This window comes from Hypanus sabinus, chromosome 15, assembly GCF_030144855.1.
Source record: "Hypanus sabinus isolate sHypSab1 chromosome 15, sHypSab1.hap1, whole genome shotgun sequence".
Classification (NCBI taxonomy): Eukaryota; Metazoa; Chordata; class Chondrichthyes; order Myliobatiformes; family Dasyatidae; genus Hypanus; species Hypanus sabinus.
The window spans coordinates 1,711,737-2,000,094 of record NC_082720.1 but is presented as its reverse complement, the minus strand read 5'-3'; the positions used below and the strand labels follow the sequence as shown (position 1 = coordinate 2,000,094).

General features: G+C 46.5%; 2 protein-coding genes across 4 annotated transcripts; one reads left to right on the top strand and one right to left on the bottom strand.

Annotated features, from left to right (window-relative positions):
* Positions 1–87,789: 87,789 nt before the first annotated feature.
* LOC132405118 (uncharacterized) lies at positions 87,790–258,889 on the bottom strand. Of its 3 annotated transcripts, XM_059989822.1 has the most exons (11): positions 258,543–258,889; positions 245,633–245,735; positions 232,757–232,860; positions 227,651–227,812; positions 227,455–227,541; positions 223,580–223,722; positions 129,207–129,356; positions 96,924–98,744; positions 96,574–96,656; positions 94,864–94,973; positions 87,790–89,037 (listed from the first exon to the last, which is right to left on the bottom strand). In XM_059989822.1, the coding sequence occupies exon 8, from the start codon at positions 98,677–98,679 to the stop codon at positions 97,729–97,731; it is 951 nt and encodes a 316-aa protein (XP_059845805.1). In that variant the 5' UTR covers positions 98,680–98,744; positions 129,207–129,356; positions 223,580–223,722; positions 227,455–227,541; positions 227,651–227,812; positions 232,757–232,860; positions 245,633–245,735; positions 258,543–258,889; the 3' UTR covers positions 87,790–89,037; positions 94,864–94,973; positions 96,574–96,656; positions 96,924–97,728. The 3 variants fall into 3 exon arrangements, 1 of the variants encoding a protein (XP_059845805.1); XR_009515765.1 differs by lacking the exons at positions 94,864–94,973; positions 96,924–98,744; positions 258,543–258,889 and having other exon boundaries at positions 245,633–245,721; XR_009515766.1 differs by lacking the exons at positions 94,864–94,973; positions 96,924–98,744; positions 129,207–129,356; positions 258,543–258,889 and having other exon boundaries at positions 245,633–245,721.
* A 23,722-nt stretch (positions 258,890–282,611) lies between these two features.
* LOC132405117 (uncharacterized) lies at positions 282,612–284,636 on the top strand. The gene is made up of 2 exons (XM_059989821.1): positions 282,612–282,644; positions 282,923–284,636. The coding sequence occupies exon 2, from the start codon at positions 283,090–283,092 to the stop codon at positions 284,605–284,607; it is 1,518 nt and encodes a 505-aa protein (XP_059845804.1). The 5' UTR covers positions 282,612–282,644; positions 282,923–283,089; the 3' UTR covers positions 284,608–284,636.
* The last annotated feature ends 3,722 nt before the right edge of the window (positions 284,637–288,358 follow it).

Here is a 288,358-nt window from a genome sequence, read left to right as displayed (position 1 = left end):
TGTCATCAACATAGGTCCACCCACTGGGTTGGGATGTCATCAACATAGCTCCTCCCTCTGGGACTGGTTGTCATCAACATAGATCCACCCACGAGGATGGGTGTCATCAACATAGCTCCGCCCACTGTGTCTAGATTTCATTAACATGGATCCACCCACTGGGACTGGATGTCATCAACATTGGTCCGCCCACTGGGACTGGTTGTCATCAACATAGGTCCGCACACTGGGACTGGTTGTCATCAGCATATGTCCGCCCACTGGAATGAGATGTCATCAACATAAGTCCACCCACTGGGTTGGGATGTCATCAACATTTGTCCGCCCACTAGGACTGGTTATCATCAGCATAGGTCCGCCCACTGGAACTGGTTGTCATCAACATAGGTCCACCTACTGGGACTGGATGTCATCAACATAGATCCGCCCACTTGGATGGGATATCATCAACATAGATCCACTCACTGGGATGGGATGTCATCAACATAGGTCCGCCCACTGGAACTGGTTGTCTTCAACATAGGTCCGCCCACTGGGACTGGATGTCATTAACATAGGTCCACCCATTGGGATGCATATTCATCAACATAGGCCATCCCACTGGGATGTGATGTCATCAACATAGGTCCACCCACTGGGACCAGATGTCATCAGCATTGATCCTCCCACTGGGACTGGATGTCATCAACATAGCTACTCCCACTAGGACTGGTTGTCATCAACATAGATCCACCCACTAGGATGGGTGTCATCAACATAGCTCCGCCCACTGTGTCTAGATTTCATTAACATGGATCCACCCACTAGGACTGGATGTCATCATCTTAGGTCCACCCAATGGGATGGGATGTCATCAACATAGGTCCGCACTCTGGGATGTGATGTCATCAACATAGGTCCGCCCTCTGGGACTGGTTGTCATCGACATAGCTCTACCCACTGGGATGGGATGTCATCAACATAGCTCCGCCCACTGGGACTGGTTGTCATCAACATTGATCCACCCACTGGGATGGGATGTCATCAACATAGGTCCACCCATTGGGATGCAAATTCATCAACATAGGTCCGCCCACTGGGACTGGATGTCATCAACATAGGTCCACCCATTGGGATGCAAATTCATCAACATAGGTCCGCCCACTGGGACTGGATGTCATTAACATAGATCCATCCATTGGGATGCATATTCATCAACATAGGCCCACCCACTGTGATGGGATGTTATCAACATAGCTCCACCTACTGCGTTGGGATGTCATCAACAAGGTCCGCCCACTGGGATGGGATGTCATCAACATAGCTCCGCCCACTGGGACTGGTTGTCATCAACATAGGTCCACCCACTGGGTTGGGATGTCATCAACATAGCTCCTCCCACTGGGATGGGATGACATAAACATAGCTCCGCCCACGGGGACTAGTTGTCATCAACATAGCTCCTCCCTCTTGGACTGGTTGTCATCAACATAGATCCAACCACGAGGATGGGTGTCATCAACATAGCTCCGCCCACTAGGTCTAGATTTCATTAACATGGATCCACCCACTGGGACTGGATGTCATCATCTTAGGTCCACCCAATGGGATGGGATGTCATCAACTTAGGTCCGCACACTGGGATGGGATGTCATCAACATAGGTCCACCCACTGTGATGGGATGTCATCATCATAGGTCCACCCACTGGGATGGGATGTCATCAACATATGTCCACCCACTGGGACTGGTTGTCATCAACATAGCTTTACCCACAGGAATGGGATGTCATCATCTTAGGTCCACCCAATGGGATGGGATGTCATCAACATAGGTCCGCACTCTGGGATGGGATGTCATCAACATAGGTCCGCCCACTGGGATGGGATGTCATCAACATAGGTCCGCCCTCTGGGACTGGTTGTCATCAACATAGCTCTACCCACTGGGATGTGATGTCATCAACATAGGTCCACCCACTGGGACCGGATGTCATCAGCATTGCTCCTCCCACTGGGACTGGATGTCATCAACATAGCTACTCCCACTGGGATGGGATGACATAAACATAGCTCCGCCCACGGGGACTAGCTGTCATCAACATAGATCCACCCACGAGGATGGGTGTCATCAACATAGCTCCGCCCACTGTGTCTAGATTTCATTAACATGGATCCACCCATTGGGATGGGATGTCATCATCTTAGGTCCACCCAATGGGATGGGATGTCATCAACATAGGTCCGCACTCTGGGATGGGATGTCATCAACATAGGTCCGCCCACTGGGACTGGTTGTCATCGACATAGCTCTACCCACTGGGATGGGATGTCATCAACATAGCTCCGCCCACTGGGACTGGTTGTCATCAACATTGATCCACCCACTGGGATGGGATGTCATCAACATGGATCCACCCATTGGGATGGGATGTCATCATCTTAGGTCCACCCAATGGGATGGGATGTCATCAACATAGGTCCGCACTCTGGGATGGGATGTCATCAACATAGGTCCGCCCTCTGGGACTGGTTGTCATCGACATAGCTCTACCCACTGGGATGGGATGTCATCAACATAGCTCCGCCCACTGGGACTGGTTGTCATCAACATTGATCCACCCACTGGGATGGGATGTCATCAACATAGGTCCACCCATTGGGATGCAAATTCATCAACATAGGTCCGCCCACTGGGACTGGATTTCATTAACATAGATCCATCCATTGGGATGCATATTCATCAACATAGGCCCACCCACTGTGATGGGATGTTATCAACATAGCTCCACCTACTGCGTTGGGATGTCATCAACATAGGTCCGCCCACTCGGATGGGATGTCATCAACATAGCTCCGCCCACTGGGACTGGTTGTCATCAACATAGGTCCACCCACTGGGTTGGGATGTCATCAACATAGCTCCTCCCACTGGGATGGGATGACATAAACATAGCTCCGCCCACGGGGACTAGTTGTCATCAACATAGCTCCTCCCTCTTGGACTGGTTGTCATCAACATAGATCCAACCACGAGGATGGGTGTCATCAACATAGCTCCGCCCACTAGGTCTAGATTTCATTAACATGGATCCACCCACTGGGACTGGATGTCATCATCTTAGGTCCACCCAATGGGATGGGATGTCATCAACTTAGGTCCGCACACTGGGATGGGATGTCATCAACATAGGTCCACCCACTGTGATGGGATGTCATCATCATAGGTCCACCCACTGGGATGGGATGTCATCAACATATGTCCGCCCACTGGAACTGGTTGTCATCAACATAGGTCCACCTACTGGGACTGGATGTCATCAACATAGATCCGCCCACTTGGATGGGATATCATCAACATAGATCCACTCACTGGGATGGGATGTCATCAACATAGGTCCGCCCACTGGAACTGGTTGTCTTCAACATAGGTCCGCCCACTGGGACTGGATGTCATTAACATAGGTCCACCCATTGGGATGCATATTCATCAACATAGGCCATCCCACTGGGATGTGATGTCATCAACATAGGTCCACCCACTGGGACCAGATGTCATCAGCATTGATCCTCCCACTGGGACTGGATGTCATCAACATAGCTACTCCCACTAGGACTGGTTGTCATCAACATAGATCCACCCACTAGGATGGGTGTCATCAACATAGCTCCGCCCACTGTGTCTAGATTTCATTAACATGGATCCACCCACTAGGACTGGATGTCATCATCTTAGGTCCACCCAATGGGATGGGATGTCATCAACATAGGTCCGCACTCTGGGATGTGATGTCATCAACATAGGTCCGCCCTCTGGGACTGGTTGTCATCGACATAGCTCTACCCACTGGGATGGGATGACATCAACATAGCTCCGCCCACTGGGACTGGTTGTCATCAACATTGATCCACCCACTGGGATGGGATGTCATCAACATAGGTCCACCCATTGGGATGCAAATTCATCAACATAGGTCCGCCCACTGGGACTGGATGTCATTAACATAGATCCATCCATTGGGATGCATATTCATCAACATAGGCCCACCCACTGTGATGGGATGTTATCAACATAGCTCCACCTACTGCGTTGGGATGTCATCAACATAGGTCCGCCCACTCGGATGGGATGTCATCAACAAGGTCCGCCCACTGGGATGGGATGTCATCAACATAGCTCCGCCCACTGGGACTGGTTGTCATCAACATAGGTCCACCCACTGGGTTGGGATGTCATCAACATAGCTCCTCCCACTGGGATGGGATGACATAAACATAGCTCCGCCCACGGGGACTAGTTGTCATCAACATAGCTCCTCCCTCTTGGACTGGTTGTCATCAACATAGATCCAACCACGAGGATGGGTGTCATCAACATAGCTCCGCCCACTAGGTCTAGATTTCATTAACATGGATCCACCCACTGGGACTGGATGTCATCATCTTAGGTCCACCCAATGGGATGGGATGTCATCAACTTAGGTCCGCACACTGGGATGGGATGTCATCAACATAGGTCCACCCACTGTGATGGGATGTCATCATCATAGGTCCACCCACTGGGATGGGATGTCATCAACATATGTCCACCCACTGGGACTGGTTGTCATCAACATAGCTTTACCCACAGGAATGGGATGTCATCATCTTAGGTCCACCCAATGGGATGGGATGTCATCAACATAGGTCCGCACTCTGGGATGGGATGTCATCAACATAGGTCCGCCCACTGGGATGGGATGTCATCAACATAGGTCCGCCCTCTGGGACTGGTTGTCATCAACATTGGTCCACTCAATGGGACTGGTTGTCATCAACATAGCTCTACCCACTGGGATGTGATGTCATCAACATAGGTCCACCCACTGGGACCGGATGTCATCAGCATTGCTCCTCCCACTGGGACTGGATGTCATCAACATAGCTACTCCCACTGGGATGGGATGACATAAACATAGCTCCGCCCACGGGGACTAGCTGTCATCAACATAGATCCACCCACGAGGATGGGTGTCATCAACATAGCTCCGCCCACTGTGTCTAGATTTCATTAACATGGATCCACCCATTGGGATGGGATGTCATCATCTTAGGTCCACCCAATGGGATGGGATGTCATCAACATAGGTCCGCACTCTGGGATGGGATGTCATCAACATAGGTCCGCCCTCTGGGACTGGTTGTCATCGACATAGCTCTACCCACTGGGATGGGATGTCATCAACATAGCTCCGCCCACTGGGACTGGTTGTCATCAACATTGATCCACCCACTGGGATGGGATGTCATCAACATAGGTCCACCCATTGGGATGCAAATTCATCAACATAGGTCCGCCCACTGGGACTGGATGTCATTAACATAGATCCATCCATTGGGATGCATATTCATCAACATAGGCCCACCCACTGTGATGGGATGTTATCAACATAGCTCCACCTACTGCGTTGGGATGTCATCAACATAGGTCCGCCCACTCGGATGGGATGTCATCAACATAGCTCCGCCCACTGGGACTGGTTGTCATCAACATAGGTCCACCCACTGGGTTGGGATGTCATCAACATAGCTCCTCCCACTGGGATGGGATGACATAAACATAGCTCCGCCCACGGGGACTAGTTGTCATCAACATAGCTCCTCCCTCTTGGACTGGTAGTCATCAACATAGATCCAACCACGAGGATGGGTGTCATCAACATAGCTCCGCCCACTAGGTCTAGATTTCATTAACATGGATCCACCCACTGGGACTGGATGTCATCATCTTAGGTCCACCCAATGGGATGGGATGTCATCAACTTAGGTCCGCACACTGGGATGGGATGTCATCAACATAGGTCCACCCACTGTGATGGGATGTCATCATCATAGGTCCACCCACTGGGATGGGATGTCATCAACATATGTCCACCCACTGGGACTGGTTGTCATCAACATAGATTTACCCACAGGAATGGGATGTCATCATCTTAGGTCCACCCAATGGGATGGGATGTCATCAACATAGGTCCGCACTCTGGGATGGGATGTCATCAACATAGGTCCGCCCACTGGGATGGGATGTCATCAACATAGGTCCGCCCTCTGGGACTGGTTGTCATCAACATAGCTCCTCCCTCTGGGACTGGTTGTCATCAACATAGATCCACCCACGAGGATGGGTGTCATCAACATAGCTCCGCCCACTGTGTCTAGATTTCATTAACATGGATCCACCCACTGGGACTGGATGTCATCATCTTAGGTCCACCCAATGGGATGGGATGTCATCAACTTAGGTCCGCACACTGGGATGGGATGTCATCAACATAGGTCCACCCACTGTGATGGGATGTCATCATCATAGGTCCACCCACTGGGATGGGATGTCATCAACATATGTCCACCCACTGGGACTGGTTGTCATCAACATAGCTCTACCCACTGGGATGGGATGTCATCAACATAGGTCCGCCCACTTGGTTGGGTTGTCATCAACATAGCTCCTCCCACTTGGATGGGATGTCATCAACATATGTCCACCCACTGGGTTGGGAAGTCATCAACATAGGTTTGCCCACTGGGATTTGATGTCATCAACATAGGTCTGCCCACTGGGACTGGACGTCATGAACTTAGGTCTGCCCACTGGGACTGGACGTCATGAACATAGGTCTGCCCACTGGGATTTGATGACATCAACATAGGTCCACCCACAGGAATGGGATGTCATCATCTTAGGTCCACCCAATGGGATGGGATGTCATCAACATAGGTCCGCCCTCTGGGACTGGTTGTCATCAACATAGGTCCATTCAATGGGACTGGTTGTCATCAACATAGCTCTACCCACTGGGATGTGATGTCATCAACATAGGTCCACCCACTGGGACCGGATGTCATCAGCATTGCTCCTCCCACTGGGACTGGATGTCATCAACATAGCTACTCCCACTGGGATGGGATGACATAAACATAGCTCCGCCCACGGGGACTAGCTGTCATCAACATAGATCCACCCACGAGGATGGGTGTCATCAACATAGCTCCGCCCACTGTGTCTAGATTTCATTAACATGGATCCACCCATTGGGATGGGATGTCATCATCTTAGGTCCACCCAATGGGATGGGATGTCATCAACATAGGTCCGCACTCTGGGATGGGATGTCATCAACATAGGTCCTCCCACTGGGACTGGATGCCATCAACATAGGTCCACCCAATGGGATGGGATGTCATCAACATAGGTCCACCCACTGGGACTGGTTGTCATCAACATAGCTCTACCCACTGGGATGGGATGTCATCAACATAGGTTCGCCCACTTGGTTGGGATGTCATCAACATAGGTCCACCCACAGGGACCGGATGACATCAACATTGCTCCTCCCACTGGGACTGGATGTCATCAACATAGCTCCGCCCACTGGGACTGGTTGTCATCAACATAGGTCCACCCACTGGGTTGGGATGTCATCAACATAGCTCCTCCCACTGGGATGGGATGACATAAACATAGCTCCGCCCACGTGGACTAGTTGTCATCAACATAGCTCCTCCCTCTGGGACTGGTTGTCATCAACATAGATCCACCCACGAGGATGGGTGTCATCAACATAGCTCCGCCCACTGTGTCTAGATTTCATTAACATGGATCCACCCACTGGGACTGGATGTCATCAACATTGGTCCGCCGACTGGGGCTGGTTGTCATCAACATAGGTCCGCCCACTGGGACTGGTTGTCATCAACATAGTTCCGCCCACTAGGACTGGATGTCATCAACATAGGTCCACCTACTGGGACTGGATGTCATCAACATAGGTCTGCTCACTGGGATGGGATGTCATCAACATAGGTCCGCCCACTGGGATGAGATGTCATCAACATAGGTCAACCCACTGGGTTGGGATGTCATCAACATAGGTCCGCCCACTGGGATGAGATGTCATCAACATAGGTCAACCCACTGGGATGGGATGTCATCAACATAGGTCCGCCCACTGGGATGAGATGTCATCAACATAGATCCACTCACTGGGATGGGATGTCATCAACATAGATCCGCCCACTTGAATGGGATATCATCAACATAGATCCACTCACTGGGATGGGATGTCATCAACATAGGTCCGCCCACTGGGTTGGGATGTCATCAACATAGGTCGACCCACTGGGACTGGATATCATCAACATAGGTCTACCCACTGGGATGGGATGTCATCAACATAGATCTGCCCACTGGGACCGGATGTCATCAACATTACTCCTCCCACTGGGACCGGATGTCATCAACATTGCTCCTCCCACTGGGACCGGATGTCATCAACATTGCTCCTCCCACTGGGACCGGATGTCATCAACATAGCTCCTCCCACTGGGACTGGTTGTCATCAACATAGATCCACCCACTGTGTCTAGATTTCATTAACATAGGTCTGCCCACTGGGACTGGTTGTCATCAACATTGCTCCTCCCACTGGGACTGGATGTCATCAACATAGGTCCACCCACTGGGTTGGGATGTCATCAACATAGCTCCTCCCTCTGGGTCTGGTTGTCGTCAACATAGCTCCTCCCACTGGGATGGGATGAAATAAACATAGCTCCGCCCACGGGGAACAGTTGTCATCAACATAGCTCCTCCCTCTGGGACTGGTTGTCATCAACATAGATCCACCCACGAGGATGGGTGTCATCAACATAGCTCCGCCCACTGTGTCTAGATTTCATTAACATGGATCCACCCACTGGGACTGGATGTCATCAACATTGGTCCGCCCACTGGGACTGGTTGTCATCAACATAGGTCCGCACACTGGGACTGGTAGTCATCAGCATATGTCCGCCCGCTGGAATGAGATGTCATCAGCATAAGTCCACCCACTGGGTTGGGATGTCATCAACATAGGTCCACCCACTGGGTTGAGATGTCATCAACATAGCTCCACATACAGGGACTGGTTGTCATCAACATAGATCCACTCACTGGGATGGGATGTCATCAACATAGGTCCGCCCACTGGGACTGGTTGTCTTCAACATAGCTCCGCCCACTGTGTCTAGATTTCATTAACATGGATCCACCCACTGGGACTGGATGTCATCAACATTGGTCCGCCCACTAGGACTGGTTATCATCAGCATAGGTCCGCCCACTGGAACTGGTTGTCATCAACATAGGTCCACCTACTGGGACTGGATGTCATCAACATAGATCCGCCCACTTGGATGGGATATCATCAACATAGATCCACTCACTGGGATGGGATGTCATCAACATAGGTCCGCCCACTGGAACTGGTTGTCTTCAACATAGGTCCGCCCACTGGGACTGGTTGTCATCAACATTGCTCCTCCCACTGGGACTGGATGTCATCAACATAGCTCCTCCCACTGGGACTGTTTGTCATCAACATAGGTCCACCCACTGGGATGGGATGTCATCAACATAGCTCCTCCCACTGGGATGGGATGACATAAACATAGCTCCGCCCACGGAGACTAGATGTCATCAACATAGCTCCTCCCTCTGGGACTGGTTGTCATCAACATTGATCCACCCACTGGAATGGGATGTTATCAACATAGGTCCACCCATTGGGATGCAAATGCATCAACATAGGTCCGCCCACTGGGACTGGATGTCATTAACATAGGTCCACCCATTGGGATGCATATTCATCAACATAGGCCATCCCACTGGGATGTGATGTCATCAACATAGGTCCACCCACTGGGACCAGATGTCATCAGCATTGATCCTCCCACTGGGACTGGATGTCATCAACATAGCTACTCCCACTAGGACTGGTTGTCATCAACATAGATCCACCCACTGTGTCTAGATTTCATTAACATGGATCCACCCACTAGGACTGGATGTCATCATCTTAGGTCCACCCAATGGGATGGGATGTCATCAACATAGGTCCGCACTCTGGGTTGGGATGTCATCAACATAGGTCCGCCCACTGGGATGAGATGTCATCAACATAGGTCAACCCACTGGGATGGGATGTCATCAACATAGGTCCGCCCACTGGGATGAGATGTCATCAACATAGATCCACTCACTGGGATGGGATGTCATCAACATAGATCCGCCCACTTGAATGGGATATCATCAACATAGATCCACTCACTGGGATGGGATGTCATCAACATAGCTCCTCCCACTGGGTCTGGATGTCATCAAACTAGCTCCTCCCACTGGGACTGGATGTGATCAGCATAGCTCATACCACTGGGACTGGATCTCATCAACATAGGTCCACCCACTGTGACCGGATGTCATCAACATTGCTCCTCCCACTGGGATGGGATGTCATCTACTTAGGTCCACCCACTTGGATGGGATATCATCAACATAGATCCACTCACTGGGATGGGATGTCATCAACATAGATCCGCCCACTTGAATGGGATGTCATCTACTTAGGTCCACCCACTTGGATGGGATATCATCAACATAGATCCACTCACTGGGATGGGATATCATCAACATAGATCCACTCACTGGGATGGGATGTCATCAACATAGGTCCGCCCACTGGGTTGGGATGTCATCAACATAGGTCGACCCACTGGGACTGGATATCATCAACATAGGTCTACCCACTGGGATGGGATGTCATCAACATAGATCTGCCCACTGGGACCGGATGTCATCAACATTACTCCTCCCACTGGGACCGGATGTCATCAACATTGCTCCTCCCACTGGGACCGGATGTCATCAACATTGCTCCTCCCACTGGGACCGGATGTCATCAACATAGCTCCTCCCACTGGGACTGGTTGTCATCAACATAGATCCACCCACTGTGTCTAGATTTCATTAACATAGGTCTGCCCACTGGGACTGGTTGTCATCAACATTGCTCCTCCCACTGGGACTGGATGTCATCAACATAGGTCCACCCACTGGGTTGGGATGTCATCAACATAGCTCCTCCCTCTGGGTCTGGTTGTCGTCAACATAGCTCCTCCCACTGGGATGGGATGAAATAAACATAGCTCCGCCCACGGGGAACAGTTGTCATCAACATAGCTCCTCCCTCTGGGACTGGTTGTCATCAACATAGATCCACCCACGAGGATGGGTGTCATCAACATAGCTCCGCCCACTGTGTCTAGATTTCATTAACATGGATCCACCCACTGGGACTGGATGTCATCAACATTGGTCCGCCCACTGGGACTGGTTGTCATCAACATAGGTCCGCACACTGGGACTGGTAGTCATCAGCATTTGTCCGCCCACTGGAATGAGATGTCATCAACATAAGTCCACCCACTGGGTTGGGATGTCATCAACGTAGGTCCACCCACTGGGTTGAGATGTCATCAACATAGCTCCACATACTGGGACTGGTTGTCATCAACATAGATCCACTCACTGGGATGGGATGTCATCAACATAGGTCCGCCCACTGTGACTGGTTGTCTTCAACATAGCTCCGCCCACTGTGTCTAGATTTCATTAACATGGATCCACCCACTGGGACTGGATGTCATCAACATTGGTCCGCCCACTAGGACTGGTTATCATCAGCATAGGTCCGCCCACTGGAACTGGTTGTCATCAACATAGGTCCACCTACTGGGACTGGATGTCATCAACATAGATCCGCCCACTTGGATGGGATATCATCAACATAGATCCACTCACTGGGATGGGATGTCATCAACATAGGTCCGCCCACTGGAACTGGTTGTCTTCAACATAGGTCCGCCCACTGGTACTGGTTGTCATCAACATTGCTCCTCCCACTGGGACTGGATGTCATCAACATAGCTCCTCCCACTGGGACTGTTTGTCATCAACATAGGTCCACCCACTGGGATGGGATGTCATCAACATAGCTCCTCCCACTGGGATGGGATGACATAAACATAGCTCCGCCCACGGAGACTAGATGTCATCAACATAGCTCCTCCCTCTGGGACTGGTTGTCATCAACATTGATCCACCCACTGGAATGGGATGTTATCAACATAGGTCCACCCATTGGGATGCAAATGCATCAACATAGGTCCGCCCACTGGGACTGGATGTCATTAACATAGGTCCACCCATTGGGATGCATATTCATCAACATAGGCCATCCCACTGGGATGTGATGTCATCAACATAGGTCCACCCACTGGGACCAGATGTCATCAGCATTGATCCTCCCACTGGGACTGGATGTCATCAACATAGCTACTCCCACTAGGACTGGTTGTCATCAACATAGATCCACCCACTAGGATGGGTGTCATCAACATAGATCCGCCCACTGTGTCTAGATTTCATTAACATGGATCCACCCACTAGGACTGGATGTCATCATCTTAGGTCCACCCAATGGGATGGGATGTCATCAACATAGGTCCGCACTCTGGGATGGGATGTCATCAACATAGGTCCGCCCTCTGGGACTGGTTGTCATCGACATAGCTCTACCCACTGGGATGGGATGTCATCAACATAGCTCCGCCCACTGGGACTGGTTGTCATCAACATTGATCCACCCACTGGGATGGGATGTCATCAACATAGGTCCACCCATTGGGATGCAAATTCATCAACATAGGTCCGCCCACTGGGACTGGATGTCATTAACATAGATCCATCCATTGGGATGCATATTCATCAACATAGGCCCACCCACTGTGATGGGATGTTATCAACATAGCTCCACCTACTGCGTTGGGATGTCATCAACATAGGTCCGCCCACTCGGATGGGATGTCATCAACATAGCTCCGCCCACTGGGACTGGTTGTCATCAACATAGATCCACCCACGAGGATGGGTGTCATCAACATAGCTCCGCCCACTGTGTCTAGATTTCATTAACATGGATCCACCCACTGGGACTGGATGTCATCATCTTAGGTCCACCCAATGGGATGGGATGTCATCAACTTAGGTCCGCACACTGGGATGGGATGTCATCAACATAGGTCCACCCACTGTGATGGGATGTCATCATCATAGGTCCACCCACTGGGATGGGATGTCATCAACATATGTCCACCCACTGGGACTGGTTGTCATCAACATAGCTCTACCCACTGGGATGGGATGTCATCAACATAGGTCCGCCCACTTGGTTGGGTTGTCATCAACATAGCTCCTCCCACTTGGATGGGATGTCATCAACATATGTCCACCCACTGGGTTGGGAAGTCATCAACATAGGTTTGCCCACTGGGATTTGATGTCATCAACATAGGTCTGCCCACTGGGACTGGACGTCATGAACTTAGGTCTGCCCACTGGGACTGGACGTCATGAACATAGGTCTGCCCACTGGGATTTGATGACATCAACATAGGTCCACCCACAGGAATGGGATGTCATCATCTTAGGTCCACCCAATGGGATGGGATGTCATCAACATAGGTCCGCCCTCTGGGACTGGTTGTCATCAACATAGGTCCATTCAATGGGACTGGTTGTCATCAACATAGCTCTACCCACTGGGATGTGATGTCATCAACATAGGTCCACCCACTGGGACCGGATGTCATCAGCATTGCTCCTCCCACTGGGACTGGATGTCATCAACATAGCTACTCCCACTGGGATGGGATGACATAAACATAGCTCCGCCCACGGGGACTAGCTGTCATCAACATAGATCCACCCACGAGGATGGGTGTCATCAACATAGCTCCGCCCACTGTGTCTAGATTTCATTAACATGGATCCACCCATTGGGATGGGATGTCATCATCTTAGGTCCACCCAATGGGATGGGATGTCATCAACATAGGTCCGCACTCTGGGATGGGATGTCATCAACATAGGTCCTCCCACTGGGACTGGATGCCATCAACATAGGTCCACCCAATGGGATGGGATGTCATCAACATAGGTCCACCCACTGGGACTGGTTGTCATCAACATAGCTCTACCCACTGGGATGGGATGTCATCAACATAGGTTCGCCCACTTGGTTGGGATGTCATCAACATAGGTCCACCCACAGGGACCGGATGACATCAACATTGCTCCTCCCACTGGGACTGGATGTCATCAACATAGCTCCGCCCACTGGGACTGGTTGTCATCAACATAGGTCCACCCACTGGGTTGGGATGTCATCAACATAGCTCCTCCCACTGGGATGGGATGACATAAACATAGCTCCGCCCACGTGGACTAGTTGTCATCAACATAGCTCCTCCCTCTGGGACTGGTTGTCATCAACATAGATCCACCCACGAGGATGGGTGTCATCAACATAGCTCCGCCCACTGTGTCTAGATTTCATTAACATGGATCCACCCACTGGGACTGGATGTCATCAACATTGGTCCGCCGACTGGGGCTGGTTGTCATCAACATAGGTCCGCCCACTGGGACTGGTTGTCATCAACATAGTTCCGCCCACTAGGACTGGATGTCATCAACATAGGTCCACCTACTGGGACTGGATGTCATCAACATAGGTCTGCTCACTGGGATGGGATGTCATCAACATAGGTCCGCCCACTGGGATGAGATGTCATCAACATAGGTCAACCCACTGGGTTGGGATGTCATCAACATAGGTCCGCCCACTGGGATGAGATGTCATCAACATAGGTCAACCCACTGGGATGGGATGTCATCAACATAGGTCCGCCCACTGGGATGAGATGTCATCAACATAGATCCACTCACTGGGATGGGATGTCATCAACATAGATCCGCCCACTTGAATGGGATATCATCAACATAGATCCACTCACTGGGATGGGATGTCATCAACATAGGTCCGCCCACTGGGTTGGGATGTCATCAACATAGGTCGACCCACTGGGACTGGATATCATCAACATAGGTCTACCCACTGGGATGGGATGTCATCAACATAGATCTGCCCACTGGGACCGGATGTCATCAACATTACTCCTCCCACTGGGACCGGATGTCATCAACATTGCTCCTCCCACTGGGACCGGATGTCATCAACATTGCTCCTCCCACTGGGACCGGATGTCATCAACATAGCTCCTCCCACTGGGACTGGTTGTCATCAACATAGATCCACCCACTGTGTCTAGATTTCATTAACATAGGTCTGCCCACTGGGACTGGTTGTCATCAACATTGCTCCTCCCACTGGGACTGGATGTCATCAACATAGGTCCACCCACTGGGTTGGGATGTCATCAACATAGCTCCTCCCTCTGGGTCTGGTTGTCGTCAACATAGCTCCTCCCACTGGGATGGGATGAAATAAACATAGCTCCGCCCACGGGGAACAGTTGTCATCAACATAGCTCCTCCCTCTGGGACTGGTTGTCATCAACATAGATCCACCCACGAGGATGGGTGTCATCAACATAGCTCCGCCCACTGTGTCTAGATTTCATTAACATGGATCCACCCACTGGGACTGGATGTCATCAACATTGGTCCGCCCACTGGGACTGGTTGTCATCAACATAGGTCCGCACACTGGGACTGGTAGTCATCAGCATATGTCCGCCCGCTGGAATGAGATGTCATCAGCATAAGTCCACCCACTGGGTTGGGATGTCATCAACATAGGTCCACCCACTGGGTTGAGATGTCATCAACATAGCTCCACATACTGGGACTGGTTGTCATCAACATAGATCCACTCACTGGGATGGGATGTCATCAACATAGGTCCGCCCACTGGGACTGGTTGTCTTCAACATAGCTCCGCCCACTGTGTCTAGATTTCATTAACATGGATCCACCCACTGGGACTGGATGTCATCAACATTGGTCCGCCCACTAGGACTGGTTATCATCAGCATAGGTCCGCCCACTGGAACTGGTTGTCATCAACATAGGTCCACCTACTGGGACTGGATGTCATCAACATAGATCCGCCCACTTGGATGGGATATCATCAACATAGATCCACTCACTGGGATGGGATGTCATCAACATAGGTCCGCCCACTGGAACTGGTTGTCTTCAACATAGGTCCGCCCACTGGGACTGGTTGTCATCAACATTGCTCCTCCCACTGGGACTGGATGTCATCAACATAGCTCCTCCCACTGGGACTGTTTGTCATCAACATAGGTCCACCCACTGGGATGGGATGTCATCAACATAGCTCCTCCCACTGGGATGGGATGACATAAACATAGCTCCGCCCACGGAGACTAGATGTCATCAACATAGCTCCTCCCTCTGGGACTGGTTGTCATCAACATTGATCCACCCACTGGAATGGGATGTTATCAACATAGGTCCACCCATTGGGATGCAAATGCATCAACATAGGTCCGCCCACTGGGACTGGATGTCATTAACATAGGTCCACCCATTGGGATGCATATTCATCAACATAGGCCATCCCACTGGGATGTGATGTCATCAACATAGGTCCACCCACTGGGACCAGATGTCATCAGCATTGATCCTCCCACTGGGACTGGATGTCATCAACATAGCTACTCCCACTAGGACTGGTTGTCATCAACATAGATCCACCCACTGTGTCTAGATTTCATTAACATGGATCCACCCACTAGGACTGGATGTCATCATCTTAGGTCCACCCAATGGGATGGGATGTCATCAACATAGGTCCGCACTCTGGGATGGGATGTCATCAACATAGGTCCGCCCTCTGGGACTGGTTGTCATCGACATAGCTCTACCCACTGGGATGGGATGTCATCAACATAGCTCCGCCCACTGGGACTGGATGCCATCAACATAGGTCCACCCAATGGGATGGGATGTCATCAACATAGGTCCACCCACTGGGACTGGTTGTCATCAACATAGCTCTACCCACTGGGATGGGATGTCATCAACATAGGTTCGCCCACTTGGTTGGGATTTCATCAACATAGGTCCACCCACAGGGACCGGATGACATCAACATTGCTCCTCCCACTGGGTCTGGATGTCATCAACATAGCTCCGCCCACTGGGACTGGTTGTCATCAACATAGGTCCACCCACTGGGTTGGGATGTCATCAACATAGCTCCTCCCACTGGGATGGGATGACATAAACATAGCTCCGCCCACGTGGACTAGTTGTCATCAACATAGCTCCTCCCTCTGGGACTGGTTGTCATCAACATAGATCCACCCACGAGGATGGGTGTCATCAACATAGCTCCGCCCACTGTGTCTAGATTTCATTAACATGGATCCACCCACTGGGACTGGATGTCATCAACATTGGTCCGCCGACTGGGGCTGGTTGTCATCAACATAGGTCCGCCCACTGGGACTGGTTGTCATCAACATAGTTCCGCCCACTAGGACTGGATGTCATCAACATAGGTCCACCTACTGGGACTGGATGTCATCAACATAGGTCTGCTCACTGGGATGGGATGTCATCAACATAGGTCCGCCCACTGGGATGAGATGTCATCAACATAGGTCAACCCACTGGGTTGGGATGTCATCAACATAGGTCCGCCCACTGGGATGAGATGTCATCAACATAGGTCAACCCACTGGGATGGGATGTCATCAACATAGGTCCGCCCACTGGGATGAGATGTCATCAACATAGATCCACTCACTGGGATGGGATGTCATCAACATAGATCCGCCCACTTGAATGGGATATCATCAACATAGATCCACTCACTGGGATGGGATGTCATCAACATAGCTCCTCCCACTGGGTCTGGATGTCATCAAACTAGCTCCTCCCACTGGGACTGGATGTGATCAGCATAGCTCATACCACTGGGACTGGATCTCATCAACATAGGTCCACCCACTGTGACCGGATGTCATCAACATTGCTCCTCCCACTGGGATGGGATGTCATCTACTTAGGTCCACCCACTTGGATGGGATATCATCAACATAGATCCACTCACTGGGATGGGATGTCATCAACATAGATCCGCCCACTTGAATGGGATGTCATCTACTTAGGTCCACCCACTTGGATGGGATATCATCAACATAGATCCACTCACTGGGATGGGATATCATCAACATAGATCCACTCACTGGGATGGGATGTCATCAACATAGGTCCGCCCACTGGGTTGGGATGTCATCAACATAGGTCGACCCACTGGGACTGGATATCATCAACATAGGTCTACCCACTGGGATGGGATGTCATCAACATAGATCTGCCCACTGGGACCGGATGTCATCAACATTACTCCTCCCACTGGGACCGGATGTCATCAACATTGCTCCTCCCACTGGGACCGGATGTCATCAACATTGCTCCTCCCACTGGGACCGGATGTCATCAACATAGCTCCTCCCACTGGGACTGGTTGTCATCAACATAGATCCACCCACTGTGTCTAGATTTCATTAACATAGGTCTGCCCACTGGGACTGGTTGTCATCAACATTGCTCCTCCCACTGGGACTGGATGTCATCAACATAGGTCCACCCACTGGGTTGGGATGTCATCAACATAGCTCCTCCCTCTGGGTCTGGTTGTCGTCAACATAGCTCCTCCCACTGGGATGGGATGAAATAAACATAGCTCCGCCCACGGGGAACAGTTGTCATCAACATAGCTCCTCCCTCTGGGACTGGTTGTCATCAACATAGATCCACCCACGAGGATGGGTGTCATCAACATAGCTCCGCCCACTGTGTCTAGATTTCATTAACATGGATCCACCCACTGGGACTGGATGTCATCAACATTGGTCCGCCCACTGGGACTGGTTGTCATCAACATAGGTCCGCACACTGGGACTGGTAGTCATCAGCATTTGTCCGCCCACTGGAATGAGATGTCATCAACATAAGTCCACCCACTGGGTTGGGATGTCATCAACGTAGGTCCACCCACTGGGTTGAGATGTCATCAACATAGCTCCACATACTGGGACTGGTTGTCATCAACATAGATCCACTCACTGGGATGGGATGTCATCAACATAGGTCCGCCCACTGTGACTGGTTGTCTTCAACATAGCTCCGCCCACTGTGTCTAGATTTCATTAACATGGATCCACCCACTGGGACTGGATGTCATCAACATTGGTCCGCCCACTAGGACTGGTTATCATCAGCATAGGTCCGCCCACTGGAACTGGTTGTCATCAACATAGGTCCACCTACTGGGACTGGATGTCATCAACATAGATCCGCCCACTTGGATGGGATATCATCAACATAGATCCACTCACTGGGATGGGATGTCATCAACATAGGTCCGCCCACTGGAACTGGTTGTCTTCAACATAGGTCCGCCCACTGGTACTGGTTGTCATCAACATTGCTCCTCCCACTGGGACTGGATGTCATCAACATAGCTCCTCCCACTGGGACTGTTTGTCATCAACATAGGTCCACCCACTGGGATGGGATGTCATCAACATAGCTCCTCCCACTGGGATGGGATGACATAAACATAGCTCCGCCCACGGAGACTAGATGTCATCAACATAGCTCCTCCCTCTGGGACTGGTTGTCATCAACATTGATCCACCCACTGGAATGGGATGTTATCAACATAGGTCCACCCATTGGGATGCAAATGCATCAACATAGGTCCGCCCACTGGGACTGGATGTCATTAACATAGGTCCACCCATTGGGATGCATATTCATCAACATAGGCCATCCCACTGGGATGTGATGTCATCAACATAGGTCCACCCACTGGGACCAGATGTCATCAGCATTGATCCTCCCACTGGGACTGGATGTCATCAACATAGCTACTCCCACTAGGACTGGTTGTCATCAACATAGATCCACCCACTAGGATGGGTGTCATCAACATAGCTCCGCCCACTGTGTCTAGATTTCATTAACATGGATCCACCCACTAGGACTGGATGTCATCATCTTAGGTCCACCCAATGGGATGGGATGTCATCAACATAGGTCCGCACTCTGGGATGGGATGTCATCAACATAGGTCCGCCCTCTGGGACTGGTTGTCATCGACATAGCTCTACCCACTGGGATGGGATGTCATCAACATAGCTCCGCCCACTGGGACTGGTTGTCATCAACATTGATCCACCCACTGGGATGGGATGTCATCAACATAGGTCCACCCATTGGGATGCAAATTCATCAACATAGGTCCGCCCACTGGGACTGGATGTCATTAACATAGATCCATCCATTGGGATGCATATTCATCAACATAGGCCCACCCACTGTGATGGGATGTTATCAACATAGCTCCACCTACTGCATTGGGATGTCATCAACATAGGTCCGCCCACTCGGATGGGATGTCATCAACAAGGTCCGCCCACTGGGATGGGATGTCATCAACATAGGTCCACCCACTGGGACTGGTTGTCATCAACATAGCTCTACCCACTGGGATGGGATGTCATCAACATAGGTCCGCCCACTTGGTTGGGATGTCATCAACATAGATCCGCCCACTTGGATGGGATATCATCAACATAGATCCACTCACTGTGATGGGATGTCATCAACATAGATCCGCCCACTTGGATGGGATATCATCAACATAGATCCACTCACTGGGATGGGATGTCATCAACATAGGTCCGCCCACTGGGACTGGTTGTCTTCAACAATAGTCCGCCCACTGGGACTGGATGTCATCAACATAGCTCCGCCCACTGGGACTGGTTGTCATCAACATTGATCCACCCACTGGGATGGGACGTCATCAACATAGGTCCACCCATTGGGATGCAAATTCATCAACATAGGTCCGCCCACTGGGACTGGATGTCATTAACATAGATCCATCCATTGGGATGCATATTCATCAACATAGGCCCACCCACTGTGATGGGATGTTATCAACATAGCTCCACCTACTGGGTTGGGATGTCATCAACATAGGTCCGCCCACTGGGTTGGGATGTCATCAACATATGTCCGCACTCTGGGATGGGATGTCATCAACATAGGTCCGCCCACTGGGACTGGTTGTCATCAACATAGCTCTACCCACTGGGATGGGATGTCATCAACATAGGTCCGCCCACTGGGACTGGTTGTCATCAACATTGATCCACCCACTGGGATGGGATGTCATCAACATAGCTCCGCCCACTGGGACTGGTTGTCATCAACATTGATCCACCCACTGGGATGGGATGTCATCAACATAGGTTCACCCAATGGGATGCAAATTCATCAACATAGGTCCGCCCACTGGGACTGGATGTCATTAACATAGATCCATCCATTGGGATGCATATTCATCAACATAGGCCCACCCACTGTGATGGGATGTTATCAACATAGCTCCACCTACTGGGTTGGGATGTCATCAACATAGGTCCGCCCACTGGGTTGGGATGTCATCAACATATGTCCGCACTCTGGGATGGGATGTCATCAACATAGGTCCGCCCACTGGGACTGGTTGTCATCAACATAGCTCTACCCACTGGGATGGGATGTCATCAACATAGGTCCGCCCACTGGGACTGGTTGTCATCAACATTGATCCACCCACTGGGATGGGATGTCATCAACATAGCTCCGCCCACTGGGACTGGTTGTCATCAACATTGATCCACCCACTGGGATGGGATGTCATCAACATAGGTCCACCCATTGGGATGCAAATTCATCAACATAGGTCCGCCCACTGGGACTGGATGTCATTAACATAGATCCATCCATTGGGATGCATATTCATCAACATAGGCCCACCCACTGTGATGGGATGTTATCAACATAGCTCCACCTACTGGGTTGGGATCTCATCAACATAGGTCCGCCCACTCGGATGGGATGTAATCAACATAGGTCCGCCCACTGGGATGGGATGACATAAACATAGCTCCGCCCACGGGGACTGGTTGTCATCAACATTGCTCCTCCCACTGGACTGGATGTCATCAACATAGCTCTTCCCACTGGGACTGGTTGTCATCAACATAGGTCCGCCCACTGGGACTGGATGTCATTAACATAGATCCATCCATTGGGATGCATATTCATCAACATAGGCCCACCCACTGTGATGGGATGTTATCAACATAGCTCCACCTACTGGGTTGGGATGTCATCAACATAGGTCCGCCCACTGGGTTGGGATGTCATCAACATATGTCCGCACTCTGGGATGGGATGTCATCAACATAGGTCCGCCCACTGGGACTGGTTGTCATCAACATAGCTCTACCCACTGGGATGGGATGTCATCAACATAGGTCCGCCCACTGGGACTGGTTGTCATCAACATTGATCCACCCACTGGGATGGGATGTCATCAACATAGCTCCGCCCACTGGGACTGGTTGTCATCAACATTGATCCACCCACTGGGATGGGATGTCATCAACATAGGTCCACCCATTGGGATGCAAATTCATCAACATAGGTCCGCCCACTGGGACTGGATGTCATTAACATAGATCCATCCATTGGGATGCATATTCATCAACATAGGCCCACCCACTGTGATGGGATGTTATCAACATAGCTCCACCTACTGGGTTGGGATGTCATCAACATAGGTCCGCCCACTCGGATGGGATGTAATCAACATAGGTCCGCCCACTGGGATGGGATGACATAAACATAGCTCCTCCCACGGGGACTGGTTGTCATCAACATAGCTCCTCCCTCTGGGACTGGTTGTCATCAACATAGATCCACCCACGAGGATGGGTGTCATCAACATAGCTCCGCCCACTGTGTCTAGATTTCATTAACATGGATCCACCCACTGGGACTGGATGTCATCAACATTGGTCCGCCCACTGGGACTGGTTGTCATCAACATAGGTCCGCACACTGGGACTGGTTGTCATCAGCATATGTCCGCCCACTGGAATGAGATGTCATCAACATAAGTCCACCCACTGGGTTGGGATGTCATCAACATAGGTCCACCCACTGGGTTGAGATGTCATCAACATAGCTCCACATACTGGGACTGGTTGTCATCAACATAGATCCACTCACTGGGATGGGATGTCATCAACATAGGTCCGCCCACTGGGACTGGTTGTCTTCAACATAGCTCCGCCCACTGTGTCTAGATTTCATTAACATGGATCCACCCACTGGGACTGGATGACATCAACATTGGTCCGCCCACTAGGACTGGTTATCATCAGCATAGGTCCGCCCACTGGAACTGGTTGTCATCAACATAGGTCCACCTACTGGGACTGGATGTCATCAACATAGATCCGCCCACTTGGATGGGATATCATCAACATAGATCCACTCACTGGGATGGGATGTCATCAACATAGGTCCGCCCACTGGAACTGGTTGTCTTCAACATAGGTCCGCCCACTGGGACTGGATGTCATTAACATAGGTCCACCCATTGGGATGCATATTCATCAACATAGGCCATCCCACTGGGATGTGATGTCATCAACATAGGTCCACCCACTGGGACCAGATGTCATCAGCATTGATCCTCCCACTGGGACTGGATGTCATCAACATAGCTACTCCCACTAGGACTGGTTGTCATCAACATAGATCCACCCACTAGGATGGGTGTCATCAACATAGCTCCGCCCACTGTGTCTAGATTTCATTAACATGGATCCACCCACTAGGACTGGATGTCATCATCTTAGGTCCACCCAATGGGATGGGATGTCATCAACATAGGTCCGCACTCTGGGATGTGATGTCATCAACATAGGTCCGCCCTCTGGGACTGGTTGTCATCGACATAGCTCTACCCACTGGGATGGGATATCATCAACATAGCTCCGCCCACTGGGACTGGTTGTCATCAACATTGATCCACCCACTGGGATGGGATGTCATCAACATAGGTCCACCCATTGGGATGCAAATTCATCAACATAGGTCCGCCCACTGGGACTGGATGTCATTAACATAGATTCATCCATTGGGATGCATATTCATCAACATAGGCCCACCCACTGTGATGGGATGTTATCAACATAGCTCCACCTACTGCGTTGGGATGTCATCAACATAGGTCCGCCCACTCGGATGGGATGTCATCAACAAGGTCCGCCCACTGGGATGGGATGTCATCAACATAGCTCCGCCCACTGGGACTGGTTGTCATCAACATAGGTCCACCCACTGGGTTGGGATGTCATCAACATAGCTCCGCCCACTGGGATGGGATGTCATCAACATAGCTCCGCCCACGGGGACTAGTTGTCATCAACATAGCTCCTCCCTCTTGGACTGGTTGTCATCAACATAGATCCAACCACGAGGATGGGTGTCATCAACATAGCTCCGCCCACTAGGTCTAGATTTCATTAACATGGATCCACCCACTGGGACTGGATGTCATCATCTTAGGTCCACCCAATGGGATGGGATGTCATCAACTTAGGTCCGCACACTGGGATAGGATGTCATCAACATAGGTCCACCCACTGGGATGGGATGTCATCAACATATGTCCACCCACTGGGACTGGTTGTCATCAACATAGCTTTACCCACAGGAATGGGATGTCATCATCTTAGGTCCACCCAATGGGATGGGATGTCATCAACATAGGTCCGCACTCTGGGATGGGATGTCATCAACATAGGTCCGCACTCTGGGATGGGATGTCATCAACATAGGTCCGCCCTCTGGGATGGGATGTCATCAACATAGGTCCGCCCTCTGGGACTGGTTGTCATCAACATTGGTCCACTCAATGGGACTGGTTGTCATCAACATAGCTCTACCCACTGGGATGTGATGTCATCAACATAGGTCCACCCACTGGGACCGGATGTCATCAGCATTGCTCCTCCCACTGGGACTGGATGTCATCAACATAGCTACTCCCACTGGGATGGGATGACATAAACATAGCTCCGCCCACGGGGACTAGCTGTCATCAACATAGATCCACCCACGAGGATGGGTGTCATCAACATAGCTCCGCCCACTGTGTCTAGATTTCATTAACATGGATCCACCCATTGGGATGGGATGTCATCATCTTAGGTCCACCCAATGGGATGGGATGTCATCAACATAGGTCCGCACTCTGGGATGGGATGTCATCAACATAGGTCCGCCCTCTGGGACTGGTTGTCATCGACATAGCTCTACCCACTGGGATGGGATGTCATCAACATAGCTCCGCCCACTGGGACTGGTTGTCATCAACATTGATCCACCCACTGGGATGGGATGTCATCAACATGGATCCATCCATTGGGATGGGATGTCATCATCTTAGGTCCACCCAATGGGATGGGATGTCATCAACATAGGTCCGCACTCTGGGATGGGATGTCATCAACATAGGTCCGCCCTCTGGGACTGGTTGTCATCGACATAGCTCTACCCACTGGGATGGGATGTCATCAACATAGCTCCGCCCACTGGGACTGGTTGTCATCAACATTGATCCACCCACTGGGATGGGATGTCATCAACATAGGTCCACCCATTGGGATGCAAATTCATCAACATAGGTCCGCCCACTGGGACTGGATGTCATTAACATAGATCCATCCATTGGGATGCATATTCATCAACATAGGCCCACCCACTGTGATGGGATGTTATCAACATAGCTCCACCTACTGCGTTGGGATGTCATCAACATAGGTCCGCCCACTCGGATGGGATGTCATCAACAAGGTCCGCCCACTGGGATGGGATGTCATCAACATAGCTCCGCCCACTGGGACTGGTTGTCATCAACATAGGTCCACCCACTGGGTTGGGATGTCATCAACATAGCTCCTCCCACTGGGATGGGATGACATAAACATAGCTCCGCCCACGGGGACTAGTTGTCATCAACATAGCTCCTCCCTCTTGGACTGGTTGTCATCAACATAGATGCAACCAAGAGGATGGGTGTCATCAACATAGCTCCGCCCACTAGGTCTAGATTTCATTAACATGGATCCACCCACTGGGACTGGATGTCATCATCTTAGGTCCACCCAATGGGATGGGATGTCATCAACTTAGGTCCGCACACTGGGATGGGATGTCATCAACATAGGTCCACCCACTGTGATGGGATGTCATCATCATAGGTCCACCCACTGGGATGGGATGTCATCAACATATGTCCACCCACTGGGACTGGTTGTCATCAACATAGCTTTACCCACAGGAATGGGATGTCATCATCTTAGGTCCACCCAATGGGATGGGATGTCATCAACATAGGTCCGCACTCTGGGATGGGATGTCATCAACATAGGTCCGCCCACTGGGATGGGATGTCATCAACATAGGTCCGCCCTCTGGGACTGGTTGTCATCAACATAGGTCCACTCAATGGGACTGGTTGTCATCAACATAGCTCTACCCACTGGGATGTGATGTCATCAACATAGGTCCACCCACTGGGACCGGATGTCATCAGCATTGCTCCTCCCACTGGGACTGGATGTCATCAACATAGCTACTCCCACTGGGATGGGATGACATAAACATAGCTCCGCCCACGGGGACTAGCTGTCATCAACATAGATCCACCCACGAGGATGGGTGTCATCAACATAGCTCCGCCCACTGTGTCTAGATTTCATTAACATGGATCCACCCACTGGGATGGGATGTCATCATCTTAGGTCCACCCAATGGGATAGGATGTCATCAACATAGGTCCGCACTCTGGGATGGGATGTCATCAACATAGGTCCGCCCACTGGGACTGGATGCCATCAACATAGGTCCACCCAATGGGATAGGATGTCATCAACATAGGTCCACCCACTGGGACTGGTTGTCATCAACATAGCTCTACCCACTGGGATGGATGTCATCAACATAGCTCCTCCCACTGGGATGGGATGACATAAACATAGCTCCGCCCACGTGGACTAGTTGTCATCAACATAGCTCCTCCCTCTGGGACTGGTTGTCATCAACATAGATCCACCCACGAGGATGGGTGTCATCAACATAGCTCCTCCCACTGGGATGGGATGACATAAACATAGCTCCGCCCACGTGGACTAGTTGTCATCAACATAGCTCCTCCCTCTGGGACTGGTTGTCATCAACATAGATCCACCCACGAGGATGGGTGTCATCAACATAGCTCCGCCCACTGGGACTGGTTGTCATCAACATTGCTCCTCCCACTGGACTGGATGTCATCAACATAGCTCTTCCCACTGGGACTGGTTGTCATCAACATAGGTCCGCCCACTGGGACTGGATGTCATTAACATAGATCCATCCATTGGGATGCATATTCATCAACATAGGCCCACCCACTGTGATGGGATGTTATCAACATAGCTCCACCTACTGGGTTGGGATGTCATCAACATAGGTCCGCCCACTGGGTTGGGATGTCATCAACATATGTCCGCACTCTGGGATGGGATGTCATCAACATAGGTCCGCCCACTGGGACTGGTTGTCATCAACATAGCTCTACCCACTGGGATGGGATGTCATCAACATAGGTCCGCCCACTGGGACTGGTTGTCATCAACATTGATCCACCCACTGGGATGGGATGTCATCAACATAGGTCCGCCCACTGGGACTGGTTGTCATCAACATTGATCCACCCACTGGGATGGGATGTCATCAACATAGGTCCACCCATTGGGATGCAAATTCATCAACATAGGTCCGCCCACTGGGACTGGATGTCATTAACATAGATCCATCCATTGGGATGCATATTCATCAACATAGGCCCACCCACTGTGATGGGATGTTATCAACATAGCTCCACCTACTGGGTTGGGATGTCATCAACATAGGTCCGCCCACTCGGATGGGATGTAATCAACATAGGTCCGCCCACTGGGATGGGATGACATAAACATAGCTCCTCCCACGGGGACTGGTTGTCATCAACATAGCTCCTCCCTCTGGGACTGGTTGTCATCAACATAGATCCACCCACGAGGATGGGTGTCATCAACATAGCTCCGCCCACTGTGTCTAGATTTCATTAACATGGATCCACCCACTGGGACTGGATGTCATCAACATTGGTCCGCCCACTGGGACTGGTTGTCATCAACATAGGTCCGCACACTGGGACTGGTTGTCATCAGCATATGTCCGCCCACTGGAATGAGATGTCATCAACATAAGTCCACCCACTGGGTTGGGATGTCATCAACATAGGTCCACCCACTGGGTTGAGATGTCATCAACATAGCTCCACATACTGGGACTGGTTGTCATCAACATAGATCCACTCACTGGGATGGGATGTCATCAACATAGGTCCGCCCACTGGGACTGGTTGTCTTCAACATAGCTCCGCCCACTGTGTCTAGATTTCATTAACATGGATCCACCCACTGGGACTGGATGACATCAACATTGGTCCGCCCACTAGGACTGGTTATCATCAGCATAGGTCCGCCCACTGGAACTGGTTGTCATCAACATAGGTCCACCTACTGGGACTGGATGTCATCAACATAGATCCGCCCACTTGGATGGGATATCATCAACATAGATCCACTCACTGGGATGGGATGTCATCAACATAGGTCCGCCCACTGGAACTGGTTGTCTTCAACATAGGTCCGCCCACTGGGACTGGATGTCATTAACATAGGTCCACCCATTGGGATGCATATTCATCAACATAGGCCATCCCACTGGGATGTGATGTCATCAACATAGGTCCACCCACTGGGACCAGATGTCATCAGCATTGATCCTCCCACTGGGACTGGATGTCATCAACATAGCTACTCCCACTAGGACTGGTTGTCATCAACATAGATCCACCCACTAGGATGGGTGTCATCAACATAGCTCCGCCCACTGTGTCTAGATTTCATTAACATGGATCCACCCACTAGGACTGGATGTCATCATCTTAGGTCCACCCAATGGGATGGGATGTCATCAACATAGGTCCGCACTCTGGGATGTGATGTCATCAACATAGGTCCGCCCTCTGGGACTGGTTGTCATCGACATAGCTCTACCCACTGGGATGGGATGTCATCAACATAGCTCCGCCCACTGGGACTGGTTGTCATCAACATTGATCCACCCACTGGGATGGGATGTCATCAACATAGGTCCACCCATTGGGATGCAAATTCATCAACATAGGTCCGCCCACTGGGACTGGATGTCATTAACATAGATCCATCCATTGGGATGCATATTCATCAACATAGGCCCACCCACTGTGATGGGATGTTATCAACATAGCTCCACCTACTGCGTTGGGATGTCATCAACATAGGTCCGCCCACTCGGATGGGATGTCATCAACAAGGTCCGCCCACTGGGATGGGATGTCATCAACATAGCTCCGCCCACTGGGACTGGTTGTCATCAACATAGGTCCACCCACTGGGTTGGGATGTCATCAACATAGCTCCTCCCACTGGGATGGGATGACATAAACATAGCTCCGCCCACGGGGACTAGTTGTCATCAACATAGCTCCTCCCTCTTGGACTGGTTGTCATCAACATAGATCCAACCACGAGGATGGGTGTCATCAACATAGCTCCGCCCACTAGGTCTAGATTTCATTAACATGGATCCACCCACTGGGACTGGATGTCATCATCTTAGGTCCACCCAATGGGATGGGATGTCATCAACTTAGGTCCGCACACTGGGATGGGATGTCATCAACATAGGTCCACCCACTGTGATGGGATGTCATCATCATAGGTCCACCCACTGGGATGGGATGTCATCAACATATGTCCACCCACTGGGACTGGTTGTCATCAACATAGCTTTACCCACAGGAATGGGATGTCATCATCTTAGGTCCACCCAATGGGATGGGATGTCATCAACATAGGTCCGCACTCTGGGATGGGATGTCATCAACATAGGTCCGCCCACTGGGATGGGATGTCATCAACATAGGTCCGCCCACTGGGATGGGATGTCATCAACATAGGTCCGCCCTCTGGGACTGGTTGTCATCAACATAGGTCCACTCAATGGGACTGGTTGTCATCAACATAGCTCTACCCACTGGGATGTGATGTCATCAACATAGGTCCACCCACTGGGACCGGATGTCATCAGCATTGCTCCTCCCACTGGGACTGGATGTCATCAACATAGCTACTCCCACTGGGATGGGATGACATAAACATAGCTCCGCCCACGGGGACTAGCTGTCATCAACATAGATCCACCCACGAGGATGGGTGTCATCAACATAGCTCCGCCCACTGTGTCTAGATTTCATTAACATGGATCCACCCATTGGGATGGGATGTCATCATCTTAGGTCCACCCAATGGGATGGGATGTTATCAACATAGGTCCGCACTCTGGGATGGGATGTCATCAACATAGGTCCGCCCACTGGGACTGGATGCCATCAACATAGGTCCACCCAATGGGATAGGATGTCATCAACATAGGTCCACCCACTGGGACTGGTTGTCATCAACATAGCTCTACCCACTGGGATGGATGTCATCAACATAGGTTCGCCCACTTGGTTGGGATGTCATCAACATAGGTCCACCCACAGGGACCGGATGACATCAACATTGCTCCTCCCACTGGGACTGGATGTCATCAACATAGCTCCGCCCACTGGGACTGGTTGTCATCAACATAGGTCCACCCACTGGGTTGGGATGTCATCAACATAGCTCCTCCCACGTGGACTAGTTGTCATCAACATAGCTCCTTCCTCTGGGACTGGTTGTCATCAACATAGATCCACCCACGAGGATGGGTGTCATCAACATAGCTCCGCCCACTGTGTCTAGATTTCATTAACATGGATCCACCCACTGGGACTGGATGTCATCATCTTAGGTCCACCCAATGGGATGGGATGTCATCAACTTAGGTCCGCACACTGGGATGGGATGTCATCAACATAGGTCCACCCACTGTGATGGGATGTCATCATCATAGGTCCACCCACTGGGATGGGATGTCATCAACATAGCTCCTCCCACTTGGATGGGATGTCATCAACATATGTCCACCCACTGGGTTGGGAAGTCATCAACATAGGTTTGCCCACTGGGATTTGATGTCATCAACATAGGTCTGCCCACTGGGACTGGACTCATGAACTTAGGTCTGCCCACTGGGACTGGACGTCATGAACATAGGTCTGCCCACTGGGATTTGATGACATCAACATAGGTCCACCCACAGGAATGGGATGTCATCATCTTAGGTCCACCCAATGGGATGGGATGTCATCAACATAGGTCCGCCCTCTGGGACTGGTTGTCATCAACATAGGTCCATTCAATGGGACTGGTTGTCATCAACATAGCTCTACCCACTGGGATGTGATGTCATCAACATAGGTCCACCCACTGGGACCGGATGTCATCAGCATTGCTCCTCCCACTGGGACTGGATGTCATCAACATAGCTACTCCCACTGGGATGGGATGACATAAACATAGCTCCGCCCACGGGGACTAGCTGTCATCAACATAGATCCACCCACGAGGATGGGTGTCATCAACATAGCTCCGCCCACTGTGTCTAGATTTCATTAACATGGATCCACCCATTGGGATGGGATGTCATCATCTTAGGTCCACCCAATGGGATGGGATGTCATCAACATAGGTCCGCACTCTGGGATGGGATGTCATCAACATAGGTCCGCCCACTGGGACTGGATGCCATCAACATAGGTCCACCCACTGGGACTGGTTGTCATCAACATAGCTCTACCCACTGGGATGGGATGTCATCAACATAGGTTCGCCCACTTGGTTGGGATGTCATCAACATAGGTCCACCCACAGGGACCGGATGACATCAACATTGCTCCTCCCACTGGGACTGGATGTCATCAACATAGCTCCGCCCACTGGGACTGGTTGTCATCAACATAGGTCCACCCACTGGTTTGGGATGTCATCAACATAGCTCCTCCCACTGGGATGGGATGACATAAACATAGCTCCGCCCACGTGGACTAGTTGTCATCAACATAGCTCCTCCCTCTGGGACTGGTTGTCATCAACATAGATCCACCCACGAGGATGGGTGTCATCAACATAGCTCCGCCCACTGTGTCTAGATTTCATTAACATGGATCCACCCACTGGGACTGGATGTCATCAACATTGGTCCGCCGACTGGGGCTGGTTGTCATCAACATAGGTCCGCCCACTGGGACTGGTTGTCATCAACATAGTTCCGCCCACTGGGACTGGATGTCATCAACATAGGTCCACCTACTGGGACTGGATGTCATCAACATAGGTCTGCTCACTGGGATGGGATGTCATCAACATAGGTCCGCCCACTGGGATGAGATGTCATCAACATAGGTCAACCCACTGGGTTGGGATGTCATCAACATAGGTCCGCCCACTGGGATGAGATGTCATCAACATAGGTCAACCCACTGGGATGGGATGTCATCAACATAGGTCCGCATACTGGGATGAGATGTCATCAACATAGATCCACTCACTGGGATGGGATGTCATCAACATAGATCCGCCCACTTGAATGGGATATCATCAACATAGATCCACTCACTGGGATGGGATGTCATCAACATAGGTCCGCCCACTGGGACTGGATGTCATCAACATAGCTCCTCCCACTGGGTCTGGATGTCATCAAACTAGCTCCTCCCACTGGGACTGGATGTCATCAGCATAGCTCATACCACTGGGACTGGATCTCATCAAAATAGGTCCACCCACTGTGACCGGATGTCATCAACATTGCTCCTCCCACTGGGATGGGATGTCATCTACTTAGGTCCACCCACTTGGATGGGATATCATCAACATAGATCCACTCACTGGGATGGGATGTCATCAACATAGATCCGCCCACTTGAATGGGATATCATCAACATAGATCCACTCACTGGGATGGGATGTCATCAACATAGGTCCGCCCACTGGGTTGGGATGTCATCAACATAGGTCGACCCACTGGGACTGGATATCATCAACATAGGTCTACCCACTGGGATGGGATGTCATCAACATAGATCTGCCCACTGGGACCGGATGTCATCAACATTCCTCCTCCCACTGGGACCGGATGTCATCAACATTGCTCCTCCCACTGGGACCGGATGTCATCAACATTGCTCCTCCCACTGGGACCGGATGTCATCAACATAGCTCCTCCCACTGGGACTGGTTGTCATCAACATAGATCCACCCACTGTGTCTAGATTTCATTAACATAGGTCTGCCCACTGGGACTGGTTGTCATCAACATTGCTCCTCCCACTGGGACTGGATGTCATCAACATAGGTCCACCCACTGGGTTGGGATGTCATCAACATAGCTCCTCCCTCTGGGTCTGGTTGTCGTCAACATAGCTCCTCCCACTGGGATGGGATGAAATAAACATAGCTCCGCCCACGGGGAACAGTTGTCATCAACATAGCTCCTCCCTCTGGGACTGGTTGTCATCAACATAGATCCACCCACGAGGATGGGTGTCATCAACATAGCTCCGCCCACTGTGTCTAGATTTCATTAACATGGATCCACCCACTGGGACAGGATGTCATCAACATTGGTCCGCCCACTGGGACTGGTTGTCATCAACATAGGTCCGCACACTGGGACTGGTAGTCATCAGCATATGTCCGCCCACTGGAATGAGATGTCATCAACATAAGTCCACCCACTGGGTTGGGATGTCATCAACATAGGTCCACCCACTGGGTTGAGATGTCATCAACATAGCTCCACATACTGGGACTGGTTGTCATCAACATAGATCCACTCACTGGGATGGGATGTCATCAACATAGGTCCGCCCACTGGAACTGGTTGTCTTCTACATAGGTCCGCCCACTGGGACTGGTTGTCATCAACATTGCTCCTCCCACTGGGACTGGATGTCATCAACATAGCTCCTCCCACTGGGACTGTTTGTCATCAACATAGGTCCACCCACTGGGATGGGATGTCATCAACATAGCTCCTCCCACTGGGATGGGATGACATAAACATAGCTCCGCCCACGGAGACTAGATGTCATCAACATAGCTCCTCCCTCTGGGACTGGTTGTCATCAACATTGATCCACCCTCTGGAATGGGATGTTATCAAAATAGGTCCACCCATTGGGATGCAAATGCATCAACATAGGTCCGCCCACTGGGACTGGATGTCATTAACATAGGTCCACCCATTGGGATGCATATTCATCAACATAGGCCATCCCACTGGGATGTGATGTCTTCAACATAGGTCCACCCACTGGGACCAGATGTCATCAGCATTGATCCTCCCACTGGGACTGGATGTCATCAACATAGCTACTCCCACTAGGACTGGTTGTCATCAACATAGATCCACCCACTAGGATGGGTGTCATCAACATAGCTCCGCCCACTGTGTCTAGATTTCATTAACATGGATCCACCCACTAGGACTGGATGTCATCATCTTAGGTCCACCCAATGGGATGGGATGTCATCAACATAGGTCCGCACTCTGGGATGGGATGTCATCAACATAGGTCCGCCCTCTGGGACTGGTTGTCATCGACATAGCTCTACCCACTGGGATGGGATGTCATCAACATAGCTCCGCCCACTGGGACTGGTTGTCATCAACATTGATCCACCCACTGGGATGGGATGTCATCAACATAGGTCCACCCATTGGGATGCAAATTCATCAACATAGGCCCACCCACTGTGATGGGATGTTATCAACATAGCTCCACCTACTGCATTGGGATGTCATCAACATAGGTCCGCCCACTCGGATGGGATGTCATCAACAAGGTCCGCCCACTGGGATGGGATGTCATCAACATAGGTCCACCCACTGGGACTGGTTGTCATCAACATAGCTCTACCCACTGGGATGGGATGTCATCAACATAGGTCCGCCCACTTGGTTGGGATGTCATCAACATAGATCCGACCACTTGGATGGGATATCATCAACATAGATCCACTCACTGTGATGGGATGTCATCAACATAGATCCACCCACTTGGATGGGATATCATCAACATAGATCCACTCACTGGGATGGGATGTCATCAACATAGGTCCGCCCACTGGGACTGGTTGTCTTCAACAATAGTCCGCCCACTGGGACTGGATGTCATCAACATAGCTCCGCCCACTGGGACTGGTTGTCATCAACATTGATCCACCCACTGGGATGGGATGTCATCAACATAGGTCCACCCATTGGGATGCAAATTCATCAACATAGGTCCACCCACTGGGACTGGATGTCATTAACATAGATCCATCCATTGGGATGCATATTCATCAACATAGGCCCACCCACTGTGATGGGATGTTATCAACATAGCTCCACCTACTGGGTTGGGATGTCATCAACATATGTCCGCCCACTCGGATGGGATGTCATCAACATAGGTCCGCCCACTGGGATGGGATGTCATCAACATAGGTCCACCCACTGGGACTGGTTGTCATCAACATTGCTCCTCCCACTGGACTGGATGTCATCAACATAGCTCTTCCCACTGGGACTGGTTGTCATCAACATAGGTCCGCCCACTGGGACTGGATGTCATTAACATAGATCCATCCATTGGGATGCATATTCATCAACATAGGCCCACCCACTGTGATGGGATGTTATCAACATAGCTCCACCTACTGGGTTGGGATGTCATCAACATAGGTCCGCCCACTGGGTTGGGATGTCATCAACATATGTCCGCACTCTGGGATGGGATGTCATCAACATAGGTCCGCCCACTGGGACTGGTTGTCATCAACATAGCTCTACCCACTGGGATGGGATGTCATCAACATAGGTCCGCCCACTGGGACTGGTTGTCATCAACATTGATCCACCCACTGGGATGGGATGTCATCAACATAGCTCCGCCCACTGGGACTGGTTGTCATCAACATTGATCCACCCACTGGGATGGGATGTCATCAACATAGGTCCACCCATTGGGATGCAAATTCATCAACATAGGTCCGCCCACTGGGACTGGATGTCATTAACATAGATCCATCCATTGGGATGCATATTCATCAACATAGGCCCACCCACTGTGATGGGATGTTATCAACATAGCTCCACCTACTGGGTTGGGATGTCATCAACATAGGTCCGCCCACTCGGATGGGATGTAATCAACATAGGTCTGCCCACTGGGATGGGATGACATAAACATAGCTCCGCCCACGGGGACTGGTTGTCATCAACATTGCTCCTCCCACTGGACTGGATGTCATCAACATAGCTCTTCCCACTGGGACTGGTTGTCATCAACATAGGTCCGCCCACTGGGACTGGATGTCATTAACATAGATCCATCCATTGGGATGCATATTCATCAACATAGGCCCACCCACTGTGATGGGATGTTATCAACATAGCTCCACCTACTGGGTTGGGATGTCATCAACATAGGTCCGCCCACTGGGTTGGGATGTCATCAACATATGTCCGCACTCTGGGATGGGATGTCATCAACATAGGTCCGCCCACTGGGACTGGTTGTCATCAACATAGCTCTACCCACTGGGATGGGATGTCATCAACATAGGTCCGCCCACTGGGACTGGTTGTCATCAACATTGATCCACCCACTGGGATGGGATGTCATCAACATAGCTCCGCCCACTGGGACTGGTTGTCATCAACATTGATCCACCCACTGGGATGGGATGTCATCAACATAGGTCCACCCAATGGGATGCAAATTCATCAACATAGGTCCGCCCACTGGGACTGGATGTCATTAACATAGATCCATCCATTGGGATGCATATTCATCAACATAGGCCCACCCACTGTGATGGGATGTTATCAACATAGCTCCACCTACTGGGTTGGGATGTCATCAACATAGCTCCTCCCTCTGGGACTGGTTGTCATCAACATTGATCCACCCACTGGAATGGGATGTTATCAACATAGGTCCACCCATTGGGATGCAAATGCATCAACATACGTCCGCCCACTGGGATGGGATGTCATCAACATAGGTCCACCCACTGGGACTGGTTGTCATCAACATTGCTCCTCCCACTGGACTGGATGTCATCAACATAGCTCTTCCCACTGGGACTGGTTGTCATCAACATAGGTCCACCCACTGGGTTGGGATGTCATCAACATATGTCCGCACACTGGTATGGGATGTCATCAACATAGGTCCACCCACTGGGATGGGATGACATCAACAAAGGTCCACCTACTGGGATGGGATATCATCAGCATAGATCCACTCACTGGGATTGGATGTCATCAACATAGGTCCGCCCACTGGGACTGGTTGTCTTCAACATAGGTCCGCCCACTGGGATGGGATGACATAAACATAGCTCCGCCCACGGGGACTAGATGTCATCAACATAGCTCCTCCCTCTGGGACTGGTTGTCATCAACATTGATTCACCCACTGGGATGGGATGTTATCAACATAGGACCACCCATTGGGATGCAAATGCATCAACATAGGTCCGCCCACTGGGACTGGATGTCATTAACATAGGTACACCCATTGGGATGCTTATTCATCAACATAGGCCCACCCACTGGGACTCGATGTCATCAAAATAGCTCCTCCCACTGGGACTGGTTGTCATCAACATAGATCCGCCCACTTGGATGGGATATCATCAACATAGATCCACTCACTGTGATGGGATGTCATCAACATAGGTCCGCCCACTGGGACTGGTTGTCTTCAACATAGGTCCGCCCACTGGGATGGGATGTCATCAACATTAGTCCGCCCTCTGGGACCGGATGTCATCAACATTGCTCCTCCCACTGGGACTGGATGTCATCAATATAGGTCCACCCACTGGGTTGGGATGTCATCAACATAGCTCCTCCCACTGGGATGGGATGACATAAACATAGCTCCGCCCACGGGGAATAGTTGTCATCAACATAGCTCCTCCCTCTGAAACTGGTTGTCATCAACATAGATCCACCCACGAGGATGGGTGTCATCAACATAGCTCCGCCCACTGTGTCTAGATTTCATTAACATGGATCCACCCACTGGGACTGGATGTCATCATCTTAGGTCCGCCCAATGGGATGGGATGTCATCAACATAGGTCCGCCGTCTGTGACTGGTTGTCATCAACATAGGTCCACCCAATGGGACTGGTTGTCATCAACATAGCTCTACCCACTGGGATGTGATGTCATCAACATAGGTCCGCCCACTTGGTTGGGATGTCATCAACATAGGTCCACCCACAGGGACCGGATGTCATCAACATTGCTCCACCCACTGGGATGGGATGACATAAACATAGCTCCGCCCACGGGGACTGGTTGTCATCAACATAGCTCCGCCCACTGTGTCTAGATTTCATTAACATGGATCCACCCACTGGGACTGGATGTCATCAACATTGGTCCGCCGACTGGGACTGGTTGTCATCAACATAGGTCCGCCCACTGGGACTGGTTGTCATCAACATAGTTCCGCCCACTGGGACTGAATGTCATTAACATAGGTCCACCTACTGGGACTGGATGTCATCAACATAGGTCCGCTCACAGGGATGGGATGTCATCAACATAGGTCCGCCCACTGGGATGAGATGTCATCAACATAGGTCCACCCACTGGGTTGGGATGTCATCAACACAGTTTTGCCCACTGGGATGGGATGTCATCAACATAGGTCTGCCCACTGGGACTGGACGTCATGAACTTAGGTCTGCCCACTGGGACTGGACGTCATGAACATAGGTCTGCCCACTGGGATTTGATGACATCAACATAGGTCCACCCACAGGAATGGGATGTCATCATCTTAGGTCCACCCAATGGGATGGGATGTCATCAACATAGGTCCGCCCTCTGGGATGGGATGTCATCAACATAGGTCCGCCCACTGGGATGGGATGTCATCAACATAGGTCCGCCCTCTGGGACCTAATGTCATCAGCATTGCTCCTCCCACTGGGACTGGATGTCATCAACATAGCTACTCCCACTGGGATGGGATGACATAAACATAGCTCCGCCCACGGGGACTAGCTGTCATCAACATAGATCCACCCACGAGGATGGGTGTCATCAACATAGCTCCGCCCACTGTGTCTAAATTTCATTAACATGGATCCACCCACTGAGATGGGATGTCATCATCTTAGGTCCACCCAAAGGGATGGGATGTCATCAACATAGGTCCGCACTCTGGGATGGGATGTCATCAACATAGGTCCGCCCACTGGGACTGGATGTCATCAAACATAGGACCACCCAATGGGATGGGATGTCATCAACATAGGTCCACCCACTGGGACTGGTTGTCATCAACATAGCTCTACCCACTGGGATGGGATGTCATCAACATAGGTCCGCCCACTTGGTTGGGATGACATCAACATAGGTCCACCCACAGGGACCGGATGTCATCAACATTGCTCCTCCCACTGAGACTGGATGACATAAACATAGCTCCGCCCACGGGGACTGGTTGTCATCAACATAGATCCACCCACGTGGATGGGTGTCATCAACATAGCTCCGCCCACTGCGTCTAGATTTCATTAACATGGATCCACCCACTGGGACTGGATGTCATCAACATTGGTCCGCCGACTGGGACTGGTTGTCATCAACATAGGTCCGCCCACTGGGACTGGTTGTCATCAACATAGTTCCGCCCACTGGGACTGAATGTCATCAACATAGGTCCACCTACTGGGACTGGATGTCATCAACATAGGTCCGCTCACAGGGATGGGATGTCATCAACATAGGTCCGCCCACTGGGATGAGATGTCATCAACATAGGTCCACCCACTGGGTTGGAATGTCATCAACATAGGTTTGCCCACTGGGATGGGATGTCATCAACATAGGTCTGCCCACTGGGACTGGACGTCATGAACATAGGTCTGCCCACTCGGATTTGAAACATCAACAGAGATCCACCCACAGGAATGGGATGTCATCATCTTAGGTCCACCCAATGGGATGGGATGTCATCAACATAGGTACGCACTCTGGGATGGGATGTCATCAACATAGGTCCGCCCACTGGGATGGGATGTCATCAACATAGGTCCGCCCTCTGGGACTGGTTGTCATCAACATAGGTCCACTCAATGGGACTGGTTGTCATCAACATAGCTCTACCCACTGGGATGTGATGTCATCAACATAGGTCCACCCACTGGGACCGGATGTCATCAGCATTGCTCCTCCCACTGGGACTGGATGTCATCAACATAGCTACTCCCACTGGGATGGGATGACATAAACATAGCTCCGCCCACGGGGACTAGCTGTCATCAACATAGATCCACCCACGAGGATGGGTGTCATCAACATAGCTCCGCCCACTGTGTCTAGATTTCATTAACATGGATCCACCCACTGGGATGGGATGTCATCATCTTAGGTCCACCCAATGGGATGGGATGTCATCAACATAGGTCCGCACTCTGGGATGGGATGTCATCAACATAGGTCCGCCCACTGGGACTGGATGTCATCAACATAGGTCCACCCAATGGGATGGGATGTCATCAACATAGGTCCACCCACTGGGACTGGTTGTCATCAACATAGCTCTACCCACTGGGATGGGATGTCATCAACATAGGTCCGCCCACTTGGTTGGGATGTCATCAACATAGGTCCACCCACAGGGACCGGATGTCATCAACATTGCTCCTCCCACTGGGACTGGATGTCATCAACATAGCTCCTCCCACTGGGAATGGTTGTCATCAACATAGGTCCACCCACTGGGTTGGGATGTCATCAACATAGCTCCTCCCACTGGGATGGGATGACATAAACATAGCTCCGCCCACGGGGACTAGTTGTCATCAACATAGCTCCTCCCTCTTGGACTGGTTGTCATCAACATAGATCCAACCACGAGGATGGGTGTCATCAACATAGCTCCGCCCACTAGGTCTAGATTTCATTAACATGGATCCACCCACTGGGACTGGATGTCATCATCTTAGGTCCACCCAATGGGATGGGATGTCATCAACTTAGGTCCGCACACTGGGATGGGATGTCATCAACATAGGTCCTCCCACTGTGATGGGATGTCATCATCATAGGTCCACCCACTGGGATGGGATGTCATCAACATATGTCCACCCACTGGGACTGGTTGTCATCAACATAGCTTTACCCACAGGAATGGGATGTCATCATCTTAGGTCCACCCAATGGGATGGGATGTCATCAACATAGGTCCGCACTCTGGGATGGGATGTCATCAACATAGGTCCGCCCACTGGGATGGGATGTCATCAACATAGGTCCACTCAATGGGACTGGTTGTCATCAACATAGCACCTCCCTCTGGGACTGGTTGTCGTCAACATAGCTCCTCCCACTGGGATGGGAAGAAATAAACATAGCTCCGCCCACGGGGACTAGTTGTCATCAACATAGCTCCTCCCTCCGGGACTGGTTGTCATCAACATAGATCCACCCACGAGGATGGGTGTCATCAACATAGCTCCGCCCACTGTGTCTAGATTTCATTAACATGGATCCACCCACTGGGACTGGATGTCATCAACATTGGTCCGCCCACTGGGACTGGTTGTCATCAACATAGGTCCGCCCACTGGGACTGGTTGTCATCAGCATATGTCCGCCCACTGGAATGAGATGTCATCAACATAAGTCCACCCACTGGGTTGGGATGTCATCAACATAGGTCCACCCACTGGGTTGAGATGTCATCAACATAGGTCCACATACTGGGACTGGTTGTCATCAACATAGATCCACTCACTGGGATGGGATGTCATCAACATAGGTCCGCCCACTGGGACTGGTTGTCTTCAACATAGCTCCGCCCACTGTGTCTAGATTTCATTAACATGGATCCAGCCACTGGGACTGGATGTCATCAACATTGGTCCGCCCACTAGGACTGGCTGTCATCAGCATAGGTCCGCCCACTGGAAATGGTTGTCATCAACATAGGTCCACCTACTGGGACTGGATGTCATCAACATAGATCCGCCCACTTGGATGGGATATCATCAACATAGATCCACTCACTGGGATTGGATGTCATCAACATAGGTCCGCCCACTTGGTTGGGATGTCATCAACATAGGTCCACCCACAGGGACCGGATGTCATCAACATTGCTCCTCCCACTGGACTGGATGTCATCAACATAGCTCCTCCCACTGGGACTGGTTGTCATCAACATAGGTCCACCCACTGGGTTGGGATGTCATCAACATAGATCCGCCCACTTGGATGGGATATCATCAACATAGATACACTCACTGGGACTGGATATCATTAACATAGATCCATCCATTGGGATGCATATTCATCAACATAGGCCCACCCACTGTGATGGGATGTTATCAACATAGCTCCACCTACTGGGTTGGGATGTCATCAACATAGGTCCGCCCACTCGGATGGGATGTCATCAACAAGGTCCGCCCACTGGGATGGGATGTCATCAACATAGGTCCACCCACTGGGACTGGTTGTCATCAACATAGCTCTACCCACTGGGATGGGATGTCATCAACATAGGTCCGCCCACATGGTTGGGATGTCATCAACATAGATCCGCCCACTTGGATGGGATATCATCAACATAGATCCACTCACTGGGATGGGATGTCATCAACATAGATCCGCCCACTTGGATGGGATATCATCAACATAGATCCACTCACTGGGATGGGATGTCATCAACATAGATCCGCCCACTTGGATGGGATATCATCAACATAGATCCACTCACTGGGATGGGATGTCATCAACATAGGTCCGCCCACTGGGACTGGTTGTCATCAACATAGCTCTACCCACTGGGATGGGATGTCATCAACATAGGTCCGCCCACTTGGTTGGGATGTCATCAACATAGGTCCACCCACAGGGACCGGATGTCATCAACATTGCTCCTCCCACTGGACTGGATGTCATCAACATAGCTCCTCCCACTGGGACTGGTTGTCATCAACATATGTCCACCCACTGGGTTGGGATGTCATCAACATAGGTCCGCACACTGGGATGGGATGTCATCAACATAGGTCCGCCCTCTGGGAACGTATGTCGTCAACATTGCTTCTCCCACTGGGACTGGATGTCATCAACATATCTCCTCCCACTGGGACTGGTTGTCATCAATATAGGTCCACCCACTGGGTTGGGATGTCATCAACATAGCTCCTCCCACTGGGATGGGATGACATAAATATAGCTCCGCCCATAGGGACTGGTTGTCATCAACATAGCTCCTCCCTCTGGGACTGGTTGTCATCAACATAGATCCACCCACGAGGATGGGTGTCATCAACATAGCTCCGCCCACTGTGTCTAGATTTCATTAACATGGATCCACCCACTGGGACTGGATGTCATCATCTTAGGTCCACCCAATGGGATGGGATGTCATCAACATAGATCCGCCCACTTGGATGGGATATCATCAACATAGATCCACTCACTGGGATGGGATGTCATCAACATAGCTCCACCTACTGGGTTGGGATGTCATCAACATAGGTCCACCCACTGGGTTGGGATATCATCAACATAGATCCACTCACTGGGATGGGATGTCATCAACATAGGTCCGCCCACTGGGACTGGTTGTCTTCAACAATAGTCCGCCCACTGGGACTGGATGTCATCAACATAGCTCCGCCCACTGGGACTGGTTGTCATCAACATTGATCCACCCACTGGGAAATCGATGTCATCAACATAGGTCCACCCATTGGGATGCAAATTCATCAACATAGGTACGCCCACTGGGACTGGATGTCATTAACATGGATCCATCCATTGGGATGCATATTCATCAACATAGGCCCACCCACTGTGATGGGATGTTATCAACATAGCTCCACCTACTGGGTTGGGATGTCATCAACATAGGTCCGCCCACTCGGATGGGATGTCATCAACATAGGTCCGCCCACTCGGATGGGATGTCATCAACATAGGTCCACCCACTGGGACTGGTTGTCATCAACATAGCTCTACCCACTGGGATGGGATGTCATCAAGATAGGTCCGCCCACTTGGTTGGGATGTCATCAACATAGGTCCACCCACAGGGACCGGATGTCATCAACATTGCTCCTCCCACTGGGACTGGATGTCATCAACATAGCTCCTCCCACTGGGACTGGTTGTCATCAACATAGGTCCACCCACTGGGTTGGGATGTCATCAACATAGCTCCTCCCACTGGGATGGGATGACATAAACATAGCTCCGCCCACGGGGACTAGTTGTCATCCACATAGCTCCTCCCTCTGGGACGGGTTGTCATCAACATAGATCCACCCACAGGGACCGGATGTCATCAACATTGCTCCTCCCACGGGGACTAGTTGTCATCCACATAGCTCCTCCCACTGGGACTGGTTGTCATCAACATAGGTCCACCCACTGGGTTGGGATGTCATCAACATAGCTCCTCCCACTGGGATGGGATGACATAAACATAGCTCCGCCCACGGGGACTAGTTGTCATCCACATAGCTCCTCCCTCTGGGACTGGTTGTCATCAACATAGATCCACCCACAGGGACCGGATGTCATCAACATTGCTCCTCCCACGGGGACTAGTTGTCATCCACATAGCTCCTCCCACTGGGACTGGTTGTCATCAACATAGGTCCACCCACTGGGTTGGGATGTCATCAACATAGCTCCTCCCACTGGGATGGGATGACATAAACATAGCTCCGCCCACGGGGACTAGTTGTCATCCACATAGCTCCTCCCTCTGGGACTGGTTGTCATCAACATAGATCCACCCACAGGGACCGGATGTCATCAACATTGCTCCTCCCACTGGACTGGATGTCATCAACATAGCTCCTCCCACTGGGGCTGGTTGTCATCAACATAGGTCCACCCACTGGGTTGGGATGTCATCAACATAGGTCCACCCACTGGGTTGGGATGTCATCAACATAGGTCCACCTACTGGGTTGGGATGTCATCAACATAGGTCCGCACACTGGGATGGGATGTCATCAACATAGGTCCGCCCTCTGGGAACGGATGTCATCAACATTGCTCCTCCCACTGGGACGATGACATCAACATATCTCCTCCCACTGGGACTGGTTGTCATCAATATAGGTCCACCCACTGGGTTGGGATGTCATCAACATAGCTCCGCCCACTGGGATGGGATGACATAAACATAGCTCCGCCCACGGGGACTGGTTGTCATCAACATAGCTCCTCTCTCTGGGACTGGTTGTCATCAACATAGATCCACCCACGAGGATGGGTGTCATCAACATAGCTCTGCCCACTAGGTCTAGATTTCATTAACATGGATCCACCCACTGGGACTGGATGTCATCATCTTAGGTCCACCCAATGGGATGGGATGTCATCAACATAGGTCCGCCCTCTGGGACTGGTTGTCATCAACATAGCTCTACCCACTGGGATGGGATGTCATCAACATCGGTCCGCCCACTTGGTTGGGATGTCATCAACATAGGTCCACCCACAGGGACCGGATGTCATCAACATTGCTCCTCCCACTGGGATGGGATGAAATAAACATAGCTCCGCCCACGGGGACTGGTTGTCATCAACATAGATCCACCCACGAGGATGGGTGTCATCAACATAGCTCCGCCCACTGGGACTGAATGTCATCAACATAGGTCCACCCACTGGGTTGGGATGTCATCAACATAGGTTTGCCCACTGGGATGGGATGTCATCAACATAGGTCTGCCCACTGGGACTGGACGTCATGAACATAGGTCTGCCCACTGTGACTGGATGTCATGAACATAGGTCTGCACACTGGGATTTGATGACATCAACATAGGTCCACCTTCAGGAATGGGATGTCATCATCTTAGGTCCACCCAATGGGATGGGATGTCATCAACATAGGTCCGCCCTCTGGGACTGGTTGTCATCAACATAGGTCCACTCAATGGGACTGGTTGTCATCAACATAGCTCTACCCACTGGGACTGGATGTCATCAACATAGCTACTCCCACTGGGATGGGATGACATAAACATAGCTCCGCCCACGGGGACTAGTTGTCATCAACACAGATCCACCCACGAGGATGGGTGTCATCAACATAGCTCCGCCCACTGTGTCTAGATTTCATTAACATGGATCCACCCACTGGGATTGGATGTCATCATCTTAGGTCCACCCAATGGGATGGGATGTCATCAACATAGGTCCGCACTCTGGGATGGGATGTCATCAACATAGGTCCGCCCACTGGGACTGGATGTCATCAACATAGGTCCGCCCAATGGGATGGGATGTCATCAACATAGGTCCACCCACTGGGACTGGTTGTCATCAAGATAGCACTACCCACTGGGATGGGATGACATCAACATAGGTCCGCCCACTTGGTTGGGATGTCATCAACATAGGTCCACCCACAGGGACCGGATGTCATCAACATTGCTCCTCCCACTGGGATGGGATGACATAAACATAGCTCCTCCCTCTGGGACTGGTTGTCATCAACATAGATCCACCCACGAGGATGGGTGTCATCAACATAGCTCTGCCCACTGGGTCTAGATTTCATTAACATGGATCCACCCACTGGGACTGGATGTCATCAACATTGGTCCGCCGACTGGGGCTGGTTGTCATCAACATAGGTCCACCCACTGGGACTGGATGTCATCAACATTGGTCCGCCCACTGGGACTGGTTGTCATCAACATAGTTCCGCCCACTGTGTCTAGATTTCATTAACATGGATCCACCCACTGGGACAGGATGTCATCAACATTGGTCCGCCGACTGGGGCTGGTTGTCATCAACATAGGTCCACCCACAGGGACCGGATGTCATCAACATTGCTCCTCCCACTGGGACTGGATGTCATCAACATAGCTCCTCCCACTGGGACTGGTTGTCATCAACATAGGTCCACCCACTGGGTTGGGATGTCATCAACATAGCTCCTCCCACTGGGATGGGATGACATAAACATAGCTCCGCCCACGGGGACTGGTTGTCATCAACATAGCTCCTCTCTCTGGGACTGGTTGTCATCAACATAGATCCACCCACGAGGATGGGTGTCATCAACATAGCTCCGCCTACTGTGTCTAGATTTCATTAACATGGATCCACCCATTGGGATGGGATGTCATCATCTTAGGTCCACCCAATGGGATGGGATGTCATCAACATAGGTCCGCACTCTGGGATGGGATGTCATCAACATAGGTCCGCCCACTGGGACTGGATGCCATCAACATAGGTCCACCCAATGGGATGGGATGTCATCAACATAGGTCCACCCACTGGGACTGGTTGTCATCAACATAGCTCTACCCACTGGGATGGGATGTCATCAACATAGGTTCGCCCACTTGGTTGGGATGTCATCAACATAGGTCCACCCACAGGGACCGGATGACATCAACATTGCTCCTCCCACTGGGACTGGATGTCATCAACATAGCTCCGCCCACTGGGACTGGTTGTCATCAACATAGGTCCACCCACTGGGTTGGGATGTCATCAACATAGCTCCTACCACTGGGATGGGATGACATAAACATAGCTCCGCCCACGTGGACTAGTTGTCATCAACATAGCTCCTCCCTCTGGGACTGGTTGTCATCAACATAGATCCACCCACGAGGATGGGTGTAATCAACATAGCTCCGCCCACTGTGTCTAGATTTCATTAACATGGATCCACCCACTGGGACTGGATGTCATCAACATTGGTCCGCCGACTGGGGCTGGTTGTCATCAACATAGGTCCGCCCACTGGGACTGGTTGTCATCAACATAGTTCCGCCCACTGGGACTGGATGTCATCAATATAGGTCCACCTACTGGGACTGGATGTCATCAACATAGGTCTGCTCACTGGGATGGGATGTCATCAACATAGGTCCGCCCACTGGGATGAGATGTCATCAACATAGGTCAACCCACTGGGTTGGGATGTCATCAACATAGGTCCGCCCACTGGGATGAGATGTCATCAACATAGGTCAACCCACTGGGATGGGATGTCATCAACATAGGTCCGCCCACTGGGATGAGATGTCATCAACATAGATCCACTCACTGGGATGGGATGTCATCAACATAGATCCGCCCACTTGAATGGGATATCATCAACATAGATCCACTCACTGGGATGGGATGTCATCAACATAGGTCCGCCCACTGGGACTGGATGTCATCAACATAGCTCCTCCCACTGGGTCTGGATGTCATCAAACTAGCTCCTCCCACTGGGACTGGATGTCATCAGCATAGCTCATACCACTGGGACTGGATCTCATCAACATAGGTCCACCCACTGTGACCGGATGTCATCAACATTGCTCCTCCCACTGGGATGGGATGTCATCTACTTAGGTCCACCCACTTGGATGGGATATCATCAACATAGATCCACTCACTGGGATGGGATGTCATCAACATAGATCCGCCCACTTGAATGGGATATCATCAACATAGATCCACTCACTGGGATGGGATGTCATCAACATAGGTCCGCCCACTGGGTTGGGATGTCATCAACATAGGTCGACCCACTGGGACTGGATATCATCAACATAGGTCTACCCACTGGGATGGGATGTCATCAACATAGATCTGCCCACTGGGACCGGATGTCATCAACATTGCTCCTCCCACTGGGACCGGATGTCATCAACATTGCTCCTCCCACTGGGACCGGATGTCATCAACATTGCTCCTCCCACTGGGACCGGATGTCATCAACATAGCTCCTCCCACTGGGACTGGTTGTCATCAACATAGATCCACCCACTGTGTCTAGATTTCATTAACATAGGTCTGCCCACTGGGACTGGTTGTCATCAACATTGCTCCTCCCACTGGGACTGGATGTCATCAACATAGGTCCACCCACTGGGTTGGGATGTCATCAACATAGCTCCTCCCTCTGGGTCTGGTTGTCGTCAACATAGCTCCTCCCACTGGGATGGGATGAAATAAACATAGCTCCGCCCACGGGGAACAGTTGTCATCAACATAGCTCCTCCCTCTGGGACTGGTTGTCATCAACATAGATCCACCCACGAGGATGGGTGTCATCAACATAGCTCCGCCCACTGTGTCTAGATTTCATTAACATGGATCCACCCACTGGGACTGGATGTCATCAACATTGGTCCGCCCACTGGGACTGGTTGTCATCAACATAGGTCCGCACACTGGGACTGGTAGTCATCAGCATATGTCCGCCCACTGGAATGAGATGTCATCAACATAAGTCCACCCACTGGGTTGGGATGTCATCAACATAGGTCCACCCACTGGGTTGAGATGTCATCAACATAGCTCCACATACTGGGACTGGTTGTCATCAACATAGATCCACTCACTGGGATGGGATGTCATCAACATAGGTCCGCCCACTGGGACTGGTTGTCTTCAACATAGCTCCGCCCACTGTGTCTAGATTTCATTAACATGGATCCACCCACTGGGACTGGATGTCATCAACATTGGTCCGCCCACTAGGACTGGTTATCATCAGCATAGGTCCGCCCACTGGAACTGGTTGTCATCAACATAGGTCCACCTACTGGGACTGGATGTCATCAACATAGATCCGCCCACTTGGATGGGATATCATCAACATAGATCCACTCACTGGGATGGGATGTCATCAACATAGGTCCGCCCACTGGAACTGGTTGTCTTCAACATAGGTCCGCCCACTGGGACTGGTTGTCATCAACATTGCTCCTCCCACTGGGACTGGATGTCATCAACATAGCTCCTCCCACTGGGACTGTTTGTCATCAACATAGGTCCACCCACTGGGATGGGATGTCATCAACATAGCTCCTCCCACTGGGATGGGATGACATAAACATAGCTCCGCCCACGGAGACTAGATGTCATCAACATAGCTCCTCCCTCTGGGACTGGTTGTCATCAACATTGATCCACCCACTGGAATGGGATGTTATCAACATAGGTCCACCCATTGGGATGCAAATGCATCAACATAGGTCCGCCCACTGGGACTGGATGTCATTAACATAGGTCCACCCATTGGGATGCATATTCATCAACATAGGCCATCCCACTGGGATGTGATGTCATCAACATAGGTCCACCCACTGGGACCAGATGTCATCAGCATTGATCCTCCCACTGGGACTGGATGTCATCAACATAGCTACTCCCACTAGGACTGGTTGTCATCAACATAGATCCACCCACGAGGATGGGTGTCATCAACATAGCTCCGCCCACTGTGTCTAGATTTCAATAACATGGATCCACCCACTGGGACTGGATGTCATCAACATTGGTCCGCCCACTGGGACTGGTTGTCATTAACATAGATCCATCCATTGGGATGCATATTCATCAACATAGGCCCACCCACTGTGATGGGATGTTATCAATCATAGCTCCACCTACTGGGTTGGGATGTCATCAACATATGTCCGCCCACTCAGATGGGATGTCATCAACATAGGTCCGCCCACTGGGATGGGATGTCATCAACATAGGTCCACCCACTGGGACTGGTTGTCATCAACATTGCTCCTCCCACTGGACTGGATGTCATCAACATAGCTCTTCCCACTGGGACTGGTTGTGATCAACATAGGTCCGCCCACTGGGACTGGATGTCATTAACATAGATCCATCCATTGGGATGCATATTCATCAACATAGGCCCACCCACTGTGATGGGATGTTATCAACATAGCTCCACCTACTGGGTTGGGATGTCATCAACATAGGTCCGCCCACTGGGTTGGGATGTCATCAACATATGTCCGCACTCTGGGATGAGATGGCATCAACATAGGTCCGCCCACTGGGACTGGTTGTCATCAACATAGCTCTACCCACTGGGATGGGATGTCATCAACATAGGTCCGCCCACTGGGACTGGTTGTCATCAACATTGATCCACCCACTGGGATGGGATGTCATCAACATAGCTCCGCCCACTGGGACTGGTTGTCATCAACATTGATCCACCCACTGGGATGGGATGACATCAACAAAGGTCCACCTACTGGGATGGGATATCATCAGCATAGATCCACTCACTGGGATGGGATGTCATCAACATAGGTCCGCCCACTGGGACTGGTTGTCATCAACATTGATCCACCCACTGGGATGGGATGTCATCAACATAGCTCCGCCCACTGGGACTGGTTGTCATCAACATTGATCCACCCACTGGGACTGGATGTCATCAACATAGCTACTCCCACTAGGACTGGTTGTCATCAACATAGATCCACCCACTAGGATGGGTGTCATCAACATAGCTCCGCCCACTGTGTCTAGATTTCATTAACATGGATCCACCCACTAGGACTGGATGTCATCATCTTAGGTCCACCCAATGGGATGGGATGTCATCAACATAGGTCCACCCATTGGGATGCAAATTCATCAACATAGGTCCGCCCACTGGGACTGGATGTCATTAACATAGATCCATCCATTGGGATGCATATTCATCAACATAGGCCCACCCACTGTGATGGGATGTTATCAACATAGCTCCACCTACTGCATTGGGATGTCATCAACATAGGTCCGCCCACTCGGATGGGATGTCATCAACAAGGTCCGCCCACTGGGATGGGATGTCATCAACATAGGTCCACCCACTGGGACTGGTTGTCATCAACATAGCTCTACCCACTGGGATGGGATGTCATCAACATAGGTCCGCCCACTTGGTTGGGATGTCATCAACATAGATCCGCCCACTTGGATGGGATATCATCAACATAGATCCACTCACTGTGATGGGATGTCATCAACATAGATCCACCCACTTGGATGGGATATCATCAACATAGATCCACTCACTGGGATGGGATGTCATCAACATAGGTCCGCCCACTGGGACTGGTTGTCTTCAACAATAGTCCGCCCACTGGGACTGGATGTCATCAACATAGCTCCGCCCACTGGGACTGGTTGTCATCAACATTGATCCACCCACTGGGATGGGATGTCATCAACATAGGTCCACCCATTGGGATGCAAATTCATCAACATAGGTCCGCCCACTGGGACTGGATGTCATTAACATAGATCCATCCATTGGGATGCATATTCATCAACATAGGCCCACCCACTGTGATGGGATGTTATCAACATAGCTCCACCTACTGGGTTGGGATGTCATCAACATATGTCCGCCCACTCAGATGGGATGTCATCAACATAGGTCCTCCCACTGGGATGGGATGTCATCAACATAGGTCCACCCACTGGGACTGGTTGTCATCAACATTGCTCCTCCCACTGGACTGGATGTCATCAACATAGCTCTTCCCACTGGGACTGGTTGTCATCAACATAGGTCCGCCCACTGGGACTGGATGTCATTAACATAGATCCATCCATTGGGATGCATATTCATCAACATAGGCCCACCCACTGTGATGGGATGTTATCAACATAGCTCCACCTACTGGGTTGGGATGTCATCAACATAGGTCCACCCACTGGGACTGGTTGTCATCAACATTGCTCCTCCCACTGGACTGGATGTCATCAACATAGCTCTTCCCACTGGGACTGGTTGTCATCAACATAGGTCCGCCCTCTGGGACTGGATGTCATTAACATAGATCCATCCATTGGGATGCATATTCATCAACATAGGCCCACCCACTGTGATGGGATGTTATCAACATAGCTCCACCTACTGGGTTGGGATGTCATCAACATAGGTCCGCCCACTCAGATGGGATGTCATCAACATATGTCCGCACTCTGGGATGGGATGTCATCAACATAGGTCCGCCCACTGGGACTGGTTGTCATCAACATAGCTCTACCCACTGGGATGGGATGTCATCAACATAGGTCCGCCCACTGGGACTGGTTGTCATCAACATTGATCCACCCACTGGGATGGGATGTCATCAACATAGCTCCGCCCACTGGGACTGGTTGTCATCAACATTGATCCACCCACTGGGATGGGATGACATCAACAAAGGTCCACCTACTGGGATGGGATATCATCAGCATAGATCCACTCACTGGGATGGGATGTCATCAACATAGGTCCGCCCACTGGGACTGGTTGTCATCAACATTGATCCACCCACTGGGATGGGATGTCATCAACATAGGTCCACCCATTGGGATGCAAATTCATCAACATAGGTCCGCCCACTGGGACTGGATGTCATTAACATAGATCCATCCATTGGGATGCATATTCATCAACATAGGCCCACCCACTGTGATGGGATGTTATCAACATAGCTCCACCTACTGGGTTGGGATGTCATCAACATATGTCCGCCCACTCAGATGGGATGTCATCAACATAGGTCCTCCCACTGGGATGGGATGTCATCAACATAGGTCCACCCACTGGGACTGGTTGTCATCAACATTGCTCCTCCCACTGGACTGGATGTCATCAACATAGCTCTTCCCACTGGGACTGGTTGTCATCAACATAGGTCCGCCCACTGGGACTGGATGTCATTAACATAGATCCATCCATTGGGATGCATATTCATCAACATAGGCCCACCCACTGTGATGGGATGTTATCAACATAGCTCCACCTACTGGGTTGGGATGTCATCAACATAGGTCCGCCCACTCGGATGGGATGTAATCAACATAGGTCCGCCCACTGGGATGGGATGACTTAAACATAGCTCCGCCCACGGGGTCTGGTTGTCATCAACATTGCTCCTCCCACTGGACTGGATGTCATCAACATAGCTCTTCCCACTGGGACTGGTTGTCATCAACATAGGTCCGCCCACTGGGACTGGATGTCATTAACATAGATCCATCCATTGGGATGCATATTCATCAACATAGGCCCACCCACTGTGATGGGATGTTATCAACATAGCTCCACCTACTGGGTTGGGATGTCATCAACATAGGTCCGCCCACTGGGTTGGGATGTCATCAACATATGTCCGCACTCTGGGATGGGATGTCATCAACATAGGTCCGCCCACTGGGACTGGTTGTCATCAACATAGCTCTACCCACTGGGATGGGATGTCATCAACATAGGTCCGCCCACTGGGACTGGTTGTCATCAACATTGATCCACCCACTGGGATGGGATGTCATCAACATAGCTCCGCCCACTGGGACTGGTTGTCATCAACATTGATCCACCCACTGGGATGGGATGTCATCAACATAGGTCCACCCATTGGGATGCAAATTCATCAACATAGGTCCGCCCACTGGGACTGGATGTCATTAACATAGATCCATCCATTGGGATGCATATTCATCAACATAGGCCCACCCACTGTGATGGGATGTTATCAACATAGCTCCACCTACTGGGTTGGGATGTCATCAACATAGCTCCTCCCTCTGGGACTGGTTGTCATCAACATTGATCCACCCACTGGAATGGGATGTTATCAACATAGGTCCACCCATTGGGATGCAAATGCATCAACATAGGTCCGCCCACTGGGATGGGATGTCATCAACATAGGTCCAGCCACTGGGACTGGTTGTCATCAACATTGCTCCTCCCACTGGACTGGATGTCATCAACATAGCTCTTCCCACTGGGACTGGTTGTCATCAACATAGGTCCACCCACTGGGTTGGGATGTCATCAACATATGTCCGCACACTGGTATGGGATGTCATCAACATAGGTCCACCCACTGGGATGGGATGACATCAACAAAGGTCCACCTACTGGGATGGGATATCATCAGCATAGATCCACTCACTGGGATGGGATGTCATCAACATAGTTCCGCCCACTGGGACTGGTTGTCTTCAACATAGGTCCGCCCACTTGGACTGGTTGTCATCAACATAGGTCCACCCACTGGGATGGGATGTCATCTACATAGCTCCTCCCACTGGGATGGGATGACATAAACATAGCTCCGCCCACGGGGACTAGATGTCATCAACATAGCTCCTCCCTCTGGGACTGGTTGTCATCAACATTGATTCACCCACTGGGATGGGATGTTATCAACATAGGTCCACCCTTTGGGATGCAAATGCATCAACATAGGTCCGCCCACTGGGACTGGATGTCATTAACATAGGTACACCCATTGGGATGCATATTCATCAACATAGGCCCACCCACTGGGACTCGATGTCATCAAAATAGCACCTCCCACTGGGACTGGTTGTCATCAACATAGATCCGCCCACTTGGATGGGATATCATCAACATAGATCCACTCACTGTGATGGGATGTCATCAACATAGGTCCGCCCACTGGGACTGGTTGTCTTCAACATAGGTCCGCCCACTGGGATGGGATGTCATCAACATTAGACCGCCCTCTGGGACCGGATGTCATCAACATTGCTCCTCCCACTGGGACTGGATGTCATCAATATAGGTCCACCCACTGGGTTGGGATGTCATCAACATAGCTCCTCCCACTGGGATGGGATGACATAAACATAGCTCCGCCCACGGGGAATAGTTGTCATCAACATAGCTCCTCCCTCTGAAACTGGTTGTCATCAACATAGATCCACCCACGAGGATGGGTGTCATCAACATAGCTCCGCCCACTGTGTCTAGATTTCATTAACATGGATCCACCCACTGGGACTGGATGTCATCATCTTAGGTCCGCCCAATGGGATGGGATGTCATCAACATATGTCCGCCGTCTGTGACTGGTTGTCATCAATATAGGTCCACCCAATGGGATGGGATGTCATCAACATAGGTCCACCCACTGGGACTGGTTTTCATCAACATAGCTCTACCCACTGGGATGTGATGTCATCAACATAGGTCCGCCCACTTGGTTGGGATGTCATCAACATAGGTCCACCCACAGGGACCGGATGTCATCAACATTGCTCCACCCACTGGGATGGGATGACATAAACATAGCTCCGCCCACGGGGACTGGTTGTCATCAACATAGCTCCGCCCACTGTGTCTAGATTTCATTAAAATGGATCCACCCACTGGGACTGGATGTCATCAACATTGGTCCGCCGACTGGGACTGGTTGTCATCAACATAGGTCCGCCCACTGGGACTGGTTGTCATCAACATAGTTCCGCCCACTGGGACTGAATGTCATTAACATAGGTCCACCTACTGGGACTGGATGTCATCAACATAGGTCCGCTCACAGGGATGGGATGTCATCAACATAGGTCCGCCCACTGGGATGAGATGTCATCAACATAGTTCCACCCACTGGGTTGGGATGTCATCAACACAGTTTTGCCCACTGGGATGGGATGTCATCAACATAGGTCTGCCCACTGGGACTGGACGTCATGAACTTAGGTCTGCCCACTGGGACTGGACGTCATGAACATAGGTCTGCCCACTGGGATTTGATGACATCAACATAGGTCCACCCACAGGAATGGGATGTCATCATCTTAGGTCCACCCAATGGGATGGGATGTCATCAACATAGGTCCGCCCTCTGGGATGGGATGTCATCAACATAGGTCCGCCCACTGGGATGTGATGTCATCAACATAGGTCCGCCCACTTGGTTGGGATGTCATCAACATAGGTCCACCCACAGGGACCGGATGTCATCAACATTGCTCCACCCACTGGGATGGGATGACATAAACATAGCTCCGCCCACGGGGACTAGCTGTCATCAACATAGATCCACCCACGAGGATGGGTGTCATCAACATAGCTCCGCCCACTGTGTCTAAATTTCATTAACATGGATCCACCCACTGAGATGGGATGTCATCATCTTAGGTCCACCCAAAGGGATGGGATGTCATCAACATAGGTCCGCACTCTGGGATGGGATGTCATCAACATAGGTCCGCCCACTGGGACTGGATGTCATCAAACATAGGACCACCCTATGGGATGGGATGTCATCAACATAGCTCTACCCACTGGGATGGGATGTCATCAACATAGGTCCGCCCACTTGGTTGGGATGACATCAACATAGGTCCACCCACAGGGACCGGATGTCATCAACATTGCTCCTCCCACTGAGACTGGATGACATAAACATAGCTCCGCCCACGGGGACTGGTTGTCATCAACATAGATCCACCCACGTGGATGGGTGTCATCAACATAGCTCCGCCCACTGCGTCTAGATTTCATTAACATGGATCCACCCACTGGGACTGGATGTCATCAACATAGGTCCGCTCACAGGGATGGGATGTCATCAACATAGGTCCGCCCACTGGGATGAGATGTCATCAACATAGGTCCACCCACTGAGTTGCAATGTCATCAACATAGGTTTGCCCACTGGGATGGGATGTCATCAACATAGGTCTGCCCACTGGGACTGGACGTCATGAACATAGGTCTGCCCACTCGGATTTGAAACATCAACAGAGATCCACCCACAGGAATGGGATGTCATCATCTTAGGTCCACCCAATGGGATGGGATGTCATCAACATAGGTACGCACTCTGGGATGGGATGTCATCAACATAGGTCCGCCCACTGGGATGGGATGTCATCAACATAGGTCCGCCCTCTGGGACTGGTTGTCATCAACATAGGTCCACTCAATGGGACTGGTTGTCATCAACATAGCTCTACCCACTGGGATGTGATGTCATCAACATAGGTCCACCCACTGGGACCGGATGTCATCAGCATTGCTCCTCCCACTGGGACTGGATGTCATCAACATAGCTACTCCCACTGGGATGGGATGACATAAACATAGCTCCGCCCACGGGGACTAGCTGTCATCAACATAGATCCACCCACGAGGATGGGTGTCATCAACATAGCTCCGCCCACTGTGTCTAGATTTCATTAACATGGATCCACCCACTGGGATGGGATGTCATCATCTTAGGTCCACCCAATGGGATGGGATGTCATCAACATAGGTCCGCACTCTGGGATGGGATGTCATCAACATAGGTCCGCCCACTGGGACTGGATGTCATCAACATAGGTCCACCCAATGGGATGGGATGTCATCAACATAGGTCCACCCACTGGGACTGGTTGTCATCAACATAGCTCTACCCACTGGGATGGGATGTCATCAACATAGGTCCGCCCACTTGGTTGGGATGTCATCAACATAGGTCCACCCACAGGGACCGGATGTCATCAACATTGCTCCTCCCACTGGGACTGGATGTCATCAACATAGCTCCTCCCACTGGGAATGGTTGTCATCAACATAGGTCCACCCACTGGGTTGGGATGTCATCAACATAGCTCCTCCCACTGGGATGGGATGACATAAACATAGCTCCGCCCACGGGGACTAGTTGTCATCAACATAGCTCCTCCCTCTTGGACTGGTTGTCATCAACATAGATCCAACCACGAGGATGGGTGTCATCAACATAGCTCCGCCCACTAGGTCTAGATTTCATTAACATGGATCCACCCACTGGGACTGGATGTCATCATCTTAGGTCCACCCAATGGGATGGGATGTCATCAACTTAGGTCCGCACACTGGGATGGGATGTCATCAACATAGGTCCTCCCACTGTGATGGGATGTCATCATCATAGGTCCACCCACTGGGATGGGATGTCATCAACATATGTCCACCCACTGGGACTGGTTGTCATCAACATAGGTCCGCCCACTGGGATGGGATGTCATCAACATAGGTCCACTCAATGGGACTGGTTGTCATCAACATAGGTCCGCACTCTGGGATGGGATGTCATCAACATAGGTCCGCCCACTGGGATGGGATGTCATCAACATAGGTCCACTCAATGGGACTGGTTGTCATCAACATAGCTCCTCCCTCTGGGACTGGTTGTCGTCAACATAGCTCCTCCCACTGGGATGGGAAGAAATAAACATAGCTCCGCCCACGGGGACTAGTTGTCATCAACATAGCTCCTCCCTCTGGGACTGGTTGTCATCAACATAGATCCACCCACGAGGATGGGTGTCATCAACATAGCTCCGCCCACTGTGTCTAGATTTCATTAACATGGATCCACCCACTGGGACTGGATGTCATCAACATTGGTCCGCCCACTGGGACTGGTTGTCATCAACATAGGTCCGCCCACTGGGACTGGTTGTCATCAGCATATGTCCGCCCACTGGAATGAGATGTCATCAACATAAGTCCACCCACTGGGTTGGGATGTCATCAACATAGGTCCACCCACTGGGTTGAGATGTCATCAACATAGGTCCACATACTGGGACTGGTTGTCATCAACATAGATCCACTCACTGGGATGGGATGTCATCTACATAGCTCCGCCCACTGTGTCTAGATTTCATTAACATGGATCCAGCCACTGGGACTGGATGTCATCAACATTGGTCGGCCCACTAGGACTGGTTGTCATCAGCATAGGTCCGCCCACTGGAACTGGTTGTCATCAACATAGGTCCACCTACTGGGACTGGATGTCATCAACATAGATCCGCCCACTTGGATGGGATATCATCAACATAGATCCACTCACTGGGATGGGATGTCATCAACATAGGTCCGCCCACTTGGTTGGGATGTCATCAACATAGGTCCACCCACAGGGACCGGATGTCATCAACATTGCTCCTCCCACTGGACTGGATGTCATCAACATAGCTCCTCCCACTGGGACTGGTTGTCATCAACATAGGTCCACCCACTGGGTTGGGATGTCATCAACATAGATCCGCCCACTTGGATGGGATATCATCAACATAGATACACTCACTGGGACTGGATATCATTAACATAGATCCATCCATTGGGATGCATATTCATCAACATAGGCCCACCCACTGTGATGGGATGTTATCAACATAGCTCCACCTACTGGGTTGGGATGTCATCAACATAGGTCCGCCCACTCGGATGGGATGTCATCAACAAGGTCCGCCCACTGGGATGGGATGTCATCAACATAGGTCCACCCACTGGGACTGGTTGTCATCAACATAGCTCTACCCACTGGGATGGGATGTCATCAACATAGGTCCGCCCACTTGGATGGGATATCATCAACATAGATCCACTCACTGGGATGGGATGTCATCAACATAGATCCGCCCACTTGGATGGGATATCATCAACATAGATCCACTCACTGGGATGGGATGTCATCAACATAGATCCGCCCACTTGGATGGGATATCATCAACATAGATCCACTCACTGGGATGGGATGTCATCAACATAGGTCCGCCCACTGGGACTGGTTGTCATCAACATAGCTCTACCCACTGGGATGGGATGTCATCAACATAGGTCCGCCCACTTGGTTGGGATGTCATCAACATAGGTCCACCCACAGGGACCGGATGTCATCAACATTGCTCCTCCCACTGGACTGGATGTCATCAACATAGCTCCTCCCACTGGGACTGGTTGTCATCAACATATGTCCACCCACTGGGTTGGGATGTCATCAACATAGGTCCGCACACTGGGATGGGATGTCATCAACATAGGTCCGCCCTCTGGGAACGTATGTCGTCAACATTGCTTCTCCCACTGGGACTGGATGTCATCAACATATCTCCTCCCACTGGGACTGGTTGTCATCAATATAGGTCCACCCACTGGGTTGGGATGTCATCAACATAGCTCCTCCCACTGGGATGGGATGACATAAATATAGCTCCGCCCATAGGGACTGGTTGTCATCAACATAGCTCCTCCCTCTGGGACTGGTTGTCATCAACATAGATCCACCCACGAGGATGGGTGTCATCAACATAGCTCCGCCCACTGTGTCTAGATTTCATTAACATGGATCCACCCACTGGGACTGGATGTCATCATCTTAGGTCCACCCAATGGGATGGGATGTCATCAACATAGATCCGCCCACTTGGATGGGATATCATCAACATAGATCCACTCACTGGGATGGGATGTCATCAACATAGCTCCACCTACTGGGTTGGGATGTCATCAACATAGGTCCACCCACTGGGTTGGGATGTCATCAACATAGGTTTGCCCACTGGCATGGGATGTCATCAACATAGGTCTGCCCACTGGGACTGGACGTCATGAACATAGGTCTGCACACTGGGATTTGATGACATCAATATAGGTCCACCTTCAGGAATGGGATGTCATCATCTTAGGTCCACCCAATGGGATGGGATGTCATCAACATAGGTCCGCACTCTGGGATGGGATGTCATCAACATAGGTCCGCCCTCTGGGACTGGTTGTCATCAACATAGGTCCACTCAATGGGACTGGTTGTCATCAACATAGCTCTACCCACTGGGATGTGATGTCATCAACATAGGTCCACCCACTGGGACCGGATGTCATCAGCATTGCTCCTCCCACTGGTACTGGATGTCATCAACATATCTCCTCCCACTGGGATGGGATGACATAAACATAGCTCCGCCCACAGGGACTGGTTGTCATCAACATAGCTCCTCCCTCTGGGACTGGTTGTCATCAACATAGATCCACCCACGAGGATGGGTGTCATCAACATAGCTCCGCCCACTGTGCCTAGATTTCATTAACATGGATCCACCCACTGGGACTGGATGTCATCATCTTAGGTCCACCCAATGGGATGGGATGTCATCAACATAGATCCGCCCACTTGGATGGGATATCATCAACATAGATCCACTCACTGGGATGGGATGTCATCAACATAGGTCCGCCCACTGGGACTGGTTGTCTTCAACAATAGTCCGCCCACTGGGACTGGATGTCATCAACATAGCTCCGCCCACTGGGACTGGTTGTCATCAACATTGATCCACCCACTGGGAAATCGATGTCATCAACATAGGTCCACCCATTGGGATGGAAATTCATCAACATAGGTACGCCCACTGGGACTGGATGTCATTAACATAGATCCATCCATTGGGATGCATATTCATCAACATAGGCCCACCCACTGTGATGGGATGTTATCAACATAGCTCCACCTACTGGGTTGGGATGTCATCAACATAGGTCCGCCCACTCGGATGGGATGTCATCAACATAGGTCCGCCCACTCGGATGGGATGTCATCAACATAGGTCCACCCACTGGGACTGGTTGTCATCAACATAGCTCTACCCACTGGGATGGGATGTCATCAAGATAGGTCCGCCCACTTGGTTGGGATGTCATCAACATAGGTCCACCCACAGGGACCGGATGTCATCAACATTGCTCCTCCCACTGGGACTGGATGTCATCAACATAGCTCCTCCCACTGGGACTGGTTGTCATCAACATAGGTCCACCCACTGGGTTGGGATGTCATCAACATAGCTCCGCCCACTGTGCCTAGATTTCATTAACATGGATCCACCCACTGGGACTGGATGTCATCATCTTAGGTCCACCCAATGGGATGGGATGTCATCAACATAGATCCGCCCACTTGGATGGGATATCATCAACATAGATCCACTCACTGGGATGGGATGTCATCAACATAGGTCCGCCCACTGGGACTGGTTGTCTTCAACAATAGTCCGCCCACTGGGACTGGATGTCATCAACATAGCTCCGCCCACTGGGACTGGTTGTCATCAACATTGATCCACCCACTGGGAAATCGATGTCATCAACATAGGTCCACCCATTGGGATGGAAATTCATCAACATAGGTACGCCCACTGGGACTGGATGTCATTAACATAGATCCATCCATTGGGATGCATATTCATCAACATAGGCCCACCCACTGTGATGGGATGTTATCAACATAGCTCCACCTACTGGGTTGGGATGTCATCAACATAGGTCCGCCCACTCGGATGGGATGTCATCAACATAGGTCCGCCCACTCGGATGGGATGTCATCAACATAGGTCCACCCACTGGGACTGGTTGTCATCAACATAGCTCTACCCACTGGGATGGGATGTCATCAAGATAGGTCCGCCCACTTGGTTGGGATGTCATCAACATAGGTCCACCCACAGGGACCGGATGTCATCAACATTGCTCCTCCCACTGGGACTGGATGTCATCAACATAGCTCCTCCCACTGGGACTGGTTGTCATCAACATAGGTCCACCCACTGGGTTGGGATGTCATCAACATAGCTCCTCCCACTGGGATGGGATGACATAAACATAGCTCCGCCCACGGGGACTAGTTGTCATCCACATAGCTCCTCCCTCTGGGACTGGTTGTCATCAACATAGATCCACCCACAGGGACCGGATGTCATCAACATTGCTCCTCCCACTGGACTGGATGTCATCAACATAGGTCCCCCCACTGGGACTGGTTGTCATCAACATAGCTCTACCCATTGGGATGGGATGTCATCAACATAGGTCCGCCCACTTGGTTGGGATGTCATCAACATAGGTCCACCCACAGGGACCGGATGTCATCAACATTGCTCCTCCCACTGGGACTGGATGTCATCAACATAGCTCCTCCCACTGGGACTGGTTGTCATCAACATAGGTCCACCCACTGGGTTGGGATGTCATCAACATTGCTCCTCCCACTGGGATGGGATGACATAAACATAGCTCCGCCCACGGGGACTAGTTGTCATCCACATAGCTCCTCCCTCTGGGACTGGTTGTCATCAACATAGATCCACCCACAGGGACCGGATGTCATCAACATTGCTCCTCCCACGGGGACTAGTTGTCATCCACATAGCTCCTCCCACTGGGACTGGTTGTCATCAACATAGGTCCACCCACTGGTTTGGGATGTCATCAACATAGCTCCTCCCACTGGGATGGGATGACATAAACATAGCTCCGCCCACGGGGACTAGTTGTCATCCACATAGCTCCTCCCTCTGGGACTGGTTGTCATCAACATAGATCCACCCACAGGGACCGGATGTCATCAACATTGCTCCTCCCACGGGGACTAGTTGTCATCCACATAGCTCCTCCCACTGGGACTGGTTGTCATCAACATAGGTCCACCCACTGGGTTGGGATGTCATCAACATAGCTCCTCCCACTGGGATGGGATGACATAAACATAGCTCCGCCCACGGGGACTAGTTGTCATCCACATAGCTCCTCCCTCTGGGACTGGTTGTCATCAACATAGATCCACCCACAGGGACCGGATGTCATCAACATTGCTCCTCCCACTGGACTGGATGTCATCAACATAGCTCCTCCCACTGGGGCTGGTTGTCATCAACATAGGTCCACCCACTGGGTTGGGATGTCATCAACATAGGTCCGCACACTGGGATGGGATGTCATCAACATAGGTCCGCCCTCTGGGAACGGATGTCATCAACATTGCTCCTCCCACTGGGACTGGATGACATCAACATATCTCCTCCCACTGGGGCTGGTTGTCATCAACATAGGTCCACCACCTGGGTTGGGATGTCATCAACATAGGTCCGCACACTGGGATGGGATGTCATCAACATAGGTCCGCCCTCTGGGAACGGATGTCATCAACATAGCTCCTCCCACTGGGATGGGATGACATAAACATAGCTCCGCCCACGGGGACTGGTTGTCATCAACATAGCTCCTCTCTCTGGGACTGGTTGTCATCAACATAGATCCACCCACGAGGATGGGTGTCATCAACATAGCTCTGCCCACTAGGTCTAGATTTCATTAACATGGATCCACCCACTGGGACTGGATGTCATCATCTTAGGTCCACCCAATGGGATGGGATGTCATCAACATAGGTCCGCCCTCTGGGACTGGTTGTCATCAACATAGGTCCACCCAATGGGATGGGATGTCATCAACATAGGTCCACCCACTGGGACTGGTTGTCATCAACATAGCTCTACCCACTGGGATGGGATGTCATCAACATCGGTCCGCCCACAGGGACCAGATGTCATCAACATTGCTCCTCCCACTGGGATGGGATGAAATAAACATAGCTCCGCCCACGGGGACTGGTTGTCATCAACATAGATCCACCCACGAGGATGGGTGTCATCAACATAGCTCCGCCCACTGGGACTGAATGTCATCAACATAGGTCCACCCACTGGGTTGGGATGTCATCAACATAGGTTTGCCCACTGGGATGGGATGTCATCAACATAGGTCTGCCCACTGGGACTGGACGTCATGAACATAGGTCTGCCCACTGGGACTGGACGTCATGAACATAGGTCTGCACACTGGGATTTGATGACATCAACATAGGTCCACCTTCAGGAATGGGATGTCATCATCTTAGGTCCACCCAATGGGATGGGATGTCATCAACATAGGTCCGCCCTCTGGGACTGGTTGTCATCAACATAGGTCCACTCAATGGGACTGGTTGTCATCAACATAGCTCTACCCACTGGGACTGGATGTCATCAACATAGCTTCTCCCACTGGGATGGGATGACATAAACATAGCTCCGCCCACGGGGACTAGTTGTCATCAACACAGATCCACCCACGAGGATGGGTGTCATCAACATAGCTCCGCCCACTGTGTCTAGATTTCATTAACATGGATCCACCCACTGGGATTGGATGTCATCATCTTAGGTCCACCCAATGGGATGGGATGTCATCAACATAGGTCCGCACTCTGGGATGGGATGTCATCAACATAGGTCCGCCCACTGGGACTGGTTGTCATCAACATAGCTCTACCCACTGGGATGGGATGACATCAACATAGGTCCGCCCACTTGGTTGGGATGTCATCAACATAGGTCCACCCACAGGGACCGGATGTCATCAACATTGCTCCTCGCACTGGGACTGGATGTCATCAACATAGCTCCTCCCACTGGGACAGGTTGTCATCAACATAGGTCCACCCACTGGGTTGGGATGTCATCAACATTGCTCCTCCCACTGGGATGGGATGACATAAACATAGCTCCTCCCTCTGGGACTGGTTGTCATCAACATAGATCCACCCACGAGGATGGGTGTCATCAACATAGCTCTGCCCACTGGGTCTAGATTTCATTAACATGGATCCACCCACTGGGACTGGATGTCATCAACATTGGTCCGCCGACTGGGGCTGGTTGTCATCAACATAGCTCCGCCCACTGTGTCTAGATTTCATTAACATGGATCCACCCACTGGGACTGGATGTCATCAACATTGGTCCGCCGACTGGGGCTGGTTGTCATCAACATAGGTCCACCCACAGGGACCGGATGTCATCAACATTGCTCCTCCCACTGGGACTGGATGTCATCAACATAGCTCCTCCCACTGGGACTGGTTGTCATCAACATAGGTCCACCCACTGGGTTGGGATGTCATCAACATAGCTCCTCCCACTGGGATGGGATGACATAAACATAGCTCCGCCCACGGGGTCTAGTTGTCATCCACATAGCTCCTCCCTCTGGGACTGGTTGTCATCAACATAGATCCACCCACAGGGACCGGATGTCATCAACATTGCTCCTCCCACTGGACTGGATGTCATCAACATAGCTCCTCCCACTGGGACTGGTTGTCATCAACATAGGTCCACCCACTGGGTTGGGATGTCATCAACATAGGTCCGCACACTGGGATGGGATGTAATCAACATAGGTCCGCCCTCTGGGAACGGATGTCATCAACATTGCTCCTCCCACTGGGACTGGATGACATCAACATATCTCCTCCCACTGGGACTGGTTGTCATCAATATAGGTCCACCCACTGGGTTGGGATGTCATCAACATAGCTCCTCCCACTGGGATGGGATGACATAAACATAGCTCCGCCCACGGGGACTGGTTGTCATCAACATAGCTCCTCTCTCTGGGACTGGTTGTCATCAACATAGATCCACCCACGAGGATGGGTGTCATCAACATAGCTCCGCCCACTAGGTCTAGATTTCATTAACATGGATCCACCCACTGGGACTGGATGTCATCATCTTAGGTCCACCCAATGGGATGGGATGTCATCAACATAGGTCCACCCACTGGGACTGGTTGTCATCAACATAGCTCTACCCACTGGGATGGGATGTCATCAACATCGGTCCGCCCACTTGGTTGGGATGTCATCAACATAGGTCCACCCACAGGGACCGGATGTCATCAACATTGCTCCTCCCACTGGGATGGGATGAAATAAACATAGCTCCGCCCACGGGGACTGGTTGTCATCAACATAGATCCACCCACGAGGATGGGTGTCATCAACATAGCTCCGCCCACTGGGACTGAATGTCATCAACATAGGTCCACCCACTGGGTTGGGATGTCATCAACATAGGTTTGCCCACTGGGATGGGATGTCATCAACATAGGTCTGCCCACTGGGACTGGACGTCATGAACATAGGTCTGCCCACTGTGACTGGATGTCATGAACATAGGTCTGCACACTGGGATTTGATGACATCAACATAGGTCCACCTTCAGGGACTGGTTGTCATCAACATAGGTCCACTCAATGGGACTGGTTGTCATCAACATAGCTCTACCCACTGGGACTGGATGTCATCAACATAGCTACTCCCACTGGGATGGGATGACATAAACATAGCTCCGCCCACGGGGACTAGTTGTCATCAACACAGATCCACCCACGAGGATGCGTGTCATCAACATAGCTCCGCCCACTGTGTCTAGATTTCATTAACATGGATCCACCCACTGGGATTGGATGTCATCATCTTAGGTCCACCCAATGGGATGGGATGTCATCAACATAGGTCCGCACTCTGGGATGGGATGTCATCAACATAGGTCCGCCCACTGGGACTGGATGTCATCAACATAGGTCCACCCAATGGGATGGGATGTCATCAACATAGGTCCACCCACTGGGACTGGTTGTCATCAACATAGCTCTACCCACTGGGATGGGATGACATCAACATAGGTCCGCCCACTTGGTTGGGATGTCATCAACATAGGTCCACCCACAGGGACCGGATGTCATCAACATTGCTCCTCCCACTGGGACTGGATGTCATCAACATAGCTCCTCCCACTGGGACAGTTTGTCATCAACATAGGTCCACCCACTGGGTTGGGATGTCATCAACATTGCTCCTCCCACTGGGATGGGATGACATAAACATAGCTCCTCCCTCTGGGACTGGTTGTCATCAACATAGATCCACCCACGAGGATGGGTGTCATCAACATAGCTCTGCCCACTGGGTCTAGATTTCATTAACATGGATCCACCCACTGGGACTGGATGTCATCATCTTAGGTCCACCCAATGGGATGGGATGTCATCAAGATAGGTCCGCACACTGGGATGGGATGTCATCATCATAGGTCCACCCACTAGGATGGGATGTCATCAACATAGGTCCACCCACTGTGATGGGATGTCATCATCATAGGTCCACCCACTGGGATGGGATGTCATCAACATATGTCCACCCACTGTGATGGGATGTCATCAACATAGCTCTACCCACTGGGATGGGATGTCATCAACATATGTCCACCCACTGGGACTGGTTGTCATCAACATAGCTCTACCCACTGGGTTGGGATGTCATCAACATAGGTCCACCCACTGTGATGGGATGTCATCATCATAGGTCCACCCACTGGGATGGGATGTCATCAACATATGTCCACCCACTGTGATGGGATGTCATCATCATAGGTCCACCCACTGGGATGGGATGTCATCAACATAGGTCCACCCACTGGGATGGGATGTCATCAACATATGTCCACCCACTGGGACTGGTTGTCATCAACATAGCTCTACCCACTGGGATGGGATGTCATCAACATAGGTCCGCCCACTTGGTTGGGATGTCATCAACATAGGTCCACCCACAGGGACCGGATGTCATCAACATAGCTCCTCCCACTGGGATGGGATGAAATAAACATAGCTCCGCCCAAGGGGACTAGTTGTCATCAACATAGCTCCTCCCTCTGGGACTGGTTGTCATCAACATAGATCCACCCACGAGGATGGATGTCATCAACATAGCTCCGCCCACTGGGTCTAGATTTCATTAACATGGATCCACCCACTGGGACTGGATGTCATCATCTTAGGTCCACCCAATGGGATTGGATGTCATCAACATATGTCCACCCACTGGGACTGGTTGTCATCAACATAGCTCTACCCACTGGGATGGGATGTCACCAACATAGTTCCGCCCACTGGGACCGTATGTCATCAACATTGCTCCTCCCACTGGGACTGGATGTCATCAACATACCTCCTCCCACTGGGACTGGTTGTCATCAACATAGGTCCACCCACTGGGTTGGGATGTCATCAACATAGCTCCTCCCACTGGGATGGGATGACATAAACATAGCTCCGCCCACGGGGACTAGTTGTCATCAACATAGCTCCTCCCTCTGGGACTGGTTGTCATCAACATAGATCCACCCACGAGGATGGGTGTCATCAACATAGCTCCGCCCACTAGATCTAGATTTCATTAACATGGATCCACCCACTGGGACTGGATGTCATCATCTTAGGTCCACCCAATGGGATGGGATGTCATCAACATAGGTCCACCCACTGGGATGGGATGTCATCATCTTAGGTCCACCCAATGGGATGGGATGTCATTAACATAGGTCCGCACACTGGGATGGGATGTCATCATCATAGGTCCACCCACTGGGATGGGATGTCATCAACATAGCTTTACCCACTGGGATGGGATGTCATCAACATAGGTCCGCCCACTGGGATGGGATGTCATCAACATAGTTTTACCCACTGGGATGGGATGTCATCAACATAGGTCCGCCCACTTGGTTGGGATGTCATCAACATAGGTCCACCCACTGGGTTGGGATGTCATCAGCATAGCTCCTCCCACTGGGATGGGATGACATAAACATAGCTCCGCCCACGGGGACTAGTTGTCATCAACATAGCTCCTCCCTCTGGGACTGGTTGTCATCAACATAGATCCACCCACGAGGATGGGTGTCATCAACATAGCTCCGCCCACTAGGTCTAGATTTCATTAACATGGATCCACCCACTGGGACTGGATGTCATCATCTTAGGTCCACCCAATGGGATGGGATGTCATCAACATAGGTCCGCACACTGGGATGGGATGTCATCAACATAGGTCCACCCACTGTGATGAGATGTCATCATCATAGGTCCACCCACTGGGATGGGATGTCATCAACATATGTCCACCCACTGGGACTGGTTGTCATCAACATAGCTTTACCCACTGGGATGGGATGTCATCAACATAGGTCCGCCCACTTGGTTGGGATGTCATCAACATATGTCTACCCACTGGGTAGGGATGTCATCAACATAGCTCCTCCCTCTGGGACTGGTTGTCATCAACATAGCTTTACCCACTGGGATGGGATGTCATCAACATAGGTCCGCCCACTTGGTTGGGATGTCATCAACATAGGTCCACCCACTGGGTTGGTATGTCATCAACATAGCTCCTCCCACTGGGATGGGATGACATAAACATAGCTCCGCCCACGTGGACTAGTTGTCATCAACATAGCTCCTCCCTCTGGGACTGGTTGTCATCAACATAGATCAACCCACGAGGATGGGTGTCATCAACATAGCTCCGCCCACTGTGTCTAGATTTCAATAACATGGATCCACCCACTGGGACTGGATGTCATCAACATTGGTCCGCCGACTGGGACTGGTTGTCATCAACATAGGTCCGTCCACTGGGACTGGTTGTCATCAACATAGTTCCGCCCACTGGGACTGGATGTCATCAACATAGGTCCACCTACTGGGACTGGATGTCATCAACATAGGTCCGCTCACTGGGATGTGATGTCATCAACATAGGTCCGCCCACTGGGATGAGATGTCATCAACATAGGTCCACCCACTGGGTTGGGATGTCATCAACATAGGTCCGCCCACTGGGATGAGATGTCATCAACATAGGTCCACCCACTGGGATGGGATGTCATCAACATAGATCCGCCCACTTGGATGATATATCATCAACATAGATCCCCTCACTGGGATGGGATGTCATCAACATAGATCCGCCCACTTGGATGGGATATCATCAACATAGATCCATTCACTGGGATGGGATGTCATCAACATAGGTCCGCCCACTGGGACTGGTTGTCTTCAACATAGGTCCGCCCACTGGGTCTGGAAGTCATCAACATTGGTCCGCCCACTGGGACGGGTTGTCATCAACATTGGTCCGCCCACTGGGACTGGTTGTCATCAACATACGTCCGCCCACTGGGACTGGTTGTCTTCAACATGGGTCCGCCCAGTGGGACTGGATGTCATCAACATAGGTCCACCCACTGGGTTGGGATGTCATCAACATAGCTCCACCCTCTGGGACTGGTTGTCATCAACATAGCTCCTCCTACTGGGATGGGATGAAATAAACATAGCTCCGCCCACGGGGACTATTTGTCATCAACATAGCTCCTCCCTCTGGGACTGGTTGTCATCAACATAGATCCACCCACGAGGATGGGTGTCATCAACATAGCTCCGCCCACTGTGTCTAGATTTCATTAACATGGATCCACCCACTGGGACTGGATGTCATCAACATTGGTCCGCCCACTGGGACTGGTTGTCATCAACATATGTCCGCCCACTGGGACTGGTTGTCATCAGCATATGTCCGCCCACTGGAATGTGATGTCATCAACATACCTCCACCCACTGGGTTGGGATGTCTTCAACATAGGTCCACCCACTGGGTTGAGATGTCATCAACATAGGTCCACATACTGGGACTGGATGTCATCAACATAGATCCACCCACTTGGATGGGATATCATCAACATAGATCCACTCACTGGGATGGGATGTCATCAACATAGGTCCGCCCACTGGGACTGGTTGTCTTCAACATAGGTCCGCCCACTGGGACTGGTTGTCATCAACATTGCTTCTCCCACTGGGACTGGATGTCATCAACATAGATCCATCCATTGGGATGCATATTCATCAACATAGGCCCAGCCACTGTGATGGGATTTTATCAACATAGGTCCACCCACTGGGACTGGTTGTCATCAACATAGCTCTACCCACTGGGATGGGATGTCATCAACATAGGTCCGCCCACTGGGATGGGATGTCATCAACATAGGTCCACCCACTGGGATTGGATGTCATCATCATAGGTCCACCCACTGGGATGGGATGTCTTCAACATAGATCCACCCACGAGGATGGGATGTCATCAACATAGCTCCACCCACTGTGATGGGATGTCATCATCATAGGTCCACCCACTGGAATTGGATGTCATCATCATAGGTCCGCCCACTGGGATGGGATGTCATCAACATAGGTCCACCCAATGGGATGGGATGTCATCAACATAGGTCCACCCACTGGGACTGGTTGTCATCAACATAGCTCTACCCACTGGGATGGGATGTCATCAACATAGGTCCGCCCACTTGGTTGGATGTCATCAACATAGGTCCACCCACTGGGACCGGATGTCATCAACATTGCTCCTCCCACTGGGACTGGATGTCATCAACATACCTCCTCCCACTGGGACTGGTTGTCATTTACATAGGTCCACCCACTGGGTTGGGATGTCATCAACATAGCTCCTCCCACTGGGATTGGATGACATAAACATAGGTCCGCCCACGGGGATGGGATGTCATCATCATAGGTCCGTCCACTTGGATGGGATGACATCAACATAGGTCCTCCCACTGGGACTGGATGTCATCAACATAGGTCCACCCACGTGGCACTGGATGTCATCAACATAGCTCCTCCCACTGTTACTGGTTGTCATCAACATAGGTCCACCCACTGGGTTGGTATGTCATCAACATAGCTCCTCCCACTGGGATGGGATGACATAAACATAGCTCCGCCCACGGGGACTAGTTGTCATCAACATAGCTCCTCCCTCTGGGACTGGTTGTCATCAACATAGATCAACCCACGAGGATGGGTGTCATCAACATAGCTCCGCCCACTGTGTCTAGATTTCAATAACATGGATCCACCCACTGGTACTGGATGTCATCAACATTGGTCCGCCGACTGGGACTGGTTGTCATCAACATAGGTCCGTCCACTGGGACTGGTTGTCATCAACATAGTTCCGCCCACTGGGACTGGATGTCATCAACATAGGTCCACCTACTGGGACTGGATGTCATCAACATAGGTCCGCTCACTGGGATGTGATGTCATCAACATAGGTCCGCCCACTGGGATGAGATGTCATCAACATAGGTCCACCCACTGGGTTGGGATGTCATCAACATAGGTCCACCCACTGGGATGGGATGTCATCAACATAGGTCCACCCACTGGGATGGGATGTCATCAACATAGATCCGCCCACTTGGATGGGATATCATCAACATAGATCCACTCACTGGGATGGGATGTCATCAACATAGATCCGCCCACTTGGATGGGATATCATCAACATAGATCCATTCACTGGGATGGGATGTCATCAACATAGGTCCGCCCACTGGGACTGGTTGTCTTCAACATAGGTCCGCCCACTGGGTCTGGAAGTCATCAACATTGGTCCGCCCACTGGGACGGGTTGTCATCAACATTGGTCCGCCCACTGGGACTGGTTGTCATCAACATACGTCCGCCCACTGGGACTGGTTGTCTTCAACATGGGTCCGCCCAGTGGGACTGGATGTCATCAACATAGGTCCACCCACTGGGTTGGGATGTCATCAACATAGCTCCTCCCTCTGGGACTGGTTGTCATCAACATAGCTCCTCCCACTGGGATGGGATGAAATAAACATAGCTCCGCCCACGGGGACTAGTTGTCATCAACATAGCTCCTCCCTCTGGGACTGGTTGTCATCAACATAGATCCACCCACGAGGATGGGTGTCATCAACATAGCTCCGCCCACTGTGTCTAGATTTCATTAACATGGATCCACCCACTGGGACTGGATGTCATCAACATTGGTCCGCCCACTGGGACTGGTTGTCATCAACATATGTCCGCCCACTGGGACTGGTTGTCATCAGCATATGTCCGCCCACTGGAATGTGATGTCATCAACATACCTCCACCCACTGGGTTGGGATGTCTTCAACATAGGTCCACCCACTGGGTTGAGATGTCATCAACATAGGTCCACATACTGGGACTGGATGTCATCAACATAGATCCGCCCACTTGGATGGGATATCATCAACATAGATCCACTCACTGGGATGGGATGTCATCAACATAGGTCCGCCCACTGGGACTGGTTGTCTTCAACATAGGTCCGCCCACTGGGACTGGTTGTCATCAACATTGCTCCTCCCACTGGGACTGGATGTCATCAACATAGATCCATCCATTGGGATGCATATTCATCAACATAGGCCCACCCACTGTGATGGGATTTTATCAACATAGGTCCACCCACTGGGACTGGTTGTCATCAACATAGCTCTACCCACTGGGATGGGATGTCATCAACATAGGTCCGCCCACTGGGATGGGATGTCATCAACATAGGTCCACCCACTGGGATTGGATGTCATCATCATAGGTCCACCCACTGGGATGGGATTTCTTCAACATAGATCCACCCACGAGGATGGGATGTCATCAACATAGCTCCACCCACTGTGATGGGATGTCATCATCATAGGTCCACCCACTGGGATTGGATGTCATCATCATAGGTCCGCCCACTGGGATGGGATGTCATCAACATAGGTCCACCCAATGGGATGGGATGTCATCAACATAGGTCCACCCACTGGGACTGGTTGTCATCAACATAGCTCTACCCACTGGGATGGGATGTCATCAACATAGGTCCGCCCACTTGGTTGGGATGTCATCAACATAGGTCCACCCACTGGGACCGGATGTCATCAACATTGCTCCTCCCACTGGGACTGGATGTCATCAACATACCTCCTCCCACTGGGACTGGTTGTCATCAACATAGGTCCACCCACTGGGTTGGGATGTCATCAACATAGCTCCTCCCACTGGGATGGGATGACATAAACATAGCTCCGCCCACGGGGATGGGATGTCATCATCATAGGTCCGCCCACTTGGATGGGATGACATCAACATAGGTCCTCCCACTGGGACTGGATGTCATCAACATAGGTCCACCCACGTGGCACTGGATGTCATCAACATAGCTCCTCCCACTGTGACTGGTTGTCATCAACATAGGTCCACCCACTGGGTTGGGATGTCATCATCATAGGTCCGCCCACTGGGATGGGATGTCATCAACATAGGTCCACCCAATGGGATGGGATGTCATCAACATAGGTCCACCCACTGGGACTGGTTGTCATCAACATAGCTCTACCCACTGGGATGGGATGTCATCAACATAGGTCTGCCCACTTGGTTGGGATGTCATCAACATAGGTCCACCCACTGGGACCGGATGTCATCAACATTGCTCCTCCCACTGGGACTGGATGTCATCAACATACCTCCTCCCACTGGGACTGGTTGTCATTAACATAGGTCCACCCACTGGGTTGGGATGTCATCAACATAGCTCCTCCCACTGGGATTGGATGACATAAACATAGGTCCGCCCACGGGGATGGGATGTCATCATCATAGGTCCGTCCACTTGGATGGGATGACATCAACATAGGTCCTCCCACTGGGACTGGATGTCATCAACATAGGTCCACCCACGTGGCACTGGATGTCATCAACATAGCTCCTCCCACTGTGACTGGTTGTCATCAACATAGTTCCACCCACTGGGTTGGGATGTCATCAACATAGGTCCACCTACTGGGATGGGAAGTCATCAACATAGGTCCACCCACTGTGATGGGATGTCATCAACATAGGTCCACCCACTGTGATGGGATGTCATCAACAAAGGTCCACCCACTGGGATGGAATGTCATCAACATAGGTCCGCCCACTGGGATGGGATGTCATCAACAAAGGTCCGCCCACTGGGATGGGATGTCATCAACATAGGTCCACCCACTGGGATGGGATGTCATCAACCTAGGTCCTCCCACTGGGACTGGATGTCATCAATATAGGTCCACCCACTGGGATGGGATGACATCAACCTAGGTCCTCCCACTGGGACTGGATGTCATCAACATAAGTCCACCCACTGGGATGGGATGTCATCAACATAGGTCCGCCCACTGGGATATGATGACATCAACATAGCTCCACCCAATGGGATGGGATGTCATCAACATAGGTCCGCACTCTGGGATGGGATGTCATCCACATCGCTCCACCCACTGTGACGCGATGTCATCAACATAGACCCTCCAACTGGGATGGGATGTCATCAACTTAGGTCCACCCACTGGGACTGGTTGTCATCAACATAGCTCTACCCACTGGGATGGGATGTCATCAACATAGGTCCGCCCACTTGGTTGGGATGTCATCAACATAGCTCCACCCACTGGGATGGGATGTCATCAACATAGGTCCGCCCACTTGGATGGGTTGTCATCAACATCGCTCCACCCACTGGGACGCGATGTCATCATCATAGATCCACCCACTGGGATGGGATATTGTCAACATAGGTCCACCCACAGAAACTGGATGTCATCAACATAGGTCTGCCCACAGGGAGTGTATATTATCTTCATAGGTCCACCCACTGGGATGGGATGTCATCAACACTGCCCAGAAGTTATGCAGCCTGCCAGGGGTCTATCCCCCCAGCATCCTTGTCCCATACACTCATCCTCTAGCCTTGCCAGGGTCCTGCATGGCTATGAACTCCAGGGTCCTGCCTTGCAATGAACTATCTCTGAACCCCCGGATCTCCTTTGAATGCCATGTCCCTCATGCACACCACAGTTCCCCCATCTTGTTCTATCCTTTAGTTGTTCCTGTCCTGCTCCTAGTCCCTGTGTCATGCATTTGGGTCCAGTCTCGTGTTCCCCATGACACCTCTTGTTTGAATCTCCCCTACTCTCAATGGAAATAGCCTATCCATGTCAACTCTATCTATCTCTCTCCTCGGTACTCTCTCTATTTTCTTGACATCTTTCCTATAATTCAGTGACCAGAATTGTACACAATACTCCAAATTTTTCCTCACAAATACCTTGTACAATTTTAACATTACATCCCAACTTCTATACTCAATGCTCTGATTTATAAAGGCCAGCATACCAAAAGCTTTCTTCACCACCCTATCCACATGAGACTCCAACTTCAGGGATCTATGCACCATTATTCCTGGATCACTTTGTTCTACTGCATTCCTCGATGCCCTACCATTTATTGTGTATGTCCTATTTTGATTATTCCTACCAAAATGTAGCAGCTCTCACTTATCAGCATTAAACACCATCTGACATCGTTCTGCCCACTCTTCTCGCTGTCCTAAATCTCTCTGCAAGCTATAAAAACCTCCTTCATTATCCACAATGCCACCTATCTTAGTATCATCTGCATACTTACTAATCCAATTCACCACCCCATCTTCCAAATTATTAATGTGTATAAAAGACGAGATTGGACCCAGTACAGATCCCTGAGGCACACCACTGGTCACCGGCCTCCAACCTGACAAACAGTTATCTATCACTCCTCTCTGGCATCTCCCATTCAGCCACTGTTGAATCCATTTCACTACTTAATACCTAACAATTTAACCTTCCTAACTAACACTCCATGTGGAACCTTGTCAAAGGCCTTACTGAAGTCCATATAGACAACATCCACTGCTTTACCCTCATCAACTTTTTTGTTGACATTCCAAATCTCCTCCCATTCCTAATGAAATATCACCACTGTAACTGCATCAATGTGTTGGGCTCAGGATAGAACTTCAGGGATGTTGACAACCAGGACCTTGAAAATGCTCACTCTTTCCACTTCTATTCCTTCTATGAGGACTGGTGTGTATTCCCTCGTCTTAGGCTTTCTGAAGTCTCCAATCAGTTTTCTGGTCTTACTGACACTGAGTGCAAGGTTTTTGCTGCAACACCACTCAAGGAGCTGATATTTGTCAATCCTCTATGCCCTCTCGTCACCATCTGAAATTCTGCCAGCAGTAGTTGTGTCATCAGCAAGGTAAGCCCCTGAACTGGGGAAAGACAGACTTTGATTGTGTAAGAGAAGAACTGACAGAAGTCGAACAGAAGCAGCTGCTAGCAGTGAAAATATTTGATACATGGGAGGCATTTAAAAATGAGATTGTGAGAGTTAAAAGTTAACGTGACCCAGTATGGGTAATGAACACAGATATCAACTTTAGGGAACTTCAGTTAATGAAGGATACTGAAAGTTTGAATCGGAAAAAGAAAGATGATGATGTCAGATATAACAATGTGAAATCGAAGAAGAAATTAGGAAGGCAAAAAAGAACTGTGGTAAGCAGGATTAAGAACTTTCCAAAAACCTTTTAAAAGTATAATAGAGGCTTAAGGATAGCTCAGTAAAGAGCAGTCTGCTCATGGACCAAAGGGGTAATTTATGCGTGGAACAGGGGATATGAATAAGGTCCTGATGAATACTTCTCATTGATATTCACCAGGAAGAAGGATGTGGAGACTGAAGACTTAAAGGAGGTTTATGCTGATATTCTGGAGCATGTCTGCATCAGAAAAGAGGAAGAGTCGGAAATATTGGAACACATTAGAATCAATAATCTCCAGAACATTTTCAATCCAAGGAAAGTCCAAGGTTACACATAGTACTAAGGGAAAAGGAAGGTAGGCAGAAGGGCTGGTGTGGATCCGTTGGGAAAGAATGGCATCAAAGGGAAAAAATGGAAAAGATGAAATATAGGGGCAAACTAGCCCATAAGATAAAGCAAGATACTAAGAATTTTTAAGTTATATAGTAAAAGAGAGGAGAGAATTGATATTGGACCACTGGAAATGATGCTGATGAGGTAGTGAGAGTAGTAATGGGGGACAAAGAAATGGCAGATGAACTTAGTGAGTACTTAGCATCAGTCTTCACTGTGTAACACACTAGCAGACTGCCAGATGTCCATGAGTGTGTCAGGGAGCAGGAGTGAGTGCCATTGCTATTAGAAAGGAAATAATGCTTGGCAAGGTGAAAAGTCATAATGTGGATAAATCTAGACAAGATGGACTACATCCTGAAAGAGGTTGCTGAAGAGATAACAGATGCATTGGTCATGATCTTTCAAGGATCACTTGATTCTGGCATGGTCCCAGAGGACTGGAAAATTGGAAATGCCACTCCACTCTTTAAGAAGGGAGGAAGGCAAAAGAAAGGAAATTATAAGCAATTAGCCTAACCTCAGTGACTGGGAATGTTTTAGAATCGATTACTAAGGATGAGGTTTCAGGGTTCTTGGAGACCAATGATAAAATAAAGTCAAAGTGGTTTCTGTGAAGGGAAATCTTGCCTGACAAATCTGTTAGAGCTCTCTGAGGAAGTAACAAGCAGGGTGGTCAAGGGAGAGGCAGTGGATGCCATTTACTTAGATATTCAGAAGGCATTTGATAAGGTGCCACACATAAGACTACTTAAGATAAATTCCTATGGTGTTACAGGAAAGATACTGACATGAATAGAGGAATGGCTGACAGGTAGGAGCAGTGAAAGGAAATAAAGGGGACCTTTTCTGGTTGGCTGCCAGTGACTAAGGTGTTCATCAGGGGTCAGTATTGGGACTGCTACTATTCACATTGTTTGTTAGTGATTTAGATAATTAAATTGATGACTATGTGGCAAACTTTGCAAATGATACGAAGATAGGTGAAGGGGTAGGTAGTACTGAGGAGGCAATGCAAGCAGCACTTACACAAATTGGAAGAATGGGCAAAGAAGTGGCAGATGGAATACAGTGTTGGGAAATGTATGATAATGCGTTTTGGTAAAAGGAACAATAGTGCAGACTGTTACCTAAAAGGGAAAAAATTACAAATATCAGAGGTGCAGAAGGACTTAGGAGTCCTTGTGCAAGACTCCCAGAAGGATAGTTTACAGGTTGAGTCCGTGGTAAAGAAGGCAAATGCAATGTTAACATTTACCTCAAGGGCAGTAGAACATAAAAGCAAGGTGATAATGCTGAGCCTTTATAAGACACTACTCAGTCTGCTCTTGGAGTATTGTCAACAATTTTGGGCTCCGTATTTTAAAAAGGATGTGTTGTCTGTGACACATTGGGCCCCATAATCTGTAAAAAGGATGGGAGATGTCAGAGAGTAGTGGTTGGATTAGTAAGTATGCAGATGATACTAAGGTAGGTGCCATTGTGGATAATGAAGTCGGTTTTCAAAGTTTGCAGAGAGATTTAGGCCAGTTAGAAGAGTGGGTTGAGTGATGGCAGATTGAATTTAATTCTGATAAGTGTGAGGTACTACATTTTGGTAGGAATAATCCAAATAGGACATACATGGTAAATGGTAGGGCATTGAAGAATGCAGTAGAACAGAGTGATCTAGGAATAATGGTGCATAGTTCCCTGAAGATGGAAAATCATGTGGATTGGATGGTGAAGAAAGATTTTGGTATGTTGGCCTTTATAAATCAGAGCATTGAGTATAGGAGTTGAGATGTAATGTTAAAATTGTACAAGGCATTGGTGAGGCTGAAATAGGAGTATTGTGTGCAGTTCTACCCAATTTCCCAACTTCCATCAGGATCAATAAAGTATGTCTGTCTGTCTGTTCTGGTCACAGAATTATAGGAAAGATGTCAACAAAATAGAGAGTACAGAGAAGATTTACTAGAATGTTACCTGGGTTTCAGCACCTGAGTTACAGGGAAAGATTGAACAAGTTAGATCTTTATTCTTTGGAGTGTAGAAGGTTGAGGGGGGACTTGATAGAGGTATTTAAAATTGAGGGGGATAGATAGAGCTGACGTGAATAGACTTTTTCCGTTGAGAGTAGGGGAGATTCAAACAAGAGGACGTGAGTTCAGACTTAGGGGGCAAAAGTTTAAGGGTGACACGAGGGGGAATTTCTTTACTCAGAGAGTGGTAGCTGTGTGGAATGAGCTTCCAGAAGAAGTGGTAGAGGCAGGTTCGGTATTGTCATTTAAAGCAAATTGGATAGGTATATGGACAGGAAAGGAATGGAGGGTTATGGGCTGAATGCGGGTCAGTGGGATTAGGTGAGAGTAAGCGTTCAGCATGGACTAGAAGGTCTGAGATGGCCTGTTTCTGTGCTGTAATTGTTATATGGTTACATGGTTTAAGTGGTCATTGGAGAGAGTCCAGAGGGGGTTCATGAGGATGATTCTGGAAATGAAGGGGTGAACATGTGAGGAGCATTTGGCATCTTTGAGTCTGTACTCACTGAATTTAGAAGAATGTGGGGGGATCTCATTGAAACATTCCAAATGTTGAAAGGGTGGATGTGTAGAGGATGTTTTCTCTGGTAGGCTATCGAAAACTAGAGGACACGGCCTCAAAATTGAGATGGATCTTTTACAACAGGGGTAAAGAAATTTTTTTTAGACAGAGAGTATTGGATCTGTGAAATGTTCCATCACAGTCTGTGGTGTAGGCCAGACCTGTGAGTGCATTTAAAGTGGAAGTTGATAGAACATAGAAAACCTATAGCACAATACAGGCCCTTCAGCCCACAATGCTGTACCAAACATGACAGTTTACAGATTGGTCATGGCATCAAAAGATATGGCAAGAAGGCAGGTGTATGGGATTGAATGGGATCCAGGATCAGCCATGATGAAATGGCAGAGCAGACTCAATGGGCTGAATGGCCTAATTCTGCTCCCATGCCTGATGGTCTTATAGACATGGTTTCAAATCAGTGTGACATAGGATCAGAAGAAGTTAAATCCTTGTGGGTTGAGTTAAGAAGCTGCAAGGGTAAAAGGACCCTGCTAGCAGTTAGATACAGACCTCCCAACAGTAGCTGGGATGTGGACCACAGATTACAATGGGAAATAGAAAAGGGCAGTGTCAAAAGGGCAGTATTATGATAGTCATGGGAGATCTTAACATGCAATTTGATTGGGAAAATTAGGTTAGTAATGGATCTCAGGAGAGGGAACTTACTGAATGTCTATGAGATGACTTTTTAGAGCAGTTTGTCATTGAGCACTTAGAGTATTGTGTTCAATCTGGTCACAATAGGAAGGATGTGGAAGCTATGGAGGGGGTGCAGAGGAGATTTACCAGGATGTTGCCTGGATTGGAGAACAAGTCATATGAAGCAAGGTTAGCAGAGCTGGGACTTTTCTCTTTGGAGCGTAGAAGAATGAGAGGGGACTTGATAGAGGTCTACAAGATCATGAGAGGCATAGATAGGGTAGACAGTCAGTACCTGTTTCCCAGGGCACCAATAGCAAACACCAGAGGGCATATGTACAAAATTAAGAGAGGGAAGTTTAGGGGAGACATCAGGGGTAAGTTTTTTACACAGAGGGTTGTGAATGCCTGGAATGACTTGCCAGGGAGGCTAAAACATTAGGGGTATTTAAGAGCCTCTTGGACAGGCATATGGATGAAAGAAAAATGGAGGGTTATGGGGTAGTGTGGGTTTAGTGTTTTTTTTAAGTATTATATGGGTCAGCATAACATGGAGGGCTGAAGGGCCTGTACTGTGCTGTAGTGTTCTATGAGCCTTCTAAGGGATCAGCTGTACTGGATTGGGATTAAGGAGTTTAAGGTAAAAGAACCCTGAGGGGAAGTGATCTCAATATAATTGAGTTCAACTTGAAAACAGATAGGGAGAAAGTGAAGTCAGCTGTAGTATTCTTTCAGTAGATGAAAGAGTCGGCCAAAGTAAATTGGAAGGAGATGCTGGGAGCAATGTCTTGAGTTTCTGTGAAAAATGAGGAAGTGCAGGATAAATGCATTCTAAAAATGGAGAAATATTCAAATGGCAAAACAGTACAACTGTGCTGACAAGGAAAGTCAAAGCAAATGTAAAAGCAAAAGAGAGGGCATACAACAAAGCAAAAATTATCCGGAAGACAGAGGATTAGGAAGCTTTTAAAAACTTACAGAGAGCAACTAAAACTATCATTAGAAGGGAAAAGATGAAATATGAAAGCAAGCTAGCAAACAATATCAAAGTGGATAGTAAAGGCTTTTTCAAGAGCCAGAGGACTGAAAGCAGCAGAAAGGAAATTGAATTGAATTGATTTCTTACGTCCTTCACATACATGAGGAGTAAAATCCTTTATGTTACATCTCTGTCTAAATGTGCTATGTTCAATCATAGCAATTATAATAATTTATAATAAATGGAACGGTAAATGTAATTTAGAAATACACTCAAATCAGTGTGCGTTCATCAGTCTGATGGTCTGGCAGAAGAATCTGTCCCAGAGCCCGTTGGTTCTGGTTTTTATGCTGCGGAACCATTTCCTGGATGGTAGCAGCTGGAATAATTTGTGATTGGAGTGACTTAAGTCCCCAATGATCCTTTGGGTCCTTTTAACACACCTGTCTTTGTAAATGTCCTGAATCCTGGGAAGTTCACAATTACAGATGTGCTGGTCTGTCCACACCACTCTCTGCAGAGTCCTGCGATTAAGGGAAATACATTTCCCATACCAGGCAGTGATGCAGCCAATCAGGATGCTCTCAGTTGCGCCCCTGTAGTAAGTTCTTAGGATTTAGGGGCCCATACCAAACTTACTGAACTGTCTGAGGTGAAAGAGGCGCTGTTGTGCCTTTTTCACCACACAGCTGGTGTGTACAGACCACGTGAGGTCCTCGGTGATGTGGATGCCTTGGAACTTACAGCTGTTTACCCTCTCAACTGCAGATCCATTGATGTCAATAGGGGTTAGCCTGTTCCCATCCCTCCTGTAATCTACAACCAACTCCTTTGTTTTTGCAACATTGTTTTCTTGACACCACTGTGTCAGAGAGGTGACTTCTTCCCTGTAGGCCACCTCATTATTGTTTGAGATTGGGCCAATCAATGTAGTGTTATCAGAAAATTTACTTAGCAGATTAGAGCTGTGGGTGGTGACATGGTCATGGGTATACAGGGAGTAAAGGAGGGGACTCAGTACACAGCCCTGAGGGCTCCTGTGTTGAGGGTCAGAGGGGCAGAGGTGAGGGAGCCCACTCTTCCCACCTGCCAATGACCTGACAGGAAGTCCAGGATCCAGTTGCACAAGGCAGAGTGAAGGCCGAGGTCTCTGAGCTGCCTGTTGAACAATAATGGAATTATGGTGTTGAATGCTGAACTGTAGTCTAAGAACAGCATTCTCACATCAGCATCCTTCTCCAGTCAGACCAGTTAGCCTGACCTCAGTGGTTGGGAAGATATTGGAGTTAATTGTTAAGGATGAGGTTATTAGGTACCCTTTAGGAAAAATTTTGCCTGATGAACCTGTTGGAATACTTTGAGGAGATTGAGTAGGATAGATAAAGATGATGTTTATGTTGTATGTTGTATATTTGAACTTTCAGAAGGTGTTTGACAAGATGTTACACATGAGGTTGCTTACCAAGTTAAGAGCCCATGGTGTTACAGGAAAGTTACCGACATGGTTAGAGCATTGGCTGATTGGTAGGAGGCAGCGAGTGGGAATAAAAGAATCCTATTCTGGTTGGCCTCCAGTGATTAGCAGGAATCAGTGTTGGGACTGCTTCACTTATACAGTATATCAATGATTTAGATGATGGAATACATGGCTGTGTTGCCAAGTTTGCAGATGATACGAAGATTGGTGGAGGGTCAGGTGTTGTTGAGAAAACAGGTAGGCTGCAGAAGTACTTTGTCAGATTAGGAGAATGGACAAGAAAGTGACGAATGAAATACAATGCTGGAAAATGCATGATCATGCACTTTGGTAGTAAAAATAAATGTGGCGATTATTTTCTAAACAGGGAGAAAATCCAAAAATCTGAGATGCAAGTGGACTTGGGATTCCTTGTGCCAAATACCTTTAAGGTTAACTTGCAGGTAGAGTCAGTGATGGGGAAGGCAAATGCCATGTTAGCATTCATTTCAAGAGGACTAGAACACAAAAGCAGGGATGTGATGCTTTATAAGGCTCTGGTGAGGCCTCACCTTGAGTACTGTGAACAGTTTTAGGCTCCTCATCTCAGAAAGAATGAGCTGAAATTGGAGACGGTTCAGAGGAGGTTCACAAGGATAATTTGAAGAATGAAAAGGTTATCATACAAGGACCGTTTGATGGCTCTGGGTCTGTACTCACTGGAATTCAGAAGGATGAGGAGGGATTTCATTAAAACCTTTTGAATGTTGAAAGGCCTAGACAGAGCAGATGTGGAAAGGCTGTTTCCCATGGTTGAGGACTCTAGGAAAGAGGGCACAGCCTCAGGATAGTGGGGTGTCCATTTAAAACAGATGTGAAGAAATTTTTTTAGCCAGCTGGGGGTGAATTTGTGCAATTTGTTACCACAGGCAGCTCTGGAGGCCAGGTCGTTGGGTGTATTTAATGCAAAATGGATAGTTTCTTGATTTGACACTACATCAGATGTTATAGGGTGAAGACCGGGGAGTGACACTGAGGAGGGGAAAAAAGGATCAGCTGTGACTGAATGGTGGAGCAGATTTGATGGGCCAAATAGCTTATTTCTGCTTCTATGTCAAATGGTCTTATGGAAAGCATGGGAAGAGACTGCTGAGACGCTGGCAGTGATTTTTGCATCTTCATAGCGATGAGAGCAATACCACAAGATTGAAATTGCAATACCACAAGATTGTAGCTAATGTGGCACTTTTCTTAAAAAAAAGAGCAGAGGGATGAGCTTGAGAACTACAAGCCAATGAATCTTAAATCAGTTGTAGGAAAGTTGTCTGAGAAGGTTCTGAGAGATGAGATTTACATTCACTTTGTGCAACGAGGAAGTCTCACAAATCTTTTGAAAAGGTAATTGGGAAGATTGATGAAAGTAGAGTTAGGGATTATTCTGGAGTTATGGAATTATGGTGAATATAGCTGATATTTATTCAAACAAGAAGCAGTCTTCAGTTCTTAATGTAAATTGCAAGCAGCAATAAGCTTGAAGTTAAAAGAATAAATTTGCCAACAACTTTCAGAGCACAAGCTGCTGTTCCATAGCAGGGGGAGAGAGAGAGAGAGATGTGAAGTGTCCATATGGCATTCTCTTCTGAATCAGCCTGTTAATTGACCTGGCTAAGTTTGATTTGCACTTTGTGACTGAGTTCAAGTTGACAGCCCAGAATTGCACATCAAACATAGTCACATTTACAGTTGTGTATTGTGTATTCAGAGTCAACTAAAATTAATTATGGTTGCCAGGGATTTCTGTTCCCAGAAGATTTTTAGACCATATGTGAATTGCTTTGTCTAGCAAAAGTGTTTGAAAGTTCAGAGGTATCTCCCACTGTTGATAATGTAATTCAAAGGCAGCATTGTCAATCCTGAGTATTCAAGCAAAAAATGTCACCATAAGAATTGAAATTGTATTGAATCACCTACTGATACCTAAGATCATAAAGGTTTGGAAATGTGATGTACTTTGGGCCTTGGAGACTTTACAGAGAGAGTATCCAGGAGAATGGCTGCCTGAGGTGGTGACTAAAAACCTTTATATCATCAGCTTCAGCATCTCCCTGGTGACTTTGTTCAGTAACAACAGGCAGCAGGGTACACTTGGTCCTCTGGTGACTTTGATCATAGTCACAACAGGCAGCAGCAGAGCTGCGGTTTTCAGTCAGCTTTTGACGAGCTACTATATTGCAGGCTCAACCAGAAGTTTTCAACAGAAAAGGTATGAGAGTGTTGTTAAACTAGATCCAAACTTGATTCTGTGATAGGAGGCAGAGACCATAAGACAGAGGTAGTGGTTGAGGAATACATTTCTAACTGGAAATTTGTACCAATCAGTGTACCATAAAGGTTGGTGCTGGAGTTTCAGCTGTTTATTAAAAATAACTTGGATTAGAATGCAAGGGATCTGACAACATGAAAATTGGTGGAGTTGTACTTTCTGTTAATTCATGGTACTGATTTGTAACGGGGAAACAGATCACACAGCATCCACACAAACAAGAGGTTTTGCACCTTAGATTTCACACGTTTGGTGGGGCCAGAGACTGAATTCCTCAGACTAACACTGCCAGCCGAACCTGAGGGTTACAATTGTGGGGGCTCATCTGGGATTGATTTTGTTGGATACTATGTGATTGCCCTGAGCTTTGAAACAGTGTTTAAGTCTGCGCTGGTATGGATGCTGCCGGGGTGGAGCATTGGTGTGTATCCACAGGGTTACTGGTAACAAATGCGTGCATGTTGAGCGAGTTAGATATTTGTACTCTGGATGAATTGTTAAGTCGACTTTTAAGTACTATTAAAGCTGTTGCCAAAGTTACAGTTGTGATAAAATGGCAACACCTTGTTTTAGTTCAAACTAGTGCTGACATAACGGCAGTGGAACTGCCTGGTACTATTGGGGCCCCAGGAGAGGGGCGTTGGCTGTCCAGACTTTCAGGGAGGAAGAGAATGTAGTAGAATGGACTGAACCGCAAATCGAGTCTCCCTTAGCTGGGGGCAGAGACTTCAAAGACAGGGTTCTCTAGTTTCTGAGGAGTGGTCAGATTTGAAATGTCTCCCAGTGAAGAGTGAGAGCTCTGAGTTGGTATCAGCCCTTACCTCTCTGGCAAATAAATAGCCCAGTGCACAGGCAGCGGATCCTGGTTATCGGAAGCTAAGAGTATTCTCAGGAATAACGCCCACCCCGAGGGAGAAGAGGAGTATGAGATCTGGGTGGAGCAGACCTCTCATTTGTTCGATGACTGGCAGTGCTCTGATGACGTAAAGTGACAGAGATTGGTTGAGAGTTTGAGGGGGCGGGCTGCTGACACTGAGAGCCATGAAATCCCAGTACCCCCTTGCCACAGCTGCTGATTACATGGGAGCACTGGAAAATGTGTTTGGCACAACAGGAAACCCAATGGGGCTCATGACGGGGTTTCAGAATATGTGTCAGGAGAAGGGGGAGAAGCTTTCTGCCTACATTTTTCTGCTAGAGAGGCAGCTAAATTGATTGCGGCACAGAGGGGCCATTCAGGCGGCTGAGGTGGATCAGTTAAGAATGGACCAGATAGCAAAGGGCGCCCGGTCCCAGGACCTGATCGTTTGGAGTCTCCTCCTATCTTGTAAGATGTGCCCCCCTCCCTCATTTGTTGAGCTGATCAGAGAAGTACGGGAGGAGGAGAACACGTCCGAGGCACAGGAGGGCTCCATCAGCAGGGTACAGTCCTTGGTAGTAACCCCTTGTGTTGAAGTGACCACAGATAGCCCAACCCAGGGGTGGTAAAGGAGATCGTGAGAGGGTTGAGAACTGACATGTTCTGGTTGTTATCAGTGGGTGTGCCTTCCCCCCCCCCACCCCACCCGTATGATGGAGACCCCTTAAGTGGATGGACTATTCAGAGGGCTGCAGGTGGCCAGGGTTCCACAAGAAGGGAATCAGCCAGTATTGTCTGTTAAACACAGACAATAGGGGGTTTAAACGCAGGGGGTTAAACACAGTATTGTCTGTGGTGAAGAGGGGCACTTTAGGTGAGAGTACCTAAGCAGAGACCTGACTTAGAGGAGACTCAATGAGGGAATGGTCTGGTGTCTTGGGGGGAACATGTTCCCAGAAATATACCAAGGAATCCTTGAAAACGAAAGAACCTATTCCTGAAGGCTTAGTGGGACCAAGCTCCAGTGTATTATTACGGATAGAGGGTATTTATGCTAATGCCATATTCAACACAGGGTCGCAGGTTGCTGCAACATTCATATTACACCTGGTATTTACCATTGAAACCATTCAGTGCACTGGAGATCTGGGGTCTTAGGGTGATTATCCAAACGATGGTTATTTGTCAGTGAAGCTGAGTTTTCAGAGGCCAATGTGGGTGTGGCTGAGGTTCCTGATACATTAGCGTTAGATTGTCTAGACCCCGTTGAGAAGGATGGTGCTTCAATTCTTGTGGGGACCAACACTCCTCTGGTGAGGAAGCTCATGGGGGCCTGCAAGGAGAAATCAGGAGAGAGCTTTCTGAGAACATTTTCCGTCACCTGGTGTTTCAAGTTGCTTTTGAGGAAGTGCGTGGCTGCATTGGGCTGGATAATGAGTTTAGACGGGGGACTGTGTGGTTCACCCAGTCCAAGCCTATCGTGTTACTGCCCGGGGAAGTAGCGAGAGTGATGGGGACCCCCAAATTTCCCAGAATACCTGAGAGCGAGGCCCTCTTATTGGATGCTCCGGAAGACCATGAGGAGATTACCTGCTGGGGTACAGGTGAGGCTTAAACTGCAGAAGCCTTTGGTTGTACAGGTGAACAGGATGGCAGTGATAGTCAGGATCTCTATGAAGAGGGAGGTCACCTTCAAGCGGGGGATGCCCCTGCACATCTCTTCCCAGTGACGATAATGTCTCGTGTCCCTGTGAAACAAGCTGGGGAGAAACCCTCTGCAAAGGGGGGAAAGTTGATCGCTGAGTCATTCAACTCTGAGGACTCCCCGGTACCTGCGGGCTGGTAGAGAAGATGTTGAAGCTGGAAGGTGTCTTTTCCACTGAAGAGTTGGATATGAGTTGTTCCAGCAGCACTCGTCACACTATCCGGGTGATCGAGGATACCCCATTCAGAGAGAAGTTGTGGCGACTGGACCCTGTAGAGGTAGAAGATGTTCAGCAACATTTGTGTAAGTTGAAGGAAGCTGTGATCGTTACTGAGTCCAGAAGCCCCTACGCGTCCCCAATAGCAGTGGCCGGAAAGAAGAATGGGAAGGTACGGATGTGTGGACTATAGGACTGTGGACAGGCGCACCATCCCTGACCAGTATACTGTCCCGAGGATCGAAGACATGCTGGCCTGTCTGAGTGGTGTGAAGTTCAGAACTTGAGTAACCAGATCCCCATGAGTGAGGCAACAAAGAGAAAATAGCATTTATATATCCACCAAGATTCTTCCAGTTCAAAAAGATGCTCGGCATATCGGGAGCCCCTACAACCTTCCAGCATGTCATAAAGAAAATGGCGGGGTATATGGAGGCCGCAGTGTATCTGGATGACCTCAGTGTTTGAGTGCACCTTGGAGGCTACTGAATGTGCTGGGCCACTTGAAAGCTGAAGGGTCAAAATTTGCCCTGGAGAAGTGCCAGTTCTGCAAGGCATCTGTCAGCTATGTTGGGCACATAGTTTCATAAATGGAGTAGTTAAGATCAGTCTATGGTAGAGGTGGTGATCATGTGGCCAAGGCCCCAGACTGTGAGCACCTTATGTTTGTTCCTTGTGTTCTGTGGTTACTATCAGAGGTTCATGAAGGGCTATGCGAAAGAGATTCACCCGCTGAATCAGCCTCTGAGCAGTTACCCTCCCTTGGGAAAGAAAGGGAAGAAGACAAAAGGAGAGGAGAGGAAAGAGCATCTTAGCCCTTCAGAGCCTTTTGGACCGAGATGGGATGCGAAATGCGAAGAGGCCTTTCAGTTGCTGAAGGAGCTGCTGACCCAGACACCTGTGCTGGCTTTTGCAGACTCCCGGTTTCCATATGTACTGCACACGGACGCCAGCTGAGAGGGCTTAGGGAGCGTGCTGTATCAGGGTTGAGACCTGTCGTGTTTGTCAGCCGAAGTCTGTCACCCTCTGAGAAAAATGATCCCACACAAGTTGGAATTTCTGGCATTGAAATAGGTGATGGTGAGTAAGCTGAGTGATTACCTTTATGGGGCCAAGTTTGAGGTGAAGACGAACACCAATTCCCTAATGTATATTTTGACCCCGGCGAAACTGGATGCCACAGGCCATCGATGGTTGGCGATGTTGTCTGCCTATGATTTCAGCCTGAATTTCCAGTTGGGAAGCAGGAACGTTGAAGATGATGCTTTGTCCCGAAGGGCGCACGAGAGACTGGACAGGGACGAGGATTGGGAGAGCGTTCCCGCCCCGGGGGTGAAGACTATATGTCAGTTTGCCATCACCGTGAAGGCAGAGGAAAAGGAGGGGCAGGATCGAGCGGTGGATCAATTGGGAGCCTCTGATGATGCCATTCCCCAAGTTTACTGTAACCTGACTGTTCTGAAGACTGATCAGCTGCCAGAATTGAGTCCTGGGGAAGTGGCAGCCGCTCAGCGAGATGATCCAGGTATCAGCACGATTTGGTCAGTGGTCGAAAAGGGAGACTTGGCTCAGGTGGAGAAAATGAAACACACGGCGGTGCTTCCATTACTGAGAGAATGGCCAGGTCAGTTGAGGTACGGGATCCTATACTGAGTCATGTCACCTCCAGACCGACCTCAGCATTGCCAGCTGGTTCTGCCTGAGATGTATGGGAGGATGGTGTTGAAGTCACTTCATGATGATTCTGGACATTTGGGGGTTGACGAGACCAATGGATTGCTCAGAGATCGGTTCTACTGGCCCCGAATGAAGCCAGAGGTCGAAGAGTACTGCAAGATGATGAGGGGCATTGATCGTGTGGATGTTTTTTCCCAGGGCTGAAATGGTTAGCACAAGAGGGCACAGTTTTAAGGTGCATGGAAGTAGGTACAGAGGAGATATCAGGGTAAGTTTTTATGCAGAGAATGGTGAGTGCATGGAATGGGCTGCCAGCAATGGTGGTAGAGGCAGATTCAATAGGGTCTTCTAAGAGACTCCTGGATAGGTACATGGAGCTTAAAAAAATAGAAGGTAACCATCGGTAATTTCTGAGGTAAGGGCATGTTCGGTACAGCTTTGTGGGCCGAAGGACCTGTATTGTGCTGTAGGTTTTCTATGTTTCTAAGTTGGTTGCTATCCATGCCATGTGCTAGTGTGGCCAGAAATAGGAAGGTAATGCAGCTAAATACGTGGATAAGGAGTTAGTGCAGGAGGGAGGGCTTCATGTTCCTGGACAATTGGGCCTTGTTCCAGGGAAGATGGGACCTGTTCTGATGGGTTTCACCTGAACTGGAGGGGGGCTAACATCCTTGTGGGAAGGTTTGCCAGTGCTGCTTCGGGGGCTTAAACTAGATTTGCAGGGGGAGGGGGACCAGAGTGTTACGGCAGATAGTGAGGTGGAGGAGGATAAAGGACAAGCGAGAGCTACAAGTATAGTGCATGGAGTAAAGCCAGATCTAACATATAAGGCTTTGAGGAAAGAGAAACAGAATAAAGGGTGTAAAATTAATAAGGTAGAAGAGCTAAAGCGCGTGTACTTCAATGCAAGAAGCATCAGGAACAAAGGTGATGAACTGAGAGCTTGGATACATACATGGAATTATGATGTAGTGGCCCTAACGGAGACTTGGCTGTCACCAGGGCAGGAATGGATTCTCAATGTTCCTGGATTTCAGTGCTTTAAAAGGGATAGAAGGGGGGAAGGGGAGGAGGGGTAACATTATTGGTCAGGGATACTATTACAGCTACAGAAAGGGTGGGTAATGTAGCAGGATCCTCTTTTGAGTCAGTATGGGTGGAAGTCAGGAACAGGAAAGGAGCAGTTACTCTACTGGGGATATTCTATGGGGGGGGAGATACCGAGGAGCAGATTGGGAGGCAGATTTTGGAAACGTGCAAAAATAACAGGGTTGTTATCATGGGTGACTTTAACTTCCCTGATATTGATTGGCACCTGATTAGTTCCAATGGTTTGGATGGGGCAGAGTTTGTCAAGTGTGTCCAGGATGGATTCCTGTCACAGTATGTTGACAGGCCGACTAGGGGGAATGCCATACTAGATCTAGTATTAGGTAACAAACTGGGTCAGGTCACAGATCTCTCAGTGGGTGAGCATCTGGGGGACAGTGACCACTGCTCCCTGGCCTTTAACATTATCATGGAAAAGGATAGAATCAGAGAGAACATGAAAATTTTTAATCCGGGCAAATTATGAGGCTATAAGGCTAGAACTTGTGGGTGTGAATTGGGATGATGCTTTTGTAGGGAAATGTACTATGGACATGTGGTCGATGTTTAGGGATCTCTTGCAGGATGTTAGGGATAAATTTGTCCCAGTGAGGAAGATAAAGAATGGTAGGGTGAAGTAATCATGGGTGACAAGTGAGGTGGAAAATCTAGTCAGGTGGAAGAAGGCAGCAAATGTAAGGTTTAGGAAGCAAGGTTCAGATGAGTCTATTGAGGAATATAGGGTAGCAAGAAAGGAGCTTAAGAAGGGGCTGAGGAGAGCAAGAAGGGGGCATGAGAAGGCTTTGGTGAGAAGGGTAAATGAAAACCCAAAGGCATTCTTCAATTATGTGAAGAACAAAGGGTTGCCAGGAGTGAAGATAGGACCGATTAGAGATAAAGGTGAGAAGATGTTCCTGGAGGCTGTGGAAGTGAGCGAGGCCCTCAATGAATACTTCTCTTCGGTATTCACCAATGAGAGGGAACTTGATGATGATGAGGACAATGAGAGAGATTGATGATCTGGAGCACGTTGATATTACGGGAGAAGAGGTGTTGGAGTTCTTAAAATACATTAGGACGGATAAGCCCCCGGGGCCTGACGGAATATTCCCCAGGCTGCTCCATGAGGCGAGGGAAGAGATTGCTGAGCCTCTGGCTAGGATCTTTATGTCCTCGTTGTCCACGGGAATGGTACCGAGGGATTGGAGGGAGGCGAATGTTGTCCCCTTGTTCAAAAAAGGTAGTAGGGATAATCCAGGTAATTATACACCAGTGAGCCTTACATCTGTGGTGGGAAAGCTGTTGGAAAAGATTCTTAGAGATAGGATCTATGGGCATTTAGAGAATCATGGTCTGATCAGGGACAGTCAGCATGGCTTTGTGAAGGGCAGATCGTGTCTAACAAGCCTGATAGAGTTCTTTCAGGAGGTGACCAGGCATATAGATGAGGGTAATGCAGTGGATGTGATCTACATGGATTTTAGTAAGGCATTTGACAAGTTTTCCACACGGTAGGCTTATTCAGAAAGTCAGAAGGCATGGGATCCAGGGAAGTTTGGCCAGGTGGATTCAGAATTGGCTTGCCTGCAGAAGGCAGAGGGTCGTGGTGGAGGGAATACATTCAGACTGGAGGGTTGTGACTAGTGGTGTCCCACAAGGATCGGTTCTGGGACCTCTACTTTTTGTGATTTTTATTAACGACCTGGATGTGGGGGTAGAAGGGTGGGTTGGCAAGTTTGCAGATGACACAAAGGTCAGTGGTGTTGTAGATATTGTAGAGGATTGTCAAAGATTGCAGACAGACATTGATAGGAATGCAGAAGTGGGCTGAGAAGTGGCAGATGGAGTTCAACCCAGAGAAGTGTGAGGTGGTACACTTTGGAAGGACAAACTCCAAGGCAGAGTACAAAGTAAATGGCAGGATACTTGAGTGTAGAGGAGCAGAGGGATCTGGGGGTACATGTCAACAGATCCCTGAAAGTTACCTCACAGGTAGATAGGGTAGTTAAGAAAGCTTATGAGGTGTTAGCTTTCATAAGTTGAGGGATAGAGTTTAAGAGACGTGATGTAATGATGCAGCTCTATAAAACTCTAGTTAGGCCACACTTGGTGTACTGTGTCCAGTTCTGGTCGCCTCACTATAGGAAGGATGTGGAAGCATTGGAAAGGGTACAGAGCAGATTTACAAGGATGCTGCCTAGTTTAGAGAGTATGCATTATGATCAGAGATTAAGGGAGCTAGGGCTTTACTGTCTGGAGAGAAGGACAATGAGAGGAGACATAATAGAGGTGTACAAGGTATTAAGAGGAATAGATAGAGTGGACAGCCAGCACCTCCTCCCCAGGGCACCACTGCTCAGTACAAGAGGACATGGCTTTAAGGTAAGGGGAGGGAAGTTCAAGGGGGATATTAGAGGAAGGTTTTTCACTCAGAGAGTGGTTGGTGTGTGGAATGCACTGCCTGAGTCAGTGGTGGAGGCAGATAGATACACTTGTGAAGTTTAAGAGACTACTAGGCAGGTATACTGAGGAATTTAAGGTGGAGGGTTATATGGGTGGCAGGGTTTGAGGGTTGACACAACATTGTGGGCTGAATGGCCTGTATTCTTTGTTGTGCATTTGAAGCATATGGAGCAAAACCCTGCCTATGAGGGCAGCTCCATTGTCCCACTTGCAGAGTGCAGGGCCCCTGGACCTGGTGTGTATGGATTTCCTGTCCATGGAACCCGATGCCAGCAACGCGGCGAATATTTTAGTCATCATGGACCACCACAGCAGGTGTGCACAGGCTTTCCCTACCAAGGACCAAAGGGTGCCCACGGTGGCCGAAGTGTTATGGGAGATGTATTTGATTTATTACGGCCTCTCCAGGCAGATGCATCGTGATCGGGGATGGGATTTTGAGAGTAGGTTCATCAATGAGTTACTGAGTATGCTCGGAGTTGAGGACTTCTTATCATCTGCAGGGTGATCCCCAGCCCAAGAGGTTTAATTGGACTTGCTAGACATGCTCAGAACCTTGGAGGTGTGCAAGAAGAGCAAGTGGAGTTAACATATTGGACATCTCATCCACTGCTACAACTGTGCATGAAATGAAGCTACCGGGTACTCACCATATTATCCTATGATTGGGCATGAGGCAAGGTTACCCATCGACCTTTGTTTTGGGACTGACGAGGATGACCTACCACCGAAGACTTATGTACCGGATATGAGAAGGGAGCTGAAAAAGGTTTATGAATTAGCTGAATTCAAGGCTGCCAAGCAGAATCAAGGAAATAAGAGGATATATATAATCAAAAGGTTAGGCTCTCCCAACTCATGCTGGGAGACCGTTCTCATAAGGAATCTGGGCCTGCCTGGGAAGCATAAGTTGGCTGACCGCTGAGTGGTGGAGAGTCAGATGCCAAACATACCAGCTTTCCAGGTGAAACCAGAGGATGGGAATGGGCCTGTCAAGATTCTTCATCCGAACCACCTTCTGCCTTTTGGACAAGAGGTGCAGGCTGACCCAGAGCCCGACCTAGAGCCTACACCTAGTGAGAGAACTCTGTAGTGACGGCGGAGGTGGGGGCGACTGATGGACCTACAGCAGGAGACATTAGACCGGCCCTTGCCCCTGAGCAGGATACTGATTCAGAGCATGAAGATATGGGAGTGGGGTATATGCTGCCTTTTGCTAACTCCCCACTGACTGAGGAAGAGATCCCCAACCCTTCTCACGCTGAGTCAGGTGAAATCGGGGGTGGGGGGGGTTCTATCTGTGGACAGCCTGGGTTTCAGCGAGACCCGGCAAGGGATGAAGTGGGGCTCAGCCAAGGGACAGAGGGTTCCATGTTGCAGGAGGGCCCGAGTGATAGGCCGGAGGAGGCCTCACCAGGTATCCTCAGTAGTGTCAGAACATGAAGAGGTAGATGAGGGGGTACGGAGGTCAGGAGACCACTGGATAGGCTGGCCTATGTAGCACCGGGGGAACAGAGTGTGGCCCCTACTGTTTTGGGGAGCTATGTCACTGCCTTTTACAGCCAGGTTGGACTTTGCACTTTGCAAGAAGGGTTGGCAAATTATCTCAAAGTCATGGGGATATGACTAAATTTGGTGGGTGGGCAATGTAATGCCCTGGGAAAGATTTTGCTGTGAATGTAATGGTCTTTCTGCAGCAGTTTGGTTTATGGCCAGAGATAATGGGGGCTTTGGAATATGCACCGTCCAATGAAGGAAACTGCTTTATCTTGAGTGCCGGAGAACGAGGCGATCTGGGTCTTTTGTTCAGTGAGAGATGAAGAGAGAAGATGCCAGAAAGGAGAGGCCATAGACAGCAGGACGGAGTGGACTTGGAGTGGGCCTGGAGTCGACGAAGCCCGGGGAAATCGATAGAGGACCAGAGGAAGGGAAACGGTGAGCTCCAACTTGTGCATGTTAGACTGTTTCATTAAAATGGGCCCTTTTCTGTTTGTCTTATTTACTAACGCTTCAGTCAAATTAAGAATTATAAAGCTAAGTCACTTACTTGCATATAGCGTACTTTCTGCTAATTCATGGTACTGATTTGTAACGGGGAAACAGATCGCACAGCATCCACACAAACAAGAGGATTTGAACCTCAGATTTCACACGTTTGGCAGGGCCAGAGACTGAATTCCTTAGACTGATGCCAAGCCTGAGGGTTACGTGTGTAACAGGGACCCTAGAGCATTGATGCAGAGAGAGGCATTTGGGTACCAGTATATCCCATATGGATAGGATAGCAAAGAGAGCATTTAATATGCTTATGTTTATAGGCTGAGGCACTGAGTATGTTGCAGCTCTAAACACACACGTACCTGAGGTTTGGTTTGGAGTATCATGTACGAGTCAGGTAGCACATTACAGCAAGGATGTTTGAGCGTGTGCTGAAGAGATTCACCTGGAAAGCAAGAAGAGATTAGGTAGGTTAGATTTGTTCTCACTGGAGTGTAGAAGGCTGAGGGGTGATCCAATAAGGATTATAAATTTATGAGAGGCATAGATAGGGTAGATAGTCAAACTCTTTTTTCCTAAGGCATGGACTCCAGAGTTAGAAAGAGTAGCTTTGAGATGGAAAGGTTAGAATTTAAAGGAGATATAAGGGGTAGATTTTTCATATACAGGACAGTGATATTCAAGAGGAGCTGGTTGATGTATATGCCATTACCTTGTTTAAATGGCATCTGGTCAGGTGAGATTTGTCCATCATTGTCGATGAAGACCTCGACAGCATTAGTCACTTTTAGACGGGGTATGGTGTGTCCGAAGATGACTGGTGAGGCCAATTCCGGTACGGAATGTTGGGTGGACGTGTGGGCACTGCGTTGGTGGGTCTGGACTTGCGCAGCTCATGCTGATGTTGTTCTTCAGCCATCCGCCTTGCTTCGTAAGCTTGACAGTGACAGGTAGTACGGTTTTGTGCCAGCGTTTCCCAGGTGGTCGTGTCTGTGTCAAGTGACTTTAGGGAGATCTTTAGTGTGTCTTTGTAACGTTTCTTCCGCCCTCCAGGCGAGAGATCCCCAAAGAGGAGCTGCTTGGGTATGCGCTCGTCTGGCATGCGGATGACACGACCTGCCCACCGGCTCTGTGCTCTCATCAGCCGTGTGTGGACTTGCTCTAGAGAGAGCCTCAGTGTCTGGTGCTTTGCCTCGCCATCTGATGCCTCATGTTCTGCGAAGACAAGTCGTGTGAAAATGGTTGAGCTGTCCTGCATGCCCTCGATACACAGTCCACGTTTCACAGGCATACCGGAGGGTAGTGAGTACCCCGGCTCTGTAGACCTTCGATTTCATTGCTGGGCTGAATCCTCGACGTCCCCATACAGTGGAGTGCAGTCTACCGAAAGCAGAACTTGCCTTTGCTATTCTGCGGTTAACTTCTGTATCAATAGTCACCACTCGGGAGAGGGTGCTGCAAAGGTAAGTAAACTGGTCAACTGCCTGTAGTTTCTGTCCCGGGATTGTGATTTTGGGTTAAAGTGTACGGTGCTTGAGGAGCAGGCTGGTGGACTTTGGTCTTTTTGATGTTGATGGTGAGTCCATAGTTGTCACAAGCCGTGGAGAATTTGTCCATATTGACTGGCATCTCCGGCTCCGAGGCGGCATACAGGGCGCAGTCAGCGGCAAAGAGGGAGTCTCTCCGAACACTTTGGTAATAGCTTGAAGTCTCCTCGGGTTGAAGAGCTTCCCATCTACTTGAGGCTGATTGTCCTGGAAGGCATCATTCAGCATGGCAGTGAACAGTGTGGGTGTGAGCACACAGCCCTGTTTGACGCCATTGGTGACTGGGAATGCCTCAGAGGATTCTCTGCCGTCCAGCCCTCTGGCCATCATGCAACTGGTGTACCATCTGAATGAATTTGGTGGGGCAGCTGAACTTTGACATGATTCTCCACAGGCCTTGTCGGCAGACAGTGTCGAAGGCTTTTGTGAGGTCAACAGAAGTTGTGTAGAGTTCGCCATTCTGCTCCGGACTCTTCTCCTGAAGTTGCGCACGGCAAAAGTCATGTCAGTAGTCCCACAACCTTTGCAGAAGCCACACTGTGACTCTGGCAGCAGGCCCAGCTCCAGATGCGTGACCAGACGATTTAGCAGGACCATTACAAGAGTTTTTCCCGCGATGGAGAGCAGCGAGATTCCTCGGTGGTTGTCACAGACTTGTCGATGGACCTTCCTCTTGTAGAGGTATACAATAGATGTATCTTTAAGTTGCTGAGGGATGGATCCTTCCTTCCAAAAAGACCGGAACAACTCGGCGAGCTTCTCTATAAGTACAGGACCACCGGCTTTGTAGATCTCTGCAGGTATGGCATCCACCCCTGGGACTTTGCCACTGGATAGCTGGCTGACAGCTTTTGTGACTTCGGCTACTGCTGGTGGGTCATCCATGGCGCTGGCGATGTCAACCTGGGGAATCCTGTCCATCACCTCATCTTTAATAGGTGACGGTCGGTTGAGGACGGCCTATCTTTGCAGGATCTGAGCCTTCTCTGTAATGAGAGTTGTACCACTTGCACTCAGAGGGGGAATTCCTGAGAGACCGAGGTCCTTAGAGAATGCTGAGGGCTTCATAGAAACATTTCAAGTCATTTCTGTCAGCATTTCTGTGCTGAACCTATGCTGGGGTTCTTCAGCCAGTGCTGAACCTATGCTGGGGTTCTTCAGCCAGTGCTGAACCTATGCTGGGGTTCTTCAGCCAGTGCTGAACCTATGCTGGGGTTCTTCGGCCAGTGCTGAACCTATGCTGGGGTTCTTCGGCCAGTGCTGAACCTATGCTGGGGTTCTTCGGCCAGTGCTGAACCTATGCTGGGGTTCTTCGGCCAGTGCTGAACCTATGCTGGGGTTCTTCGGCCAGTGCTGAACCTATGCTGGGGTTCTTCGGCCAGTGCTGAACCTATGCTGGGGTTCTTCGGCCAGTGCTGAACCTATGCTGGGGTTCTTCGGCCAGTGCTGAACCTATGCTGGGGTTCTTCGGCCAGTGCTGAACCTATGCTGGGGTTCTTCGGCCAGTGCTGAACCTATGCTGGGGTTCTTCAGCCAGTGCTGAACCTATGCTGGGGTTCTTCAGCCAGTGCTGAACCTATGCTGGGGTTCTTCAGCCAGTGCTGAACCTATGCTGGGGTTCTTCAGCCAGTGCTGAACCTATGCTGGGGTTCTTCAGCCAGTGCTGAACCTATGCTGGGGTTCTTCAGCCAGTGCTGAACCTGTGCTGGGGTTCTTCAGCCAGTGCTGAACCTGTGCTGGGGTTCTTCAGCCAGTGCTGAACCTGTGCTGGGGTTCTTCAGCCAGTGCTGAACCTATGCTGGGGTTCTTCAGCCAGTGCTGAACCTGTGCTGGGGTTCTTCAGCCAGTGCTGAACCTATGCTGGGGTTCTTCAGCCAGTGCTGAACCTATGCTGGGGTTCTTCAGCCAGTGCTGAACCTATGCTGGGGTTCTTCAGCCAGTGCTGAACCTATGCTGGGGTTCTTCAGCCAGTGCTGAACCTATGCTGGGGTTCTTCGGCCAGTGCTGAACCTATGCTGGGGTTCTTCAGCCAGTGCTGAACCTATGCTGGGGTTCTTCAGCCAGTGCTGAACCTATGCTGGGGTTCTTCAGCCAGTGCTGAACCTATGCTGGGGTTCTTCAGCCAGGCCACATTGATTCTTTTCAGAGCCTTACTTCCACGCGATTATCCTGTTTAAATGGCATTTGATCGGGTATTTGGTTCAGAAAGATGTATAGGGATATGGGCCCAATGCAGGCATATGGATTGCTCATAAAAAGGCATCACCGTCAGCATTGCCAAGGGCTGAAAAGACCATTCTCAGAGCTGTATGAATATACGATTCTGTGAACAGACCTTCCAGGTGACAACATATGGGAGTAGTTTAATTCTGCAACTTGGACCATGCAGTTAGTTAGCAAAAGGACCTGTTTCCATGTTGTACACACCTTTGACTATGATGGGTAAGAGTAAATCCATGCCTACTAGTTACTAGTTGTCAGCTCCAAAAAGCCGATACTAAAGAACTTTTTACCTCATAGCAAATCTATAATGCCAAATGGACTTTGTGTTATCCATGGTAAATTATGGTAAACCCATGTTACCCATTGTAAAGAGTGCAGAGAAGGTTTACAAGGATGTTGCCAGAACTTAAGAAACTGAGTTAATGGGAAAGGTTGAATAGGTTAGGACTTTATTCCCTGGAGCGTAGGAGAATGAGGGGTGATTTGATAGAGGTGTATAAAATTATGATGGGTATAGATAGAGTGAATGCAAGCAGGGTTTTTCCACAGAGGCTAGGGGAGAAAAAAACCAGAGGACATGGGTTAAGGGTGAAGGGGGAAAAGTTTAAAGGGAACATTGGGGGTCTTCTTCACACAGAGAGTGGTGGGAGTGTGGAATGAGCTGCCAGATGAAGATTGTAAATGCGGGCTCACTTTTAACATTTAAGAATAACTTGGACAGGTACATGGATGAGAGGTGTATGGAAGAATATGGGCCAGGTGCAGGTCAGTGGGCCTAGACAGAAAAATGGTGCGGCACAGCCAAGAAGGGTCAGAAGGCCTGTTTCTCTGCTGTAATGTTCTGTGGTTCTATGGTATACTTCAGCATTTCATATTTTTGCTCCAAGATACTGTATTAATATTTCCAGATGAGAAACAATCTTTTTAGTGTTTGGAGAAGGGAGTCGGAGGATCAGAACGGGAGTGCAGTGGGAGCCATCTTGAATTTTTCTTATTCTCATCGGAGCTAAGAGAGTCGGGACTGCGCAGGCGTGTGACGGCGGGCAGTGAAGTGGGGAAGCTTTAAAAAGGACACAGTCTTTTCCAGCGGGCAGCATCATGTGTGGTCAGCGGAGTGAGCCAGGAGCAGAGTGAAGGCTTAAGGGCTTGGGCTCAACGGGCTTAGGCGGAAGCGGGCAAGGCAAGGTAGGTTTAGGTTTCAGTTTTTCCTGTTATTTGAGGAAAGGGGAAGCCTGAGTGTGAGGGCAGCTTGTTGTTCTTGGTGTCGGATGTGGGAGGTCCTGGAGTCTCCTAGCCTCCCGGACGTCCACATCTGTGCCGGGTGCGCTGAGCTGCAGTTCCTAAGGGACTGTATTAGGGAACTGGAGCTGCAGCTCGATGACCTTCGTCTGGTCAGGGAGAGTGAGGAGGTGATAGAGAGGAGTTACAGGCAGGTGGTCACACCGGGACCACGGGAGGCAGATAGATGGGTCACGGTTAGGAGGTGGCGACTGTTGGGGGGGGGGGACAGCCTACCTGGGGGAAGCAACAGTGGCCGTGCCTCTGGCACAGAGCCTGGCCCTGTGGCTCAGAAGGGTAGGGAAAGGAAGAGGAAGGCAGTAGTAATAGGGGACTCGATAGTTAGGGGGTCAGACGGGCGATTCTGTGGACGCAGTTAGGAGACCCGGATGGTAATTTGCCTTCCTGGTGCCAGGGTCCGGGATGTTTCTGATCACGTCCAAGGACCCTGAAGTGGAAGGGTGAGGAGCCAGAGGTCGTGGTACATTTGGTACCAATGACATAGTAGGAAAAGGAAAGAGGTCCTGAAAGGAAAATATAGGGAGTTAGGAAGGCAGTTGAGAAGGACCACAACAGTAGTAATCTCGGGATTACTGCCTGTACCACGTGACAGTGAGAGTAGGAATGGAATGAGCTGGAGGATAAATGCGTGGCTGAGGGATTGGAGCAGGGGGCAGGGATTCAAGTTTCTGGATCATTGGGACCTCTTTTGGGGCAGGTGTGACCTGTTCAAGAAGGACAGGTTATTCTTGCATCCCGGGGGACCAATATCCTGACGGGGAGATTTGCTAAGGCTTCTGGGGAGACTTTAAACTAGAATGGTTGGGGGGGGGGAATCAAATTGAAGAGACTAGGGAAGAGGAGGTTAGTTCACAAATAGAGAAAGCTAGTAGACAGTGTGTGAGGGAGGATAGGCAGGTGATAGAGAAGGGGAGCGCTCAGACCGAAGATGTGGTGCAGAAGGAAGAAAAAGATAATAAAGTTGTTTGCACTGTTAGGGATAAACAGAGAGGAAGAGGTGGAGAATTTCTTGAATGCATCTATTTTAATGCTAGGAGCATTGTAAGAAAGGTGGATGAGCTTAGAGCATGGATTGATACCTGGAAATATGATGTTGTAGCTATTAGCGAAACATGGTTGCAGGAGGGGTGTGATTGGCAATTAAATATTCTTGGATTTCGTTGCTTCAGGTGTGATAGAAACGGAGGGGCAAGAGGGGGAGGTGTTGCATTGCTTGTCCGAGAAAATACTACAGCAGTGCTTTGGCAGGATAGATTAGAGGGCTCATCTAGGGAGACTATTTGGGTGGAATTGAGGAATGGGAACGGTGTAGTAACACTTATAGGGGTGTATTATAGACCACCTAATGGGGAGTGAGAATTGGAGGAGCAAATTTGTAAGGAGATAGCAGATATTTTTAGTAAGCACAAAGTCGTGATTGTGGGAGATTTTAATTTTCCACACATAGACTGGGAAGCCCATTCTGTAAAAGGGCTGGATGGCTTGGAGTTTAAAGGTGAAATTTTGAGGGTACAGAATCTTTATGTTCCTTTTAGGTTGAAAGGATAGGTTAACAATTTGAGAGAGCCATGGTTTTCAAGGGATGTTGGAAACTTGGTTCAGAAACAGAGGGAGATCTATAATAAATATAGGCAGCATGGAGTAAATGAGGTGCTTGAGGAATATAAAGAATGTAACAAGAATCTTAAGAAGGAATTTAGAAAAGCTAAAAGAAGATACAAGGTTTCTTTGGCAAGTAAGATGAAAATAAATCCGAAGGGTTTCTACAGTTATATTAGTAGCAGAAGAATAGTGAGTGATAAAATTGGTCCCTTAAAGAATCAGAGTGGACAACTATGTGTGGAGCCGAAAGAGATGGGGGAGATTTTGAACAATTTATTTTCTTCGGTATTCACTAAGGAGAAGGATATTGAATTATGTAAGGTAATGGAAACAAGTAGGGAAGTTATGGAAATTATGACGATTAAACAGGAGGAAGTACTGGCACTTTTAAGAAATATAAAAGTGGATAAATCTCTGAGTCCTGACAGGATATTCCCTAGCACCTTGAGGGAAGTTGGTGTAGAAATAGCAGGGGCTCTGACAGAAATTTTTCAAATGTCATTAGAAACGGGGATGGTGCCAGAGGATTGGCGTATTGCTCATGTGGTTTCATTGTTTAAAAAGGGTTCTAAGAGTAAACTTAGCAATTATAGGCCTATCAGTTTGACGTCAGTGGTGGGTAAATTAATGGAAAGTATTCTTAGAGATGGTATATATAATTATCTGGATAGACAGGGTCTGATTAGGAATAGTCAGCATGGACTTGTGTGTGGAAGGTCATGTTTGACAAATCTTATTGAATTTTTTGAAGAGGTTACGAGGAAAGTTGATGAGGGTAAAGCAGTGGATTTTGTCTATATGGACTTCAGTAAGGCCTTTGACAAGGTTCCACATGGAATGTTAGTTAGGAAGGTTCAATCATTAGGTTTTAATTTTGAAGTAGTTAAATGGATTAAACAGTGGCTGGATGGGAGATGCCAGAGAGTAGTGGTGGATAACTGTTTGTCAGGTTGGAGGCCGGTGACTAGTGGTGTGCCTCAGGGATCTGTATTGGGTCCAATGTTGTTTGTCATATACATTAATGATCTGGATGATGGGGTGGTAAATTGGATTATTAAGTATGCAGATGATACTAAGGTAGGTGGTGGTGTGGATAGTGAAGAAGGTTTTGAAAGCTTGCAGAGAGATTTAGGCCAGTTAGAAAAGTGGGCTGAATGATGGCAGATGGAGTTTAATACTGATAAGTGTGAGGTGCTACATTTTGATAGGAATAATCTAAATAGGACATACATTGTAAATGGTAGGGCATTGAAGAATGCAGTAGAACAGAGTGATCTCGGAATAATGGTGTATAGTTCCCTTAAGGTGGAATTTCCTTTGGATATTGTGGTGAAGGAAGCTTTTGGTATGCTGGCCTTTATAAATCAGAGCATTGAGTATAGGAGTTGGGATGTAATGTTAAAATTGTACAAGGCTGAATTGTAAGGCTGAATTTGGAGTATTGTGTGCAGTTCTGGTCACTGAATTATAGGAAAGATATCAACAAAATAGAAAGAGTACAGAGAAGATTTACTAGAATGTTACCTTGGTTTCAGTACTTAAGTTACAGGGAAAGGTTGAACAAGTTAGGTCTTTATTCTTTCGAGTGTAGAAGGTTGAGGGGGGACTTGCTAGAGGTATTTAAAATAATGAGGGGGATAGATCGAGTTGACGTGGATAGGCTTTTTCCATTGAAAGTAGGGGAGATTCAAACAAGAGTACCTGATTTGAGAGTTAGGGGGCAAAAGTTTAAGGGTAACACGAGGGGGAATTTCTTTAATCAGAGAGTGGTAGCTGTGGGGAACGAGCTTCCAGTAGAAGTGGTAGAGGCAGGTTCGGTATTGTCATTTAAAGTAAAATTGGATAGATATATGGATAGGAAAGGAATGGAGGGTTATGGGCTGAGTGCGGGCCAGTGGGACTGGGTGAGTGTAAGCGTCGGCACGGACTAGAAGGGCTGAGATGGCCTGTTTCCATGCTGTAATTGTGAATTGTTATAATTGTTACAATAGACCACAAATAACTTGTCAGGAGTGGAAAAAAAAACAAACTGCAGGAGGAACTCAGTGAGTCAGGCAACATCTATCCTGATGAAAGGTCCCAAACTAAAATTTTCGACTATTGTAGCCCACCCCTTACATTTTTTTTACCCCAGTGAAATGCAGCTTGACAAGTAAGTAGTTACTTATCTGTTTTGAAACAGCACAGACATCTCAGTACACTCGGTAAATTAATTTTTAGACAAATTATTTTTAAATGGTTCACATGCAAATATCGTTAATCAAAATTTCACATGCATTCAACAGCTAAAATTTTGAATTGTCATATTTGTTTGATTTTAAGATCCTTCAGCCTTTTGTGGTGAAGACCAAGAATTATCTCCTGTAGGAATTTCTTTACCTTGATTGTTCCTTCAAGAGTCTCACTCAATAGGGGCCTCTTGCCATACAGCAGAACAGGTCATCGAATCTTAGAGCAATACAGCACAGGTAAGGGCCCTTTGGCTGAACAAACCATGGATCCCACCCAATTTCTTGTATTCAGCCCATATTTCTCTAAGCATTCCTATGTACCTATCTAAGGGCTGCCTCAAACACTTCCTCTGGCAGTTGTTTCCATATACTATTGACTCTGAGTGAAAAGCTTGCATCCCAGGAATCTTTTAAATCAATCTTCTCTCACCCTAAATCTCTGCCCCTTAATGTGAATTCTCCCTGCTGGGAATTCTCCCTCCACCTTATCTATGCCCCTGATAATTTAAAATACCTCAGAACATAGGACATAGAAACCTTGCGCATGTCTGGTGTAGTGATCTGTGATGACTAAGATATTTGCCGCATTGCTGGCATCGGGTTCTGTGGACGGGAAATCCATACACACCAGGTCCAGGGGCCTCGCACGCTGCAAGTGTGACAAGGGAGCTGCCCTCGTAGGCAGCGTCTTCCTCTATATGCATCAAACACATGACTTAGAAACATTGAAACATAGAAAACCTACAGCACAATACAAGCTCTTCGGCCCACAAAGCTGTGTCGAGCATATCCTTACCTTAGAAATTACCTCGGCTTACCCATAGCCCTCTCTTTTTCTAAGCTCCATGTACCTAACCAGGAGTTTCCAAAAAGACCCTATCATTTCTGCCTCCACCACCATCACCAACAGCTCATTCCATGCACTCACCACTCTCTGTATTTTAAAACAACTTACCCCTGACATCTCCTCTGTACCTACTTCCAAGCACCTTAAAACTGTGTCCTCTCATGCTAATCATTTCAGCTCTGGGGAAAAAGCCTCTGATTATCCATATGATCAATGCTTGTCATCACTTTGTACACCTCTGTCAGGTCACCTCTCACCTTCCATCGCTCCAAGGAGAAAAAGCCAAGTTCACTCAACCTATTCTCATAAGGCATGCTCCCTAATCCAGGCAACATCCTTGTAAATCTCCTCTGCACCCTTTCTATGGCTTCCACATCCTTGTAGTGAGGTGACCAGATCTGAGCACAGTACTCCAAGTGGGGTCTGACCAGGGTCCGATATACCTGTAGCATTACTTCTTGTCTGTAATGTCACCCTTCAGTCTCCAATGTTTAAAGAAATGAAGACCTAAGCTGACCGTTTTCTCTCTTAACTCAGGTAAGATCATCATAAATCTTTTCTACACTCTTTCCAGTTTAACCACATCTTTCCTAAAGCAGGGTGACCAAAACAATAATCCAAGAGTGGTCTTACAATGTCTTCCACAACTATCACATAATCTTCCAGCTCCTATATGCTCCTATATGCCTTGACTGATGAAAGACCAATGCAATGAATGCTTTTTTTTAAACATCCTGACTACTTGTATCAATGAACTTTGCACTGGTACCTCTCGGTCTCTGTTCCATTACTCCCTAGTGCCTTGCCATTCATAGTAGAAGTCCTATGCTGGTTTTACCTCACCCTTAACTGTATTGAAATCTACGCTGTCACTCCTCAGCCCACTTCCTTAACTGATCAGGATCCCTTATAATTATAATCTACAATAACTTTCTTTATTATCCACAACACTTCCTGTTTCCATGTCATTCAAAAATTTACACATCAAGTCTTATGCATTTACATCCAAATAATGTATGGAGATAATGAATAACAAAGGTCCCATACCAACTCCTGCAGTGCACCACAAGTCACCAGTCTCCATTCGAAGAAACAATTTTCAACCACTATCCTCTGCTTCCTACATCCAAGCTCATTTTGAATTCGTAAGACCATAAGATCATGAGGTTTAGGAAGCAAGGATCAGACAGGTCTATTGAAGAATATAGGGTAGCAAGAAAGGAGCATAAGAAGGGGCTGAGAAGAGCAAGAAGGGGGCATGAAAAGGCCTTGGTGAGTAGGGTAAGGGAAAACCCAAGGCATTCTTCAATTATGTGAAGAACAAAAGGATGACAGGAGTGAAGGTAGGATCGATCAGAGATAAAGGAGGGTATATGTTCCTAGAGGCTGTAGAAGTGAGCAAGGTCCTCAGTGAATACTTCTCTTTGGTATTCAGCAATGAGAGGGAACTTGATGATGGTGAGGACAATAGGAGTGAGGTTGATGTTTTGGAGCGTTGATATAAAGGGAGAAGAGGTGTTGGAGTTCTTAAAATACATTAGGATAGATAAGTCCCCAGGCTTATCTATTCCCCAGGCTGCTCCACAAGGCGAGGGAAGAGATTGCTGAGCCTCTGGCTAGGATCTTTATGTCCTCGTTGTCCACGGGAATGGTGCCGGAGGATTGGAGGGAGGTGAATGTTGTCCCTTTGTTCAAAAAAGGTAGTAGGGATAGTCCTGGTAATTATAGACCAGTGAGCCTTACGTCTCTGGTGGGAAAGCTATTGGAAAAGATTCTTAGAGATAGGATCTATGGGCATTTAGAGAACCATGGTCTGACCAGGGACAGTCAGCATGGCTTTGTGAAGGGCAAATCGTGTCTAACAAGCCTGATAGAGTTCTGTGAGGAGGTGACTAGGCATATAGATGAGGTTAGTGTAGTGGATGTGATCTACATGGATTTTAGTAAGGCATTTGACAATGTTCCACATGGTAGGCTTATTCAGAAAGTCAGAAGGCATGGGATCCAGGGAAGTTTGGCCAGGTGGATTCAGAATTGGCTTGTCTGCAGAAAGCAGAGGGTCGTGGTGGAGGGAGTACATTCAGATTGGAGGGTTGTGACTAGTGGTGTCCCACAATGATCTGTTCTGGGACCTCTACTTTTTGTGATTTTTATTAATGACCTGGATGTGGGCGTAGAAGGGTGGGTTGGGAAGTTTGCAGATGACACAAAGGTTGGTGGTGTTGTAGATAGTGTAGAGGATTGTCGAAGATTGCAGAGAGACATTGATAGGATGTAGAAGTCGGCTGAGAAGTAGCAGACAGAGTTCAACCCGGAGAAGTGTGAGGTGGTACACTTTGGAAGGACAAACTCCAAGGCAGAGTACAAAGTAAATGGCAGGATACTTGGTAGTGTGGAGGAGCAGAGGGATCTGGAGGTACATGTCCACAGATCCCTGAAAGTTACCTCACAGGTAGAAACAAAGAAATATAGAAACATAGAAAATAGGTGCAGGAGTAGGCCATTCGGCCCTTCGAGCCTGCACCGCCATTCAGTATGATCATGGCTGATCATCCAACTCAGAACCCTGTACCTGTTTTCTCTCCATACCCCCGATCCCTTTAGCCACAAGGGCCATATCTAACTTCCTCATAAATATAGCCAATGAACTGGCCTCAACTGTTTCCTGTGGCAGAGAATTCAACAGATTCACCACTCTCTCAGTGAAGAAGTTTTTCCTCATCTCAGTCCTAAAAGGCTTCCCCTTTATCCTTAAACTGTGACCCCTCGTTCTGGACTTCCCCAACATCGGAAATAATCTTCCTGCATCAAGCCTGTCCAATCCCTTTAGAATTTTACACATTTCAATAAGATCCCCCCTCAATCTTCTAAATTCCAGTGAGTATAAGCCTAGTCGATCCAGTCTTTCTTCATATGAAAGTCCTGCCATCCCAGGAATCAATCTGGTGAACCTTCTCTGTACTCCCTCTATGGCAAGAATGTCTTTCCTCAGATTAGGGGACCAAAACTGTACACAATATTCTAGGTGCGGTCTCACCAAGGCCTTGTACAACTGCAGTAGAACCTCCCTGCTCCTGTACTCAAATCCTTTTGCTATGAATGCCAACATACCATTTGCCTTTTTCACCGCCTGCTGTACCTGCATGCCCACCTTCAATGACTGGTGTACAATGACACCCAGGTCTCGTTGCATCTCCCCTTTTCCTAATCGGCCACTGTTCAGATAATAATCTGTTTTCCTGTTCTTGCAACCAATGTGGATAAACTCACATTTATCCACATTAAATTGCATCTGCCATGAATTTGCCCACTCACCTAACCTATCCAAGTCACCCTGCATCCTTTTAGCATCCTCCTCACAGCTAACACTGCCGCCCAGCTTCGTGTCATCTGCAAACTTGGAGATGCTGCATTTAATTCCTTCATCTAAATTATTAATATATATTGTAAACAACTGGGGTCCCAGCATGAGCCTTGCAGTACCCCACTAGTCACTGCCTGCTATTCTGAAAAGGTCCCGTTTACTCCCACACTTTGCTTTCTGTCTGCCAACCAATCCTCTATCCACATCAATACCATATCCCCAATACCATATTCCTTAAGTTTGCACACTAATCTCCTGTGTGGGACCTCGCTAAAAGCCTCTTGAAAATCTAAATATACCACATCCACTGGCTCTCCCTATCCACTCTACTAGTTACATCTACAAAAAATTCTATAAGATTTGTCAGACAGGATTTTTCTTTCACAAATCCATGCTGACTTTGTCCGATGATTTCACCTCTTTCCAAATGTGCTGTTATCACATCTTTGATAAGCAACTCTAGCATTTTCCCCACCACCAATGTCAGATTAACCGGTCTATAATTCCCCGGTTTCTCTCTCCCTCCTTTTTTTAAAAAGTGGGGTTACATTAGCCACCCTCCAATCCTCAGGAACTAATCCAGAATCTAAGGAGTTTTGAAAAATTATCACTAATGCATCCCCCATTTCATGGGCTACTTCCTTGAGAACTCTGTGATGCAGACCATCTGGCCCTGGGGATTTATCTGCCTTTAATCCCTTCAATTTACCTAACACCTCTTCCCTACTAACATGTATTTCCCTCAGTTCCTCCAGCTCACTAGACCCTTGGTCCCTTACTATTTCCGGAAGATTATTTATGTCCTCCTTAGTGAAGACAGAACCAAAGTAGTTATTCAATTGGTCTGCCATGTCTTTGTTCCCTATGATCAATTCACCTGTTTCTGACTGTAAAGGACCTACATTTATCTTGACCAATCTTTTTCTTTTCACGTATCTATAAAAGCTTTTACAGTTAGTTTTTATGTTCTCTGCCAGCTTTCTCTCATAATCTTTTTTCTGTTTCCTAATTAAGCCCTTTGTTCTCCTCTGCTGGTCTCTGAATTTCTCCCAGTCCTCAGGTGTGCTGCTTTTTTTTTTGCTAATTTATATGTTTTTTCTTTGGACTTGATACTAGCCCTAATTTCCCTTGTCAGCCACGGGTGCACTACCTTCCCTGGTTTATTTTTTTGCCAAACTGGGATGAACAATTGTTGTAGTTCATCCATGCAATCTTTAAATGCTTACCATTGCACATCCACCGTCAACCCTTTAAGTATCATTTGCCAGTCTACCTTAGCTAATTCACATCTCATACCTTCAAAGTTACCCTTCTTTAAGTTCAGAACCTTTGTTTCTGAATTAACTATTAACTAATTAACTAATTCTCCAACTTAATGAAGAATTCCACCATATTATGGTCACTCTTACCCAAGGGGCCTCGCACAACAAGATTGCTAACTAACCCTAACTCATTGCTCAATACCCAATCTAGAATGGCCTGCTCTCTAGTTGGTTCCTCGACATGTTGGTTCAGAAAACCATCCCGCATACATTCCAAGAAATCCTCTTCCTCAGCACCCTTACCAATTTGCTTCACCCAATCTATAAGTTGATTGAAGTCACCCATTATAACTACTGTTCCTTTATTGCATGCATTTCTAATTTCCTGTTTAATGCCATCCCCAACCTCACTACTACTGTTAGGTGGCCTGTACACAACTCCCACCAGTGTTTTCTGCCCCTTAGTGTTATGCAGCTCTACCCATATCGATTCCAAATCCTCCAGGCTAATGTCCTTCCTTTCTATTGTGTTAATCTCCTCTCTAACCAGCAATGCTACCCCACCTCCTTTTCTTTCCTGTCTATCCCTCCTGAATATCGAATATCCCTGGATGTTGAACTCCCATCCTTGGTCACCCTGTAGCCATGTCTCTGTGATCCCAACTATATCATATTCATTAATAACTATCTGCACATTCAATTCATCCACCTTGTTACAAATGCTCCTCGCATTGACACACAAAGCCTTCAGGCTTGTTTTTACAACACTCTTAGCCCTTATATGATTATGTTGAAAAGTGGCTCTTTTTGCTCTTTGCCCTGGATTTGCCTGCCTGCCACTTTTACTTTTCACCTTACTACATTTTGCTTCAACCCTCATTTTACACCCCTCTGTCTCTCTGCACTTGTTCCCATCCCCCTGCCACATTAGTTTAAAGCCTCCTGAACAGCAGTAGCAAACGCTCCTCCTAGGACATTGGTTCCAGTCCAGCCCAGGGGCAGACCGTCCTGTTTATACCAGTCCCACCTCCCCCAGAACTGGTTCCAATGCCCCAGAAATTTGAATCCCTCCCCCTTGCACCATTTTTCAAGCCACGTATTCATCTGAAACATCCTCCTATTTCTACTCTGACTAGCACGTGGCACTGGTAGTAATCCAGAGATTATTACCTTTGTGGTCCTACTTTTTAGTTTATCTCCTAACTCCCTAAATTCACCTTGTAGGACCTCATCCTATTTTTTACCTATATCGTTGATACCTATGTGCACCACGACCACTGGCTGTTCACACTCCCATTCCAGAATGTCCTGCAGCCGCTCAGAGACATCCTTAACCCTTGCACCAGGGAGGCAAAATACCATCCTGGATTCTTGTTTGTGGCCGCCGAAACGCTTATCTATTCCCCTTACAATCGAATCCCCTATCACTATAGCTCTCCCACTCCTTTTCCTTCCCTCCTGTGCTGCAGAGCCACCCATGGTACAATGAACTCAGCTGTTGCTGCCTTCCCCTGATGAGACATCTCCCCCAACAGTATATCTGTTTAGGAGGGAGATGACCTCAGGGGACTCCTGCACTACCTGCCTACTGCTACGCTGTCTAGTGGCCACCCCTTCCCTTTCTGCCTGTGTAGCCCTTACCTGCGGTGTGGCCAACTTACTGAACGTGCTATTCACGACTTTCTCAGCATCACGGATGCTCCAGTATGAACCCAATCGCAGCTCCAGACGCTCAATGCGGTCTGCCAGAAGCTGCAGTTGGACACACTTCCTGCACACATAGTCGTCAGGGACTCTGGGAGTATCTCTGATTTCCCACATGCTGCAGGATGAACAAACCACGGGGCCGATCTCAGCTGCCATGAACTAGCCAGTACTAGCCTCAACTTTTGAAACTTTCTCCTTTGAAAGGAACTTACCCGGCCTTACCTCACTTGGAGTGAAGCTCGTCCTCAGCCTCTTCTCGTCGAAGAGTCTTGAGTCAAAGCCTCAAATCTCCACTCCTTCACTGGCCCACTCACTCACTGGCCGCTTTCCACAGGTAGATAGGGTAGTTAAGAAAGCTTATGGGGTGTTTGCTTTCATAAGTCAAGGGACAGAGTTTAAGAGTTGCGATGTAATGATGCAGCTCTATAAAATTCTGGTTAGGCCACACTTGGAGTACTGTGCCCAGTTCTGTTCGCCTCACTATAGGAAGGATGTGGAAGCATTGGAAAGGGTACAGAGTAAGGGGGAATATAGATGGAAATTCAGTTACTCTATTGAATATAAATGCATCCCTGGGAAGTGATATTGGTTTCTTTCAGAAAATTACTGATATTATGGTAACGAATGTGGGGTGACTTAAGTTGACAATTACAACCAAACTTAGAATCTTCCAATAGAAAAACCTATGAAACAAAATCCTGACATAAGAAAGTTAATACACTTTTTGAGGATGTTGGTTTAATTGATATATGGAGGGACCTTTTCCCTGACAGAAGGGATTACACTCATTATTCTGCTCCACATTCTGTATATAAAAGAATAGACTATTTCTTTTTGTAATTTATTTTTAATTGAGTTTTATCATCAAACAAACATTTCCATAAGATGCATTTCAGACATTGTACATATATGTCATATAATCATATATATCACAAATCTCCACAAAGTACTTATCTGAGGTATACACTTATAGAAAAGAGTGGAAAGAAAAAACAAGCAAAAGGAAAGAACTATGTACAAGTAGGGAGTGATCTTTTTTTCAACAGATTAATAGATTTGTGAGAATAAAATCAGGCCTATGAGGCATTATGTAGTTAAACCATTTTTCCCAGTATGAATCAAATTGTTCCAGCTTATGGTTAACAGATGCTGTTATCTTCTCCATTTTGTAAATGTCCATTGTAATTTCCATCCATGTATTTAAAGTTGGGCTCTCCTGTGATAACCATTTCCTAGTAAGAGTCTTTTTACCAGCTACCAACAGTATGTTCATTAAATATCTATCTCTTTTCAACCATTCTTGAGGTATATATGCAAAATATATGGTCTTACTCTCTAAGGGTATTTCATATTTAAAGATGTCTTGTAGGGCATTGTGTATCCCCCTCCAATAGTTTTTGATAACAGGGCAGTCCCAAAACATATGATAATGATTTGCATTTTGATTTCCACAATTTCTCCAGCAAACAGGGAGGTTATTATCATAATGGGATTTCTGAGAGGGTGTAATAAAATATCTTATCAAGTTTTTCCATCCAAACTCCCTCCATTTCTGTGAATTGGTACACTTCCATTGATATCTCCCTATTGTTGTCCATTCTTCCTCAGATATAATTATCCCTCCTTCCTTCTCCCATTTTGTTTTAATGTATGAAGTCGGATGTGTTTTAAGATTTGACAACCTCTTATACATGCATGAAATGATTCTACTACCGTTATCTGAATTTTATGCTTTTCTAAATAGCTCTATCAAACATGTATTTGCCTTGGTTACATTATTAAGTGTCTTATTAACATATTGTCGCATCTGTAAATACCAATAAAAATCTTGTTTTCCTAATAAGTGTTTCTCTTTAAGCATTGCAAAACTGAACAGTGTTCCTTCTTTCATAATGTTGCAAAGAGCTGTTACTCCTTTAGCTGTCCAGTCCTTTAATCTAGCATCCAATTTATTTGGTGTACAATTCGAGTCATATGCACACCGTTTAAGAATTACAATATCTCCCTCTAGATTATATTCTTTTATAGTAGTTTTCCATATTTTAAGAGTCAATTTCACCCATGGGTTATCAATAGTATTTATGTACCTTTGCAGGTTGTTATCGGACAAAATTGCTTGTATGGGGATGGGAAGTACCCGCTCCTCAATGTTTTTCCATTGAGTGTCATATGATGGGTTGAACCAACATACCACAGCTCTCAACTGTGTTGCAAAATAATAATCTCTAAGAGAAGGTAGGCCCAATCCCCCGCTTTTCCTTTGCTAATTGCAAAGTTTTGAGATGAACTCTAGGCCTTTTACCCTGCCAAATATACCTCAATAGTATCTTGTTCATTGAATTGATTTTGAATTGAATTGAATTGAATTGAATTCATTGAATTGATTTTGATTCATCTCTATTGGTAGGGTCTGAAAGAGATATAACAGTCTGGGCAGTATATTCATTTTAATAGACTCAATCCTTGAACTAAGACTGAAGAAAGGAATCAGGTTCCATCTTGCCACATCTTCCTTAAATTTTTTATATAAAGGCTGATAATTACATTCTGATAATTTTGCCAAATTTTTTGGCATAATGATGCCCAAATACTTGAAATACTCTGTATGCCATGCCCAGGGATATCTACTTTCAATTTCTCTTGGTGGGCTATGGTAATATGAAAGTAATTGGGTTTTATCTATGTTGATCTTGTATCCTGATAATTGACCATATTGTTCAAGGATTGCATCAATTTATGTAAAGAGTATGTTGGTTGCCCTGGATAGATCAAAATGTAATCCGCATAACAAGCCAATTTATGCTCTGTCCCTTTAATCGTAATTCCCCTGATATCTTCATTTTGTCTGATGTATTGAGCTAATGGTTCCAGATATAACGCGAAGAGTAGTGGTGACCATGCACAACCCTGTCTCGTGCCCCCTTCTAGGGTAAGACTATTTGATAAATATCCATTGATTTTAATCCTAGCAGCAGGATTGTCATATAGTGTCAGTATAGTTTTAATAATTGTGTCTTGGAAACAAAATCTACGTAAAACTCTGTAAACAAAATTCCAATTAACCGAATCAAATGTTTTTTCAGCATCCACGCTTATCACTCTTGCTTTGATTTTATTTTTTTGTATATGATCCATAATGTGAAGTGTAGAATAGACTATTTCATAACATTTGGAAAAGATAAAGACAAAATAAACACCTGTGGAATTGGGACAATAGATGTACGTGACCATGCACCTATATATTTATCTGTTGATTTTGACCTACAACCAAAGTATACTATTTGGAAACTAAATTCAAGTCTACTCAATGATCCATACTTAAAGGAACAAATTAAAAAAGAAATTGGTTTCTACTTAGAATTTAATGATAATGGAGAAGTTTCACCTCCCATTTTATGGGATACTCTGAAGGCTGTCTCATGAGGGAAAATTATAGCGATAACTTCATATAAGAAAAAATAAGGAATAAAACATTAGAGGAATTACAAAATAGGCTGAAGGAACTAAAGAAAAAACACAAATTGAATTTGGCACAGGATACATTAGGGCAAATTAAAGGAATTAGGAATTAAATAAATAGTTTGGCTACGCAAGAAATTGGGAAAAACTTAATGTTTCTGAAACAGAGACATTATGAAAGTGGATCGAGATCTAGGAAAATACTGGTGTTGAAACTGAAAAAAAAGATAGCAGAAAATACAATTCATAGAATTAGGGACCCAAGAACAAAAATGATAAAAAAAATAAGCTAAGTGAAATTCAAGAAGCTTTTGAAGTGTTTTACAAAACTTTATATTCCAAAGTTTCAGGGGAAAGCATAACTCAAATTGACACCTTCTTTGAATTCTCTAGAGTTACCCACTTTAAGCGAAGAACAAAATAGAATGATAGACGTACAAAAAAGCTGGATGAACTCAGAAGGTCGAGCAGCATCCGTTGAAAGAAGCAGTCAACGTTTCGGGTTGAAACCCTTCGTCAGGACTAAAGGAGGGGGCAGGCGCAAGGGCCCTATAAAGAAGGTGGGGAGAGGGTAGTAAACCAATCAGAGGAAAGATCAAGGGGTGGGGGAGGGGAAGCAGGGAGGGGATAGGCAGGAGAGGTGAAAAAGGAATCTAAGGAGAAAGCGCAATGGGTAGTAGAAGAAGGCAGAGTCATGAGAGGTTGGAGGTACCAGAAGTTGGAGAATTCGATGTTCATACCAAGGTGTTGGAGACTACCCAGACAGTATATGAGCTGTTGTTCCTCCAACCGAAGTTTGGCCTCATCATGGCAGTAGAGGAGGCCATGTATGGACATATCCGAATAGGAATGAGAGGGAGAGCTGAAGTGAGTACCGTTTGGGTAGTCTCCAGTGCCGTATGAACATCGAATTCTCCAACTTCCGGTAATTCCCTCCCTCTCCCTTCCTCATCCCACCTCTTCTAGCTGCCTATCACCTCTCATGACTGTGTCTTCTTCTACTACCCATAGAGCTTTCCCCTTAGATTCCTTCTTCACCCCTCCTGCCTATCACCTCCCTGCTTCCCCTCCTCCACCCCTAGATGTTTCCTGATTGGTTTTCCACCCTCCCCCCCACCTTCTTTATACGGCCCCTGTCCCCTCCATCTTTAGTCCTGATCAGAATCAGAATCAGACTTTAATCGCCAAGTACCTGTGCACATACAAGGAACTTACTTTTGGCAGATGTTGTCTCTCTGCTCATAACAATAATAATGATAAATATAAATGAAAATAAAGATTATACATACAGGTAGTGCAATCCAAGTAATAGTTGGACGACAGTTAACCAGCAGGATGTTGACTGCTTCTTTCAAGGGATGCTGCCCGACCTGCTGAGTTCATCCAGCTTTTTTGTACGTCTTGATTTGACCACAGCATCTGCAGTGCACTTCGTATTTAAAATAGAACTATGACTGCTGACATAACTTGAATTAACATGAAGTTGAATTAAAAGCTGCAATTAGTAGGCTTAAATTAAGCAAGTCACCAGGATCAATGGGTATATGATAGAGTGGTACAAAGAATTTAAAAATGAGTTAATTCCTGTTTTACTCCCAAAAACTGAACTGAGCTCTGATAGAGGCACAAATGCCACCCAGTTGGAAGGAAGCGATAATCTCAGCTATACCGAAAGAAGGCAAGGATAAAATGGAATGTGGATTTAGACCAATATCCGTTCTTAATGTAGATTATAGATTATTTACCTCCATCATGGCCAAACGATTAGAGGAGTTTCTACCCATACTGATACGTAACGATCAGACAAGTTTTATATGACAACGCCAGACACAAGACAATATACGAAGGACACTTCATATTATGGATCATATACAAAAAAATAAAATTGAAGCAATAGTGATAAGCGTGGATGCTGAATAAGTATTTGATTTGGTTAAATGGAATTTTCTTTACAGAGTTTTACATAGATTTGGTTTCCAAGACACAATTATTAAAACTATACTGACACTATATGACAATCCTACTGCTAGGATTAAAATCAATGGATATTTATCAAATAGTCTTACCCTAGAAGGGGGCACGAGACAGGGTTGTGCATGGTCACCACTACTCTTCGCGTTATATCTGGAACCATTAGCTCAATACATCAGACAAAATGAAGATATCAGGGGAATTACGATTAAAGGGACAGAGCATAAATTGGCTTGTTATGCGGATTACATTTTGATCTATCCAGGGCAACCAACATACTCTTTACATAAATTGATGTAATCCTTTGAACAATATGGTCAATTATCAGGATACAAGATCAACATAGATAAAACCCAATTACTTTCACATTACTATAGCCCACCAAGAGAGATTGAAAGTCGATACTCCTGGGCATGGCACACAGAGTCTTTCAAATATTTGGGCATCATTATGCCAAAAGATTTGGCAAAATTATCAGAATGTAGTTATCAGCTTTTAAATAAAAAAAATTAAGGAAGATGTGGCAAGATGGAACCTGATTCCTTTTTTCAGTCTCAGTTCAAGGATTGAGCCTATTAAAATGAATATACTGCCCAGACTGTTATATCTCTTTCAGACCCTACCAATAGAGATTAATCAAAATCAATTCAATGAATGGAACAAGATGTTATCGAGGTATACTTCCTGTAGAAGTAGTAGAGGCCAGTTCAGTTGTGTCATTTAAGGTAAAATTGGATAGGTATATGGACAGGAAAGGAGTGGAGGGTTATGGGCTGAGTGCGGGTAGGTGGGACTAGGTGAGATTAAGGGTTCGGCACGGACTAGGAGGGCCAAGATGGCCTGTTTCCGTACTGTGATTGTTATATGGTTATATGGTTATATTTGGCAGGGTAAAAGGCCAAGAGTTCATCTCAAAACTTTACAATTAGCAAAGGAAAAGGGGGGATGGGGCTTGCCTTCTCTTAGAGATTATTATTTTGCGGCACAGTTGAGAGCTGTGATATGTTGGTGCAACCCATCATATGACACTCAATGGAAAAACATTGAGGAGCGGGTACTTCCCATCCCCATACAAGCAATTTTGGCCGATAACAACCTGCAAAGGTACATAAATACTATTGATAACCCATGGGTGAAATTGACTCTTGAAATGTGGAAAACTACTATAAAAGAATATAATCTAAAGGAGATATTGCAATTCTTAAATGGTGTGCATATGATTTGGATTTTACACCAAATGAATTGGATGCTAGATTTTAGGACTGGACAGCTAAAGGAATAACAGTTCTTTGCAACATAATGAAAGAAGAAACACTGTTTAGTTTTGAAATGCTTAAAGGGAAACACTGATTAGAAAAACAAGATTTTTATCGGTATTTACAGATGCGACAATTTATTAATAAGACGCTTAAAAATGTAACCAAGGCAAGTACATGCTTGACAGAGCTATTTAGAAAAGCATATAATTCAGATAACGGTAGTAGAATCATTTCAAGCATGTATAAGGGGTTGTCAAATCTTAAAACACATCCAACTTCATACATTAAAACAAAATGGGACAAGGAAGGAGGGATAATTATATCTGAGGAAGAATGGACAATAATATGGAGGTATCAATGGAAGCGTACCAATTCACAGAAATGGAGGGAGTTTGGACGGAAAAACTTGATATTTTATTACACCTTCTCAGAAATCCCATTATGATAGTAACCTCCCTGTTTGCTGGAGAAATTGTGGAAATCAAAATGCAAATCATTATCATATTTTTTGGGACTGCCCTGTTATCAAAGATTATTGGAGGGGGATACACAATGCCCTACAAGACATCTTTAAATATGAAATACCCTTAGAGAGTAAGACCATATATTTTGCATATATACCTCAAGAATGGTTGAAAAGAGATAGATATTTAATGAACATACTGTTGGTCGCTGGTAAAGACTCTTACTAGGAAATGGTTATCACAGGAGAGCCCAACTTTAAATACATGGATGGAAATTACAATGGACATTTACAAAATGGAGAAGATAACAGCATCTGTTAACCATAAGCTGGAACAACTTGATTCATACTGGGAAAAATGGTTTAACTACATAATGCCTCATAGGCCTGATTTTATTCTCACAAATCTATTAATCTGTTGAAAAAAAGATCACTCCCTACTTGTACATAGTTCTTTCCTTTTGCTTGTTTTTTCTTTCCACTCTTTTCTATAAGTGTGTACCTCAGATAAATACTTTGTGGAGATTTGTGATATATAAGATTATATGATATACAATGTCTGAAATACATCTTATGGAAATGTTTGTTTGATGATGAACTTCAATAAAAATAAATTACAAAAAAACAGAAAGGGTACAGAGGAGGTTTACCAGGATGCTGTCTGGTTTAGAGAGTATGGATTATGATCAGAGATTAAGGAAGGGATAATTATATCTGAAGAAGAATGGACCATAATAGGGAGATATCAATGGAAGTGTACCAATTCACAGAAATGGAGGGAGTTTGGACGGAAAAACTTGATATTTTATTACATCTTCTCAGAAATCCCATTATGATAGTAACCTCCCTGTTTGCTGGAGAAATTGTGGAAATTAAGGCTTTACTGTTTGGAGAGAAGGAGGATGAGAGGAGACATGATAGAGGTGTACAAGATATTAAGAGGAATAGACAGAGTGGACAGCCAGCGCCTCTTCCCCGGGGCACCACTGCTCAGTACAAGAGGACATTACTTTAAGGTAAGAGGAGGGAAGTTCAAGGGGGATATTAGAGGGAGGTTTTTTACTCAGGTTGGTGCGTGGAATGCACTGCCTGAGTCAGTGGTGGAGGCAGATACACTAGTGAAGTTTAAGAATCTATGAGACAGGTATATGGAGGAATTTAAGGTGGAGGGGTTATATGGGAGTCAGGGTTTGAGGGTTGGCACAACATTGTGGGCTGAAGGGCCTGTAATGTGATGTACTATTCTATGTTCTATAAGACCATAAGACATAGGAGCAGAATTAGGCCATCTGACCCATTAAGTCTGCTCCACCATTCAATCATGGCTGATCCTTTTTCCTTCCTCCCCAACCCCAGCTCCTGGCCTTTTCCCTGTAACCTTTAACGTCATGTCCAATCAAGAACATATCAATCTTTGCCTTAAATACACCCAACAACTTGGCCTACACAGCTGCATGTGCAACAAATTCCACTAATTCACTACCTTTTTGATAAAGAAATTTCTCCACATCTCTGTTTTGAATGGGCTCTGCTCTATCCTGAGGCTGTGCTCTCTTATCCTAGACTTTCACAACATGGGAAACATCCTTTCCACATCTACTTTGTCTCAGCCTTTCAACATTTGAAAGGTTTCAATGAGATCCTCCCTCATCCTTCTGAATTCCAGCGAGTACAGACCCAGAGTCATCGAACTTTCCTCATATGATAACCCTTTCATTCCTGGAATCATCCTTGTGAACCTCCTCTGGACCCTCTCCAATGCCAGCACATCTTTTCTAAGATGAGAGGAGCAAAACAGTTCACAGTACTCAAGGTGAGGCCTCACCAGTGCCTTATAAAGCCTCAGCATCACATCCCTCCTCTTGTATTCCAGACCTCCTGAAATGAATGCTGACATGGCATTTGCCTTCCTCACCACTGACTCAACCTGTAAGTTAACATTTAAAGTGTTCTGCATAAGGACTTCCAAGTCCCTTTGCTTCTCAGATTACTGGATTTAGAAAATAGTCCACACATTTATTTCTACTACCAAAGTGCGTGACCATGCATTTTCCAACATTGTATTTCATTTGCCACTTTCTTGCCCATTCTCCTAATCTGTATAAGTCCTTCAGCATCCTACCTGCTTCCTCAACACTACCTGTCTATTCACCAATCTTTGTATCATCTGCCACCTTGGCCACAAAATCTTCTATTCCATCATCTGAATCATTGATATACAGCTTGAAAAGTAGTCGTCCCAACACCAACCCCTGCAGAACACTGCAAGTCACTGGCAGCCAACCAGAAAAGGAACCTTTTACTCCTACTCACTGCCTCCTACCAATCAGCCAATGCTCTAACCACGTTAGTAACTTTCCTGTAATACCATGGGCTCCTAACTTGGTAAGCAGCCTCATATGTAGCACCTTGTCAAACACTTTCTGAAAGTTCAAATATATAAGATCCACTGCATCCCCTTTATCTATTCTACTTGTAATCTCCTCAAAGAATTCCAACAGGTTCTTCAGGCAGGATTTTCTCTGAAGGAAACCATGCTGACTTTGTACTATCTTGTCTTGTGTCACCAAGTACTTCATCACCTCATCTTTAACAATTGACTCCAACATCTTCCCAACCACTGAGGCCAGGCTAAGTGGTCTATAATTTTCTTTCTGCTGCCTTCCTCCTTTCTTAAAGAGTGGAAAAACATTTGCAACTTTCCAGTCCTCTGGCACCATGCCAGAGTCCAATGATTTTTGAAAGATCATTTTTAATGCCAGCACAATCTCTAACACTACCTCTTTCAGAACCCTCGGGTGTAGTTCCTCTGGTCCGGGTGACTTATGTAGCTTTAGGTCTCTCAACTTTTTGAGCACCTTCTCCCTTGTAACAGTAACTGCACCCATTTCTCTTCCTTCACACACTACAACATCAGGCACACTGCTAGTGTCTTCCACAGTGAAAACTGATGCAAAATACTCATTTAGTTCATCAGCCATCTCCTTGTTCCTAGTTATTATTTCTCCTGCCTCATTTTCTAGTGGTCCTATATCCACTCTCATTTCTCTTTTATTTATAACATACTTACTAGCCACTTTGATATTATTTGCTAGCTTGCTTTCACATTTCATCTTTTCCCTTCCAATGATTTTTAAAATTGCTCTCTGTAGATTTTTAAAAACTTCCCAATCTTCTACATTCCCACTAATTTTTGCTTTTTGTATGCCCTTTTTTATGCTTTTACAATAGCTTGGACTTCCCCTGTCAGCCACAGTTGTACTATTTTACCATTTGTGTATTTCTTCATTTTTGGAATAGACATATCCAGCACCTTCCTTATTTTTCCCAGAAACACACACCAATTATATAGAACTAAATTGGAGCCATGATTAAACGGAGGTCACACACATCCCTGCCAGCAGCTCCTTCCAATTTACTTTGGCCAGCTCCTCTCTCATACAGCTGTAGTTTCCCTTACTCCACTGAAATACTGCTACATCAGACTTTACTCCTTATCAAAATTCAAGTTGAACACAAACATATTGTGATCACTGGTTCCTAAGGGTTCTTTTACCTTCAGCTCCCTAATCACCTCTAGTTCATTACATAACACCCAATCCAGTATCCCCTAGTAGGCCCAATGACAAACTGCTCTAAACCTAACTCTTAGGCATTCAACAAACTCACTGTCTTGAGATCCATTACCAAGCTGATTTTCCCAATCGACCTGCACGTTAAAATCTCCCATGACTACCACCTGTCTAACTCTCCCTGGTTCTTATGGGACCAAGCTACTCAGACCAGCCTATCATGTGGGTCCTTGTCAAAGGCCTTGCAGAAGTCCTAACAACATCCACTGCCCACCCTCACCTACCTCTTTGGTTACCTTTCCAAAAAACTCTAATCACAACTTTCCTCTCTAAAGCGAAGCTGATAGAAGCCTTATAATCAGTCTGTTCCTCAGAATTCCTTTTTGTTAGTTCCCTAGAACTGCTGTCAGACCAACTGATCTGTAGCACTGATTTGTCTTTCCTATCCTTAATAAACAGCATGAGCTACCTTCCAGTCTTTGAAACTTCACCAGTGGCTAACAGTGAAGCAAATATCTCTTGTAAGAATCTCTGCAATTTCTTCCTTAGCCTTTCACAAAATCCAAAGGTGCACTTGGTCCTGCCCTGTGGACCTTTACACATTAATACACTGTAAGGCTGTAGTCTGAGATGGCGCTAAGCTGTGACCTCCGTTTAATCATGGCTCCAATTTAGTTCTATATAATTGGTTTTTTAGGCTTGTAAGGATGCTTTAGGGACAGAGAGGTGAGTTAGGGTTCAGGTTATGGTTTAGGAACAGAAATGTGGGGGATCTGAGGTTGGACAGGAGCTTTAGTCTCTGCTCTGCATTCAAAGGCCAGCATCGCCAGTGTGGGACACTTATGGTCGGATACTGGGCCTGTAGAAATGGGTGAGAGCTCCCCCAGGTCTGCAAATTATCAGCAGGAAATACACATTCCAATGACTCCCTGGGTTCATGAATCATTGAGATCGGAAGGGCTTAGCATTTGGAATCCCATCATAGGCAGAGTTCAAGGTCTAATGTCTGGTGATAGGCACGACCTGGGATAGGTGCCAAGGATCAAGGCCTGATGTTGAAATCAGAAGCCTGGCGGTCGAGACCTTTTGACTAGAGCCACATTTGCAGATCTCTACAAGTCCCCTGGAAAGTTGAAGGTCAAAGTCTGCAAGCTTTGTCCAACCATGTTAGTAACTTTCCTGTAAAACCATGGGCTCTATAAGTCTGCAAAGTCCACGTTGACTGGAGACTGGAGGTTAGAGGCCTGCCCTGGGGTTACTGTGCATTCAGAGGTGAAATGCGCCATCTTTTACTGTTGTGTTCTGTGTTGCTCTGCCAAGAATTGTGGGCATGCTATGTTGATGCTGGAATGTGTGGCACACTTGCAGGTTGGGTGTGTTGGTTGTTATCACAAATGATGGATTTCACTATATGTTTCCACAGACACATAATAAATAAACTTGAATCAGGAATCTTGAAGTACCATCTCCGTGATAATATGGTTCCTCCAAAATATCTCCACTAGTTTTCCTCATCTCTTGAGCCACCTTGATTCTCTCCTCAGTAAACACAGAGGAGAAATATTTGTTAAATATCCCACATCTCCTGCAGCTTGACAGCAGGGTCATTTAAATGAACCTGATATTTCCTTTGCCTTCCTTTTAGCCTTAATTTAGTTATAGAACCTCTTGGAATTTCTCTTAATTTTGTGAAATCCATCTCATACCCTGTCTGTTCTCTTAATTTCCTTTTTAAGAGTATAAAATCTTTTTATAGTCATCAAGGGATTCACTCATCCCTGTCCTACTAATACCAGTATATGCTTCCTTCGGCCAGGCATCATCCGTGGAAAAGAGAAGGGAAAGGGCTTGGCCTGCTGACTTCCTCCAGCAACTGAAGATTTTCTCTTGTATATGCTTCCTTTGTTTTCTTGACCAGAGCCTCAATATTTCTTGTCAGTCCAAGTTCCCTAAACTTGACTTTCACCCCAACGGGAAGATGCTGTCGAAGGGTCTCGGCCCAAAACGTCGACAGCGCTTCTCCCTATAGATGCTGCTTGGCCTGCTGCGTTCCACCAGCATTTTGCGTGTGTTGTTGTGGGAAGATGCTGTCGAAGGGTCTCAGCCCGAAACATCGACAGCGCTTCTCCCTATAGATGCTGCGTTGTTGTGGAAAGATGTTGCTTAAGGATTTCAGATGTCACAGAGTCTCCAATTTACTCTTTGTTCCTTTCCCTTCAAACAGGCTCACTCAAATGAGCTTGCCTCATTTCCCCAAAACTAGTGCTGCTCCAGCTGACAACACTAACCTATGGACCTGTCCTATCATGTCATCTTAAGTTAATAGAATTATAGTCACTAGAGCCAAAGTGCACCTGACAGCTTTCCATTACTTGACATACCTCAGTCAGTAAGAGGACATCCAGCATTGCACTCATTGGAGTAAGATCCTCTCAAGTAAGATGGAGATTTCTTGGATACATTTCACTAATTCTACCCCATCCAGGCCCTTAATGCTCTAGGTAGTCTTGACAAAACTGTGAAAATTACAATCTACGACTTGTACAGCCCTAATATTCTTACAATTTTCAGCAATCTTTCAGCATACTCAATATTCAAGCTCTCATTGAATATTGGGTGGGGGGGGGGGGTCTATAATACAGCCACACGAGAGTGGCCTTCACTTCTTGACTCTAATTGTCACTAGACAATTCCCCAAGAAAACGGTAGATTCCTAAAATCTACTGTTAGCAAAAAGTCAAAACTTCCTCTTCACTTACATGTTCCTCTGTCATACCTGCAACTCCTGTATCCCGCATTAGTGAGCTGCCGGTTCTGCCCTTCTCAGCTGTGTTTCCAGAATGGCTATAGCGTTGAAGTTCACAGAGCCAAAGCCTGTGCCCCCCAGCTATGTGGAGTACTTCACCATGTCTTCAACCTGAGCCTGAGTCTCCAGAGGGTTCCTGTGATGTCCTGATGTCCTGACTCGTTCCTGTACCGAAGACGCCACGCCCCAGTGGCTCCAATGACTACAGACCGGTGGCATTGACCTCCCCCATCGTGAAGACCCTGGAGAGACTTGTTCTAGAGCAGCTCCGGCCTATGGTTAGGCCACACTTAGACCCCCTCCAGTTCACCTATCAGCCCCGACTAGGAGTTGAGGATGCCATCGTCTACCTGCTGAACCGTGTCTACGCCCACCTGGACAAGCCGGCGAGCACTGTGAGGGTCATGTTTTTTGACTTCTCCAGTGCGTTCAACACCATCCGCCCTGCTCTGCTGGGTGAGAAGCTGACAGTGATGCAGGTGGATGCTTCCCTGGTGTCATGGATTATTGATTACCTGACTGGCAGACCACAGTACGTGTGCTTGCAACACTGTGTGTCAGACAGAGTGGTCAGCAGCACTGGGGCTCCACAGGGGACTGTCCTGTCTCCCTTTCTCTTCACCATCTACACCTCGGACTTCAACTACAACACAGAATCTTGCCATCTTCAGAAGTTTTCTGATGACTCTGCTATAGTTGGATGCACCAGCAGGGGAGATGAGGCTGAGTACAGGGCTACGGTGGGAAACTTTGTCACATGGTGCGAGCAGAATCTTCTGCAGCTTAATGTGAAAAAGACTAAGGAGTTGGTGGTGGACCTGAAGAGGTCCAAGGTACCGGTGACCCCTGTTTCCATCCAAGGGGCCAGTGTGGACATGGTGGAGGATTACAAATACCTGGGGATACGAATTGACAATAAACTGGACTGGTCAAAGAACACTGAGGCTGTCTACAAGAAGGGTCAGAGCTATCTCTATTTCCTGAGGAGGCTGAGGTCCTTTAACATCTGCCGGACGATGCTGAGGATGTTCTACGAGTCTGTGGTGGCCAGTGCTATCGTGTTTGCTGTTGTGTGCTGGGGCAGCAGGCTGTGGGTAGCAGACACCAACAGAATCAACAAACTCATTCATAAGGCCAGTGATGTTGTGGGGGTAGAACTGGACTCTCTGATGATGGTGTCTGAAAAGAGGATGCTGTCCAAGTTGCATGCCATCTTGGACAACGTCTCCCATCCACTCCATAATGTACTGGTTAGGCACAGGAGTACATTCAGCCAGAGACTCATTCCACCGAGATGTAACACTGAGCGTCATAGGAAGTCATTCCTACCTGTGGCCATTAAACTTTACAACTCCTCCCTCGGAGTGTCAGACACCCTGAGCCAATAGGCTGGTCCTGGACTAATTTCCACTTCGCATTATTTACTTATTATTATTTATTTATGGTTTTATATTGCTATATTTCTACACTATTCTTGGTCGCACCGACTGTAACAAAACCCAATTTCCCTTGGGATCAATAAAGTATGTCTGTCTGTCTGTCAATCTACACTCCGAGTTCATCTGCCTTTCCTCTTAAGTTTTGTTCATTGAAATAAATGCAGTTTAACTGCGTATTCCTTTCTCTGGCTTTACTGTGCCCCTGGCAATCCAGATTACTAAACTTGATCTTGCTGCCTACTGCACAGAGTCCCACCCCCAAAGCAATCTAAGTTGTACTCTCCTATGTAGCATTTGCATATTTCCCTGCAAGGATACTGCTCTCTCCCTGGTTCAAGCATCCATCCTATACATCTGTTCTACCTCAATGGTCCAAGAAACTTAATCCATGTCCCATGCACCAGCTCCACCACCAAGGATTACTCTGGCACATCCTGTTTCTAACCTCATTAGAATATAGTACCAGAAGTAATCTAAAAACTTCTTGCTTCTTAACTTCTTAACCAACTCACTTTACTTATTCTTCAGGACCTCATCCCTCATTCCACTTATATCATTTGTTTCAACATGTACCACAGCCTTTAGTTGTTTACCCTTCCCTTGAATATTTTCTGCAGCCACTGGGAGACATCCTTAATCCTGGCACCAGGCAGCAACAGAATCCCCAGTCTGTCCCCCTCACTAGTGAGTTCCCCAGCACTATCACCCATGGAGGGAGGGGCTTAGGAGACAATGGTGCCCAACAGCAACTCCTTTGCTGGCATCTTCAGAAACATCTCTATTTCTATTTTTAATATCTCTATTTTTATTTTTAATATCTCTATTTTTCCCTTTCAGTGTTATTTTGAAGACCCTGACCTGGAGTTGCACACTGACTTTGGTTCTTTGTGGGAATGGGATCTGCTCTCAGGGCCTCACAACTGGCCATTATTCAATATACCAAGGATGTGGCCTAGAAGATTAGCTTGTCTTTGGAGTTTTGTCTCTCTGGAGCCAGGCGGACTCGAGGTCGGTGCCTCTGCAGGAAATCGGTCTGTCGTGGAAGACGGAAGATTGAAAGCAGCAAGCTGGTTGTTGGCACTGTGCCCAGGGACCTGAGTTCTTTGGGCACAGTGCTTGGAAGAAGCAACACAATGGACTTCTAACATTGTAAATCAGTGAGTTATTTGTTATGCCTCAACTCTCGCTGTGAAACAGGGACAGCTCTTTCTCCCTCATTAGGGAGAGTAAGAGTCCGTGGTATGTCGAATTACCGGTGAACGATTAGTCCTCATGGTACTGCAAGTCTGGATCTTTATTGATGCTTTGCTGCAAGCTGGAGTCCTCGGTAGAGGGTGCTGATTGTTTTTTGCTGGTGGAGGAGGGTGGATCATTGCTTTGTTGCTGCTTGCACATGGGGGGAGCTGTGGGGGCTTTGGGGTTCTAACATTTTACTGTCGTTCATTCTTTGGGACACTCCTCTGTTTTCGTGGATGGTTGTGAAGAAAAGGAATTTCAGGGTGTATATTGTTTACATTTCTCTGACATTAAATGTACCTTTGAAACCTTTCTGAGTGCACAGTTTCCCTTCGAGCCTCAGAGGACATTACAGTGCCAGACTTCTGAAAGCCCCTTTAACAAGGGAAATATTCGTAAGGAAATGCAGCACTGAATGCCTACTCCCCTTACCTTTCCTGATGGTCATCGCCTTTCTAAAGCCTGTCCTTCGGCTGTGTATATTTCCAGCTGATTCTGATTACATCCAACCCCAGCTGCAGTTCCTTGACTCAGTTTGCCAAGAGCTGTAGCTGGTTCACCTCCCTTGGGTATCATCATCAGAGATGCCCCTCTTACCTTGCATGTTGCTGCCCTTACTAACATTCTGCCTTACTGAATCAAGTTCCAAGGATTAACAAACAAAAATCTTAACTGTTCCTTCTCATTTTTTTAAAGATCTGTTCTCACCTTCTGGATCATCAGATGTGGCCATATCAGACAGTACAAGGACTGTCATATTCCCATGCTCCATGGCTTTCAAAGTCAAAGGTCAGCTGTTCAGCAATTGGTGCATGCTTCTGCTGGCTCACCCACTTTCCAATTCAAAATGTCATGAACCTAAGGCCAAATGACAGGAGGCTACTTCATAATATACACTGTGGTAACTGCTTTAGCTGAACTTAATCCAGCAGCCACCCTTTGAACAACAGGCACTTGGTAACTGAAGTATACTGCAGCAAGAAATATAAGATTCCATAAAATGAATTGCAAAGAAGATTGAATTCCACAGGAGGGCGCACTACATGGATGGCGAAAGTTTCCCATAGTAATATAAGATTGCAGATACTTTCTGCCATTAGTTTAAGGAATGTGACAAGCTGGAGTGCTCTTTCGGACTTCACATAAATTCAGATTGTTGACTATTTGGCCTATCTAATATCTGGATATTACTATGGATATCCAGATTGTCAACATTACATATATGAAGTTACCTTTTGATACTGAAAACAGGAGAAATTTAGAATTTCTAGCATTGAACTAAATTGACTTTATTTCTTACATATTTCACATAGATGAGGAGTAAAAATCTTCATGTTACATCTCTGTCTAAATGTGCAATGTGCAATTTATAGTAAGTTGTAATAAATAATATGTACAGCAGAATAGTTGATATAGCTTAGAAAAACAATTGTATCAGCGTGAGTTTATCAGTCTAATGGCCTGGTGGAAGAAGCTGTCCTGGAGCCTGTTGGTCCTGGTTTTTATGCTGTGGTACCATTTCCCGGATGGTAGCAACTGGAACAGTTTGTGGTTGGGGTGACTTGGGTCCACAATGATCCTTCAGGCCCTTTTCACACACCTATCTTTGTAAATGTCCTGAATAGTGGGGAGGTCAAATCTACAGATGCGCTGGACTGTCCGCACCACTCTCTGCAGAGTCCTGCGATTGAGGGAAATACATTTCCCATTCCAGGCAGTGATACAGCCAGTCACGATGCTCTCAATTGTAATAACAATTTACCTATAAGGGAGATGTAAAATCATGCAAACAATTTCAGAAAGAACATAGAACAGCACTGGTGAGCCATTTGACTCATGATACTGTACCAATCTCAATGGCAGATTATACTAATTGTCCTGCTCCTGTGTATCATCTATATCCCTCCATTCCCTTCATATTCATGTCTACCTAAACACCTCTTTATCTCTCGATGGTGTACACCACAGAGTTATGAAAGAGGTGGCTGAAGAGATTGTGGAGGCATTAGTAATGATCTTTTAAGAGTCACTAAGCTGTAGGCAGCATGGTTTCCTCAAAGAAAAATCTTGTCTGACAAATCTATAGGAATTCTGTGAAGAATTCACAAGCAGAATAGACAAATGAGAATCAGTTGATGTTGTGCACTTGGATTTTCAGAAAGCCTTTGACAAGTTGCCACGCATGAGGCTGCTTAACAAGCCAGCCAAAAAAAGCTCCCTTTACTTCTACTCTTTGCCTCCTGCCAATCAGCTACTGCTGGAATCTTTTCTGTAATACCATGGGCTTGTAGCTTGTTAAGCAGCCTCATGTGTGGCACCTTGAGGAAACCATGCTGACTACAGCCTAATTTATCATGTACCTCCAAATACCCTAAGATTTCATCCTTTATAATTGACTCCAACATCTTCCCAACCACTGAGGTCAGACTAACTGGCCTACAGTTTTCTTTCTTCTGCCTCTCTCCCTTCTTGTAGAGTGGAGTGACATTTGCAATTTTTAAGTCTTTTGGAACCATTCCATAATCCAGTAATTCTTGTAAGATCATTATTAATGTCATCCATTCAATTTGCCTAGTGTTGATTATGCTCTTTCCATGACCATGATTATTCTTGGCAATATTTTCTACAGAAGTGGTTTGCATTTCCTCTGGGCAGTGTCTTCACCTGGCGGGTGACCCCAGCTATTAAGAATACTTCTCAGGGATTGTGCTGCCAGGTCTTGTGATATGTACCAGCTGCTCATACAACCATCCACCAACTGCTTCCATGGCTTCTCTAGGAACTAAGCAGCTGCTACACCTTGCCCATGGGTGACCTACAGGCTAGTAAAGGGAAGGATTGCCTTACTCCTCGCTTGGTAGAGCACATTCCCCCCACTAGAGTGAAGTCAGGAGAGTAAAAAGAGAACATAAAATGAATCTGGTAGACAAGGTCAAAGGAAATCCCAAGAGATTCTACAGGTATACTAAGTGTAAAAGGTTGGCTAAAGACAGAATAGGTTCCCTTAAGTGTTCAGTATGTCAGCCAACATGTCGAGCTCCAGGAGATCAGTGGCATTATGAATATTTCTCATAGTGTTTACTGTAGAGACCATCATGGAAGCTAAGAAACTGAGGCAAATGAATACTGATGTTTTGGGCCATATATGAATTGTCAAAGATTGTCAAAGTATTGGCTGTCCTAAAGCACATGGAAACAGACAAATCCTCAGGGACTGACCAAATGCATTATGGAACCTCAGGGAAAGCTAAGGAAGAAACTGCAAAGGCCCTTGCATAACTACCTGCATCATCTTCTGCCACAGATGAGGCCCTAGACGACTTTAGTGTTGTCTCATTATTTACGAACAGTCTGGTGAGCCCAACACCGGTGGTAGGTAGGATTCCAAGCATCTTCCAGCATTTGGATAGATAAGTATTGATTAGGGATAGCTGGCACGGCTTTATGTGTGGGAAATCATTTCTCACAAATCTGTTACAACTTTGAAGAGATCATCAAGAGGATCTTTCATCAATTGGATAGACCAATATTGATTAGGGATAGCCAGCAACTGGATAGACAGATACTGATTAGGGATAACCAGCACAGCTTTGCATGTGGGAAATCATGTCTCAAAAATCTGTTAAAAGATTTTGAAGAGTTCATCGAGTATTAAAAAGAACAAAGTTTCTGGAATTTAGCAAGGCCTTTGACAAAGTATTGCATGGAAGTTTAATACGAAAGTTTAGATTGCATGGCAGAAAGGGAGAGATGGCTTCTTTGATGTACAATTGACTTGATGTTGGACTCTGTTGTTCTTAATCCAAGGTTAGAGAAGTGCAGCACATAAACAGGCCTTTCAGCCCATCTAGTTCATGCCAAAACCATTTAAGCTGCCTACTCACAATGACCTGCACTGGGACCATAGCCCTCCATGTCCCTCCTATCCATGTAGCTATCAAAACATTTCTTAAATGATAAAATCGAGTTCACATGGGCTACTTGTGCTGGCAGTGTATTCCACACTCTCATGACCCTCTGAATGAAGTTTCCTCTCACACACTTTTCGTCTTTCACCTTTAAGCCATGACCTCTGGTTGTAGTTCCACCAAGTTTCAATGGGAAAAGCCTGCTTGCATTTACCCTATCTATACCCCTCAGAATTTTGTATACCTCTATTAAATTTCTTTTCAATCTTCTACATTCTAAGCAACACAGTCCTAACCCTTTCAATTTTTTTCATAACTTCCAGAAAAATACTTGGAAATGTTCTCAGCACTCTTTCAAACTTGTTTACATCTTTCCTGTAGGTAGGTGATCAGATTAGCCCTCACCAATATCTTATACAACTTCAACATAACATCCCATCTTCTGTACTCAAAACATTAATTTATGAAGGCCAACATGCCAAAAGCTTTCTTTGCGACCCTATCTACCTGTGACGCTGCTTTCAATGAATTATGGACCCGATATTCCCAGATCACTTTGTTCTACCACACTCCTCAGTGCCCTAACACTCACTGGTTGGTCCTACTGAAGTGCAGAACCTCACATTTGTCTGCATTAAATTCAATCTGTCATTTTTCAGTCCATTTTACCAGCTGATCCAGATCCCTCTGCAAACCGCAACAGCCTTCCTACACCCCAGTCCTCTTGTCATCATCAAATTTGCTGATCCAATTAACCAAATTATCATCCAGATTATTGATATGGATTAGAAACAACAAAGGACCTCAGCACTAATCCCTGCAGTTTACTAGTCACAGTCCTCAAGTCAGAGAGGCAACCATCTACTACCACTCTCAGGCGTTTTCTCAAAGCCAATGTCTAATCCTATTTACTACCTTATCTTGAATGCCAAGCGACTGTACCTTCCTGACCAACCTCACATGTGAGACCTTGTCAATGCCTTATTAAAGTCCACGTGGACAACACCCACTGCCTTGCCTTCATCCACTTTCCAGGTTAGAGATCTATTCATTTGGTTAGATTTGACCTACGACACACAAAGCTATTTGACTATCCTTAATCAGTCAACATCCATCTAAGAACTTGTATATCCAATCCCTCAGAATATCTTCCAATAACTTTCCACAACTGATGTCAGACTCACTGGCCTAGAATTTCTTGGTTTCTGTTTGGAGAGTTTTTTTAAAAAAGTAAAACACCATTGACAATCCTCCAATCCTCTGGTATCACTAAGGATGTTTTAAACATTTCTGCTAGGGGCCCAGCAATTTCTGCAATTGCCTGGCCTCCCATAGGGCCCAAGGGAACGCTTGGGGATTTATCCACCCTGATACATCTCTGGGTAGCAAACACTTCTTCCTCTGTAATCTGTACAGGATCCATGAAGTTGATGCTGCTTTTCCTGACTTCTACAGACTCTGTGTCTGTCTCCCAAGTAAATACAGACGCAAAGAATACAATTAAGACCTCTCCCATCTGTTTTGGCTCCACACATGGATGGCCATTCAGGTCTTCCCGAGGACCAATTTTGTCCCTAGCAACCTGTAGAGTCCCTCAGGATTCGCCTTCACCTTGCTGCTCAAGCAACTTGATGCCTTCCTGATTTCTTTCTCAAACGTTATCTTGCATTTCTTGTACTCCATAAGCACCTCATTTGTTCCTACTTGCTTATATCTGCTATGCACCACCATTTTTTCTCTTAACCAGGTCTTCAATATCTCTTGAAAACCAAGGTTCCCTATACTGGGGTCACCCATCCTGTAAAGACACTGGCCAAAATGCAATGTCAGGCCACTTCTGTGGAAACACTAAGTACACTGCAGATGCTGTGGTCAAATCAACACGTACAAACAAGCTGGATGAACTCAGCAGGTCGGGCAACATCTGTGGAAATGAGTAGTCAACGTTTTGGGCCGAGATCCTTCGTCAGGACTGAAGAGCAAGGGGACAGGGGCCCTATAAAGAAGGTGGGGGTGCCGGTGAAAAACCAATCAGAGGAAAGATCAAGGGGTGGGGGGGGGGAAGCAGGGAGGGGATAGGCAGGAGGGGTGAAGAAGGAATGTAAGGGGAAAGCACTATGGGTAGTAGAAGAAGGCAGAATGATGAGGGAGGTGATAGGCAGCTAGAAGAGAAGGCAGAGTGAAAGTGGGATGGGGGAAGGGAGAGGGAGGGAATTACTGGAAGTTGGAGAATTCGATGTTCATACCAAGGGGCTGGAGACTACCCAGACGGTATATGAGGTTTTGCTCCTCCATCCGGAGTTTGGCCTCATCATGGTAGTAGAGGAGGCCATGTATGGAGATATCCGAATGGGAATGTGAAGGAGAGTTGAAATGAGTGGCAACCGGGAGATCCTGTCTGTTGTGGCGGATGGAGCGGAGGTGCTTGACGAAGCGGTCCCCCAGTCTGCGTCGGGTCTCGCCGATGTAGAGGAGGCCGCACCGGGAGCACTGGATGCAATAGATTACCCCAACAGACTCACAAGTGAGGTGTTGCCTCACCTGGAAGGACTGTTTGGGGCCCTGAATGGTGGTAAGAGAGGAGGCGTAGGGACAGGTGTAGCACTTGCGTTTGCAGGAATAAGTACCAGGTGAGAGATCTGTGGGGATGGACGTGTGGACCAGGCAGTCAGGGAGGGAACGATCCCTGCGAAAAGCAGAGAGGGGTAGAGAGGGAAAGATGTGCTTAGTGGTGGGGTCCTGTTGAAGGTGACGGAGGTTACAGAGAATAATGTGCTGGATCCAGAGGCTGGTGGGGTGATAGGTGAGGACAAGGGGAACACGGTCCCTGTTGTGGTGACGGGAGGATGGGGTGAGGGCTGAAGTGTGGGAAATGGAGGAGATGTGGGTGAGGGCATCATTGATGACAGCAGAAGGGAAACCATAATTCTTAAAAAAGAGGACATTTGGGATGTCCTGGAATGGAAAGCCTCATCCTGGGAGCAGATGTGGCAGAGATGGAGGAACTGGGAATAAGGAATAGCGTTTTTACATTTGGCAAGGTGGGAAGAGGTATAGTTGAGGTAGTTATGAGAGTCAGTGGGTTTATAGAAGATGTCAGTGGACAGTCTGTCTTCAGAGATGGAAACCCAGAGATCGAGAAAGGGGAGAGAAGTGTCCGAGATGGACCAAGTGAATTTGAGGGCTGCGTGAAAGTTAGAGGTCAAGTTGATGAAATTGACGAGCTCAGCCTGGGTGCAGGAAGCAGCACTGATGGTGTCATCAAAGTAGTGAAGGAAAAGTTGGAGAGCAGTCTATACCAGTATAGATTTGGAGCATAGACTGTCCCACATTAGCCACGAAGACGCAGGCATAGCTGGGGCCCATGAGAGTGCCCATAGCTACACCCTTGGGCTGAAGAAAGTGGGAAGAGCCAAAAGAGAAGTTATTAAGTGTGAGTACCAGTTCCACCAATCGGAGGAGTGTGGTGGTGTTGGGGAACAGTGAGGTCTGTTGTTAAGAAAGTAGCGAAGGGCTTTGAGGCCTTACTGATGGAGAATTAGTGTTTAAGGATTGGACATCTGTAGTGAAGATGAAGTGGTCAGGACCGGGGAACTGGAAGTTATTGAAGAGGTGGAGGGCATGGGATGTATCCCGGATGTAGGTGGGGAAGGACTGAACTATGGGTGACAAAATGGAGACCCATAGTGCTTTTCCCTTACATTCAACAGGAGTTGACCACTCTGGCACAACAGAATGCTACCCGACCTGCTGAGTTCCTCCAGCTTGTTTGTACGCTTCTGTAGAAAATTGCCAAGAACAATCATTGTCATGACCATGATCACCCATGTCATATAACATGCTCACAACAAACAAACTACCCAAAAAGCATAAAACAAGAGCTATGGATGGTGGCAAACCCTCTACCCATGCAGAGTGTGGTCTGGAATTAACCCAGACTCCAAATAAACAAGACAACATAAATGAAATCAAAAGGCAAAAATCACAAATAGTAACTTTAGAAATAGAATTGTTGCTATTGAGTACCGAGTGCCCAGCGCAAGACCTTTAAGTACAGACTTTTCATGAAGGAATGTGGCAGGCAATAATTGATAGTCTGAGTTTTAAGGAGATAGTGGCTTCTAACCATACTCTGGGGAACTAGAACATCGAAACTTGGATGCTTGCCACAGCTCAGTTGGGACCATGAGAGACCCCTCCTTCTATGGCAGGCTCCTGATGGTCCAGGATGTCCCATGAAGGAATCCAGCTTCATTTTTCCTCACCAATTCACAAGGAGCTAACTTTTACCTCAAACAATGTGGATGTCCAAAAGTTACCAGACTATGTAGACAGGTTGTCTCTCAACAATTCTGGGAGATGGAGATGGTTTGGGAACTGAAGTCAAGGGACTGGCACTCAAAGTACACGGGAATGTGGAGTAAATCCTCATGGTGCAGACAATAGATAACTGGGTTGACATGTCAGAGGATCAATGTAACAAGGGGTCAACTTTCTGCATTCTACCTGCATGGGAAGATCTCTAGTTGAGAGCCAGACCCACTGACCAGTAAGAGGTGTTTGTTTCTGTCTTCTCCAACTATTGGCATGGTCTTGTTGTTGCCATGAATTGGCCAACAACATCTCTCTCACCATTTCTGGCAACAGCTCGGGACTAAATGGTTTGCTAATGGAATCCTACCTTTTCTGGGAATCCAAACTGGCATTCAAAAAGGGACATCCTGATAGATGAATGCTGAAGCTCCACTCAGATTAGGTTGTCACTCCAGGTGGTAGGGTTCCCCAAGGCTAAACATCTGAGTGTTCTGTCCAGGTCCTGGTTGACCCTCTCTATTTGCCCTTCGTTAGGCGGATGAACTAGCAGAGACCCACCCCAGTGAGCTCATGAAAAGCTTTCCAAAACTTAGAGGCAAGCAGGGGGCCGAGATTGGCAGTAATGTCTTGGGGAAAACTGTGGACCTGAAGACATGCTGAAAGGGCTTGTCAGTCTCTGAAGCTGATGGTATTTTGCAAAAGGGTACAAAGTGGCAAGCCTTGGAGAATCTGTTTATGACCACCATGACAACTGTATCATCCCAAGGTACCGGAAGACTAGTGACAAAGTCTATAGAAATACCAAGGGAGAGAGGCTGAAGCAGAGCTTGAGGATGAGCTTGGAATTCTTTATTTCATGTGCAGAGACATATTCCTGGACATCTTTAGTCATGCCTGGCCAGCAACAACACCTCTTGATGAAGCCTAGGGTGCAAACCACTCCGAGATGCTCAGCCAGGTTCAAAGTGTATCCCCAGCTGAGCATTTCTGAATGAACAGGTTCAGGAACAAAGCTACATCCATGCTCTTGGACTCAGCACACTGTCGAGTCTATGTACCACCACTATGAGCACAGAGCTGGAAACTATAGTTGAAGGGTTCTATTCCCAATTAGATGCTTCAAGCTGTTGAAAGAGGGATTTTTTTGAATCCATGCAATAAGAAAGTTGAACCTATTACAGGAAGGTTCCTTACTCCAGGAAGGATGTGGACACTATAGAGAGGGTGCAGAGGAGATTTACAAGGATGTTGCCTGGATTGGAGGGCGTACCTTATGAGAATAGGTTGAGTGTACTTGGCCTTTTCTCCTTGGAGTGACCGAGGATGATTGGATAGAGTTTTATAAGATGATGAGAAGCATTGATCATGTAGATAGCTTATTCCCAGGGCTGAAGTAGTTAACAGGAGGAGTTATAGTTTTAAGGTTCTTGGAAATAGGTACCGTGGATATTAGGAGTAATTTTTCCCACAGTGGTTGGTGGAATTGTGGAATGCACTGTCAGTGGTGGTGGTAGAAGCGGATACATTAGAGTCTTTCAAGAGCTTTGAAAAATAGAGGGCTATGTGCTAGGGAAATTCTAGACAGTCTCTAGAGTAGCTTACATGGTTGGCATAACATTGTGGGCTGAAGGGCCTGTAATGTGCTGTAGATTTCTATGTTCAGTGTATTAAAGAATACAATGAACCTGGGCAGAATTCAGCCTCTTTGCATCCTGGGTCAAGGCAAGGTCATGCCAGAAACGACTCCTCCAACCAGTTCTTCTACTCCTCCAGTGCCAGTTTAATGACCAACAATTCCAAATTCCCGATGTCCTAGTTTGCCTCCATGGGAGAAAGATGTCTTAGCTAGAAGTCACAGGGATGTAATTTGTGGTCTGAGCAGGTCATTGGGACAAAATGGCTCCTACTCCCATGTCCAATGCATTGACACCTCCACAAAAGGTAAGCTGGGTCTGGTGGAACTAGGGTAAGTGTGAACATGAACCTTTGTTTTAACTCTACAGAAGCCACCGTGGCCTCGGGGCTCTGGCGGAAGGGCTCAGTAGATTTCTTGGTGAGCTTAATGAGCTACTGAATTGAAATTGTGGATAAACCACATGTAAAAGCTGGCAAAACCTGCTGGAGTTGTTTCATGGGTGAGGTGATGGCCAATTCCACATGGCCTGATTCTTATCAGGTTCCAAGTTGCCATTAAATATAACTAACCCAAGTAAGGAGATTGTGGATACATGGAATTCGTTTCCCTCGAGCTTAGAGAATAGTTCATTCTCGAGAAGCCATTGTAGATGTGCTGGTTTTGTTCCTGTGTGGACCGAGAGAAAATGAGTTTATCATCTAGACAGACAAAAACAAAGTGGTGTAGCATCTCCTGAAGCATGTCATTAATGAAGGCTTGAAACACTGCTGAAGCATTTGCCAACCTGAAGGCATGACCCGGTTTGTAGTGGCTCGTAGGTGTGTTGAATGCCATTTTCCATCTGTCTTCCTCACAGCTGCAGATTAGGTTGTAGGTTTGGGTGTCCAGCGTAGCTGAATAGGTCCACTTGACTTGTAGTTACCCGGAAACGTTTACACACACAGAAACAGCAGGTCAAATGTTAATTGATTGATGGATAAGCCCGCAAAATCGACCAATTCTGTGATGTCACATGACAGACCAGTAAACAGTCTCCCAGTGGATCAAACACCTCTCCACCCCTAAGTTTTTAGGCATAACTAGCTTAATAATATTCCAAAGGGTTTTGGTCCATTCTGATCAGTGCCATCCAGGACTGAATATCAGTCTGGATTCAATACTTCCAATTGCTGATTCTGCTTCGATAGGTTACGTGGCTAACCCGTCTTGTTCAACCGCTCATTCTGGAACAAGGGAAGAAGGGAAGCCATCTCCTGAAATGATCTAGATGTTGGTGGCATACACTTCCATCCTCAAGTGCTGAAGTAACTTGCTGGCTCTCTTTCACCACAACTTCTCCTTTCATCCACTTTCAGCTATCAGGGTTTGTGAACATAAACTGGATCTCACATCTCAAAGTTTCAATGTTCCCATATTTGAATTGTGCTGCACTTTCATTGTCTGTCATCTGTCTCTTACTGTACTTGGTTTTGGGTGCAATAAATTCAATTGGAATGCAACCTGCAGCCCATCAATTGCTCAGATAGAGAGAAGCCCATGGTGGTTTGTGGGGTTATTCGGTACCTAAGCAAAAACTGGTTGATCCTGGTGTTTTGTATTGTTTAGCCATACTGTTTGGTGATGGGTGATGAGGGGGCATATGTTGCAATCGAACTCCATTGTCTTGTAAAAATAATTTGAATTTCTTTCTAATTGGCTGGGCCATTATCACGGACCATAGTCTCAGGGATTCCATGCATACAAAATAGAGTTGGCTGGTCGAAACTTTTACTGCTTTGGTCTTGAACGTTTTAAAATACATATTGACACCTACCAATAGCATGTGACCATCTAATGGACCTGCATAGTCTATGAGTAAATGTTTCCAGGGTTTAGCGGGCCAGTGCTACGGAAGCATAAGTAAAGGAGCACTTAAAGGTTGAGACTGTTGGCATGGGTTGCATGTACCAATAACGATATCTTCATCAACTTTCAGCCTCCAACTGTAATTTCAGGCTAGTGTCTTCATATGTGATATTCCTAAGATGCATGCAATGTAACTCTTCCAGGATAGGGGATCATAATTGTGTAGGAATTACAATACAACTTCCCCACAGTAGACAACCTTTGAAGATGCTAAGCTCGTCTTGATGTCTTGCACAGGGTAGCACAGTTTCGGGCACACTAGTTGGCCATCTATCTTCTACACAACTTTATACCTGTGCCGGTGTTTCTTCTTTCAGCTGAGAAGTGGTGATTGCAAGTGTGTTGATCCAGTCCAGTTTGCCTGAAAGTTCTGATTTGCAAGGATATTCATGTAACAGAAGATGGCTTAAGGAATCTGCAGTGTAATTGTTTCCACCGCGAACATAAGATGCCGTATATTGACGAGGGGATGCTGTGGCATCCTTGGTGATGCCATCTACGGCATGGCCTTGTTCTCACCAAGCATTCCTACCAATGCCTTGTGGTCCATATAAGTTTTGAAATGTTGACCGTACAGGTAAGGTTGAAACACAGGACCCTAAAAACAACTACCAACCGCCCATAGTTTCATACAGCTGGGTTAAAGGTGCATGACGCGAAAGCCAGGCTCTCTGAAAAGCAATTTTTTCTGCCCGTTCCGAATGCCACCTTCAAAAGAAGGTTAAGCAGAACAAGAGGAATGGCTATGTGAAGGAAAAATCTGGCATTAGCATTGAACTCCCTAGATCAGGCTTTCTCAACCTTTTTGCCCTGGAGGAACCTTTGAAATAGTTTTCAGGTCTCAAGGAAACACTGCGTAAAAATTATTATATTTACAGTTCCCAGTACGTGAGTGTGATCGGTAAGTGGCAAGTTTCCTTTTAAATACAAGAATCTTGTTAGACATCAGAACATTTTCTCCAGGGTCTTGCAGAGACTTATTCAATTGGTTCATATGATGAAAAATGTCTGCTAAGTAAGCTAGTTTCTGCAGCCATTCTTCATCTTCAAATCACTCAGCAAAATCTGGCCTACTAATTTCTTGAAAGTACCCATGCAATTTGTCTTTTAGCTCAGTTGAGGACTCCTCCTCTGCTACGCCACCAGATTTCGCTATGTAGCAGGAGATTGGTGTGCTTTTTGTCCAGATTTTCACACAGCTTTTTTGAAAATTCTCGAGTGAACTGGTCTTTCCTTAATAGAGTTAACCATTTTTGGAGCAACATATAAAATTTTTTTTTCATTTAATCTCCAAGAATTTTTGACATCAACACCTTTGTGACAAAGCAAAGTGTTGTGACAATGTCAGGATTTTCTGTTTTAAAAAGAGAAACAAAACCTCTCAAGGAGCCGACCATTGAAGGGGTGCCGTCAATACAGATGCCAACACAGCTCCTCCAACACAAACTCTTTTGTTTCCAGATATGAAGACAAAGCATTAAATATACTTTGCACTTTGCTAGTTTTGGGCAGCTCTTTTCAACAGAAAAAGTTTTCTTGAATTTGACCATCATTTAAAAATCTTACAAATGCTACAACAAGACATTTATTGGTGGAATCTGTTGAGTCATCAACCTGGAATGAGAAGCTGTTGTTTGTCAGTTTATCACAAAAAACCTCTTCAGCATGGCGTGACATGTCATCAATACATTAACTTATAATACTGTTTGAGAGGGAAACTTTCAATTTATCATACTGTATCTTGTCCTACCGTCATCCCCTCTGTAAAATACAGTGCTCACCATCACGTCCTCCCCTCGGTGCAATACTGCACTCATCAATTATCAGCTCACCGTGCTCCCCTCCATGCAATACTCAGCTCACCAGTTGTCAGTCTACCAGCCACCCCTCCATGCAATACTCCGCTCACCAATTATCAGCCCACTGTTCTACAATCCATGCAATACTCCACTCAGCAATTATCAGCCTACCGTCCTCCACTCGTTGCAGTACTTCACTCTGCATTTATCAGCCTACCATTCTTCCCTCCGTGCAATACTCCACTCGCTAATTATAAGCCGACTGTACCCCCTCTGTGCTTTACTACACTCACCAGTAATCAGCCCACCGTCCTCCACTCCATGCAATACTCCACTCACAAATTATCAGCCTACTGTACTCCCCTCCGTACAATACTGCAGTCTGCAGATATCAGCCTACCGTCCTCCCCTCCACGCAATACTCCACTCACTAATTAACAGCCCACTGTACACCCTCTGTGCATTCCTCCACTCACCAGTTATCAGCACACCGTCCTCCCCTCCGTGGAATACTCGGCTCACCAGTTGTCAGCCAGCTTCCCCTCCGTGCAATACTCCGCTCAACAATTAACAGCCTTACGTCCTCGCATCTGTGCAATACAGAGCTCACCAAATATCAAACTACCGTCCTCCCCTCCGCGCAATACTCCACTCACCAATTATCAGCCTACCGTCCTCCCCTAGGTACAATAATCCACTCACCAATTATCAGCCTACCGTCCTCCCCTCCGTGCAAAACTCCGCTCACCAGTTATCAGCATACCGTCCTCACCTCTGTGCAATACTCCACTCACAAATTATCAGCCTACCGTCCTCCCCTCCTTTCAATACTGCAGTCTGCAGATATCAGCCTACCATCCTCCCCTCCATGCAATACTCCACTCACCAATTATCCGCACACCATCCTCACCTCCGTGCAATACTCCACTCACCAATTATCCGCACACCGTCCTCACCTCCGTGCAATACTCCACTCACAAATTATCAGCCTAAATTCCTCCCCTCCTTTCAATACTGCAGTCTGCAGATATCAGCCTACCATCCTCCGCTCCATGCAATACTCCACTCACTAATTATCAGCCCACTGTACACCCTCTGTGCATTACTCCACTCACCAGTTATTAGCAAACCCTCCTCCCCTCCATGCAATAATCCACTCACCAATTATAAGCCTACTGTCCTTCCTTCCGTGCAATACTCCACTCAACAATTAGAAGGCCACTTTACCCACTCTGTGCATTAATCCACTCCCCAATTATCAGCCTACCATCCTCACCTCCATGCAATATTCTGCTCAACAGTTATCAGTGTACAGTCCGCCCCTCCGTGCAATACTCCACTCACCATTTATCAACCTACTGTCCTCCCCTCCGTGCAATACTCCACTCACCAATTATCTGCCTACCATCCTCACCGTGCAATACTCCACTCACCAATTATCTGCCTACCATCCTCCCCTCCATGCAATACTCCACTCACCAATTATCTGCCTACCATCCTCCCCTCCATGCAATAATCCACTCACCAATTATAAGCCTACTGTCCGCCCCTCCGTGCAATACTCCACTCAACATTTATCAGCACACCGTCCTCCCCTCCGTGCAATACTCCACTCACCAATTATCAACCTACTGTCCTCCCCTCCGTGCAATACTCCACTCACCAATTATCTGCCTACCGTCCTCACCGTGCAATACTCCACTCACCAATTATCAGCCCACTATCCTCCCCATGTGCAATACTGCACACACCAATTTTCAGACTTCCGTCCTCCCCTCCGTGCAATACTCCGCACACCAATTATCTGCCTAGCCTCCTCACCTCCGTGCAATATTCCACTCAGCAATTATGAGTCTACCGTCTTCCGCTCAGAGCAATACTCCACTCACCAATTATCACCCTACCGTACTCCCCTCTGTACAATAATCCACACACCAATTATAAGCCTACCGTCCTCCCTTCCATGCAATTCTCCACTCGCCAATTATCAGCCCACCGTCCTCCCCTCCTTGGAATACTCAGCTCACCAGTTGTCAGTCTACCGTCCTCCTCTCCGTGCAATACTCCATTCCCCAATTATCAGCCTACCGTCCTCCACTCCTTGCGATACTTCACTCTGCATTTAGCAGCCTACTTTCCTCCCCTCTGTGCAATACTGCACTCACTAATTAACAGCCCACTGTACACCCTCTGTGCATTACTCCACTCACCAGTTATTAGCACACCGTCCTGCCCTCCGTGCAATAATCCACTCACCAATTATAAGCCTATTGTCCTCCCTTCCATGCAATTCTCCACTCACCAATTATCAGCCCACCCTCGTCCCCTCCATGCAATACTCCACTCACCAATTATCAACCTACTGTCCTCCCCTCCGTACAATACTCCACACACCAATAATAAGCGTACCGTCCTCCCCTCCATGCAATACTCCACTCACTAATTATCAGCCCACTGTACACCCTCTGTGCATTACTCCACTCACCAGTTATTAGCACACCGTCCTCCCCTCCGTGCAATAATCCACTCACCAATTATAAGCCTACTGTCCTTGCTTCCATGCAATTCTCCACTAACCAATTATCAGCCCATCGTCCTCCCCTCCATGCAATACTCCGGTCACCAATTATCAGCCTACTGTCCTCCCCTGCATACAATACACTGCTCACCAGTTGTTAATCTACCAGCCTCCCCTCCGTGCAATACTCCACTCACCAATTATCAGCATTACGTCCTCGCATCTGTGCAATACAGCACTCATCAATTATCAGCCTACAGTCCTCCCCTCGGTGCAATAATCCACACACCAATTATCAGCATACTGTCCTCCCCTCGGTGCAATAATCCACTCACCAATTATCAGCCCACTATCCTCCCCATGTGCAATACTCCACACACCAATTTTCAGACTTCCATCCTCCCCTCCATGCAATACTCTGCACACCAATTATCTGCCTAGCCTCCTCACCTCCATGCAATATTCCACTCAGCAATTATGAGTCTACCGTCCTCTACTCAGTGCAATACTCCACTCTCCAATTATCAGCCCACCGTCCTCCCCTCTGTGCAATATACCGCTCGCAAGTTATCAGCGTACAGTCCTCCCAGCCATGCAATTCTCCACTCACCAATTATCAGCCCACCGTCCTCTCCTCCATGCAATACTCCACTCACCAATTACCAGCATACCGTCCTCCCCTCCATGGAATACTCGGCTCACAAGTTGTCAGCCTACCAGTCTCCCCTCCGTGCAATACTCCGCTCACCAATTATCAGCCCACTGTACCCCCTCTGTGCTTTACAACACACACCAGTAATCAGACCACCGTCCTCCACTCCGTGAAATACACCACTCACAAATTATCAGCCTACCGTCCTTCCCCTCCTTTCAATACTGCAGTCTGCAGATATCAGACTACCGTCCTCCCCACCGTGCAATACTCCACTCACTAATTATCAGCCCACTGCACACCCTATATGCATTACTCCACTCACCAGTTATTATCACACTGTCCTCCCCCCGTGCAATTCTCCACTCACCAATTATCAGCCCACACTCGTCCCCTCCATGCAATACTCCACTCACCAATTATCAGCGCACCGTACTCCTCTCCGTGTAAAACTCCACTCACCAATTATCATCCTACTGTCCTCCCGTGCAATAATCCACTCACCAATTATCAGCCCACTATACTCCCCATGTGCAATACTCCACTCACCAATTATCAGCCTACCGTCCTCCCCTCCGTGCAATACACCACTCACCAATTATCAGCCCACTGTACACCCTATGTGCATTACTCCACTCACCAGTTATTAGCACACCGTCCTCCCCTCCATGCAATAATCCACTCACCATTTATCTGCCTACCATCCTCCCCTCCAGGCAATACTCCAATCAGAAATTATCAGCCCACCGACCTACCCTCCGTGCAATACTCCACTCACCAATTATCAGCCTACCATCCTCCCGTCCGTGCAACTCTCCACTAACCAATTATCAGCCTACCGTCCTCTCCTCTGTGCAATTCTCCACTAACCAATTATCAGCCTACCGTCCTCTCCTCTGTGCAATACTGCAATCACCAATTATAAGCCTACCGTCCTCCCTTCCATGCAATTCTCCACTCACCAATTATCAGCCCATCATCCTCCCCTCCATGCAATACTCCACTCACCAATTTTCAGCCTACTGTCCTCCCCTGCATGCAATACTCCACTCACCAATTATCAGCATACCATCCTCCCCTGCATTGCTATACTCTGCTAACCAGTTGTTAACCTACCAGCCTCCCCTCCGTGCAATACTCCCCTCACCAATTATCAGCCTACCACCCTCCCTCCGTGCAATACTCCACTCACTAATTATCATCCTACTGTCCTCCACCCGTACAATAATCCACTCACCAATTATCAGCCCACTATACTCCCAATGTGCAATACTCCACTCACCAATATTCAGCCTTCCGTCCTCCCCTCCGTGCAATATTCTGCACACTAATTATGAGTCTACCGTCCTGCACTCAGTGCAATACTCCCCTCACCAATTATCAGCCTACCATACCCCCCTCAGTACAATAATCCACACACCAATTATTAGCCTACTGTCCTCCCCTCCCAGAAATGCTTCACTCTGCATTTATCAGCCTACTGTCCTCTCCTCCATGCATTACTCCACTCCCCAATTATCAGTCAACCGTCCTCCACTCCGTGCAATACTCCGGTCACCAATTATCAGCCTACTGTCCTCCCCTCCGTGCAATACTCCGCTCACCAGTTATCAGCACACCGTCCTCCCCTCCGTGCAATACTCCACTCACCAATTATCAGCCAACCGTATTCACCTCCGTACAATAATCCACACACCAATTATCAGCCTACCATCCTCCCCTCTGTGCAATACACCGCTCTCTAATTATCAGCCCACTGTCCTCCCCTCTGTGCAATACTCCACTCGCAAGTTATCTGCGTACCGTCCTCCCTTCCATGCAATTCTCCACTCACCAATTATCAGCCCACCATCCTCCTCTCCTTGCAAAACTGGGCTCACCAGTTGTCAGCCTACCAGCCCCCCTCCGTGCAATACTCCACTCACTAATTATCAGCCCACTGTATACCCTATGTGCATAACTCCACTCACCAGTTATTAGAACACCGTCTTCCCCTCCGTGCAATAATCCACTCACCAATTATAAGCCTGCTGTCCTCCCTTCCATGCAATTCTCCACTAACCAATTATCAGCCCACACTCGTCCCCTCCATGCATTACTCCACTCCCCAATTATCAGTCAACCGTCCTCCACTCCTTGCAATACTTCACTCTGCATTTATCAGCCTACTGTCCTCTCCTCCATGGAATACTCCACTCCCTAATTATCAGTCAACCGTCCTCCCCTCCGTGCAATACTCCACTCACAAGTTATCAGCCTACCGTCCTCCCTTCCATGCAATTCTCCACTCACCAATTATCAGCCAACCGTCCTCCCCTCCTTGCAAAACTGGGCTCACCAGTTGTCAGCCTACAAGCCTCCCCTCCGTGCAATACTGCACTCACTAATTATCAGCCCACTGTACACCCTATGTGCATAACTCCACTCAATAGACAATAGACAATAGGTGCAGAAGTAGACCATTCGGCCCCTCGAGTCTGCACCGCCATTCTGAGATCATGGCTGATCATTCACTATCAATACCCAGTCCCTGCCTTGTCCCCATATCCCTTGATTCCCCTATCCATCAGATATCTATCCAGCTCCTTCTTGAAAGCATCCAGAGAATTGGCCTCCACCGTCTTCCGAGGCAGTGCATTCCACACCTCCACAACTCTCTGGGAGAAGAAGCTCTTCCTCAACTCTGTTTTAAATAACTGACCTCTTATTCTCAATCCATGCCCTCTGGTACTGGACTCTCCCAACATCTGGAACATATTACCTGCCTCAATCCTATCAAATCCTTTAATTATCTTAAACGTTTCAATCAGATCCCCTCTCAATCTCCTCAATTCCAGCGTGTACAAGCCCAATCTCTCCAATCTCTCTGCGTAAGACAGCCCTGCCATCCCAGGAATCAACCTAGTGAATCTACGCTGCACTTCCTCAATTGCCAGAATGTCCTTCCTTAAACCTGGAGACCAAAACTGTACACAATATTCCAGGTGTGGTCTCACCAGGGCCCTGTACAAATGCAAAAGAACATCCTTGCTCTTGTATTCAATTCCCCTTGTAACAAAGGCCAACATTCCATTTGCCCTCTTCACTGCCTGTTGCACTTGCTCATTCACCTTCATTGACTGGTGAACTAGGACTCCTAGGTCTCTTTGCATTTCTCCCTTACCTAACTCGACACCGTTCAGACAATACTCTGCCCTCTTGTTCCAGCTTCCAAAGTTGGATAACTTCACATTTATTCACATTGAATGACATCTGCCAAGTATCTGCCCACTCAACCAGCCTATCCAAGTCTCCCTGTATTCTCCTAACGTCCTCTTCGCATGTCACTCTGCCACCCAGTTTAGTATCGTCAGCAAACTTGCTGATATAGTTTTCAATGCCCTCATCTAAATCATTGACATACATCGTAAAGAGCTGTGGTCCCAATACAGAGCCCTGTGGTACCCCACTAGTCACCTCCAGCCAGTCTGAGAAACACCCATTCACTGCTACCCTTTGCTTCCTATCTGCCAACCAGTTTTCTATCCATGTTGAAACCCTGCCCCCAATGCCATGAGCTCTGATTTTACTCACCAATCTCACCAGTTATTAGAACACCGTCTTCCCCTCTGTGCAATTCTCCACTCACCAATTATCAGCCCACCCTCATCCCCTCCTTGCAATAATCCGTTCAGCAATTATCAGTGTACAGTCCTCCCTTCCATGCAATTCTCCACTCACCAATTATCAGCCCACCGTCCTCCCCTCCATGCAATACTCCACTCACCAATTATCAGCCTACCAGCCTCCCCTCCATGCAATACTCCACTCACCAATTATATGCCTACTGTCCTCCCTTCCAAGCAATTCTCCACTCACCAATTATCAGCCCACACTCATCCACTCCACGCAATACTCAACTCACCAATTATCAGCCTACTGTCCTCCCCTATTTTCAATACTGCAGTCTGTAGATATCAGCCTACCGTCCTCCGCACCGTGCAATACTCCACTCACTAATTATCCATCCACTGAACCCCCTCTGTGCTTTACTACACTCAACAGTAATCAGCCCACCATCCTCCCCTCAGTGCAATACTCCACTCACCAATTATCAGCCTACTGTCCTCCCTTCCATGCAATACTCCGCTCACAAATTATCAGCCTACAGTCCTCCCCTATTTTCAATAATGCAGTCTGTAGATATCAGCCTACCGTCCTCCACTCCGTGCAATACTCCACTCACTAATTATTAGCCCACTGTACACACTCTGTGCATTACTCCACTCACCAGTTATTAGCACACCGTCCTCCTCTCCGTGCAATACTCCACTCACCAATTATAAGCCTACTGTCCTTCCTTCCATGCAATTCTCCACTAACCAATTATCAGCCCACCCTCATCCCCTCCATGCAATATTCCACTCACCAATTATCTGCCTACCATCCTCACCTTCGTGCAACACTGCACTCAGCAATTATAAGCCTATCGTCCTCACTTCCATACAATTCTCCACTCACCAATTATCAGCATCCCATCCTCCCCTCCGTGCAGTACTCCACGCACCAATTATCAGCCTACTGTCCTTCCCTCCTTGCAATACTTCACTCTGCATTTATCAGCCTACCGTTCTTCCCTCTGTGCAATATTCCACTCATAAATTATCAGCCCACTGTACATCCTTTGTGCTTTACTATACTCACCAGTAATCAGACCACCGTCCTCCCCTCCGTGCAATGATCCACTCACCAATTATCTGCCCACTGTCCTCCCCTCTGTGCAATAATCCACTCACCAATTGTCAGCCTACCGTCCTCCCCGCCATGCAATACTCCACTCACCTATTATCAGACCACCGTCCTCCCCTCCGTGCGATACTCCAGTCACCAGTTAGCAGCCTATCATCCTCCCGTCTGTGCAATACTCCACTCACAAATTATCAGAGCACCGTCCTCCCATCCATGTAATACTCAACTCACCAATTATCAGCCTACCGTCCTCCCCTCGGTGCAATAATCCACACACCAATTATCAGCCTACTGTCCTCCCATCTGTGAAATACTGCACTGACTAATTATCAGCCCACCAACCTCCACTCTGTGCAATACTCCACTCGCAAGTTATCAGCGTACCGTCCTCCCTTCCATGCAATAATGCATTCACCAATTATTGACCTACTGTCTTCCCCTCCATGCAATACCCCACTCACCAATTATCTGCCTACAATCCTCACATCCGTGCAATACTTCACTCAACAATTATAAGCCTTCCGTCCTCCCTTCCAAGCAATTCTGCACTCACCAATTATCAGCCCACAGTCCTCCACTCCATGCAATACTCCACACACCAATTATAAGCCTACCGTCTTCCCCTCCATGCAATACTCTGCTCACCAATTATCAGCCCACCGTTCTACAATCCATGCAACACTCCACTCACCAATTATCATCCCTCCGTCCTCACTCCATGCAATACTCCTCTCACAAATTAGCAGCCGACCGTCCTCCCCTCCGTGCAATACTCCACTCACTAATGATCAGCCCACTGTACACCCTCTGTGCATTACTCCACTCACCAGCTATTAGCACACCGTCCTCCCCTCCTTGCAATAATCCACTCACCAATTATCAGCCCACCCTCATCCCCTCCATGCAATACTCCACTCACCAATAATCAACCTACTGTCCTCCCCTCCATGCAATATTCCAATCATCAATTATCTGACTACCATCCTCAACTCCGTACAATACTCCACTCACCAATTATAAGCCAACCGTCCTCCAGTCCGTGCAATACACTGCTCAGCAATTATCAGCCCACCATCCTCCCCTCTGTGCAATACTCCACTCAGCAATTATCAGCCCACCGACCTACCCTCAGTGCAATACTCCACTCACAAATTATCTGCCTACGGTTGTCCCCTCTGTGCAATACTCCACTCACCAATTATCAGCACACCATCCTCCCCATCCGTGCAATTCTCCACTAATCAATTACAAGCCCACCGTCCTCCCCTCTATGCAATTCTCCACTAACCTATTATCAGCCTACCGTCCTCTCCTCTGTGCAATTCTCCACTAACCAATTATCAGCCTACCGTCCTCTCCTCTGTGCAATACTCCACTCACCTATTATCAGACCACCCGTCCTCCCCTCCGTGCGATACTCCAGTCACCAGTTAGCAGCCTATCATCCTCCCGTCTGTGCAATACTCCACTCACAAATTATCAGAGCACCGTCCTCCCATCCATGTAATACTCAACTCACCAATTATCAGCCTACCGTCCTCCCCTCGGTGCAATAATCCACACACCAATTATCAGCCTACTGTCCTCCCATCTGTGAAATACTGCACTGACTAATTATCAGCCCACCAACCTCCACTCTGTGCAATACTCCACTCGCAAGTTATCAGCGTACCGTCCTCCCTTCCATGCAATAATGCACTCACCAATTATTGACCTACTGTCTTCCCCTCCATGCAATACCCCACTCACCAATTATCTGCCTACAATCCTCACATCCGTGCAATACTTCACTCAACAATTATAAGCCTTCCGTCCTCCCTTCCAAGCAATTCTGCACTCACCAATTATCAGCCCACAGTCCTCCACTCCATGCAATACTCCACACTCCAATTATTAGCATACCGTCTTCCCCTCCATGCAATACTCCGCTCACCAATTATCAGCCCACCGTTCTACAATCCATGCAACACTCCACTCAGCCATTATCATCCCTCCGTCCTCACTCCATGCAATTCTCCACTCACCAATTATCAGCCCACCCTCATCCCCTCTATGCAATATGGCACTCACCAATTATCTGCCTACCATCCTCACCTCAGTGCAATACTCCACTCAGCAATTATAAGCCTATCGTCCTCCCTTCCATGCAATTCACCACTCACCAAATATCAGCCCACCGTCCTCCCCTCCATGCAATACTCCACTCACCAATTACCAGCACCCCATCCTCCCCTCTGTGCAGTACTGCAAACACGAATTATCTGCCTACCGTCCTACCCTCTGTGCAATACTCCGCTCTGCAATTATCAGCCCACCGTCCTCCCCTCTGTGCAATACTCCGCTCGCAAGTTAACAGTGTACTGTCCTCCCTTCCATGCAATTCTGCACTCACCAATTATCAGCCCACCGTCCTCCCCTTCTTGCAATACTCCACTCACCAATTATCAGCATACCATCCTCCCCTCCATGCAAAACTGGGTTCACCAGTTGTAAGCCTACCAGCCTCCCCTCCTTGCAAATCTCCACTCAACAATTTTCAGCCCAATGTTCTACGATCCATTCAATACTCCACTCACCAAGTATCAGCCTACCGTCCTCCCCTCCGTGCAATACACCGCTCACCAATTATCAGCCTGCCATCTTCCAGTCCGTGCAATACACTGCTCACCAATTATCAGCCCACCGTCGCCCCTCCGTTCAATTCTCTACTAACCAATTACCAGCCTACCGACCTCCCCTCCGTGCAATTCTCCACTAACCAATTATCAGCCTACTGTCCTCGCCTCTGTGCAATACTGCACTCACCAATTATCTGCCTACCATCCTCACCGTGCAATAATCCACTCACCAATTATGAGCCTACCGTCCTCCCTTCCAAGCAATTCTCCACTCACCAATTATCAGCACACTGTCCTCCCCTCAATGCAATACTCCACTCACCAATTATCAGCATACCATCCTCCCCTCCATGCAATACTCGGCTCACTAGTTGTCAGCCTACCAGCCTTCCCTCGGGGCAATACTCTGCTCACCAATTATCAGCCCACCGTTCTACAATCCATGCAACACTCCACTCACCAATTATCATCTTTCCGTCCTCACTCCATGCAATACTCCTCTCACAAATTAGCAGCCGACTGTCCTCCCCTCCGTGCAATACTCCACTCACTAATTATCAGCCCACTGTACACCCTCTGTGCATTAATCCACTCACCAGCTATTAGCACACCGTCCTCCCCTCCTTGCAATAATCCACACACCAAATATCAGCCCACCCTCATCCCCTCCATGCAATACTCCACTCACCAATAATCAACCTACTGTCCTCCCCTCTGTGCAATATTCCAATCATCAATTATCTGACTACCATCCTCAACTCCGTACAATACTCCACTCACCAATTATAAGCCAACCGTCCTCCAGTCCGTGCAATATACTGCTCAGCAATTATCAGCCCACCATCCTCCCCTCTGTGCAATACTCCACTCAGCAATTATCAGCCCACCGACCTACCCTCAGTGCAATACTCCACTCACAAATTATCTGCCTACGGTTGTCCCCTCTGTGCAATACTCCACTCACCAAGTATCAGCCTACCGTCCTCCCCTCCGTGCAATACACCGCTCACCAATTATCAGCCTGCCATCTTCCAGTCCGTGCAATACACTGCTCACCAATTATCAGCCCACCGTCGCCCCTCCGTTCAATTCTCTACTAACCAATTACCAGCCTACCGACCTCCCCTCCGTGCAATTCTCCACTAACCAATTATCAGCCTACTGTCCTCGCCTCGGTGCAATACTGCACTCACCAATTATCTGCCTACCATCCTCACCGTGCAATAATCCACTCACCAATTATAAGCCTACCATCCTCCCTTCCAAGCAATTCTCTACTCACCAATTATCAGCACACTGTCCTCCCCTCAATGCAATACTCCACTCACCAATTATCAGCATACCATCCTCCCCTCCATGCAATACTCGGCTCACTAGTTGTCAGCCTACCAGCCTTCCCTCGGGGCAATACTCTGCTCACCAATTATCAGCCCACCGTTCTACAATCCATGCAACACTCCACTCACCAATTATCATCCTTCCGTCCTCACTCCATGCAATACTCCTCTCACAAATTAGCAGCCGACTGTCCTCCCCTCCGTGCAATACTCCACTCACTAATTATCAGCCCACTGTACACCCTCTGTGCATTAATCCACTCACCAGCTATTAGCACACCGTCCTCCCCTCCTTGCAATAATCCACTCACCAATTATCAGCCCACCCTCATCCCCTCCATGCAATACTCCACTCACCAATAATCAACCTACTGTCCTCCCCTCTGTGCAATATTCCAATCATCAATTATCTGACTACCATCCTCAACTCCGTACAATACTCCACTCACCAATTATAAGCCAACCGTCCTCCAGTCCGTGCAATATACTGCTCAGCAATTATCAGCCCACCATCCTCCCCTCTGTGCAATACTCCACTCAGCAATTATCAGCCCACCGACCTACCCTCAGTGCAATACTCCACTCACAAATTATCTGCCTACGGTTGTCCCCTCTGTGCAATACTCCACTCACCAATTATCAGCACACCGTCCTCCCCATCCGTGCAATTCTCCACTAATCAATTACAAGCCCACCGTCCTCCACTCTATGCAATTCTCCACTAATGAATTATCAGCCTACCGTCCTCTCCTCTGTGCAATTCTCCACTAACCAATTATCAGCCTACCGTCCTCTCCTCTGTGCAATACTGCACTCACCAATTATCAGCCTACTGTCCTCCCCTCCGTGCAATTCTCCACTAACCAATTATCAGCCTACCGTCCTCTCCTCTGTGCAATACTGCACTCACCAATTATCAGCCTACCATCCTCTCCTCTGTGCAATACTGCACTCATCAATTATCAGCCCACCGTCCTCTCCTCTGTGCAATACTGCACTCACCAATTATAAGCCTAACGTCCTCCCCTCCGTGCAATTCTCCACTAACCAATTATCAGCCTACCGTCCTCTCCTCTGTGCAATACTGCACTCACCAATTATCAGCCTACCGTCCTCCCCTCCGTGCAATTCTCCACTAACCAATTATCAGCATACCGTCCTCTCCTCTGTGCAATACTGCACTCACCAATTATCAGCCTACCGTCCTCTCCTCTGTGCAATACTGCACTCAACAATTATAAGCCTACCGTCCTCCCTTCCAAGCAATTCTCCACTCACCAATTATCAGCATACCGTCCTCCCCTCCATGCAATACTCCACTCACCAATTATCAGCCCATCATCCTCCCCTCCATGCAATACTCCACACACTAATTATCACTCCACTGTACACCCTCTGTGCATTACTCCACTCACCAGCAATTAGAACACCATCCTCCCCTCCGTGCAATACTCCACTCACCAATTATCAGGCTATCGTCCTCCCTTCCGTACAATAATCACTCAACAATTATCTGCACACTGCCCTCCCGTCCGTGTAATACTCCACTAGCCAAGTATCAGCGTACCGTCCCCCCCTCCGTGCAATACTCCACTCACAAATTATCATCCTACAGTCCTCTCCTCTGTGCAATACTCCACTCACCAATTATAAGCCTTCTGTCCTCCCCTCTGTGCAATACTGCACTCACAAAATATCAGTCTACCATCCTTTACTTCGTGCAATACGCCACTCTCCAATTATCAGCCTTCCTTACTCCCTTCCATGCAATACTCCTCTCACCAATTATCAGACTACCAACCACCCATTTTTGCAATACACCACTCACCAATTATTAGCCTACAGTCCTCCACTCTGTGCAATACTCAACTCACCAGTTGTCAGACTTCCAGCCTCCCCTCTGTCCAATACTCCGCCTACCAATTATCTGCCTACTGTTCTCCGATCCATGCAATACTCCACTCACCAATTATCAGCCTACCGTCCTCCCCTCCGTGTAGTACTCCACTCACCAAGTATCAGCCTACCGTCCTCCTCTCCGTGCAATACAACGCTCATAAATTATCAGCCCACCGACCTACCCTCCGTGCAATACACCACTCAGAAATTATCAGCCTATGGTCCTCCCCTCTGTGCAATACTCCACTCTCCAATTATCAGCACACGGTCCGCCCCTCCGTTCAATTCTCCACTAACCAATTACCAGCCTACCGACCTCCCCTCCGTGCAATTCTCCACTAACCAATTATCAGCCTACTGTCCTCGCCACTGTGCAATACTGCACTCACCAATTATCTGCCTACCATCCTCACCGTGCAATAATCCACTCACCAATTATAAGCCTACCGTCCTCCCTTCCAAGCAATTCTCCACTCACCAATTATAAGCCTACCGTCATCCCTTCCAAGCAATTCTCTACTCACCAATGATCAGCACACTGTCCTCCCCTCAATGCAATACTCCACTCACCAATTATCAGCATACCATTCTCCCCTCCATGCAATACTCCACTCAGCAATTATCATCCTTCCGTCCTCACTCCATGCAATACTCCTCTCACAAATTAGCAGCCGACCGTCCTTCCCTCCGTGCAAAACTGGGTTCACCAGTTGTAAGCCTACCAGCCTCCCCTCCTTGCAAATCTCCACTCAACAATTTTCAGCCCACTGTTCTACGATCCATTCAATACTCCACTCACCAAGTATCAGCCTACCGTCCTCCCCTCCGTGCAATACACCGCTCACCAATTATCAGCCTGCCATCTTCCAGTCCATGCAATACACTGCTCACCAATTATCAGCCCACCGTCGCCCCTCCGTTCAATTCTCTACTAACCAATTACCAGCCTACCGACCTCCCCTCCGTGCAATTCTCCACTAACCAATTATCAGCCTACTGTCCTCGCCTCTGTGCAATACTGCACTCACCAATTATCTGCCTACCATCCTCACCGTGCAATAATCCACTCACCAATTATAAGCCTACCGTCCTCCCTTCCAAGCAATTCTCCACTCACCAATTATCAGCACACTGTCCTCCCCTCAATGCAATACTCCACTCACCAATTATCAGCATACCATCCTCCCCTCCATGCAATACTCGGCTCACTAGTTGTCAGCCTACCAGCCTTCCCTCGGGGCAATACTCTGCTCACCAATTATCAGCCCACCGTTCTACAATCCATGCAACACTCCACTCACCAATTATCATCTTTCCGTCCTCACTCCATGCAATACTCCTCTCACAAATTAGCAGCCGACTGTCCTCCCCTCCGTGCAATACTCCACTCACTAATTATCAGCCCACTGTACACCCTCTGTGCATTAATCCACTCACCAGCTATTAGCACACCGTCCTCCCCTCCTTGCAATAATCCACTCACCAATTATCAGCCCACCCTCATCCCCTCCATGCAATACTCCACTCACCAATAATCAACCTGCTGTCCTCCCCTCTGTGCAATATTCCAATCATCAATTATCTGACTACCATCCTCAACTCAGTACAATACTCCACTCACCAATTATAAGCCAACCGTCCTCCAGTCCGTGCAATATACTGCTCAGCAATTATCAGCCCACCATCCTCCCCTCTGTGCAATACTCCAATCAGCAATTATCAGCCCACCGACCTACCCTCAGTGCAATACTCCACTCACAAATTATCTCCCTACGGTTGTCCCCTCTGTGCAATACTCCACTCACCAATTATCAGCACACCGTCCTCCCCATCCGTGCAATTCTCCACTAATCAATTACAAGCCCACCGTCCTCCCCTCTATGCAATTCTCCACTAACGAATTATCAGCCTACCGTCCTCTCCTCTGTGCAATTCTCCACTAACCAATTATCAGCCTACCGTCCTCTCCTCTGTGCAATACTGCACTCACCAATTATCAGCCTACTGTCCTCCCCTCCGTGCAATTCTCCACTAACCAATTATCAGCCTACCGTCCTCTCCTCTGTTCAATACTGCACTCACCAATTATCAGCCTACCGTCCTACCCTCAGTGCAATTCTCCACTAACCAATTATCAGCCTACCATCCTCTCCTCTGTGCAATACTGCACTCATCAATTATCAGCCCACCGTCCTCTCCTCTGTGCAATACTGCACTCACCAATTATAAGCCTACCGTCCTCCCCTCCGTGCAATTCTCCACTAACCAATTATCAGCCTACCGTCCTCTCCTCTGTGCAATACTGCACTCACCAATTATCAGCCTACCGTCCTCCCCTCCGTGCAATTCTCCACTAACCAATTATCAGCATACCGTCCTCTCCTCTGTGCAATACTGCACTCACCAATTATCAGCCTACCGTCCTCTCCTCTGTGCAATACTGCACTCAACAATTATAAGCCTACCGTCCTCCCTTCCAAGCAATTCTCCACTCACCAATTATCAGCATACCATCCTCCCCTCCATGCAATACTCCACTCACCAATTATCAGCCCATCATCCTCCCCTCCATGCAATACTCCACACACTAATTATCACTCCACTGTACACCCTCTGTGCATTACTCCACTCACCAGCAATTAGAACACCATCCTCCCCTCCATGCAATACTCCACTCACCAATTATTAGGCTATCGTCCTCCCTTCCGTACAATAATCACTCAACAATTATCTGCACACTGCCCTCCCGTCCGTGTAATACTCCACTAGCCAAGTATCAGCGTACCGTCCCCCCCTCCGTGCAATACTCCACTCACTAATTATCAGCCCACTGTACACCCTCTGTGCATTAATCCACTCACCAGCTATTAGCACACCGTCCTCCCCTCCTTGCAATAATCCACTCACCAATTATCAGCCCACCCTCATCCCCTCCATGCAATACTCCACTCACCAATAATCAACCTACTGTCCTCCCCTCTGTGCAATATTCCAATCATCAATTATCTGACTACCATCCTCAACTCCGTACAATACTCCACTCACCAATTATAAGCCTACTGTCCTCCAGTCCGTGCAATATACTGCTCAGCAATTATCAGCCCACCATCCTCCCCTCTGTGCAATACTCCACTCAGCAATTATCAGCCCACCGACCTACCCTCAGTGCAATACTCCACTCACAAATTATCTGCCTACGGTTGTCCCCTCTGTGCAATACTCCACTCACCAATTATCAGCACACCGTCCTCCCCATCCGTGCAATTCTCCACTAATCAATTACAAGCCCACCGTCCTCCCCTCTATGCAATTCTCCACTAACGAATTATCAGCCTACCGTCCTCTCCTCTGTGCAATTCTCCACTAACCAATTATCAGCCTACCGTCCTCTCCTCTGTGCAATACTGCACTCACCAATTATCAGCCTACTGTCCTCCCCTCCGTGCAATTCTCCACTAACCAATTATCAGCCTACCGTCCTCTCCTCTGTGCAATACTGCACTCACCAATTATCAGCCTACCGTCCTACCCTCAGTGCAATTCTCCACTAACCAATTATCAGCCTACCATCCTCTCCTCTGTGCAATACTGCACTCATCAATTATCAGCCCACCGTCCTCTCCTCTGTGCAATACTGCACTCACCAATTATCAGCCTACCGTCCTCCCCTCCGTGCAATTCTCCACTAACCAATTATCAGCATACCGTCCTCTCCTCTGTGCAATACTGCACTCACCAATTATCAGCCTACCGTCCTCTCCTCTGTGCAATACTGCACTCAACAATTATAAGCCTACCGTCCTCCCTTCCAAGCAATTCTCCACACACCAATTATCAGCATACCGTCCTCCCCTCCATGCAATACTCCACTCACCAATTATCAGCCCATCATCCTCCCCTCCATGCAATACTCCACACACTAATTATCACTCCACTGTACACCCTCTGTGCATTACTCCACTCACCAGCAATTAGAACACCATCCTCCCCTCCGTGCAATACTCCACTCACCAATTATCAGGCTATCGTCCTCCCTTCCGTACAATAATCACTCAACAATTATCTGCACACTGCCCTCCCGTCCGTGTAATACTCCACTAGCCAAGTATCAGCGTACCGTCCCCCCCTCCGTGCAATACTCCACTCACAAATTATCATCCTACAGTCCTCTCCTCTGTGCAATACTCCACTCACCAATTATAAGCCTTCTGTCCTCCCCTCTGTGCAATACTGCACTCACAAAATATCAGTCTACCATCCTTTACTTCGTGCAATACGCCACTCTCCAATTATCAGCCTTCCTTACTCCCTTCCATGCAATACTCCTCTCACCAATTATCAGACTACCAACCACCCATTTTTGCAATACACCACTCACCAATTATTAGCCTACAGTCCTCCACTCTGTGCAATACTCAACTCACCAGTTGTCAGACTTCCAGCCTCCCCTCTGTCCAATACTCCGCCTACCAATTATCTGCCTACTGTTCTCCGATCCATGCAATACTCCACTCACCAATTATCAGCCGACCGTCCTCCCCTCCGTGTAGTACTCCACTCACCAAGTATCAGCCTACCGTCCTCCTCTCCGTGCAATACAACGCTCATAAATTATCAGCCCACCGTCGTCCCCTCTGTGCAATACTCCACTCAGCAATTATCAGCCCACCGACCTACCCTCCGTGCAATACACCACTCAGCAATTATCAGCCTATGGTCCTCCCCTCTGTGCAATACTCCACTCTCCAATTATCAGCACACGGTCCGCCCCTCCGTTCAATTCTCCACTAACCAATTACCAGCCTACCGACCTCCCCTCCGTGCAATTCTCCACTAACCAATTATCAGCCTACTGTCCTCGCCACTGTGCAATACTGCACTCACCAATTATCTGCCTACCATCCTCACCGTGCAATAATCCACTCACCAATTATAAGCCTACCGTCCTCCCTTCCAAGCAATTCTCCACTCACCAATTATAAGCCTACCGTCCTCCCTTCCAAGCAATTCTCCACTCACCAATGATCAGCACACTGTCCTCCCCTCAATGCAATACTCCACTCACCAATTATCAGCATACCATTCTCCCCTCCATGCAATACTCCACTCAGCAATTATCATCCTTCCGTCCTCACTCCATGCAATACTCCTCTCACAAATTAGCAGCCGACCGTCCTTCCCTCCGTGCAATACTCCACTCACCAATTATCAGCCTACCATCCTCCAGTCCGTGCAATACACTGCTCACCAATTATCAGCCCACCGTCGTCCCCTCTGTGCAATACTCCACTCAGCAATTATCAGCCCACCGACCTACCCTCCGTGCAATACACCACTCACAAATTATCAGCCTACGGTCCTCCCCTCTGAGCAATTCTCCACTCTCCAATTATCAGCACACGGTCCGCCCCTCCGTTCAATTCTCCACTAACCAATTACCAGCCTACCGACCTCCCCTCCGTGCAATTCTCCACTAACCAATTACCAGCCTACTGTCCTCGCCTCTGTGCAATACTGCACTCACCAATTATCTGCCTACCATCCTCACAGTGCAATAATCCACTCACCAATTATAAGCCTACCGTCCTCCCTTCCAAGCAATTCTCCACTCACCAATTATCAGCACACTGTCCTCCCCTCAATGCAATACTCCACTCACCAATTATCAGCATACCGTCCTCCCCTCCATGCAATACTCTGCTCACCAATTATCAGCCCACCGTTCTACAATCCATGCAACACTCCACTCAGCAATTATCATCCCTCCGTCCTCACTCCATGCAATACTCCTCTCACAAATTAGCAGCCGACCGTCCTCCCCTCCGTGCAATACTCCACTCACTAATTATCAGCCCACTGTACACCCTCTGTGCATTACTCCACTCACCAGCTATTAGCACACTGTCCTCCCCTCCGTGCAATAATCCACTCACCAATTATCATCCCACCCTCATCCCCTCCATGCAATACTCCACTCACCAATAATCAACCTACTGTCCTCCCCTCCGTACAATATTCCAATCATCAATTATCTGACTACCATCCTCAACTCCGTACAATACTCCACTCACCAATTATAAGCCAACCGTCCTCCAGTCCGTGCAATACACTGCTCAGCAATTATCAGCCCACCATCCTCCCCTCTGTGCAATACTGCACTCAACAATTATAAGCCTACCGTCCTCCCTTCCAAGCAATTCTCCACTCACCAATTATCAGCATACCGTCCTCCCCTCCATGCAATACTCCACTCACCAATTATCAGCCTACCAGCCTCCCCTCCATGCAATACTCCACTCACCAATTATATGCCTACTGTCCTCCCTTCCAAGCAATTCTCCACTCACCAATTATCAGCCCACACTCATCCACTCCACGCAATACTCAACTCACCAATTATCAGCCTACTGTCCTCCCTTCCATGCAATACTCCGCTCACAAATTATCAGCCTACTGTCCTCCCCTATTTTCAATACTGCAGTCTGTAGATATCAGCCTACCGTCCTCCGCACCGTGCAATACTCCACTCACTAATTATCCATCCACTGAACCCCCTCTGTGCTTTACTACACTCAACAGTAATCAGCCCACCATCCTCCCCTCAGTGCAATACACCACTCACCAATTATCAGCCTACTGTCCTCCCTTCCATGCAATACTCCGCTCACAAATTATCAGCCTACAGTCCTCCCCTATTTTCAATAATGCAGTCTGTAGATATCAGCCTACCGTCCTCCACTCCGTGCAATACTCCACTCACTAATTATCAGCCCACTGTACACACTCTGTGCATTACTCCACTCACCAGTTATTAGCACACCGTCCTCCTCTCCGTGCAATAATCCACTCACCAATTATAAGCCTACTGTCCTTCCTTCCATGCAATTCTCCACTAACCAATTATCAGCCCACCCTCATCCCCTTCATGCAATATTCCACTCACCAATTATCAGCCCACTGTACATCCTTTGTGCTTTACTACACTCACCAGTAATCAGACCACCGTCCTCCCCTCCGTGCAATGATCCACTCTCCAATTATCAGCATCCCATCCTCCCCTCCGTGCAGTACTCCACGCACCAATTATCAGCCTTCTGTCCTTCCCTCCTTGCAATACTTCACTCTGCATTTATCAGCCTACCGTTCTTCCCTCTGTGCAATATTCCACTCATAAATTATCAGCCCACTGTACATCCTTTGTGCTTTACTACACTCACCAGTAATCAGACCACCGTCCTCCCCTCCGTGCAATGATCCACTCTCCAATTATCTGCCCACTGTCCTCCCCTCTGTGCAATAATCCACTCAACAATTGTCAGCCTACCGTCCTTCCCGCCATGCAATACTCCACTCACCTATTATCAGACCACCGTCCTCCCCTCCGTGCGATACTCCAGTCACCAGTTAGCAGCCTATCATCCTCCCGTCTGTGCAATACTCCACTCACAAATTATCAGAGCACCGTCCTCCCATCCATGTAATACTCAACTCACCAATTATCAGCCTACCGTCCTCCCCTCGGTGCAATAATCCACACACCAATTATCAGCCTACTGTCCTCCCATCTGTGAAATACTGCACTGACTAATTATCAGCCCACCAACCTCCACTCTGTGTAATACTCCACTCGCAAGTTATCAGCGTACCGTCCTCCCTTCCATGCAATAATGCACTCACCAATTATTGACCTACTGTCTTCCCCTCCATGCAATACCCCACTCACCAATTATCTGCCTACAATCCTCACATCCGTGCAATACTTCACTCAACAATTATAAGCCTTCCGTCCTCCCTTCCAAGCAATTCTGCACTCACCAATTATCAGCCCACAGTCCTCCACTCCGTGCAATACTCCACACACCAATTATAAGCCTACCGTCTTCCCCTCCATGCAATACTCCACTCACCAATTATCAGCCCACCGTTCTACAATCCATGCAACACTCCACTCACCAATTATCATCCCTCTGTCCTCACTCCATGCAATACTCCTCTCACAAATTAGCAGCCGACCGTCCTCCCCTCCGTGCAATACTCCACTCACTAATGATCAGCCCACTGTACACCCTCTGTGCATTACTCCACTCACCAGCTATTAGCACACCGTCCTCCCCTCTGTGCAATAATCCACTCACCAATTATCAGCCCACCCTCATCCCCTCCATGCAATACTCCACTCAACAATAATCAACCTACTGTCTTCCCCTCCATGCAATATTCCAATCATCAATTATCTGACTACCATCCTCAACTCCGTACAATACTCCACTCACCAATTATAAGCCAACCGTCCTCCAGTCCGTGCAATATACTGCTCAGCAATTATCAGCCCACCATCCTCCCCTCTGTGCAATACTCCACTCAGCAATTATCAGCCCACCGACCTACCCTCAGTGCAATACTCCACTCACAAATTATCTGCCTACGGTTGTCCCCTCTGTGCAATACTCCACTCACCAATTATCAGCACACCATCCTCCCCATCCGTGCAATTCTCCACTAATCAATTACAAGCCCACCGTCCTCCCCTCTATGCAATTCTCCACTAACCTATTATCAGCCTACCGTCCTCTCCTCTGTGCAATTCTCCACTAACCAATTATCAGCCTACCGTCCTCTCCTCTGTGCAATACTCCACTCACCTATTATCAGACCACCGTCCTCCCCTCCGTGCGATACTCCAGTCACCAGTTAGCAGCCTATCATCCTCCCGTCTGTGCAATACTCCACTCACAAATTATCAGAGCACCGTCCTCCCATCCATGTAATACTCAACTCACCAATTATCAGCCTACCGTCCTCCCCTCGGTGCAATAATCCACACACCAATTATTAGCCTACTGTCCTCCCATCTGTGAAATACTGCACTGACTAATTATCAGCCCACCAACCTCCACTCTGTGTAATACTCCACTCGCAAGTTATCAGCGTACCGTCCTCCCTTCCATGCAATAATGCACTCACCAATTATTGACCTACTGTCTTCCCCTCCATGCAATACCCCACTCACCAATTATCTGCCTACAATCCTCACATCCGTGCAATACTTCACTCAACAATTATAAGCCTTCCGTCCTCCCTTCCAAGCAATTCTGCACTCACCAATTATCAGCCCACAGTCCTCCACTCCATGCAATACTCCACACACCAATTATTAGCATACCGTCTTCCCCTCCATGCAATACTCCGCTCACCAATTATCAGCCCACCGTTCTACAATCCATGCAACACTCCACTCAGCCATTATCATCCCTCCGTCCTCACTCCATGCAATTCTCCACTCACCAATTATCAGCCCACCCTCATCCCCTCTATGCAATATGGCACTCACCAATTATCTGCCTACCATCCTCACCTCAGTGCAATACTCCACTCAGCAATTATAAGCCTATCGTCCTCCCTTCCATGCAATTCTCCACTCACCAAATATCAGCCCACCGTCCTCCCCTCCATGCAATACTCCACTCACCAATTACCAGCACCCCATCCTCCACTCTGTGCAGTACTGCAAACACGAATTATCTGCCTACCGTCCTACCCTCTGTGCAATACTCCGCTCTGCAACTATCAGCCCACCGTCCTCCCCTCTGTGCAATACTCCGCTCGCAAGTTAACAGTGTACCGTCCTCCCTTCCATGCAATTCTGCACTCACCAATTATCAGCCCACCGTCCTGTCCTTCTTGCAATACTCCACTCACCAATTATCAGCATACCATCCTCCCCTCCATGCAAAACTGGGTTCACCAGTTGTAAGCCTACCAGCCTCCCTTCCTTGCAAATCTCCACTCAACAATTTTCAGCCCACTGTTCTACGATCCATTCAATACTCCACTCACCAAGTATCAGCCTACCGTCCTCCCCTCCGTGCAATACACCGCTCACCAATTATCAGCCTGCCATCTTCCAGTCCGTGCAATACACTGCTCACCAATTATCAGCCCACCGTCGTCCCCTCTGTGCAATACTCCACTCAGCAATTATCAGCCCACCGACCTACCCTCCGTGCAATACTCCACTCTCCAATTATCAGCACACGGTCCGCCCCTCCGTTCAATTCTCTACTAACCAATTACCAGCATACCGACCTCCCCTCCGTGCAATTCTCCACTAACCAATTATCAGCCTACTGTCCTCGCCTCTGTGCAATACTGCACTCACCAATTATCTGCCTACCATCCTCACCGTGCAATAATCCACTCACCAATTATAAGCCTACCATCCTCCCTTCCAAGCAATTCTCCACTCACCAATTATCAGCACACTGTCCTCCCCTCAATGCAATACTCCACTCACCAATTATCAGCATACCATCCTCCCTTCCATGCAATACTCGGCTCACTAGTTGTCAGCCTACCAGCCTTCCCTCGGGGCAATACTCTGCTCACCAATTATCAGCCCACCGTTCTACAATCCATGCAACACTCCACTCACCAATTATCATCCTTCCGTCCTCACTCCATGCAATACTCCTCTCACAAATTAGCAGCCGACTGTCCTCCCCTCCGTGCAATACTCCACTCACAAATTATCAGCCCACTGTACACCCTCTGTGCATTAATCCACTCACCAGCTATTAGCACACCGTCCTCCCCTCCTTGCAATAATCCACTCACCAATTATCAGCCCACCCTCATCCCCTCCATGCAATACTCCACTCACCAATAATCAACCTACTGTCCTCCCCTCTGTGCAATATTCCAATCATCAATTATCTGACTACCATCCTCAACTCCGTACAATACTCCACTCACCAATTATAAGCCAACCGTCCTCCAGTCCGTGCAATATACTGCTCAGCAATTATCAGCCCACCATCCTCCCCTCTGTGCAATACTCCACTCAGCAATTATCAGCCCACCGACCTACCCTCAGTGCAATACTCCACTCACAAATTATCTGCCTATGGTTGTCCCATCTGTGCAATACTCCACTCACCAATTATCAGCACACCGTCCTCCCCATCCGTGCAATTCTCCACTAATCAATTACAAGCCCACCGTCCTCCCCTCTATGCAATTCTCCACTAACGAATTATCAGCCTACCGTCCTCTCCTCTGTGCAATTCTCCACTAACCAATTATCAGCCTACCGTCCTCTCCTCTGTGCAATACTGCACTCACCAATTATCAGCCTACTGTCCTCCCCTCCGTGCAATTCTCCACTAACCAATTATCAGCCTACCGTCCTCTCCTCTGTGCAATACTGCACTCACCAATTATCAGCCTACTGTCCTACCCTCAGTGCAATTCTCCACTAACCAATTATCAGCCTACCATCCTCTCCTCTGTGCAATACTGCACTCATCAATTATCAGCCCACCGTCCTCTCCTCTGTGCAATACTGCACTCACCAATTATAAGCCTACCGTCCTCCCCTCCGTGCAATTCTCCACTAACCAATTATCAGCCTACCGTCCTCTCCTCTGTGCAATACTGCACTCACCAATTATCAGCCTACCGTCCTCCCCTCCGTGCAATTCTCCACTAACCAATTATCAGCATACCGTCCTCTCCTCTGTGCAATACTGCACTCAACAATTATCAGCCTACCGTCCTCTCCTCTGTGCAATACTGCACTCAACAATTATAAGCCTACCGTCCTCCCTTCCAAGCAATTCTCCACTCACCAATTATCAGCATACCGTCCTCCCCTCCATGCAATACTCCACTCACCAATTATCAGCCCATCATCCTCCCCTCCATGCAATACTCCACACACTAATTATCACTCCACTGTACACCCTCTGTGCATTACTCCACTCACCAGCAATTAGAACACCATCCTCCCCTCCGTGCAATACTCCACTCACCAATTATCAGGCTATCGTCCTCCCTTCCGTACAATAATCACTCAACAATTATCTGCACACTGCCCTCCCGTCCGTGTAATACTCCACTAGCCAAGTATCAGCGTTCCGTCCCCCCCTCTGTGCAATACTCCACTCACAAATTATCATCCTACAGTCCTCTCCTCTGTGCAATACTCCACTCACCAATTATAAGCCTTCTGTCCTCCCCTCTGTGCAATACTGCACTCACAAAATATCAGTCTACCATCCTTTACTTCGTGCAATACGCCACTCTCCAATTATCAGCCTTCCTTACTCCCTTCCATGCAATACTCCTCTCACCAATTATCAGACTACCAACCACCCATTTTTGCAATACACCACTCACCAATTATTAGCCTACAGTCCTCCACTCTGTGCAATACTCAACTCACCAGCTGTCAGACTTCCAGCCTCCCCTCTGTCCAATACTCCGCCTACCAATTATCTGCCTACTGTTCTCCGATCCATGCAATACTCCACTCACCAATTATCAGCCGACCGTCCTCCCCTCCGTGTAGTACTCCACTCACCAAGTATCAGCCTACCGTCCTCCTCTCCGTGCAATACAACGCTCATAAATTATCAGCCCACCGTCGTCCCCTCTGTGCAATACTCCACTCAGCAATTATCAGCCCACCGACCTACCCTCCGTGCAATACACCACTCAGAAATTATCAGCCTATGGTCCTCCCCTCTGTGCAATACGCCACTCTCCAATTATCAGCACACGGTCCGCCCCTCCGTTCAATTCTCCACTAACCAATTATCAGCCTACTGTCCTCGCCTCCGTGCAATTCTCCACTAACCAATTATCAGCCTACTGTCCTCGCCACTGTGCAATACTGCACTCACCAATTATCTGCCTACCATCCTCACTGTGCAATAATCCACTCACCAATTATAAGCCTACCGTCCTCCCTTCCAAGCAATTCTCCACTCACCAATTATAAGCCTACCGTCCTCCCTTCCAAGCAATTCTCCACTCACCAATGATCAGCACACTGTCCTCCCCTCAATGCAATACTCCACTCACCAATTATCAGCATACCATTCTCCCCTCCATGCAATACTCCACTCAGCAATTATCATCCTTCCGTCCTCACTCCATACAATACTCCTCTCACAAATTAGCAGCCGACCGTCCTTCCCTCCGTGCAATACTCCACTCACTAATGATCAGCCCACTGTACACCCTCTGTGCATTACTCCACTCACCAGCTATTAGCACACCGTCCTCCCCTCCTTGCAATAATCCACTCACCAATTATCAGCCCACCCTCATCCCCTCCATGCAATACTCCACTCACCAATAATCAACCTACTGTCCTCCCCTCCGTGCAATATTCCAATCATCAATTATCTGACTACCATCCTCAACTCCGTACAATACTCCACTCACCAATTATAAGCCAACCGTCCTCCAGTCCGTGCAATATACTGCTCAGCAATTATCAGCCCACCATCCTCCCCTCTGTGCAATACTCCACTCAGCAATTATCAGCCCACCGACCTACCCTCAGTGCAATACTCCACTCACAAATTATCTGCCTACGGTTGTCCCCTCTGTGCAATACTCCACTCACCAATTATCAGCCTACCGTCCTCCCCATCCGTGCAATTCTCCACTAATCAATTACAAGCCCACCGTCCTCCCCTCTATGCAATTCTCCACTAACCAATTATCAGCCTACCGTCCTCTCCTCTGCGCAATTCTCCACTAACCAATTATCAGCCTACCGTCCTCTCCTCTGTGCAATACTGCACTCACCAATTATCAGCCTACCGACCTACCCTCCGTGCAATTCTCCACTAACCAATTATCAGCCTACCGTCCTCTCCTCTGTGCAATACTGCACTCATCAATTATCAGCCAACCGTCCTCTCCTCTGTGCAATACTGCACTCAACAATTATAAGCCTACCGTCCTCCCTTCCAAGCAATTCTCCACTCACCAGTTATCAGCATACCGTCCTCCCCTCCATGCAATACTCCACTCACCAATTATCAGCCCATCGTCCTCCCCTCCATGCAATACTCCACACACTAATTATCACTCCACTGTACACCCTCTGTGCATTACTCCACTCACCAGCTATTAGAACACAATCCTCCCCTCCGTGCAATACTCCACTCACCAATTATCAGGCTATCGTCCTCCCTTCCGTACAATAATCACTCAACAATTATCTGCACACTGCCCTCCCGTCTGTGTAATACTCCACTAGCCAAGTATCAGCGTACCGTCCCCCCCTCCGTGCAATACTCCACTCACAAATTATCATCCTACAGTCCTCTCCTCTGTGCAATACTCCACTCACCAATTATAAGCCTTCTGTCCTCCCCTCTGTGCAATACTGCACTCACAAAATATCAGTCTACCGTCCTTTACTTCGTGCAATACGCCACTCTCCAATTATCAGCCTTCCTTACTCCCTTCCATGCAATACTCCTCTCACCAATTTTCAGACTACCAACCACCCATTTTTGCAATACACCACTCACCAATTATTAGCCTACAGTCCTCCACTCTGTGCAATACTCAACTCACCAGTTGTCAGACTTCCAGCCTCCCCTCTGTCCAATACTCCGCCTACCAATTATCTGCCTACCATTCTCCGATCCATGCAATACTCCACTCAACAATTATCAGCCCACCGACCGACCCTCCGTGCAATACTCCACTCACCAATTATCAGCCTACCGTCCTCCCCTCCGTGCAGTACTGCACACACGAATTATCTGCCTACCGTCCTACCCCCTGTGCAATACTCCGCTCTGCAATTATCAGCCCACCGTCCTCCCCTCTGTGCAATACTCCGCTCGCAAGTTAACAGTGTACTGTCCTCCCTTCCATGCAATTCTGCACTCACCAATTATCAGCCCACCGTCCTCCCCTTCTTGCAATACTCCACTCACCAATTATCAGCATACCATCCTCCCCTCCATGCAAAACTGGGCTCACCAGTTGTAAGCCTACCAGCCTCCCCTCCTTGCAAATCTCCACTCAACAATTTTCAGCCCACTGTTCTACGATCCATTCAATACTCCACTCACCAATTATCAGCCGACGGTCCTCCCCTCCGTGTAGTACTCCACTCACCAAGTATCAGCCTACCGTCCTCCCCTCCGTGCAATACACCGCTCACCAATTATCAGCCCACCGTCGTCCCCTCTGTGCAATACTCCACTCAGCAATTATCAGCCCACCGACCTACCCTCCGTGCAATACACCACTCACAAATTATCAGCCTACGGTCCTCCCCTCTGTGCAAAACTCCACTCTCCAATTATCAGCCTACCATCCTCCAGTCCGTGCAATACACTGCTCACCAATTATCAGCCCACCGTCGTCCCCTCTGTGCAATACTCCACTCAGCAATTATCAGCCCACCGACCTACCCTCCGTGCAATACACCACTCACAAATTATCAGCCTACGGTCCTCCCCTCTGTGCAATACTCCACTCTCCAATTATCAGCACATGGTCCGCCCCTCCGTTCAATTCTCCACTAACCAATTACCAGCCTACCGACCTCCCCTCCGTGCAATTCTGCACTAACCAATTATCAGCCTACTGTCCTCGCCTCGGTGCAATACTGCACTCACCAATTATCTGCCTACCATCCTCACAGTGCAATAATCCACTCAGCAATTATAAGCCTACCATCCTCCCTTCCAAGCAATTCTCCACTCACCAATTATCAGCACACTGTCCTCCCCTCAATGCAATACTCCACTCACCAATTATCAGCATACCGTCCTCCCCTCCATGCAATACTCTGCTCACCAATTATCAGCCCACCGTTCTACAATCCATGCAACACTCCACTCAGCAATTATCATCCCTCCGTCCTCACTCCATGCAATAATCCTCTCACAAATTAGCAGCCGACCGTCCTCCCCTCCGTGCAATACTCCACTCACTAATTATCAGCCCACTGTACACCCTCTGTGCATTACTCCACTCACCAGCTATTAGCACACTGTCCTCCCCTCCGTGCAATAATCCACTCACCAATTATCAGCCCACCCTCATCCCCTCCATGCAATACTCCACTCACCAATAATCAACCTACTGTCCTCCCCTCCGTGCAATATTCCAATCATCAATTATCTGACTACCATCCTCAACTCCGTACAATACTCCACTCACCAATTATAAGCCAACCGTCCTCCAGTCCGTGCAATACACTGCTCAGCAATTATCAGCCCACCATCCTCCCCTCTGTGCAATACTGCACTCAACAATTATAAGCCTACCGTCCTCCCTTCCAAGCAATTCTCCACTCACCAATTATCAGCATACCATCCTCCCCTCCATGCAATACTCCACTCACCAATTATCAGCCCACTGTCCTCCCCTCCATGCAATACTCCACACACTAATTATCACTCCACTGTACACCCCCTGTGCATTACTTCACTCACCAGCTATTAGAACACCATCCTCCCCTCCGTGCAATACTCCACTCACCAATTATCAGGCTATCGTCCTCCCTTCCGTACAATAATCACTCAACAATTATCTGCACACTGTCCTCCCGTCCGTGTAATACTCCACTAGCCAAGTATCAGCGTACTGTCCCCCCCTCCGTGCAATACTCCACTCACAAATTATCATCCTACAGTCCTCTCCTCTGTGCAATACTCCACTCACCAATTATAAGCCTTCTGTCCTCCCCTCTGTGCAATACTGCACTCACAAAATATCAGTCTACCATCCTTTACTTCGTGCAATACGCCACTCTCTAATTATCAGCCTTCCTTACTCCCTTCCATGCAATACTCCTCTCACCAATTATCAGCCTACCAACCACCCATTTTTGCAATACACCACTCACCAATTATTAGCCTACAGTCCTCCACTCTGTGCAATACTCAACTCACCAGTTGTCAGACTTCCAGCCTCCCCTCTGTCCAATACTCCGCCTACCAATTATCTGCCTACCATTCTCCGATCCATGCAATACTCCACTCAACAATTATCAGCCCACCGACCGACCCTCCGTGCAATACTCCACTCACAAATTATCAGCCTACGGTCCTCCCCTCTGTGCAATACTCCACTAACCAATTACCAGCCTACTGTCCTCGCCTCTGTGCAATACTGCACTCACCAATTATCTGCCTACCATCCTCACAGTGCAATAATCCACTCACCAATTATAAGCCTACCGTCCTCCCTTCCAAGCAATTCTCCACTCACCAATTATCAGCCCACCGTTCTACAATCCATGCAACACTCCACTCACCAATTATCATCCCTCCGTCCTCACTCCATGCAATACTCCTCTCACAAATTAGCAGCCGACCGTCCTCCCCTCCGTGCAATACTCCACTCACTAATTATCAGCCCACTGTACACCCTCTGTGCATTACTCCACTCACCAGCTATTAGCACACTGTCCTCCCCTCCGTGCAATAATCCACTCACCAATTATCAGCCCACCCTCATCCCCTCCATGCAATACTCCACTCACCAATAATCAACCTACTGTCCTCCCCTCCGTGCAATATTCCAATCATCAATTATCTGACTACCATCCTCAACTCCGTACAATACTCCACTCACCAATTATAAGCCAACCGTCCTCCAGTCCGTGCAATACACTGCTCAGCAATTATCAGCCCACCATCCTCCCCTCTGTGCAATACTGCACTCAACAATTATAAGCCTACCGTCCTCCCTTCCAAGCAATTCTCCACTCACCAATTATCAGCATACCGTCCTCCCCTCCATGCAATACTCCACTCACCAATTATCAGCCCACTGTCCTCCCCTCCATGCAATACTCCACACACTAATTATCACTCCACTGTACACCCCCTGTGCATTACTTCACACACCAGCTATTAGAACACCATCCTCCCCTCCGTGCAATACTCCACTCACCAATTATCAGGCTATCATCCTCCCTTCCGTACAATAATCACTCAACAATTATCTGCACACTGTCCTCCCGTCCGTGTAATACTCCACTAGCCAAGTATCAGCGTACTGTCCCCCCCTCCGTGCAATACTCCACTCACAAATTATCATCCTACAGTCCTCTCCTCTGTGCAATACTCCACTCACCAATTATAAGCCTTCTGTCCTCCCCTCTGTGCAATACTGCACTCACAAAATATCAGTCTACCATCCTTTACTTCGTGCAATACGCCACTCTCTAATTATCAGCCTTCCTTACTCCCTTCCATGCAATACTCCTCTCACCAATTATCAGCCTACCAACCACCCGTTTTTGCAATACACCACTCACCAATTATTAGCCTACAGTCCTCCACTCTGTGCAATACTCAACTCACCAGTTGTCAGACTTCCAGCCTCCCCTCTGTCCAATACTCCGCCTACCAATTATCTGCCTACCATTCTCCGATCCATGCAATACTCCACTCAACAATTATCAGCCCACCGACCGACCCTCCGTGCAATACTCCACTCACCAATTATCAGCCTACCGTCCTCCCCTCCGTGCAGTACTGCACACACGAATTATCTGCCTACCGTCCTACCCCCTGTGCAATACTCCGCTCTGCAATTATCAGCCCACCGTCCTCCCCTCTGTGCAATACTCCGCTCGCAAGTTAACAGTGTACTGTCCTCCCTTCCATGCAATTCTGCACTCACCAATTATCAGCCCACCGTCCTCCCCTTCTTGCAATACTCCACTCACCAATTATCAGCATACCATCCTCCCCTCCATGCAAAACTGGGCTCACCAGTTGTAAGCCTACCAGCCTCCCCTCCTTGCAAATCTCCACTCAACAATTTTCAGCCCACTGTTCTACGATCCATTCAATACTCCACTCACCAATTATCAGCCGACGGTCCTCCCCTCCGTGTAGTACTCCACTCACCAAGTATCAGCCTACCGTCCTCCCCTCCGTGCAATACACCGCTCACCAATTATCAGCCCACCGTCGTCCCCTCTGTGCAATACTCCACTCAGCAATTATCAGCCCACCGACCTACCCTCCGTGCAATACACCACTCACAAATTATCAGCCTACGGTCCTCCCCTCTGTGCAATACTCCACTCTCCAATTATCAGCACATGGTCCGCCCCTCCGTTCAATTCTCCACTAACCAATTACCAGCCTACCGACCTCCCCTCCGTGCAATTCTGCACTAACCAATTATCAGCCTACTGTCCTCGCCTCGGTGCAATACTGCACTCACCAATTATCTGCCTACCATCCTCACAGTGCAATAATCCACTCAGCAATTATAAGCCTACCATCCTCCCTTCCAAGCAATTCTCCACTCACCAATTATCAGCACACTGTCCTCCCCTCAATGCAATACTCCACTCACCAATTATCAGCATACCGTCCTCCCCTCCATGCAATACTCTGCTCACCAATTATCAGCCCACCGTTCTACAATCCATGCAACACTCCACTCAGCAATTATCATCCCTCCGTCCTCACTCCATGCAATAATCCTCTCACAAATTAGCAGCCGACCGTCCTCCCCTCCGTGCAATACTCCACTCACTAATTATCAGCCCACTGTACACCCTCTGTGCATTACTCCACTCACCAGCTATTAGCACACTGTCCTCCCCTCCGTGCAATAATCCACTCACCAATTATCAGCCCACCCTCATCCCCTCCATGCAATACTCCACTCACCAATAATCAACCTACTGTCCTCCCCTCCGTGCAATATTCCAATCATCAATTATCTGACTACCATCCTCAACTCCGTACAATACTCCACTCACCAATTATAAGCCAACCGTCCTCCAGTCCGTGCAATACACTGCTCAGCAATTATCAGCCCACCATCCTCCCCTCTGTGCAATACTGCACTCAACAATTATAAGCCTACCGTCCTCCCTTCCAAGCAATTCTCCACTCACCAATTATCAGCATACCATCCTCCCCTCCATGCAATACTCCACTCACCAATTATCAGCCCACTGTCCTCCCCTCCATGCAATACTCCACACACTAATTATCACTCCACTGTACACCCCCTGTGCATTACTTCACTCACCAGCTATTAGAACACCATCCTCCCCTCCGTGCAATACTCCACTCACCAATTATCAGGCTATCGTCCTCCCTTCCGTACAATAATCACTCAACAATTATCTGCACACTGTCCTCCCGTCCGTGTAATACTCCACTAGCCAAGTATCAGCGTACTGTCCCCCCCTCCGTGCAATACTCCACTCACAAATTATCATCCTACAGTCCTCTCCTCTGTGCAATACTCCACTCACCAATTATAAGCCTTCTGTCCTCCCCTCTGTGCAATACTGCACTCACAAAATATCAGTCTACCATCCTTTACTTCGTGCAATACGCCACTCTCTAATTATCAGCCTTCCTTACTCCCTTCCATGCAATACTCCTCTCACCAATTATCAGCCTACCAACCACCCATTTTTGCAATACACCACTCACCAATTATTAGCCTACAGTCCTCCACTCTGTGCAATACTCAACTCACCAGTTGTCAGACTTCCAGCCTCCCCTCTGTCCAATACTCCGCCTACCAATTATCTGCCTACCATTCTCCGATCCATGCAATACTCCACTCAACAATTATCAGCCCACCGACCGACCCTCCGTGCAATACTCCACTCACAAATTATCAGCCTACGGTCCTCCCCTCTGTGCAATACTCCACTAACCAATTACCAGCCTACTGTCCTCGCCTCTGTGCAATACTGCACTCACCAATTATCTGCCTACCATCCTCACAGTGCAATAATCCACTCACCAATTATAAGCCTACCGTCCTCCCTTCCAAGCAATTCTCCACTCACCAATTATCAGCCCACCGTTCTACAATCCATGCAACACTCCACTCACCAATTATCATCCCTCCGTCCTCACTCCATGCAATACTCCTCTCACAAATTAGCAGCCGACCGTCCTCCCCTCCGTGCAATACTCCACTCACTAATTATCAGCCCACTGTACACCCTCTGTGCATTACTCCACTCACCAGCTATTAGCACACTGTCCTCCCCTCCGTGCAATAATCCACTCACCAATTATCAGCCCACCCTCATCCCCTCCATGCAATACTCCACTCACCAATAATCAACCTACTGTCCTCCCCTCCGTGCAATATTCCAATCATCAATTATCTGACTACCATCCTCAACTCCGTACAATACTCCACTCACCAATTATAAGCCAACCGTCCTCCAGTCCGTGCAATACACTGCTCAGCAATTATCAGCCCACCATCCTCCCCTCTGTGCAATACTGCACTCAACAATTATAAGCCTACCGTCCTCCCTTCCAAGCAATTCTCCACTCACCAATTATCAGCATACCGTCCTCCCCTCCATGCAATACTCCACTCACCAATTATCAGCCCACTGTCCTCCCCTCCATGCAATACTCCACACACTAATTATCACTCCACTGTACACCCCCTGTGCATTACTTCACACACCAGCTATTAGAACACCATCCTCCCCTCCGTGCAATACTCCACTCACCAATTATCAGGCTATCATCCTCCCTTCCGTACAATAATCACTCAACAATTATCTGCACACTGTCCTCCCGTCCGTGTAATACTCCACTAGCCAAGTATCAGCGTACTGTCCCCCCCTCCGTGCAATACTCCACTCACAAATTATCATCCTACAGTCCTCTCCTCTGTGCAATACTCCACTCACCAATTATAAGCCTTCTGTCCTCCCCTCTGTGCAATACTGCACTCACAAAATATCAGTCTACCATCCTTTACTTCGTGCAATACGCCACTCTCTAATTATCAGCCTTCCTTACTCCCTTCCATGCAATACTCCTCTCACCAATTATCAGCCTACCAACCACCCGTTTTTGCAATACACCACTCACCAATTATTAGCCTACAGTCCTCCACTCTGTGCAATACTCAACTCACCAGTTGTCAGACTTCCAGCCTCCCCTCTGTCCAATACTCCGCCTACCAATTATCTGCCTACCATTCTCCGATCCATGCAATACTCCACTCAACAATTATCAGCCCACCGACCGACCCTCCGTGCAATACTCCACTCACCAATTATCAGCCTACCGTCCTCCCCTCCGTGCAGTACTGCACACACGAATTATCTGCCTACCGTCCTACCCCCTGTGCAATACTCCGCTCTGCAATTATCAGCCCACCGTCCTCCCCTCTGTGCAATACTCCGCTCGCAAGTTAACAGTGTACTGTCCTCCCTTCCATGCAATTCTGCACTCACCAATTATCAGCCCACCGTCCTCCCCTTCTTGCAATACTCCACTCACCAATTATCAGCATACCATCCTCCCCTCCATGCAAAACTGGGCTCACCAGTTGTAAGCCTACCAGCCTCCCCTCCTTGCAAATCTCCACTCAACAATTTTCAGCCCACTGTTCTACGATCCATTCAATACTCCACTCACCAATTATCAGCCGACGGTCCTCCCCTCCGTGTAGTACTCCACTCACCAAGTATCAGCCTACCGTCCTCCCCTCCGTGCAATACACCGCTCACCAATTATCAGCCCACCGTCGTCCCCTCTGTGCAATACTCCACTCAGCAATTATCAGCCCACCGACCTACCCTCCGTGCAATACACCACTCACAAATTATCAGCCTACGGTCCTCCCCTCTGTGCAAAACTCCACTCTCCAATTATCAGCCTACCATCCTCCAGTCCGTGCAATACACTGCTCACCAATTATCAGCCCACCGTCGTCCCCTCTGTGCAATACTCCACTCAGCAATTATCAGCCCACCGACCTACCCTCCGTGCAATACACCACTCACAAATTATCAGCCTACGGTCCTCCCCTCTGTGCAATACTCTACTCTCCAATTATCAGCACATGGTCCGCCCCTCCGTTCAATTCTCCACTAACCAATTACCAGCCTACCGACCTCCCCTCCGTGCAATTCTGCACTAACCAATTATCAGCCTACTGTCCTCGCCTCGGTGCAATACTGCACTCACCAATTATCTGCCTACCATCCTCACAGTGCAATAATCCACTCAGCAATTATAAGCCTACCATCCTCCCTTCCAAGCAATTCTCCACTCACCAATTATCAGCACACTGTCCTCCCCTCAATGCAATACTCCACTCACCAATTATCAGCATACCGTCCTCCCCTCCATGCAATACTCTGCTCACCAATTATCAGCCCACCGTTCTACAATCCATGCAACACTCCACTCAGCAATTATCATCCCTCCGTCCTCACTCCATGCAATAATCCTCTCACAAATTAGCAGCCGACCGTCCTCCCCTCCGTGCAATACTCCACTCACTAATTATCAGCCCACTGTACACCCTCTGTGCATTACTCCACTCACCAGCTATTAGCACACTGTCCTCCCCTCCGTGCAATAATCCACTCACCAATTATCAGCCCACCCTCATCCCCTCCATGCAATACTCCACTCACCAATAATCAACCTACTGTCCTCCCCTCCGTGCAATATTCCAATCATCAATTATCTGACTACCATCCTCAACTCCGTACAATACTCCACTCACCAATTATAAGCCAACCGTCCTCCAGTCCGTGCAATACACTGCTCAGCAATTATCAGCCCACCATCCTCCCCTCTGTGCAATACTGCACTCAACAATTATAAGCCTACCGTCCTCCCTTCCAAGCAATTCTCCACTCACCAATTATCAGCATACCATCCTCCCCTCCATGCAATACTCCACTCACCAATTATCAGCCCACTGTCCTCCCCTCCATGCAATACTCCACACACTAATTATCACTCCACTGTACACCCCCTGTGCATTACTTCACTCACCAGCTATTAGAACACCATCCTCCCCTCCGTGCAATACTCCACTCACCAATTATCAGGCTATCGTCCTCCCTTCCGTACAATAATCACTCAACAATTATCTGCACACTGTCCTCCCGTCCGTGTAATACTCCACTAGCCAAGTATCAGCGTACTGTCCCCCCCTCCGTGCAATACTCCACTCACAAATTATCATCCTACAGTCCTCTCCTCTGTGCAATACTCCACTCACCAATTATAAGCCTTCTGTCCTCCCCTCTGTGCAATACTGCACTCACAAAATATCAGTCTACCATCCTTTACTTCGTGCAATACGCCACTCTCTAATTATCAGCCTTCCTTACTCCCTTCCATGCAATACTCCTCTCACCAATTATCAGCCTACCAACCACCCATTTTTGCAATACACCACTCACCAATTATTAGCCTACAGTCCTCCACTCTGTGCAATACTCAACTCACCAGTTGTCAGACTTCCAGCCTCCCCTCTGTCCAATACTCCGCCTACCAATTATCTCCCTACCATTCTCCGATCCATGCAATACTCCACTCAACAATTATCAGCCCACCGACCGACCCTCCGTGCAATACTCCACTCACAAATTATCAGCCTACGGTCCTCCCCTCTGTGCAATACTCCACTAACCAATTACCAGCCTACTGTCCTCGCCTCTGTGCAATACTGCACTCACCAATTATCTGCCTACCATCCTCACAGTGCAATAATCCACTCACCAATTATAAGCCTACCGTCCTCCCTTCCAAGCAATTCTCCACTCACCAATTATCAGCACACTGTCCTCCCCTCAATGCAATACTCCACTCACCAATTATCAGCATACCGTCCTCCCCTCCATGCAATACTCTGCTCACCAATTATCAGCCCACCGTTCTACAATCCATGCAACACTCCACTCACCAATTATCATCCCTCCGTCCTCACTCCATGCAATACTCCTCTCACAAATTAGCAGCCGACCGTCCTCCCCTCCGTGCAATACTCCACTCACTAATTATCAGCCCACTGTACACCCTCTGTGCATTACTCCACTCACCAGCTATTAGCACACTGTCCTCCCCTCCGTGCAATAATCCACTCACCAATTATCAGCCCACCCTCATCCCCTCCATGCAATACTCCACTCACCAATAATCAACCTACTGTCCTCCCCTCCGTGCAATATTCCAATCATCAATTATCTGACTACCATCCTCAACTCCGTACAATACTCCACTCACCAATTATAAGCCAACCGTCCTCCAGTCCGTGCAATACACTGCTCAGCAATTATCAGCCCACCATCCTCCCCTCTGTGCAATACTGCACTCAACAATTATAAGCCTACCGTCCTCCCTTCCAAGCAATTCTCCACTCACCAATTATCAGCATACCGTCCTCCCCTCCATGCAATACTCCACTCACCAATTATCAGCCCACTGTCCTCCCCTCCATGCAATACTCCACACACTAATTATCACTCCACTGTACACCCCCTGTGCATTACTTCACTCACCAGCTATTAGAACACCATCCTCCCCTCCGTGCAATACTCCACTCACCAATTATCAGGCTATCGTCCTCCCTTCCGTACAATACTCCACTCACAAATTATCATCCTACAGTCCTCTCCTCTGTGCAATACTCCACTCACCAATTATAAGCCTTCTGTCCTCCCCTCTGTGCAATACTGCACTCACAAAATATCAGTCTACCATCCTTTACTTCGTGCAATACGCCACTCTCTAATTATCAGCCTTCCTTACTCCCTTCCATGCAATACTCCTCTCACCAATTATCAGCCTACCAACCACCCGTTTTTGCAATACACCACTCACCAATTATTAGCCTACAGTCCTCCACTCTGTGCAATACTCAACTCACCAGTTGTCAGACTTCCAGCCTCCCCTCTGTCCAATACTCCGCCTACCAATTATCTGCCTACCATTCTCCGATCCATGCAATACTCCACTCAACAATTATCAGCCCACCGACCGACCCTCCGTGCAATACTCCACTCACAAATTATCAGCCTACGGTCCTCCCCTCTGTGCAATACTCCAATCTCCAATTACCAGCCTACCGTCCTCCCCGCTGTGCAGTAATGCACCCACCAATTATCAGCCTACCGTCCTCCCCTCCATGCAATTATCAGCCTACCGCCCTCTCCTCTGTGCAATACTGCACTCACCAATTATAAGCCTACCGTCCTCCCTTCCAAGCAATTCTCCACTCACCAATTATCAGCACACAGTCCTCCCCTCCATGCAATACTCCACTCACCAATTATAAGCCTACTGTCCTCCCCTCCATGCAATACTCCACTCGCCAATTATAAGCCTACTGTCCTCCCCTCCATGCAATACTCTGCTCACCAATTATCAGCCCACCGTTCTACAATCCATGCAACACTACACTCAGCAATTATCATCCTTCCGTCCTCACTCCATGCAATACTCCTCTCACAAATTAGCAGCCAACCGTCCTCCCCTCCGTGCAATACTCCACTCACTAATTATCAGCCCACTGTACACCCTCTGTGCATTAATCCACTCACCAGCTATTAGCACACCGTCCTCCCCTCTGTGCAATACTCCACTCTCCAATTATCAGCCCACCTTCATCCCCTCCATGCAATACTCCACTCACCAATAATCAACCTACTGTCCTCCCCTCCATGCAATATTCCAATCATCAATTATCTGACTACCATCCTCAACTCCGTACAATACTCCACTCACCAATTATAAGCTAACCGTCCTCCAGTCCGTGCAATATACTGCTCAGCAATTATCAGCCCACCATCCTCCCCTCTGTGCAATACTCCACTCAGCAATTATCAGCCCACCGACCTACCCTCAGTGCAATACTCCACTCACAAATTATCTGCCTACGGTTGTCCCCTCTGTGCAATACTCCACTCACCAATTATCAGCCTACCGTCCTCTCCTCTGTGCAATACTGCACTCACCAATTATCAGCCTACCGTCCTCCCCTCCGTGCAATTCTCCACTAACCAATTATCAGCCTACCGTCCTCTCCTCTGTGCAATACTGCACTCACCAATTATCAGCCTACCGTCCTCTCCTCTGTGCAATTCTCCACTCACCAATTATCAGCCTACCGTCCTCTCCTCTGTGCAATTCTCCACTAACCAATTATCAGCCTACCGTCCTCTCCTCTGTGCAATTCTCCACTAACCAATTATCAGCCTACCGTCCTCTCCTCTGTGCAATACTGCACTCACCAATTATAAGCCCACCGTGCTCACCTCCGTGCCATACTTCACTCAGCAATTATCAGCCTACCATCCTCCCCTCTGTGCTTTACTCCACTCACCAGTAATCAGCCCACCGTATTCCCTTCAGTGCTATACACCACTTACAAATTATCAGCCTACCGTCCTCCACTCCTTTCAATACTGCAGTCTGCAGTTATCAGCCTACCGTCCTCCCCTCCATGCAATTCTCCACTAACCAATTATCAGCCTACCGTCCTCCCCTCCGTGCAATTCTCCACTAACCAATTATCAGCCTACCGTCCTCCCCTCCGTGCAATTCTCCACTCACCAATTATAAGCCTACTGTTCACCCCTCAATGCAATACTCCACTCACCAATTATCAGCATACCGTCCTCCCCTCCATGCAATACTCGGCTCACTAGTTGTCAGCCTACCAGCCTTCCCTCGGGGCAATACTCTGCTCACCAATTATCAGCCCACCGTTCTACAATCCATGCAACACTCCACTCAGCAATTATCATCCCTCCGTCCTCCACTCCATGCAATACTCCTCTCACAAATTAGCAGCCTACTGTCCTCCCCTCCGTGCAATACTCCACTCACTAATTATCAGCCCACTGTACACCCTCTGTGCATTACTCCACTCACCAGCTATTAGCACACCGTCCTCCCCTCTGTGCAATAACCCACTCACCAATTATCAGCCCACCCTCATCCCCTCCATGCAATACTCCACTCACCAATTATCAACCTACTGTCCTCCCCTCTGTGCAATATTCCAATCATCAATTATCTGACTACCATCCTCAACTCCGTACAATACTCCACTCACCAATTATAAGCCAACCGTCCTCCAGTCCGTGCAATATACTGCTCAGCAATTATCAGCCCACCATCCTCCCCTCTGTGCAATACTGCACTCAGCAATTATCAGCCCGCCGACCTACCCTCAGTGCAATACTCCACTCACAAATTATCTGCCTACGGTTGTCCCCTCTGTGCAATACTCCACTCACCAATTATCAGCACACCGTCCTCCCCATCCGTGCAATTCTCCACTAACCAATTATCAGCCTACTGTCCTCTCCTCTGTGCAATACTGCACTCATCAATTATCAGCCTACCATCCTCCCCTCCGTGCAATTCTCCACTAACCAATTATCAGCCTACCGTCCTCTCCTCTATGCAATACTGCAATCACCAATTATCAACCTACTGTCCCCCCCTCCGTGCAATATTCCAATCATCAATTATCTGACTACCATCCTCAACTCCGTACAATACTCCACTCACCAATTATAAGCCAACCGTCCTCCAGTCCGTGCAATATACTGCTCAGCAATTATCAGCCCACCATCCTCCCCGCTGTGCAATACTGCACTCAACAATTATCAGCCCACCGACCTACCCTCAGTGCAATACTCCACTCACAAATTATCTGCCTACGGTTGTCCCCTCTGTGCAATACTCCACTCACCAATTATCAGCACACCGTCCTCCCCATCCGTGCAATTCTCCACTAACCAATTATCAGCCTACCGTCCTCTCCTCTGTGCAATACTGCACTCATCAATTATCAGCCTACCATCCTCCCCTCCGTGCAATTCTCCACTAACCAATTATCAGCCTACCGTCCTCTCCTCTATGCAATACTGCAATCACCAATTATAAGCCTACCATCCTCCCTTCCAAGCAATTCTCCACTCGCCAATTATCAGCACACCATCCTCCAACCATGCAATACTCCACACACTAATTATAAGCCTACTGTCCTCCCCTCTGTGCATTACTCCACTCACCAGTAATCAGCCCACCGTACTCCCTTCAGTGCTATACACCACTTACAAATTATCAGCCTACCGTCCTCCACTCCTTTCAATACTGCAGTCTGCAGTTATCAGCCTACTGTCCTCACCTCCGTGCAATTCTCCACTAACCAATTATCTGCCTACCATCCTCAACTCCGTACAATACTCCACTTACCAATTACAAGCCTACTGTCTTCTCCTCCATGCAATACTCCGCTCACCAGTTGTCAGCCTACCTGCCTCCCCTCCGTGCAATACTCCGCCTACCAATTACCAGCCTACAGTTCTCCAATCCATGCAATACTCCTCGCAGCAATTATCATCACACCGTCCTCCCCTCCATGCAATACTCCACTCACAAATTATCAGCCGACCATCCTCCCCTCTGTGCATTACTCCACTCAACAGTTATTAGCACACCGTCCTCCCCATCCGTGCAATTCTCCACTAATCAATTACAAGCCCACCGTCCTCCACTCTATGCAATTCTCCACTAACGAATTATCAGCCTACCGTCCTCTCCTCTGTGCAATTCTCCACTAACCAATTATCAGCCTACCGTCCTCTCCTCTGTGCAATACTGCACTCACCAATTATCAGCCTACTGTCCTCCCCTCCGTGCAATTCTCCACTAACCAATTATCAGCCTACCGTCCTCTCCTCTGTGCAATACTGCACTCACCAATTATCAGCCTACCATCCTCTCCTCTGTGCAATACTGCACTCATCAATTATCAGCCCACCGTCCTCTCCTCTGTGCAATACTGCACTCACCAATTATAAGCCTACCGTCCTCCCCTCCGTGCAATTCTCCACTAACCAATTATCAGCCTACCGTCCTCTCCTCTGTGCAATACTGCACTCACCAATTATCAGCCTACCGTCCTCCCCTCCGTGCAATTCTCCACTAACCAATTATCAGCATACCGTCCTCTCCTCTGTGCAATACTGCACTCACCAATTATCAGCCTACCGTCCTCTCCTCTGTGCAATACTGCACTCAACAATTATAAGCCTACCGTCCTCCCTTCCAAGCAATTCTCCACTCACCAATTATCAGCATACCGTCCTCCTCTCCATGCAATACTCCACTCACCAATTATCAGCCCATCATCCTCCCCTCCATGCAATACTCCACACACTAATTATCACTCCACTGTACACCCTCTGTGCATTACTCCACTCACCAGCAATTAGAACACCATCCTCCCCTCCGTGCAATACTCCACTCACCAATTATCAGGCTATCGTCCTCCCTTCCGTACAATAATCACTCAACAATTATCTGCACACTGCCCTCCCGTCCGTGTAATACTCCACTAGCCAAGTATCAGCGTACCGTCCCCCCCTCCGTGCAATACTCCACTCACAAATTATCATCCTACAGTCCTCTCCTCTGTGCAATACTCCACTCACCAATTATAAGCCTTCTGTCCTCCCCTCTGTGCAATACTGCACTCACAAAATATCAGTCTACCGTCCTTTACTTCGTGCAATACGCCACTCTCCAATTATCAGCCTTCCTTACTCCCTTCCATGCAATACTCCTCTCACCAATTATCAGACTACCAACCACCCATTTTTGCAATACACCACTCACCAATTATTAGCCTACAGTCCTCCACTCTGTGCAATACTCAACTCACCAGTTGTCAGACTTCCAGCCTCCCCTCTGTCCAATACTCCGCCTACCAATTATCTGCCTACTGTTCTCCGATCCATGCAATACTCCACTCACCAATTATCAGCCGACCGTCCTCCCCTCCGTGTAGTACTCCACTCACCAAGTATCAGCCTACCGTCCTCCTCTCCGTGCAATACAACGCTCATAAATTATCAGCCCACCGACCTACCCTCCGTGCAATACACCACTCAGAAATTATCAGCCTATGGTCCTCCCCTCTGTGCAATACTCCACTCTCCAATTATCAGCACACGGTCCGCCCCTCCGTTCAATTCTCCACTAACCAATTACCAGCCTACCGACCTCCCCTCCGTGCAATTCTCCACTAACCAATTATCAGCCTACTGTCCTCGCCACTGTGCAATACTGCACTCACCAATTATCTGCCTACCATCCTCACCGTGCAATAATCCACTCACCAATTATAAGCCTACCGTCCTCCCTTCCAAGCAATTCTCCACTCACCAATTATAAGCCTACCGTCCTCCCTTCCAAGCAATTCTCTACTCACCAATGATCAGCACACTGTCCTCCCCTCAATGCAATACTCCACTCACCAATTATCAGCATACCATTCTCCCCTCCATGCAATACTCCACTCAGCAATTATCATCCTTCCGTCCTCACTCCATGCAATACTCCTCTCACAAATTAGCAGCCGACCGTCCTTCCCTCCGTGCAAAACTGGGTTCACCAGTTGTAAGCCTACCAGCCTCCCCTCCTTGCAAATCTCCACTCAACAATTTTCAGCCCACTGTTCTACGATCCATTCAATACTCCACTCACCAAGTATCAGCCTACCGTCCTCCCCTCCGTGCAATACACCGCTCACCAATTATCAGCCTGCCATCTTCCAGTCCATGCAATACACTGCTCACCAATTATCAGCCCACCGTCGCCCCTCCGTTCAATTCTCTACTAACCAATTACCAGCCTACCGACCTCCCCTCCGTGCAATTCTCCACTAACCAATTATCAGCCTACTGTCCTCGCCTCTGTGCAATACTGCACTCACCAATTATCTGCCTACCATCCTCACCGTGCAATAATCCACTCACCAATTATAAGCCTACCGTCCTCCCTTCCAAGCAATTCTCCACTCACCAATTATCAGCACACTGTCCTCCCCTCAATGCAATACTCCACTCACCAATTATCAGCATACCATCCTCCCCTCCATGCAATACTCGGCTCACTAGTTGTCAGCCTACCAGCCTTCCCTCGGGGCAATACTCTGCTCACCAATTATCAGCCCACCGTTCTACAATCCATGCAACACTCCACTCACCAATTATCATCTTTCCGTCCTCACTCCATGCAATACTCCTCTCACAAATTAGCAGCCGACTGTCCTCCCCTCCGTGCAATACTCCACTCACTAATTATCAGCCCACTGTACACCCTCTGTGCATTAATCCACTCACCAGCTATTAGCACACCATCCTCCCCTCCTTGCAATAATCCACTCACCAATTATCAGCCCACCCTCATCCCCTCCATGCAATACTCCACTCACCAATAATCAACCTACTGTCCTCCCCTCTGTGCAATATTCCAATCATCAATTATCTGACTACCATCCTCAACTCCGTACAATACTCCACTCACCAATTATAAGCCAACCGTCCTCCAGTCCGTGCAATATACTGCTCAGCAATTATCAGCCCACCATCCTCCCCTCTGTGCAATACTCCAATCAGCAATTATCAGCCCACCGACCTACCCTCAGTGCAATACTCCACTCACAAATTATCTGCCTACGGTTGTCCCCTCTGTGCAATACTCCACTCACCAATTATCAGCACACCGTCCTCCCCATCCGTGCAATTCTCCACTAATCAATTACAAGCCCACCGTCCTCCCCTCTATGCAATTCTCCACTAACGAATTATCAGCCTACCGTCCTCTCCTCTGTGCAATTCTCCACTAACCAATTATCAGCCTACCGTCCTCTCCTCTGTGCAATACTGCACTCACCAATTATCAGCCTACTGTCCTCCCCTCCGTGCAATTCTCCACTAACCAATTATCAGCCTACCGTCCTCTCCTCTGTGCAATACTGCACTCACCAATTATCAGCCTACCGTCCTACCCTCAGTGCAATTCTCCACTAACCAATTATCAGCCTACCATCCTCTCCTCTGTGCAATACTGCACTCATCAATTATCAGCCCACCGTCCTCTCCTCTGTGCAATACTGCACTCACCAATTATAAGCCTACCGTCCTCCCCTCCGTGCAATTCTCCACTAACCAATTATCAGCCTACCGTCCTCTCCTCTGTGCAATACTGCACTCACCAATTATCAGCCTACCGTCCTCCCCTCCGTGCAATTCTCCACTAACCAATTATCAGCATACCGTCCTCTCCTCTGTGCAATACTGCACTCACCAATTATCAGCCTACCGTCCTCTCCTCTGTGCAATACTGCACTCAACAATTATAAGCCTACCGTCCTCCCTTCCAAGCAATTCTCCACTCACCAATTATCAGCATACCGTCCTCCCCTCCATGCAATACTCCACTCACCAATTATCAGCCCATCATCCTCCCCTCCATGCAATACTCCACACACTAATTATCACTCCACTGTACACCCTCTGTGCATTACTCCACTCACCAGCAATTAGAACACCATCCTCCCCTCCATGCAATACTCCACTCACCAATTATTAGGCTATCGTCCTCCCTTCCGTACAATAATCACTCAACAATTATCTGCACACTGCCCTCCCGTCCGTGTAATACTCCACTAGCCAAGTATCAGCGTACCGTCCCCCCCTCCGTGCAATACTCCACTCACTAATTATCAGCCCACTGTACACCCTCTGTGCATTAATCCACTCACCAGCTATTAGCACACCGTCCTCCCCTCCTTGCAATAATCCACTCACCAATTATCAGCCCACCCTCATCCCCTCCATGCAATACTCCACTCACCAATAATCAACCTACTGTCCTCCCCTCTGTGCAATATTCCAATCATCAATTATCTGACTACCATCCTCAACTCCGTACAATACTCCACTCACCAATTATAAGCCTACTGTCCTCCAGTCCGTGCAATATTCTGCTCAGCAATTATCAGCCCACCATCCTCCCCTCTGTGCAATACTCCACTCAGCAATTATCAGCCCACCGACCTACCCTCAGTGCAATACTCCACTCACAAATTATCTGCCTACGGTTGTCCCCTCTGTGCAATACTCCACTCACCAATTATCAGCACACCGTCCTCCCCATCCGTGCAATTCTCCACTAATCAATTACAAGCCCACCGTCCTCCCCTCTATGCAATTCTCCACTAACGAATTATCAGCCTACCGTCCTCTCCTCTGTGCAATTCTCCACTAACCAATTATCAGCCTACCGTCCTCTCCTCTGTGCAATACTGCACTCACCAATTATCAGCCTACTGTCCTCCCCTCCGTGCAATTCTCCACTAACCAATTATCAGCCTACCGTCCTCTCCTCTGTGCAATACTGCACTCACCAATTATCAGCCTACCGTCCTACCCTCAGTGCAATTCTCCACTAACCAATTATCAGCCTACCATCCTCTCCTCTGTGCAATACTGCACTCATCAATTATCAGCCCACCGTCCTCTCCTCTGTGCAATACTGCACTCACCAATTATAAGCCTACCGTCCTCCCCTCCGTGCAATTCTCCACTAACCAATTATCAGCCTACCGTCCTCTCCTCTGTGCAATACTGCACTCACCAATTATCAGCCTACCGTCCTCCCCTCCGTGCAATTCTCCACTAACCAATTATCAGCATACCGTCCTCTCCTCTGTGCAATACTGCACTCACCAATTATCAGCCTACCGTCCTCTCCTCTGTGCAATACTGCACTCAACAATTATAAGCCTACCGTCCTCCCTTCCAAGCAATTCTCCACACACCAATTATCAGCATACCGTCCTCCCCTCCATGCAATACTCCACTCACCAATTATCAGCCCATCATCCTCCCCTCCATGCAATACTCCACACACTAATTATCACTCCACTGTACACCCTCTGTGAATTACTCCACTCACCAGCAATTAGAACACCATCCTCCCCTCCGTGCAATACTCCACTCACCAATTATCAGGCTATCGTCCTCCCTTCCGTACAATAATCACTCAACAATTATCTGCACACTGCCCTCCCGTCCGTGTAATACTCCACTAGCCAAGTATCAGCGTACCGTCCCCCCCTCCGTGCAATACTCCACTCACAAATCATCATCCTACAGTCCTCTCCTCTGTGCAATACTCCACTCACCAATTATAAGCCTTCTGTCCTCCCCTCTGTGCAATACTGCACTCACAAAATATCAGTCTACCATCCTTTACTTCGTGCAATACGCCACTCTCCAATTATCAGCCTTCCTTACTCCCTTCCATGCAATACTCCTCTCACCAATTATCAGACTACCAACCACCCATTTTTGCAATACACCACTCACCAATTATTAGCCTACAGTCCTCCACTCTGTGCAATACTCAACTCACCAGTTGTCAGACTTCCAGCCTCCCCTCTGTCCAATACTCCGCCTACCAATTATCTGCCTACTGTTCTCCGATCCATGCAATACTCCACTCACCAATTATCAGCCGACCGTCCTCCCCTCCGTGTAGTACTCCACTCACCAAGTATCAGCCTACCGTCCTCCTCTCCGTGCAATACAACGCTCATAAATTATCAGCCCACCGTCGTCCCCTCTGTGCAATACTCCACTCAGCAATTATCAGCCCACCGACCTACCCTCCGTGCAATACACCACTCAGAAATTATCAGCCTATGGTCCTCCCCTCTGTGCAATACTCCACTCTCCAATTATCAGCACACGGTCCGCCCCTCCGTTCAATTCTCCACTAACCAATTACCAGCCTACCGATCTCCCCTCCGTGCAATTCTCCACTAACCAATTATCAGCCTACTGTCCTCGCCACTGTGCAATACTGCACTCACCAATTATCTGCCTACCATCCTCACCGTGCAATAATCCACTCACCAATTATAAGCCTACCGTCCTCCCTTCCAAGCAATTCTCCACTCACCAATTATAAGCCTACCGTCCTCCCTTCCAAGCAATTCTCCACTCACCAATGATCAGCACACTGTCCTCCCCTCAATGCAATACTCCACTCACCAATTATCAGCATACCATTCTCCCCTCCATGCAATACTCCACTCAGCAATTATCATCCTTCCGTCCTCACTCCATGCAATACTCCTCTCACAAATTAGCAGCCGACCGTCCTTCCCTCCGTGCAATACTCCACTCACCAATTATCAGCCTACCATCCTCCAGTCCGTGCAATACACTGCTCACCAATTATCAGCCCACCGTCGTCCCCTCTGTGCAATACTCCACTCAGCAATTATCAGCCCACCGACCTACCCTCCGTGCAATACACCACTCACAAATTATCAGCCTACGGTCCTCCCCTCTGAGCAATTCTCCACTCTCCAATTATCAGCACACGGTCCGCCCCTCCGTTCAATTCTCCACTAACCAATTACCAGCCTACCGACCTCCCCTCCGTGCAATTCTCCACTAACCAATTACCAGCCTACTGTCCTCGCCTCTGTGCAATACTGCACTCACCAATTATCTGCCTACCATCCTCACAGTGCAATAATCCACTCACCAATTATAAGCCTACCGTCCTCCCTTCCAAGCAATTCTCCACTCACCAATTATCAGCATACCGTCCTCCCCTCCATGCAATACTCTGCTCACCAATTATCAGCCCACCGTTCTACAATCCATGCAACACTCCACTCAGCAATTATCATCCCTCCGTCCTCACTCCATGCAATACTCCTCTCACAAATTAGCAGCCGACCGTCCTCCCCTCCGTGCAATACTCCACTCACTAATTATCAGCCCACTGTACACCCTCTGTGCATTACTCCACTCACCAGCTATTAGCACACTGTCCTCCCCTCCGTGCAATAATCCACTCACCAATTATCAGCCCACCCTCATCCCCTCCATGCAATACTCCACTCACCAATAATCAACCTACTGTCCTCCCCTCCGTGCAATATTCCAATCATCAATTATCTGACTACCATCCTCAACTCCGTACAATACTCCACTCACCAATTATAAGCCAACCGTCCTCCAGTCCGTGCAATACACTGCTCAGCAATTATCAGCCCACCATCCTCCCCTCTGTGCAATACTGCACTCAACAATTATAAGCCTACCGTCCTCCCTTCCAAGCAATTCTCCACTCACCAATTATCAGCATACCGTCCTCCCCTCCATGCAATACTCCACTCACCAATTATCAGCCTACCAGCCTCCCCTCCATGCAATACTCCACTCACCAATTATATGCCTACTGTCCTCCCTTCCAAGCAATTCTCCACTCACCAATTATCAGCCCACACTCATCCACTCCACGCAATACTCAACTCACCAATTATCAGCCTACTGTCCTCCCTTCCATGCAATACTCCGCTCACAAATTATCAGCCTACAGTCCTCCCCTATTTTCAATACTGCAGTCTGTAGATATCAGCCTACCGTCCTCTGCACCGTGCAATACTCCACTCACTAATTATCCATCCACTGAACCCCCTCTGTGCTTTACTACACTCAACAGTAATCAGCCCACCATCCTCCCCTCAGTGCAATACACCACTCACCAATTATCAGCCTACTGTCCTCCCTTCCATGCAATACTCCGCTCACAAATTATCAGCCTACAGTCCTCCCCTATTTTCAATAATGCAGTCTGTAGATATCAGCCTACCGTCCTCCACTCCGTGCAATACTCCACTCACTAATTATTAGCCCACTGTACACACTCTGTGCATTACTCCACTCACCAGTTATTAGCACACCGTCCTCCTCTCCGTGCAATAATCCACTCACCAATTATAAGCCTACTGTCCTTCCTTCCATGCAATTCTCCACTAACCAATTATCAGCCCACCCTCATCCCCTTCATGCAATATTCCACTCACCAATTATCAGCATCCCATCCTCCCCTCCGTGCAGTACTCCACGCACCAATTATCAGCCTACTGTCCTTCCCTCCTTGCAATACTTCACTCTGCATTTATCAGCCTACCGTTCTTCCCTCTGTGCAATATTCCACTCATAAATTATCAGCCCACTGTACATCCTTTGTGCTTTACTACACTCACCAGTAATCAGACCACCGTCCTCCCCTCCGTGCAATGATCCACTCTCCAATTATCTGCCAACTGTCCTCCCCTCTGTGCAATAATCCACTCACCAATTGTCAGCCTACCGTCCTCCCCGCCATGCAATACTCCACTCACCTATTATCAGACCACCGTCCTCCCCTCCGTGCGATACTCCAGTCACCAGTTAGCAGCCTATCATCCTCCCGTCTGTGCAATACTCCACTCACAAATTATCAGAGCACCGTCCTCCCATCCATGTAATACTCAACTCACCAATTATCAGCCTACCGTCCTCCCCTCGGTGCAATAATCCACACACCAATTATCAGCCTACTGTCCTCCCATCTGTGAAATACTGCACTGACTAATTATCAGCCCACCAACCTCCACTCTGTGTAATACTCCACTCGCAAGTTATCAGCGTACCGTCCTCCCTTCCATGCAATAATGCACTCACCAATTATTGACCTACTGTCTTCCCCTCCATGCAATACCCCACTCACCAATTATCTGCCTACAATCCTCACATCCGTGCAATACTTCACTCAACAATTATAAGCCTTCCGTCCTCCCTTCCAAGCAATTCTGCACTCACCAATTATCAGCCCACAGTCCTCCACTCCGTGCAATACTCCACACACCAATTATAAGCCTACCGTCTTCCCCTCCATGCAATACTCCGCTCACCAATTATCAGCCCACCGTTCTACAATCCATGCAACACTCCACTCACCAATTATCATCCCTCCGTCCTCACTCCATGCAATACTCCTCTCACAAATTAGCAGCCGACCGTCCTCCCCTCCGTGCAATACTCCACTCACTAATGATCAGCCCACTGTACACCCTCTGTGCATTACTCCACTCACCAGCTATTAGCACACCGTCCTCCCCTCCTTGCAATAATCCACTCACCAATTATCAGCCCACCCTCATCCCCTCCATGCAATACTCCACTCACCAATAATCAACCTACTGTCCTCCCCTCCATGCAATATTCCAATCATCAATTATCTGACTACCATCCTCAACTCCGTACAATACTCCACTCACCAATTATAAGCCAACCGTCCTCCAGTCCGTGCAATATACTGCTCAGCAATTATCAGCCCACCATCCTCCCCTCTGTGCAATACTCCACTCAGCAATTATCAGCCCACCGACCTACCCTCAGTGCAATACTCCACTCACAAATTATCTGCCTACGGTTGTCCCCTCTGTGCAATACTCCACTCACCAATTATCAGCACACCATCCTCCCCATCCGTGCAATTCTCCACTAATCAATTACAAGCCCACCGTCCTCCCCTCTATGCAATTCTCCACTAACCTATTATCAGCCTACCGTCCTCTCCTCTGTGCAATTCTCCACTAACCAATTATCAGCCTACCGTCCTCTCCTCTGTGCAATACTCCACTCACCTATTATCAGACCACCGTCCTCCCCTCCGTGCGATACTCCAGTCACCAGTTAGCAGCCTATCATCCTCCCGTCTGTGCAATACTCCACTCACAAATTATCAGAGCACCGTCCTCCCATCCATGTAATACTCAACTCACCAATTATCAGCCTACCGTCCTCCCCTCGGTGCAATAATCCACACACCAATTATTAGCCTACTGTCCTCCCATCTGTGAAATACTGCACTGACTAATTATCAGCCCACCAACCTCCACTCTGTGTAATACTCCACTCGCAAGTTATCAGCGTACCGTCCTCCCTTCCATGCAATAATGCACTCACCAATTATTGACCTACTGTCTTCCCCTCCATGCAATACCCCACTCACCAATTATCTGCCTACAATCCTCACATCCGTGCAATACTTCACTCAACAATTATAAGCCTTCCGTCCTCCCTTCCAAGCAATTCTGCACTCACCAATTATCAGCCCACAGTCCTCCACTCCATGCAATACTCCACACACCAATTATTAGCATACCGTCTTCCCCTCCATGCAATACTCCGCTCACCAATTATCAGCCCACCGTTCTACAATCCATGCAACACTCCACTCAGCCATTATCATCCCTCCGTCCTCACTCCATGCAATTCTCCACTCACCAATTATCAGCCCACCCTCATCCCCTCTATGCAATATGGCACTCACCAATTATCTGCCTACCATCCTCACCTCAGCGCAATACTCCACTCAGCAATTATAAGCCTATCGTCCTCCCTTCCATGCAATTCTCCACTCACCAAATATCAGCCCACCGTCCTCCCCTCCATGCAATACTCCACTCACCAATTACCAGCACCCCATCCTCCACTCTGTGCAGTACTGCAAACACGAATTATCTGCCTACCGTCCTACCCTCTGTGCAATACTCCGCTCTGCAACTATCAGCCCACCGTCCTCCCCTCTGTGCAATACTCCGCTCGCAAGTTAACAGTGTACCGTCCTCCCTTCCATGCAATTCTGCACTCACCAATTATCAGCCCACCGTCCTCCCCTTCTTGAAATACTCCACTCACCAATTATCAGCATACCATCCTCCCCTCCATGCAAAACTGGGTTCACCAGTTGTAAGCCTACCAGCCTCCCTTCCTTGCAAATCTCCACTCAACAATTTTCAGCCCACTGTTCTACGATCCATTCAATACTCCACTCACCAAGTATCAGCCTACCGTCCTCCCCTCTGTGCAATACTCCACTCAGCAATTATCAGCCCACCGACCTACCCTCCGTGCAATACTCCACTCACAAATTATCAGCCTATGCTCCTCCCCTCTGAGCAATTCTCCACTCTCCAATTATCAGCACACGGTCCGCCCCTCCGTTCAATTCTCTACTAACCAATTACCAGCATACCGACCTCCCCTCCGTGCAATTCTCCACTAACCAATTATCAGCCTACTGTCCTCGCCTCTGTGCAATACTGCACTCACCAATTATCTGCCTACCATCCTCACCGTGCAATAATCCACTCACCAATTATAAGCCTACCATCCTCCCTTCCAAGCAATTCTCCACTCACCAATTATCAGCACACTGTCCTCCCCTCAATGCAATACTCCACTCACCAATTATCAGCATACCATCCTCCCCTCCATGCAATACTCGGCTCACTAGTTGTCAGCCTACCAGCCTTCCCTCGGGGCAATACTCTGCTCACCAATTATCAGCCCACCGTTCTACAATCCATGCAACACTCCACTCAGCAATTATCATCCTTCCGTCCTCACTCCATGCAATACTCCTCTCACAAATTAGCAGCCGACTGTCCTTCCCTCCGTGCAATACTCCACTCACAAATTATCAGCCCACTGTACACCCTCTGTGCATTAATCCACTCACCAGCTATTAGCACACCGTCCTCCCCTCCTTGCAATAATCCACTCACCAATTATCAGCCCACCCTCATCCCCTCCATGCAATACTCCACTCACCAATAATCAACCTACTGTCCTCCCCTCTGTGCAATATTCCAATCATCAATTATCTGACTACCATCCTCAACTCCGTACAATACTCCACTCACCAATTATAAGCCAACCGTCCTCCAGTCCGTGCAATATACTGCTCAGCAATTATCAGCCCACCATCCTCCCCTCTGTGCAATACTCCACTCAGCAATTATCAGCCCACCGACCTACCCTCAGTGCAATACTCCACTCACAAATTATCTGCCTACGGTTGTCCCCTCTGTGCAATACTCCACTCACCAATTATCAGCACACCGTCCTCCCCATCCGTGCAATTCTCCACTAATCAATTACAAGCCCACCGTCCTCCCCTCTATGCAATTCTCCACTAACGAATTATCAGCCTACCGTCCTCTCCTCTGTGCAATTCTCCACTAACCAATTATCAGCCTACCGTCCTCTCCTCTGTGCAATACTGCACTCACCAATTATCAGCCTACTGTCCTCCCCTCCGTGCAATTCTCCACTAACCAATTATCAGCCTACCGTCCTCTCCTCTGTGCAATACTGCACTCACCAATTATCAGCCTACTGTCCTACCCTCAGTGCAATTCTCCACTAACCAATTATCAGCCTACCATCCTCTCCTCTGTGCAATACTGCACTCATCAATTATCAGCCCACCGTCCTCTCCTCTGTGCAATACTGCACTCACCAATTATAAGCCTACCGTCCTCCCCTCCGTGCAATTCTCCACTAACCAATTATCAGCCTACCGTCCTCTCCTCTGTGCAATACTGCACTCACCAATTATCAGCCTACCGTCCTCCCCTCCGTGCAATTCTCCACTAACCAATTATCAGCATACCGTCCTCTCCTCTGTGCAATACTGCACTCACCAATTATCAGCCTACCGTCCTCTCCTCTGTGCAATACTGCACTCAACAATTATAAGCCTACCGTCCTCCCTTCCAAGCAATTCTCCACTCACCAATTATCAGCATACCGTCCTCCCCTCCATGCAATACTCCACTCACCAATTATCAGCCCATCATCCTCCCCTCCATGCAATACTCCACACACTAATTATCACTCCACTGTACACCCTCTGTGCATTACTCCACTCACCAGCAATTAGAACACCATCCTCCCCTCCGTGCAATACTCCACTCACCAATTATCAGGCTATCGTCCTCCCTTCCGTACATTAATCACTCAACAATTATCTGCACACTGCCCTCCCGTCCGTGTAATACTCCACTAGCCAAGTATCAGCGTACCGTCCCCCCCTCTGTGCAATACTCCACTCACAAATTATCATCCTACAGTCCTCTCCTCTGTGCAATACTCCACTCACCAATTATAAGCCTTCTGTCCTCCCCTCTGTGCAATACTGCACTCACAAAATATCAGTCTACCGTCCTTTACTTCGTGCAATACGCCACTCTCCAATTATCAGCCTTCCTTACTCCCTTCCATGCAATACTCCTCTCACCAATTATCAGACTACCAACCACCCATTTTTGCAATACACCACTCACCAATTATTAGCCTACAGTCCTCCACTCTGTGCAATACTCAACTCACCAGCTGTCAGACTTCCAGCCTCCCCTCTGTCCAATACTCAGCCTACCAATTATCTGCCTACTGTTCTCCGATCCATGCAATACTCCACTCACCAATTATCAGCCGACCGTCCTCCCCTCCGTGTAGTACTCCACTCACCAAGTATCAGCCTACCGTCCTCCTCTCCGTGCAATACAACGCTCATAAATTATCAGCCCACCGTCGTCCCCTCTGTGCAATACTCCACTCAGCAATTATCAGCCCACCGACCTACCCTCCGTGCAATACACCACTCAGAAATTATCAGCCTATGGTCCTCCCCTCTGTGCAATACTCCACTCTCCAATTATCAGCACACGGTCCGCCCCTCCGTTCAATTCTCCACTAACCAATTATCAGCCTACTGTCCTCGCCTCCGTGCAATTCTCCACTAACCAATTATCAGCCTACTGTCCTCGCCACTGTGCAATACTGCACTCACCAATTATCTGCCTACCATCCTCACCGTGCAATAATCCACTCACCAATTATAAGCCTACCGTCCTCCCTTCCAAGCAATTCTCCACTCACCAATTATAAGCCTACCGTCCTCCCTTCCAAGCAATTCTCCACTCACCAATGATCAGCACACTGTCCTCCCCTCAATGCAATACTCCACTCACCAATTATCAGCATACCATTCTCCCCTCCATGCAATACTCCACTCAGCAATTATCATCCTTCCGTCCTCACTCCATACAATACTCCTCTCACAAATTAGCAGCCGACCGTCCTTCCCTCCGTGCAATACTCCACTCACTAATGATCAGCCCACTGTACACCCTCTGTGCATTACTCCACTCACCAGCTATTAGCACACCGTCCTCCCCTCCTTGCAATAATCCACTCACCAATTATCAGCCCACCCTCATCCCCTCCATGCAATACTCCACTCACCAATAATCAACCTACTGTCCTCCCCTCCGTGCAATATTCCAATCATCAATTATCTGACTACCATCCTCAACTCCGTACAATACTCCACTCACCAATTATAAGCCAACCGTCCTCCAGTCCGTGCAATATACTGCTCAGCAATTATCAGCCCACCATCCTCCCCTCTGTGCAATACTCCACTCAGCAATTATCAGCCCACCGACCTACCCTCAGTGCAATACTCCACTCACAAATTATCTGCCTACGGTTGTCCCCTCTGTGCAATACTCCACTCACCAATTATCAGCCTACCGTCCTCCCCATCCGTGCAATTCTCCACTAATCAATTACAAGCCCACCGTCCTCCCCTCTATGCAATTCTCCACTAACCAATTATCAGCCTACCGTCCTCTCCTCTGCGCAATTCTCCACTAACCAATTATCAGCCTACCGTCCTCTCCTCTGTGCAATACTGCACTCACCAATTATCAGCCTACCGACCTACCCTCCGTGCAATTCTCCACTAACCAATTATCAGCCTACCGTCCTCTCCTCTGTGCAATACTGCACTCATCAATTATCAGCCAACCGTCCTCTCCTCTGTGCAATACTGCACTCAACAATTATAAGCCTACCGTCCTCCCTTCCAAGCAATTCTCCACTCACCAGTTATCAGCATACCGTCCTCCCCTCCATGCAATACTCCACTCACCAATTATCAGCCCATCGTCCTCCCCTCCATGCAATACTCCACACACTAATTATCACTCCACTGTACACCCTCTGTGCATTACTCCACTCACCAGCTATTAGAACACCATCCTCCCCTCCGTGCAATACTCCACTCACCAATTATCAGGCTATCGTCCTCCCTTCCGTACAATAATCACTCAACAATTATCTGCACACTGCCCTCCCGTCTGTGTAATACTCCACTAGCCAAGTATCAGCGTACCGTCCCCCCCTCCGTGCAATACTCCACTCACAAATTATCATCCTACAGTCCTCTCCTCTGTGCAATACTCCACTCACCAATTATAAGCCTTCTGTCCTCCCCTCTGTGCAATACTGCACTCACAAAATATCAGTCTACCGTCCTTTACTTCGTGCAATACGCCACTCTCCAATTATCAGCCTTCCTTACTCCCTTCCATGCAATACTCCTCTCACCAATTTTCAGACTACCAACCACCCATTTTTGCAATACACCACTCACCAATTATTAGCCTACAGTCCTCCACTCTGTGCAATACTCAACTCACCAGTTGTCAGACTTCCAGCCTCCCCTCTGTCCAATACTCCGCCTACCAATTATCTGCCTACCATTCTCCGATCCATGCAATACTCCACTCACCAATTATCAGCCTACCGTCCTCCCCTCCGTGCAGTACTGCACACACGAATTATCTGCCTACCATCCTACCCCCTGTGCAATACTCCGCTCTGCAATTATCAGCCCACCGTCCTCCCCTCTGTGCAATACTCCGCTCGCAAGTTAACAGTGTACTGTCCTCCCTTCCATGCAATTCTGCACTCACCAATTATCAGCCCACCGTCCTCCCCTTCTTGCAATACTCCACTCACCAATTATCAGCATACCATCCTCCCCTCCATGCAAAACTGGGCTCACCAGTTGTAAGCCTACCAGCCTCCCCTCCTTGCAAATCTCCACTCAACAATTTTCAGCCCACTGTTCTACGATCCATTCAATACTCCACTCACCAATTATCAGCCGACGGTCCTCCCCTCCGTGTAGTACTCCACTCACCAAGTATCATCCTACCGTCCTCCCCTCCGTGCAATACACCGCTCACCAATTATCAGCCCACCGTCGTCCCCTCTGTGCAATACTCCACTCAGCAATTATCAGCCCACCGACCTACCCTCCGTGCAATACACCACTCACAAATTATCAGCCTACGGTCCTCCCCTCTGTGCAATACTCCACTCTCCAATTATCAGCACATGGTCCGCCCCTCCGTTCAATTCTCCACTAACCAATTACCAGCCTACCGACCTCCCCTCCGTGCAATTCTCCACTAACCAATTATCAGCCTACTGTCCTCGCCTCGGTGCAATACTGCACTCACCAATTATCTGCCTACCATCCTCACAGTGCAATAATCCACTCAGCAATTATAAGCCTACCATCCTCCCTTCCAAGCAATTCTCCACTCACCAATTATCAGCACACTGTCCTCCCCTCAATGCAATACTCCACTCACCAATTATCAGCATACCGTCCTCCCCTCCATGCAATACTCTGCTCACCAATTATCAGCCCACCGTTCTACAATCCATGCAACACTCCACTCAGCAATTATCATCCCTCCGTCCTCACTCCATGCAATACTCCTCTCACAAATTAGCAGCCGACCGTCCTCCCCTCCGTGCAATACTCCACTCACTAATTATCAGCCCACTGTACACCCTCTGTGCATTACTCCACTCACCAGCTATTAGCACACTGTCCTCCCCTCCGTGCAATAATCCACTCACCAATTATCAGCCCACCCTCATCCCCTCCATGCAATACTCCACTCACCAATAATCAACCTACTGTCCTCCCCTCCGTGCAATATTCCAATCATCAATTATCTGACTACCATCCTCAACTCCGTACAATACTCCACTCACCAATTATAAGCCAACCGTCCTCCAGTCCGTGCAATACACTGCTCAGCAATTATCAGCCCACCATCCTCCCCTCTGTGCAATACTGCACTCAACAATTATAAGCCTACCGTCCTCCCTTCCAAGCAATTCTCCACTCACCAATTATCAGCATACCATCCTCCCCTCCATGCAATACTCCACTCACCAATTATCAGCCCACTGTCCTCCCCTCCATGCAATACTCCACACACTAATTATCACTCCACTGTACACCCCCTGTGCATTACTTCACTCACCAGCTATTAGAACACCATCCTCCCCTCCGTGCAATACTCCACTCACCAATTATCAGGCTATCGTCCTCCCTTCCGTACAATAATCACTCAACAATTATCTGCACACTGTCCTCCCGTCCGTGTAATACTCCACTAGCCAAGTATCAGCGTACTGTCCCCCCCTCCGTGCAATACTCCACTCACAAATTATCATCCTACAGTCCTCTCCTCTGTGCAATACTCCACTCACCAATTATAAGCCTTCTGTCCTCCCCTCTGTGCAATACTGCACTCACAAAATATCAGTCTACCATCCTTTACTTCGTGCAATACGCCACTCTCTAATTATCAGCCTTCCTTACTCCCTTCCATGCAATACTCCTCTCACCAATTATCAGCCTACCAACCACCCATTTTTGCAATACACCACTCACCAATTATTAGCCTACAGTCCTCCACTCTGTGCAATACTCAACTCACCAGTTGTCAGACTTCCAGCCTCCCCTCTGTCCAATACTCCGCCTACCAATTATCTGCCTACTGTTCTCCGATCCATGCAATACTCCACTCAACAATTATCAGCCCACCGACCGACCCTCCGTGCAATACTCCACTCACAAATTATCAGCCTACGGTCCTCCCCTCTGTGCAATACTCCACTAACCAATTACCAGCCTACTGTCCTCGCCTCTGTGCAATACTGCACTCACCAATTATCTGCCTACCATCCTCACAGTGCAATAATCCACTCACCAATTATAAGCCTACCGTCCTCCCTTCCAAGCAATTCTCCACTCACCAATTATCAGCACACTGTCCTCCCCTCAATGCAATACTCCACTCACCAATTATCAGCATACCGTCCTCCCCTCCATGCAATACTCTGCTCACCAATTATCAGCCCACCGTTCTACAATCCATGCAACACTCCACTCACCAATTATCATCCCTCCGTCCTCACTCCATGCAATACTCCTCTCACAAATTAGCAGCCGACCGTCCTCCCCTCCGTGCAATACTCCACTCACTAATTATCAGCCCACTGTACACCCTCTGTGCATTACTCCACTCACCAGCTATTAGCACACTGTCCTCCCCTCCGTGCAATAATCCACTCACCAATTATCAGCCCACCCTCATCCCCTCCATGCAATACTCCACTCACCAATAATCAACCTACTGTCCTCCCCTCCGTGCAATATTCCAATCATCAATTATCTGACTACCATCCTCAACTCCGTACAATACTCCACTCACCAATTATAAGCCAACCGTCCTCCAGTCCGTGCAATACACTGCTCAGCAATTATCAGCCCACCATCCTCCCCTCTGTGCAATACTGCACTCAACAATTATAAGCCTACCGTCCTCCCTTCCAAGCAATTCTCCACTCACCAATTATCAGCATACCGTCCTCCCCTCCATGCAATACTCCACTCACCAATTATCAGCCCACTGTCCTCCCCTCCATGCAATACTCCACACACTAATTATCACTCCACTGTACACCCCCTGTGCATTACTTCACTCACCAGCTATTAGAACACCATCCTCCCCTCCGTGCAATACTCCACTCACCAATTATCAGGCTATCGTCCTCCCTTCCGTACAATAATCACTCAACAATTATCTGCACACTGTCCTCCCGTCCGTGTAATACTCCACTAGCCAAGTATCAGCGTACTGTCCCCCCTCCGTGCAATACTCCACTCACAAATTATCATCCTACAGTCCTCTCCTCTGTGCAATACTCCACTCACCAATTATAAGCCTTCTGTCCTCCCCTCTGTGCAATACTGCACTCACAAAATATCAGTCTACCATCCTTTACTTCGTGCAATACGCCACTCTCTAATTATCAGCCTTCCTTACTCCCTTCCATGCAATACTCCTCTCACCAATTATCAGCCTACCAACCACCCGTTTTTGCAATACACCACTCACCAATTATTAGCCTACAGTCCTCCACTCTGTGCAATACTCAACTCACCAGTTGTCAGACTTCCAGCCTCCCCTCTGTCCAATACTCCGCCTACCAATTATCTGCCTACCATTCTCCGATCCATGCAATACTCCACTCAACAATTATCAGCCCACCGACCGACCCTCCGTGCAATACTCCACTCACAAATTATCAGCCTACGGTCCTCCCCTCTGTGCAATACTCCAATCTCCAATTACCAGCCTACCGTCCTCCCCGCTGTGCAGTAATGCACCCACCAATTATCAGCCTACCGTCCTCCCCTCCATGCAATTATCAGCCTACCGCCCTCTCCTCTGTGCAATACTGCACTCACCAATTATAAGCCTACCGTCCTCCCTTCCAAGCAATTCTCCACTCACCAATTATCAGCACACAGTCCTCCCCTCCATGCAATACTCCACTCACCAATTATAAGCCTACTGTCCTCCCCTCCATGCAATACTCCACTCGCCAATTATAAGCCTACTGTCCTCCCCTCCATGCAATACTCTGCTCACCAATTATCAGCCCACCGTTCTACAATCCATGCAACACTACACTCAGCAATTATCATCCTTCCGTCCTCACTCCATGCAATACTCCTCTCACAAATTAGCAGCCAACCGTCCTCCCCTCCGTGCAATACTCCACTCACTAATTATCAGCCCACTGTACACCCTCTGTGCATTACTCCACTCACCAGCTATTAGCACACCGTCCTCCCCTCTGTGCAATACTCCACTCTCCAATTATCAGCCCACCTTCATCCCCTCCATGCAATACTCCACTCACCAATAATCAACCTACTGTCCTCCCCTCCATGCAATATTCCAATCATCAATTATCTGACTACCATCCTCAACTCCGTACAATACTCCACTCACCAATTATAAGCTAACCGTCCTCCAGTCCATGCAATATACTGCTCAGCAATTATCAGCCCACCATCCTCCCCTCTGTGCAATACTCCACTCAGCAATTATCAGCCCACCGACCTACCCTCAGTGCAATACTCCACTCACAAATTATCTGCCTACGGTTGTCCCCTCTGTGCAATACTCCACTCACCAATTATCAGCCTACCGTCCTCTCCTCTGTGCAATACTGCACTCACCAATTATCAGCCTACCGTCCTCCCCTCCGTGCAATTCTCCACTAACCAATTATCAGCCTACCGTCCTCTCCTCTGTGCAATACTGCACTCACCAATTATCAGCCTACCGTCCTCTCCTCTGTGCAATTCTCCACTCACCAATTATCAGCCTACCGTCCTCTCCTCTGTGCAATTCTCCACTAACCAATTATCAGCCTACCGTCCTCTCCTCTGTGCAATTCTCCACTAACCAATTATCAGCCTACCGTCCTCTCCTCTATGCAATACTGCAATCACCAATTATCAACCTACTGTCCTCCCCTCCGTGCAATATTCCAATCATCAATTATCTGACTACCATCCTCAACTCCGTACAATACTCCACTCACCAATTATAAGCCAACCGTCCTCCAGTCCGTGCAATATACTGCTCAGCAATTATCAGCCCACCATCCTCCCCTCTGTGCAATACTGCACTCAGCAATTATCAGCCCACCGACCTACCCTCAGTGCAATACTCCACTCACAAATTATCTGCCTACGGTTGTCCCCTCTGTGCAATACTCCACTCACCAATTATCAGCACACCGTCCTCCCCATCCGTGCAATTCTCCACTAACCAATTATCAGCCTACCGTCCTCTCCTCTGTGCAATACTGCACTCATCAATTATCAGCCTACCATCCTCCCCTCCGTGCAATTCTCCACTAACCAATTATCAGCCTACCGTCCTCTCCTCTATGCAATACTGCAATCACCAATTATCAACCTACTGTCCTCCCCTCCGTGCAATATTCCAATCATCAATTATCTGACTACCATCCTCAACTCCGTACAATACTCCACTCACCAATTATAAGCCAACCGTCCTCCAGTCCGTGCAATATACTGCTCAGCAATTATCAGCCCACCATCCTCCCCTCTGTGCAATACTGCACTCACCAATTATCAGCCTACCGTCCTCTCCTCTGTGCAATTCTCCACTCACCAATTATCAGCCTACTGTCCTCTCCTCTGTGCAATTCTCCACTAACCAATTATCAGCCTACCGTCCTCTCCTCTGTGCAATTCTCCACTAACCAATTATCAGCCTACCGTCCTCTCCTCTGTGCAATACTGCACTCACCAATTATAAGCCCACCGTGCTCACCTCCGTGCCATACTTCACTCAGCAATTATCAGCCTACCATCCTCCCCTCTGTGCTTTACTCCACTCACCAGTAATCAGCCCACCGTATTCCCTTCAGTGCTATACACCACTTACAAATTATCAGCCTACCGTCCTCCACTCCTTTCAATACTGCAGTCTGCAGTTATCAGCCTACCGTCCTCCCCTCCATGCAATTCTCCACTAACCAATTATCAGCCTACCGTCCTCCCCTCCGTGCAATTCTCCACTAACCAATTATCAGCCTACCGTCCTCCCCTCCGTGCAATTCTCCACTCACCAATTATAAGCCTACTGTTCACCCCTCAATGCAATACTCCACTCACCAATTATCAGCATACCGTCCTCCCCTCCATGCAATACTCGGCTCACTAGTTGTCAGCCTACCAGCCTTCCCTCGGGGCAATACTCTGCTCACCAATTATCAGCCCACCGTTCTACAATCCATGCAACACTCCACTCAGCAATTATCATCCCTCCGTCCTCCACTCCATGCAATACTCCTCTCACAAATTAGCAGCCTACCGTCCTCCCCTCCGTGCAATACTCCACTCACTAATTATCAGCCCACTGTACACCCTCTGTGCATTACTCCACTCACCAGCTATTAGCACACCGTCCTCCCCTCTGTGCAATAACCCACTCACCAATTATCAGCCCACCCTCATCCCCTCCATGCAATACTCCACTCACCAATTATCAACCTACTGTCCTCCCCTCTGTGCAATATTCCAATCATCAATTATCTGACTACCATCCTCAACTCCGTACAATACTCCACTCACCAATTATAAGCCAACCGTCCTCCAGTCCGTGCAATATACTGCTCAGCAATTATCAGCCCACCATCCTCCCCTCTGTGCAATACTGCACTCAGCAATTATCAGCCCACCGACCTACCCTCAGTGCAATACTCCACTCACAAATTATCTGCCTACGGTTGTCCCCTCTGTGCAATACTCCACTCACCAATTATCAGCACACCTTCCTCCCCATCCGTGCAATTCTCCACTAACCAATTATCAGCCTACCGTCCTCTCCTCTGTGCAATACTGCACTCATCAATTATCAGCCTACCATCCTCCCCTCCGTGCAATTCTCCACTAACCAATTATCAGCCTACCGTCCTCTCCTCTATGCAATACTGCAATCACCAATTATAAGCCTACCATCCTCCCTTCCAAGCAATTCTCCACTCGCCAATTATCAGCACACCATCCTCCAACCATGCAATACTCCACTCACTAATTATAAGCCTACTGTCCTCCCCTCTGTGCATTACTCCACTCACCAGTAATCAGCCCACCGTACTCCCTTCAGTGCTATACACCACTTACAAATTATCAGCCTACCGTCCTCCACTCCTTTCAATACTGCAGTCTGCAGTTATCAGCCTACTGTCCTCACCTCCGTGCAATTCTCCACTAACCAATTATCTGCCTACCATCCTCAACTCCGTACAATACTCCACTTACCAATTACAAGCCTACTGTCTTCTCCTCCATGCAATACTCCGCTCACCAGTTGTCAGCCTACCTGCCTCCCCTCCGTGCAATACTCCGCCTACCAATTACCAGCCTACAGTTCTCCAATCCATGCAATACTCCTCGCAGCAATTATCATCACACCGTCCTCCCCTCCATGCAATACTCCACTCACAAATTATCAGCCGACCATCCTCCCCTCTGTGCATTACTCCACTCAACAGTTATTAGCACACCGTCCTCCCCTCCGTGCAATACTCCAGTCACCAATTATCAGCCTACTGTCTTCCCGTCCATGCAATAATCCACTCACAAATTATCAGAGCACCGTCCTCCCATCCGTGTAATACTCCACTCACCAAGTATCAGCCTACCGTCCTCCGTCCGTGTAATACTCCACTCACCATTTATCAGCCTACCGTCCTCCCCTCCGTGCAATACTCTGCTCAGCAGTTATCAGCCAACCATCCTCCAGTCCGTGTAATACTCCGCTCATCAAATATCAACCTACCGTCCTCCCCTCCGTACAATAATCCGCTCATCAATTATCTGCCTACTGTCCTCCCCTCTGTGCAATAATCCACTCAACAATTATCATCTTACCATCCTCCCCTCTGTGCAATACTCCACTCACCAATTATAAGCCTACTGTTCTCCCCTCTGAGCAAAACCACTCGCCATTTATCAGCCTACTGTCCTCCCTTCTGTGCAATAATCCACTCAACAATTATCATCTTACCGTTCTCCCCTCTGTGCAATACTCCACTCACCAATTATCAGCACAGTGTCTTCCCATCTGTGTAATACTCCACTCACCATTTATCAGCATACTATCCTCCCCTCCGTGCAATAATCCACTCACCAATTATCACCCCACCCTCATCACCTCCATGCAATACTCCACTCACCAATTATCAACCTACTGTCCTCCCCTCCGTGCAATATTGCACTCACTAATTATCTGCCTACCATCCTCAACTCCGTACAATACACCACTCACCAATTACAAGCCTACTGTCTTCCCCTCCATGCAATACTGCACTCACAAATTATGTGCATACCATCCTCCCCTCCATGCAATACTCCACGCAGCAATTATCATCCCACCGTCCTCCCCTCCAGGCAATACTCCACTCACAAATTATCAGCCGACCGTCCTCCCCTCTGAGCAATACTCCACTCAATAATGATCAGCCCACTGTACCCTTCTGTGCATTATTCCACTCACCAGTTATTAGCACACCGTCCTCCCCTCCGTGCAATGCTCCATCACCAATTATCCACCTACTGTCCTCCCCTCTGTGCAATACTCCGCTCACCAATTATCAGCCTACCATCCTCTCCTCTGTGCAATACTCCACTCATCAGTTATCAGCCTACCGTCATCCCCTCCGCGCAATACTCCACTCACCAATTAGCAGGCCACTTTACCTCCTCTGTGCATTACTCCACTCCCCAATTATCAGCCCACTGTCCTTCCCTCTGTGCAATACTCCACTCACCAATTATCAGCCCACCGTCCTCCCCTCCGTGCAATACTCCAGTCACCAATTACCAGCCTACCATCCTCCCCTCCGTGCAATACTCCAGTCACCAATTATCAGCCTACCATCCTCACCTCCGTGCAATACTCCACTCACCAATTATCTGCCTACTGTCCTCCGCTCCGTGCAGTAATCCACTCACCAATTATCAGCATACCATCCTCCCCTTTGTGCAATACTCCGCTCTCCAATTATCAGCCCACTGTCCTCCCCTCCATGGAATACATCACTCATCAATTAGCAGCCCACCGTCCTCCCCTCCTTGCAATACTCCACTCTGCATTTATCAGCCTACCATCCTCTCCTCCGTGCAATACTGCACTCTCCAATTATCAGCCTACCGTTCTCTCCTCCGTACAATACTCAGCTCACCAATTATCAGCCTACCGTACTCCCTTCCATGCAATACACCACTCAACAATTATCAGCGTACCGTCTTCCCTCCGTGCAATACACTGCTCACCAATTATCAGCCCACCGTCCTCCCCTCCGTGCAATACTCCACTCATCAATTAACAGCCTACCGTCCTCCCATCCATGTAATACTCCACTCATCAATTATCTGCCTACGGTCCTCCCCTCTGTGCAATAATCCACTCAACAATTATCATCCTACCGTTTTCCCCTCTGTGCAATACTTTGCTCACCAATTATCAGCACAGTGTCTTCCCATCTGTGTAATACTCCACTCACCATTTATCAGCCCACCATCCTCCCGTTCGTGCAATACTCGACTCACAAACTATCAAAGCACCGTCCTCCCTCTGTGTAATACTCAACTCACCAATTATCTGCCTACTGTCCTCCCCTCTGTGTAATAATCCACTCAACAATTATCATCTTACCGTCCTCCCCTCTGTACAGTACTCTGTTCACCAATTATCAGCACACTGTCTTCCCATCTGTGTAATACTCCACTCACCATTTATCAGCACACCGTCCTCCCCTCCATGCAATACTCCACTCAGCAATTATCAACCTACCGTCCTCCCCTCCGTGCAATACTCCACTCAGCAATTATCAACCTACCGTCCTCCCCTCCGTGCAATAATCCACTCACCAATTATCAGCCCACCATCCTCCCGTTCATGCAATACTCGACTCACAAACTATCAGAGCACCGTCCTCCCTCCGTGCAATACTCCACTCACCAAGAATCAGCCTACCGTCCTCCCTTCCATGCAATACTCCACTCACCAAGTATCAGCCTACCGTCCTCCCCTCCGTGCAATACTCCACTAACCAATTATCAGCCTACAGTCCTCTCCTCTGTGCAATACTCCACTCACCAAGTATAAGCCTTCTGTCCGCCCCTCTGTGCAATAATGCACCCACCAATTATCCGTCTACCATCCTCCACTTCGTGCAATACGCCACTCTCCAATTATCAGCCTTCCGTACTCCCTTCCGTGTAATACTCCACTCACCAATTATCATCCGACCAACCGCCCCTTTTGCAATACACCACTCACCAAGTATCAGCCTACCGTCCTCCCCTCCATGCAATACTCCACTCACAAATTATCAGCCGACCGTCCTGCCCTCTATGCAATACTCCACTCAATAATGACCTGCCCACTGTACCCCCTCCGTGCAATACACCACTCACCAATTATAAGCCTACCGTCCTCCCCCCTTGCAATACTCAACCCACCAGTTGTCAGCCTTCCAGCCTCCCCTCCGTGCAATACTCCGCCTACCAATTATCTGCCTACCATTCTCCAATCCATGCAATATTCCACTCAGCAATTATCATCCCACCGTCCTCCCCTCCATGCAATACTCCACTCACAAATTATCAGCCGACCGTCCTGCCCTCTATGCAATACTCCACTCAATAATGACCAGCCCACTGTACCCCCTCCGTGCAATACTCCAGTCACCAATTATCAGCACACCGACCTCCCCTCCATGCAATTCTCCATTATCCAATTATCAGACTACCATCCTCTCCTCTGTGCAATACTCCACTCACCAATTATCAGCCTACTGTCCTCCCCTCCGTGCAATTCTCCACTCACCAATTATCAACCTACTGTCCTCCCCTCCATGCTATATTCCAATCACCAATTATCTGCCTACCATCCTCAACTCCATACAATACTCCACTCACAAATTATCAGCCAACCGTCCTCCCCTCTGTGCAATACTCCACTCAATAATGATCAGCCCACTGTACCCCTCTGTGCATTACTCCACTCACCAGTTATTAGCACACCGTCCTCCCCTCCGTGCAATACTCCAGTCACCAATTATCAGCCTACTGTCTTCCCGTCCATGCAATACTCCACCCACAAATTATCAGAGCACCGTCCTCCCCTCCGTGCAATACTCCAGTTACCAATTATCAGCCTACCATACTCCCCTCCGTGCAATACTCCGCTCACCAATTATCAGCCTACCATACTCCAGTCCATGTAATACTCTGCTCACCAATTATCAGACCACCATCCTCCCCTTTGTGCAATAATCAACTCAGCAATTATCAGCCTACCGTCCTCAACTCTGTCGAATACTCTGTTCACCAATTATCAGCCCACCGTCCTCCCCTCCATGCAAAACTCCGTTCAGCAGCTATCAGCCAACCGTCCTCCAGTCCGTGTAATACTCCGTTCATCAAATATCAACCTACCATCCTCCCCTCCGTACAATAATCCACTCACCAATTATCTGCCTACTGTCCTCCCCTCCGTTCAATAATCCACGCACCAATTATCTACCTACTGTTCTCCCCACTGTGCAATACTCCGCTCCCTAGTTTTCAGCGCACCTTCCTCCCCTCCGTGCAATACTCTGCTCACCAATTATCAGCCCATCATCCTCCCCTCCGTGCAATACTGCACTCACCAATTATCAGCCTATCGTCCTCTGCTCCGTGCAGTACTCTACTCACAAATTATCAGCCTACCGTCCTCTCCTCTGTGCAGTACTCCACTCACTAATTATCAGCCTTACGTCCTCCCATCTGTGCAATCCTGCACTGACCAATTATCAGCCTACCGTCCTCTCCTCTGTGCAATACTCCAACTCATCATTAATCAGCTTACTGTCCTCCCCTCCGTACAATACTCAGCTCACTAATTATCAGCCGACCGTATGACCTTCCATGCAATACTGCACTGACTAATTATCAGCATACCGTCCTCCCCTCCGTGCAATGCTCCATCACCAATTATCCACCTACCGTCCTCCCCTCTGTGTAATACTCCGCTCACCAATTATCCGCCTACCGTCCTCCCCTCCGTGCAATGCTCCATCACCAATTATCCGCCTACCATCCTCCCCTCCGTGCAATACTCCACTCACCAATTATCCGCCTACCGTCCTCCCCTCCGTGCAATGCTCCATCACCAATTATCCACCTACCGTCCTCCCCTCCGTGCAATACTCCACTCACCAATTATCTGCCTACCGTCCTCCCCTCCGTGCAATGCTCCATCACCAATTATCCGCCTACCGTCCTCCCCTCCGTGCAATACTCCGCTCACCAATTATCAGCCTACTATCCTCTCCTCTGTGCAATACTCCACTCATCAGTTATCAGCCTACCGTCATCCCCACCGTGCAATACTCCACTCATCAATCATCAGCTTACCGTCCTCCCCTCCGCGCAATACTCCACTCACCAATTAGCAAGCCACTTTACCCCCTCTGTGCATTACTCCACTCCCCAATTATCAGCCCACTGTCCTTCCCTCTGTGCAATACTCCACTCACCAATTATCAGCCCACCGTCCTCCCCTCCGTGCAATACTCCAGTCACCAATTACCAGCCTACCGTCCTCCCCTCCGTGCAATACTCCAGTCACCAATTATCAGCCTACCATCCTCACCTCCGTACAATATTCCACTCACCAATTATGAGTCTACCGTCCTCCCATCCGTGCAATACTCCACTCACCAATTACCTGCCTACTGTCCTCCGCTCCGTGCAGTAATCCACTCACCAATTATCAGCCCACTGTCCTCCCCATGTGCAATACTCCACTCACCAATTATCAGCCCACCGTCCTCCCCTCCATGGAATACATCACTCATCAATTAGCAGCCCACCGTCCTCCCCTCCTTGCAATACTCCACTCTGCATTTATCAGCCTACCATCCTCTCCTCTGTGCAATACTCCGCTCTCCATTTATCAGCCTACCATCCTCTCCTCTGTGCAATACTGCACTCTCCAATTATCAGCCTACCGTTCTCTCCTCCGTACAATACTCAGCTCACCAATTATCAGCCTACCGTTCTCTCCTCCGTACAATACTCAGCTCACCAATTATCAGCCTACCGTTCTCCCCTCCGTACAATACTCAGCTCACCAATTATCAGCCTACCGTATTCCCTTCCATGCAATACACCACTCAACAATTATCAGCGTACCGTCTTCCCTCCGTGCAATACACTGCTCACCAATTATCAGCCCACCGTCCTCCCCTCCGTGCAATACTCCACTCATCAATTAACAGCCTACCGTCCTCTCCTCCGTGTAATTATCCACTCACCAATTATCAGCCCACCGTCCTCCCATGGTCTGTTATTTTGCTCACCAATTATCAGCATATTGCCCTCCCCACCGTGCAATACAATTCTACCAACCACAAGAGACCCCCTACAAGCTTACCACCCACACTGAACCCTGAAATTCTACCACCCACACCGGACCTCAAAATGTTGACCACCCAAACTAGACCATGGATCCCCTACAAATCTACCACCCACACTGGACCGCCTACAATTCTAACTACGTACGTTGGTCCCCACACAATCCAATTACCCACACTGGATCCCTACAATTCACCTACTGACACAACAGGGACATCTGCTGTATGCTGCCACCCAAAATGGACCCTCAACAATTCTAAACCCAAACTGGGCCGCCTACAGTTCTACCTCCAACACTGGCCCTGTACATTTCTAGCACCCACACTAGACCCCCTACAATTTTCCACCCACACTTGACCCCGTACATTTCTAGCACCCACACTAGACCCCCTACAATTTTCCACCCACACTAGACCCCCTACAATTTTCCACCCACACTTGACCCCGTACATTTCTAGCACCCACACTAGACCCCCTACAATTTTCCACCCACACTTGACCCGTACATTTCTAGCACCCACACTAGACCCCCTACAATTTTCCACCCACACTTGACCCCCTACAATTTTCCACCCACACTTGACCCCCTACAATTTTCCACCCACACTAGACCCCCTACAATTTTCCACCCACACTTGACCCCGTACATTTCTAGCACCCACACTAGACCCCGTACATTTCTAGCACCCACACTAGACCCCCTACAATTTTCCACCCACACTAGACCCCCTACAATTTTCCACCCACACTTGACCCCCTACAATTTTCCACCCACACTTGACCCCCTACAATTTTCCACCCACACTAGACCCCCTACAATTTTCCACCCACACTTGACCCCGTACATTTCTAGCACCCACACTAGACCCCGTACATTTCTAGCACCCACACTAGACCCCCTACAATTTTCCACCCACACTAGACCCCCTACAATTTTCCACCCACACTTGACCCCGTACATTTCTAGCACCCACACTTGACCCCTTACATTTCTAGCACCCACACTAGACCCCCTACAATTTTCCACCCACACTAGACCCCCTACAATTTTCCACCCACACTTGACCCCGTACATTTCTAGCACCCACACTAGACCCCCTACAATTTTCCACCCACACTAGACCCCCTACAATTTTCCACCCACACTTGACCCCGTACAATTCTATCACCTAAGCTGGACCCCCTACAATTTATCACCCATAGCAGACCCCAACAATCCTATCACCCACATGGGACCTCAGCAATTCTACTTCCCACATTGGACCCCCATCAATTTACAACTCACAGCAGACTCCTACTTTTCTACCACACACATTGGACGCCCTATAATTCTGCCATGCACACTCGACCCCCCACAATTCACCTACCAACTCATCTGCAGCATGCTACCACCAACATTGGACATTCTAAAATTCTACCACTCATACTGGACACCCTACAATTCTACCACCCATATGAGATCCCCTACAACTTATCACCCGCAGTGGAATTTTACAATTTACCACTCACACCAGACCCCCTACAATTCTACGACCCACGCTGGACCATCTACAATCCAATCACCGACACTGGACTCCCTACAATTTACCTACCAAAACAACAAGGACATCTGCAGCATGCTACCACCCATATTGGACCACCTACAATTCTATCACCCACACAGGACACCCAACAAATCTACCACCCACACTAGACTCCCTACAATTTACCACACACACTGCACCCCCTACTATCCTGGCAAGCACACTGGATTCTGGTACCCATTTAATGTTACCACTCACATTGGACCCTGACAATTCTACCACTCACATTGGACCCTGACAATTCTACCACTCACATTGGACCCTGACAATTCTACCACCCACACTGGAACCCTACAGTTTATCACCCACACCAACCTCCTACAGTTCTACAACCCACACTGGACCCCCTACAATTTACCACACACACTGCACCCCCTACTATCCTGGCATGCACACTGGATGCTGGTACCCATTTAATGTTACCACTCACATTGGACCCCGACAATTCTATCACCCACACCAACCCCCTACAGTTCTACAACCCACACTGGACCCCCTACAATTCTACCTGTAACACTCTGCAAGGATTCTCTCCTAATGTAAAGGTTTCTTTGCAAAGTTTCACTGCTATGGCCAATTTAATGGATTCTCTGTAATGTTCATTCTCTGTAGCAGCAGTGTTTGGGTTATGGCTGGAGCTAACAGGACTGTGGTATGCATGTTAGCCGATCAGAGATTGGTGCTCTGTCTTGTGAATCTGGAAGGAGGTTTTCTGTGCTCTTTGTTGAGTAGAGATGAAGAGGGAAGGCACATGTGGAGAGAACTGGACAGAGTGGACTGAGATCTGAAGAGGGAAGAGGATGAATAGAGAGATGAAGTAGATGAGTAGAGATGAAGAGGGAAGGCACATGTGGAGAGAACTGGACAGAGTGGACTGAGATCTGAAGAGGGAAGAGGATGAATAGAGAGATGAAGTAGATGAGTAGAGATGAAGAGGGAAGGCACATGTGGAGAGAACTGGACAGAGTGGACTGAGATCTGAAGAGGGAAGAGGATGAATAGAGAGATGAAGTAGATGAGTAGAGATGAAGAGGGAAGGCACATGTGGAGAGAACTGGACAGAGTGGACTGAGATCTGAAGAGGGAAGAGGATGAATAGAGAGATGAAGTAGATGAGTAGAGATGAAGAGGGAAGGCACATGTGGAGAGAACTGGACAGAGTGGACTGAGATCTGAAGAGGGAAGAGGATGAATAGAGAGATGAAGTAGATGAGTAGAGATGAAGAGGGAAGGCACATGTGGAGAGAACTGGACAGAGTGGACTGAGATCTGAAGGTCAAAGGTCGTTCATGCTCGGAGGAGACCGATGGTGGAAGAATGATGACTGAGTGAGCTCCAACGTGAACTTCTGACTTTTCCTTGAATTGGGCCCTTTTTTATTTTCATTACTAACCCTATATTTAGATTAAGATTCATAACTTTCAATCATTTAATTGCACATGGTGTACTGTCTGATATTTTGCATTGTGGGTTTGTAACTGGGTGGTACATTACACGTGATTTCTCAGTTTGGTGGGGCCAGAGGCTGTTTTCCTCCAGATGAACGTGAGCTGGCCGAGCTTGAGGGTTTCATACCACTCACACTGGACCCTAACATTTTAACCACCTAATGCGGACTCCGGACCACCTATAATTCAACCATCCACATTGAACACCCCAAAATTTAGCACCCACAGCACGAACACCTACAATTCTACCACCCAAACCAGAGCCCTACAATTCAATCACTCATACTGGAACCCCTACAGTTATACCACTCACTCTGGACCCCAACCATTCCACCACCTAAACTGGATAATTCTGCCAGCCACACTGTCCCCAACAATTCTACCAGCCACACTGGACCCCCTACAATTCAACCACCCACACTGGGGACCCCCTACAATCCTAACACCCACACTAGACCCCTTACAATTCGAGCCCCCACACAGGACTCACTACAATTCAACAACCCTCGCTGGACACACGATTCTACCACACTCACTGGACCCATTACATTTTGTCAACCCACACTGGAGACTCCCTACAATTCTACTACACACACAGGACCTCGACAATTTAACCATCCACACAGAACCCCTACAGGTTACCACCCAGAGTGGACCCCCTCTAATTCTAACCCCCACATTTCTACCGGACCATGCTATCTCCTCTACCACCCACACTGGACCATGGACACCCTAAAATACCACCACCCACACTGTACCCCCAATAATTCTAGCAGCCACAGAGAACCCACTACAATTGTACATCCCTTCCTGGATCCCCAGCAATTCTACCACCCACTCTGGACCCACTACAATTTGTCAACCCACACTGGACCCTGGCTCTCCTACAATACTAACACCCACTCTGGACACACTACAATTCTGCTTCCAATGTGAAGTTATCCACTTTGGAAGCAGGAACAAGAGGGCAGAGTATTGTCTGAACGGTGTAGAGTTAGGTAAGGGAGAAATGCAAAGAGACCTAGGAGTCCTAGTTCACCAGTCAATGAAGGTGAATGAGCAAGTGCAACAGGCAGTGAAGAGGGCAAATGGAATGTTGGCCTTTGTTACAAGGGGAATTGAATACAAGAGCAAGGATGTCCTTTTGCATTTGTACAGGGCCCTGGTGAGACCACACCTGGAATATTGTGTACAGTTTTGGTCTCCAGGTTTAAGGAAGGACATTCTGGCAATTGAGGAAGTGCAGCGTAGATTCACTAGGTTGATTCCTGGGATGGCAGGGCTGTTTTACGCAGAGAGATTGGAGAGATTGGGCTTGTACACGCTGAAATTGAGGAGATTGAGAGGGGATCTGATTGAAACGTTTAAGATAATTAAAGGATTTGATAGGATTGAGGCAGGTAATATGTTCCAGATGTTGGGAGAGTCCAGTACCAGAGGGCATGGATTGAGAATAAGAGGTCAGTTATTTAAAACAGAGTTGAGGAAAAACTTCTTCTCCCAGAGAGTTGTGGAGGTGTGGAATGCACTGCCTCGGAAGACGGTGGAGGCCAATTCTCTGGATGCTTTCAAGAAGGAGCTAGATAGATATCTGATGGATAGGGGAATCAAGGGATATGGGGACAAGGCAGGGACTGGGTATTGATAGTGAATGATCAGCCATGATCTCAGAATGGTGGTGCAGACTCGAGGGGCTGAATGGTCCACTTCTGCACCTATTGTCTATTGTCTATAATTCTGCTACACACACTGGACCTCCTACAATTTTAACACTGACACTAGACCCCAAACAATTCTACCACCTACATTGAACACCCTACAATTCTACAACCCACATTGGATACCCTACAACTTACCCCCCACACTGGAACCATAAAATTTATGACCTACATTGAACACCCTACAAGTCTACCACGCACACTGGACCCCTATAATTTGCCACCCACACCATACCCCTACAATCTACCATATACACTGGACTCCTACAATCCAGTCACCTACACTGGACCCCTCAGTTTGCCTGCCAACACAAAAAGGACACTGCAGCATATGCTGCCACCCACATTAGACCCTCTACAATTCTACCATCCACACCTTGCCCACTGTTATTGTAGTATCCACACTGGACTCCCTACAATTTACCACCCACATTGGACCCTCTACAATTCTACCACCCACACCTTGCCCACTGTTATTGTAGTATCCACACTGGACTCCCTACAATTTACCACCCACATTGGACCCTCTACAATTCTACCACCCACACCTTGCCCACTGTTATTGTAGTATCCACACTGGACTCTCTACAATTTACCACCCACATTGGACCCTCTACAATTCTACCACCCACACCTTGCCCACTGTTATTGTAGTATCCACACTGGACTCCCTACAATTTACCACCCACATTGGACCCTCTACAATTCTACCACCCACACCTTGCCCACTGTTATTGTAGTATCCACACTGGACTCCCTACAATTTACCACCCACATTGGACCCTCTACAATTCTACCACCCACACCTTGCCCACTGTTATTGTAGTATCCACACTGGACTCCCTACAATTTACCACACACAGAGGACCTCTACAATTCTACCACACACACTGGCTCCCTAAAATAACCAGCCACACTGCACCCATACATTTCTATGACCCATACTCGACCACTGCACTTCTAAAACTAACACTGGATCCCTACACCTCTACCACACACACTGGACCCCCTAAAATTCTACCAGTCACACCGGACTCACTATGATTTGACCACCTATACTGGATCATGGACCCCCTACACAATACCCCCAATAATTCTACCACCAAAATAGGGCCCTCTACAATTCTACAACCCTTAAGATACCCAACAATTCCACCACCCACATTGGACTCACTCTATTTCTACCACCCACACTGGACCGCTATAATTTATCACCCACGCAGTATCCCAACCATTCTAACACCCACAGTGGACCATCTATAATTCTACTGCCCATTCTGGACCCACTACACTTCAGCCACCCACACTGTGGACCCTCTACAATCCAATCACCCACACTAATACTACCACCTGCACCATACCCCCAATAATTCTTCCACCCAAAGAGGCCCTCTACAATTGTACATCCCTCACCAGATCCCCAACATTTCTACCACCCACTCTGGACCCACTACAATTCTGTCACCCACACAGGATCCAGCATAATTCGACAACCCATGCTGGACCGAGGACCCCCTACAATTTGACCACCAACCCTGACCCTGACAAATAATCATCCACACCAGACCCTTTCACTTCTAACACCCAGAATCAGAATCAAGATAATTATCTCCGGCATGTGACGTAAAATTTGTTAACTTAGCAGCAGCAGTTCAATGCAATACAGAATCTAGTGGTGAAAATAAATAAATAAAATGAAACATAAAAATAAATAAAAAAGTAAATCAATTACGTATATTGAATAACCATATAACCATTTAACAATCACAGCACGGAAACAGGCCATCTTGGCCCTTCTAGTCTGTGCCGAACGCTTACTCTCACTTAGTCCCACCGTCCTGCACTCAGCCCATAACCCTCCATTCCTTTCCTGTCCATATACCTATCCAATTTTACAGATACCACTCTCTGAGTAGAGAAGTTCCCCCTCGTGTCATCCCTAAACTTTTACCCCCCTAACTCTCAACTCATGTCCTCTTGATTGAATCTCCCCTACTCTCAATGGAAAAAGCCTATCCACATCAACTCTATCTATCCCCCTCATGATTTTAAACACCTGTATCAGGTCCCCCCTCAATCTTCTACGCTCCAAAGAATAAAGACCTAACTTGTTCAACCTCTCTCTGTAACTTAGGTGCTGAAACCCAGGTAACCCAGAATATATTGTTAAAACTGTGCAAAAACAGAAATACTGTGTAAAAAGTGAGGTAGTGTCCAAAGCTTCAAAGTCCATTCAGGGATCGGATGGCAGAGGGGAAGAAGTTGTTCCTGAATCACTGAGTGTGTGCCTTCAGGTTTCTGTACCTCCTACCCGATGGTAATACTGAGAAAAGGGCATTCCCTGGGTTCAGGAGGTCTTCAATAATGGACGCTGCCTTTCTGAGACACCGCTCCCTAAAGATATCCTGGGTACTTTGTAGGCTAGTGCCCAAGATGCAGCTGACTAGATTTACAACCTTCTGCAATTTCTTTTGGTCCTGTGCAGTAGCCCCTCCATACCAGACAGTGATGCAGCCTGTCAGAATGCTCTTCATGGTATAACTATAGAAGTTTTTGAGTGTATTTGTTGACATGCCAAATCTCTTCAAACTCCTAATAAAGTAAAGCCGCTGTCTTGCCTTCTTTATAACTACATCGATATGTTGAGAACAGGTTAGATCATCAGAGATCTTGACACCCAGGAACTTGAAGCTGCTCACTCTCTCCACTTCTGATCCCTCTATGAGGATTGGTATGTGTTCCTCCATCTTACCTTGCTGAAGCCCACAATCAGCTCTTTCGTCTTACTGACATTGAGTGCCAGGTTGTTGCTGTGGCACCACTCCACTAGTTGGGCTACCTCACTCCTGTACAACTTTTCGTTACCACCTGAGATTCCAACACATTCCAACTGCTACCATCTGGGAAACAGTACCACAGCATAAAAGCCAGGACCAACAGTCTCTCGGACAGCTTCTTCCACTGATGAACTGATGAACTTGCTCTGATACAACTGTATTTCTATGTTATATTGACAGTCCTGTTGTACAAATGACTATGAATTGCACTTTGCTCATCTGGATGGAGGTGTAAATTAAAGTATTTTACTCCTCCTGTATAAGAAAGATGTAAGAAATAAAGTCAATTCAATTCAGGTCACTTGACTATATATTAACAGCAATTTACAATGACCAATTAATCTACTAACATGGGAAGGAAAAAGAACCAATGTTGTCACAGGGGTCTATGAATGCTCCACATAGGCAGCACCAGACAGAACAACTGAACCTGGGTCACAGGCACTGTGACACAGTAGCTAGACCAGCAGTACCACATTGTTCAGAGTTATTTGAAGTGAATTCAAATTCTTGAGCAACCATGGTGCCATTTGAGCTCCTATTTCCCAGATTAATAGTCCAAACTCTCAATTGATTGTTGATTCTGGGCTTTTGTTCACAAGACAACCTGCTGCTTCCAGGGTGACCTGCAATAACTATCATTGTGTTTCTAAGATCATTCCATGAACATGAAAAAAATGTTTTTCCAACTGCAGGTTTATCAAACTTCCTCAGAATATGGTCTATGATGATGATCATCAGTGGCAATACCTCTGATAAAAGAAATACGGGCAGGTTGTGCCATCAGTATCACTGCAGGTATGATAATACTTTCAACTCCCACAAAAAGGATAGGCGAGGAACTTCTCTATATTTGCAGGACTTTATAAATGCTTGCCATACTTGTGAACAGGAAAGACAAGATCATATCATTTGCTAGCCTCATAGATCCTTGGAATGTGTTTTTTTCACACATTTTTCTAAATTGGCAAATTAATCCAGCATAAAACTTAGAACTTTTCAAATCAAAATTTATACTTGTATCACAGGCAGTCTGAATTCCTAATATCTTTAAACAAACTAGGGTACTCAACAGGAAGTGTTGTTTATGAAACTTGATTCAAAACCCTCTATAGTGAGGACACTTTGCAGCTGAAGGGGATGTCAGAATTATCCAAATTCTCCACAGTGCCGAAGGGCCTGGAAACATTCCATGCAATTAAACATAACTGATGGTGCTGAGAAATAATACACCCCACAGCCACTGCAAAAATGCTTAAAAACCTCAGCAACTTAATCATTTTTTGCTTCCTACAGGCGAGAGTAAAACATTAGCACATTATAATCTTGCATATATTTTATTCCCAGGGGTAGAACAATGTTATTAAAACAGTAGTACTTTTTATATAACATTGTATAAAACAAAAATAAATGAATCAACTTGGCTTTAAGATATTTCTTTTGATATTTCAGTGCTCTGATGATCCACTGAATGAACTTACTTTGAAAGGTTGAGTCTAAATGCAAACTGACTGTAGCTGGAGTGAGTAACCTATCAAATCCCCATTGGTTCTGCTCTTTCAGTGACCAGCACATTAATACCATTTATCACTGCCTCTTTACAGACAAATTAATCTACCCCTATAGCAGTGTTTATCTACTTTCTATCAATTGCTTATTCAAAATCAGCTGAATATTTATGGGATTAATCTTATTTACTAGTTGGCCCAAGTTGAATTAAAAATGATATCTAATTTCCAAAGCACAGCACATTTTGGAAATGCTTGCTAATTTGCACTGACTGTCAGTATGTAGCTCCTAATCTTTCTATAATTGAATAATATAATGCTATGGTTTCAAAGGCTAACTATTCAAAAATAGAAAGTACCATTAATCACAAAGACAGGGAAGGCAGGAGCTTTGCTAAATATTCTTGCATCTCAAATAACTTTGATAACAACTACACTAGGATTCTTCCCTTTTATGACTTTTCATTTGAATCTGTTTCCAGAATTTGCTTTTTCTTCTACTTCTATGGATTTGTATATCGATTACACTAAACCATTATGTACAGTATGGCAAGCTAAGGGAGATTAGTTACATTAAGTTTATTTCCCAAAAAATGTTACCTAATTATGCACAATCCAATGTCTTCTCAGGCGTTGTGGTGTGAAACTTTTGCCAGCTGCCCCCATTTGCTTCTTTTAAACGCTTTCTTTCCAATGTCTTCTCAGGAACCGTGGCACACAAAATCAGACGTTCTTCAATATAACTGTGTGGTCAATCGTACTGTCAATCGTCAGATCTCCGGAAGATTGGTCCGGCCACAATACTTATTTACATATTATTTGAAGTCCATTGTCTACTTTTATGTTACAAAAGTAAGTCATTTAAACACTGAAGAAACATGCTGGATGGTGAATTCAAAAATACTGCATGCAGTGGAAATTTCAAATATAAACTGAAAAAGCTGCAGGTAGCAGGACACCAGACCATTTCAGAGAAAGTTACAGTTATACGCATTCTGGGTTAAGTTACACCTTGACTATTTTACTTTCAGGTATCATACCTTCAGAATGAAATATTGGCCTTGGAGAGGAGTTAGTAATTAATTACTATTGACTTTTAGAACAAATAAGAACCCAATTCTTTTGTTGGAAATTCAGGCAGAATCTATGGCAAGAAAAAGATCTCATATTAAAACCTGGTTGGAAACCACCAACCTGAGATGATAAATGCTTTTCTCACTATAGCAGAGGCCTGACTTGTTGTGTATTCTTAGCATCCACTGTTTTTATAGAAGCTACACTTTGGGACAAAGTAATTAAAGCTCTCCAAATATTAAGAGCAAATGAAGGGTGAAAATTCAGAAATTACTTCTGTTCTTCATAGCTTCTAAATTTAAGGGTGAAGGTCCACATGGTAGACCTATTCAGGAAGTCAGAAGGCATGGGATCCAGGGAAGTTTGGACAGGTGGATTCAGAATTGCAAGCAACACACAGAAAATGCTGGTGGAACACTGCAGGCCAAGCAGCAACGACAGGACATTTTGGTCCGAGACTCTTTGTCAGGACTAACTCAAAGAAGAGATAGTAAGAGATTTGAAAGTGGGAGGGGGAAGGGGAGATCGGAAATGATAGAAGAAGACCGGAGGGGGAGGGGTGAAGCTAAGAGCTCGAAACTTGATTGGCAAAAGGGATACAGAGCTAGAGAAGGGAAAGGATTATGGGACGGGAGGCCTAGCAAGAAAGAAAGGGGGAGGGGAGCACCAGAGGGAGATGGAGAGCAGGCAAGAAGTTATTGTGAGGCGGCAGAGAGAGAAAAAAGAGAGAAAACAAGGAGGCATAAATAAATAAATAAACAAACAAATAAATAGATAGATAGATAAATAAATAAATAAACAAATAAATAGATAGACAAATAAATAAATAAATAAATAAATAGATAGATAGATAGGTAAATAAATAAATAAATAAATAGATGGATAGATAAATAGATAAATAGATAATGGATAGGGTAAGAAGGAGAGGAGGGGCATTACCAGAAGTTAGAGAAGTCAATGTTCATGCCATCAGGTTGGAGGCTACCCAGCCGGTATATAAGGTATCGTTCCTCCAACCTGAGTGTGGCTTCATCTTGACAGTAGAGGAGGCCATGGAGAGACATATCAGAATGGGAATGGGACGTGGAATTAAAACGTGTGGCCATTGGGAGATCCTGCTTTCTCTGGCGGACAGAGCGTAGGTGTTCAGCAAAACAGTCTCCCAGTCTGAGTCGGGTCTCACCAATATATCCCTGCGGAAAGCAGAAAGTGGGGGGAGGGAAAGATGTGCTTGGTAGTGGGATCCCGTTGGAGTGACGGAAGTTACGGAGAATTATATGTTGTACTCAGAGGCTGATGGGGTGGTAGGTGAGGACAAGGGGAACCCTATCCCTAGTGGAATGGTGGGAGGATGGGGTGAGGGCAGATGTGCATGAAACGGGAGAGATGCGTTTGAGAGCAGAGTTGATGGTGGAGGAAGGGAAGCCCCTTTCTTTATAAAAGGAAGACATTTCCTTTGTCCTGGAAAGAAAAGCCTCATCCTGATAGCAGATGCAGCAGAGACAGAGGAATTGTGAGAAGGGGATAACATTTTTGCAAGAGACAGGGTGGGAAGAGGAATAGTCCAGGTAGCTGTTAGAGTCTGTAGGCTTATAGTAGCTATCAGTAGATAGGCCGTCTCCAGAGATGGAGACAGAAAGATCAAGAAAGGGGAGGGAGGTGTCGGAAATGGACCAGGTAAATTTGAGGGCAGGGTGAAAGCTGGAGGCAAAGTTAATGAAGTCAACGAGCTCAGCATGCGTGCAGGAGGCAGGTGAGGATGGTTAGCTCAGCTGGTCAGAGCATGGTGCTAATAACATCAAGGTCGTAGATTCAGAATTGGCTTGCCTGCAGAAGGCAGAGTGTCATGGTGGAGGGTTGTGACTAGTGGTGTCCCACAAGGATCGGTTCTGGGACCTCTATTTTTTGTGATTTTTATTAACAACCTAGATGTGGGGGTGGAAGGGTGGGTTGGCAAGTTTGCAGATGACACAAAGGTTGGTGGTGTTGTAGATAGTGTAGAGGATTGTCGAATATTGCAGAGAGACATTGATAGGATGCAGAAGTGGGCTGAGAAGTGGCAGATGGAGTTCAACCCGGAGAAGTGTGAGGTGGTACACTTTGGAAAGACAAACTCCAAGGCAGAGTACAAAGTAAATGGCTGGATACTTGGTAGTGTGGAGGAGCAGAGAGATCTGGGGGTACATGTCCACAGATCCCTGAAAGTTGCCTCAGAGGTAGATAGGTTAGTTAAGAAACCTTATGGAGTGTTAGCTTTCATAAGTCGAGGGACAGAGTTTAAGAGTCTCGAGGTAATGATGCAGCTCTATAAAACTCTAATTAGGCCACACCTGGAGTACTGTGTCCAGTTCTGGTTGCCTCACTATAGGAAGGATGTGGAAGCATTGGAAAGGGTACAGAGGAGATTTACCAGGATGCTGCCTGGTTTAGAGGGTATGGATTATGATCAGAGATTAAGGGAGCTGAGGCTTTACTCTTTGGAGAGAAGGGGATGAGAGGAGATGATAGAGGTATACAAGTTATTAAGAGGAATAGATAGATAGAGTGGACAGCCAGCACCTCAGGGCATCATTGCTCAATACAAGAGGACATGGCTTTAAGGTAAGGGTAGGGAAGTTCAAGAGGGATATTAGAGGAAGGTTTTTTACTCAGAGAGTGGTTGGTGCGTGGAATGCACTGCCTGAGTCAGTGGTGGAGGCAGATACACTAGTGAAGTTTAAGAGACTACTAGACAGGTTTATGGAGGAATTTAAGGTGGGGGGTTATACGGGAGGCAGGGTTTAAGGGTTGGCACAACATTGTGGGCCGAAGGGCCTGTACTGTGCTGTACTATTCTATATTCTATGTTCTATGTTCTATGAGTTTTTCAGGACTGGTATTGCTGTCATTTAAACAGTGAATTTTAAATCTGAGATCAAAAGGTTTCAGTTAACTGAAGATATTCACAACAAAACAATAATTGAGCAGGTTTTGAAAGCTGAATGACATTCTATTCTTACTTTATGTTTCATATCTGATAAAACCTTCCAGTTCCAGTGATCACAACAGACACAAGTTATTTCACTGCTGAACATCGTCAACATACTCCATTTTTATCTAAACGTTCTGAAAGTGAAATTATTATTGTAAAAGTTGTCACACTCTGATCTTGGAGGTGTTCTACTCAGAAGTGAACTCTTCAGCCTAACATGTTGATAAGTATACTCATCCTTATACAGAGAATGATCTCTATACAGGAATAAGTACAGGAGGATACAATATCAACAACCTCCGCTATGCAGATGATACAGTACCGACAGCAAATTTACAGAAACTAGTATCTACCATCAACATTGAGAGCAAACAACTTAGCCTAACCTTAAACAAAAAGAAAACTGAATTAATTGTAATATCAAACAAACCTGATATCCCAAACTGTAGGATCGTATTGGGAAACGAAATCCCGAAACAAGTTCACAACTTCAAGTACCTTGGATTATGGGTAACATCTGATGGTAAATACGAAACAGACATAAAAGCAAGAAATGCAATGGCAAGAACAGCATTACAGGAATGAGAAACAGCCTAGCAAACAAGAAAATAGCTATTGACATCCACCTTAGAACTCTCAGCTGCTACATTCTTCTTCTATTGATGGACGGCTGCGAGTCATGGACCATCGCAAATGCAATGGAAAAAAGAATCAATGCAGCAGAGATGTGGTTCCTCAGAAGAATGCTATGCATATCATATACGGACACGATAACCAACGAAGAAGTTCTACAGAGAACAAAAACAAAACATACATTACTTAAAAAAATCAGAAAACATCAATCAAAATTCTTTGGACGCATCATGCGAAGAGAGACATTAGAACATTTAGCTACAACTGGAAAGCTGGAAAGGAACAGAAGCGTAAATAGACAGAGAATGGAAATGATAGATGGATTAAAATCACGGTTAGAAACAGGGGAGGCAACAACTACAATTTGGAGGGTCAGGGACAGTGATGGATGGAGAGACATGATCGCTCACGTCGAACGGCAAGGCACCTGAATAAATAAATACAGAGCTATACAGTACAAAAACAGGCCCTTCATCCCATCATCTCCATGCCTACTGTTATAATTATCTATGTCAGCCCTGTTTACCCACACTTCATCTGGAGCTTACAGTACCTCACCAATTCAAATATTCTGTACATCCGGAAGATGCCTTCACCTTCTCAGGAAGTGTATTCTAGATTCCAGCTGCTTCCCTTTTGGGACCCTTCTAACTTTCTTACTCCTAACTGAAACTTATGCCCTCTAGTCTTAGTTATCTTTCTTCAGGGAAATCTTTCCTGCTATGCCCCTATAATTGTGCATACCTTTATCAGGAAGCCCTTGGCCAAGTCTTTATTCACAGCTGAAATTGTCCATTCCAGATAACATTCTGCTGAATCTCCTCAACACCTTCACCAGTTCAAACCAGCCTTTTATAAAATTGTACAAAACCCTCCCTGCCCTCATATTCTGTGCCCAAGTTAATGAAAGCATATATCCTGTTTGCCTTCTTCACCATCTAATGGACTTCTGTCCCTACCTTTAGGGATCCCTGGACACTGTGCCTGCTGTTCTTCAACATTTCCTATAGTCCAATCAATCACTTTGCAAGTCCTATCCTTCTGAAGTGCATCACTACAAACTTATTCCATCTGCCATAGTTCTGTCCATCTTACCACTTCCTCTGGCAGCACAACATCCTCTGTGTAAAAACACAACCATCCAATGTCCCTTTTAACTCCTTCCTCTCACCTTAAGTATCTGCCTTTGACACACCATCATGGGAAAATGGCTATTGCCTCTATTTTTACCTCTCATAATTTTATCTACTTCTGTCAGGTCTCCCTTACCCTCCTTAACTCCAGGGAAAGCAATTACAGTCTATCCAATCACTCCATGTAATAAATGCCACCCAGTCCAGGCAACAGTCTGGTAAACTTCCTCTGCACTTTCTCTGGCACAATCGCATCTTCCTTGTAGTATGCACAATGCACTAAGTGTGGCCTAACTAACGTTTTGTAAATTTGCAACGTAACATCCCAGCTCTTACATTCCGTTCCCCAGCAAGTGAAGGTAAGCATGTAATATGTTATCTTTACTCCCCTATACATGGTACACGGACCTTAGAAAAATAGAGGGCTATGGGTAACCCTCGGTAATTTCTGAAGTAAGTACATATTCAGCACAGCATTGTGCTTTAGGTTTTTTTTATGTTTTATGTTTCTATAGACCTATTTGGCACTTTCAGCAATCTTTGGACTTGGATCCCAAGGCCTCTCTGCTTATTAACCATCCTTAATAACCAATTATTTACTGTATATGCCCTATCCGATTTGGCTTCCCAAAAGACACACTGTACGCTTGTCTGGATTATATTTCAATGCTCCATCCAACTTTTTACCTGATCTATATCCAGTGTGGACTTAGACAATCTATGTGGCTATCCACACCACCAATTTTTGTATCATTTGGAAACTTTCTGGTCATACCTCCGAATCATACATGCAAGTCATTGAAATATGTCACAAACTGCAAAGGTCCCAGTAACAATGCGTATGGTACACCATAGATTTCCAATGTTTCACCACTGTTCTCTACCTCCTATTGCCAAGCCAATTATAGATTCAGTTAGCCAGCTCATCTTGCTCCTTAATATTCTGAATTAATGTGCATAATGTGGGACCCTATCACATTTATCCATCACTCAAAGTTACTAAAACAGATTAATTAATCATTATTACATTTCTGTTTGTGGATCTTGTGAGGTGATAATCACTGATATGCTTCCCATTTTACAGCACAGCACAACTATGAAGCTCTTTATGGACTGGTGCCATCATCCAGCTTCCAGATGCAAGTTGAAGGAATGAAACACACAGCTGGATCAATGACCACAACAGTAGTATTGTATGTGAATCATATCAGATGGAACAAAATTATGTACAGTACATTCCAAATCGGCATTTCTTACTCTCCAGCAGCAGCAAAGCATTTCCAATGCAACCAAGAGTTTGTGGTCTACCTTTGAGCATCTGTGAAGCTGATCACCAATGTAAGTTTTGAAAACTGGTCAAAAATGTAAAGCACAACGAGCTCTATCTTTTCATTTCCTGACTGAGGCAACCTGTCTATCAGATTCACCAGCTAAAAACGAAACACATTAGATGATACTATCAACAAATTAGCTGTGGTACTACACATACCTCTGCTCTAATACTGTGGGTAGTTTACTAACATGGAGGCACTTCTGCGTAGGACTAGAATGATTCAATACTATCCACGATCCAGTCTCTTGGATGAGAATGTGAAATAACCTTCAGCTATATTACAACAGCAGAGCATTCTCTCTTGTGCCCAGAACTCAATGATGTATCTCAGAAGGTCCAATGAAAAATCAGAATCAGAATTATTATCACTGGTATGTGGCATGAAATTTGTTAAATTAGCCTCAGCAGTTCAATGCAATACACAATCTTGCAGAGAGAAAAAAATAAACTAAATATGAATAATAAATAAGCAAGTAAATCAATATTGTATATTGAAACATTTTTAAAAAGAATGAAAACAGAAATATTGTATATTAAAAAAAACTGAGGTTCTGTCCAAAGATTAACTGTCCATTTAGGAATTGGATGGCAGAGGGGAAGAAGCTGTTCCTTAATCACCGAGTGTGTGCATTCAAGCTTCTGTATCTCCTACCTGATGGTAACAGTGAGAAAAGTGCATGCCCTGGGTGCTGGAGGTCTTTAATAATGGACGCTGCCTTTCTGAGACACCGCTTCCAAAAGATGTCCTGGGTACTTTGTAGGCTAGTGCCCAAGATGGAGCTGACTAGATTTGCAATCTTCTGCAGCTTCTTTTGGTCCTGTGCAGTAGCCCCTCCATACCAGACAGTGATGCAGCCTGTCAGAATGCAGTAGCCCCTCCATACCAGACAGTGATGCAGCCTGTCAGAATGCAGTAGCCCCTCCATACCAGACAGTGATGCAGTCTGTCAGAATGCAGTAACCCCTCCATACCAGACAGTGATGCAGCCTGTCAGAATGCAGTAACCCCTCCATACCAGACAGTGATGCAGCCTGTCAGAATGCAGTAGCCCCTCCATACCAGACAGTGATGCAGTCTGTCAGAATGCAGTAACCCCTCCATACCAGACAGTGATGTAGCCTGTCAGAATGCAGTAGCCCCTCCATACCAGACAGTGATGCAGCCTGTCAGAATGCAGTAGCCCCTCCATACCAGACAGTGATGCAGCCTGTCAGAATGCAGTAGCCCCTCCATACCAGACAGTGATGCAGTCTGTCAGAATGCAGTAACCCCTCCATACCAGACAGTGATGCAGCCTGTCAGAATGCAGTAGCCCCTCCATACCAGACAGTGATGCAGTCTGTCAGAATGCAGTAACCCCTCCATACCAGACAGTGATGCAGCCTGTCAGAATGCAGTAGCCCCTCCATACCAGACAGTGATGTATCCTGTCAGAATGCAGTAGCCCCTCCATACCAGACAGTGATGTAGCCTGTCAGAATGCAGTAGCCCCTCCATACCAGACAGTGATGCAGCCTGTCAGAATGCAGTAGCCCCTCCATACCAGACAGTGATGCAGCCTGTCAGAATGCAGTAGCCCCTCCATACCAGACAGTGATGCAGTCTGTCAGAATGCAGTAACCCCTCCATACCAGACAGTGATGCAGCCTGTCAGAATGCAGTAGCCCCTCCATACCAGACAGTGATGTATCCTGTCAGAATGCAGTAGCCCCTCCATACCAGACAGTGATGTAGCCTGTCAGAATGCAGTAGCCCCTCCATACCAGACAGTGATGTATCCTGTCAGAATGCAGTAGCCCCTCCATACCAGACAGTGATGCAGCCTGTCAGAATGCAGTAGCCCCTCCATACCAGACAGTGATGTAGCCTGTCAGAATGCAGTAGCCCCTCCATACCAGGCAGTGATGCAGCCTGTCAGAATGCAGTAGCCCCTCCATACCAGACAGTGATGCAGCCTGTCAGAATGCAGTAGCCCCTCCATACCAGACAGTGATGCAGCCTGTCAGAATGCAGTAGCCCCTCCATACCAGACAGTGATGCAGCCTGTCAGAATGCAGTAGCCCCTCCATACCAGACAGTGATGCAGTCTGTCAGAATGCAGTAGCCCCTCCATACCAGTTAGTGATGTAGCCTGTCAGAATGCAGTAGCCCCTCCATACCAGGCAGTGATGTATCCTGTCAGAATGCAGTAGCCCCTCCATACCAGACAGTGATGCAGCCTGTCAGAATGCAGTAGCCCCTCCGTACCAGACAGTGATGCAGCCTGTCAGAATGCAGTAGCCCCTCCATACCAGACAGTGATGTAGCCTGTCAGAATGCAGTAGCCCCTCCATACCAGACAGTGATGTAGCCAGTCAGAATGCAGTAGCCCCTCCATACCAGACAGTGATGCAGCCTGTCAGAATGCTCTCCACTGTACAACTATAGAAGTGTTTGAGTGTATTTGTTGACATGCCAAATCTCTTCAAACTCCTAATAAAGTATAGTTGCTGTCTTGCCTTCTTTATGACTACATCAATGTGTTGGGACCAGGATAGATCCTTGGATATCTTGACACCCAGGAACTTACAGCTGCTCACTCTCTCCACTTCTGATCCCTCTATGAGGATTGGTACGTGTTCCTCCGTCTTACCCTTGCTGAAGTCCACAATCAGCTCTTTCGTCTTGTTGCTGTGACACCACTCCATGAGTTGGCATATCTCACTCCTGTACGCCCTCTCGTCACCACCTGAGATTCTACCAACAACAATTGTATCATCAGCAAATTTATAGATATTATTTGATCTGTGCCTAGACACGGTCATGTGTAAATAGAGAGTAGAGCAGTGGGCTAAGCACGCACCCCTGAGGTACCCCCACGTTGATCGTCAGTGAGAAGGATATGTTATCACCAATCTACACAAATTGTGTTCGTCTGATTAGGAAGTCAAGGATCCAATTACAGAGGAGACCACCATGAATTGAATGACTCTGAGATGTATTGAGGTGCAAAGGGTCAATAAGTCCAGTCCACAGACCCTGCAGGTGGCAGCACAGATAAATAAAGTAGTGTAGAAGTTATACTGGTCGTTTACTTTCATTAACCAGAACATCAGAGAGTACAAGAGAACAGAGGTCATTCTATGATTTTAGAAAACTTTGATTAGGTCTTAGCTGGAGTGCTATGTGTAGTTCTAGCGGCTATATTACATTTAATTGTGAGGGATACATGGGAGATGTACCATGATATTGCCTAAAATAGAATGTTACTGTTATGAGAGCTGACTGCAAAGAGCTTGAACCTCATAACAACAAAACTATCATGACTTGACAAAATCTGAATCAAATATAAAGAAAATGAGGCTGCTGTAGGTTACAACAGCAAAATCTAGAAAGTATGCTGTGGATGGAGGGTACTATAAGAAGAAATGAGGAGTGATGGTTTTAGAAAAAGAGGAGTTGTCTCATTGGTGAGTGGTTTTACCAGTGGTATCAAAAGGTTCAAGACAGATAATAAAGTGGAGATAGGATTGGATGAAATGGTATAGGACAGATCAGAAGCAAATGAGCTTGAAATTTGGAAGTTGTCTTAACTTAAGACAGGAGAGTGAAGTGAATAGGTCAAGAGCAGTGTCCATTAGAATAGAAATCCTGAACAGCAGCAATTGGCTGGAAGTTGTAAGAACAGAAGTAGCAAAACAGCAAACTGATCAAAATGGGAAATATCCCACTTACTCACACAGAACATCTCCTGCAAAACAGATAACATGACTCTTATTCTCCTTACTCAACATAGTAATAATCAGCAATACATCACAGAAATAAACAACCCATCACATCCACTTCAACCAGGATTGCTGACACTGATTATTAGCAGTAAATCTGTAGCCTCTGATAATTTTTTAAATTACGTGCTTAGTTTAAGACAAACCTGCCTCCATCCTGAACTCAGGAATTGTGTTCCAGGTACCAACCACTGGGTGTACATATGCAATCCAGGAAAATAACTCAGGCAATGTGTTTCAGTTATCAACCACGGGCATCAAAATGTGTTCTGGACAATGCATTCAAACAATATGCTTCCAAATTTAAAAAAAAACTGCAAAGGTATGCACTAGAACATGCACTCGGGCAATGTGTTTGACTGGTTGCAAAACTGTGTTGCTGACATTGCACTTAGGCAATGTGTTTCCAGATACCAAACATTGGGTGTAAAAATGTTTCTGGACAAAGATTCAGGCAATGTGTTCTGATACAATCAATGTGCATGAATATGTGTTTCAGGTACCAACCACAGGGTGTAAAAGTATGTTCCAGAGAATGCTCACAGGCAAATATTTCCAGATACCAAACAGTTGATGTACAGATATGTTCCATGCAATGTACTCAGCCAATGTGCTCCAGATACCAAACAGTTGATGTACAGATGTTTTCCAGAGAGCATACTGAGGTAGAGTGCTCCAGATACCGAACACTTGGTATAAAATGGTGTCACATGGTGCGAGCAGAATCATCTGCAGTTTAATGTGAAAAAGACTAAGGAGCTGGTGGTGGACCTGAGGAGGGCTAAGGCACCGGTGACCCCTGTTTCCATCCAAGGGGTCAGTGTGGACATGGTGGAGGATTACAAATACCTGGGGATACGAATTGACAATAAACTGGACTGGTCAAAGAACACTGAGGCTGTCTACAAGAAGGGTCAGAGCCGTCTCTATTTCCTGTGCAGACTGAGCTCCTTTAACATCTGCCGGACGATGCTGAGGATGTTCTATGAGTCTGTGGTGGCCAGTGCTATCATGTTTGCTGTTGTGTGCTAGGGCGGCAGGCTGAGGGTAGCAGACACCAAAAGAATCAACAAACTCATTCATAAGGCCAGTGATGTTGTGGGGGTGGAACTGGACTCTCTGACGGTGGTGTCTGAAAAGAGGATGCTGTCCAAGTTGCATGCCATCTTGGACAATGACTCCCATCCACTCCATAATGTACTGGTTAGGCACAGGAGTACATTCAGCCAGAGACTCATTCCACCGAGATGCAACACTGAGCGTCATAGGAAGTCATTCCTACCTGTGGCCATCAAACTTTACAACTCCTCCCTCTGAGTGTCAGACACCCTGAGCCAATAGGCTGGTCCTGGACTAATTTCCACTGGGCATGATTAACTTATTATTTAATTATTTAGGGTTTTATATTGCTATATTTCTTCACTATTCTTGGTTGGTGCGGCTGTAATGAAACCCAATTTCCCTCAGGATCAATAAAGTATGTCTGTCTGTCTGTCTGTAAAAATGTGTCCCAACAAGGCACTCAAGCAATATTTTGCACATGCCAAACACTGGGTTTAAAAATTTGTTCCAGACGATGCACTCAAACAATCTATTTCTGATACTAGCTACTGGGTGTAAAAATGTGTTCCAGGAACTATACGAAAGCAATGTGCCCCAGATAACAACTACTGGTCTTAACAGTTGTTGCAGGCAAGACACTCAGGCAATCTGTTTCTGATAACGACTATTGGGTGTAAAGTTTGTTCCAGACAATGAACACAGGAATTGTGTTGCAGGTACTACCAACCACTGTGTGTAAAATGTGTTGCAGACAATGAGCACAGGAAATGGGAGCAGGGCATCCGGTTCTCGGATCATTGGGATCTCTTCTTGGGGAAGGTATGACCTGTTCAAAGGTGATGGGTTGCACCTGAACCTGAGGGGGACCAATACACTTGCGGGCAGGTTTGTTAGAGCTGCTGGGATGGGATTAAACTAATTTGGCAGGGAACCAGAGTGAAGGGTCTCAGGATAGGTCAAATGGCAAAAAAGTAAAGATAGCGTGCAGTCAGATTGTCAGGAAGGGCAGGCGGGTAATGGGACCTAGTTGTAGCCAACAAGATGAGTATCAAATCATTAAGGATGTAGAATCAAAAAGGGTAGCAAACACAGTACTAAAGGTGTTGTATCTAAATGGAAGCAGTATAAGAAATAAGGTGGATGATCTTGTTGCACTATTACAGATCGCCAGGTATGATGTTGTAGCCATCACTGAATCGTGGCTGAAGGATGGTTGTAGTTGGGAGCTGAATGTCCATGGTTACACGTTATATCGGAGGGAGAGGAAGGTAGGCAGAGGGGGTGGTGTGGCTCTGCCAGTAAAGGGTGGTATCAAATCAGTAGAAAGATGTGACATAGGATTGAAAGATGTGGAATCCATGTGGGTTGTGTTAAGGAACTGCAAGGGTAAAAGGACATTGATGGCAGTTACATACAGTCCTCCCAACAGCGGCTGGGAGGTGGACCACAGATTACAACAGGAAGTAGAAGAGTCGCGTCAAAGGGGCAATGTTTTAGTGGATATGGGAGATTTCAACATATTGGGAAAAATCAGTTGGTAACGGATCTCAGGAGAATGAATTTGTTGAATGTGATGGCTATTTAGAGTAGTTTGTCATTGAGCCTACTAGGGGATCAGCTACACTGGATTGGGTGTTATGTAATGAACCGGAGGTGATTAGGGAGCTTAAGGTAAAAGAACCCTCAGGAACCAGTGATCACAATATCACAAGGGACAAGGAGATGGCTGATGAACCAAATGAGTATTTTGCTGTAGAAAATACTTCTTCACTGTGGAAGACACTAGTAATATGGCTGATGTAGTGTGTGAAATATGGTCTGCCGTAGGAATTGCTGCTGCAGTTCTACACTGCAGTCATTGAGTCTGTCCTGTGCACCTCCATCACTGTGTGGTTTGGAGCCGCCACCAAGCAGGATAGAACCAGACTACAGCGCATAGTGAGGACTGCCGAGCGCATCATTGGAGCCTCCCTGCCCTCTATTGTGGACCTGTACTCTTCCAGGTTGAAGAAGAGGGCGGGGAACATCATAAAGGACTCCTTCCATCCTGCGCACAGACTGTTTGAACTGCTTCTGTCTGGTAGGCGCTTCAGATCCCTCCAGACTAAGACTAATAGGCACTGGAGAAGTTTTTTCCCTACTGCGGTCACTCTGCTGAACAGTTAACTGCCGGTTAACTGTCGGCTAACTATTACTTGGATTGCACTACCTGTATGTATAATCTATATTTTCATTTATATTTATCATTATTATTGTTATGAGCAGAGAGACAACATCTGCCAGAAGTAAATTCCTTGTATGTGCTCAGGTACTTGGCGATTAAAGTCTGATTCTGATTCTGAAGGAAGAGAAGTGAATGCAGTTACTACTACAAGACAGAAGGTGCTCAAAAAGCAAAAAGACCTAAAGGTACATAAGTCACCCAGACCAGAATGAACTGCACCCTTGGGTTCTGAAAAAGGTAGTGTTACAGATTGTAGTGGCTTTAGAAATGATCTTATAAAAATTGTTGGACACTGGCAGAGGACTGGAAAATTGAAGGTGTGACTCCACTCTTTAGGAAAGGAGGAAGGCAGCAGAAAGGAAATCATAGACCAGTTAGCCTGACCTCAGTGTTTGGGAAGATGTTGGAGTCAATTGTTAAAGATGAGGTGATGAAATACTTGGTGACACAGGACAAGATAGAACAAGGAAAATCCTGCCTGATGAACCTGTTGGAATCTTTTGCGGAGATTACAAGTAGGATATGTTACATGCTGTAAGGTTTCACTGCTAATGTAATGGTTTCTCTATAATGTTCCACTACTAAAGGAATGGTTTCTCTGTAGCAGCAATATTTGGGTTACTACTAGAGATAATGGGACATGTTAGCCAATGACTAGGATGTTGTTCTTTTTTGTGTGTCTGGGAGAAGGGAATTTGTGATCTTTTACTGGGGAGAGATGAGAAGAGAAGACATGAATGGAGAGAGTTGGTAGACCGCCAGACAGAGTGGACTTGGAGCGAGGGTCCGACGGTCAGCGACGATCGGAAGAGTTTGATGGTGGATGAACGGCCTTTCAGTGAGCTCCAACCTTGTGCATGAGAATGGGCCCTGTTTTGTTGTTGTTTTCTTTACTAATCATATAGTCAAATTAAGACTTATAAAGCTCAATCATTTAATCGCATATTGTGTACTGTTTGTTATTTTGAGGTACTGATTTGTAACGGGACACATCATGTAATATCCACCCAAATGAGATTTCTTAAGTTTGGCTGGGCCAGTGGTTTATCATCCCCTATTTTAAGCCATTACTGGAAGTGAGAGTTATAATTGTGGGGGGGCTCATCCGGGATTGATCCCATTGGATGCTGTGTGATTACCCTGAGCATTGAACCTGTGGGGTAGATATTCATAGCCCGGATTATTTGTTAATCCAGCTGTTAAGTACTGTTAAAATTGTGGTTGTGAGTGGAGGTTTGATAAAATGACGGGCGCAGCTCTAGTTTTAATACAGACCAGCACTGATGTAGCGGTAGCTGGGGGTGGAGATTTCAAAGACAGGGTTCTATCATTTCTGAGGAGTGAGGGGAAGGGGTGGTCAGATTTGAAATGTCTCATTAGTCCATGTCCCCAGTGGAGAGTGAGAATTCTGAGTTAGCATCTGCCCTTACCTCTCTGGTGAATAAATGGAAAAATGCGCAGGTTCAAAGTTCTAGCTATGGTAGGCACCACCTATTCTCTGGAATTACGCCCACCCCTAAAGGGGAAGAGGAGTATGAGACTTGGGTGGAGCTGACCTCTCAGTGGTTCGATGAGTGGCAGTGCTCCGATGACGTAAAGTGACAGATTTTGGTTGAGAGTTTGAACGGGTGGGCTGCTGACATTGTGAGAGCTGTCAGGTTCCGGTATCCCATAGCGACAGCTGTCAATTACATGCAAGCACTGGACAATGCTTTTGCCCGACAGGAAGTCCAATGGAGCTCATGGTGGGGTTTCAGAACGTGCGTCAGGAAAAGGGGAGAAGCTTTATTTTTTGACCAGAGAGGCAGCTAAATTGCTTGCAGTGCAGAGGGGTCATTCAGATGGCTGAGGTGGATCAGTTAAGAATGGACCAGATAGCAAAGGGTGCCCAGTCCCAGGACCTGATTGCTTGGAGTCTCCGACAGTCTCATAAGACATGACCCCCCTGTCTTTTGTTGAGCTGATCAGAGAGGTACAGGAAGAGGAGAATGCGGTGGAGGCTCGGGAGGACTCTCTCAGCAGGGTACACTCCTCGGTAGTAGTTCCCTGCGGTGAGGATTGTGGCAGAGTTGAGAATGGAGATATGTCAGCTGTTATCAGTGGGTGACAGAGCTGATGGGGGGGAGGATTCCCCAAGGGGATGACCAATGCAGAGGGCTTCTGGCAGCAGGTGTCATGCCAGGAGAGCGAGCCCCCGGGTACCTAAGCAGAGAGAGAGTTGCTGGGAAAACTTAGAGGAGACCCAGTGAGGGAACAGCCTGGTGTCTCTGGGGGAACACGTTTCCAACAATGCACCAAAGAACCCCTGAAAGTGAAAGGCTTAATTCCTGAAGGCTTAGTGGGACTGTGCTCCAGTGTGTCGCTACAAATAGGGGGTATTTATGCTAAAGCCATACTCAACACCAGGTTGTAGGTCACATCGTTGTACCGTTTATTTTGCAACCGGTATCTGAAGCATTTATCATTGACCCCATTCAGGGCACTGGAGATCTGGGGGCTTAATGCTAGTGATTAACCATATGATGGTTATTTGTCAGTGAAATTGGAGTTCTCGGAGGCCAATGTGGGAGTGTCTGAGGTCCTTGATACATTGGTGCTGGTTTGTCCGGACCTTGTTGAGAAAGGTGGCATTTCAATTCTGGTGGGGACCAACACCCCTCTTGTGAAGAGGTTCACGGGGGCCTGCAAGGAGAAGGTTGGTGAGAGCTTTCGGGGAACATTGTCTGTGCACCCAAGGTTTCGAGCTGCTTTTGAGGAAGTGCATGGCAGCATTGGGCCGGATACCGAATTTAGACAATGGACTGTGTGCTTCATCCAATGGTAGTACAGACCGGGGCAGTAGCCAGAGTGATGGGGACACCCAAATTTCCTGGAGAGCCTGAGGGCGAGTCCCTCTTCGTGGATGCTCCGGAAAACTACGAGTCGGGATTTCCTGCTGGGGAACTGGTGAAGCCTGAATTGCAGAAGCCCTCGGTTGTTCAGGCGAACAGGATGGCAGTGATTGTTGGGAACACTATGAGGAGGGAGCTCACCTTCAAGCAGGGAATGCCCTTAGTGTATTTGTTCCCAGTGACGGTAATGTCTAGTGTCCCTGTGAGACAAGCCAGGGAGAAACTATTGGAAAAAGGGGGATAGTTGACCGCTGAATCATTCAACTCCCTGGTTCTTGCGGGTGGAAGAGGAGGTGGTCAGTAGAGAAGATGTTGAAGCTGGAAGGTGTCTTTTCCACTGACGATTTTGATGTGGGTTGTTCCAAGAGAACGTGTCACACTATCCGGGTGACTGAGGATACCCCGTTCAGAGAAAGGTCGCGGCGACTGGCCCCTGCAGAGGTGGAGGATGTTTGGCAGCATTTTTGTAAGCTGAAGGAAGCTGGGATCATCACTGAATCCCAAGCCCCTATGCGTCCCCATTACTAGTGGCCCAAAAGAAGAATGGGAAGGTGCGTGGATTACAGGACTCTGAACCAGCGCACTGTCCCAAGGATTGAAGATGAGCTGGCCTGCCTGAGTGGGGCAAAGTGGTTCAGTGTGCTGGACTTGAGGAGTGGATATAACCAGATCCCCATGAGTGAGGCGACATTTATATGTCCCCTGGGATATTTCCCATTTGAAAGGATGATTTAGGACATCTCAGGTGCTCCTGAAACCTTCCAGTGGGTCATAGAGAAGACAGTGGGGGATATGAACTTCCTTGAAGTATTGGTGTATCTGGATAACTTCATAGTGTTTGGATTCACCTTGGAAGAATGTGAGGCCAGGCCGCCTGAAAGCTGAAGGGTTAAAACTTACCTTGGACAAATGCCAGTTCTGCCAAACATCTGTTAGCTATGTTGGGCACATAGTCTCATGGAATGCATTAGTTACAGATCCGGCTAAGATACAGGCAGTAACCATTTGGCCAAGACCCCAGACCGTGAGCGCTCTGCGCTCGTTCCCCGGGTTCTGTGGTTACTAACGGAGGTTCGTGAAGGGCTATGCAAAAGTGAGTCACCCGTTGAATCAGCTTCTGTGGGGTTACCCTCCCTTGGGGAAGAAAGGGAGGGGCAAAAATAGACAGGAGGGTGGAGAGTATCTTAGCTTGTCAGAGCCCTTTGGACAGAGGTGGGTTGAAAAACGTGAGGAGACTTTTCAGTCGCTGAAGGAACTGCTGACCCAGGCGCCAGTGCTGGCTGTTGAGACCCCAAGTATGTACTGCATATGGATGCCAGCCGAGAGGGTTTAGGAGCCGTCTTGTATCAGGGTCTGGACTCTGGATTGAGGCCCGGTGCATTTGTCAGCCGGAGTCTGTCACCCTCCAAGAAAAACTACCCCAAGCACAAGTTGGAATTTCTGGCGTTGAAATGGGTGCTGGTGGGTGAGCTGAGTGACTACCTCTATGGGGCCAAGTTTGATGTGAAAACAAACAACAACCCCCTAACTTGTATCCTGACCTCGGCGAAACTGGATGCCACAGGCCATCGATGGTTGGCGATGTTGTCTGCCTATGATTTTGGCTTGAATTTCCAGTTGGGAAGCAGGAACGTTGAAGATGATGCTTTGTCCCGACGGGTGCATGAGAGACTGGACAGGGACGAGGATTGGGAGAGCGTTCCTGCCTCAGGGGTGAAAGCCATCACCATGAAGGCAGAGGGAAAGGAGGCGCAGGATCGAGCGGTGGATCAATTGGGGGCTTCTGATGACGCCATTCCCCAAGTTTACTGTGACCTGACTGTTCTGAAGACAAATCAGATGCTGGAATTAAGTTCTGGGGAAGTGGCAGCTGCTCAGCAAGATGATTCGGGTATTGGTACCAGTTGGGCAGCGGTTGAAAAGGGAGTCATGGCTCAGGCAGAGAAGATGAAACATGCGTTGGTGTCTCAATCACTGTGAGAATGGCCTTGGTTCGAGTTACGGAACCAGATCCTATACCGAGTCAGCGTTGCCCGCTGGTTCCGCCCAAAAAGTATCGGAGGATTGTGTTGAAGTCACTTCATGATGACTCTGGACTTTTGGGGGTTGAAAAGACCTATGGACTGTTAAAGACAGGTTTTACTGGCCCCAGATGAAGTCAGAGGTTGAAGGATACTGCAAATTGTGCATTCGATGTGTACGGCGGAAGACACTTATTGAGAAAGTAAGGAGGCATGGAATCCAAGGGGACATTGCTTTGTGGATCCAGAACTGGCTTGCCCACAGGAGGCAAAGAGTGGTTGTAGACGGGTCATATTCTGCATGGAGGACAGTGACCAGTGGTGTGCTTCAGAGATCTGTTCTGGGACCTCTTCGCTTCATGATTTTAATAAATGACCTAGATGAGGAAGTGGAGGAATGAGTTAGTAAGTTTGCTGATGACACAAAAGTTGGGAATGTTGTTAATAGTCTGGAGACTATCAGACGTTACAGCGGGACATTGATAGGATGCAGAACTGGGCTGAGAAGTGACTGTGCTGTCTTTACGACAGTTATTTAGTTTATAATATTTTCGCTTAGTAATTCATTCAATAGTATTTTCTAGTTAGAATTAGGAGTGTTTAAAGTATATTCATTGCATGTAAAATATATCGGCATGCGATGACGTCACATCCGGTTTCGCCGCGTCTTGTGGGAAAACACCGGTTTGAAATTAGCACGAGGGTGGGGGCTTTCCACGAGGCTCACCTGAGCAGAAGCAGTTTTGCAGGCATGAGAAATCACAGTGAGAGCAACGCTGTAAGTTAATAGATAATCGATATATTGAACTAAGATGTTAATGCCGATCCTGTTAGAAGTAACGACGGTAGATAATGTTTATGCTTTCGTTAGTTAGAGAATCGCGGATAGTTTGCATGGAAGTGTATTTAAAGTAGTCAATGGAGCAGGTAAACTCTCCCTGTATACTGCACCTTAGTGTAATGTAGTTATAGTCACCTTTGCAAGTATTTACACTTGAAATGTGATATTAAGGAAGGAACAAATACTGTATCAATCTTGTATTGTTTTATCAACAGTTTTCACCATATGTTAATGTGAAGAGTGAACAGTAAATGGTTAATCTTACTGCGATCTGGTTTGCATTGGCTGTGGTTTATCCGGACGTTAAATTCGGCGTTCATTACACCCGAAGGAGAACGTTACAGTGACAGATGGAGTTCAACCCAGATAAGTGTGAAGTGGTTCATTTTGGTAGTTCAATTATGATGGCAGAATATGGTATTAATGGTAAGACTCTTGGCAGTGTGGGGGATAAGAGGGATCTTGGGGTCCGAGTCCATAGGACACTCAAAGCAGGCTGACTCTATAGTTAAAAAGGCATACAGTGTATTGGTCTTCATTAATCGTGGAATTGAATTTAGGAGCTGAGAGGTAATGTTGCAGCTATGTAGGACCCTGGTCAGACCCCACTTGGAGTACTGTGCTCAGTTCTGGTCGCCTCACTACAGGAAGGATGTGGAAGCCATAGAAGAGGTACAGAGGAGATTTACAAGGATGTTGCCTGGATTGGGGAGCATGCCTTATGAGAATAGGTTGAGTGAACTCGGCTTTTTCTCCTTGGAGTGACGGAGGTTGAGAGGTGACCTGATAGAGGTGTACAAGATGATGAGAGGCATTGATCATGTGGATAGTCAGAGGCTTTTTCCCAGGGCTGAAATGGTTGCCACAAGAGGACGCAGGTTTAAGGTGCTGGGGAGTAGGTACAGAGGAGATGTCAAGGGTAAGTTTTTCACTCAGAGAGTGGTGAGTGCGGAGAATGGGCTGCCGGCTACAGTGATGGAGGCGGATACAACAGGGTCTTTTAAGAGGCTTTTGGAATGGTACATGGAGCTTAGGAAAATAGAGGGCTATGGGTAAGCCTAGTAATTTCTAAGGTAGGGGCATGTTTGGCACAACTTTTTGGGCCGAAGGGCCTGTGTTGTGCTGTAGGTTTTCTATGTTTCTATGTTTCTATACCAACCATTGGGTGTAAAATGTGTTCCAGTGAATGCACTCAGGCAATGGGTGTCAGTTAACATCGGTTGGATGTAAAAATACTTCTTCAGATTACCTCCAAACCTCTCCCCACTTAATCTACTCCTGAGCTCCCTGGTTTACCTTATCTCTGTTGTTGCTAAAATGTCCTGTTATCTACCCTGTACAACTAACACTTGAAGAATGGGTACCTCTCATTGGGCTAGAATAACCTCTCAAGCAAAGTCAATAAAATCTATGTCATGAACACTCATTACTATTTCTCTGTGATTATCTCCATCAAATGATTGACAACAGGCAGCTTCGTTAGGAGAATGAGTCACAAGAGATCACTGATGCTTGAATCTAGAGTAATATACAAACACTAGAGGAACAGCAAATTAGGTTCTGTCCTTTTCACCTTCTTGTTCGTCTTCCTTCCCTTCCACCTACCTATTTATTCTGGCATTTTGCCCTCCTTTTCCAGTCCTGAAGTAATGTCTCAGCCTGAAATGTTGTTTGTTTATTCATTTCCATACCTGCTGCTTGACCTGCTGAGTTTCTCCAGCATTTTGTGTGTTTTTCTGTCCTTCTCTTCCCTCTTGATCCACCAGGCCCCTCCCCTTCATATTCTGTCTGGTTCCACTGCTTTCTTCCCTTCCCCTTACTCCTTGTTCCTTCATCCTCTCCTATCAGATTCATATTCAGCCCTTTATCACAGCATCCCCCCCCCACCCCACCAGATTCTGACATTATCTCTGTGCTGACCCCCTCTCATCATCTGGCTCAGCTAACACTGGTCAGCTCTTACTTCACCACTGCCCCTGTTGCAGTGTTCTACCTGCTCATAGAAAGCTACTCCCACATGGAAGGTGTAAGGAGTATTGCAGCTACCCACACTTGCTTCTATTTACAGGAAGCAGTGGCCTTAAACTTGCATGCGGTCTCTTTTCCCCTCAGTTCACCATGGACTAGGTTCTGTGGAAACAGTGGACAGTGGGAAGATGCTGCAGTGTGGAGAGCCTGGGTGCACCCTGTCATTAAGTGTTTGGCATCATGCTTGTTTATTGTCTGTTTTGCTCTGCCAGTTTGGACACTCAGATTAGATTAGTAGCGGCAACAGTGTTTAACTTGCAGGGTTTACTGAATGCTCAGTCTCTGCATTATCTTGCAAATAAATTGATACCCTACTTACTGATAGGGAGTCTCTTCTGTCCCCACTCACTGAACCCGTGAACCTGATTTCACAGCCTCTCATCTTTTTATACTAGCTATCTCTCTTCTTTCTTTATAGGCCAGATGAAACGTCTCAACCTGAAATGTCAACTGTCCATTTCCCTCCATAGATGCTGCCTAACCCGCAGACTTCCTGCAGCACTCTGTGTGTTGCATCACTATGAGCGGTTTATTATGCTACTTACGTACAACCATTTTCAAGATATGAAGAGAAGCCCTCTACCAATGTGAAGAGAGAGGAAAAGGGTGACTTTCATGCCCACAGAATTATTGCAGAGGACTGTAAAGATTGAGCAAAAAAGGATTGATGAGGGTACCTCTTTGGAGGAAACTCTCCCTTTCCCGTTCTTACTCTCTCCCCTGAGGAGTGGGCAAACAGTTTTCTCCTAGACATGGTGAGCTCATTGGTTTATCTGTGATCTGTGATATGATAAACAGATGATAGATTTATAATGGACAACATCCATTATCTGTAAAATTTAGTAAGGAGATTAATAGTTTACACACAAGGAAACAGCTGCTCATTGACAAAAAAACAGAACGGGAAAAGTAATTGCATTAATAACAATATTCTTGATCTGAGTGATCTGCCGGATATGACACACAATTGCATGAAACACCGATGACTTTGTTGCTGATATTGGAGCAACAAGCAACTGAAAGGTCATCCAGTTAAACTATTAATCTGGCATGTGGTCAAATTTAATTGGCTATATCAAGACAACTGCAATAATCATTTTAAAAATACAACTTGCCATGTTGTGAAAAAGCTTGATTGTTGGAAAGCAGAAAATATTGGAAACACTCGGTAAGTCAAGTGGCATCTGTGCAGAGAGCTGAAGGGTCTTGGAGATAAGGAATGCTTCTCTCTCCACTAACAGTGCTTGACGTTGAATATTTGCAACAATTTCTGCTTTTTATTTCATATATTCATATTCTGATTTTCATCCAATGTTAAAAAAAATTGAAATAGATCCTGACAAATTAAAGAACTTGCTGACTGCCCTCTGGACCTTCCACCCTGACCATTAACTATAGGGTAATAATTATACACTGACCTTCCAAACCGTCCATCCTGACTGTTTACTAACCAACAGAACTTATCATCTCAAATGTTCAAGTGCTGCCCATTGTCATGAATGAAGATTAAAACCTGGCCTGATTTCTCCCGAGGTTGTTACTGGAGAAGACTAATTTCACCCCTTGAACCAGAAAGACAACTGAGTGGTGGACAGTTGTTAAAAGATGAAGCAAATCAATAGCAAGTTTAGCTGACATTGAGCCAAACCCTCTCTGATTCTGGCATTAAATGATATAGAGAAGAAATGGTGATTTTCTTTCCCTATTAACAGTGAGGCTATTCATATCAGTCTCAACCTTATGTGAGTTCTGGCTGAAATGTTTAATTAATAATATTTGTGCTGTGCCACTGTCATTAGATGCCTCTCTGCTTCCTATTTGTTACAACATGGAAACTTGTCCTTTGACCAAACTCATCCATGCCAACGGTGTTGTTCAGCAAACACGGTCCATCTGCCCACATTTGGCCCATGGCTCTATAAATCTCTCCGATCTAGATGGCTTTTAACCATGCCAATGAGCTTACCTACCCTGCTGTTTCATTGTTGCGATAATGTTTAGTGTCGTAGGTTCAGTAAGTCTCCCTGCCTTTGTTGAATAAGCAAAGGGGAAAGGGCTGACCAGGCAGTGTGAGTTATTTAATGAATTTGTTTGTTATTTTAATTTACAATCTGTCATTCACTCAGACTCTGTCTGTTTTCGGACATTAACTGCTGGTGATTTGTTGAAGCCAGAAAATAAAATTTTCAGTATGACAAATGAAAACGCCATTTACAGCTGCACTTGACAACTGACAAGATGAAGTTTGGCGCCACCAAGTGGAAAATCCATTTTAAAAGCTGACCTTTTGAAGATGCTCCATTTCAGAATCAGTCAGATTTATTACCACACATAGAAATGGTGGAACTTGTTATATGTGGCAGCAGTGCAGTGCAAGATATAAAAAATTACTATGAAGTTACAATAAGAAAGTTGTGCAGAAGAGGAACACTGAGGTAGAATTTGTGGACCATTCGTAAATCTGATGTCAGAGAGAATGCAGATGTTCCTGAAACGTTGACCGTGAGTATTCAGGCCCCTGTACCTCCTCCCGGATGGTAATAATGAAAAGCGGGTATGACCCAGATGGTTTAGGTTGTTAGTAATGGATGATGCCACTTGAGGCACCACCTTTTGAAGATGTTCTTGATGGTGGATAGGCTTGGACTCATGACAGAGTCTACAACACTCTGCAATCTCTTTTTATCTTGTGCATTGGAGCCTTCACACCAGGTGGTGATGAAACCAGTCAGAATTCTCTCCATAGTGTAGCTGCAGAAATGAGCTAGTGTCTTTGGTGACATACACTACCAAATCTCCTCAAACTCCCAGTGAGGTATGCCATCTGCATGTCTTCTTCAAGACAGCATCATTTAAACTTCTCAGCAAGTCTAATCCCAACATATTGAATCTTGTCTAAACTTCTAAGACAAACTCTTAATAAATTAATTTAAATTTATCAAATCAGTCTGATAGCAACAGTAGATATGTTAAGAAACTTTTGAGAATGAAAGCCAGTAACCAGCAGTTTAACATGACAATTGGTGCTGGGACCTCTGCTACAGATGTAAATGTGGAAGGTATGAATAGTTCTCAGAAGACTCAACAATTGGTAGTGTCATTAATGGTGATGATAATTTTAAGTTACAAAATAATAAGTTGGACAGGACAATGGCAAATTAAATTCATCCTGATAAATGTGATTTGAAAGGTAAGAAAAAGAAAAAGAAAGTTGAAAAAGAAAGGTAAGATATATTTCCTAAATGCTAAGACTTAAAGGGGGCACTGAGAAGAAATTGGACTTAGTGTACATGCCCAAAGATCTCTGAAGCTGACAGAGACAGTAGTTCAGGTAGTATTAGATAAGCCACTGTGGATCAGAGCAGAAGGTCATCGAGCTACACAGCATGTAAATGGGCTCCTTCTCCCAACTCATCCATTCCATAGCAGATACTTATCTACATAGACCATGAAAACACACCAGTGCCTCGACTTCTTCAGGAAGCTAAAGGATTTGACATGCTCCCTTTAACCCTCACCAAATTATATAGGTGCACCACAGAAAACATTTTATCTGTATGTATCACAATTTGGTGTGGCAACAGCTCTGCCCAAAACAACAACTGCAGAGCTGTGGACAGCACATCACAGAAAGCAACTTCCATGGACTCTGTCTACACATCTCGCTGCCATGGTAAAGTTGCCAACATAATCAAAGACTCCACCCTTATTCCTCTCCTTTCATTGGGCAGAAGATACAAAAGCCTGCAAGTAAGTACCAACAGACTCAAGGACCCTTTCTAACCCCCCTATCATAACACTACTGAATGTACAAGATGGACTCTTGACCTCACAATCTACCATTATGGCCTTGCACACTGATGTCTGTAACTGTAACACTTTATTCTGCACATTTTAAACTTTCCCTTATACTACCTCAGTGTACTGATGCAATGAAATGATCTGAATGCATTCTCAGCCATTGACTTAATTGATATTTTGCTGGCCAAGCCACAAAGGAAATTCATCTTTATCATACCAGAAATGCATACTGAAATAATTAGCAATCATTTTGGAGTTACTGTTCAGAGTTTTTGTATGATCATCAGTCACTCTAACAACCAATTTGTAGAAAGCCAATTCCACAAGGCCTGTGAATATCCATGAATGTTTTCATCAATACAGCTCAAACCAGTAGGCAAAACACACTCCATGAATATCATAAAAAACATGGAAATGAAATTAGAAAAACTCTGCATGCAGCATCTTAAGACTTGATTGTCATGGAACTCTACAACACATACTGAATGACAAACAGAGAAACATAGATCAGAAAGAGAACTGTCACCCATGCAGACCTGCTGAGGCATTAGTACTGAGGAACCTGTTGCATTGGATTCCTAGGAAAAACAACCAGATCCTGCTGCAGTCGTATGCTGTAAGTAACCTCTATCTTTCATTCTGCATTAGCACTAAACAAAAAAAGACTAGTTGTTTGCCTGTGTTGCATTGAGGAAATTGTATTGCTTTTGAAATCTGGAATGAGCCTTCTTATAAAGATACAAGAAAATGCTGGGAAGAAGTCTGTACTTTAAACATTGTGTCACAAACATTTTATCCCCACCTCCACCTCTCAGAATAAGGACACAAACTCCACATGTCAATGGCAATGCTGTAGCTGTTCAGCCGTTCATTATATGGCACGTGTATTCTAATCCAGATGAAGTGATGTAATACAAATAAAAGAAATTACAATCAATGAAAACTAAAATAAAACTTGTAGGTCTGGAAATCAAATAAAAAAACAATAAATATTGGAAAACCTTATAAAACTTCTTAGGTCAAAATTTAATCACAATTAAATGCATTAGAAACATAGATAGAAACATAGAAAATAGGTGCAGGAGTAGGCCATTTGGCCCTTCGAGCCTGCACCGCCATTCAGTATGATCATGGCTGATCATCCAACTCAGAACCCTGTACCTGTTTTCTCTCCATACCCCCTGATCCCTTTAGCCACAAAGGCCATATCTAACTTCCTCATAAATATAGCCAATGAACCGGCCTCAACTGTTTCCTGTGGCAGAGAATTCCACAGATTCACCACTCTCTGTGTGAAGAAGTTTTTCTTCATCTCAGTCCTAAAAGGCTTCCCCTTTATCCTTAAACTGTAACCCCTCGTTCTGGACTTCCCCAACATCAGAAACAATCTTCCTGCATCTAGCCTGTCCAATCCCTTTAGAATTTTATACATTTCAATAAGATCACCCCTCAATCTTCTAAATTCCAGTGAGTATAAGCCTAGTCGATCCAGTCTTTCTTCATATGAAAGTCCTGCCATCCCAGGAATCAATCTGGTGAACCTTCTCTGTACTCCCTCTAAGGCAAGAATGTCTTTCCTCAGATTAGGGGACCAAAACTGCACACAATATTCTAGGTGCCGTCTCACCAAGGCCTTGTACAACTGCAGTAGAACCTCCCTGCTCCTGTACTCAAATCCTTTTGCTATGAATGCCAACATACCATTTGCCTTTTTCACCGCCTGCTGTACCTGCATGCCCACCTTCAATGACTGGTGTACAATGACACCCAGGTCTCGTTGCATCTCCCCTTTTCCTAATTGGCCACTGTTCAGATAATAATCTGTTTTCTTGTTCTTGCAACCAAAGTGGATAACCTCACATTTATCCACATTAAATTGCATCTGCCATGAATTTGCACACTCACCTAATCTATCCAAGTGACCCTGCATCCTCCTCACAGCTAACACCGCCGCCCAGCTTCGCGCCATCCGCAAACTTGGAGATGCTGCATTTAATTCCCTCGTCTAAATCATTAACATGTATTGTAAACAACTGGGGTCCCAGCACTGAGCCTTACAGTACCCCACTAGTCACTGCCTGCCATTCTGAAAAGGTCCCGTTTACTCCCACTCTTTGCTTCCTGTCTGCCAACCAATTCTCTATCCACATCAATACCATACCTCCAGTACCATGTGCCTTAAGTTGCACACTAATCTCCTGTGTGGGACCTTGTCGAAAGCCTTTTGAAAATCTAAATATACCACATCCACTGGCTCTCCCCATCCACTCAACTAGTTACATCTTCAAAAAATTCTCTAAGATTCGTCAGACATGATTTTCCTTTCACAAATCCATGCTGACTTTGTCGGATGATTTCACCTCTTTCCAAATGTGCTGTTATCACATCTTTGATAACCAACTCTAGCATTTTCCCCACCACCAATGTCAGACTAACCGGTCTATAATTCCCCGATTTCTCTCTCCCTCCTTTTTTAAAAAGTGGGGTTACATTAGCCACCCTCCAATCCTCAGGAACTAATCCAGAATCTACGGAATTTTGAAAAATTATCACTAATGCATCCACTATTTCTTGGGCTACTTCCTTAAGCACTCTGGGATGCAGACCATCTGGCCCTGGGGATTTATCTGTCTTTAGTCCCTTCAATTTACCTAACACCACTTCCCTACTAACATGTATTTCCCTCAGTTCCTCCATCTCACTAGACCCTCGGTCCCTTACTATTTCCGGAAGATTATTTATGTCCTCCTTAGTGAAGACAGAACCAAAGTAGTTATTCAATTGGTCTGCCATGTCTTTGTTCCCTATGATCAATTCACCTGCTCCTGACTGTAAAGGACCTACATTTGTCTTGACCAATCTTTTTCTTTTCACGTATCTACAAAAGCTTTTACAGTCAGTTTTTATGTTCCCTGCCAGCTTTCTCTCATAATCTTTTTTCCCTTTCCTAATTAAGCCCTTTGTTCTCCTCTGCTGGTCTCTGAATTTTTCCCAGTCCTCAGGTGTGCTGCTTTTTTTTTGCTAATTTATATGTTTCTTCTTTGGACTTGATACTATCCCTAATTTCCCTTGTCAGCCACGGGTGCACTACCTTCCCTGGTTTATTCTTTTGCCAAACTGGGATGAACAATTGTTGTAGTTCATCCATGTGATCTTTAAATGCTTTTAAGTATCATTTCCCAGTCTATCTTAGCTAATTCACATCTCATACCTTCAAAGTTACCCTTCTTTAAGTTCAGAACCTTTGTTTCTGAATTAACTATGTCACTCTCCATCTTAATGAAGAATTCCACCATATTATGTTCACTCTTACCCAAGAGGCTTCGCATGACAAGATTGCTAACTAACCCTTCCTCATTGCTCAATACCCAATCTAGAAAGGCCTACTCTCTAGTTGGTTCCTCGACATGTTGGTTCAGAAAACTATCCCGCATACATTCTAAGAAATCCTCTTCCTCAGCACCCTTACCAATTTGGTTCACCCAATCTATATGTAGATTGAAGTCACCCATTATAACTACTGTTCCTTTATTGCACGCATTTCTAATTTCCTGTTTAATGCCATCCCCAACCTCACTACTACTGTTAGGTGGCCTGTACACAAATCCTATCAGTGTTTTCTGCCCCTTAGTGTTATGCAGCTCTACCCATATCGATTCCACATCCTCCAGGCTAATGTCCTTCCTTTCTATTGCGTTAATCTCCTCTCTAACCAGCAAGGCTACCCCACCTCCTTTTCTTTCCTGTCTATCCCTCCTGAATATTGAATATCCCTGGATGTTGAACTCCCATCCTTGGTCACCCTGGAGCCATGTCTCTGTGATCCCAACTATATCATATTCATTAGTAACAATCTGCACATTCAATTCATTCACCTTGTTACAAATGCTCCTCGCATTGACACACAAAGACTTCAGGCTTGTTTTTATAACCCTCTTAGCCCTTATACAATTATGTTGAAAAGTGGCTCTTTTTGCTTTTTGCCCTGGATTTGCCTGCCTGTCACTTTTACTTTTCACCTTACTACTTTTTGCTTCTACCCTCATTCTACACCCCTCTGTCTCTCTGCACTTGTTCCCATCCCCCTGCCACATTAGTTTAAAGCCTCCTGAACAGCAGTAGTGAACACTCCCCCTAGGACATGGGTTCCAGTCCAGCCCAGGTGCAGACCGTCCTGTTTATACCAGTCCCACCTCCCACAGAACTGGTTCCAATGCCCCAGATATTTGAATCCCTCCCCCTTGTACCATTTTTCAAGCCACGTATTCAACTGAAATATCCTCCTATTTCTACTCTGACTAGTACGTGGCACTGGTAGTAATCCAGAGATTATTACCTTTGTGGTCCTACTTTTTAGTTTATCTCCTAACTCCCTAAATTCACCTTGTAAGACCTCATCCCATTTTTTACCTATATCGTTGGTACCTATGTGCACCACGACCACTGGCTGTTCACCCTCCCATTCCAGAATGTCCTGCAGCTGCTCAGAGACATCGTTGACCCTTGCACCAGGGAGGCAACATACCATCCTGGAGTCTCATTTGCGGCTGCAGAAACTCCTATCTATTCCCTTTACAATCGAATCCCCTATCACTATAGCTCTCCCACTCCTTTTCCTTCCTTCCTGTGCTGCAGAGCCACCCATGGTGCAATGAACTCGGCTGCTGCTGCCTTCCCCTGATGAGACATCTCCCCCAACAGTATATCTGCTTAGGAGGGAGATGACTTCAGGGGACTCCTGCACTACCTGCCTACCGCTACTCTGTCTAGTGGCCACCCCTTCCCTTTCTGCCTGTGTAGCCTTTACCTGCAGTGTGGCCAACTCACTGAACGTGCTATTCACGACTTTCTCAGCATCATGGATGCTCCAGTATGAATCCAAACGCAGCTCCAGACGCTCAATGCGGTCTGCCAGAAGCTGCAGCTGGACACACTTCCTGCACACAGAGTCGTCAGGGACACTGGACATTACTTCTACTTTTGCTCAACTGCAGTTATCTTTAAATGGAAAACAAAAATCCAATATGTATCATTCCTGTGAACTACTGGAACAAACTTTCAGACTGGCATCAAATGCAAAATTCCAAACGAATAAAAGTTTCATACAATACACTTTATACCTCACTCAATGTCAGCAAGACCAAGGTATTATGTTTTGTAAATCCAAAACTAATTGAAGTAAAACATGAAAGCTGGGGCCCTTTTAGTGAGGGGTGCCATTCTGGTCTAAAAGTTCTATCACTATAGAATTTCTTACTCTTGTGGGAAAACACTTTCTTCACAAGGGTTGGCGAGTATGGTCACTGTTGGCGGCAGAGACCTATGGCTGTGAAACAGCCGCAGGTTCTGGGTCCTCCTTCATGGTTGTAGGGGTTCACTCTGAGACTGCAGGAAGTGATTCTGACATCTCTAGACACCATTCTTCTCTGCACTCCTTAACTGATCAATGTGTCATCTCCAGATGACATCAGGCACAATCTCCACTGTGTAGGACAGTGGTCCAGTTCTGTCTGTGAACTTTTCAAGTACCATCTTTTGATTACCCCTGTAGCCCCATGCCAAGACTGCTTGACCGGGGTGAAACTTCCTAGGGATGGAGAGGTGCTCGTATTGGCATCTCTTGGACATGTCAACATCACAAGTACCATCTTTTGATTACCCCTGTAGCCCCATGCCAAGACTGCTTGACCGGGGTGAAACTTCCTAGGGATGGAGAGGTGCTCGTATTGGCATCTCTTGGACATGTCAACATCACAAGTACCATCTTTTGATTACCCCTGTAGCCCCATGCCAAGACTGCTTGACCGGGGTGAAACTTCCTAGGGATGGAGAGGTGCTCGTATTGGCATCTCTTGGACATGTCAACATCACAAGCAGTGCATGGAAAGTTGGTTGACTTGTTAATCTATCCCAGGCCACCAGACAGAGGTTCAAGCCAATGTTTTCGTCTTGAGCATGGCTAGATGACTGACACATAGTCTCTCCAAGCTCTCAGCTTGGGTGGTAAGACAACTCAATTCCCACATAAGGAAGCCTCTGTCAAGAACACATTCATCTCGGCACCGGGGGACATTAAAGCAATTTAGGTGGCCATGTAGAGCTGAGACAGTGTGGGGTCTTCTCCAGCTTCCCTTTAGGTCAACTTTGCCGTAATAAGGATACGTCCAATAAGCATTAGGGAAAATACAGCAAGCGGAGTGTCCTCTTCTGTAAATTTTTCTGGTATTTCTTTTTCCAAGAATAAAGGGGACAATCTATCAGCATTTCCAGGATTACTTGTCCTCTTGAATTCGATCTTGGAAATTAAAAATGGACACCAGTGGTTGTAACATTTCACAGCCCAACAAGACTCAAGGCCTCCCTGTCAAACTGTACTATTTTTCTCTGCAGTGGTAAGGGAAAAGGATGCAAAAGCTAAGGTGTGTTCACTTCCATCACTCATAACATTGGACATGACTGCACCTATACCATAAGGCGAGGGGTCAGACAAGTTTCACTGGATGCTGTGGATCATTGGAGTGTCCAATGTCACCACTTATTTTACCATTTTCAGAGCAATCTCATACTGCTTTGTCCATTGCCATTTCTTCCTGATCTGCAGTAAAGAGTTCAGGGTGTGAAGCACAGTAGCCAAGTTTGGCAGGAACCTGTTAAAATAATTGACAAATCCTAAAAAGGATCACAACCGTGACATGTCCTTTGGCCTTGGGGCATCTACCACTGCTTAAATCTTCCCAGCACAAGTCTTATATGTCAATGGTGTGACCACAGTATGTGATGCTTGATTTGAAGAATTCACACTTGCTGCATTGTGCTCTGAGCCCATAATCTTCTTAACTTTTTAACACTGTCTTAAGATTTTGGAGATCAGAAATAGAATCAGGTTTATTATCACCAGCATGAACGTGAGATTTGGAAACTCAGCAGCAGCAGTTCAATACAATACATAATATAGCAGAGGGAGAAAAATAATAATAAATAAAATAAAACATAATAATAAATGAACAAGTAAATAAATTATGTATATTGAATAGATTATTTAAAATGTTCAAAAACAGAAATATTGTATATATTAAAAAATGAGGTAGTGTCCAAAGATTCAAAGTCCATTCAGGAATCAGATGGCAGAGGGGAAGAAGCTGTTCCTGAATCACTGAGTGTGTGCCTTCAGGCTTCTGTATCTCCTAACTGATGGTAACAGTGAGAAAAGGGCATGCCCTGCGTGCCAGAGGTCCTTAATAATGGACGCCGTCTTTCTGAGACACCGTTCCCTACTTTGTAGGCTAGTGTCCAAGATTGAAGCTGACTGGATTTACAACCCTCAGTAGCTCCTTTTAATCCTGTGCAGTAGCCCCTCCATACCAGAAAGTGATGCAGCCTGTCACGGTAAAACTATAGAGGTTTTTGAGTGTATTTGTTGACATGCCAAATCACTTCAAACTCCTAATAAAGTATAGCCGCTGTCTTGCCTTCTTTATGACTGCATCGATATGTTGAGACCAGGTTAGTTCCTTAGAGATCTTGACGCCCAGGAACTGGACCCTGCTCACTCTCATCTTTCTTTGTCATCTTTATCAGTAACAATGATGTCACTAAGGATCTGGACAACACCTGGTCCATAGCTTTTTGCAAGTGTTCCAGTGCAGATGCTACTCCTAAAATAAGCCTATTGTAGCAATAAACTTTGATGTGAGTGTTTGGGTTTTGCATTTTCATTTAACACTATTTTAGGCTTGATATGCTTAAGTTTTCCAAATCCACTCTTGTACAAAACTGTGGCATCACCCAGTACCTTTCTTAATTCGCTTTAAGATGGCTGCATTTTGTATAATAACTGAAACAGTCAAGTCTGTGTCCAATTGCATTTTAATTAGTTTGCCTTTCACTTCTGGTGTAAGCCATATTGCTTGTCCTCTGTTACTTTTCAAGTTGTAAATCTCAAAGCTATACAATCCTGTTGCCACGCTCATCATTATGATATTTTTCGTCAACAGCATGCAGATTGAAACTCTTTTTGAAACTGCAACTTGACTTTTTATTTTGTTCTCTTCCCTGTGGAGCCCATTTATCTTTGGTTGCATGACATACTCTTCGTATGTACGCTACTTCGGCAGTTTGAACGGGGCACGACTGTGCAAGCGCGTGAAGCTCGGCCTGTGAGGCAGCCGAAGAGTTTAAAAAGCGAGCAGAATAACGGAGCGGGCAACAGAGTAATGGGAGACAGAGTAAGAAGACTTTGGCTTGAGAGGCTTCGGCGAGCAGAGGCTGAGGACGAGCTTGCTCCCCTCAATCGGACACAGTTAGCTATTACGTGACCAGGTTTCTTACAATAATTACAAATGGAACCAAACTGTCTTTCCTTCACAGGTTTTCCTTCCTCTTTACCTTTCTCACTAACTTCTGATTTACTTTAATTCACTATGTTATTTATCCTTTTAAAAGTTCTACTCTGAGAAAATTTATTCTTATGAATTAAAGCATACTCATCAGCTAATTTAACAGAGTCCTGTAATGTAGCAGCGTCCCTCTCATTTAAGTATGTCCTTACTTCAACAGGGATGCTCCTTTTAAACTGCTCCATTAAAATCAGCTCTTTCAATTATTATAGTCCCCATTTACATTTTTAGAGGAAACCCATCCTTCAAAACACACAGCTTTATCGTAGGCAAATTCCACATACGTCTTCTCCACAGATTTCCGAATCTTTCTCTATACGCTTCTGTGACCAACTCATACGCCTTCAATATCTGCTGTTTAACAATGTCATAATCAAGTGCTTGCTCAGCACTTAAAGCTGCATAAACCTGTTGTGCTTTGTCTTTAATTACACTCTGTAACAACACTGGCCATTTCTCTTTCGGTCACACTGAAATCAGAGTAATAGTTTCAAAATGTTGAAAATATTTTTCTACTTCTGTTTCACTAAATGGAGGGACCAATTTAATTTTCTGACTAACAACAAATGTTTTTCTAGAACCAGGAGACTGATTCTCAGACCTCACTCCCGCCATCGCAAATTCAAATTCCTTCTTTTTATTTTCAGCTTCTAACTTACAACACTCCAAGTCTGCTTTACATTGACCCAACTTCATTTGTTCAATTTGTAACTGCATCTCTAGTGTATTTATTGGAAACGAATCTAAAACCAATTCATCAAAATCACCCGAATCTACATAGTGTGATGCGACTTTTCTCTGTATTAGATCCTTTGATGTAGACCTCGAAATACCTTAGATTCTAACCTACTAGCAATCTCAATTACAACATTTTTTCGCCGTCACTAATAACTCCATGTTTGGTGAAGCCAGAAAGTCATCAATATTCATTGTTGCCGAATACCACTCACAAGTCAATCAAACAAAAGAATCGAGTATTTCCCTTTTCCAAAACACCGATCAAAAATGAAACAAGCATTTAAACTGAAAAAATGGATTCAGATCGCACGAGCCCCCATTTGTTACAATCCAGCAACAATGAATATATGATTGAGACAGGATTTTTATAACAAATAAAACATTTATTAAACACTGCTAAAAAAACCCCCAAAAATAAACAAACAATAAACTTAACCGGAAGTCAGCTGCGATATGGCAGCTCAAACAGTTCTTACAGCGAGAATGCAAAAACAGTTCTTGGAAGTAGTAATGCAAAAGTCCAAATGCTTACGCAGTCCGTTAAAGGAGAGACTTCTTGAAAATGATTTAAATTCTCTTTCGTGGAGTTACTGCATGTTATTCCCCGGAGGATTTACGATCGACGGAAATAAAATGACTTAAAGGCACTGACCTTTCTTTGACGAAACTTTGTATCCAACCCTCTGCACTTCTTCTGGCAAAGCAGGAGTTATCATGGATACTCATTACTAATTCTTCGTGCGAAGATTAAACAAAGGTCGAATCTGTTTCACCGTCGACATTAACTTTCCCAATCCTTCGGGATTTCTGAACTCCTTGAAAATCTTCACTCTCCACTAACCAAACTGGCAGTATTATAGCAAAACTGCCGGCAATAACCTTTGAGACTTAAAACAGAAAGTGAAACTCCACTTTTAAATGAAACTGTGTCATAATATTGGACTACGCAGCAGCATGCAGTCAGTGTCGAAGTCAGCCACGAACTGCCCACGTCACAGGTTAGGGTTCTCCTTTAATACCCTATGAAAAAAAGTATCACATGACCTCTCACTGGTGGGAAAATGACGTCACTCCCCCATAACAAGACCATTACCTCATGCCCAGTAGAGCTTCAATTACATCATGGTCACGTGATGCAGAACCACGTGAAGCTTCACGTGAAGCAGAAGATGCTTCCTGCATCAAGCCTGTCCAACCCATTTAGAATTTTATACGTTTCAATAAGATCCCCCCTCAATCTTCTAAATTCCAGTGAATATAAGCCTAGTCGATCCAGTCTTTCTTCATATGAAAGTCCTGCCATCCCAGGAATCAATCTGGTGAACTTTCTCTGTACTCCCTCTATGGCAAGAATGTCTTTCCTCAGATTAGGAGACCAAAACTGCACACAATATTCTAGGTGCGGTCTCACCAAGGCCTTGTACAACTGCAGTAGAACCTCCCTGCTCCTTTACTCAAATCCTTTTGTTATGAATGCCAACATACCATTTGCCTTTTTCACCACCTGCTGTACCTGCATGCCCACCTTTAATGGCTGGTGTACAATGACACCCCAGGTCTCATTGCATCTCCCCTTTTCCTAATTGGCCACTGTTCAGATAATAATCTATTTTCCTGCTCTTGCGGCCAAAGTGGATAACCTCACATTTATCCACATTAAATTGCATCTGCCATGAATTTGCCCACTCACCTAACCTATCCAAGTCACCCTGCATCTTCTTAGCATCCTCCTCACAACTAACACAGCCGCCCAGCTTCATGTCATCCACAAACTTGGAGATGCTGCATTTAATTCCATCATCTAAATCATTAATATGTATAGTAAACAACTGGGGTCCCAGCACTGAGCCTTGTGGTACCTCATGTATTTCAAAATATTCCTATTTTTTTAACTAAGAAGCTTTTCAATCAGGTTGACTATTATTCCACCTTTTGTTTGGAATAACACAAGACCAAGAATTGGTAAATATCATTTACAAAAGTTAAAAAAGAATGGAAGTCTTGCTTTGCCTAATTTAAGAATGTATTATTGGGCTGTTAATATACGTTATATGTGTTTTTGGTTATATTGGGCTGATAGAGATGAACGACAACCTTGGGCTGATTTGGAATTGAATACTGCGAAACAATTTTACTTAAGCTCATTATTAGGAGCTTCTCTACCTGTACAACTGGCCAAAATTACTAATTTAAATTTATATCCTGTGATTAATCAGTAATTATGAATTTGGTTCCAGTTTCATAACTTTTTAAATCTCAAATAATTTAAACTTCTAAGTTTAATTTATCGAAATTATTTATTTAAACCTTCATTAAGTCATCCTACCTTTCTTCTTTGGAGGAATAAAGGAGTTTATTCCTTCATTGATCTGTTCCAAGATGGCCGATTGATGTCTTTTGAGAAATTAGTAACTAATTATCACATTTCCTGCAATATCCTCAGGTCAGACACTTACAAAAATATGTAAGTAATTTTCCATATATACAGGATTCTGACCTGTTATTATTTTTAAAATGAATCATTTAGTGAAGGGTTTTATTGGGAAAATTTATAATTTATTGTTACAACAGCACAATTACCTTTCACTTAAGATTAAGCAAAATTGGGAGAGAGAGCTTAACATGACCCTGATAACAGAAGATTGGTTGCGGAATTTGAAGTTGGTTAACTCTTCTTCGATTTGTGCCAGTCACTCATTAATTCAATTTAAAATTGTACATCATTACTATTTGACAAAGGAGAGACTGTCTAAAATGTTTCCTAATATTGATGGTCAGTGTGACAGATGTAAAACTGTGACAGCCATATTGACACATATGTTTTGGTCGTGTTCAGTATTGAAACATTTTTCAAGTCTATGTTCTCTACAATTTCTAAAGTTTTAAAAATTAATTTACAACCTAATAAATTGACAGTTTTATTTGGTATAATCCCTCAATATCTTCATGGTATTTCTCCATCAGATCAACATGTAATTGCATTTGTTACATTATTGGCCAGAAGGGCTATTTTGTTGAAATAGAAAGATGCTTCTGATCCTACTATGATACAATGGTTTTCTCAGGTGATGTTATGTCTCAGTTTGGAGAAAATCAAAAGTCGAACTTTTGATTCTCGATTTGATTTTGAGAAAAGGCGGGGTTCATTGGCCTGCTACTATCATCTGATTTGAGTTAATTAATATGGTTTCCTTCTGATTTTTCTTTAAATGGATTTGAGTTGGCAGATTGATAGCTTTTCTATGGAAGCTTGTATGATGTATAGCACCGGGGTTGTGCTCCCAATGGGTTTTTTTTTGTTTTTTTTTTAGTTAGTAGGGATTCTTTTTTTTTCTTCTTTCAAAAAATATTCTTAACACTTTATTTTTTCATATTATTATTGATATATTGCTTAGCTTTGTTAATCAGTTATTTGCTAATTTAATTTGTTATTGTATATAATGACATATTGACTTAATGTATATTTTTTGTTGATCTTCAATAATAATTAATAATAAAAAAGATTTTAAAATGAGAAATTATCTTACAAAATCATTGGACTCTAGCATGGTGCCACAGGACTGAAGCATTGTAAATGTCACTCCAATACTTAAGAAAGAAGGAAGCAGCAGAAAGGAAATTATAGACCAGTTAACCAGACCTCTGTGGTTGGGAAGACGTTGGAGTCAATTGTTAAGCATGAAGTTATGGAGTACTTGGTGACGCAGGGCAAGATGGGACAAAGTCACCAATTCAAAGATGCAAAAGGACTTGGGAGTCCTTGTGAGAACACACTGATGGTTAACTTGCAGGTAGAATCAGTGGGGAGGAACGCAGATGCAATGTTAGCATGCATTTCAATAGGTCTAGAATACATGAGCAGGGATGTGATGCTGAGGCTTTATAAGGCACCGGTAAGGCTTCACCTTGAGTATTATGAACAATTTTGGGCTTCTCATCTAAGAAAAGATTGAGTATTGGAGAAGGTCCAGAGGAGGTTCACAAGGATGATTCCAGAAATGAAAGGGTTATCATAAGAGGAACTGTGATAGCTCTGGGTCTGTATTTGCAGGAAATTAGAAGAATGAAGGGAGAGCTCATTGAAACCTTTTGCATGTTGAATGGCCTAGAGAGAGTAGATACGGAAAGGATGTTTCCCATGGTGGGGGACTCTAGGTCAAGAAGGTGCAGACTCAGGATAGAGGGGAATTCATTTAAAACAGATGCAGAGAAATTTCTTTAACCAGAGGGTGGAGAATTTGTGGAATTTGTTACCACAGGCAGCTGTGGAGGCCAAGTTGTTTGGTGTATTTAAGTTTTGTCCTTGATTGTATAGGGCATCAAAGATTACGGGGAGAAGGCTGGGGAGAGGGGCTGAGGAGGGGAAAAAGAATCAGCCATGATTGAATGGTGGAGCAGACTTGATTAGCCAAATGGCCTTATTCTGCTCCTACATCTTATGGTCATATAGATAAAGCCCTGCCTACCATTGAGCTCATCTACATGGAGTGTTGTGCAGGAAACAGGATACATCATCGAGGACCCCCACTATCAGGTCATGCTGCCATCAGGAAGGAACTAGGAGCCTCAGAACCTCAACCACTAGGTTCAGAAACAGGTTCCTGAACCAGAGACAACAACTTCACTCACCCGACATTGAAGTGTTCCCACAACTTTCTAGGACTTTCAGCTCACATTCTTGATTTTTATTATTATTATTTTTATTTTTTTCTCAGATCAAACTGGTAAAACCTGAAGTATGGGCATAGCTCATTTGTCAATTGCTAAGAACTCGGACTATTCTAGTGGTGTTTAGTGTTGTGGCTTTCTGAAGATTTACTAGATATTACTGTGTAACCCTAATTGTTTAATGCTATTTTGTAATGCCTTTGAAATGATACTAGTTGTAGATTTTACTATTATTATTGTTATCATTGTTAGTATTTTATTTGTTTTTCTTTGTTTCTTTGTATCTTCACTGAATGCCCACGTGGAAAATGAATGTCAGTGCTCTTTATGGTGGCATAAATATACTTTCATGATAAATTTACTTTAAGCTTGGTAATTTGAACCTCAGTCATGCATGTAGTTTATACCTGGAGTAAAGTCCACAGGGCAAAGCATCTAAAACGAACTTAAAAGTATAAAATGACTTTCCTTTGCTGACTATTCAAACAGGTTTTATTTGTAATGTCATCAGCTATGTTCTTTTGCTTCACTTCATTTCAAAAGAAAGGATTTAGGTTAAAATCCAGGTTGACGGAATAAAGTGCTTCTTAATACAACTTTACAGAGCAGAATGCTAAAGGTTCATAACTTATCAGTGACATTCTTCTTACCAAATTGTTTGCAACTTCAATTGTATGTCAACTTCATATAAATTATTTGTTCTTCTGATCTTCACATATAGAAAATGCTATTACTTGAAGTCAGCTGTGTATTGTGAATAAAAGGAGAACCATGAAGAATTTAAGAAACACAAACAACTGAATCTAACGGAGTAACAAATGCCATACCTTATTTTCCACATCAGGTTTTCATTAAACTGATTGAGTTATGAACTTAACCAATGTATGCATTGTCTAAATTTGCTGATTACACTTCAGTCTCTTCAGCTCATATAAATAAGGTTCTAAATTTTTCTTACATATTGCACAACAAGAGTAAAATACTGATTAGCAAATCAAACTTATCAATTTGCTACAGAACTACATATAATTAGGAGTTGATTCCTAGAGGCAATGGAGGAAGAGCAGATTCGGAATAAGTGTCACCAACACCTAATTCTAATACATTTAAAGCAAATGAGGTCAATTCAAATGAGACCAGTTCAGTCTTTCTTATTTACCCCACACCCAGCACAGAGATAAACACTCAAAGAAACAATGTCACTCAGCCTCTAATATACTGGATCACACAATTGCTTCTCTATCCCGTTAATGCTTTCCTTCTCTTGCCTGTATTATCCTTCTGTTTCTCAGATGTCTCTTTTCCCCCTGAAGCAGCCCCAGAATTAATATCTCTGCATCTCATTAGCTCTAAACTTCCCAAGTCTGAGGACACTGTGTATGCATGCCCTCTGTGTAGACAGCATACTGAAACTGATGTGAAAGGTTTTCAATGAGTAAATTTAGAAAGTAGCAAAAGACTCAAAATTATAATGCAATGTACAAGAACTGGTCAACGGAGGCTTAGAAACATTGCACCCTTAGTACTAGACTGAAAGCCAAAATTAACTGTCAAGCCAATATGCAGCAGATTTACATGTTTCAGCTAAATCTAACCAATCTGCTATTTTTTATTCTGTAATTACAATCTACCACTTCTCTACTCATTATAAATGTCAGTCTCACATCTGTTTGACTTATTTAACACTGTGGTTGTAGGTTCTCTCTTCTCTCTATCTAGGAATTAAAGATATAAGCAAACTGTAACATCTTTTATAACAACCAACTGACCCATTCACATACAACATGTGTGTTTGTATACATATAAAAGCTTATGTGACATTGGCAAATGATAAGTAAATCTAAAAATGCTGGAACTGCCATATAATTCTGGTAGCTTTACTCATACATCAAGATTTGAATAGCTCCACAGAAAGCTATTGATTAGACAATTGAGATTTGAATAGTTCAGACTCAGCAGAAAGCAGCTGAATGAGCAATTGAGGTCAGGTGACCAAGCAGTTTGAAAAGCTCAAACTAATAAATAGAGGGGTAGCTCAAGCGGAGTGGCCATTGAGTGAGTGGGCCAGTGAAGGAGTGGAGATTTGAGGCTTTGATTCGAGAGGCTTCTATGAGAAGAGGCGGAGGACGAGTTTGTTCTCAGTTAGTCTTTGCAATTCCTCCTGAGACGGTGATGTGCCTCTCCTGTGAGATGTGGCAGTCTTGGGGGAACTCCCCTCTCCCACAGAGTCACATCTGCCAGAAGTGCTTGCGGCTGGGTGATCTGGAAGACCGTGTCAGGAATCTGGAACAGCAGCTGGATGACCTTCAATTCATAAGGGAAAATGAGGCAGTCATAGATGAGAGCTACAGGGAGGTAGTCACACCTAGGCTGCCGGAAGCAGGTCGTTGGGTGACAGTCCGAGGGGGGAAAGCGAAGGAGAGTAGACAGGTAGTGCAAAGCACCCCTGTAGCCATTCCCCTGAATAATAAGTTTATCGTCCTGGATACTGTTGGTGAGGACGACCGACCAGGTGTGAGCCACGGTGGCAGGGCCTCTGGCACTGACTCTGACCCTGTGGTGCAGAAGGATGGGACGGAGAAGAGGAGAGCCGTCGTCATTGGAGACTCTATAGTCAGGGGAGCAGACAGGAGATTTTGTGGACGTGAGAAGGAGACCTGCATGGTTTATTGCCTCCCGGGTGCCAGGGTCTGGGATGTCTCTGACCAGGTGCATGACATCCTGGTACGAGAGGGAAAGCAACCAGAAGTTGTGATACATGTTGGGACCAACGACATAGGCAGAAAGAGGGATGAGGTCCTGAAGTGTGAGTTTTGGGAACCAGGCAGAAGGATGAAGAACAGGACCTCAAGTGTGGCGTTCTCAGGATTGTTGCCAGTACTACGTGATAGTGATGGTAAGAATTGGAGGAGATGGCAGTTGAATGTGTGGCTGAGGAGTTGGTGCAGGGGGCAGGGTTTTAGATTTTTGGACCATTGGGATCTCTTCTGGGGAAGGTGGGACCTGTACAGATTGGATAGGTTGCACCTGAACTCGAGGGGGAGCAATATCCTTGCTGGTAGGTTTGCTAGCATGGTTCAGGAGGGTTTAAACTAATTTGCAAGGGGGATGGGGCCTGGAGCGATAGAGCAGTGAAAGAAGTGCATGGAGTAAAGCCAGATCTAACATATAGAGAGGCTTTGAGGAAAGAGAAGCAGCATAAAGGATGTAAAGGTAGTGAGGTAGAAGGGCTAAAGTGTGTGTACTTCAATACAAGAGGCATCAGGAACAAAGGTGATAAACTGAGAGGAGCTTGGATACATACATGGAATTATGATGTAGTGGCCATTACAGAGACTTGGCTGGCACCAGGGCAGGAATAGATTCTCAATATTCCTGGATTTCAGTGCTTTTAAAGGTATAGAGAGAGGGGAGGAGGGGTGGCATTACTGGTCAGGGATACTATTACAGCTACAGAAAGGGTGGGTAATGTAGCAGGATCCTCTTTTGAGTCAGTATGGGTGGAAGTCAGGAACAGGACTTCCCTAATATTGATTGGCACTTGTTTAGTTCCAAGGGTTTAGATGGGGCAGAGTTTGTTAAGTGTGTCCAGGTACAAAGTACAAAGTAAATGGCAGGATACTTGGTAGTGTGGAGGAGCAGAGGGATCTGGAGGTACATGTTCACAGATCCTTGAAAGTTGCCTCACAGGTAGATAGGGTAGTTCAGAAAGCTTATGGGGTGTTAGCTTTCGTAAGTCGAGGGATAGAATTTAAGAGACGCGATGTAATGATGCAGCTCTATAAAACTCTAGTCAGGCCACACTTGGAGTACTGTGTCCAGTTCTGGTCGCCTCGCTATAGGAAGGATGTGGAAGCATTGGAAAGGGTACAGAGGAGATTTACCAGGATGCTGCCTGGTTTAGAGAGTATGCATTATGATCAGAGATTAAGGAAGCTAAGGCTTTACTCTTTGGAGAAAAGGAGGATGAGAGGAGACATGATAGAGGTGTATAAGATTTTAAGAGGAATAGACAGAGTGGACAGCCAGTGCCTCTTCCCCAGGGCACCACTGCTCAGTACACGAGGACATGGCTTTAAGGTAAGGGGAGGGAAGTTCAAGGGGGATATTAGAGGAAGGTTTTTCACTCAGAGAGTGGTTGGTGCGTGGAATGCACTGCCTGCGTCAGTGATGGAGGCAGATACACTAGTGAAGTTTAAGAGACTGCTAGACAGGTATATGGAGGAATTTAAGGTGGGTGTTATATGGGAGGCAGGGTTTGAGTGTTGGCACAACATTGTGGGCTGAAGGGCCTGTAATGTGCTGTACTATTTTATGTTCTGTGTTCTATGCATTCTTAGTCACATGACGTCAATTTCTTTGAATACACGAGTTAAAGAAACTGGACACCACCCAAAATACCTGCATATATCTTCTCACACATGAAGTGAAGAAACTTTTAACTTTGTAAATATGAAAAAGGATTATTATAAAGGACCTTATGTATATCTGAATATAAAATAACAGTCAGAGCAGGCAAGAGTTTAGAATATGGGGTTATAAAACAGTTATGACTTTAAATTAGAAAAAAATAGAAATAATGTCCCAGAGTTCTTTGTCAGGTTTACATTTGCAGTGTGTCAAAATTGTTATGCAGGTGACAGCAGTATAGAATCTGCACATGGGAAGGTCCAACAAAGGTCAACCACATAAATGAGAATTTTTTGCTGCTAGGAGAAGTCAGATCAGTAGGACACCTCTTAAATCTTCTATGAACGTGGCTAAAGAATTTTTACTATTCAGCTAGCAGTCCAGCTTTCAGTTAAACATGTCAGCTAAAATATGACATTTGCAACAATATACATCTGCATGAGTTATATACCAGTGACTGATACATTTTCCTGTACTGGATTTCTAACCAACACCTCTGACAGGAAGTAAGGGCACCATCAGGTGAATAGGACGCAGGATCCAGAGCAATTAATTTTTTTTCCTGAAACGGATCATATTATATTAAGTAATTAAATATTGGCAGCCATTATCAAAGCCTCACCTGAAATCAAAGCTGCAAAAAGATCAGAGATTCAACTTTGTTTACTGGTGAACAAACAGCTAATAATCACCACTACCAGCTCCCCCATCATCCACACATCCTTATTTCATGTTCACCACTAGTAGCATCTCAAAGCTGAATGAAAAGTAGCTTTTTCTTTTAAGTATGACCTAACTGTAAAAAAAATCCATGTCCATGACATCTTGTTCATTATACAGGTTAACCTACGTCCAATTACAGCACCAAGTCATTCAAGCCAAGTGACCTAATGATGTAAAGAAGTTAATACTAATTTTTGATCCTTAGAAGCGAAAAACATCAAGAAATTATGAGATACAACGATGGAATAAAAACAAATATTGATGAAATATTGAACAGGTCACACAGCATCAATGGAGAAAGAAATAGAACTAATGTTGCAGGTCCGATGGCCTATCATAAAAATGATTTTCCTGTAATTGAGAATGAATCTGTGTAACTGGACACACTGATGATAATATATTGCTCACTTTGGGGACCTGTATTCTGATCAGCAGTTTATACTTGGCTTCAAATAAGATTAGCAAATTAAATCATCTGTATTTTGATGAGAATTCAGACTTTGATCCTCGGTGGGCCTAAGAATTTATGTTTTCGCTACCAGCTGCTTGACTCATGTAAAATTAATTTAAGGACAAATGAATGTGTTTTCAGCTGGAAATCTGTTCTGTAGACAGTTTAGTTATTTTTTTAATTCAGTTTATTTTTCTACTTCTGTAAATGATAGACAGTTTCTACTTTGCTTCTAACTGCCCAATATATGAGAAATTCATAAAAAAATTCCAGGGCTACATGGTATGTAGCAATGACCATAACATTCTTCCAGCACCAGCAAAATGGGTTCAGTCGCACCTCTGTCCTTTCATATGTTCTCTTCATGACAGTGTGGCTTTCCCCTGGGTGCTCTGATTTCCTCCCACACTCCAAAGACTACAGACTAGTAGGCTAATTGGTCACATAGGTTCATTGGGCTTGAAGGGCCAGTTGCTATGTTGCATCTCCAAATAAAAAGGGATACATTCTCCACTACTAACAGCAACGGATATCTTGAACAAACATTTCTTTCCATAAAATATGAACTCAACCTTCCAGTCTTCCACTTCTTGGTCCTTGCAATTTATGTCTTCCAGGTCTCCACATTCTTTGTAATTGCATCACTATATTTTACAGTCTATGCTTCTGTTTCATTAGGTGATTTTAATGTTAGGGAAATGTATACAATATACATCCTGAAATTCTTTTTCTTTGTAGACATCCATGATGTTATGATATGGCAACAATGAATATAGAATTGAGACAGGTTTTTCTATAAACGAAGAAACATTTATTTAAAACTCAGCTCAACAACAAATGAAAAGTAAACAAACAATTAACTTAACTGGAAGTTAACTGCTATATGGCAGCTCGAATGGTTCTTAAACCAATAAATGCGAACACAGTTCTTAAAGCGATAAATGCAGAAGTTCAAATGATTTACACAGTCAATTAGGAGAGACTTACCTGAAGTAACAAATTCCTTGACGACGTGATGGATCGTAGCTGAAATATGCCTTGCCTGTAGGATTTACAATGAAGGACATAAAATGGCTTAAAGGCACTGACCTTTGCTTGGCGAAATGCTGTGTTCAGCTTTCTGCTTTTACAATGCAGGAGCTATCTCAGATGCAGGTTACTAATTCTTTTAATGAAGATTAAATAAGGTCAATCTTGTATTACCGCTGATGACATCAACTTTACTCGATCTTCAGCTTTTCCGTACTTCAATAAACTCTTCACTTTCTGACTGGACTGCAAAGGTAGGAATCAAAACTGGCAGTCATTTTAAAAACTTACAAAACTTTGTGTTTTAAAAACACAACTTACAATAGAAGGTAAATCTCCACTTTAAAATGAAACTGTGTCATGAGACGAGTACACAGTATAACGGAGTCACTGACGAATTAAACAACGAACTGACCTGCATTACAGCAAGGCTTTCCCCTTTTATACCTGTTGAAACAGGCCATCGCATGACCTCTCACTGGTGGGAAAATTACATCACCCCACCATCACAAGACTATTACATCATGCTCACCAGATACTTAATTACATCATGGTGATGTGACAGTCACAAGATAACCACAGGATATGTAACACCTCCCTCCAAAAAAATATAATTTTGATCTGTCATGAGCAAAATTGTAACAATTAACTATTTACAAAAAATATACAAATGTATAAAATTTACAATATACTCAGTATACATAGTATTATCATACAGCACCTTACAAATGTCTATACAGTAGGAGTGTTACAAATATTAAAATATCACTCCATAAAAAATTATTGTAAATTCAACACCTAGATAGACAATCAGCAACCACATTATCTTTACCTTTAATATGAGATATCAAAACATTATACTCCTGTAACATCAAACTCCAATTTAGTAACCTTCTATTTTTGTTTTTCATCTTACTCAGAAACACTAACGGATTATGATCAGTGTAAATTATGAGTGGTTTGAGTTGTACCAACATATACGTCAAAATGTTCCAAGGCCAAAACAAGAGATAACAATTCCTTTTCTATTGTTGAATAGTTTCTTTGATGCTCATTAAATTTCTTAGAAAAATAAGCTACTGGATGATCAACCTCATCACCCTCATTCCTTTGCAGTAATACTGCTCCTGCAGCCTTATCACTAGCATCTACAGGTAATGAAAAGGATTTTTCAAAGTCAGGTGTCTTGAGCACAGGTTGTTAACATATCATAGTTTTCAGTTTCTCAAATTCCTCCAGACAAAATATTGTCCACGCGAACTTTTCATTCTTCTTCAAGAGTTTAGTTAATGGAAGGGCAATATTAGCAAAATTTTTTTTAAAATTTTGGTAATATCCTACCATTTCCAAGAATCTTTTGAGAGTTTTATCCACAAGATGGAGTGGGAATCTCTAAAATTGCCCAAACTTTTGCCTGAACAGGAGCTACCTTACCTTGACCAACAACATAACCAAGGTAAGTCACAGTGGCATGACAAAATTCACTTTTAGCTAGGTGAAGAGTTGTTAGCTTCTGAAAGCCTTTCAAATATTTTCTCCACCACAGTAATATGTGCTTCCCAAGTATTATTTCCTGCAATTAAATCATCAATATAAACATCAGTATCTTTTAACCCCAGAATCACAGAGTTAATCATCTGCTGGAAAGTAACTGGGGCATTCTTCATCCCAAATGGAAGAACATTATATTCATACAACTCAGACAGAGTTACAAATGCAGAAATCTCTCTACCTCTATCTGTCAATGGAACACACCAATACCCTTTCAATAAATCAATCTTTGTAAGGAACTTTGCTGTTCCGACCTTATCTACACAACCATCCCCTCTAGGAATTGGATACGCATCCGTTTTTGTTACAGCATTCACCTTCCTGTAGTCAGTACAAAACCGAATACTATCGTCTGACTTCGGCACCATAACACAAGGTGAACTCCAATTTGAGTTAGAAGGTCTAATAATATTATTCTCTAACATATACTTAATTTCTTTCTCAGCAAGTTCACATTTTTCCATGTTCATCCTATATGGATGTTGTTTAATGGGTTTGGCATTTCCAACATCTACATCATGTGAAGCTACTGTGGTTCTTTTAGGAATGTCTGGGAATAAATCCTTATATTTAAAAAATAATTGCTTCATCTGCTGCTTCTGCTCTGGCTGTAAATGAGCTAATTTCTCATCAATATTTTCCAGAATGGTTGAGTTTGGTAATCCAGCAGAAACAATATTGAGTTTAGAATGAGTTTCAGATGAATTATCCATTAAATTTCTAGTCAGATCAGACTCAATATTATTGACCACAACAGTCATGGTAGCAGACTGTTACTCATAATATGGTTTTATCATATTTATATGACAGAGTTGTGTTGGCTTTCTATGATCAGGAGTTTTAAAATCACATAATCCACATCATTCATTTGAGACATAATTTCATAAGGACCATGAAATTTAGCTTGTAAAGGATTTGTTTGCACCGGGAGAAGAACCAGCACCTTATCTCCAGGCTTAAGTGTTCTCATCCTAGCCTCTTTATCATACCAGGTTTTCATTTTCTCCTGAGCTAATTTTAAATTTTCCCTGGCTAAGTTGCAAGCTTTATGTAATCTGTCCTTAAATTTTAAAACATAGTCCAGCAAATTAGTGTGTACCTCTTTATTAATCCATTGTTCTTTTAATAAGGCCAAAGGTCCTCTAACTCTATGCCCAAATACAAGTTCAAATGAACTAAAACCTAATGAATCCTGAACTGATTCCCTTACTGCAAATAGAAGTGTATACCCTGATCCCAATCATTTTCATTTTCCACACAATACGTCCTAACCATAGTCTTGAGGGTAGAATGAAACCTTTACAAGTTCTCCTTGCGATTCTGGATGGTATGCAGATGAGGTAATCTGCTTAACTCCCAGGTTATAAACTATCTGGTGAAACAATCTAAACATAAAATTACTGCCTTGATCAGATTGTATTTCCTTAGGCATCCCAAAATAAGTAAAGAATTTTATAAGAGTCTTTATTACAGTTCTAGTCAATATTTTCCTAGGTGGTACTGCCTCTGGAAACCTAGACGCAGTGCACATGATGGTCAACAAGTACTAATGACCAGTTTTTGTTTTTGGTAATGGGCCTACACAATCTAATAATTTTGGAAAACGGTTCACCGAATGCAGGAATAGGTTGCAGTGGGGCCACTGGAGTAACTTGATTAGGTTTACCCACAATCTGACAAGTATGACGCATTCTGCAAAATGTTGCTGCATCTTTTCTCAAACCAGGCCAGTAAAAAGGTTTAAAAATCTTGTCCACAGTTTTGTTCACCCCTTGATGTCCACCCAAGGGCACACTATGAGCTAAGGTTAAAACCTCATTCTGATAAACTTTAGGAACAACTACCTGTTGAGCAACCTTCCATTCATCACTTGCAGGAGTTGTAGGTGGTCTCGACTGCTTCATCAACACTCCTTTCTCAAAATAATATCCTACTGGCACCTCATCAATTTCACTTTCTGGAAGAGCTTGTTCTTTTAACTTGATAATCTCAGGGTCTCTACTCTGCTCTGCTACCATCTCCTTCCTGGACAGAGACAAATCTTCATGGTCAGACTTACTCCAAGAATCTTGTTCAAACAATGAAGGTAAGAAAGTTTCGGACACATCCTCAAAACTCAAATCCTGAGTTGAACAGTCATGGGTAACCACCTCATTCTGCACATCAAGCTTTTTAGCCCATAGCTCGAGTTACAACACAGGAGGAATCTGTGTTAGAATCCATCTGTGGTTCCTCTGATTTTATTGTCAAGTGCACTTCAGGAAAAACTTGTCCATCTACCAAGTCATTTCCTAACAATAAAGAAATATCATTCATGGGTAAGCTAGGTTGTAGTCCTACTTTAACTAGTCCTGTAACTAACACTGACCTTAAATTCACTCTATTCAAATATATAGGCATAAGGGCACTCCCAACACCTTGTACATAATTTATCTCATCAGTATCAGTCTCTTCATTAAACTTTAACACACTGTCTAACATCAGTGATTGAGAAGCTCCAGTATTCCTAAGGATTTTTATTGGCACTGGAGAGGATCCTCTTTCAAGGATACAAATCCTTCCGTCATAAAATGATCATATCTCCCCTTTTAACTTGGACAGACTCTAACAAAGCTTGATTTGTGTTTATCAAACCCTGTGGATTTACAGGTGTTTATGTTGCACACAAGCATCTGGGACTGCTTCCTTCTCCTTCTTCTGTCGGAAACAGCTATTACGTGACCAGGTTTCTTACAATAATTACAAATGGAACCAAGTTGTCTTTCCTTCACAGGTTTTTCCTCCTCCTTACCTTTCTCACTAACTTCTGATTTAATTTCTGGTTTACCTTGACTCTGTGCTATTCTTCCTTTTAAACATTCTGCCCTGAGGAAATTTATTCTTGTGGATTAATGCATACTCATCAGCTAATTTAGCAGACTCCTGCAGTGTAACAGTGCCCCTCTCATTTAAGTAGGTCCTTACTTCAACAGGGATGCTCCTTTTAAATTCCTCCATTAAAATCAGCTCTTTCAATTTATTATAGTCCCCACTTACATTTTTAGAGGAAACCCATCTCTCAAAAGTGATGAGTCTGCATATCGACAGCAGGTGGACCAACTGGCACTCTGGTGCAGTCGGAACAATCTGGAGCTGAACACGCTCAAGACAAAGGAGATGATAGCGGATTTCAGGAGACATCCCCCCGTTATGTCCCCCCTCACAGTCCTTGGCAGGCCCGTGTCCACCATGGAGAACTTCAGGTTCCTGGGTACCACCATCTCTCAGGATCTGAAGTGGGAGCAGAACATCAGCTCCATCCTGAAGAAGGCCCAGCAGCGGATGTACTTCCTGCGGCTCTTGAGGAAATATGGTCTGCCTCAGGAATTGCTGCTGCAGTTCTACACTGCAGTCATTGAGTCTGTCCTGTGCACCTCCATCACTGTGTGGTTTGGAGCCGCCACCAAGCAGGATAGAACCAGACTACAGCGCACAGTGAGGACTGCCGAGCGCATCATTGGAGCTTCCCTGCCCTCTATTGTGGACCTGTACTCTTCCAGGTTGAAGAAGAGGGCGGGGAACATCATAAAGGACTCCTTCCATCCTGCGCATGGACTGTTTGAACTGCTTCTGTCTGGTAGGCACTTCAGATCCCTCCAGACTAAGACTAATAGGCACTGGAGAAGTTTTTTCCCTACTGTGGTCACTTTGCTGAACAGTTAACTGCCGGTTAACTGTCGGCTAACTATTACTTAGATTGCACTATTTGTATGTATAATCTATATTTTCATTTATATTTATCGTTATTATTGTTATGAACAGAGAGACATCTGCCAGAAGTAAATTCCTTGTATGTGTACAGGTACTTGGCGATTAAAGTCTGATTCTGATTCTTTATCGTAGACAAATCCCACATACGTTTTTTCCATGGATTTCTTCAAATTTCTGAAACTTTCTCTATAAGCTTCTGGAACCAGTTTATACGCTTTTAATATATGGTGCTTCACAATGTCATAATCAAGTGCTTGCTCAGCAGTTAAAGCTGTATAAACTTGTTGTGCTTTGCCTTTAATTACACTCTGTAACAACACTGGCCATTTCTCTTTCGGCCACACTGAAATCAGAGCAACAGTTTCAAAATGTTGAAAATATTTCTCTACTTCTGTTTCACTAAATGGAGGAACCAGTTTAACTTCCTGACTAACAAACATTTTCCTAGAACTAGAGGACTGATTACTGGACCTTAATTCCGCCATCGCAAGTTCAAATTCCCTCTTTTTATTTTCAGCTTCTAACCGACTTAGTTCCAAGTTAGCTTCCAATTTATTTTCAGCTTGTAACCTACATCACTCCAAGTCTGGTTTACTTTGTTCTTATTTCATTTGTTTGATTTGTAACTGCATCTCTAGATTACTTATTTGAAATATATCTAAAACTGCTTCATCAAAATCACCCGATTCTACATAGTGTGACACAATTTTCCTCTGGATTACAGGCTTTGAAATACCTTTAAGTTCCAACCTGCTAGCAATCTCAGATACATCACTCTTTTTTGCCTTTGCTAATAACTCCAGCTCTGGTGAAGCCAGAAAGTCGTCAATATTCATTGCTGCCGAATACCACTCACAAACCAATCAAACAAAAGAATTGGGTATTTCTCTTTACCAAAACACAGATTGATAATTAAACAAGCGTTTAAACTCAAACTGTACATATCCCACGAGCCCTCCATTGTTTTGATATGGCAACAATGAATATAGAATTGAGACAGGGTTTTTTTTTTAAAACAAAGAAACATTTATTTAAAACTCAGCTTAACAACAAATGAAAAGTAAACAAACGACTAACTTAACCAGAAGTTAACTGCTATACAGCAGCTCGAACAGTTCTTAAAGCAATAAATGCCAAAGTTCAAATGATTTACAGTCAATTAGAAGAGACTTTCCTGAAGTAACAAACTCCTTGATGACGTAACGTTACTGCTGATCCCATCCGAAGTATGCCTTGCCCAAAGGATTTACACCGAAGGAAATAAAATGGCTTAAAGGCACTGACCTTTCCTTGGTGAAATGCTGCGTCTAGCTTTCTGCTTTCACAATGCAGGAGCTATCTCGGATGCAGGTTACTAATTCCTTAAACAAAAATTAAATAAGGTTGATCCTGTATTACCACTGATGACACCAACTTTACTTGATCGTTTGGGTTTTCCGTACTTCGATAAATTCTGCACTCTCCGACTGGACTGCAAAGGTAGGAATCAAAACTGGCAGTGGTTTTAGCTCCCTCCTCATAGTGTTCCTGACAATCACTGCCATCCTGTTCACCTGTACAACCGAGGGCTTCTGAAATTCGGGCTTCACCAGTTCCCCAGCAGAAAATCCTGACTCCACCTCATGGATTTCTGGAGCATCCACGAAGAGGGACTCGCCCTCAGGCACGCCAGGAAATTTGGGTGTCCCCATCACTCTGGCTACTGCCCCAGGTGGGGGTTCCGGAGATGTCATCGTTGAGAATGACAGCTTATGTCACTAGCTCCTCCAGAAAAACACATATTAAGCCCCGTTAACCCATCAAATATAGTATTTTCAAAAAATATTTGAACTGAAAAGAAGGGCAAGAATGGGGAAAAGGAATGGAAATAAAAAAAGTGACTCTGCGGAGCCTGCGGCCGAGAGGAGTGCAGCGAGCGGCTCTGCTACCCGACCGCATGTTAGCGAGGCAGACACTGGGCCTCGTTCAGGCGAAGTGGCGAATATGATCAAAATTCTGAAAGAGATAAGGGAGTTTCAGAAAGAAATAAAGCAGCAGCTACATGTTATCAAGTCAGAGCTCACCAACATCAATCAAAGAAAATAAAATCAAGATAAGCTACGCTCAATAATAATTAAATTCCTTCGGTACAGTACCAAGGCGAAGATTCTATGAAGGGTCTGGGGTAAGAGGAGGGTGTTCCTTGGCGATAAATTAATATATTTCGATCAAGATTACCCTCCCTGCAGTCATGCCGAAACATAAAGAATACTGTAAAGTAAAGCCAATACTAACGCAAGAAAAGATTAGATTTCAAACTCTGTACCCTGCTAAACTTCGAGTGTTTTATGATGAAAGGACATGATTGTACCAAACAGTGGAAGAGGCAACTACAGACATGGTTGCCCGTCAGTGCGATCAAACCAACAGAAAGCCTGGCAGACGAATTATCCTGCTCCGCTTGGGAAATAGTGCGAGAATTGAGAAGGCAGGAGACGGGAGGAGGCCAAGAGAAATACATCAGGAAGAGACCAGGAGTTTTCCAAGGACAGTCTTCACCCCCTCCAGAAGAGCCATAAGGTCTGGCTAACTTTAAAAATATTGAGAAGCTAAACGGAAGCAAAAGTACACGGGTGATATACCTATCTCGAGAAATACTTATTATAATGTGGATTTTATATTACTTAGTTGTTATTCTTTATTCACTCACTTACTCCTTTCTCCCCACCAAAATGAGAATATGTGTGCATATATGTGTATGTATGTAATATATATGTATATATGTGTGGGTGTGTGAGCATACATGTATATATAGGAGTACACAGGGAAATCTTTTCTGTGTAATGGATTTTATGAATACTGCAATGGGGGCCCTCAACTCACAAGTAGGAGGGGTTAAACCCACAGCTAGACATCTCCTCCAGCTCAACGCAGGGTCATCTACTAGAGACCTCAGCCTTGGAATCACACGTTCATTGCCATTTTTGTTAGTATTTGCATTTCATGGTTCTTATTTGTTCAGGGAATTGATCGGTTAAGTTTTATTCTAATTTCAATGATAAATACAGATGGCTAAGGACAAAGTAAAATTAATTTCTTCTGATGTCAATGGGCTATTGAATCCAATGAAAAGTGATAGAATTTTATCCAAAATAAAAAAGAACAAGCCCATGTAGTATATTTACAGGAAACTCATTTAAGTGATAATGAGCATAAAAAACTAAAGAGAATGGGCTTCACTAATCTGTTTTTCTCCTCATATAAATCAGGACATTGGAGGGGAGTTGCTACTCTTATCGCAAGTAAGCTAAATTTTGAAAAAGTATTTGAAATTGGAGATAAAGAGGGCAGATATATTCTGGTAAGGGGGAATACAGATGGAAACTCAGTTACTCTATTGAATATATACGCACCCCAGGAAGTGATATTGGTTTCTTTCAGAAAATTACTGATATTATGGTAGTGGAAACAGAAGGTCTCCTGAAATGTGGGGGAGACTTAAATTTACAATTACAACCAAACTTCAATTCTTCCAATAGAAAAACCTGTGAAACAAAATCCTGACATAAGAAAGTTAATACACTTTTTGAAGATGCTGGTTTAATTGATATATGGAGGGACCTTTTCCCTGACAGAAGGGATTACACTCATTATTCTGCTCCACATTCTGTATATACAAGAATAGACTATTTCATAACATTTGGAAAAGACAAAGACAAAATAAACACCTGTGGACTTGGGACAATAGATGTATGTGACCATGCACCTATAGATTTATCTGCTGATTTTGACCTATAACTAAAGAACACTATTTGGAAACTAAATTCAAGTCTATTCAATGATCTGTACTTTAAGGAACAACTTAAAAAAGAAATTGTCTCTACTTAGAACTTAATGATAATGGAGAGGTTTCACCTCCCATTTTATGGGATACTTTGAAGGCTGATTTAAGAGGGAAAATTAAAGTGATATCTTCATATAAGAGAAAAAATAAGGAATAAAACATTAGAGGAATTACAAAATAGGCTGAAGGAACTAAAGAAAAAACACAAATTGAATTTGGCACAGGATACATTAGGGGAAATTAAAAGAATTAGGAATGATATTAATAGCTTGGCTATGCAAGAAATCAGGAAAACTTTAATGTTTCTGAAACAGAGACATTATGAAAGTGGATCAAAATCTATGAAAATACTGGCATGGAAGCTGAAAAAAAGGCAGAAAATACAATTCATAGAATTAGGGACCCAAGAACGAAAATGATAAAAAATAAGCTAAGTGAAATTCAAGAACTTTTGAAGTGTTTTACAAAACTCTATATTCCAAACTTCCAGGGGGAAGCATAGCCCAAAGTGACATCTCCTTGAATTCTCTAGAGTTACCCACTTTAAATGAAGAACAAAATAGAACAATAACTGCTGACATAACTGAAGTTGAATTAAAAGCTGCAATTAGTAGGCTTAAAATAAGCAAGTCACCAGGATCAGATGGGTATACGGCACAGTGGTACAAAGAATTTAAAAATGAGTTAATTCCTGTTTTACTCCCCACACTGAACTGGGCTCTAAAAAAAGGCACAAATGCCACCCAGTTGGAAGGAAGAAATAATCTCAGCTATACCGAAAGAAGGCAAGGAATGCAGGTCACTTAGACCAATATCCGTTCTTAATATGGATTATAGTTTATTTACCTCCATCATGGCCAAACGAATAGAGGAGCTTCTACCTATACTGATATGTAACAATCAGACAGGTTTTATATGACAACGCCAGACACAAGACAATATACGAAGGACACTTCACATTATGGATCATATTAAAAAAAAATAAAATCGAAGCAAGAGTGATAAGCGTGGACACTGAAAAGGCATTTGATTTGGTTAATTGGAATTTTCTTTACAGAGTTTTACATAGATTTGGTTTCCAAGACACAATTATTAAAAATATACAGACACTATATGACAACCCTAATGCTAGGATTAAAATCAATGGATATTTATCAAATAGTCGTACTCTAGAAAGGGGCACGAGACAGGGTTGTGCATGGTCACCGCTACTCTTCGCGTTATATCTGGAACCATTAGCTCAATACATCAGACAAAATGAAGATATCAGGGGAATTACTATTAAAGGGACAGAGCATAAATTGGCTTGTTACGCAGATGACATTTTGATCTATCTAGGGCAACCAACGTACTCTACGTAAATTGATGAAATCCTTTGAACAATATGGTCAATTATCAGGATACAAGATCAACATAGATAAAACCCAATTACTTTCATATTACCATAGCCCACCTAGAGAAATTGAAAGTAGATATCCCTGGGCATGGCACACAGAGTATTTCAAATATTTGGGCATCATTATGCCAAAAGATTTGGCAAAATTATCAGAGTGTAATTATCAGCCTTCATATAAAAATTAAGGAAGATGTGGCAAGATGGAACCTGATTCCTTTTTTCAGTCTCAGTTCAAGGATTGAGTCTATTAAAATGAATATACTGCCCAGACTGTTATATCTCTTTCAGACCCTACCAATAGAGATGAATTAAAATCAATTCAATGAATGGAACAAGATGCTATCGAGGTATATTTGGCAGGGTAAAAGGCCAAGAGTTCATCTCAAAACTTTGCAATTAGCAAAGGAAAAGGGGGGATGGGGCCTACCTTCTCTTAAAGATTATTATTTTGCAGCACAGTTGAGAGCTGTGATATGTTGGTGCAACCCATCATATGATGCTCAATGGAAAAACATTGAGGAGCGGGTACTTCCCATCCCCATACAAGCAATTTTGGCTGATAACAACTTGCAAAGGTACATAAATACTATTGATAACCCATGGGTGAAATTGACTCTTAAAATATGGGAAAACTACTATAAAAGAATATAAGCTAGAGGGAGATATTGCAATTCTTAAATAGTGTGCATATGACTCAGATTTCACACCAAATAAATTGGATGCTAGATTTAAGGACTGGACAGCGAAAGGAATAACAGTTCTTTGCAACATAATGAAAGAAGGAACACTGTTCAGTTTTGAAATGCTTAAAGAGAAACACTGATTAGAAAAACAAGATTTTTATCAGTATTTACAGATGCGACAATATGGTAATAAGATGCTTAAAAATGTAACCAAGGCAAATACAATAGACAATAGGTGCAGAAGTAGAACATTCGGCCCTTCGAGCCTGCACCGCCATTTTGAGATCATGGCTGATCATCTACTATCAATACCCGGTTTCTGCCTTGTCCCCATATCCATTGATTCCCCTATCCATAAGATACCTATCTAGCTCCTTCTTGAAAGCTTGAAATACATGCTTGATAGAGCTATTTAGAAAAGCATGTAATTCAGATAACAGTAGTAGAATCATTTCAAGCATGTATAAGAGATTGTCAAATCTTAAAACACATTTGACTTCATACAAACAAAATGGGAGAAGGAAGGAGGGATAATTATATCTGAGGAAGAATGGACAACAATATGAAGGTATCAATGGAAGTGTACCAGTTCACAGAAATGGAGGGAGTTTGGATGGATAAACTTGATAAGATATTTTATTACACCCTCTCAGAAATCCCATTATGATAGTAACGTCCCTGTTTGCTGGAGAAATTGTGGAAATCAAAATGCAAATCATTATCATATCTTTTGGGACTGCCCTGCTATCAAAAACTATTGGAGGGGGATACACAATGGCCTACAAGACATCTTTAAATGTGAAATACCCTTAGAGAGTAAGACCATATATTTTGGATATATACCTCAAGAATGGTTGAAAAGAGAAATATTTAATGAATATGCTATTGGTGGCTGGTAAAAAGACTCTTACTAGGAAATGGTTATCACAGAAGAGCCCGACTTTAAATGCATGGATGGAAATTACAATGGACACTTACAAGATGGAGAAGATAACTGCATCTGTTAATCATAAGCTGGAACAATTTGATACATACTGGGAAAAATGGTTTAACTATGTAATGCCTCATAGGCCTGATTTTATTCTCACAAATCAAAGAATCTGTTGTAAAAAAAAATCACTCCCTACTTGTACATAGTTCCTTCCTTTTGCTTGTTTTTTTCTTTCCACTCTTTTCTATAAGTGTATACCTCAGATAAATACTATGTTGTGATTTGTGACAGATATGATACATATGTACAATGTCTGAAATACATCTTATGGAAATGTTTGTTTGATGATGAACTTCAATAAAAAAATTACAAAAAAACCTGTTGAAACAGGCCATCACATGACCTCTCATTGGCAGGACAATTACATCACCCCACCATCACAAGACCATTACATCATGCTCACCAGATACTCAATCACATCATGATCATGTGACAGAATCAAGATACCCATGGGGTATGTAACAGTGAAAACAGAGGAATGCCAAAGAGAATGAACAATAATTAAACCATTAGAACCCTAAAGCAGCCCCCAACTTCCCCTCCCACACCCAATCAGCACCGGCAAAGACTCCTCCCCCATCAGCAAAAAATCATCAGCACCCTCCACCGAGCACTCGCATGCAGCAAAGCATCAATAAAGACACAGACTTGCAGAACCCTTAAACTATATGTTCCCCCAATAATTTGACATACCACAGGCTCTCTCTCCCTAATAAGGGAAAAAGATGCGCCTGTTTCACAGTGACAGGGGAGACATAACAAACAACTCATTGATTAACTATGTTAAAAGTTTGTTGGGTTGCTTCTTCTAAGCTCTGCACACAGAGAATCAGCACCAGAAAGGTGCAGCTCTCTGGACACAAACCCCGGCAGCCAAACTGCTGCTCCTGATGTTCCATGTTCTCCCACAATGCCTCAGTCAGGGGCACTGGCCTAGAATCAGCTACGAGAATCCGGAACCCTGAAGGTGCGCTGGTCTTCTCGGTCACATCCTTGAGATATCAAATAGTGGCTGTGCTGTCTTTACGACAGTTATTTAGTTTATAATATTTTCGCTTAGTAATTCATTCAATAGTATTTTCTAGTTAGAATTAGAAGTGTTTAAAGTATATTCATTGCATGTAAAATATATCGGCATGCGATGACGTCACATCCGGTTTCGCCGCGTCTTGTGGGAAAACACCGGTTTGAAATTAGCGCGAGGGTGGGGGCTCACCACGAGGCTCACCTGAGCAGAAGCAGTTTTGCAGGCATGAGAAATCACAGTGAGAGCAACGCTGTAAGTTAATAGATAATCGATATATTGAACTAAGATGTTAATGCCGATCCTGTTAGAAGTAACGAAGGTAGATAATGTTTATGCTTTCGTTAGTTAAAGAGTCGCGGATAGTTTGCATGGAAGTGTATTTAAAGTAGTCAATGGAGCAGGTAAACTCTCCCTGTATACTGCACCTTAGTGTAATGTAGTTATAGTCACCTTTGCAAGTATTTACACTTGAAATGTGATATTAAGGAAGGAACAAATACTGTATCAATCTTGTATTGTTTTATCAACAGTTTTCACCATATGTTAATGTGAAGAGTGAACAGTAAATGGTTAATCTTACTGCGATCTGGTTTGCATTGGCTGTGGTTTATCCGGACGTTAAATTCGGCGTTTCGTTACACCCGAAGGAGAACGTTACAGTGAAAAAGCGGCATTATCAGGTGTTTCAAGTGCTGCAATGTCAGCTCAATCCAGCATCAAGTCGACGCCGCCCAGCGACAGGGGCAGTAAACCGACATCAAGTAAGTCCACCCAGGCAAGAGCCAAGGCAGAAGCCGCCAAGGTGCGACTGCGTTACGCCAGACAAGAAGCAGTTTTGAAAATGAAACTGGCCACCAGAGAAGCCGAAATCCAGAAAGAAAAGGCTGCCAGAGAAGCCGAAGCGGCTGCCAGAGAAGCCGAAGCGGCCGCCCGAGAAGCCGAAACCCAGTTGGAAATGGCAAAAATATCAACAGAGTTGCAAGTGCTGCAGCTAGAAAGAGAAGAAGAAGCTGCCATGGCGGAAGCAGAGTACATAGAAGAAGCTGAAGGGTCGCGTGATCTGACCGAAGCAAGATCTACTTTAGAAAGGACCAGACTGGAACGCACAAGCGACTATGTACAATCTCAAATAGACAGGCAGGCTCGTCTCCCCTCTCCATACGTATTCGATAACTTCCCCAGCTACGAGGAACCTCAGAGAGTCACGATTGCATCACATCCATACGAGGAAGGAAATTTACCCTCACGGCTCCGTGATGAAGTCAAGAATGAAAGAACCGTCAACGCTCCTTCACCCCCACAACAGGACGGCGGGGAGGGAGAGGTTCACTCCAGGACAACAATTGTCAGCTCGAACTGTACAGAAGTTTGCGGTCAAACTCAGTCAAGCCGTTATTGTTCCGAGATCTGCCTCACTGAGGTGTACCCTAAAGAAGCACAACAAGACATTACCAAGCGTAAAGTAACCGACGAGACGCTAGGTCAGTCAGTTTTTGTTCAAACCGAGCACGGAAACAAACTTGCACAATCAGCTCAAGATACCATTTCTTTAAAACCCAAAGACACCAAGGTCGTCAGAGATGAAGCAAATAATGGGGTTGCCCCATTGCCTTTCAGAGAACCACGCCAGCACTCACCAGATAACAAAGAGCAGGCAGTCAAACGGTTCACGTCCTTACGGAAAACCCAGAAAAGGAAACCTGAGATGCAGCAACGCACCCGATTGGCCCACGAGGTACTGTGCACCCTAATGGCAGAGGTCACAGCCATTATAAACGCACAATCATTCCTACCTGTGTCTTCTGACCCAGAAAACCCCTTTATACTTTCACCGTCAATGCTCCCTACACAGAAGGCAGCTACACCTCCTCCACCAGGAGACTTCTCAGACAAGGATTTGTACACAAAGCAATGGAGACAAGTCCAGGCTCTGGCAAATCAGTTCTGGCCTCGCTGGAGACAAAAATATCTACCTTTGTTGCAACAGAGACAAAAGTGGACAGAACCCCGAAGGAATCTTCAAGTTGGAGATTTAGTCCTGCTCAGGGACAAGCAAATCGCCCGCAACAGCTGGCCAACGGCCAGAATCACTGCTACATTCCCTAGCGAGGATGGACATGTCAGGAAGATCGAATTGAAGACTACCGACCAAGGCGATGTGAAACTTTACCAAAGGCCAGTTACAGAAGTTATTCTACTTCTACCCAATGACTGATTAAGAGACTAAGTTTGTACTCTGCTCATTGTGACCTTACGAAGGTCAAGCGGGGAGTGTGCTGTCTTTACGACAGTTATTTAGTTTATAATATTTTCGCTTAGTAATTCATTCAATAGTATTTTCTAGTTAGAATTAGAAGTGTTTAAAGTATATTCATTGCATGTAAAATATATCGGCATGCGATGACGTCACATCCGGTTTCGCCGCGTCTTGTGGGAAAACACCGGTTTGAAATTAGCGCGAGGGTGGGGGCTTTCCACGAGGCTCACCTGAGCAGAAGCAGTTTTGCAGGCATGAGAAATCACAGTGAGAGCAACGCTGTAAGTTAATAGATAATCGATATATTGAAACTAAGATGTTAATGCCGATCCTGTTAGAAGTAACGACGGTAGATAATGTTTATGCTTTCGTTAGTTAAAGAGTCGCGGATAGTTTGCATGGAAGTGTATTTAAAGTAGTCAATGGAGCAGGTAAACTCTCCCTGTATACTGCACCTTAGTGTAATGTAGTTATAGTCACCTTTGCAAGTATTTACACTTGAAATGTGATATTAAGGAAGGAACAAACACTGTATCAATCTTGTATTGTTTTATCAACAGTTTTCACCATATGTTAATGTGAAGAGTGAACAGTAAATGGTTAATCTTACTGCGATCTGGTTTGCATTGGCTGTGGTTTATCCGGACGTTAAATTCGGCGTTTCGTTACACCCGAAGGAGAACGTTACAGTGGCCATTTGTGAGGCCCTGAGAGCGGGTCCCATTCCCACAAAGAATCAGTCAAAGTGCAACTCCAGGTCAGGGTCTTCAATAGAACCCCCCCACACCCTAATGTGTTTACAATCTTGATATAACCCCCCCACACCCTAATGTGTTTACTATCTTGATATAACCCCCCCCACACCCTAATGTGTTTACAATCTTGATATAACCCCCCCACATCCTAATGTGTTTACTATCTTGATATAACCCCCCCACACCCTAATGTGTTTACAATTTTGATATAACCCCCCCACACCCTAATGTGTTTACTATCTTGATATAACCCCCCCACACCCTAATGTGTTTACAATCTTGATATAACCCCCCCACACCCTAATGTGTTTACAATCTTGATATAACCCCCCACACCCTAATGTGTTTACTATCTTGATATAACCCCCCCACACCCTAATGTGTTTACTATCTTGATATAACCCCCCCCACACCCTAATGTGTTTACTATCTTGATAGAACCCCCCCACACCCTAATGTGTTTACTATCTTGATATAACCCCCCCACACCCTAATGTGTTTACTATCTTGATATAACCCCCCCACACCCTAATGTGTTTACAATCTTGATATAACCCCCCCACACCCTAATGTGTTTACTATCTTGATATAACCCCCCCACACCCTAATGTGTTTACTATCTTGATAGAACCCCCCCACACCCTAATGTGTTTACTATCTTGATATAACCCCCCCACACCCTAATGTGTTTACAATCTTGATATAACCCCCCCACACCCTAATGTGTTTACAATCTTGATATAACCCCCCACACCCTAATGTGTTTACTATCTTGATATAACCCCCCCACACCCTAATGTGTTTACAATCTTGATATAACCCCCCCACATCCTAATGTGTTTACTATCTTGATATAACCCCCCCACACCCTAATGTGTTTACAATCTTGATATAACCCCCCCACACCCTAATGTGTTTACTATCTTGATATAACCCCCCCACACCCTAATGTGTTTACTATCTTGATATAACCCCCCACACCCTAATGTGTTTACGATCTTGATATAACCCCCCCACACCCTAATGTGTTTACTATCTTGATATAACCCCCCACACCCTAATGTGTTTACTATCTTGATATAACCCCCCCACACCCTAATGTGTTTACAATCTTGATATAACCCCCCCACACCCTAATGCGTTTACAATCTTGATATAACCCCCCCACACCCTAATGTGTTTACTATCTTGATATAACCCCCCCACACCCTAATGTGTTTACAATCTTGATATAACCCCCCCACACCCTAATGTGTTTACAATCTTGATATAACCCCCCCACACCCTAATGTGTTTACAATCTTGATATAACCCCCCACTCCCTAATGTGTTTACTATCTTGATATAACCCCCCCACACCCTAATGTGTTTACAATCTTGATATAACCCCCCCACACCCTAATGTGTTTACTATCTTGATATAACCCCCCCACACCCTAATGTGTTTACTATCTTGATATAACCCCCCCACACCCTAATGTGTTTACTATCTTGATATAACCCCCCCACACCCTAATGTGTTTACTATCTTGATATAACCCCCCCACACCCTAATGTGTTTACTATCTTGATATAATTATGTATTGCATTAAAGTTTTTCCACTGAGTCTTGGTACTTGTGACAAAACTACACCTATCCACTTCAACAGTTTTTCCAAATCCTGTTCCTGACCAACAAAATACCTGTACTAAAATTTGACAGACAGCCCTCAAGAAGTCTTGTTTTCATAATATGTATCAATGCCGAAAACCAGTACCTTCACCTGAACCGCTTTCACAATAAAACAACATCTCTGACTAGATTACACTATTTTTCAGAAATATATTCTGTTCAAAAATTTGTAAGCATGCAATATATGTATAATAATCACACAGGCATGAGCAATAAGTCTAAGGAGTATTTCCAAATGTTGCAGCTCTTCAATGTTCAATGATGAGAGGCTTTTAAACTGTGCTCTTTACTTGACGCCTCTGTGAGGGCCATGCCAAGCTTCAACATGCCACTGAGCATGTAGTACTCAACAATGCAATGTGACAGTCAACATTTAGTCATTGATAGCTCTTTGCATTGGAAGATTAGCACATTTCAGGTAGACCAAAGTTAATAATCTTCCAGCAGCAGTTGATGCTTTCGTCAGTGTCTCTCGAGAAAGAGTCCAAGAGAACATAGTCCTGTGTTAGCTAGTTGTAGAAGCTAAACCTCAACAATGAGCACTGCATCATTTTCTAGACATTCTTTGTAAGAGTAGATGGATAGAAACATAGAAAACCTACAGCACAATACAGGCCCTTCAGCCCATGATGCTGTACTAAACATGTTCTTATTTTAGAAGTTACCCAGGATTATCATAGCCCGCTGTTTTTCTAAGCTGCATGTACCTATCCAGGAGTCTCTTAAAAGACCCTATCGTATCCTTCTCCGCCACTGGCACCAGCAGCCCATTCTACGCATTCGCCACTCTCTACATAAAAAACTTACCCCTGACATCTCCTCTGTACCTGCTTCCAAGTACCTTAAAACTCTGCCCTCTCATGCTAGCCATTTCAGCCCTGGGAAAAAGCCTCTGACTATGCACACGATCAAAGCCTCGTTTAGATGACTGTCTCATCCTCAGCAGAGATGCCTTGTGTGCAGGACGATCAATGCCTCGTTTAGATGACTGTCTCATCCTCAGCAGAGATGCCTTGTGTGCAGGAAAAGACAGGGAAAGCTCTTCTCGTCCTCAGCCTGTCAAGGCCTTGATACTAGTTTCAAAGTTTTGATGATGAAGCTGCATTGAGAAATCATGTGGTATTCAAGTGCTGCCAGAGCCAGGTTCAACTTCTTTAGTGAACATGACATATATAGCAACTATCAAGGAGAGGTTTTTTCTTGATCAGTAAAGGTTATACAATCTGCTAAGAGACAAAACTGGAGATAAAATTATCTTAATAGTTTAACTTCAGTCTTGAAA

Excerpts from the sequence above, each read along its gene's own strand:
- LOC132405118 (XM_059989822.1), bottom strand. The coding sequence starts at position 98,679 with ATGGACAGGATTCCCCAGGTTGACATCGCCAGCGCCATGGATGACCCA.
- LOC132405117 (XM_059989821.1), top strand. The coding sequence starts at position 283,090 with ATGTCAGCTCAATCCAGCATCAAGTCGACGCCGCCCAGCGACAGGGGC.